This window comes from Phalacrocorax carbo, chromosome 4 (genome assembly GCF_963921805.1).
Source record: "Phalacrocorax carbo chromosome 4, bPhaCar2.1, whole genome shotgun sequence".
In the NCBI taxonomy this organism is placed as follows: Eukaryota; Metazoa; Chordata; class Aves; order Suliformes; family Phalacrocoracidae; genus Phalacrocorax; species Phalacrocorax carbo.
The window spans coordinates 43,583,707-43,872,064 of NC_087516.1; the positions used below are offsets into that span (position 1 = coordinate 43,583,707).

The 288,358-nt window shown below is 37.1% G+C and overlaps 1 protein-coding gene across 1 annotated transcript; it reads left to right on the top strand.

Annotated features, from left to right (window-relative positions):
• Positions 1-3,186: 3,186 nt before the first annotated feature.
• Positions 3,187-232,921, top strand: SPOCK3 (SPARC (osteonectin), cwcv and kazal like domains proteoglycan 3). Its single transcript, XM_064449758.1, has 11 exons — positions 3,187-3,295; positions 3,511-3,687; positions 94,772-94,817; positions 115,049-115,163; positions 152,998-153,124; positions 172,686-172,800; positions 211,998-212,117; positions 221,129-221,350; positions 228,325-228,387; positions 229,646-229,783; positions 230,825-232,921. Exons 2-11 carry the CDS (start codon positions 3,511-3,513, stop codon positions 230,995-230,997), a joined length of 1,296 nt encoding a protein of 431 aa, XP_064305828.1. The 5' UTR covers positions 3,187-3,295; the 3' UTR covers positions 230,998-232,921.
• Positions 232,922-288,358: the final 55,437 nt, after the last annotated feature.

Consider the following 288,358-nt stretch of genomic DNA (forward strand, 5'->3'; position numbering starts at 1 on the left):
ATAATTGAAAAATCTGTATTACTGAAAACTTGGAAAATATATTTTGAAATTAAGAAGACAGACACATTTTTATTAATAACAGCAATATTTCTTAATTGGCCAATGACGAGAAGAGCTATCTGTCAGAGTTCCTAAACTCTCAGTTTAAAATTATGTACCTGTTACCATTAGTATTATGCTCTTATCACTACCCCAGTACTGGATTCCCTGTCACATCTTAAAGATGCTATTGTTGGGCACATCAGTATGTAACAATACAGACATATTTTCTGTGAGAAATGTACTTACATTTAAAGTAAAGGAAAGAGTAATTCTCAAGATACATAAATTTAATCTTTGAAGAGCAGTGACATTATTGAGAGAAAAAAAAAACAACTTAGGTTTGTATCTTCAAAATGCCATTTCAATCAAGCATCTTTTTTTGTCTGCTTGAATAAATGGAATTACCAGCTCGTGTAAAGTCCTTGATCAGAATGAGGCTCTTAAACCAATTATGTGGAGATCAGAGCGCTTAAAATTAGGAGGAATACATTTAGAATTATTAAAGGCTTCAAATAGTTTGGTTCAGGCAAAATTACATATAATTGATCATTAAATATGTGTTGTCAGTAGAAACTGCAGTCATAGGTGTGGAAGATCACTTTTTTAGAGAAATCCCAGTGAAACTTTTGCAAAACCCAAACCGTACCAGAGGTCCCTTTTCTAAGAATTTTTACTGAACGCAAATCCCAGCCACTTTATTCTTCTTGTCTAAGTATGGAAAGAGGCACCATAAGTTAAAGTACTGAATAATATTATCTGGATGAAAATGTGAAACACAGATGAAGCAAAACCAAAATAGGTTACCTTGATTGCTAGGTAAGTGAAACTACAAATTTGGGGATTGGGATGCTTTTAAAGAAGTTCAAATAAGTGATTCTTTTTTAAAAAAAGTCATTAGCTTTACAGAGAAATTTCTTCTTTGCCAAAGGGCAAAGCGATTTGTAGGAAATTAACATTAAGACTGACAAACACAAATTGGATTGTCAGAGAATGATTGTATAAGAGACTGACTCTATAACCCGCCCTGAGAATAACATGACTGTTTTATTGATTCTTATTTAGCCTCTGTGCAGTCCCTCTATCTCTTTGCTTTGGATTTTATGATTCATTTATTACAGAATATAATATCATTCTGGATAGGTAGCGTTTTCAGAGTCAGGCACATAAATCCTAATCTGGCAATCATTCTCTATACCTGTCAGACTGGTGACAAGATTCTCATTGATTTTAGTGATACAGGTTTAGGAACAAAATGGCATGTATTATGTAGTGTAAGATGCAGGTTAGCAGATTTAATTCATACTTCACTATCTGTCTGTAGTTACATTTTATGATCAACCTCAAAACTTGCTAAGATAAGTCAAAATCTCATATTCACTACTCTTTTTGCATGAAGTGGCATTTTTCTGCTTATCAGATCTGAGAATCTCTTGATGGCTTTGGCCCTGGTTTAAAGTCTGAAAGTAACTCTCAATTTTTACCATGGAAAATACTTTCAGATACTACACTAGGAGTGTTGTGTTCTCTTAACGTACTTCTTGGCAACCTTGTGGTGGGTTAGCCTTGGCCAACAGCCAAACTTCCATTCAGCCGCTTGCAGCCCCTCTACCAGTAGGACAAGGGGAGAAAATAGGAAGAACAGGAATGAGCGAGCTCATGGGTTAAGATAAAAGCAGGGACACCACTCACCAATTACTGCTGCAGACAAAACAGACTTGACTTGGAGAAGATTAATTTATTGCCAGTTAAAATAAAAATGTAATTGCTAATTTGGGTAGTGGGAAACAAGAAGATGTGTTAAAACAACACCTTTTCTCCCCCCATGTCCCAGGCTCAACTTCATTCCAGACTCCTCTCCCTGACCAGCACAGGGGGAGTTAAGGGGGAGTACAGTCAGTATGTAATGGTTTCTCTTCACCACTCCTTCCTTCTCATGCTTTTCCTCTACTCTGGCATGGCTTCTCCATGGGCTGCAGTCCTCAGTCCTTCAGGAAAATGTGCTCTGGTATGGGCTTGCCACAGCTCCTTTGGGTATATCCATTTGCTCTGGCGTGGGTCTTCCATGGGGTGCAGTTCTCTGCCATGGAGCATCTCCACCTCCCTCTCCTCCTCCTCTCTTTCACCTTGGTGTTCCCTCATTTCTTAGTCTTCTCGTTCCCACCTCCTCTCTCCGCACAGCATTTTCTGCCCCTTCTTAGCTAGGCTTTCACAGAGGCACCACCAGCTTTGCTGATGGGCTCAGCTGTGGCCCAACATGCCTCCACTGTGGAGCCAGCAGGAACCAGCTGTCCCCAACATGTGGCAGCCCCACACCTCTTTCCACAGAGGCCACCCCTGCAGTCCCTGTCACCCTCCCACTACCAAAACCTTGTGGCATACGGCCAATACAAACCTAAAAAGCAGAGTGTTACTCAAGTCTAGGGAATAAAGTTATTGTTACAGAATTAATTAGGTCATCAGGATGGCAGATGTAATTCAGAATTAAAGATGGAGTCAAGTATGCTGGAAAGGTAATGGAACGATTCATGCACCTTGCTTATTTGTAAATTGAACTAATTTGGGAAAGAAACCGGATGTCACTGAAAGCTTTGGGTTAGCATACAGCTGCCGTTTAAAAACCAAACAGCCAGAAAGAGGGGGAAGAGTGCACGGTTCTTACAAAAGGGAGTAACAGAGGCAGCATTACAACGCCAGCATGTACCTAAATCAGCATTCAGAGGCGATGTGAGAGCTTCCCCTCAAGGTACGGGAAGTTTTGTCTTGAAATTACTACGCGTTTTTAAAGACCGTAACCGCCTAAGGATTTTCGCAGACTGAACTTGGGGTACGAGGTGCCAGCACAACTGCAGAAAAGTTCCAGCGGCTTCCACCCCCACCTGGAGGTGCTGGCGGCACAGCGCGGCTCCCGCGCCGACCCGAGGGGTGCGACGAAGGCGGCCCGTGCGAGCGGCGGGTCCGGCCGGCGTTGCCGGCGGCGGCCGCAGGGCAGAGGCCGAGCCCCGGCGCTGCCCCGCCGCGCTCACCTCAGCACCGGCAGCTCCGCAGGGGGAAGGCCCTCCTGCCGCCCGCTCGCGCGCGGACCGCGGCGCCAGCGGCGGCGCGCGGAGCGGCACGGAGGCGGGGCGGGGCGAGGGGCGGGCGGAGCGCGCGGCGCGGCGCGGGGCGGCCGGCTGCAGACGGCGGCGCGTGCGGAGAGGGAGCGGGCCGCCTTTCCGGCCGCGGCGAGGAGCGCGGTTGCGGGGCTTGCAGCAAGGTGACGGGCTGGGCAGCCGCCCCTTCATCCCCCCCTTTTTTCCGAGCGCTCCGCGTTGGGCTCCCTTTCTCGCTGCCCCCTCCGCACCCCTCGCCCCTTTCGGGTAGACGAGGGGGCCCGCTGCGGGCGGTTGTCCCCGTCCCCCGCCGGCCGCCCCCGGCCGCGGTTCGGCTCCGGTGTGGGTAACCCCCCTCCTCGTGTCTCCTCTCGCCCAGATGCTCAAGGTAGCAGTCTTCGTATGCGTGTGTGCGGCAGCCTGGTGCAGCCCGGCGCTGGCGGCGGCGGCGGCCGGGGGCAGACCGGACAGCGGCAATTTTCTGGACGATAAACAATGGCTCACGACCATCTCCCAGTACGACAAGGAGGTCGGGCAGTGGAACAAATTCCGAGACGTAAGTTCATCCCTTCAACCTCGCCTACCGGCGGCCGCCCCCGGCAGCCCCGCGGCTGGCCGTCTGGTTCCGTTCGCCTAGGACACCCCTTGGGCAACCGGGGCTGGGGTGCAGCCTTAACTTCCCTTCCTCCTTCTCCCTAAATTTTAATTTTTATTTTAATTCCCGGCGGCGCCTGGGCGGGAGGAGGGGGGTCCCGCCGGGCAGTTCCCGGTGCGCTGCCGCCGCTGAGCGGCGAGGACCGCTCGCTGTGCTCCGGGCCATGCCGGGCGCCCGGCCCGCACCTCCGGGGTCCAGCGGGCCGGGGCGTTGGAGCCGCTTCCCGCCCCGCGGGTCGCCGCCAGCTGTTACGAGGCGGCGGCGGCGGAGTTGCGTTTGCCCTTCCTGCTGCCCTCTTCCCGCCCCGCGGCGGTGGCTGAGGTGGGGGCGCGCGCGGCGGCCGTTGGGCCCCGCTCCCCGCCGAAGCGGGGGCTCGGCCCTGCCCGGGGTGGGGGTCGCCCCGTCGCCGCTCGGCGAGTGCCGCCCGGGGCAGAGCCCCCCGCCACCTGGAAGCGTGCGGCGGGCGGGACTGCCCAGCCTCACCTTGCTGCTGTCAGGAGTGCCGAGGGGGCGGGCAGGGGGAGAAGGGCCAGCTGGGGCGAGGGGCGCTTTCTGGGAGGTGTTGGAGCGCGGGCCGTGGCAGGCAAGTCCGCTGAGTACGGCGGTAAGTTGTGCAAATAGTGCGTCCGAAGTGCCTCGCACGGAGGACGTGAACACCAGACCCGGTCTGACCCGAATCTCATCAGTTATGAAACCTGCTCCTGTAAGGTGGCTCTCGTCCTCCAGAGCGCTTTGCTTTTGCACTTAGTTCGGTCTCTGTTGCAAGTTGAGTAAAACCCAGTCGATTTTAAAAAGTCCTTTCTATCTCTTTCATTGAAATACATTGTCCTTTATCTTCCGATATCCTGTGTTCTTTGATATTGCTTTTAAAAACCTGAATTCCGAGCATGCAAAATAATTTTATGTTTAGCTTTACTGTCTTGCGTACTGGATTTCTTTGGTTTGGTGTAAAACATTGTTTTGGTTTACAACTTCAGAGTCAACAGGTTTCTTGTTCTGCAGCTTGCTTGTGACTGGGGTTTGCTATAGTGAACTGAAGTAAATGTGTCTGAGAAGTCTCCTTTGTTTTTCTGAGAGCTGCAGCGTACTTCTGATGCATATATTTTCTAGCTTTATATATGTGTTGCATGTGGGTTGCAAACTTGGCAATTTATGTTGAGTAACTAGGAAAGAAGAGCCTCTGTTAAGAGTTGTGAGAGAACATATTTCCCCAATAGTTTCTGTTAAACCGTATAATTTTAGTGGTTGAGAACACTCAAATTAGTATTCAGATATTCTTATTTGCTTTGAATATCTTCAAAAGCTACCTTCATGTGAAAAAAAAAAAACCAAACCCAAAACATTCAGTGTACTGTACTTTGGGACCTGTAATTTTGGAAAAAAATATGCAGTGCTGTATAAAAGTTTTAGGACGAAAGGCTGCTGCTAGAGAGAACTCTAAAATAAGTACATCAGTTCCGGTTTCTAATTGGGCAAAGTCATTTACGTAGGACTAGCCTGCAAGGCTGAAGAAGCTAAGTGCTCTCTAATGCCTGTCTCCTGGGTGCCCACTGACATATACTGTAATACTGGATATTAGCCAGCTAATTTATTCTGTGACAAGTAGGTGTCCCCAAGGGTTTTAAGAGTGACTGCTTTGAGGAGGTACTGCATACTGATTCTTCTGAGGCAATCTACAAATATGCTGGTTTGTTTATTTTCACACTGTTTAAGTTTTATAAGGCTGGTACTTCAGTGAAGAATATGTTTTTATTTCTTGTGCAGAGTGCTTATATCCTATTGATCAGTACTCAGTCTGGAATATTTATGGATGGTCCTAATGCTTCACAAGGCTCTCCCTTTAAAACGTGGGTGGCTTTCAGTAACTCATAGGATACAGTTGTTAAAGAAAATTAAAAATTATGAGTTAATCTACCTCTACGAGAATACATTAGAAAAATCTCTTACTTGTAAGAAGCACTGATCAATTATCATCCTTAAATATAACATGGTGGAGAAGTTTTATTAACATCCTACAGTTTTATATAATTAGTAAATTTACTTGTATGACTGTAATTTGTTGGTTTTGAAATTGTGATTAGTGATTTAATTAGTGATTCAAATGTTGCCTCCTGTTAAGAAGCAGCACAACTGCATTCTAAACATATGTAGGGATAACTATCTTGCAGAGTTAAAATCAAAAGCAAGTTATGCAAGGCCTGTGTTTGTAATTTAATTTTCTGGTCAGAGAATAGCATATTTTTTGCGGGCTTTAAATACCCTACAGATGTAAGGGTGAGATGGAATTCTGGTGTGAAAAGAAGTATTTAAAGGCTTAACTTAAGACTTAACTGACAGGACTGATTAATGTGGAAGATAATGACCCTGACTTCTGGCTCATTGGCTCAGTTTCTTGGAGTTTTAGATCACAGTGAGAAAGAACATAGTTATTCAGAAAGGGAACCCTTACAAAACCTAATGTTGTGGTTTAACACCAGCTGGCAACTAAGCCCTACGCAGCCGCTTGCTCACTCCCCCCTTGGTGGGATGGGGGAGAGAATCCAAAGAGCAAAAGGGAGAAATCTTGTGGGTTGAGATAAAGACAGTTTTTAATAGGGAAAGCAAAAGCCGTGCATGCAAGCAAAGCAAAACAAGGAATTCATTCAGTACTTCCCAATGACAGGCAGGTGTTCAAACATCTCCAGGAAAGCAGGGCTCCATAATACCTAACAGTTACTTGGGAAGACAAAATGCTGTAACTCCAAATGTCCCTCCCTTCCTCCTTTTCCCCCCAGCTTTATATGCTGACATAATGTCACATGGTATGGAATATCCCTTGAGTTGAGGTCAGCTGTCCTAGCTGTGTCCCCTCCCAGCTTCTTGTGCACCCCCAGCCCACTCACTGGAGGGGTGGTGTAAGAAGCAGAAAAGGTCTTGACCCTGTGTGAGCACTGCTCAGCAATAACGAAAACACCCCTGTATTATCAATACCGGTTTCAGGGCAAATCCAAAACACAGCCCTATACTAGCTACTCTGAAGAAAATGAACTCTATCCCAACCGAAACCAGCACACCTAATACACCAGGATATGATCTTCTATTGAAAGAAAAAAAAAAAGAAACCCAAACCCAAAACAAACCCCAAACCTAACACTCTTAAATCCTCTAAAATGTCAGATTTGTCACTAAAGATTAACGTTGAAATATTAGCTAAAATCTTTCAGTACTTTGTACAAGCAAAACCGTAACTGAGTCTTCAATTCTTTTGAAAAATCTTGATCATTCTGACAAATATGTTGAAAATAAAGAAATAGGTCTAGGCAGGAGCTGTGCCTTAATGTAGAACAGTGGGAAGCTAGGTGCATGTTACAAACTATCTTTTTCTTGTGCAAAAATTGAGAATTGGCTCTTTCTTAAATAGGAGACTTTCCATCTTCAAGATGGGGGGGGCCGAAGTGTATTCCTCATATGTCAAATATCAACTCCCCCAACCTGTATGTGTGTCAGACATCTTGGTTTATATACAAGGATACATTTACTTTTTGCCTGTAGTAGGTGGGGAGGAAGAGTTTTGAACCTAATCTTAGTGCTGCTGCAGTCCAGTTGCTAAGTGGCTGCAGCTCATGTGTCTGTCACTAAAATAAGTCTCAGAGTTGATGTGTTGATTAAGGTTTTTCAAGCTGCCTGGTTAGGCTCCTTCATCAGCCTATGGTGTCACGATGCTGGGATGTCCTAGCTTTGTTTTATTTCATGGCTGGGAATTGAGGTTCTTTAGTAGATGCTAAGTTAGGGGAATCTTCTTCACTGATATTTTATTATAGTGCTTTGTGTTCATGGTATTGGCTATAGTGGTTGCACCAGACATTTGATAAAAATGCGTATATATAAACCGCAGTTTGTCTCAAACGAAGATTATTAATTTTAAAAAATGTAATTGGGTAATGACATTGCATTTATGCTCTCCTACTTAGAATATCCTAAGCCTTATGCATCAAACCTTCATTACTCATAATGCTGTAAATCTGTGGAAAAAAACCAAAATATATGAATAATTCCTTAGCATCTTTATGACTTGATTCCAAATAATGGTGGTATTTTTAATCCTAAAACAAAACTTAATGCCTTTGTCGTTTATAATCACTTTGTCTTTTTATGTGGTCTTTACAGCCAGTTGGGTAAAATTTCACGCAACCATAATTGTTGTATTGCTATTTGAAAGCCTTTCAGAAACTTTAATTTTTATTTCTGTAAATGCCATGAAGCAACATTCTTTAGAGTAATTAGTTTTAGTCATTAATGTTTGCAAATGGTGTCCTGTCCATTGCCATCCATTAAAAGGACTGTATAATAAATGTATTTTATACGGTATATTTTACTTACTGCTTAAGGAGAGTAATTTATGATCTAACTTGCTTGTTAGTGATTTCTACCTCTTCCTTTCAAAGAGATCATAATTTAAGCAATTCCTGTATTTGCAAATTCAAGATGCGTCAGGAAGCTTTGTAGTGAAAGATACTTGTGGTATATAAACAAACTCCACACAACTCAACTGTGGCATAGTACTGTTATGAAATAATGTGATCAGCTGCATCATGCCACAGTGTTATTATCATCCTACTATATTAATACAGATATCAAAGGTAAAGAAGGTAGAACAAAATTCAAGTAACAGACCTTAAAACCTATCAGCTATGAAGGGGAAGTTTGCACTGGTAATACTACCTTTTACTTTGCTTCACTCACTATGAAGTGTTCTTATAATAACTATCTAATATATTGCCTTCTAAAATATTAGGTAAGTTTGGGCAGCTCATGTTGGCCTCCCAAATGAGTCTTTTGAAGATACTTAAAAGAATATATTTTTTCAACATAAGTGAAACCTAAACCTTTGTGTTTGGAAAGGAGGTGAATCAAATACTAGGTCTCCATGCCAATTCTGTTTGGAGGTTTAAAGCATCTCAAAAATGAGCACCCTCTGCCCCCCAGCTAAGCTCCCCACCTGGAGTTTCTTTACTGTTGTGAGCAGAACATCTCTACCCAACTGTGCATCCACAGCCAAAGGCTGTTTTAAAAAGGCTTTGTGACAAGGTTTTTGCACTTTATTGTATTATCACCATGTAAGTATCTCGAAGCTTTTCATGTTTCCAGAGTGAAGTACTGATAACCTTATTTGAAGAGAAGGACTTCTGTTCAAGTTTTTTTGCGTTGGGCTAGAATCCCTTCTAGTTTATGGAGGATCATGAATGTACTCTGGAGGAAGTCAGTATTTAGGATTGGATAGTGCAGCGCTCATCAGTCTTTCTTTACTAATGTTAACTCATTAGCTGTGAAAATAGGTCCAGTAGTTTTATTTATCCTGTACTTTTTATGGTTCCGGGTAAATAAACCATACCTCCTTCCTTATCAGTGAGTAGGGCACCTCTTTTACTACATACATATGTTTTGATAGAAAGTTATGATTATGATGTCAGGAAAAAAATGGAATTGCAGAGCAGGAAAGATGAACTTCATTATTTTGTGCTGTGCCTAAGTTAAACCAAGAACTTGCTAATTAGTTATTTTTTTCAGTTAGGGCATTTAATCTGTTTTCCACATGCCAGTGTGTTACTTGAAACTAGTTATTGCCTATTCTAAAGTATCAGTCTTTCTGTTTTTTTCATGACTTTTATTTTATATGATCTTGGTTTTATTAATATGGTGAAGGAGGAAAAAACTTGAAATCTAGGACATCTGACAGAATGAGCATTTTGTACCTACACCTAAAGACTTGATCACTGTTTTTTAAACTGTGAAATACAGGAGAATGTTAGGAATTTGCATTAATTTCAATTCAGAAAATTTTAGTAAGCTATTTAATTGTTCGGGACTTCTAAACTGAACATGGCAAATTGTAATGGGAAGGAGCAATGGAAATCTTAAATTTCCATTTTTCCTGTATAAAAAGGCTTCACATTTTTATATGTGTGTTTAGTTTGTTCTCAAGTATGGATTCCTTTTTTCTTTCACCTGATTTTCCTCTGGTCTGTGTTTGCTGCTTGTTTCTAGTGATAAGTTTTTTTTTTTTTCTACAAAGGCAGAGTCTACTGGTCTCAAACTGTTGTTAACATTGAACTCTTAACTGTCTCTTGGAAGGCATTAGCTTGGAAGCTCTTTATATAGCTAACGTTTAGGAGTTAAGTAAACTGTAATGTGCTTTTCCTTAGATTGCCCTCATAATCTAAAGTAAAGCTGATAACATTGTTTCATCTTATCTTTATCTCCTTTCTCCAAAGAATAATCTTTATTTGATTTGCTGTAGGTTGTTTAGTGGATATGTATACCCAGTCTTCTCTTGTCTTATCATTAAATCTTATTGGGATTGACTCTAGCCATCTGTGCTTATTATAGTGCAGTATAAATAGCTTTGTAATACACTAATAGATGGTAACAGTAACAGAAACAGCATAGGCTGTCCTGGTTTTACAATCAGAAAGGAAAGGTATCTGGAGAAAGAGGTGTATTATAAGGGGAAGCTGGACGTAGAAAACAATGGAATATGAACAGAATTAGGATATCTATGTTTTTAGAATAACCATCAATTCTTGTTTTTCCCATCTACTCCATTTCTATTACTCCATAATCGTTGAAGCATTTGAAGTAACTAGCTGCAGAAAGGAGAAATAATAGCTTGGCTTAACTTTTCTGCAAGTCTTGGCCAGTTTTCATGCGTAAGTTTTCTTTTAAATAGGGACTGAAATTTAAATTGCGCTGTGTCGTGTCCATGTTGTCCCATGTTGTGCCATGTCCCCCTGCTAAGATATGCTGAATGAAATAAGGAAATCTTGGAACAGTTTTTTTTTTTGGTACCTAGCTTTAGAGCAACACTTAAATTTTCAAGGATAAGGAAACTTTTATTCTAACCAAGGAATTTCCTTTTCCTATCAGTACATAAAAAGTACTTGTTAGTAAAATAGCTTCAGTTTTGCTTTGTGGATATTCTTCTAATGTAGACCTTTTAAAAAGTTGACATTCATTTTGCAGTGGTGTTTTTCCTGTTGTGTATTTGTGATCTGACATATTTGAATGTATTTGTAATTACAGATTAACATGCTTTTTCTGCATCTGGTGTTAAGTCTCACTTTGACTATGCTCAATGCTAAAAGTCTGCCTTGTTTGCCTTAAACAAATATTATGGAAGCAATGGTAGTAAATGCTAACATACTATATTGTATTAAATTCTTGTAATTTTCATATGTCATGGAGTTCAATTTCTGAGAGAGAGAAAAGTTCATGGCTAGTTATATCAGTGTTCAGAGCTTCACTGGGCATTCTTACCTTATGTGAATGATCTTAGTTATTTGGTAGATTTTTTTAAAAATGGTTTTCACTTTTGCTTTCCCATCTTACCTCATTTGACACTGATAGATTACAGTAGTGAAAATAACTGTAGGAATTAAAGGTTTACCTAAGAAAAATAGTGCAATGTAAGGTAGCAACCTCAGGCTGGACACTAGGAGAGACAGTATGACATTCTAATCCATGAGAAAGCTTTCACGTAACAATGAGGATGTGATTTTACTGCTCTATTTCCATCTTCACAAGTGACTGCTTTAAGAGAATACAAAAAGAGAACAGGTTTAAAAGGTGTAAAGCATCCAAACTTTTTGGTATTTTGCTGCTTCCAGAGAGTATTATCTTAATATGTTGTTATTAAAGATTAGCCAGTGCTTGACATTTTTCTGCAGAAAATCTTATGAACTAGTTTTTTATTTTCTCAAGTGATGTGTAATCATTGGCTCAAAGGAGACTGTCAGTTTGCAGCTTGTTCAGCATCTCTCTAATAGAGTCTGCAAGTCATCAAATAATTTTATGTAGTGCACTTACACTGGGGCCTGCATACAGCTGAAAACAAACTCCCTTGACATTTTTGAGCTTGCATTGATGATGAAATTCATTCCAGTTGTTAAATCTCTGTAGCATAGCAATGAGAAGTACAGAACTTACTCCTCAGTATAGGCTTCCGAGTATGGAAAAAAACCTGTCCTTTAACGGCTATTTATTAAAATTGAGGGAAGTTATTTATATGAAGATTGTGGGATATGTATTTAATGATGCATGTATCTTTAAGGATTTGGTGGTGGTTGTGTCGGTGACTGAAACATCACTTTAGCAGAAAACCCAGCCAGTGGTTTTACAAGCAGAATCAATTGGCTGGTATGTAAAGCAGCAATGCCAGTAATCCACTGTATGAAGTGCCCTTCCAGCCTTCTGCAGATGAATAAGTTAACCAGTTCGGTTAGATTTAGGAAGCCCATGTGAACTTTGGGAACTGTTTGTATTCATAAAGTTTAGGGCCAAAATAGGCTATAGCATTTGATAATGAGCCACTGTATACAGGCAAGCATATTAACTTTTACCCTGACAGATTGTATTAAACCCCAAAATTCTAGTTGGGCAAAAGCGTTTCAGGTTTCAGGAGGTTGTACTGTGTGCTACTGGCACAGATTAAGATAAAGATTTGATCTCTAAGGCCTGCAATGTGAGGGAATTAATTAGTTGCAATATTCCCAGGTGATCTAGGCAGCAAATCTGTGCTGTTTTGCAGCAGAATAAGGAATAATATCTTTTAAGCTCATACTCACCTGATCTGGGAGTGTTTCATTCTTTGGCCCAAATATGACAATGACTAAGACTGGTACTTGATGAATATTTCTTATATTAATTTGCGGTTTAAAAGGAATTATATTCTGCCACCTTCACAGCAGTTGTGTCTATTGTCAGTAATTGTGACCAATTAGTTTTATGTGAAAAATCACAAACGATGTTGGAATACAAGCCAATTCAAATCCTAAGGAAGATGGAGAAATTACTTCTGAACTTCCATTAAGATATTCAGAGATATCTGTGCTCAGGAGTTAGCAGGCCTCGTTGAGAGGGCTTTAAACTAGATAAGAAGAGGGAGAGGGGGATAAAACAAGGCTTGCTAGGAATGAGCCTGGGGGTGGCATACCTGTGTTGGAGAAGAGATCAATAGATCAACTGAAGTGCATTTATACCAATGCACGCAGCATGGGCAATAAACAGGAGGAGCTGAAAGCCATTGCGTGCCAGGGAAACTATGATGTGGTCACCATCACGGAAACAGGGTGGGATGATTCATACAACTGGAGCGCTGCAATGGATGGCTACAAGCTCTTTAGAAGGGACAGGCAAGGAAGGAGAGGTGGAGGGGTAGCTTGTACGTTAGAGAGTATTTTGACTGTCTAGAACTCAACAACAGTAATAAGGTTGAGTGCTTATGGGTAAGGATCGGGGGAAGGCCAATAAGGGAGATATCCTGGTGGGAGTCTGTTATAGACCACCCAACCAGGATGAGGAGACAGATGAAGTACTCTACAAGCAGTTGGCTGAAGTCTCACAATCTCTAGCCCTTGTTCTCATGGGAGACTTCAACTTACCAGGTATCTGCTGGAAATACAACACAGCAGAGAGAAAGCAGTCTTGGAGGCTCCCGGAGAGTGTGGGAGATGACTTCCTGACGCAGCTGGTAAGCGAGCCTACCAAGGGAGGTGCCCTGCTGGACCTGCTGTTTATGAACAGAGAAGGCCTGGTGGGTGATGTGGTGGTTGGAGGCTGTCTTGGGCTCAGTGACCATGACACGATAGAGTTCTCTATTCTTGGAGAAGTAAGGAAGAGGGTCAGCAAAACCGCCACCCTGAACTTCGGAAGGGCAGACTTTGGATTGTTAAGGCATCTGGTTAACAGAGTCCCTTGGGAGGCAGTCCTGAAGGGCAAAGGAGTCCAGGAAGGCTGGATGTTATTAAAGGAGGAGGTCTCAAAAGTGCAGGAGCAGGCCGTCTCCATGTGCCATAAGTCGAGCAGGCGGGGGAGAAGACCAGCTTGGCTGAATAGTGAGCTTTGTCTGGAACTCAAGAAAAAAAAGGAGAGCTTACTGCCTTTGGAAGAAGGGGCAGGTGATTCAGGAGGACTACAAGGCTGTTGTGAGGTTATGCAGGGAAAAGATTAGGAAGGTGAAGGCCCAGCTGGAACTTAAACTGGCCTCCACCGTTAAAGGTAACAAAAAACGTTTTTATAAATACATCAGTGACAAAAGGAGGGCCAGGGAGAACCTCCCTCCTTTGTTGGATGCAGCAGGTAACCTTGCCACGAAAGATGAGGAGAAGGCTGAGGTACTTAATGCTTTCTTTGCCTCAGTCTTTAATAGTTGGACCGGTCATCCTCAGGGTTGTCAGACCCTGTGCTGGGAAATGGAGCTAGTATGCAGAATGAAGTCCCAGTTGTTGAAGAGGTGGCAGTCACCGACTTGCTCCTTCACCTGGATGTTCACAAGTCCATGGGGCCAGATAGGATCCACCCGAGGATGCTGAGGGAGCTGGCAGAGGAGCTCGCCAAGCCACTGTCCATCATTTATCAGCAGTCCTGGTCAACCGGGGAGGTCCCAGATGACTGGAAACTAGCGAATGTGATGCCCCTCTACAAGAAGGGTCAGAAGGAGGATCTGGGGAACTACAGGCCTGTCAGCCTGACCTCGGTGCCGGGAAAGGTCATGGAGCAGATCATCTTGAATGCCATTAAGCAGCACATGCGGGACAACCAGGGGATCAGGCCCAGCCAGCATGGGTTTATGAAAGGGAGGTCCTGCCTCACTAACCTGGTCTGCTTCTATGATAAGGTGACCTGCTTAATGGATGAGGGGAAGGCTGTGGACGTTGTCTATTGGACTTTAGTAAATCCTTTGACACTGTCTCCCACAGCATTCTCCTGGAGAAGCTGGCTGCTCACGGCTTGGATGAGTGCACTCTGCGCTGGGTTAAAAACTGGCTGGACAGCCGAGGCCAGAGAGTGGTGGTGAATGGGGTCAAATCCGGTTAGTAGCCGGTCACAAGCGGTGTTCCCCAGGGCTCAGTGTTGGGGCCGGTCCTGTTCATTATCTTCATTGATGATCTGGATGAGGGGATTGAGCACACCCTCAGTAGGTCTGCAGATGACACCAAGCTGGGTGGAAGTGTCGATCTGCTGGAGGGCAGGAAGGCCCTACAGAGGGACCTGGACAGGCTGGATTGTTGGTCTGGAGCCAATGGTACGAGTTTCAATGAAGCTAAGTGCTGGGTCCTGCACTTGGGTCACAACAACCCCATGCAACACTACAGGCTTGGGGAGGAGTGGCTGGAGAGCTGCCTGGAGGAAAAGGACCTGGGGGTGTTGGTTGACAACCAGCTGAACATGAGCCAGCAGTGTGCTCAGGTGGCCAAGAAGGCCAATGGCATCCTGGCTTGTATCAGGAATAATGTGGCCAGCAGGAGCAGGGAGGTGATAGTGCCCCTGTATTTGGCACTGGTGCGGCTGCACCTTGAGTACTGTGTTCAGTTTTGGCCCCTGCCCTACAAGAAGGACATTGCGGTGCTGGAGCGTGTCCAAAGAAGGGCAACGAAGTTGGTGAAGGGTCTAGAGAACAAGTCTTATGAGGAGCGGCTGAGGGAACTGGGCTTGTTTAGTCTGGAGAAGAGGAGGCTGAGGGGAGACCTTATTGCTCTCTATAACTACCTGAAAGGAGGTTGTAGTGAGGCGGGGGTCGGTCTCTTCTCCCTAGTAACAAGTGATAGGACGAGAGGAAGTGGCCTCAAGCTGCGGCAGGGGAAGTTTAGGTTGGACATTAGGAAAAACTTCTTCACCGAAAAGTCTGTCAAACATTGGAACAGGCTGCCCAGGGAGTTGGTTGAGTCTCCATCCCTGGAGGTATTCAGAAGAAGGGTAGATGTGGTGCTTGAGGATATGGTTTAGTGGTGGACTTGGCAGCGATAGGTTAGCGGTTGGACTCTATGATCTGAAGGGTCTTTTCCAACCTTAACAATTCTATGATTCTATATTGTCTTAATCCAGAGTGTAAGTGTTTAAACATTAGGTAGGCAGTCTTGTTTCCAACACCTAAGAACAAAAAGCACAAACGTGAAGAGCCTAGTAGGTTCGTACTTTCCAAAGCCATCAGATTGCTCAGTGTACTGCAAATAGTGTGCAATATTTCTTATGTTAACTGGATTAAAGCACACTTGGTGCAATCAATTTTTCTATATCTTAATAAATCTAGCATTTCCCTCCTAAACTGTTAAGCTGTTTAATTTTTCATCCATATGCTTATTTTATTTTACAGTTGAACATATATAACTTTACTCAGGATTTCTTGTTAGGCAGTTACAAGGTCCTGTTCTGGTGAACTCTGGTACTTGGGGCATGAATGGACAGAATTTCTTTACCCTAGTAAGAAGAAGACTCAGTTATGTTAGGAAAACAGGCAATTGGTTCCACCTGTGATGTGATATTCATGGGCTCCTCAAAAGAAAATATCTTCTCAAAGAATGCAGGGATGCATGGCCAAAGTTTCATTGAAGTTACTCTAACACCTTAACGAAGTGTAACATGATGATGAATCATGGGATTTCGTTCTGAGATCTGCAGCTGTAGCCTCATAAAGACAGAGGAGGAGGGATATGCAGAAGTAGACTTTATTACATAGTTTTGTACTGCAGATTAAAAACCTCAAAACATTTCAGTGTTCTTCACTAGGACTGAATGTGTATTTATAAACTGATTCTACACAGCCATAATCTTCACGGACCTCTGTGCCTGGTTTAGACAGAAGGTATCATACCTTTCTGTCTTTGCTTAGTTTTTACATATGCTGATTGTTGACAATTCCACTTTTTTCCCCTTTTCCTATGAAATTCTCATATGAGTCTTTCATATGAAAGTCTCACACTTTTTTTTCCCTCCAAGTTTTCTACATTTGGATTATAGCATACCTTCTGTAATTTGAAGACATGAGTAACGTTTTTTCCGCAGAAGGTTTTAAAGTACTAACGTTAAGGAGTATTTGATGTTCAGCACATCGAAAAGTTGAGCTCTTGTGTTTTTTATAATAAATAAGAATGCATGCCACATGCATGTGTGAGTGCACGCACACACATATGCACAGGCTAACTGGTATCTCAGATCAAAAACAATTTAAAGAGATTTTACTCTGGCCATCCCTTGTGCTGGGGAGAAAAACACCTCACAGAATATTAGAATTATTTCATAGGTCTAACCTAATCATGTTTGCAGATCTTATCTTACCATCAGATTTTGATATCACATTGACTGCAGATCATTTTTGGGTATATAGTGAGAGTGACATGGATTTAGCCATGTTTGTAGTGTGCAGAATAAAATAATTCTGAATTTTTATCTCAAATATGCGAGGCAGTTGTCTACAATAGTTTCAATTCATTGGCTGGAAGAAATACCTAAATTTTTATATACTATTAAGTATCACATAAGAACAAGACAAGTATGACTACAGATGTCTAGAGATTTCTAAGAAAATGTTTGTGTTGAACTGCAGTTTCCCTAAGAAAGGTAAGAGAAGTTATCAAAAATATTTTAATAAAACTTGTGAAATTACTCTGTGAAGCAAAACTTAAGTTAGACTCTAACAGTGCTTATCTGGTTGTAAAATGTGTTGGTATCTTACAAAGTTTGTTTTACAAACATCTTCCTTGTCAAACTGATATTCCTTTAATTCAAAAGTAAGCGAATCTTTAGAATTTTTTTTACAAAGAATTGGACTGTTACTTGCCAGCCCAGGCTGGACTAATCAACAGCATGAATGTTAGGAAAACTTTTTCTTAAAATATTGCAAGTTACTGTCAAACATTATTAATAAGCTGAACTTTTAATTATTATTAATATCTTTATAATTTTTTTCATAGATATTTCTGCTTTTTAATCTTTATTCTAATGCAGATAAAGCTTAGTATTTTGCTCATGCTTAATTCCCACATATACAGATCCTACTCTTGCTTGATTTTGTCAGAATGAAAATTTTTTACTGAATAAATGTATGTACTGTAGCTGTAAAATTGAACACATTATTTATACAACTGCTTTAAAATATATCAGTGTTCGTCATTTACTTACACTGCAATAAAACAAAATTAAGCTTGAAAATCAAGTAGATGTATTTTCAGATTTGACAACTGAATTTTTCAGTTGCTTAACTGAGGTAGCTTTAGCCAAACAGCTTGCTCATTAGACCAAAAAACCTGCCAAGAGTAATCAAGCATAGGAATGAAACAAAAGACATTGTGATTTACCATTTTATGCTTGGCATTTATCAAGAGAAGAGCTTGATTGAAGGAAAAAAGAAACAAAAAAAGAAAAGAAAAAAACTTCATAATGCTGAATTGATTACTTTCATAAAATTTGAAAAAACTCAGTGACGTGCAGTTAGCTAGCCCTGTAATGCCTGGATTGTTATAGGGATTCTTCCAAATAGTGTATTTTCAAGGAGTTTGGCAGGAAGTGAAGTGCTTCTGCTGAAGTATTTTATTTTTTCCATCTTTATCAAACCTTCATTGTGGATTTCACGGGGATAATGTTGTATCAGAATGAATCTCAATCCAGCTTGTGTGGAATCTTCCCTTGTCTAATCAAGGCCACTGAGAATATGTTCACTGGTGTTTGTGAGGGGTGGAGTAAATCATTATTTGAACATTAAGTATACAGAATAGACTTCTGAATATATTTTACATCTTTGAAAAATGGAAAGTAAGTAAACTTGAACTGGAGAAAAAACTAAGTCATCCCTGCAATGATTTCTTTTAATTAGAAAATCCTATCTAGTGGTCTGAAGTGGAACACGTATCAAGATGGTTGTGTGGGGTTTTTTTTTTACCCTTTTTTTCTTTTCTGCTTTATTATGTATAAGGGAATTCTTACTTTGTTGCTACTTCTTGGAGTACAATGCAAATGTTGTTTATTTCCTTAAACTACTGGATTTGATTGGGGATTTTATTTCGCTTTTAAATTAATTATCTTCCTGAATAAGTTATGTGTTTTTTATTCTGCTTCCCCCACTCACACCCCATTCGCGCAACCCCATTTGTGAGGTGAGGGTAGAAAACAATCTTTCAGTTTCACTGACCTGAATCAAAATATTTCATTTTGGCTAAATGATCTGAAAGAGTTTCTGTTTGTGTATTTATAGTCTGTGTCTGATTAATTTGCTGCATTGCTTCATGGACTTGTAGGTAGGTGCCTCTGTGCTGCCTTACATTCAAGCCTTTACAAAGAATTGCGTATTGTAGGATGCACACTGCTTTCCCCTCTAGCTGAATCCCATGTTGCACTGTGCAAAACTGTGCAGATGTTCAGTTAAAAGGAAGGGTGGCAATTACTAAGTAGAAAAAAAGAAAATCAGACAAGCATAAGAAGACTGTGCAGTGCCTAGGAAGACAATATTACTGAAGCAAGATTCTCATCCTGTATCAGAAAGGCCATTTTTATAGATTATATTATTAAACACAAAAGCTGAATAGCCTGTTTTGTGAGAGGTATTAAAGCATCTGCAGCATGGCTTAATTCTGTGGGAAATTATAAGAGTTTATGGAAAAGCTAAGCACTGGGATGGATTCACCTAGTATTTTTTTCTTTTATCTGAAACTGGGTTTTTTCTTTTTTTTAACCTTCCTGGTATTTGATGCTGGACTGGATTGTTCATCTAGTGTTAGTAATTCTTAGATGTCTAAAGTAAGGTGCAAATCTGTAGGCAGTGCTTTATCTTGATTTGACAAGTATATGTCTTTCTCTTGTGTCAGAGGTCTCACATGAGCAAACTGCAATGTACCAAGAAACCAGGTATCTAGTGCAAATAAAAATCTGGTTTAAGTAAGATTCACCATAGTATAATTCAGGCTAACTTTTTTGAAGTCTGTAGTTTATTCTCTGTTCTTATTGTGGTATATCCCGCATACTTCATTTCTCTTAAGAGTTCTGAAGTTCTGTTACATCGGTTTCAGTTTTATTTTCTTACAAGGTTACTTGGTCACATGATGTTTCTAACATTTGTATTTTTCCTCATCTTTATTCAGAAATCTGTTAAACTATCTGTTACTTTCCTTCTCTGCCTAGGTGACACAGAGACTGTGTTGTATAAGTTTAAATATTTTCTCTAACCCAAAACATTTTATGTCACTTTACTGAGATTGACCAGAAAGTTAGAAACTAGGGGTTGATGAAATGAAAATCAAAATCGTATTGCCGTTATGTCAACTATAGGGATTTGCAGCATGTACATTCTTCGTATGGAGATTTCTTTGATACTGGTCGTGCTGATAAATGTTCCTGTCTATCCAGCCTTTGTGTCACATTCAAGTCCCTGGTCGTTCCATAAATATTTCAGTGGCAGTGTCCTCACTCAGAGGCTCCAGAGAAAAACCACTGATTTTATGGCTGCTCTACACCAATTGAAATTCTTTTTATGTATCTGGTATAAAGGAACTGGAAAAACAGGTGAAGAAAGAACCCCCTTCTTTTCAGCCAGGATCTAGATATTAAAGATCTCTTCTGTTTTAATCAGTTAAATGCTTGAGACTATAAACTCTGAAACTGACAGTCAACAGCCCCAGCTGTTGAAGGTTTTGTAGGGTAGTGTTAGTATACATGTAACTCTCTGCCCTCTTTGAACATAGATTAGTAGAAAGTTGCTCAGCATAGTGGCATTGTATCAGAAATAGAACTTCTTATCTAATGTGACAAAACTTGAGTATTAATTCAGATCAGAATTCCAGATCTTATCATTGCTTATACCATGAATTTGGAAGTTATTTTTAATCATTCTGTTCGACATTTAAACTTCAAGTCAGAGTTCACATTTAGAGTATTTTTGTCCTTTCTGACAGTAGACTGTATGAATCTATAAGGCTTCCTTCTTGCTTCCTGCAAGTTTAAGTTTCTTAAAGAAGGATTCAGGTGGTGTGCTAGCTTAAGTTAAATATGTATAACAAATCTGCTTTATTTGTGTGTATATTCTGTGGAATTTGAATGACTTTTAGACAACACTTTTCTGCTTTTCAAATACAGTTACTGTTTTATTTTTGTTTTTCATTTAGGATTTACAATGTACCTAATTTCTATTACAAATGAGGGCAATTTGGCAGGGCAAACGTCCTGGAGACAGTGTAGGTTGTTCACTGGGAAAACGGTTTAAGAAATGATCCAGTTATGTGCAATTAAGAGGAGGTTAAGGGCTTCACTCCAATGGCATAAAATTGGTTAAGGGCCTGATACTGTAATTTCCCTGTGTATTGCCGCTTTGCCTAATTTTTTGGCTTGATCTGTTAGAAACAGGTAGTTGTAATGACTGGCTGGTGTATCTGTTGCCAAGTAGATTTCTAGGATGGGAGAATCCTGAAATCGTCTTCAAACACTACATAGTAGTTTTCTAAGAAAAGTTTGAGAAAATGCGTGAAGTCTTATGGAACAAGAGAGTAGTCTAAGTGTTTTGTTTGTTAAAAATAAAATAGTACTACCCCACCCCAATAACCTTCGCTTTAATGTTAAAAATATGTAACAGAAATATGAAAGAATTATTCCATGTTATCTGTGATTTACTGTTTCTCTCCTAGTTTAATGCCCATATTGAATTTATGTTGTTTCCTCTCTATTTTTTTTTTTTACACACAGCAATTAAATCAGCACTGTAGGGAGAAATCTGAAGAATAGAGGGTTCTGAAAGAAAAAAACCCACAGTTTTATAATCACATGAAAATAAGAGTTGTTTCATGATTTCTTGTTGTGAGAATCTACTTATCCAAGGGCATCTGGGTACCCAGACTTCTTATCTCATTGATGTCTAGTTACCCTAGCTAGACAACCCTACTACATGTGCTTATTTGGAGAAGTGGCATTTATCTGATGCTTTTATTTATATCAGATTCCTGGTTTATTTCTAGGAGTCTGCCTTTTACTACACTAGAAAAATAACTTGCTTATTTTCTTAAAATCTCTTAGCAAGTCTTAGTTTTCACAATGATCATTAATGTTTGAACACGCGATTTTATTGCATCCTTAACTATAAAGGATGAAGTGGTCTAGTAAACTGATCTGTTCACACAGCATTTAAACATAAAGATTCATTTTTAGGATCAGTATGATTGACATCAATCTTAGAGGAGTTCTGAAACTGGGTCTCTAAGATGAACTAAACTGTCAGTGTAGTCATGCTTAGCCACTTGCTACTGGGATTGTGGCTACTTCCACATGATGAATTTGCATTTTTCGTCTCCCGAGTGCTCTGTGCTCTATCCAGCAAAGAGTTTAGGCCTAAGGTTAATGTAAGCCTTTTGACTAGGCTTCCTTTGAAGTTGCTTGCTATGTTTCAATTAAGTGAGATTCTTACTTTGTGTTCAGATCATTCCTATCTGGTCAGTTTCTTTTTCTGCTGCTCATTCCAATAGTGTAATTTTTTTTGTTTGTTTGTTTTTTTTTTTAGATAGAATTGTTGAGTTTGTTTGGTTTTGGTATAGATAAGTTATTGATGTGTTTGACATTTATTTGTCATTAAATATGTTTCACATAAAGCTTTTTAATAAAATTAACTTGGTTTAAAATAGAAGTTGTAATGAAAAAAAGATTATGGATACTTCAAGTGGAAAACTTGTATGAGAATTTCTGTGATTCGTTGTATATCCTTTTGGAGGAAGACATGCTACAGTGTTGTTATGGACTATGTTCCTTGGCTCTAAACATTTTCTATAAGACCATGATTGCAAAGCATGAAACTGGAAGCAGGAATGAAGATAATATTGCATAGGTTAGAAGGGATTAAACTTCCAATTTTCCTATTGGTAATTTTAAGTTTTTGTTGTTTTCCCGAGTTTAGGAAGTAGTACTCTCCTTACAGCCAAAAGGTCTTTTATTATGCATTTTAATAACTACCAAAACCGGGCTTTTGGTGCCACTGTCATTTGAAGTAAGGTACGTGTTGAAACTTTGTTTTTCTTTGGCTAAAATAATATTTTTTTAAAATGTAGAGTAAAAGTATACCCTTCGCTTTGACTAACGATTAGTAGACCTCTCTAATGTGTAATGACTTAATAAACTGTGTTCAGAAAGAAATAATGTGGCGAGTGAACTATTCTATGCCTTACATTCCTTTAAATATTCAAAATTGAGGAATTTGGTAGGTTTATTCATATTCTGTGTTTGATAAATTTCTTAAATAGCAAACCACAAATGCCAGTCTCTGGTAGTTTTACAGCAGAAAGGAAACAAAAGTTTAAGGCATTAATTCTGATGTGGTCCAACAAGCTCCGCCATTATATTTTAGTGGGAGAAAAGATGGATATATTATGATGTGATCTACATGATTTTTGAATCCACGTTTCCGAGATCGGCATGTTTTTACTAGCATTTAAAAGAAACATTTGCATTTCTTCTTTCGAATTATAACAGATGTTTCTCTATTCAAAACCAACAATTTTTATCCATAAATGTTAGTTGTGTGGGAAATAGATGTTAAATTTAATGGAACGAACACTAACATTCAGAATTAAGTTTTCATCCCGACTCTGCAGCGACTTATGTTTTCTATACTGCGTGGTGGGTGTGTGTGTAGTATTTCATGCTGTGTAAAAGACACAAGAAGATTAGCCTGACACTTCACAAAGCAAAACTCTACTACTTTGGAAAGATTAATTTGAGCTCCAGTTTCTTTGACAGTCTAGTTCACATTTTAGACACAAAAAAAGGAAATACTGTAAACTGCCAAACTACTTGAAATGTGGTGACTGAATTTTTTTTTTTAAGAAAATGTTAATATCACTGCTTTTGTGGACCAATGAAACTTGCAAACTTCCTTTAACTTTCTCATTATTATGCAATGTAGGTATCCAAAACATAGAATTTGTGGGGGATCTGCTGTGCAGGAGCAAATAACACTAGTGCTAGTTAATATTAGATCGGGTATGTAGAAACATGTGGATTATTTTCTAGGTAGTTATTTGCAGGTATAACTATCCTAAGTAAACACTATTCTTTTCAGCATCTTAAACTTTATTCAAGAAGAATTTAAATCAAGAAACCGAAAGTCTTCTCAGTAGTTTACATTATCTTATTTGGGATAGCTTTGAAATTTTTGTGTTTAACAGTAAAGCTGGAAGGAAGACTGTGTTCAAATTTAAGATGTCACTCAGTTTCTGCAACTTCAGGTATGCACCCCATCTTTTTAGTGTACTTTTCTGTGCTCGAAAATTCTATGATCTTTCCTTTATGTCTGGACTCCCACCCTCCCCCAACCCCACCTGTGACTTAGCTCTTCTAAAGTTTTATTTTGCACCCTGGCTTGCAGGACCTGGATTTTAGAAACTTGCTGTGTTTGAAAACCTACTTGTTCTTCTGTAAATATGCTTTTGGTGTAGATCTTTCACAATAACTTATTGAAGAATAAGAAATAACTAATCAAGTACAGCAGAAGTCAAGGGCATGACCACAATTTTTTTTATATCGTATGGGACCACTTCCTATATGAAGTGTAATATGAATATGAACAATAGGACAGGTTTCTGTTAGCAACCAAATACCATAGGTTTTGTACTTTCTTTACAGCTAGAGCTGCTGCTCTGAAGATACTGTTGTGAACTAGATTTGTATGTTTTTGGCTTCCCTGGGACAGTTTTGTGTTGGTAAAAAAGTGTTTCAGGTTGTATAGGATGATGAATTCAGCAGAAGATGAAAGTAAATTGAACACATGTAGAAATCAGTTGTTTTTCAGATGGAAAATAGCCTTATGCAATGGGATTTCTCCATTTTTAAAAATTATTTTAAAAAAAGGCAATTTGGAATTTTTTGTGTGAAATGAATTATTTTTATCAGATCTGATGATTAGCACTTGAAATATTTGAAGCTGTAAAAGGTCAGTTTGTCTTCATTAAGACTTTTTTTGTAGGAAATAGTGTCATTTATTTGAGAAACTTGGTATAGAAAGTTGCATGCTCAAAGACTTGTAGCATTAAGTGTTACACAACACTGTCTGGAAAAAAAATCACCAGATGTACTATTTATATGTGAAAGGTTCTTATGGGTTGTGGTGAATTCAAGGTAGAAGTCTGCCACAGGAATGAAAATATCAGACTGTTGAAAAAATATTGTAAAATACATTATGATAAACTCCTGAATGAAAACTAGGTCTTGATATATTGCTATTTACAGTCCAGTGGTATTATGCACTCCCAATTCTTAAAGCTATTTAGCAATGGTAACATTTATTTGTAGGCTGTGCATTTCTTGGTTGTTTCTGTCAGTACATGTTCTTCCCTTGCCACCCATGTATCACTGACTTAGTACGAAAGCATACAACATGTTACTACAGTGTGGTTTCATGATAGGCGTTGTACTTCTTGATGGATTTTGGTGGTTGACTATATGTAGCGCTATATGTGTGTCTTATATTTGCATTTAAAAAAAACCAACCCAAACACAAACCACCTCCCCCCAGCCCAAAACCAAAAAAGAAACAACCTGCTGCATATAATTAAATTTTCTGGTTATTAAGTTAGTATTAATAGATTTGGTTGTTTGTTATTCTTTATCTTTAGCATACATAGTCTTATTAAAGGGACAAAGTATGCTTAATATTTGCTTTCTGTTTTTAAAGCATAATTTCATGCGCTTTGCATTTTTCACATAGCTTCACATTTGTTTTTATTATTCTACTACCATCTTTTTCATATTGTTGTCTTGTGATTACTTTCCTGTTGCTTTATTAGATAACTAATGGAACAAAGGAAGCTGACAGGTTCTCTAGGGGGAACAACAAAATAAAATGTTGATAAATATACAAATAAGCACTAGTAGCATATTCTCACTGATGTAAAAAATTATAGCAACAGTATGGTAATCTCTTCATAACTGGATTTTTGAAGTCTGTTATTTTAGTTTTATTTAGTATCAAAACAACAGGGGAGATATTTGGTTGTTTGCAGCAGGAGCAGGTTTTTTTTTGTATGCATGTATATGCACACGATGGAATTTTTCATTGTAGAAGTCCTTTGACTATTAACTGTAGGATTGAGACATTAATATTCTTCTCCTTTTTCTTAGACTGTAAGAAGAAAAAGCAGATGAGACCGGATGTTCATTTTACTTTTTCTTTAATTCTAATTACAGAACTAAGCTTGAGGAAAGTATGTTCTAGGTTCTTTTTGTTGAATGCCTTGCCAATATATGTGTGGCATATATTAAGCTTGTAGGAAAATTAAAAGCTTGCTTCTTTTTCTGCAGGTAAAATTTCCATTATAAGTTGCTATAATTTTAATTTAAAAAGACTCTTGCAAAAATACAGACTTGTTAAATTTGTCATGTGTACAATTCAACCTTCGGTCTCATATAGAAGCTTCTAATTTAAGTTGGGAAGGTTAGGAAGACTTAAATCAGTTTGTGATAAGTGGACAGTATGTCATCCTTGCCATCTCAATTTTAGTGAGCCCAGAGAGAAGCTTGGAATTACTTTGCTCCTGAAATTAAAATGGAAGATCTTACTACAACTCTTTGTCATTTGTTCAGAAAAGTACTTGTCACCAGGGCATCTTATGAGTACTGATTTCTACTGAGCACTTTTTCTATCAGGGATGGAAATACACCTTTGAGTTTTAATTTGAAGAGTGATATAAGCTAATGATTTGGGTAATATTTTTCTGAAGTCACCAATAATTTGTTGAATTGAGTCCTTATTACAAAATTGCTATCAACAACTGATACATGTATAAGAACAGTAGTGTAGAATAAGTAAGGATGGAGAGAAACTAAAATGCTCTAGCTATTCCTTCTGATAACTCCCTGTGGAGAGACTTAAGGTGCCATCTACATGGCAAAGTGTTCTTAAGAGATGTGTAATGAGTGAAGATATGGAAATAATAATAATATAGAAGTAATATAGCTCTAGTAATGCATGGCGTTAAGCAAGCAAATTATGCCTGTTTCTGAGCAATACCTTCAAAAAACGATATATGCGCACCCTTTTATTGATTTTGGTATTTGAATTTGGTGTGCGGAGATGACTTGGATATATCTGTGTGGTACTTTGAACAAAATGTATGGTTATACAACAAAGTACTTAAGTGCCGTTGTATGGAGTAGCTTAATATAAAATTCACTTTTACTAACTCCCATTGAAAAGTTACTGCAGAACAGTTAGTTGGCTTGCTTGTACACAGCGGTTAGCTCACGGATCTTATTGAGTTCATTGAACACAGCCCCTGAAATTTTTGTGTTGTGGCTAGCAGGGTATGATATGTATTACTGTTGGTTTCTGAAACAAAAAAAAATTCAGCGGCAATGTTGAAAAAGTAGGCTGCTGATGTGCAGTGGATTTGGAGGCAAGTGAAAATCACTATTCTTATCAAAAAGGTTTGAAATATATTAGCTTATGAATTGTTAAACCTGAAACTTGGAAAAAGTATTTCACTTGTCAGTGTGCCTAATTTCCTGACTTTGTAGCTAAATTTTAATTCAAATGAAGAAGACAAAATATTTTTTTAAAACACATAATTGACATGTTTCAGAAACTTTGCTTTCTCTTCTAATAATACTTCAGAGCTCGCCAAATGCTTGTGAGTACCAGAAAAAGACCCCATGGAGATCAGTGGCTCTGTTTACAAATAGTACTCATAAATCAACTATACTGCTACAGCATTTCTGATGTTTCAGCTGAGACTCAATTCAGGAGCCCCAAGGTTTAGAAGTGACAAAACCTTTCTGTTTTCTTTGATTCCTTTTGTTGTAGCAACCATAGTAGGTATGAGAGAAGGAGAGGATCCTTAATCTATGGGGGGAAATCTTTAGGCATTTTTTCAGCTATGGTTAATTGCAGCTCTTAACTAAAGGAGTAAGAGCAAAGAGAAGAATTAAATTTAGAGGGGAAAATAGAGTATACACAGTGAAAATTTTAGAGGGAGAGATGGGTTTTTCCTTGTCTGTTTCTGACAATGATTGAAGAGAGGAGAAAATGTCAAACAGACCGAGGGAAAGTGGTGTTTGAGGTGTTTGTCCTTTACTATGTATGCACATAATGTTTAGGTAATTTGCCTATTGAGCAGCAAAATGAGAGAAGCCTCTTCCTATCATTGTGTTGCTTCAAGGTTCTCTCAAATGCAAACCAGCCTCTGGCAAATAAAGATACATATTCAAATACCTTTTAGAGGTGTAACTGAATTTACTTTAGACTATTGCATCTTCCCTTTTCCTGTAAGGACAGATTAGGAGCTTGACCCCAAAGTACCGAAATACAAGATCATACTCGTGGGAAAGCATGTGATTGATGTTGGACGTTATCACTGTTCCATGACAGCTTTATGATTATCAGTGCTTAAGACAAACTTAAGACTCTTTAAGTGTGTTTATAACAGTCTTGACAGAATTGATATTGGAGTAGGAGTTATTAGTTAATATTACAGTAACCTTTCTACTTTGTTAACTATGTTCCTGTAAATTAGATTCTAAATTCTGTTTTTCATTGTGACACTATCAGGAAATGGAGGAATTAGTAAGACATTTATCTTTTAAGCCTTTCAGCTTTGATTAGTGTGACAGTTGGAGAGGGAGAAATTTTGCAAAAGTTTCCATCTCCTGAAAGGTCATCCCTTTTCCACATAATTGGAGTTGTAATTAAAAGCAAGAGTTGTTTAAAAGGGGAGTGAGCTTAATGGATACTACACTTGATTAAAAGGGCAAATCTGCTATCAGTACAAATTCTGCTTCACAAAGTGCCTGGGTTTCCTTCTCAAGAGATTTTTTTTTTTTTCCTTCCCCCCCCCGAGCTTTTTAAAACCTTATGTAAGTTTCTTTCTCCCCCCTTACTAATTAATCATTAAGAATACAGTCAGGGGTAAATTACTAACATTATCGTCAGTGGATTGAAAAGCCTTTAAGCTCTGTAGATGACGACATTGGTTTTGCTGACCGGCTGTTACCATCTCTGCCTTAAATCAGAAGGTATGGTGTGCGTAAGGTTTGTGCTCTGTACTGGTACATCACTAACTCCGGTATCCTGGTCTGATAACTGTGCACATTATTGCAGCTGAAAGTAGTAAATACTTGACTTGCTTCTGCTAAACCAAGGTATAAAACTTGCTAGGGACTGATTTCACCAATATTGCTGTATTTTCCACTTTTGTATTTCTTTCCTGTTTCCCTTCCCATCTCTTGCATGCTGTTTTTTTCTTGTCATTTACTTGATCACATATGGCAATGGTCAGTTATGTCATGTGTGAGATTTTTTGGTGCTGAATAATTCTAGGTAGGATTGCACAAGATCAGTTCCACTGCAGATAGTTACTACGTTACTAGTGTTTGTTGCCTTTCTTCATAGCTATGAACATAATCTTCATGGAGGAATTTTGCTTTAATCAATATTTTAAGTACCTCAAAACTTCATTGCATTTCTTTGTGCTAGGAGGGAAAAAGAGTGTCCTGTGATAGGGTGAGAGAAGTTTTAAATTTTTATTTATTAACAGTTTTGGTAGTAGAAATATAGGTAAAAAACCCCACTGATATCTTCTGATATTTTCATCCCTCTTAAGCTCTGCAAAATCTATTTTTGTCGTAATTTGTATCTTTGCCATTGGAATACAAATTCTTAGAACCTGAGAAAACTAGAAGAACCGGGTCCTGAAAAGTTTTGATAACAAGCATGCTATTTCTCAAGGATGGCAGGATATCATGCAGTTCCTCATGGCTAGATATATCTATTACCCTGAAAATTAGGTAGCTAGTAGTGGAAAAACTTTAAGGAAAGACCTGCTTTGTACCGTTCATATATCTTTATGCATTCATTTTTCTGTTAAAATTATTACTGGGCAAGAAATAAAATTAAAATTAGGATATGACTTCCATGGCTTGAATTGGACTAGGAAGGCTGTTCACTGCTAGGACACTATCCATGGTTCCTTACGCAATCAGGAATTTCTTTCCCTGTGTTTCCCTTACCTAGTTTCTGTCATTACATTTCTGTTCTTTCTCTTTTTCAAGTCTTCCAAATAATGCTATTTTCACCAAGACTTGAGGCTAGTCATGTGAATTGTCTTTCCTGAGGAGTAATGGAGAATGTAAACTGGATATTGCCATATTTTAAGTGGAGATATTGATTCCTTTTGCATAGAAAAATATCAGCACTAAAAATACTTCAAAATTTTTGTTTTGTGTAAATTAACTATTTTCAGTAGCTTTCAGAAAGTAATTCTGATTGAGGTGAATTAACTGTGATAGCAATGTGTTCCTTCTTTTTGTTTAATGTTACAGCCTAAAGCTACTATGTAGATTTAAAATGCCAAAATGCTGTGTCTGGAAGAGAGGAAAAAAAAGTATCAAGGAAAAACCTGCTTTCGTTTTGTGTTCTTTTTTTTTTCTTCCTTCCCAGAAATAGCCACATTTGGAAAAGTTTAGTTATCTCTGGGTAAATCTTGCAAAGCAAAGAAAACTTGTTTATTATCCTAGGTAAAGCACTACTGGGTTTGTGTGTCTTGTGATAATCAGGGTTTCCTTGCTTAACTGAGTAACTACTGGGAAGTGAAATTGAGGTATTCAGAAGATAAAGCTGAGACTCATCTTGCCTAACTGTAATAGTTCAGAAGCTTAGCATAAGCTCATTTTCCTCAGATGTTCTCTATAGTAACTGGAGACAGGTATCTGCTTTAAACAGTTGTAATTTTGTGTATGATGTATCACCCTTTCAAAGTGGTCACCTTTTTCTGTCAGGAAGGATAGTTGTCCTAGATGCTCTGTACTGATGAAACAGCTAGTTATTAAATGACTAAAATTAGTTACAGTTAGTCTGTATTAGACCAAGACACAAATTATAGGTCTTTTGTACAAAAGTAGATGGAAAAGCAATAATTTTTTCTTCTGTAAATTCAGTCTGAAATAGCATAAAATATAGAACCTGCATGTTAGAAGGTTGCTTTATGTATAGGCTATTCTAGTTTTTTCAATGAACCATTACACTGCTAAAAAAAATTTAGCCCTGATATTTATAGTTGTTATGTAGCTAGCTGGCCTTTCTCTAAAACCTGTTATTCCAAACATCTACTGAAGCATAAAGATTAATTATTTTGTCTCAATATTGTTCTACTTCCAAACAGGTTTAAGATTATTCCTTAAGAGTAGGATAGACTTTCAGAGCTATTCCCTACAGGAACTTCTGAGGATTATTTCTTTTCTGTCTTTTAATTTCAATAGAATTGTTGATGAATAGATACTCTTTTCTGAACAGTAGATACCCTTTTATCACCACACATATGCTAGAGAAGATACATTATATACTTATGTCAGATTTTTCACAGCAGTGGCTGATTTTCAGATTAGCTTGTTTAAATGTGAAATATTGTAGTGTATTTTCTGTATGGTGCAGGACTGATAAAGAGCATGACCTAAAATTCTTGGAAGTCTCTAGAGTACCTGCGAGTGCTGGGGGTTGGACCTTGAAGACAAAGTACTCAGTGGATATGAATGTCTCATAACACACTTTTTTCCTGCCCTGCATGCGATATGGTACAGTACTTTGAAGTAGGTGTAGGCATATATACTTTGTCAAGGATTCTGTTTTTGCAGAACAGGTGTTGCTTTCTTCAGGAAGATACAGAAAGAACAATCTTACGTGTGGTACAGTTTGTTAAGGAAGTGTAACTGTATAGCTGTGAATTGCTCTTCTACACTCAACAAACCACATCCATTTATTTTTAATAGTTTCAGGGAGAGCCTTCAAAAGCTGCTGATCAGAGTAACAAATTGAAGGATCGGTAGTAAATTCTGTAGAAATAAGGAAACGAAAGCAGATGAGGTCAATGTTTTAAAAAAACCAACTTCATAAATGAAGAAAAAGTGACACAAATACAAGGTATAATACGCAGATATAACTACGCAAAGAAAAAAATATTCAGCAAAAAAGGGGAAAAATCTGAAAATAAGAAATGGGGGAAAATTATCCAGCTTTGCGTGTACTAGACATAATACTCTGATTATCTAGGGATGCATTACATAGTATTTATGAAATTGCTACTGTACATGCAAAGAAAAATTGTGAAACGTGTAAGCTTTGCACTGCAACTGTTTGTTTTTGAGCCTGAAGAAAAAAAGGAGAAAACTGCCCAATTTATTAAATTACCTATGCAGCGATAAAAGCTTGGGACTTTACCCCAAAATTCCCAAAACATTGAAAAAGAGATGTGATGACTATTTTCAGCATGTTTTCTGAAATGAAACAGCTTTCATTATGAAATTTTTTTTTCTTGTCCTACATAGCCTTACTCTGAGAGGCAATGAGAGCTCAAAGTAAAAATATTCTGAATGTAGGGTCTTACCTAAGGGACTTTATTTTAGAAGGGGGGTGAGGGTGGGGTTATGAGGCTAAGAAAGCATTTTGGTGACTCATTAACACTAGAAACATCCTGACTAAAGTAATTCTTCTTCAGCCAAAAGAGAAGAGGCAGCTCTCTTTCAATAGGTGTTTGCAAGTAGTTCTTTTAAAAACATTCACTGATTGAAATTAATTTTTTAGCTAGTCAGAAAATGTTTTGTTATGGAATATGAAAACTCTTTGTCTTCAGCTTATAAAATTGAAGTGATTTTAGGCTACAGCATATGCTCAGGAAAACAAAGTAGACTTTTATGTAAAATGTAAAATACTTTTTAAAAGTAATTTGAGTGCTTTAAATGGAAGCTTTATTTAATTGAGTAAAGTGGGCAAAGAAATTTTGAGCAGCTGGGAATAAGTGCTGGTTTTGAATGGAGTAATGCTTTTAAAAATTCTTGAGATTTAAAAATGCCGTCTGTGTTGTGCAGAGGAATTAATATAATGATGACATGATCATAATTGCGTTTGTATTTAAAAGCAAAAGATAACTGGTACTGCACACCAGAACAAAATCTTAAGAGTTTATTTTTTTTTCTTTAGTATTTCTTCAGTTAAGGTTTTTTCCCTATTTTGAGTGTTATAGCAACCTTTAAAAAAAAAATAAATCTTACTGTTATAGGAATTGTTAATTCCAGATCCTGACCCTTCAGTCTATATGAGGTTCAGTTAAAGTTGATACTCTTGCCAGTTTGTTTTTTGATGCTCTTGGAACAATACCTGTCGCAAACAGGTGTAGAGGAGAGTACAAGTAGGTTTAGTCCCACCTTCCTATTTTATTCAGTGATACTGGAAAAAAAAAAAGGTATTTGTATGAGGTATTTCTTTCAGAAATTGCATTTTGTTTAAAACCTCCAGTGTGGTTTCATAGTAGTAATGTAAAAGAATTGAATTACAGTTGTCCTTACAGAGAACAGTTAATACACTGTAAGAAGAAAACAGTTCTTGTGTGTATATGTTATTCAATTGTCATATGGAAAAGTAGTTCTACTGCAAAGCAGTTTTGTTCTGAAGTCTGGCTCGTTTTTAGTCAAAATGCATGTACCCTCAGGCCTTAAACTTGTGACTTCGTCTATATTGGGGTAACCTAAAGACGAGTTATCTAGTTTTTGGCAAGCCCTGAGTTCTTTTTGCAGTTTACTTTATCACACAGAGCTGTGACCATCTGGTGGTAGATGTTTTATTTCTCCTTCTGGAAGTATACTTCATCCACTGAAGTTAAATATTCTTTAATCTCTTTGAAAGTAATTAAGTCTTGTTCTGAAGAGCCCTTGCAGTCCTTTTTATCTAGAATATTCCTATCTGCTACTAACCTGGGAAAGAAAGCATACTTTTTTAGACAGGAAGCCTTCATCTCTCTTTGTATACTGAACAATATGTGACTGTATTTGGGAGTTCCTGTTTGTGTCTTCGCTGGCTGGGAGGAAAAAGGTGTATCTTGTATCCACATTAGAACTCAGACTGTCCTTAGAGCTGAGAGTGTGGTATGGTTACTTCGCTGCTCTTTAAAGTTTTGTTGAAACCAAGCCACTTAATATTATTATTCTCTCTCTTTGCCTTTCTAGAGAGCCTTTTTCTTGTTAACTTAAGATAATATAATTATACAGAAAGTGTGTGAATGACTGGGGTATTATGAAACTATTATAGGACAGCCTTAAATTTCTAAATGATCATAAACAGGAATAATTCCCTAATTATTTTAGACATAATTACTATTTGGTAAGTACAGAATTAAATTATTTATCTTTTCAGTAAATGTTTTAATTGTTTCTTGTAAAGGACAATGGCATTCTAAAACTTAGAAACAAGAAAATCTTCAATTTACTGACACAAATTATAAGTTTAACAATTAAGGAGGTAATGCACACATCTTATTTACAGTTGCTTTTCATTGTATTGAAATTTATGTCTTACCCTTTGAAGTAACAGCTTACTGACATTAATGGCTTTGTTTATTGGTGAATAGGAATATTTACTTTTAAATAACAGAATTAAGAGTGCTCTGTGCATGACAGTATAACTTCTTTGTATACTGTCTTACAACACTGAGGAGAAATTTTCTGGAAAAAAGAAACCTCTGAAATTTATGAACTAAATATATGGCATGCTTGTTAGCATTCTGTCTATTTCTAGCAAATTTATAGGAAATTGGACTCATCTTTAAAATATAATCAGTATTGATAAAGATGAACTCCAGTACTACTTTTTGTGTATCATGTCAGTGGCCTGTTTCTTGTTCTAAATTATCATAGATGAATCTAAATTCTAAATAAAAGAAAACATTGCTTTTGAATATGTGTGCGGGTGTGTTTTTCCTGAAAATTGTGTACCTGTTCAAGAAGAAAATGTGATTTTTTTTTTTTTTTAAAAGAACATCACAAAGTCCAGTAGAAAGGAAGGTAAAGGGTGCTGAATATCTTCTGAAAGTAGAGAAGTGTATGGACAATTTCGGAAGGTAGTTTAAAAACCAAACACGTTATTTGGAGTCTGGAATTAATGTCACTGGTGAAGAAACCTTGAATCAGGACTAATAAAATGGCTTCTCCACTGATAACCAGTTAGGTCTTTATATTACAGAATTGTGTGAGGAGATCCAGACAGGTGGTTTGGTTTTTTTTCCTCCTGTTTTTCTTTTCAGTAGCTTATATTGCTGGCAAGCATCTGACTTGCAGTCTTGTTTACATGTAATAAAGATATATCTAGAAAAGGAAGGCTTTGTGTAACTTATATATTTTAAAATCTGTTCTTCTGTGACAAAAGGCTGCTGATTTACTCCACAATATACTTAAGTATCAAAACTATTTAAGATAGAAATGTAAAAGCCACAAAGGCATAATGCTTCCATTTCGAAATGATACAAAGGCACTTCAAGGCAGCAAATAATATTACAGACTTTATCAGCATTGCATCAGTTCTTTCCTCCATAAAATCCTTTACTATACAAATCAAAAGAATCAGGTATTTGTCAAAAGTGATATAAAGCAAAAGATGCTAGTCACCTCCAGTATAGTTAAAATGGCTGCAGCTAAGGAAGATAATTATTTCATTGCTCCATCCACAATTCCCCAATTCATTATAAAATGTATTCAGAAGGACTTTGTAATTTTGACTCTATGCTCATTGCAGGCTGTTCTAAAGTAAGTAGTTGGCTCAAGTGCAATAATATGTCTTATTATGCATAAGTCACTGGAAATCTTATTTTTTTCCTCTTAGTTGCACATAAAAAGTCCCTTTCCTTGGCTGTATTATACAGAATACAACAAGCAAATATTTAGAATTGTTGCTTAGCAGGTAGGCAGTCTGAGTATACTCTAATGAGTGTAATAGATACTCTCATCTTGCTTTTGGTCTTTCCAAAAGCTTAGGCAGCTGTCTCTGTGCATTTATTTAGCATGTGAGGCAGAATTGGCAGCTTATTGAATGTTTGTAATCAGAACACTTTTGTTAGACATGGCAATAATGGGTCTGCAGGATTGCTTAGAATCTTCATTGGGATAAACTGTTAATGCCACTTGCTGAAAATATGGGCTTTATTTGCCAACTCTTAAAGTCTTGAGCCCTTTTTGATTTTCCTATGCATAAAACTGTTTGTGCAAAAGAAAGCCCCTTTGAGAGTCTACCAAGCTAATTGGTTTCAAAGAAGGGTGACAGTAGTCCTGATGAGAAGGTATACAATTGATGTATGTATTTGTTTCAGACTGTTGCAATCTGGGGAGAAGAAAATGGAAAGGAATTAACAACTTGGTGTCCTGTTGCATGCTGGTCAACTTGATGTGTTGCTGTTCAGAATCAGAGAATCATATTCTCAAATAATGCTTATCTGACTAAGTATCTGTGTAGAAGTGAAAGTTGTGAACTATTTAGTGTGCTTTTTCTGTGCAGCAGTCAGACCAGATCCTCTTCAGAGATATGAAAGGAATTCTATTCTTATTTGAGAACTCAGTACCCGCTGTTTATTTCAGGTTTGTTCTGTTCTGCTATGAATTTCTTCATGAAACTTTATCAAGAAATGTTCCCAAATACTCTACTGAATCAAATTCTCCACACTGAGTGGTGTATAGTGGCAACAGTCTGCTTTTGAGTGGTAGTTGTCACTTAACTATACAGATAATTCCACAATTGCTTTTGAGAGACTCCATCAATTTTCTCTGGAGTTCTCTCTTTTTATCCTCTGATTTGCTGAAGTCTAGTGGCATAAATCAGCCCGTTATTTCTGTCCTCCAAAACTGTCTGTCCTCCTTCTGCACCTTTTTCTCTTTCCAGGAGATTAAAGAAGTTAGACTCTTTTAGTTTTTAAAATATCTTGAATCTGGCTAAAGTCTGGATCTGTACTAGTGGGTTGGTAGACACTCAAAGGTATGTAGCCAGAAACTGTAGGAGGAATACCAAATTAACACTAGAGTTGTGTGCTAAAACATATGAGAGGTTAGATGAAGAACTGGAAAAGTAATTGTAAAATACACTTTCCCTTTTAATTACATTGATCCTAATGTGCGTTCTCATGCTCTCCTCTAATCGTAGCCAAGGTTGGAATTGGCCACCAGGGGGCAAACTAAACGTACATGCTCCCCTCTGGTATGTGTTCTTGTAAATCAGCTACAATTGTTCACGTCAATATAATTTGCTTTTTTTTACTACACTAATTGAAAATATTTTTTCAATAAAATGTTCCTTTTCACTGAAGAAGTTTTATTGTCTTGGCTCATTGTGTGGCAGCAATAACTTGAAAAACCAACTCTGAAACAGCAAGTAGCTGTTCAGTAGGAGTTATATAAAACATGAAGCTAGTTATACATCTTACTGCTCGACTGATTTTGGTGGCATCTCTAAGTAGAAGAGAGTCTGAGTCTCTTGCTTCTGCACACTATCTGAAAGAGCATTAATCAGTATGAGGCTATTAGAGGCTAGTCTGTAAATAAAAGGAAGTTTGTAGGTCATGTAAGATAGGAACAAACTATTCTGAAGTCCCTTTCCCTGATCCTGAAAATACTGGCATTCAAAGGGAAGTTCCCATATATTTGAAACAAGATAAAATTTTGGTGCTTTGTCGTTCAAAATAGTTCCAGGAGTTTCCTTTTATACCTGAGTAGAACTTTGTTATTTGCATTCTCTTCAGATCAAAGTAGTTGACCTGACAAAATTTTTTGAAAGTTTTGGCTGCAGCATATACTAAATTGGTTCTCAGTTTTCTTATGAAAGATGGCATATCTCAATGTTCATATGTTTTTAGGTCAGTAGAAATAAAGAATTTATTTCTTTAGAGAGTTATGTATAAAATTAAAATGTATTAAGAATAAACAAAAAAATCTACTCTGAAATAACCCTATAACTATTTAACAAGAAGGGAAATTATTGTAGTCACTAAATTTAGTAGCTTAAATTTGGATTATCTTCTGTTACTGTATACTGATACATATATTAATTTGGCTTTCCTTTAAAAAATATTTTTCATATTTGACATAATCTTATGGCTGCTGGATCAAATAATATATGTAATGAAATGCTTTTCTTGTTGGTATGGAATGTTACAGTGACTTAATTTGATGTCAGTTTACACAACGATTTTGGAATATAGGTGAGTGCAATTTCTTCCAGGTGTTTGTCAACACTGAGCTATGATTTGGTATGTTTCTCTTTTCATTTAGGCTTCTTGGCCATGGTTAATTTTATTTAATCAAAACTTCAATATGGCCTGGATCACAGCACTATGAAGGTAGGTGAGGTGTTGCAGGGTGGAAAGAAATGTTTTAACAGGTTCTATATTGAGTAAGTTTGATTTGTAGAAATTTTGGATTTATTAACCCTTGTGAGTTTTAGCTGTCTTTGCAAAACAATGATTAACATGACCAATATGTTTTACCTGTCATTCTTGTGAACATTTCTAAATATCTCTTTTGTATTTGTTCTTTGGGATTCATATAACCTTATAGAAATTTTGGTTTGGGTTCATTTAGAATTGCTCATTTTATAATGAGACTACTTAACAGTTGAAAATGATCCTGACAGAGTATTTGACAACTTTTAAGTGGACGTGTTTTGTAGACAGTATGTTGTAACATAATTACGTTTTTGCTCTATCTGGTAGAGGGACACTTTGAACTTTTCCATCTGTATACATGTGACTATTAAAATGAATTATAGTAAAGGACCATTTTCTTTAGTGGCCTGATATATTTTGATATATTTTCCACAACATCTTGACCATATCCATTACACTTAACAAAGCTTTGCTTTTGAAAGAGTAGGTGGGCAAGATGAAAAAGTGATTGGGTGTGTGTGTTTGTGAGCTGCTAAAAGAAAATCTAAGAAAACAAAACCTAGAAACTCTCTAATAACAGAAAAAAAGGCAAAACTTCATGCGTTTGTTTCGTAAAGAAAATATCTATGTTCTCATACATACAGAATTGATTTTAAGGCTATTTCAGACACAGTTTTTTAATTTCCTTTTTATCATGTAACTCCAGAGGCTGGATGCTATTCTGGAGCAGTGCAATTCAGTGCTGAAGGAAGGAACAATCTCTCAAAAGTCTGTAGAAGAGGACGCCCCTAAAGTCAGCAAGATGGAAATCAAAACTTTCAGTGTTGTTGTTCAGGATTTACTTAACTCTGTTAAAAATATTATTGACCTACATCTATTCCACTTAACAGCTCTAGAGAAAGTGTGTGTGCTAAACTGCATGTAAGTGAGGAAGTGTGGCTGTGACTGTACTTAAGGGAAAGAACAGCTTATAAGCAGAATGACTCCTCTTTCATTGGTGGTTCCAGTTTTCAGTAGGTGAGGTTGGAAGCTAGAAAGGTGAATGAAGGGAATTTTTTGCTTGGAAATGTCAACTTTTCAGAAAAAAATTCTCATAATGACATTTTCCTATCTTTTACTTTCCAAAAGTTTTTTGTAAAACACTTGTTTGTGATCTCTTTAGTGGATCAAACAGTTTAAAGACTCATTTGATAACATTCAATGCTTTTTTCCTTTTTCAACAGGAGTTCATTGTCTCAGAAAAAAATTTGGTTGGATTTGAAGGAGTTTCACTGGAAGATAATCCAGAATTAACTGACTTACATTCATTGGTTGTGATCCAGTCTGATTAAAACCAAACCAAAACCAACAAACAACGACCACGCCCCCCCCCCCCCCCCCCCCCCCCCAAACAACAAAAACAGCCCAAAGGTGAAAAAAAACACCCTTGTAAATGCTCCCAAGGAGGTAGTAAACGGACATAAATCCTCCCAAGTCATTAATATGCAGTAACCCATAATGGCTGCTATTTGTGAAAGTCTGGCTTCTCTTTTCCTCTTGAATTGAAACACAGTAAAAAATGTTATTTTGGCAAATTACCCTAAAGATGAGGCATACTGTATGTACCACAGTGTATATTTTGGTTTTATTTTTTCAAAGCAGATAAGCACATGAAAACATTCTGGATTCAATGTATACATTTATGTTTTTAAACTTTGAACATCTTATTTTAATAGGAATTTTTGGCAGCATTTTTTCAGATTTTCTACTAACTTGCTGTGAAATCCCCCAGAGCTGTTCTGTGGCATGCAGCCTTGAGTTACAGGAAAGGATTGACTATGTTACAATTGGAACAGCAGTCTGCATTAATTTTTCTAACTATAATAGTGATGTGGGAGATAACTTTATAGTGCTTGAATACAAAATTGGCAATTAAAAGGAAAAAATATTCAGTCCTATTATATTATTATTTCATTTTTGTAAAACTGAAGGAGGCATACCTGTGGTATTAAACAAGATTCTTTCCTGAATGCATACTGAAACATGTTTTAGAATTCAGTTAGAAATTGTGGTTTTCATGGCATTACTACCAACTCCTGTCCTGTTTGAACTCCCATGTGTATTAATAACACACATTTCTTTTCCCTCTCCCTTCTTTTCCCTCAAACAGACTTGGCCTACCTGTTCATACTCTTTTTGAACAGATGTAGGATTATGTATTCCACATGACTCCTAGAGAGAAAAAGTGTTTTGGAAGTTAACTGTAAAAATGGGAACTCAAATGTATTACTTGTGTTTCATGAACAGTGTAGTAAACAACTCTGAGGGAGGTGATTCATAACTTATCAACTGAATTACTGAGATGAATGAATTCCCCAAAAAAGTTCTGTTCACACATTAACAGAGGGATTTCCAGGTGCAGCAGAAAAACTGACATAGGTGGCTTTCCTTTCTCTGCATTTTCTTTTCCAGACAGAAGTTCTTGATGCGTCAGCATGAGGTAAGGAAGCAACGGTTCAAGGATGGAACATTATTGATAAGCCATTTTTTCTTTCCAGTTGTATTTCTTATGGTTACTCTAGTTTATATTAAGTCAAAACTGCCTCAAATATGATGTTGGCAACTTTGAACCTTAATGACTTAGGATGTATGTTTTTTCTCTGTGGTAGAGTTCTTTTTAAAAACCTGATATTTTCAGATAATCCTAACCAATTTATTGTTCTATCATTATGAACATATATTGTACATGTAACTACGAGATAAAGCATTTTTTTAAGGTAATTTTTTTGTTTAACAAACCATCTTACTTTCAAGGTTTGTTATTATTGTTCTAGTAACATGTGGTTGGTGAATTATAGACAGTATCTTGATGAAGTAGTAATTGTGGGAATAAGAGTCTACATCCACTTTATAATTGCCTTTTGCTGGTTAATGTGATTAGATTTGTAGTTACACCCATTCAGCTCTTTGTGTCTCTTCTGTAGGGTCTTTTAAGTAGATGATTCTATAAAAAAACCAGTTGGTCTATTTGATCTTGTAAATACTATGGGGATGTAAATTTTAAGGTCTTCTAGAGGGGAAAAAAACCCAGTTTCTTCATTGATAGACAAACCCACACATGTGTAAGGTTGCCTATTGCTTTTTATGATGCTGGCTATTAGCAGTCTGTTTTGTAATTCTTCTCATTTGAATTGAATCTGGAGTTTTTCAGGAGTCACTTATTAACTATCTCAGCTTCTAATGAAACATAATTGGACCTGATCCTTCTGCAGAATAGTATCTGAAGTAACTATATCAATGTCTCTGGTATATTTTCTACAAATGTAGCAGAGTTGAGAGGAGGAATAAGATAACTTTTTTCCCTAAGTTATACAAGAATAAGGTTGTTTGGAATGAAGCTGTTCAATCCACATATCAAACATTAGATATATATGTAATATTTAGATTCTGGTAAGATTGCATGCAGGTTTCTATAGTTCAGTTCTTCAGTATTGCTCTCATAATCAAATAAGAAGCTTTAAAGAGTAGGTAAAGTGTATGACTTAATATGTGTTATTGAAGGGCTCTAAAACAAAGCAGTACAAGACATCAAGGTTGGAAAATGGCTTTGGGGGGCCATATCAATGATGTAAAGCTGTTTACTTACATATATTTTAAGGGAAAGGTATGTTAGGCAGATAACAGCTGACCAAAGTTAAGACACATAGACTGCAACTGGGTTACCTAAGTACAGACATCTAGTTTCAGTTTAGATGCTGTAAATTATCATCTGCTCTCCACCTGCCAATCTGGGAGTACATACAGATTTCCCTTAGATCTTGTCATACACAACAGCCCCATACAGTTGTGTAGAATCTCCTAGGTAACACAATATTTAGGCAGCTGCTTCCCACCTCAAGTCCTAATATGAGCTTTTCATAAGGTAAACAACAGATGAGAAGTATGAGAAGCAATTTTTAATTTGCCGTTTGAAAGCTGAGTATCATTTGTGCTTCTGAAAGCAATACCAAGTAGAGAGACTGAGTTAGCCCTACAGAGTCTTTAGTACCTTTTCCTTGAAACATTCTGACATTCGAGGACACTGTTAAGTAATAAATAGCATTTGCAAGTATTTGGACCAGCTTGTAACCTTCATTGGCCAAATTATGAAGTTTACATCAGCACTTAATAGGCAGCAATCAAAAGTTTCTCTCATATGCCAAAATGGTATCTGTGGTATGAAGCAAACTGTAACTCTCGGGTAATTGTTTTGTCTTGTCTATGAAAATTATCCTGTTTTAGCAAGCAATTCTTGTTTGTCAAGATAGCTGTTAGAATAGTGTGCCTAGTTCTGGTGGCTGCATCACAGATGAACAAGCTTGTATTGTGACCTCTATCCTCCCATTTAAAGTTTCTCTTTTTAATATATTAGGAGTCAGTTATTCTGTTTGAATTGAACTGTATTTCTTGTTCATAGATTTATGGCTTTGTATGAAACTTTTTTGAAACATACACTGTTTGCTTGTAGAAGGCAAGCCACTGATGCACAGCTATTGAGATGTTAAGCTACCCATTGGCTTGCCTTCTGCGTTATTTTTTTCTCGCTCTTGTTTTGGCTATATTCTTCTCTCTTTCTTTTTTTTTTGTTAGTATAAAAATATTGATAAGGTAAAAATTAGATATGGTCAGGAGCCCAAAGCTCATAACATCCTACAAGAAATAAATCTTATACATACATAGTAATAACTTGTATGAAATATATCTGAGAACATCACAAGTCGAGTTCAATGCCCATCTATCCCAGCAGCCTATGCCTGACAGTTGCCAACAACAGACACCTAAAATAGCAGATAAAAGCAGAGGAACACTTAAAGATCCTTCCTCAAAATGCTTTTCCATACTCTTAAAAATATTAATTTATTTTCCGAAAATCCATATTGCTGTGGTATCTTTCTTTATGTCTGTAGTGTGATATAGCTGCTCGCCTTATGTTCTGTTTTGCCTTTCATGGCTGTAGTTGCAAATTTGGATGCAATTTACTATCCCACTGGTGGGATAACGGTTTTATTTCATATTCCAGAACTTGTCCCATGCAGACATTTTAACAATTAAGAGCAAGACTCCACGTAATTCGATTCTATGAACCGTATAATTCCCAGGAGGACCTGGGAAACTGTAGGCCAGTCAGTCTCACCTCCGTCCCTGGAAAGGTGATGGAGCAGTTCATCCTGGAGGTCGTCTCCAGCCATGTAGAGGACAAGAAGGTTATCGGAAATAGTCAACATGGATTCACCAAGGGAAGATCATGCTTGACCAACCTGATAGCCTTCCATGATGGTGTAACTGGCTGGGTTGATGAAGGGAGAGCAGTGGATGTTGTCTATCTCAACCTCAGTGAGGCACTGTTTCCCATAGCCTCCTCAGAGGCAAGCTAAGGAAGTATGGGTTGGATGAGTGGACAGTGAGGTGAATAGAGAACTGGCTCAACAACAGAACTCAGAGGGTCATGATCAATGGGGTAGATCCTGGATGGGGGCCTGTCACTAGTGGTGTTCCCCAGGGGTCTGTGCTGGCTCCAGTCTTGTTCAACGTATTCATCAATGATCTGGATGATGGGACAGAGTGTAACCTCAGCAAGTTCGCTGATGACACCAAGCTGGGAGGAGTGGCTGATACTCCAGGAGGCTGTGCTGCCATTTAGCGAGACCTGGGCAGGCTGGAGAGCTGGGCCAAGGGGAACTCAATGAAATTTAACAAGAGCAAGTGCAAGGTCCTGCACCTGGGGAGGAACAACCCCATGCACCAGTACAGGCTGGGGGCTGAACTACTGAAAAGCTGCTCTGTTGAGAAGGACCTGGGACCTTCTCAATATGGTGGACAACAAGTTGACCATGAGCCAACAATGTGCCCTTGTGGCCAAGAAGGCCAGTAGTGTCCTGGGGTGCATTAAAAGGAGTGTGGCTGTAGGAGATGAATTTGCAAGTAACTTAGCGCTGTTTGACATGTCCTTGAGCTGAAGCAGCGTGGCAGTAAAAAAACAGACACAAAGACGTTGGAATGTCAAGAAAGAAGCAAGCAAGCTAAAACAAATGAGGTAACGCGAATAGAACAGCCTATTAGAATGTAGCATAAGGTGCATGCTTAGAGCTAGCTGATGAATAACAGAAACTGTTTGTGCATGTGACCACGTGGAGAATGTGTCGAAAAGATACATAAGCAGTGAAAAGCTGGAAATAAAAGTCTTCTGTGGAACATCTGTCAGGAGTCAATGACATTCATCCCTGCAAATGGTGACCCTGACATGGGAGAGCAACGCTGAGGAGCAGTGTCTGCAGGGACCCCAGCCGGATGAATCAAGCTGACGGTGGGACGGCTGCATTAATCCTGTGACATCACCTTAATATTACAGGTGAGCGGCTGGGGCAGTAAGCATGGGAGCTAATATCTCTGCCGAAGAAGAGGCGATTGTTTAGTTACTGATTCAGTTATTGAACAAGCGAGGCATTAAATATGATACTTTTAAAGTAAAGTTATTACTGAAATTCCTGCAAAAGCATGGGGCTCCATCAATAGTCTCAGAAGTGTGCGATGTTAAAACATGGGAAGGAGTGGGGCAAATGGTGGAAAGATGGTCCTGAGCCCCATCCCGAGAACGGCGATAATCCCGGCATGGAGGAGGCGGCGCTGGGGCTTTTGATGCCCATGCCACCCTGCGAGAGACCGGGGCTGGTGCTGGTACTGGGGAGGGGCGGAGCGGAGGCCGCTGTTCGCAGGCGGGAGATTGCAGCCAGAAACCGACGCTGGAGCCGCACATCTGCAGCGGCGCCGACATGGGACTCGCACCTGCCTGACCCTGCCGCCAGCACCGACGCTGAGAGAATATGAAATAGGAGCCAAAATGACATCCCGATTTGGAAGAACCTATCGCCGGAAAGGGGGAAATGGCTGTTCCAAGTTAAAAAAAAAAAAAGGGGAAAAAAGATGACGTGTTTTTCAACAAACTAACACACTGCACAATCAAACAACTACTTCAAAAACATAAAGGGGGAAATAGCCAAGAAACCCTGCACAACTGATTAGCAAAAATATTATACGTGATGAACCATTTGTCACTACCATTCCGAAATGATGGTATCCCACCTACAGTAAAACACTATAAAGCCATGGGCAAAGCCGTGTTGGAACAGGTTTACTTCTGGAGGCACTGCAGCCAGCCATGGGCAAGGGGAGGAATTAATTGCAATGTTAAAACCTATAACCTGGCCTGAAGGGGCCAGCGGTAGAGATTGTAATGGTGCTACCTTTAAATTGTTGTAACCTGTGATTTGAGTTGCATGTTATAGGAATTACCAGAGCAGGAACCACCCGAACCAGTGGAGAACAAGCCTTTCAAGGAGCAGTGCAAGTATAGCAGTAACCCGACCTGAGCTGGCTTTGGTGCCCAGTAACTCCACACAACACACCACCTCTCCTGTCCTGAGTGACCACAAGAACAGATGGGGCCCAGTGTCGTGGACTAGATGATATCCGTGTATTTTATCAAAGGGTGGGAAGGGGGGTGGAGGTTAATGAGGTTGTATTGTGTAATGTGGGACCTGAGCACGATGTAATTGGTATGGAATAAGGGGTGGATTCTGTCCTGGTTTCAGCTGGGATAGAGTTAAATTTCTTTGTAATAGCTAGTATGAGATTATGTATTTAACAATATTGGTAGCAAATATTCGATAAATAGTTCACGTCTGTTAGACTGTCTTTTTGTATGTGAACAGCAATACATAACTCATCTTCCTAGAACTGCAGAACATTCATTAAATGGAAAAATTAAAATTATTTGGGTGCTGAAAGCTACTGGCAGTTGAAATAGGTGTAAAACTAGGGCTTTTCCTTAAAGCTAATACTTCTGGCTGTCATCTAATACTAGACCAGAATACTAGAATAACTCTATTTACATGTCTTTGGCAAAATAATATAACACCCCAGAAGTGAGGCATGCTTTTGTTTTTGATAGAAACTAAATCCCACTTCTTTCTTAATCTTCTGTTGGTGGTGAGTTAGCAGGTTTTTACTCCTAGACTACTCTGAGGTTTTGAGCAGAGAATTACTTCAAATATACACAGCTGACTATGCAGCAAAGGGTAAATCTAAAATACGAAGATAACTGGGTTTTATATTGATACCGTTCTGGAAGGGAGGAGGAGAGGAGATAGAGCTCTTCCATGTAGCACTAGTGATGTCTATACTTCCATGCCATAAAGCAGCTTTTGTTTCAGGGACTGAAATCATGTGAGACCTTGATTTGGAAAAAAAAAAAAAAAATCTTGTCTATGTAGATGGTTAAGAACTGCTGATGGACAGAGTCAAATTTTATCACTGTGATTTCATGGTAATATTTCACAAGTTCTAATGAATATCTTGTGCACCTTGAGTTTACTTCTGAAATAGAATTGTTACAGAATAAACTTCTGAAAGTCTTCAAAATATTTACATGGCCATAACTAGTAAGTTTAGGGAAGAATGTGAAGCAGTTTATAAAGCTGCAAAAGCTGTTGCAGGAAGATCACTTCAGACTAAAAGAGCATGATTGCTACAGAACTATTCCTTGTTTAGGTATAAATGATGACGGAAAGACACAGGCAGGACAGCTGACCCAAACTGACCAACGGGATATCCCATACCATATGACGTCATGCTCAGTATATAAAGCTGGGGGAAGAAGGAGGAAAGGGAGGACGTTTGGAGTGATGGTGTTTGATAACTGTTATGTGTAATGGTGCCCTGCTTTCCTGGACATGGCTGAACATCTGCCTGCCAATGGGAAGTAGTGAATGAATTCCTTGTTTTGCTTTTAATTTTGCCATTCTTTTGTCAGTGCTTGCAGCGATTAATAGAGAGAACAGTAAAAAATGTCTGGCTAATACGAAATAAAAACAGGGGAGATGTAGGAGATGAATTGGCACGTAACAGTGCTGTTTGACATGTCCTTGAGCTGAAGCAGTGTGGCAGTATAAAAACAGACAGGAGCATGGGAATGTCAAGAAAGAATTAAGTAAGCTAGCTAAAACAAATGAGGTAACGTGAATAGAACAGCCTGTTAGAATGTAGCATAAGGTGCATGCTTAGAGCTAGCTGATGAATTACAGAAATTGTTTGTGCACGTGACCACGTGGAGAATGTGTCAAAAAGGTATATAAGCAGTGAAAAGCTGGAAATAAAAGTCTTCTGTGGAACATCTGTCAGGAGTCCATGACATTCATCCCTGCATGTGGCCAGCGGATCAAGAGAGGTTATCCTTCCCCTCTACTCAGCCCTAGTGAGACTACATTTGGAGTACTGTGGCCAGTTTTGGGCCCCCCAGTTTGAGAAGGACAGGGAACTCCTTGAGCAAGTCCAGCGGAGAGCTACGAAGGTGATCAGGGGACTGGAGCATCTCCCTCATGAGGAAAGGCTGAGAGACTTGGGTTTGTTCAGCCTGGAGAAGAGAAGACTGAGGGGGGATTTCATCAATACCTATAAATATCTAAAAGGTGGGTGTCAGGACGATGGGACTGGACTCTTTTTTTCAATAGTGCCCAATGACAGGCCAAGGGGCAATGGGCACAAGTTGGAACACAGGAAGTTCCACCTCAATATGAGAAAAATCTTCTTTCCTGTGAGGGTGCCAGAGCAGTGGGACAGGCTGCCCAGGGAGGCTGTGGTGTCTCCTTCCCTGGAGACATTCAAACCCTGCCTGGACGGGTTCCTGTGCCCCCTGCTCTAGGTGTGCCTGCTCAAGCAGGGGGATTGGACAAGATGATCTCCAGGGGTCCTGTCCAACCCCTACCATTCTGTGATATCTAATTCATAGTCCTATAGAATTTAACCAGGAGTTGACTTGACATTCAGGTTAAAGTAGATCAGATATCTTGTTACTTTTGAATAGAAAGGATTTCAGCAGCTACGACTACGTGATTTGGCTTCTACCTAAACAAGGAACAAAATATATATTGTACACTTCTGATTTTGAATTTTCAACAGTAAATCAACAAACAGTTCCATCTGATAATGAAGGAGAAGCATATTTAGGGTTATATTTTGGGCTTAAATTACTTTACAGGTTACTCTTGCTTTCTTTAAGTTTGACCATACTTTTCTCCTTTTTTCATCTTCATCAGTTGTTTTTGGTTTCCTAGCACTTCGTCATCTTTTCCTCTTGTGCTAAAGGGGTTTTTAATTGTTATGAATGGCTGTGGGATTACCACTATTTGGAGATTAGTGGTAAATCTTAGGTGTTGCTTACATTGCTTGTTTGGGTTTTGTTGTGTACAGATTAAAAAATTCTCTCAGTTCTGATGAAGCGACAATGAATTCTGTTTTTTTTCTCTACCTCTGGTTAACAACTGTTAGTTAGATGCAGTGCTTTCAAATTAGGAAGTTATCTGTAATACTTAGAAATTCTGAAGGTGTTTGAATTTTAGCAGTGCTGTTTTTTATCAGATAAGAAAAAAGTTAAAATTACAATTTACGAGATAATTTGTGAACTGAGTACCATAGCTCTTCACATCCTACCCTCCTATCATTCCCATGTATTCTATCCTCTAAACTTCGGCCTTCAGTAACGAAGAATATTTTGGTGAATATTTTCAGGGTGAACTTGATAGTCGTGTTGGACTTAGTTCTCATTAGCTACTGTTGTGATACTTTAATTGCCTTTTTTAAAATGTGGAAATCTCTCTTCAAAGAAAAAAACCTGTGGATTATGCTAGTCATCACTGAATTTACAGTTTGTTGGCTATATTTAGGCATTTTTTTATAAGGTAGGCTCTTCTGTACTTTCTCTTGGCATCAAATTTACTAGAGTGAACTGGTGTATTGCTGCTACAATAAACAGGAGAGACGTGTAGGAATTTGTGCTAGAAAGACAAATGAGTATCTCTAGAAATACATTCTGACATGGGTTGGTCCATTGTATTCAAAGGCAAATTTCTCTCTTTCCTTTTATCACAAGAATATGAGTTGGAATAATTTTGTATAGCCCTCTTCATTTTTAAGCAGTGTACACTGGCTAAGTATTGTTTGTTCACAGATCACTGATCTTCAAAAAATTGACATAAAGTAATATGAAATATTCTGATAATGTAAAGAACAGTCGAAGGAGAAAAATTTCAAAATTACCTTAATAAACTAGAAGTGTGATATTGCCTATTAAATTCATTGTAGAAAAATCTGAAATAATGAGGCCATTGATAAAATCTTAGACATAGTGGGTCCTCAGTGACCATACGGTACAAAACAGTGGGTTTGAAATGTGGAATAATGGTGGATAAAAGTCTTAAACATTGTAATATGGTGCCTTGTGTCTCCAATTTTGGAATACCCAGGCTTCAAACAGGAGACAAGAAACAATCTTAAAATTGTGCAAATCAGCTGTAAAGTTACAAAATTAATATCGTGCACTTCTGCTCCTTTGTTTTCCTTTCTCAGGAAAAGAATTAAATTAAGCAAAAGGCAATGTATGGTTTTCAGTCACTCTAGTGTAATTTAGAGGATGAATACATGAAGTATATTTTTGGAATGTGGTGTTCAAGAATTTTGAATTTATACATCATTTAGGTTTGCTGTGGAGGTAACTGAAGCTGATGTTATGGAGCTGCCTCATAGATAATGAGGAAAAAAAGTAGAGGATATAATTTGGCAGTTGGTGATGGCAAAACAGAATGTGTAGGCACGTGCCAGAGCTTTGCCAATTTGAGTGATCATGTGCATGTTTTCATGTTAATAATGTGTTGCTATATTTTTATCATCTGGTGTTTGCATTTTATATATATATTTAAATCCATAAAGCTACATTAAAATTCAGTAATTGAAGTAAACCGCCACTTGTATACTTTGATAGCACATTTGAGTTTCTTTGAGGTCTACAGAGCTTATCACAGAATGACAGAATGGTAGGGATTGGAAGGGACCCCTGGAGATCATCTTGTCCATCCCCTTGGTGAATCCATGTTGACTATTTCCGATAACCTTCTTGTCCTCTACATGGCTGGAGACGACCTCCAGGATGAACTGCTCCATCACCTTTCCGGGGATAGGTGAGGCTGACTGGCCTATAGTTCCCCAGGTCCTCCGTCTTGCCCTTTTTGAAGATGGGAGTGACATCTGCTGTCTTCCAGTCCTTGGGCACCTCTCCTGTCCTCCACGACCTTTCAAATGTGGGTCTGCTGTCAGTGAGGAGTCTTTAAAGGAAGCATTATGTATTCTCCATTGCTTGAACCTTATGCCCCTGAAATTACATGAGCCGGTTTCTCTTTTCCTGCTTGAATCTTGCAACTAGCTACTGCATCTTCCAATTTCAAGGTTTCTTTGTAGTCATAAACTGAAATAATTGTTTTTTTTCTCTCAACTGTAAGCGTAGGTATTAATTACCTCCAACAGACCTGTGTGGATGTGGTGTTGTATTTTTTCTTTTTTTTTCCCTCCCTTCTTTTTTCCCTCCGTACTTCTTTTGCCTATCAGTATATAGAAGACAAATGATTGTAGGCCAAAGGCATCTTCATATGTGAATTGTCTTTTTCCTCATCCGAGCTCCCGAGTAAGGGACCATGGCGACTGTGTAGGTTATGAGGTTGTGGTGTAATACCTGTGTATGGTAGCACTGTAATGTCAAAAAAAGATTTAAAACAGGAAGAATCAATTTCTGATCCCCTCTTCCTTTAAGATGTATGCTTGATTTGGGATTATGGATATTTTAATTTAGATGCATTCTGTACTCTAAAGAAACTTACTATTTAGGTTTGAACAAAATAAGTAATCTTCATAAACATGGTTAAGAAGAAAAGGCAGATTGTACCTGCCTGTGCAGTAACTACCTGTGTTTAAAATAGGCAGGCTGATAGTGTGCATTGATAGCATCATACAGGTACTTAGACCTGCACCTTCCACACATGAACTTGGGGAATGGAGTGGTACATGCGCATAACTTTAATTTTTCCTTTAGTGTCAAGTTAGACAATGCCAAAAAAGCAAACAGTATGTTTAAGTGTGGAAGCAAATATTTAACAGCTGTAGCCACTTTACTGATGCCCTGTGTGGTGCATTGACCTCACCCAGCAATGAAACCTTTACCAGCTGCTTGCTTGCTCCTGCGTGGGCCCTTCTTTCCTGCATCAGCAGGATTTGGGAGAGAACAGGAAGAGCAAAAGCAAGGAAAAACTAATGAGTCAAGGTAAAGACAGTTCAAAAGCATGAAGTGATGCAAAGGCAATCACTCATCTCCCACAAAGCAGATGATTGCCCAGCCAGTGTCTGAGCAGCAGCCATCTTTGAAAGACTCTCTTCTGGTTTTTATTGCTGACCATGATGTTATGTGGCTTGGGGTATAGCTTTGGTCAGTTTAGTTTAGCTGTCCCAACTGTGCCCCCTCCTATGCTGTTGCCTTCCTCTAGCCCACTTGCTGGGAGGGCAGAATGAGAAACAGGGAAGGCTTTTGGCTTAGTTCTGTGACTAACTGATGGTGTATGAGCACTGTTCAGTAGCAGCTAAAACATTGTGTTACTAACACTCGTCTGGTTGCAAATCTAAAAACTGCTGCTATGACAAAAAGAAACTACATCCCAGCCAGACTCAGTACTCCATGTTGACAGTTCATGTCTTGCATGGTTTCCATCAAAGCTAAATCAAATTTCTGAAGCTTTGAGTACTAATTTCTGTCTTGCCAGAGTTCTGCCTCTTCCTTGCTCCTTCCATGTTTGCTTCCACTACTATCCTGCTACGAAGCCTGCTGTGAGCAGCAAGACCTTCACATAAATTGCCTTCATTCTGTCTGTAAGAGCACTTTTCAAACTTTGAATTGCTGCTGTAATCATACGTTGCTCATAAATGTTTGAAGTCAGAGGTGGCTGCTTCTCCCAGACTCCAATTTAGCTTCTAATTTAGAAGCATTACATGATGAATTAGTGCTGAATTACTCCCTCACGTGTATTCCTCTCTTAAAAGGACAATTACCCAATACATCAGTGTTTACTGAGTTGAGTACTTTCTTAGTCCTCTGTCGCACTCAGTTTGCATTACTGTTTTTTTTTTACTAAATCTTCTCTTTTTGACCAAAGCAGTTGGAGTCAAGGCAGATAGCGTTTTTCATTTTGTATGTACTTAAATACATAAACTTGTAAATGTAAAACTTGTTTTTGATGAACTTAATTATAGTTTCATCTTTTAAAACTATTATTGTCCTTTCCCTAATGCAAAATAAGTACTTTTGAGTTGGCAAATAGACAAAACAAAGCATGACTTAGACACTTTTAGAGTCCTAATGGGCCAAATGGTCTAAAAACACTATGAAATACGTTATTTCTGTAAGGGAGCTTGTTGAATTCTTGAAATTGTTGAATTGAGAATGGTTGACTTAATTTCAAAACCGTGTGAGGAGTTATGCTGTTGGGTAAGGTACGCGTGAAGGTTTTAATTTTAATGGTTTTTTTGAAAAGATGTATCAGCATACGGCACGTGCTCTCAGATATTCACACTCACTACTGCACATCAGGGTATGGGAGGGGACTTCTGTTTTTTGGGGTTATTGGCAAATTCTTGCTTTACATAAACTTCAATGTTACAGAAATTTACTGTGAAACTTCCACTGTAGTGGGTAATGTGTTGCAGAGCTGCGTGCCTGACCAGCTTCAGGAATTCGTCCTTACCATGTAATAATGTATTAAGGGTACTATGTACTCTGGTTCTTTGTCAAGGATCCTTTTAAGACTGCAGTATTGAAGACTTTATCCTTTTTCATTGTTAGTTGTGATTCTTGTGTCACTGTGTTCATTAATTTTTTTTAGTTGCTGTTTTTCAGTGAACTGAAAGAAAATGCTGGAGATCTAAGGCTTTTGTTTATAGTGGTCATTACAACACAGTGTTGTTGAAGTTCTATTTAAAGGATCTCTTGCATTTGCTCTCTCCTTTCTCTTGGTTGTAACCTTGTGGGATAATTCCATAGAATAAAGGAGAGAGCACAAAACAGTGGAACCGCTTACTTGTATGAATAAAGTTTTTACTTAGTTTTGCTGAGTAATGCAAGTAGTCCAGTTAGTATCCATCCAAAATTCAGGTGGTGAGTTACAGAACTTTAGCATTACTAACAGAAACCAGCTGACACACAAAAAAACCCCCATCAAATTTTGTTAGCAACTGTTAGAAAACAATAGAAAACAAGTCAGAAGATATGGTTAAGTTTCTGTATAATTTTATGGGGCAGATTGTGTATATTGTCATTCCTCCTCTGCCCACCCTTCAAGATATAGTAGAATTAGAAAAAATATTAAAAAGGGCAAAAGAAGTGATAAACATGTATTCTTATAAGAAGCTACTTAATATTGTAGGACTCTCTAATATGGAGAAGGAATGGTGACTACGGGATATTGCTCTGCTTTTTTTCCTCTAAAGACCTCTATCTGTCTGTCAGTCCATATCTGTTCAATAGCAGAGCTATCTGTTCTTGGCTTGAGTTGGAGATGGAACCTGGGGCAGGGATTAGTTGCCTAAATATAATGGCAGATATTTTAAAACCAGAAAAATGTATGTAAATGGCAGTATTTACACGCACAGAAAATCTAATGGAATGAATACAAGATGGATTAATTTGAAATTTAAAAGGGAAGACAGTAGAATAGTTTTTGTAAAGAAAACAGGAAAGGTCTATGTGGCTTACATAATGGAAACGATAGTGGATTCTTAGTCTTGACAGGGACCATGCATTTAGTGAGCAGAAAAGAGGTACTTTTCAAAGAATTTGTGCTCAGTTTCACAGGAGAAACCTTTAGGGTCATGATCACAGGGACACTGAAAAATTTATTTTCTATGGCTTATGCCAGCCCTAGCAAGCATACAAGCTGTGTGAATTTTTGTATTTAATCCAATGCCAATACCAGCGATCAAAAAGAATTCTGAAAAACATGTGGTGATATCATGACATGTTTTTGAAGTGCTAAATTCATTATTTTATAATAATAATCACCCTCTGTGGAAACATCATCTGTTTCTAGTGCATGAAAAACAAAATTCGTGTGTAGTTCATAATGTAATTTTTCTTCTAGTTGCTGAAAATCAAGATGGCAATTATTAAAAAACAAACAAACAAACAAAAAACCAAAACCCAACAAAAAGCCAGCAAACAAACCAACAAAAACATTTGTGTTTTTTCCTGTATCTCTTATTTGTCTTCAGTTACTCTTATTCTGGTTTTCCTATTTTTGTTCAAGTTTAAACTGCAGATCAGTAAGGACAACCATCATCTCCATTAATGAATTGGTATTCATTAGCCCTGTTCCAATAAGTTCCAGTCTCCCATATTTATCACTGTACTTTTTTATGAATAGAGCTGTTGTGGTAGGTTTTCATAATTGAGAAAGAGTGGAATCTTAATTATTGAATATCACTGCTGAAATGTTGAACTCACTTTTCTTTGGGGAGCTGCTGGAAAAAAACACGAGCTGGTGACTGATATGGGTAAGAAGGAATCTTTCTGTGATTTCATGTTGCGTTGTCCTTATCATTGAGATCTAAGTGTCTTTCTGGATTTTCATGAGTAGGGTTTAATATGCGACTTTTTTCGTTCACTAAGCGAGTTTTTAAACTTTCCTTTTGCTGTATTTATTTTCCTTAGCTTCTGGTGATGACTTTCTTTTTTTCTGGGAAGGTATGACCAGAGGAGTGGATATTGCAGTCTGGAAAGGCAAGCAGTGGTGGCTTTGAAATGTGGTCCTTTAATCCTGTTGTTGTTGAGTGTACAAGATGCTTAAGAAAGAGAAAAACAGAAATAACCTGGAGGAGTCTTCCATGAAACATTGTGCCTGGTAGATAACTCATCATGGCAGAGCTAAATTTGAGTGCACTGTCAAAAACTGCGTCTGAACGATGAGCATTGGAGCTCCTTAGAGGGATGGAAGGACTGGTACTTGGCATAAATTATAGAAGTTACCTAACGAATTAATTTCTTCCTGGTACATTTGTTTGAAATAGATGCAATAACTGAATGAGTAATCGTCTTTGTCAGAGAAAGAATGCACATTTTTTCCTTAAAGGAATTATACAGCCAGATTCAGAGGAAATTTGACCCAAGCCTTAAAATGTTTGAAACTTTCAGACATGGTAGTAAGCTGAATTCACAGAAGAGAAGTTGGCTGGCAGAGAGGAGCTGAGCATGTGGAATTTATGACTGTTTTGTTTGGCAGTCATTTCAGTGATACCAAATACATCCTAACCCTATTTGTGGCTGTAACAATTCTGCAATAAGTGTTTTGTTGTTTTTGTTGATTTTTTTCCTCCTTGGATTTTTTTTGGTAGATTATAGAGGAAATATATAAAACTATAGCTTTATAATAAGACACATTTTTTTAATGTAGTTTTATTCCTTTTGATTTGTTTAATTTGAATGAGCTTGGCAATATATGGCCATAGTTTCTCCTTTTCTTCTCAAATGCTCGTGGAGGATTTTGTGCAAATAATAGGCTGCAAACCTTGTAATATTTTGGCATCTTGATTCATATCTGCTTGAAGGTGTATGTAGAAGAGCTGTTGCCTAAAGTTGCCTCCTCATAATGGAGATGGAGTGGGAGTAGAGTGTTTAAGACTGTGTTGAATAACTTATTTAGAATCATAGTCATTTAGATTGGAAAAGATCCTTAAGATCCCAGATTCTAACTGTAAAAGTATTACTATTGTATTATTCTGATCCTTCTCTGGTAAAGCTGGAATAAAGCAGTTCTGAGTCAGGTCAATGGAATTTTCAGTATGCATTTTTATAGTACACACCCCCTAAACACAGCGTGAATGTGCAGCATCATGTTTATAAAGTCTTATTTTCTTTTGAATTTGTATAGTGCCATCCATGTGGTTTACAGAGCATCTTAGGTTAGAAAAAACCTGATGAATAAACAAAAATGAGTACTGAAAATCAGACAAACTAGGTAGCAGTAAAATGTCTGAGGTAGCATTAAAAGTGTTTAAGGTTAGAAAAAAGCTGACCAAAGTACAGAGGTTTTAGGTAACAGAACAGGATGTCTTCTTCCTTGTAGTGAGTGATGTATTGATGTAAAAGAAATAAGGCCAACCGTATACGCACTATAACTTAGAGTTTTATATTACTGTCCGTCAACATGGTACCTAAATGCCTTTCATGTAATATTGAAAGGTTTTCAGAAACCTCTGGAAATATTCAATGTGTATCACTGCTGGGGCTGTCAGATATCATTCTGTATCAGAGCACACCACCAAACATGGTATTAGGTCAGCAGATTTATTTAATTTTCCCTTTGCCTTAATTTCTGTTTTTCAGAATTTGTGTTAAAATAATTTTTGAACAGTCCTGCTTCCTTTTGATGTCCCATGTTTCATTTTTACATGAATTTTTGTTTAGTAAGATCAAAGTAATTTTTTTAAATTTTAAAACCAGTTTTATTTTAAAACTCATCCTTATAACCAGCTGTTTTACGAAGTTTAAGTCTTGTAATGCATGTTATTAACAATTATGGCTTATACCTTACAAGTATTGAGTTACAAGTGTTTTACGTAATCTGAATTTGAGTTGTTTATAATGGTTGGAAGTGCCTGTGCATATTACCATGATTACCAAGTTTTTGAGACCAGTTTGAGCAGGCACTGTCCAAACAGATGGCATGTTTATATAGTTCAAGATTTACATAGTTCTTTAACCTAACATGAATAGCAGACATACAGAACAATTTTTAGTTAGTAGTCACTGAATTACATTGATAGAATAATAATGCATTTATAAAAATCTAGTAGTCTGGTGCAAGACCAGGGGCCCATGATGGTGCTTTCTGAGCTTTTGCAGATCGTGGTATTAGGTGTTTTAGGCCACTGCCACTCTTGATGACTGTAGGTACTCTAAATTTAGACTAAAGGATTTGTTACCACTGGGAACTGTTTTCATAATCCCAAACTACTGGAGAAGAGAGATACTGTGGTACAGCCTCCTAGTCTAAAGGTGGATGGTGTAACAGATTTAATTGCTTGGGGACTGGGGGCAGTATATGATGGCTGAGGCAGCACCAGGGTGAAGGAATGGAATAACATTTAAAAAGCTCTAGCCTAGGGAGCAGAGAAAAGGACAGCTAAAAAGTGTAATGACTTTTCTTCTGTGCATTTCAGAATGTACTTATGGTCTGATCCTAACCAGAAATAAACATGCTGTATACAGGCTTCATTGTGACTCATTTCTGTGAGACTAAACTAGCTTTATTGTCAGGAACAGCAGAACATGATTTGCTATTTGATCTGGGACAGTGGTTCATCTAGTTTCTATCAGTCAAGATACTTGAGAGGAGAAAGTTTCAAGAAGCCCTGAAATAAATGTATTTAAAGACTAATATCTGGTGTTTCCAAGAGATAAGATTTTAGATTTCATTTGCAAGTTATGCATATAAACTGGAAAATTGAGATTTATCCCATATGTTGGTTGTGATCCATCACCCAAGTGTGTATTTCATTAATGGTGTCCAGTGAGTCCTTGGCTTTAATGACAGCTATAAGGAGGTTGACAACTGATTTTAAAGATTTTACACAGATGCAGATGTGAAATGGGTCAGGACATCAACTTCTAATTCAAAAGATATGAAGTTTTGAGGGTATTCAGAGATTTCAGATTACCAACAATGAGTTTAAAACTGTACCTTGCCTGGAGATTCTGATGCTGAAAACCTTTGAACTTGAGTCACAGAGCCAAGTATTTCTATTCTCTACATAAAGAAGCTACAGTCCCATTACAGAGGGTATTATCAAAGGCAGATTGAAAATTGAGGTCCACAATATCAGTTGTTGGCATTCATAATAAATAAACCTGGAACAGCTTCTTTTCAGATGTTTTTACATTGCCAAAATTACCATTTTTGTTAAACTGCAAACCTGAGGAATATCTATGCCTTGCTCCCTTATTGTGATTTGCTGTGGAATGGAAATTTTATTCTGGTAAGTCTTTGAGAGCTAGAGTTTCTTTTGCATGTCTCTTAGAAGAAACAGTAACACAAAACTAAACCTCATGAACTGGAACAAATGAACAGTTCTCTTCCGTAATGGAGTTTTCCCATTGCCTTTTTTTCCCCCCTTTCTTTTCTCATCTAAGACATTCTGCTAGTAGAAAGTGCATATTTTCAGAAATAAGCAGAAGACTCCAGTACAAAGCTTGACCTATTGTGGAAACCCTAATAGGCTATAAATAGGCCTCTGAATTTACTACTTAATGACAAATTTCTGTTAGGAAGACAATGTAATGTATTTCTTACTTCTGTAGTGGTATAATTTGTATTTTCTTTTCCCCGATTTGCTGTTACAGGAGGAACCCTGGCAGTCATCTGGTCCAACCCACTTCCTCAAGCAGGGCTACTTAGAACAGGTAACTCAGGACCATGCCTAGATGGATTCTGAGTATCTCCAGGGTTGGAGACTCCATAGCCTCTCTGGGCAACCTGTACGGGTGCTCTGTCACCCTCACAGTAAAGAAGGTGTTTCCTCATGTTCAGAGGGAACCTCCTGTGTTTCAGGTTGTGCCCATTGCCTCCGGTCCTGGTACTGGGCACCACTGAAGAGAGCTGGGCTCTCTGTTGTCTTTACATACTTCCTTCTAGTACTTATATACATTGATAATATCCTCCCTGAGCCTTCTTACCATTTTTGATAGTGAATCTTACTTAGTTCTTGTTTGACCTAGCTTTATTCCTGGGACAATTCAGGGAGGCTTTTATTTCCTTCAGCTGCAAATCCATGCTTTTTGGATGCTGTTACATGGAATAATCTGCTGACAAGACACCCTCTGGATGAACTAGTCTCACAGTCAAAACCTGTAACTGTTCTTTGGGGTTTTTTTCCTTTGTATATTTTGAGTTTCAGCAGTGATGCAAAAAGCTTTGATGCACTTATGATGTAACTTTTTGGGGCAAGTTTTGGCGACTAGCATAAAAGTATTTGAGGATTGTATTAGTGTGATTAACAATGGATGTGGTTATAATGTCAAACTTTTATTCTGCTTTTCTAATTTGTTTTATGATGGTTCTGGTGCATTCTGAAGATTGGGCTTCAAGATAGTTAACATATTTACAGACATAGGGAAAGAAGATTGAATCAGTGAATAATTTTTTTCTAGTTGGACAAGATAAATAAAAGCTGCTTGGAGCCAGTAGGTATTGGCCAGGGAAGTATAGACCAGAGAAGTGACTTGCTCAAAACTCAGGTATGATGCCATTACCAATGTCTGTCTTAAAGTATTTTGATCCTCACTGAATGGAGGAATACTCGAAAGATACCTCATATCACACCAAGCAGAACATGCTGATGAATATTTGATTTACAGGGAAGTGTCCATCCCATACTAAGTGTATGAAAAGACACAGAAATAGATGGAGGAAATACTCTTATCCTTATAGAAGAATTAGGAGTAGAATGACAGTGAATAGTTGTGTATTTTGGATTAGATATGAATAGCTGTTCAAATAGTCTCACATATATTGTGGATTTTGACTCAAAAATGAAGAAAAACATTTTGACTCCCAATGCAGCTATTAAAATAGCAATACTGTATGTATTCCAGTAATGATTTAAGTAATTTTAAGTATTTTTCATGGTAGTGTCTTTCAGAAGATAGAATTCAAAACAAACATATAAGAAACATCAGTATTACCTTTAGCTAGTGTAACAAAATGAGAAGGAAATAGCATAATTTACTGCGTTCTAGCATGTTTGTCTTCTCAAACTACGTGTTGTCATTACTTTACAAGAGACATTTTTCCCATGTCCCAGTTAACTGTTCACATACATAGTTTAGTTTTACTTATCTGGTTTTGAACAGAATCTGTAGTTGCAGCAGTAAAACCTGAATTTGACAAAGAATGACCAGAAAATCTTGAAATTCTTGAAACTGGGAGCCATATTGCTGAAGTTCAGTAGGCCAAATGGACAGGATGTGCTGAATCTATTGCTTCTCAGTGCTGGCAAGCGATGAATCTTTTTCATAGTAATTAATTATTTTGACAGTGAAGAAAAGAATTCTGCATAGATTCTCAGGCATTTTCTCAGCAGCAAATCTGTATGGATGCACAGTGTTAGATGAAACTTCTTGAATTCTTGTGACAAAGGAGGATGTTGACAGGGTTTTTTTTGTCCCCCTGTTCCCCCTTTTCTTCATTGCCTTAGTATTGTCTATTTGGACTGCAGTATGTGGTTTCAATTCAACATGAAAGTCTATTTCTTCCTCAAGTGTCTTGAATAAAAGCTGTGCTCTGGAGCTTTGATACAGCTTTTACAAAAGATCTGAAAGCTCTTTCAGTGCAGCCCTCAGCTATGTACCTCACAAATGCTAGAAACTGAAACATCAGAAATAGCAGTTCATATCTGTGTATCAGATGATATTAAATACACTTTTATTGTTTTGGAATCAGGTGCTTTCTGACAGCCTCAACTACGACATTAATGTAGCACAAAGCTGTTACATCAGAAGGGCACTGTTTCCAATTTTATGGCTGCCCTATGCCCTGAAACAGTTGAAACCATGTCTGTGGCACAAGTGAGGATAAGATCTTTCTATTGTGGTATATACTTCATGCTATTTTGCAGTAAGATATTTGCCATGTAAATGTCTGCTTAGATACACAGGTTGATGGTGCCAGTTCAGATAATCACATCGTTGCAAGATTTTCCTTTTTATTACGTCCTCCTGCTTCCCAGGTCTTCCAAACTTCCTCACGTGGGCAGACTATCATGCATGTTTACAGATAGTTAACCCAGCAATGAAACAGTAATCATAACTTAATGTCAGAGAGGACCTTCATTGCAATTGCGTAGTTAGATCTCTACACTCAGCTTGCATGGATGTTACACCTTATTAACTGGTTGTTAGGCTTTGTTAACATTATGTCCCTCCGCTGTGTGAATCTGGTGCCTGCTAGTATTCTTTGCACAAAGGCGTTTTCTTTCAAGCTACAGAATAATATTCAGTGCTGTATTTGGAGCCATTTACATATTTCCTGTTTATTTTTAGAGACTGATTGGAGAAAGTGAGTCTCCTTTTCTTGAAACACTTCTGTCTTTTTTTGTTTGGCTTTTGACTCCAAGTGTTGTGTCAGCAAGGGCTGAAAAAATTATTGCAAATTTGAGGAAAATCTTAAGGTTGTTCCTTCAGAAATGACATTAGAGGAGTTAAGTATATTTGTTTTTGAATAACAATAATTTGTTCACATACATGGATAAAAAATGTATTGGAATGGTATAATGCAAGACATGAGTTAGACTACGTGTTCATAACCAGTTTGCTGGTAGGAGTATATTTAGAGCACTGAGAAAAGTTTGAGACCTGATGGTCTGTTTTTCCACGTTATTATCATTGGATATAATACTTCTCGCTGAAGATACTTCAGCAAGATATATGGTCAGTGTTGCCCAATATGTTTGAATATATTTCATGAAATCATAGAATAGTTTGATTTGGAGGGACCTTTAAAAGGTCACCTAGTCCAACCCCCCTACAACAAGTAGGGACACCCCCAACTATATTGGGTTGCTCAGAGCCCCATCCAATCTGACCTTGAATGTTTCCAGGGATGGGGCATCTACCACCTCTCTGGGCAGCCTGTTCCAGTGTTTCACCACACTCACTGTAAAAAATTTCTTCCTTGTATCTAGTCTGAATCTACCTTCTTTCAGTTTAAAACCATTGCCCCTTGTCCTATTGCTACAGGCATTTTTGTTGTGCTTCTGTTATTTCATAGGTAATTTTTTTTTTATTAGCTAAGCAGGAACAGTCAGTAGCTGCCATATAAAAACATCACAAATGAAAGTACTTTATTTAAAAAAGAAAATCTTGGGCAATGATCTTGAAAATGTTATGTATGGCTGGAAATTAGGCTTGTCAGTGCTGATAAACTGTAACAGCTCAGAAATTGGCAGGATATTCATCGGCTCAGCTTCAGTATTCAATCTATGCTGTAGAAGAACAGCTGGCTTGAGTATATTCTAGGGCCTGACAGGCAGAAAATAGATCAGTATTTTTTTGGTAATCTGTAACTTACAGTCAGATGATAATAAACTCATTTTATAGATTGTGATCTGTATTTACGTGCTATATGAATTTTCGAACCCCAGACTTGGATATCTCTTGTAATACTAGAAGTCCAGTGTAATAGAATAAAAAAGCACGGGCTTAATAATTTTTGCCTATTGTCTCTTAAGAAATGTTTATAACATACATGAAAAGTGTTTTCATGAGAAGTGGATTTGTTCAGCCTTAAAAAGTGAAGACAAAGGCAGATCTTGATGCTGTTTTGAACTGTCTTTTGTGGTAGTATAGAGAACATGAAACCAGTGTGTTCTCCTCACTGATGCGCAAGGACAGAATTGGAGGTAAAGAACATGTTACAATATGGGATAGCCTAATTAAGTAAAAGGAAAAAAATGTCTTATGAGACTGGACAGACACTGGCATGGGTTGCCCAGACCAGGAGTTTGAACCTCCTTTCCAATGACTGGGCATGACCGTGAGCAACTTGTTCTAATTGGGCATGCTTTAAGCAGGGGTTGGACTAGATGACATCCAGAGGTTGTTTCCAACCTAGTTTATTTTATGATAATGAAAATTAGTATCAAATAAGAGACTTTGTTATACTTATGAAGTATAACTTACAAGAAGACTATTAAAACTTGGTTCATCAGTTTATGAAAATAACTTGTGCAATTTATGAATGTAAATTGGAAGCTTTAAGTATTAGATCTGGTACTGTTCTGCTAAGGAAACTTACAGCATGTTCCATCCTTTCCTAATTCAAAATGTCTGTTGAAGTTATCCATTCTTTCCTAGCTTGTTTGACCAGCAGAATATAGGAAATATTTGAGAATGATACAATAAATAACCTGTTCCCTTTTTAGATCTAACACATATGATGTGTATCTTGTTTGCAGACGACACAAAATTGGGCAGGAGTGTTGATCAGCTCTAGGGTAGGAAGGCTCTACATGGGGACCGGGACAGGCTGGATTGATGGGCCAAGGTCAATTGTATGAGGTTTAACAAGGCCAAGTGCTGGGTCCTGCACTTGGGTCCCAACAACCCCATGCAATGCTGCAGGCTTGGGGAAGAGTGGCTGGAAATCTGCATGGTGAAGAATAAACTGGGGGTGTTGATTGGCAGCCAGCTGAACATGAGCCAGCAGTGTGCCCAGGTGTCCAAGAAGGCCAGCAGCATCCTGGCTTGTATGAGGAGCAGGGAAGTGAGCGTGCCCCTGTACTCAGCACTAGTGAGGCCACACCTTGAATATTGTGTTCAGTTTTGGGCCCCTCACTACAAGAATGACATTGAGTTGCTGGAGCATGTCCAGAGAAGGGCAATGAAGCTGGTGAAGGGTCTGGAGAACAAGTCTTACGAGGAGCAGCTGAGGGAGCTGGGATTGTTTAGTCTGGAGAAAAGGGAAGCTGAGGGGGAGACCTTATCACTCTCTACAACTGACTGAAAGGAGGTTGTATTGAGATGGGTGTTGGTTTCTTCTCCCAAGTTACTTGTGATAGTATGAGAGGAAATGGCCTCAAGCTACACCAGGGGAGGTTTAGATTGGATATTAGGAAGAATTTATTTACTGAAAGAGTGGTCAGGCACCGGAACAGGCTGCCTGGAGAGGTGGCGGAGTCACCATCCCTGGAGGCGTTCAAAAAACGTGTGGACATGGCACTTCAGGACAAGGTTTAGGAGACTTGGTAGTTTTGGGTTGACAGTTGGACTTGATGATCCTAGAGGTCTTTTCCAACCTTAATGACACTATGATGCATAATTAGAGAAGTTAAATTGCAGAACATTTCTTAGAAATATTATGTGTATTTATACGTACATTACACACACACATGTAGATACAAGCACTGGTTACAAATTAAGAAATTGTTGCTAAGTGTTACTGTCAAACTAGGAAACTTGCTTTTAGTCTTTAGTTAAAAAGAATATAGAGCAGAGGATAAACAGATGGTTATAGCTTACAAAGGTGGTTTTCTATTCATGCCATTTGGCAGCACTAAGTATTGTTATTTAAAATTTTGGTGGAAAACCTACAGTTTTATTAAATCAGTTTAATCTTGATTTTTTGAATATAATTACAAACAAAAATGCATTGAAAACATTTTTTTCATTGCTGGATGTCTGTTTCAATTTTTGTTCAGAGCATTTTGGCTCAAGTATTCTTATCTGTTACGGCCTGTCTTACTGTCTCCCTTTATCTGTATGCACAGTGCTTTTGGTACAGTAATTTCCCTATCTCATGAGAGAAGATATCTGTGTGTGTTGATCATAGTAGCAAAGAGTAGGCTAGTTCTACCACTTTTCTTATATGAGTTTTTGTTAGGATTTTTCCAGCAGGGCAGCTTCCAGATACGCTTCTCCTCTGAGCGTTTTAACTGTTTTATCTCTGCTGCTGCCGAGGCAGCTGATTTTTAATTTCACTTCACAGTGACATGGGGGGGAAGGGAAACACAATCTCAGGCCCAAGATTTTTTTGAGGGGGGCTGGCAAAGTGTCATCTGCTTTTGGAACTAACAGCATTGTTGAAGCATCTTTCCTGAAACCTAGAGATATATGCTATGGTAGAGGATTTGGAACAATGTATTATTATGTTCACAGGCAGCATGATTTTTGTGCAGTACTTTAAGGTCTATAGAGAAAAGAGGAGTCTGAATGCAGAGGGTTGGAGTAAGGCTTCAGATTCCAGCTGACCTCATAGTCCAAAGCAGACAGGTTTTCTGAAATATTTCAAGATTGTTGTTCCAATGCAGTAGGTTGTAGCTGTTGACCTGGAAAGCATTTTCTGTTTTGCTTTTAGCACTGTAGCAAACTACAGCTGATCCTGGCAAAACTATGGGCAGTTGAAAATGGGAACTCAATCTATCTTTAAAGTAGCACTGAGAAGAAAGAAACTCAAATGTTAATGTACTCAAGTGCCCTTTCAGGCTGTTGTTTTTCAGCAGAAAGAAGGTGGCACATATAGGGCATTAGAGATAATAAATGACAGTCTTCAGCTATAATTGCAATTTATATATAAAATGCCTTATTACTGAACATTTCCAGTAGACTGAAGAAAAGAGTTGGAATCTAGTCTTATATGTTAACTATAGGTCTTGTTAGCACTGAATTCACTGCAAAGATTTGGTATATTGTTTTGTTTTAATTTTGTAACTAACACATTGACAGCCATGACATTCTGCTACTGCTTGTTTGTCACCATAACTAAGAGCACCCCACCTGATATATAGTGCTTGTAGGTAGACGCACAGAAAAGGCACTAAAGATTTGATCCCCAGTCTTGATATGTAACTGGTTTTTATTGTAGAACTTCAGTGACAGAGAAAGGAAATGATACGTGCAGTATTTTAGAGGTAAGTTTTATGGTAGATCAAGATTTTCTAAAATACCTTTAGCATTGCATCTGCCGCATTGAGCCATCATTCTCTACAAGTATAGCTGGTTTTGCTACTAAAGTCCTGTTTTTATTTGTTATGTTCATCCAGTCTAGTTGGTAGCTGCAAAACCTGTGCTCTTTACAGGATAAATCAGAGTCAAATATTAATGTCAGCATTTCAAGGAAAGGTCAGGCAAAGAGTAATCACAGACTGAGAAAGTATGATTCTCCTTCCGCTTCTGTAATGTACCTCTTTTAGAATCCAAGTAGAATTCAAGTGATATGTTATCCATGATGATTTCTTTGCAATCTCCAGTTTCCCTATTCAAAAATAGGAGGTCACAGCTGTTCTCTGCTAGAGCAGTCTCCTCTGCAGCAAGCTGTACTTGGGCAGGGAATCTAGGTTTGTACTGACGGACGCATATGATATCTTGTTGAATTTGGTATGCCATCTTTGATAAACCTTGGTTAGAAAAAGACATTTCCATAGTGACATCACTGTAAAATGGAAAAAAGATAATGCATTTCATTAGTGATAGAAGTATAATTTAATGCCAGTCATCTTTTAATAAGACAGATTGTGCTACTTGGTATTTCCTAATGAAATAAACTCTGAATACAGGTGATCTGTGTTAAATAAGAAGTAGTAGTAAATAGAACCCACTCTATTTCTGCTATTAAAAGATCAGATTCTTTTTGTGTGTTACATTATGGGATAGTATGAAAAATGCAACTAGATACATGCTGGGTATGTGAAAACCACCATTTCAGCAAATTGTTAGTTGTACTTTCAAAGTCTGTCTTCCTGCACACATTAAATGTGACTCTTCATTTGTATTCTTTTTTTTTTTCCTCATAATAGTGATTAAACTAATGGTGAAGCCTGGTCCCAAGGTGAGGAAAATCTTTGGAAGAGTTTTTATTGGCTTATGTGGATTTTGGGTCAAGTCTATGGGGAAATGTTCGTGGAAGCTAGGCTTAGAAACTTGATATAGTAGAATGAAAAATGGGGTGAGGTGACTTTTGACAGAATTTTTCAGCATAATGCTATGGAGGGTCTTACAGGAATAGAATAGGGGTGAGTATATAGACTGGGGGTTATAGATGCTATAAAAAGTACATTTAATTTGATTTTATACTCTTTTAGCTCAGTTTAGACTTCTAACAAAGATAAGCTTCAGTAAAGCACTGCTGAAAATTTCTGAACGGAAAAGACAGCACTGTTTGAGGAAGAGTAGACAGTTGTGGGATTTTTCATACTCGGTGTAGAGCACTGCATCAGGACTTAATTCAGAAACTAAGAGTGAGAAATAAAGAGTAGGAATAGGCTGAAGTTCACAAATTGCCTTCTGTTTGGAAAGATCCCAAAATACATTGCACTGTATGCTGCACAAATCATTAACATTTGGTAACACTGAAATTAATCTCATTCTGGGGCAGGATATAGCAGATTTCAGTGCTCAGCAATATAATTTTAAGGCAAATTGAAGGCTCTCACTGTTATTGAAGCATAGGGAGATCTCAAGAATGCAGAGTGTAATTTCCTAATTGGACACTAAAAAGGGTAATCTTTTTTTGTGTGTGCGTGTATGGAAAGAGTCATGTCAGTTGTAATTACAGCTGCCAAGAATTTAGCCAAAGTACAATGGTCAAGTCTTCAGTATTTGAAGTCCCTCAGAAGAAAAAAATGTTTCCAGCAGCACAGTCCTTTCTAATACAGTGCTCCTCTATGAGTTCAGCACTGCCTTTGTGTGTCACGTACTGAAGCATCAGCAGGGTTTCCTGCAGCAAGTGGGATTATCCTTTGTCAGTCATCCTGGCAAGGTCCAAATCTGCTCAGTTTGAGATTAAAAGCAATAATAACCTGGCATATGACCTGAGGGACTGAGATAACAGAACGCCTTTGTGGATGGGAAAGGAGGATGATGTTAGGGGGTGCAATAAGGTTGGGAAAGTAGGACAACAGTTTCTTTAACTGTTGAATAACAACCATTTGTGTTGATTCTGGTGTTTTATCAGAATAGTTTTAAGGTGTTAGCAGAAATTTGGCATTGGCATTATGCAGATAAAAGCCAAGCTGTGTGCTAAACCTAGGTTTTCATTTTCATGTGAATGAGCTAATCCTTTAGTAGAATCAATGAATGGAAGTTAGGCATTTGAAAATTTACCGTGTCTCATTTAAGTCAGTGAAAATATTCCTGCTGAAGTCCTTGAGGTATGGAGAAACCTAGGGTTTCTAGGCTCTAGGATTATACCAGTATTTTTTAGATTCACTCTATTATCATTTTGGTATAATAGTACCTTGGGACTTTTTATTGATTAGGCTGGGGAGATCACTAGATTCTGCCCTTCTCTAGACCCCATCTTGTATTTCTGCTTCCACTATGCACCTCTTCATTTGAAGAGAACTAGATAGTTGCATGTTTCTCTTCTTCAACTCCACCTAAACTGGCATTGTTTCTATTATGGGATATGTGTGTAGTTTTCTGCACCTATATAGGACCAATGGAATTTATTTATTTAATGTTTAGAATTAAGTTTTTGGACAAGGATTTGCAGTAAGTGAGACAATAGGCAATAATTTAGGCAAGAATAGTTACTATGGCATTAAAAGTTCCAAGTAGAAACCATTGCATTGTATTGGAATAAAATTTGGTAGATTATAATGCTGTGCTAAACTCACTGAAAATTATGCCAAAAAAATCGGTATTTCACAAAATTTCCTGATCCCAGTAAGCTCTGTGGTCTTCAGACCTGTGATGGTCCTTTTTGTGAGCTGTCTGGGGGGACACCACAGTTCCCAGGCATCTGGATATAGATAATCAGAATAAGATTGCAGCTCTTATGTAAAAATTCAGCAGGAACGCAAAGAATATGGGGAAGAAACACAAAGAACGATTGTGAAAAACAAAGAATGGGATAATATGTCAAAAGACTGAAATAAGCAAAATGTGATTTTTAAAGGAAAAAAGTGTAAAAATTTCAAGGAAACATTCAAAAGATAGAGTATGTTAGGATAGAGAGTAAGTGATGAGTAGATGAAATTTTGACAATATAATAGTGTCTGTTAGTGCACATAGCAAGATGCTGCTGAAGCAGTGATACTAGCCAATAGAATTTTTTCTTTCAAAAGATTGGATTCTAGTCTCAAATTTAGGGTAGTTTTTCAAGCTTCAGTCTTATCCCAACACAGAGAAGGAGACTTTCTTTACTGATACTCGGTCTTTGCTGACATTTCTCACTGTAGAACTTTGTGCTGTTATATGTTCAGGATTTCGGTAGTCAGGATCTATAACAATGTTCAGGGAACCATTTCGGAATGGCTTGCTTCTTGCTCCTCATTTTGTTGTTCTATGTGGGATGCGTTGTGAGGCATCTTACAAGGGCCACTGGCCAAAGTTGATTGGAGTTTTCCATATAAAGCAGGAACAGAACTTCATGGTATATACTGCATATGAAGATGTCATATATTAACTTAGAATAATGCAGTCACTAATGATCTACAAGCAATGGGTCAGTTAGTTTGAGTTAAAGTTAAATTGCATGTAAGAATAATTCCTTTAAGAAATTCAGCGCTTGGTGACATCCTGGTTCAGTATCCTAGATGAGTCTAATAAAAGAATAATGCAGATATTTCAAACTTTCTTTTGTGCTTAAAATTCACTAGATTCCTTTACTGAGCTGCCTTTGAACACTTTTATTTCTCTTTTTCTTTAAGCTTCATCAGTAAAAGTTACTCCTTTAGGGGTTGACAACTAATGTTCTCTTACAGAGACCTGCATGTTCAATTGCTCTTTCTCTGAATAGCTCCTATTTGCAATGAGACTGAAGCCAGTCTTTGCTCTTACGAAAAAGGTCTAATGGCTTTATTTTCTTTAGAGACAATGGAAGATAGCCATTTTGGAGAAGTGTTCTTAATTAATTTCCCTGAAGACGACTATTCTTATGCAGCAGATTTGACAGATAACATTTAGTGATTAAAAAGTCATAAAAAGTATACAGTACCAAAGTGTGTTTTTGTACATATTATCACCTCTGCTCAATAGAAAGGTTAAGGATGAATGTAAGGGTAGGATTTTCATATACATATAGGAGAAAGAGACAGTTGAGCAAGCTAGGAAAAGGAAATAAAGGTAAGATGTATATAAATAAGCAGAATAATGGAAGTGCGGAAAGGATATCTAGCACATTTACATGCCTAGGAGAAGGGTACTGTAGGGGCTGACTTACAGAAACTTCCTTAGGGCTATTCCCTAGCATTTGGACTAGAACTGGGGCTAGGTCAGCTGCTCTGGAAGTGAATGGGCAGGAGGGGAAAGCAAGTGTGTCATGGTATAGTATGCAAAGATTGCGTACTATACCTGGATGACGGAAAACCAGCGGGAGACAGGCACCATCCGATGATGATCATCAAGTCTCGTTTATTGGCAATCAGCAAACATCTTTTATACCATTCGTTAATTAGCACATACATATTGCAAAAGCGCAGCTCATCATTGGCTGGGAGGTAAATGCCAACTCCTCCCATGCTTATCTCTTGTGTTCAGCCTTGCAATTAGCAGTTACTTGCTTCTCACATTCTTGTACCGATCAGCAACAGCTGGGCTCACACTCCTTTGTAAAACACCAGCTGGCCTCACATTCTTCTGTTGACCAACAGCTGGGCCCAAGGTCGCTTCCGACCTGGAGCCTGTCCTTCTACTTCAATGCCCTCTTTCTGCTAGCCATTCCCGGGCTAGAGTTTCCCCACATTTCCCCCTTTTTCTTTTTTTCCTTGAGAAAGGAACACGGCACTCATACTTCTTTCCATCATTTGTTGCATACATTGCGATATACAAGGGACACACATTAATATAATAATAAACAGTATAAATATTATTAATCCCATCTTCAAAATACTCTTGATCGCATTGCCAATGCCCCATCCATTAAACAAGCTGTTAAACCAATGCCATGGATCATCCTGTCTTACAGAGTCTACATCTAGTAATAAGTCAGATAACGCCTTTGATGTGGCATTTGTTTGCTTAGCTAGCCAACACCCTAGCTTGTTTAATGTCGTGAGGCTTTGAGCAACACCAACTCCAGGAGCCAAGAAGGAAACAGCTATGATCTTTGTAGGATTCCAAAATTCAGCTGTAGAGTCACAGTTATCCTCAAAATTATGAGTGCTCCTTTCGCTTCTCATCTTTCTATGATGTTGATAAATCATTGATGTGTTAGGGGTAAGAAACGTTAGGCGACCTATAGAGCAAGGCCCTCCCTTTATATGTGACGGGATGCCAGGCCAAGCCCGATCTCCACAAATTAAAAACAAACCTGCAGGTAGCGCAATAGGCATATTGTTAGAGCGTGATATATTTACAGAGGTATAGTTACACCAAGCAGTAGCATTTTTATATATACTTAGGGTAGCATTCACAGACCAAGAAGGAAACTGGTTCTTTCCCGTGTAATTAAAATATAAACAAGCATCCATTGACAAAGAACCCAATAGCTCAAGCTCTTGTGGCTCAAGATTAGTTTGAGGGCGATGGACTGCCCAACTGTCCCAATTATTCACACAATTCTGGGGAGTATCACAAAGGCTCCCTAAGTGTGGTGTATTTTGTAGTATCACTAGCGTCCAATTATCAACTGGCACTCCAACCAAACAGGTGGAGAAGGGATTTCCTGGTGATGACAATGATAGGCAGATGGAATCTTGGCCTATTAGATTTGCCAGGGTAACCCATACATTCTGTTTGGGCTGGGGCGGTATGTATATGCCCTCGGTGATTCTTATCACGATACTTACGATGACTAATGGGACTACTCTCGTGTACATTTTTTCTTTGTCTTTTCCCAGTGCCTTGGTGTTACTTCCCATATTTCAGGTGTATCGTCTAGAACCCTCTACCTCGTGGCCTGTGATGATTAAAACCTTATGTGTCTGTAAGTGGTGATAGTAGCAACTGTCACACCACCTCCTAGCTCGATGGGTTTTTACCCACCTGCGCTATTAACAGTTATGACACTCTCTTAGTGCCCAGGGTCGGCACTTATTGCATTGGGGACACTATCCGTATCCTGTCTACCTCTACCGGTGTAGTCATATGTCTTCACCGTCTACTTCGCAGATTTTGTTCTTCTGTTCACTAGGCATAGCCTTTACCCACCTACTGGGTATCCACCTCAGACCTGTGGGGGTAAGCACACACATGTAACCTCGACCAAAATACTTGACTTCTACGGGCCCTTGCCATAGACCAGTGGAAGGGTCTCGATACTTCACCATTACTGCCTGTCTTGACTCTTTCCTATCGTCATTTCCATGCACCCACGCAGGAGGGTTATCGTGTTCTGCAAATAGGCATAAGTGATTTAATACAAACAAAACTTTTGCACAAACAAAACTTTTGCCATTCCAACACCCTTATCTTCCCCTTTTTCTTTTTGCACTGAGTAAGTGCACCCAAAATGTGAGTAGAACCATGGAGTATGGTGAGATCGATGGGGAGATCGGGGTCCAGGCGGTCTACTGCTCTCTGGACGATCTCAGAGCTAAGATGTTGTATCATAGTGTGTTGTTCAGCAGTCGGTCGGACCGGCGCGGCAGGGTCAGTGCCCTTTAACATTGGGCGAAAAACTGAGAGTCACTGATGCGCCACCCAAGGTATTTCCATACCGGTGAACGTTGAACCTTCTCTGCTGCTATTACTAGGTCGTATAGCTGGAGCTGTTGCTGTAAATATAATTCTTGCTGTGCTGAGAAAGGTTGTACTTGCGCAAACAAGATGTCATCCATGTAATGGTAAATTATAGTGTCCGGCCATTGCTGCCTCACTTCTTTCAATGCAGCATCTACGAAGAGTTGACACAGAGTAGGGCTATTCTGCATGCCTTGTGGCAATACTGTCCATTCGAAGCGTAAGTCAGGACCCTCTCTGTTGATTGCTGGTAATGTAAATGCAAACCACTGGGTATCCTGAGGATGCAGCTTTGTAGTAAAAAAGCAGTCCTTTAAGTCGATAATTAGTAAATGCCAGTCAGTTGGTAGCATGGCTGGATTTGGAAGGCTAGGCTGTAAAGCCCCCATCGCTTGCATTTGCTGATTTACTGCCCGTAGATCATGTAACAGCCTGAGATGTCCTTGATCTAATTGTTGTTTTATTAATATACGGGCTTGTTGTAGACTTTCCCGTTTGAGCGGTCACTGCCCGACCCATACTGTCTCTTCTGTGAGCCATGTCAGTGGGATTGGGAAAGTCCATGTGGCAGTGACCCTCTTTGGTTACTGTTGAAAGTTTTTGGCTGGACCCAATGGGGCGAGAGCGGCACAAACTTGTTGCTGAACGCGTATCATTCCCTGCCCAACTTCCCTCAATGCTTCAACTAACATAGCTCGGGGGCCGGGAGGTACCCGACTCATGCGTTCAAGCATCACCTCGATGCCTGCGTCTAGGGGAAGTGTAATTAAAATGCTTTTAGTAGCATGGTTGGAGTTTTCCATAACACATTGACGCAGCAATGGGCCCTTCATAAAAATTTTCCAATCAAGAGAATTATGGTGTGCTAATAAATTTTGATTGTTAGCAGGGTCCGGTTGATAGATGACAGGGAAAGCCTGAGCTAACAAATCGGCGGTCTCTAGGTCCCCGTTCTGTAATGCCTCTAACCCGATTTTTCGCCAGTCAACCTGGCTACGCACAGCAGGCACAGAACGGTGACTAGACGTGCTCGGCTTATTTTCCTCCACCGGAGAGACTACATCACATAAATTTTCAATATCTTCACCTCCCTTTCCCAAGCTTATTCCTCCTCCGCTAGTTTCTACAGATGTAGATTTATCAGGGGTGGGAGGGGGGGGAATAAGGGGTTTTCGAGGTACGACAACTGGGATCCCCGAGAAGGGAGGAGAGAGATTGTCTAAGCCAATTCCAATCTTTCCAGCATTGGGGTCACAGTTGTCTAGCCGATCAGAGGCGGCTGTTGCTAATCTTTTTTCAGTTTTATATTTTTTCATACAGTTAATCACTTCCCGCCAAGGTTTCATTAACTTTTCCGCTGTCTTATCGTCATCTATCACCAAATCCCACAAACAATCACCATAGGCTCCCCACTCCTCTACTTCAAAAATCGACTCCGGTTCTTTAAAAAACCCTTTCGCTTTACCCACTGCAACTAATCCTGACAAGTCTTTTAACTGTCTTACTCCCCGCTTTTCTAAAAAGCGCTTTAATAATTTGAAAGCTACCTCGACCTCCATCGCCCGATGTGAGGAAAATCAGCGTCTTTGTACGGCTCTCGCTCATGGGTTAGCTTCAACTGCGGAAAGCGGATCCCCTCTTGAATCCCGAGGTTGGATCCAGGCCGGAGGGTCGGGACGTATCAAAAATGATGCATAAATCAACTCCTCTTTGCCCCCTGGCCGCTGTCTGCCAGTGCATCTCCGTCTCTCGCTGCTGTATCCGAAATAATCCTTTTCAGGTGTGGGTTACTAAAGTGTCCCTTCTCGCATCCCCAGCTTATGAGCAACGGTAGTTCTTTGCGTAGATCTATACCCTTAATGCTACGCCTTTCTAAGAGGGATGTAAAAAAATCATATGCTGCTTGCCTCTGCGTTGTGCTCGTCGGCGCCGTTGCAGCTCCCAAGGTCTCGGCAGCACGTATCGGCTGAGCCCACCTATGTGGTCGCCCAGGGCACGCAGACCAGCTGCGCTGTCTGTTTTGCCGTCCCTCTGCTTGCAGGACCCGAACCCTACGCTGGACCGTCCGTGGTATCACGTCGGGGTCACCATTTGACGGAAAACCAGCGGGAGACAGGCACCATCCGATGATGATCATCAAGTCTCGTTTATTGGCAATCAGCAAACATCTTTTATACCATTCGTTAATTAGCACATACATATTGCAAAAGCGCAGCTCATCATTGGCTGGGAGGTAAATGCCAACTCCTCCCATGCTTATCTCTTGTGTTCAGCCTTGCAATTAGCAGTTACTTGCTTCTCACATTCTTGTACCGATCAGCAACAGCTGGGCTCACACTCCTTTGTAAAACACCAGCTGGCCTCACATTCTTCTGTTGACCAACAGCTGGGCCCAAGGTCGCTTCCGACCTGGAGCCTGTCCTTCTACTTCAATGCCCTCTTTCTGCTAGCCATTCCCGGGCTAGAGTTTCCCCACACCTGGAAATATTAATAGAGGAGGCTAAACCTCTCTGAGCTTGTTGTTATTCTGCTGCCTCTGCTGTTAATAAACCTACACCTGCCATTTGAAAAACAGAGGAAGGCCACTGTGTTTCAGCTATTTTTTGGCTTCTCCCATGCACAGTAGGTAGGGTGTTCTGACCGCTTGGTGTTTGTGTAACATATCAGGATTTCCTTGGTAAGTATTCTATGAAGGTTAATATTTAATAATAGAGTTATAATACATCTTAATAGGTTAGGGTACAAAGTATCATAGGCAATATTTACTTCAGGTGATAATTTCTTATTTTATTTTTAGTGACATTTGTTGTCTATAAAGAGGAATTTTTCAGACACGGTTAGGATATCCGAACAAACTTAACTCTCCACAACACTGGCATGGTGGGTGGAGTTAGGGAGGAAAGTATCTGGAATGTCTTTAAAATTGCTTTATTTTTATTTAGGCTATCAAGGTTTCATAAATCTTTAGTTGCTTCTGCATCAGTAGGATTCAGTCGAAAGTTCTTGTCATGTTTATAGATCTGGTATCAACATAATGCATTTTATTGTGTTGAACTTTTTTATTTATTGTGTCGAAATTGTTGACTCTCTTGTGTTAACTCCATATTAGCATAGCTTTTGTCAAGGGAAAAAAATAATTAGAGTGTACAGTGTTGTCAACTTTTTTTATTTAATATTTGCAAGGAGGAGAAAAAAGTCACAGGACAGGTGTAATCACTTCAATTAGGGTCATGGTAGAACTAGCGTTTGAGAAATTGGAACATCAGAAAGCTTGAGAAGGAAGAATCTGCTGATTTATCTCAAAAGTATCATAGTACTATATTAATCTCTGTTAATGAATACAGCACTTGGAAAGAAAACATTGCATTTGATTAGGCAAAAGTTCAGAGTAGGTGAAATAATTAGTGGTATTATGAATTTCAGGCTTAATTTTCACTTCAAATATAGGTTGAATGAGCCCAAACCTTACTGGTTCTTGTTACAAAGAGTGGCACGTTCTTGGGAAGAAGTCTGTAGTTGTGGAGTACATACCCTAAGGAGATTGATTAAAGCCTAAATTTCTTGTTAAGCACAGCAGACACAGGCTTGCAAATATTTTTCTAAGAAATGAACCCTGACTTGTTTTTTTTTGTAGGCAAACAGACTGAGACATACCTGTGAAATTCCTCTTTCATATATGGAGTAACTATTTATATTCTGTGAGGCAGCTGGTCTTTTCCAAATGTATCTAATAATGGAACCCAGTTCAAGTATGTATCACTTGCTGAAATGTTTTTTTTCCCAAGCCACACGATACATTACTATTACTCTACTAAATAACATACCACCCTGAAATCTGTATGTGCTTTATCTATTGTGTTTTCCAGTTTGTACTTCGCCAGCGTTGGCAAGAAGTGTGGGAATTTTTTGGTATCCCACAAATCAAAATGGATGACTGGCTTATTTAGAACATACCTCTTTTCTTCCTACCAACATTATTTATTCTTGCCTGTGTACTTGTTCTATTATTGATTTTTAAACTGTTTGACACCTTATTTACATTCCTTAATTGTAGATGCATAATTGTGATTGTATTTTCAGAGTAGTTCGAAATCTAGTGATGCACCTGCTATGGTTTTTAGAGATTAAAGCAACTCAACTCTCATAATACCTCAACCAGTAGAATATCTGTTGTGCATGAAAAGATACAATTTAAAAAGTGATTAATATAGAGCTAAACATACATAAAAAATTACAAGTGATGTAATACTTGAGAAAAGTTTTATCAACCTTGTAAATACCTTGCCCAGAAGGTACTAAAATAAACAGTGATGTTTTACTACTTTCAAACTTTACAATGTGCATGTTTTCGTTCCGATGAAGTCTTTTGTACCTGACATTTGAAGGTTAGCTTATTGCAGCTGCAGGGAATATTGGGAAAGTGAGCAAAGTGCAGCTTTGGAAAGCAGGGTCGGGGTGGGGGGGAATCATCTGGGTGATCACACATTCTCAAGGAAAAGGGTGCTAACTGTATTCACTAAGTAATAACATCAAAACTGAAGTGGGACTGGATGACAGTTAACTTTATTTATAACTACATTGTGTGTATAAACACACATACCCTTATATATAAAAATGTATGAAATAATAAAAAAAATTCTTCTGTCTCCTATGTGAATATAAGCTACCCTAGATTTCAATGAGGGATAAAAAATTACTGAGTCTTGGGGTTGTGAGGAATACCACTAAGCTTACGTCTGAGGAGTTCCACTGTTCTCTCCAAATTTCAGTCTACTAATCTGCCCCTCAACATTTTGTGCTGCAAAAGCAGTCCTTTGCCACAATTGCATGTTCTCCACCTTGTTCCCATGTAGTTTTCATTTGAAGACTGACCCTCAATCCAGTTTCTCTGGCTTCCCCAGCACTACAGGTGGCTCAGGAACTCACAAGTAACAGAAGCTAGCAAACACTGTCTTGAAGGAAGTTGTTAATGCTGCTAAAAAGGCAGCTGAAAGCCTGTTTGGTCCCAAGGAATCCCACCTTATCAAAAGACTTCTTTTGTCTCTGGCAGTTGGATAGCCCATAACATGTATCATGCCTCTTACAACTACCCTTAAATAGAAGTAGAATTACTTTATATAGTACAGGTCCAAATAAAGCATTGAAGCTGCAGGCTGGCTTAGAAGCTGGCTCCAATAAGCAAATCGCATGTTACCTACTCACTTGATGTTAAAGGTAGTAGACTGAAGAAAACTTAGAAGTTTCTCCCTCCACCCTCACTTCTGCCCAACCAGTGCTGCTCTTTGAGCACCATTTTAAAAGTAAAATCTTCATGAAGATGCCAGCCTCATAACTCACTGCTATTAGACATAGAAAACGTGTGCCTTTTTGTTGTCTAAGAGTTTGGTTTATAGTAAAAAATAACCCACACCCTCAAAGGAGATCTTTCATTTAAAAAAGTCTTTAATAATTCAGGAGATTATATGTACACACACACACACAAATGCACGCTCACATATTTAGTGTAGGGTTTTGGAATCACACGTGTACTATATCAAAACCTTCATTACCATTTTGATTTTTCCTTTTTATAATTGTTATATTTCTTGGACATGATTGATGCTTACATTATATAGGCTTGGTAAGACTTGTTTTGGATTTTCTTTAAGTTGCCAGTATATGCAAAAGTGTAATCAACATGAAATACTGTCATTTAATTCCTGCACAGTTTTGTATCACAGTACCTCAGCTGGTTAGGAGGTGGATTTTTTTCTTTTGTTATGGCTGTAACTATTGTTTCAGTGGTACAGTTAAATAGGGCTTTAAATCAAGGTAGCATCTCTTTTCTGCAGGTTAATGCCATATCTATAAAAGGATGCTGAATGAAAACATCAGAGGCTTGAATGACTTCAGTTGGTCTTGATAAAGTGCTAGTTATGTGTGTTACAGGTGTACATTACTCTAAATATTGTGCAAATTCTTAACTTGCTAAGCATAATTTAGAAATTATAGTAAGAACATGAACTGAATAGTTAGGATGCACACTGCTGAGGTCATGTAAAGGCTATAATTCAAACTTTAGGAGAAATTGAATAACATTTTAATGTGTTGCATCCAAATTGCAACCAAGCTTCAAGAATGGGATACTTTTATAAGCATTTGGGATACATATTTCACTTAAATGGTAATGTTCTGCCATGTACTGCTACACATCCATGACCACTTTTGCATTCCCAGTTCTGAAGTCTGGTGCCAGTGCAACTAATTGTTACTCGCTATCAGAAGACGTCTCAGCCTGTGTCAGTCATGGGTAATTCTATACATGATCAACTTTCCTTCTAAAACCAGTTCTACTCAGCTCTTGCTTTGAATTTCTTTAGTAATCAGTACCCGGTGAGTTTTTATTTGATTCTGTATTCTTTGATATCATTCTGTGCTTGTACTTTGAAGTCCTATGGTATTATCTTCCTGTTCTTTTGGGGGCCCTGTTACAATCTCCTGTTTTTATTTGACAGCCTTCAAGTTCTGGTTTTCTGATAATGGAACTAGTGTTCATTAACACAGCCTAGTCATGTGTGTAGCCTCCTTCTAGGTTCAGTGATTATTTCAATCTACAAAAGTAATACTCTATTAGAAGACATATCTATGTGTTGATTTATAGATACTTAAAGATGTTACAGATGTAATGCTTTAGTAACAACTTTTTTTTTAATTATGGCAACATCACTGATACAACATTGAAATTGCTTAACAAATGGGAACTGCAGGCTTTTTCACTATCAAGTTGGCTGTGTTGCTTTTTAACTGTCATAAGCACATAAGTGTACTTAGTTTTTCAGATGTATCTAATCAGTGATAATCAAGTTCCTTGAGTGTGAAATATTGTCCTGTGATACAGTCTTAGTTGTCTGTGATAAGTCTAAACCAGAATGTTGAAGACACAAAGTTGGCTCTAGCTTCTTTTTCTGTCCAGAACTGACTGCTGTGAGTATTAGAAGAATGCTCTAGCTGGTTTTCAGAGAATCATAAGAGAATGCTTGCAGAGGGAAGGAAGCAAGAGAGTTCTGTTTTGTTTTGCCTTCTTTGCTGCCTGCTTGTGTTTACTGTTTCGCAGTAGAAACAAATAGTAACTCAGGAGCTTTATGCTTGAGATCTAGGTGTTGAGGCCAGTTCCTAAGTACAGCGCAGAGTTGTGTGCTTTGGAGGCAGCCTTGCTCTCCTATGAGAATTCAAAAGAACTCAGGCTTTGAGCTGGTGGACTTAACAGTATAAATGATTGGAGGGAATAGGCTTTTGGGAGATCTTAATGCTTACTCCAATTATTGACTTAGACATAGGCTTTAGCCCATTTTTTCAGCCTGTGTAGGGCACTCCTTCCCCTTGATGTGTTCAGTGTTCTGGATCATTTGGGAACAGTAGACATTATTGAATGAATATGATTTTTGCTCACCATGTTAAAACTTGTTTCATGACTGACTGCATGGAATCTGTTCCTTCCTGTTCTGGCTTTTTTTGTTTTGATAACACTATTCTGCTTCTCAGAGAAAAAAATTACTTTCCAGCCCTGAAGAAAATAGTTGTGCAGTGACTGTTCAGAATTTAGTCCTATGCTTATGAAATACATATGACACTATGAGTGGCTCAGATTTAGAAGAAAAAATGTGTATGTCATTTTTTCTGCTTCATTCTCAGAGTACAAGATCTTCTAGCTTACTTGAGCCTTGCAGCCTTATGTATAAGTATTATTCATTACTAGTGATTTTTGTCCCACTGGTCAGGGAGGGAGAAACCTTAAAAGGAACAACTAATTCTTCCCTATAAGCACAAACACACAAGACATTTTTGATAGTTAAAATGGCAAAGCTGAGACTACTGCCTGCAAAGCTCGTTTATTTTTTTAAAGAAGAGTTCAATTACTGCCAAGTATTTATTTTTTTGTAATTTCAGCTGCTGCATATTTTTTGTCTGTCAACTTTCCTCAGTCTAGCTAAGGCAGACAAGAAACCCCAAACAACAACCTTCAAGGCAGTACTTTCACATACACAGAGCCAAGGTGTTCTGATTTTTGAGAAATAACCAATATAATGGTATATGGCCTTGATCTGAGTGCTGCTGCTGCAAAATAAATTCTAATTTCTCAACACTAAACCACTTCAACTAGTCTTTTAAATATTCCTCTGTGAACCTGTTTCTTTCTGGACTGTAACTATCAACCTTGTGGATTATTGACAAGCTGCCATTGACTACAAATTGCAGATACTCCATTCCAGCAAAATTGGCTCTTCCTTTTGATTACCCTTCAGTCTGGGCTCTAATACTTGATTAGAACTGAGAAGATGGCCTTTTTCATTCTGTTCTATGGTTATCAGTATGTTCAGAATGTTTAACTGATGACTTTTTTTTTCTTTGTATTGGAGAATGCTGTATCTTTCTTCATTTCATTAGAGCAAAGAACACTGTTCCTTGTCTCTGGGAATGCTTTATTTTATAATTAAATCCATACATGAACCCAACAGGAAATTCTGATTAGGTTCCATCAAGGAAAACAGGTTGTTCCTTGTGAATAGATACTGACAAAACAGTTTCTGAGGAAGCTTTTAAATTTTTGTTAATATTTTTTAAATGATAGCAATAGCAGCATATTCGATCTTCTGAAACAGCTAAAGCAATTAAGTTGAAAAACATTCCAGTTCAGCATTTTTGTTTTGTCTAAACGTGAAACGTAAGCTGAAGTTTTAGTACAGATATTGTCTTATAATAATTCTTGCTCTCTTGTTAAATATTACACTGTAGTAATTTTGCTGGAAATTAAGATATCACTTTTAAAATATACAAGCAAACTTTTATGCGCTGTAGTTCTGTATATATGTACATGCAGATGCAGTTAAAGAGTACTTCCAGAAAAAGCAAAAAAGTAGAGGTAAAAATATTGATAATACTGGTCTGAGAATAGATATGGGATTATGACGTGATGGTCAATAGCTTGTTTTGAAAAAGTCAAAAGTACCAGCAGAGCTAGGTCTAATTACTTCTGAGTTGGGGAAAATACATATGCATCAACAATATATATTTAAATGTTTATTGTTTAATATCGAAAAATGTTTACATATTTATCTCTCACCAATATAAATATATATACACACACACATATAAAACCGATTCTGAGTTGAGGAAAGAAAAGTACATTTCCCATCCCATTATTTCCTGTGTTATCTGTCATTCACTTCTGGGTTTGTGCCAAACTGATGGAGCAAAAGATTTTAGTAAAGATATGGAATGGCTGTAGAAGGAAGCCACAAAAGGTACAGGAAACTGGTTTAAGCCTTTCCCAGCACATCCAAAGGAAGCTTGCAGGATCTTTTTGCAGTTACAGATTTTGTAGCTAAAAACTGCTTATGTGGAAAATTGCTTTGCAAGCTGACAGCATAAAAGGTAATTCCTAACATCTTTCCTCACTCCTGTGGTGAAGTTTTGAACACTTCCATATATTAGTAGTATTTCTCACTTAAAGTATCTAATGGTTTTATGTGTACTAATAATATTTTCAGTCTAATGCTTTGTTATTTTGTCTGTGGCCAGTCATTACGAAAATTAATGTGTCTACCTCTATTTCTATGGAAGATTGACCAAAGGCAGATGTATGAACCTACTCAAGTCATTCATCCAGACATGTAATGTATTTTGCACACTTTACTCCTAGATCTGCAAATTCCTCACAACTTAGTGACAGGCTATGTAAATTCATGAGACACAAACTGCTGTGTTTTAAGTAAATGAGCTTTTCCCTTACAGGGTCAAGATAGCAATAATATTCCAAGTGAAAGTAATTGAAATGGGTTTCCTTTCTGCATTTTGAATCACGACTCTCTGGTTAGTTCTCTCAGTGTTGATATTTTTCTGTCTTCAAGAAAAAGCAGCATTTGCTGACAGTGAAAGAAATGTTTATGTTCTGGAAATCTCTGTATCAGCACTCAGCATTGGTTTCATGTTATGTAGTCAGATTTGTGACTTGTGATTTCTAAGCTCAGTTAAAGGGAGAAGAAGTAATATAAAGGATGACACTGTAACTTGGTTTGCCCTTAAGTATGGCACCTTATTTCATGTAGGACTTGGACACAGCTTACCATTCTACTTTAGGTATGTACTTGTCTAGAGAAACTAATACTGTTCAGTTACGTTTTGAATGCATATATCAACTTCTGGGATATTGAAGTGGAATTCACTCATTTTGGCACTTGGGTAAGGATGTGAGCTCTGCCCTAGCATCTAAGGATGTGCAGTGGTCTGCAGACAGGGTAGAACAGTTTCACCTCAGATTTCACAGGTCCAAACAGGATGGGTGAGACACAAGCCTTTGCTTTGTAAGTTCTGCAGAGAGGTGTAAAACATTGCAAAGAAGAAATTTTCAAACAATGCTTACTTGTTTTTAATTTATTACCCACAATGGAAGCACTGCTGGGACCTGGGCAAGGATAGTGGCAAAAGTAAAAATGATAATGACGTGTATCAGTTATCTCATCTGCTAGATTGGGTACTTTCTTACTAGTTATTTGGTAGAAGACAAAATGGTTTCCCTAAAAACTTGGAGAAGGTGTTTGTAGTTCAAACAAGACATATCAGAGTCAGGGCCTGTAGAATACCTGAGTCAACATTTCTCAATAACTGGAATGAGATAGTTTAAGGATTATAAAGTTGTGTTAACCGCTAAAATCCAGCTATCCACTAAGCCAGTATCAGTGACCGTAATTTTTTGTCAGGTATTTGATGGTCTTGTTGGAATGAGTTCAGTTATCTCACCAAAATTCACAGTATACTTGCACATAATGCTTTTTTTTCCTTATCTTTTCTGTTGATTAAAAAACTACCTTCTTAAGCTTTTATCTAGGAACTTCCATGAGCATTTAATTATGTTCCCTTATACATTGTACAAACCTATTCTTGCCCAACAGCATCAATAAAACATGTTAATGGCATGTGCCAGAAGATACAGCATTTCTTTGTGTATTATTCATTGTTCAGTTGTACAAAAATGATGAAATACAATGGCAATAAAAAGACAGTGTATGTTAAGTGTCGATACTTTTTTTCACAGGCAATTGTCATGACTGCTTTTTCTTCAGTATTTAACTTGGAATTATATATTCATGAGGTTTGCTGATTCATATGATGTTTTAAGATGATATATTACTGACCATATCTGTAAGTTCCATAATTGCAATAGGGCCACTGTAGTGGAGCAAGAGGGCATAAAAATGCATTGAACTTGATGCTTTTTATTGATAAATTTACGACATAACTCTTGAGAAATCTTGAATCCCATCTTAAATCAGAGTAGTTTGCTTACATTATGAATAGCTTTAAAAAAATAATATCTACCAGGGTGTAGTTGTATAATGTTTGAATTTATGAACAAATTGATTTATATGTATATAGATGTTTCATAATATTTTGACAATATGCATTTTTCTATTTTTACTGTCTTTACTGTCTGTGGATCTACCCAATTTGCAGTGTTTTTTTTTTCCTCTCCATCTGGTACAAGCTACCTAGACTTGACTATAATAAATATATGTAAAAATAAACATCCAGTGTTAATATTTACAAAGAACATTGAATGGATCTCTCTATTACTGGTTTAGTTACAGATTCTGAAGTGCAGCTTATGTCTTCACAGATTCGAAGTTCAGGTATTTGTTGATTTTTAGAAGTCCTCAGCTTGTTTAAAAGGGATATTTTTCTCACAAAAAAATAAATCCTACAAATATAAGAACAGGTCCTAATTCTGTCAGCATAGCTTTGTTTTACTTAAAAATCTGTGCAGCACTCTTCTTAAACTGAGAGCAATCATTTTAACTGCTTCCTTCTATTATGTTGCAATAGACATGTGATGTTGCAATAGTAGACATGTGATTTTCCTTCCACTTCTGTTCTTAATGCTTTGTAATAATGATGCTGTAATGCCTCTCTCATAATCTTTTCTATTCCTTAATTTCTTCCATTTTGGACTGTTTTTATACTAGGGTCTTCTCTGTTGCCATGGCAATGAGAGGTAGACCAGAACATTGTTCTGAGCCTTGTCGTAAGAGACTACCTGTTGGGAGAAACATACCAAAATCCTGACCATGGAAGTGGCATGATGTGGCAGACCTCATGGTTGTCTTTGTAATAAATATTCTCCAGACTGAAAAACAAACAAACAAACAAAAGAAACAGCAGCAAAAATATAATATCTGTTCCATAACTGATTCCAGTTTTTTCTCCTTGACACGTTAAAAATACTTTCAGCTTCCTGAAAGAAAGCTGATGAATAGCACTTTTCTTTCCTCTTGCTGTCCTCAGATATGGTTGAAAAAACATTTTCTAGAACTTGAGTAAGGACCAAGACCTTTGCAAATACCATTCTTAAACACTAAGTAGACCCTTAAAAGCTGTACGGTTTCTGTCTTTGTGCCCTCCATGTGTCCTTTGTGTTTTTCAGGGCTTCTGTCCTAAACACAATACGACAATTTTCATAGCCGCATTATAAAAAAAAGGTGGGGGGAGGCAGACAAGTTATATGAACTCCAGTAATTTGTGAAATAGTGCAACATTTGAAGCAGAAGGACATTTTTTTCTTCAAATTTTTATTCATCACATCTGGGCCAAGTAGGCCTTTGAGCCAGTCTACTATCCACCTTTTTTTTTTTTTTTAACCTGCAGAGCTTCAAATACTATAAAAATTGATACCTCCAGTGACTGTTCTGATACTTACTGGTGATTTATCTCAAATTGTTTTGGTTTTATTCTTCACTCAACAAGAGCCTAGCGTCAGGATTTGTGAGACTAATGCTTCTAAAGGATGATAGATGTCTTCAGCATGTTTTAAGGAAAGAATAAGCTTTTCTCACTCAGTTGTAAATGAAGAAATAAAGCTTTGACTGATCTTTTCTGAAAGGCATACGTATTATAAAGAATAATGGCAATGTACATCAGCCATGTTTTTAGTGCTGTGGGAAGGTACTTCCTTCCTTCTACTGAAAAATATATGACTAGCTGTGTCCTACTGTGAAGATTGTTTGACATGAAGGAGACTTAGAAATGCCAAATTCTGTCTTTTCTCTGAATTTTATTTCTGTGGCTCTCTGTGTCAGTCAAAGTGACCCTATATTCATGGAGTTCCCTTACATCTGGTCTCCCCCCTCCCCAGTTATTGCTGACTTGCCAGTAGTTTGAAAAAACAGTTTCCTAAGTTGTAAAGCGTTGCTACAGTAAATTTAATTGATACATTAAGCTGAATAAACTGCTTGAGGTTGGTATTTTTCTTTATCAGATACTGTTCTGGAGGGTTCTTCTATTGAAGTGTCTCAGAGCAAAGATCCATTTTGCCTCCCTTGAAAGTAGCACCCCACTTTTTCTGCTGCAAAGCAAAAATGTCATTATCTGATACAGTACAGTGACAAAACATTCTCATCCAGCTTTATGCTGACCTCTGCTGCTTAGGCTACAGAGGTTACCATTCTCTCTGTGGAAGATGTGGATGAAACAGTTAGATAGTGCTTTACTTCAGTATATATTGAGAGATAAAGACCCAGAAATTTAGGATTGCTTTCTAGGCTGTAAAGAAAATGTTAGCGCGTTTGGTTATGATTTTTTTTCAATCCTGTTTCCTCCACAGCTTAATTATTTCTTTACATTTCTTCAAACCTCTTCCTGTACCAGTCCTACTGGTATCTCTACTGTTCTTGATTTCTCTTCTTGTCTAGGCTTAATCCAGTCACCTTGAGATGCACATTTCTTCTTATACCACCTCCTTCTAGCTGGCTGGTCAAAAAAATCAGTCACTAATGTTGATTTCTTATTTTCGTGCATATGGCAGCTCCAGCCTACTCCTGCCTCCTGGCTTTGTCTTCACTCCTGCCTGGTTATCAGTCCCGTTCTACCCATTTGTCTCCTAATGTCTGTGTTCCCAAATCTTGGTTTCCAGAAACTATTTTGTGACTCTTTTGTTTACTTACCTTATTCCAAAGCCTTCTTTTTGTTTGATGTGCTCCAAGCTTCTCACCTGATCTACTTATTCCTTTTGTCCTAAGTCATCAGTTACTTCTATTTTTTTTCTTGCATCCCAGTATTAGAAACTGCCATATACACATATGCCACTTCAATTATTCAAGCAGGAAACACAAGTAAATAAAGAAAATAATACATTGCAAAAGGGCAGTAGAAAGCAATAGTTCATTTTCTTCAAATATTTGGAGTTAAGAGTATTCACATGCTGTAAATAGTCACTGATTCATAAAAGCTTTGTTGGAAGTTCCCCTGTGGAACCTATAATCTAGTCTCCACTCAGAGTTGGATCTATTGCAACACTGGATTGATAAGGTCAGCTGTGGATTGTTTCCAGTCAAATCTTGAGAACCCCCAAGAGCAAAGATGCCATGATCAACATGAGCAGCTTATTCTGCTGCTGCACTATACTCCTAGTAAAGAAATTTTCCTTCATATCTAACCTGAACTTCCCAAGCTGCAATATGTAACCTTTGCACCTCATTTAAATAATTTGGCACTGCTGACAAGAGCTGGCAATTGCCCTTCAGATGATTGCAGGCGACCATCCATTAGCTTCCTCATTCCCAGACTAAATAAATCCAGCTTGCTCAAATTCTCCTGCTGTCCACTGTAACTCCCAGGCCATTTTCAGGAGAGTCAGTTGTTTTGTGGCCTGTACCCCACATCCCTTCCTAGATATTCCTTCCTAGGCTCAGGACTTTCCAATTCTTACTGAAGCTCATTTTTCCACTGGGCAAACCCTCAAGTTACTGAGCATGCTCTGGATTGAGCCTTTGCTATTTGTTGTGTCATCTGCTCCCCGTAGTTCAATTGTGTATGGCATGCTCTGTGTTATCCACGTTGTTACTGAAGATATTAAACAATATGACCCCCCAGAACTGACTCTGGGTGCTTTGGCCATTGGTAGGACAGTAGTTGGATGGTAAGCTGTTGACTACCAATGTAATAAATTTTCAATCCACAACTGAGTTCAGTTTTTTTAACTGAGTATAGCTTTTACTTCCTCAGTTTACAGATGAATGCACTGGGAGATTATATCAAAAGCCTCAGTAAAGTGAAGTTATGCTACACCCACCATTCCCCACTTGTGCACAAATCTGTTATTTCATGTAGAAGGTGGTCTCGCTGGTAAAGCACTGAAAATCGTTGGCAGGTCTGTACTGAGTATTTATTCTTTTCTGTCATGTGCATGCAAAAGGACTCAGAGGATATTTTCTATTGATCTTCAGAGACTGAGGTGAGGCTGCCTGACCTGTCATTCCCTGCATCTACCTTCTTACATTTTATTTTTTAAGATGCTAGCTCTTTTTTTTTTTTCCCCAGTTCCCAGAGATCTCCGTGATACAGTCCACCATTTTTTTGTAGATGCAAACCATAGCTTCACGATCATATTGGCCATCTCTTTCAAAACACTTAGGTAAATTCCTTCCAGCCCTATAGATGTGATCTCATCTCTCTGTATAGTTTGTTACTGTTCTGCCACTCTTGGCTGTTCTTCTCCACACTGTGGCTTTGTACGCAGAGGTCAGGGAATAAGTTTTGCCCTTGTTGCCAGAGGCTTGTGCATTAGTGAAGAGGCATCTGAGGAAATTGAACAGTGACCCTTCTGAACAGGGATGTCCCACAGATGGACTTCTGCCTTCAACTCTGTTAGACTACAGCTTTTTGTATGTGTTTGTAGTGAAAAGATGTGTGGTTTGGTTTTTGTTGTTTTTTTTTTTTTTAATTTTAATTCATGATGAGAAATATGAGATGCACTTTTAAAGACAAAATATTTTAAATGTTACTGGGATTTAGAAGCTTATAGTGTTTGTGCTTTGATATGAATTCCTTCCTTTTCAAAATGTTTTTCAGTATTTCTGAATATAAGCTCTAGTGAGCATTTGGTATTTCTCGGCAAATTATTTCAATACTGTACTATTCAAACCTGCTGTTAGTAATGCTGCTAGTACCAAACAGACATCCTCCGCAGAAATCTTCTGAATGAGATCTGTGAAACAGAAAGAGGGGGCTGAAAAGTAGTGGCTCTTAGCCCAGCCTCATCAACAGTACTAGAAGCATGAAGCAAAGGGAGTGGGATAAACACTGAGTGTGGTGAGCTGAGTGCCAGCGTTGCTGGAAGCGGCTATTGATTCTAATTGTGGTTTGCCAGCCCTGTGAATACAGGCCTTGGGTGTGGCATGGCCCAGGAGGCTGGAGCAGCAGGGGAAGTGACATCAGCCTCCCTGGGGGCTGCCACTGAACAACAAAAGAGCATCCTTTCACCTGTCACTCCAGCACCCCACTCAAGGGGGTAAGGTGCCAAACAAGTAGGAAGGGAGTTTTGCTGCAAGGCTCAATCTCATCTACCGGTGTTTAGGACTTTCACTACCAGAGGAGAAATTCTGGTATTACCTCTTGTGGCAGTTCATTATTTTGGAGTTTGTTTTCTCATATAGATTCTTTGACTTACTAAGCTGATCTTTAAGATTACTTGACTCCCAGAAGCACTGGATGTGAAAAAAAAGGCCACTGCCTTATTCTGTGTCTGTGGTGCTTTATGCACTGAACTATTTCTGGTGGCTTTGGCTAAACTAATTACATTTCTAGTGGGAGACTTAATCTGGGGAAAAGGAGTCAAATCTGGCAGTAGTCACCTTTCTGTGCTAGCCTGTAAAAATCTTCTAGACTTTGTAGGGTTTTTTGGTTTTTTTTTTTAGATTTCTTAGGTCCAGGTAATAAACTTGATTGTTTTTTCTTTAAACATTGATTCACTAAAGAAGGATTCCTGCTCTGTGCTTCTTCGGAGTGTTGGAAAGGAATGCTCAAAGGCAGCTTCATGGGAAGCATAAGAGGTTGTAAGAAGAGGTGGATGCTGCTGAGAAGAAAGTGCAGAGCCAAAAAATTTGCTAGACAAACAGATCCTGCCCTCCTGGAAATAGTTCTGCTGCAAGTTCTTAGCTATGTGTTTTCATGTAAGGTGTGTGCATATTGTCCTACAGATTAAGCACCCTATTGAATACATCTGGGACAATTGGTAAAAAAATATATTCAAGAGCACATGGTCTGTCCAGGTTTCTTGCCCTAACAGATGTTCTGAGACCCATAAGATGCTGCAATAGTAAATATGGTGTCGTGGAGTGTAGTAGCTACCTTATTCCCTTTACTGCACTATCCTGCAGTTAACTGGCTAAACTAACACTCCACATTTATACAACAGAATGCTCACATGGTTTGTGATAGATTAGATGTCTATGCAGATGAGCAGAGATGAAAAGCAGCGTTTGATAGGCAGGCAGGTATCCACATGCTGCTGAAGACCATGTCTGTATCCTGGATGAGGTTTCCAGACTGGCTCAGATTTCAGGTTGAAGAATTTCCCCGTACACAACCATCATGCATTTTCATGGTGCAGCTTATACTTCCCTGGTTATGGTTTATGTTTAAGGGTAGTAACCTACTTAGATGTGGTTGGAGTATCTCACTGTTGTGGTTTAACCAAAGCCGGCAATGAAGCACCACACAGCTGCTTGCTTGCTTTCCCCTTCCACCCTGGTGGGATGAGAGAGAGAATCCGAAGAGTAAAAGTGAGAAAACTCATGGGCTGAGGCAAAGACAGCTTAATGGGTAAAGCAAAATCCATGCATGCAAGCAAAGCAAAACAAGCAATTAATTTGCTACTTCCCATCGACAGGCAGGTGTTCAGTCATCTCCAGGAAAGCAGGGCTCCGTAATACCTAACAGTTACTTGGGAAGACAAAATGCTGTAACTCCGAACATCCCTCCCTTCCTCCTTTTTCCCCCAGCTTTATATGCTGAGCATGATGTCACATGGTATGGAATATCCCTTTGGACAGTTGGGGTCAGCTGTCCCAGCTGTGTCTCCTCCCAGCTTCTTGTTGTACCCCCAGTCCACTTGCTGGTGGGGTGGGGTGAGAAGCAGAAAAGGTCTTGACCCTGTGTAAGCACTGCTCAGCAATAATGAAAACATTCCTCTATTATCAAGGCCGTTCCCAACACAAATCCAGAACACAGCCCTATACTAGCTACTCTGAAGAAAATGAACTCTCTCCCAGCTGAAACTAAAACATCTTGTTATTTTGTGTATGCTGCCTGTGGCCCTTATTTCAGGAAACTGCAGTGTTTAAGAGCTGTAGATTTCCCATATGATGGAAGCTTTGATGGTGTCTCATCCTTTTATTGCTGTAACCCTTCTCCATGTGACCAGCAATTTAAGGCTCTGCTAGGTAATGGTAATCTTGCTGATATTGGGCTGAAGGTCCTGGAGCAAGATATAAGTGGAAAAAAGATTTCCACACACTGTTCATGCTAACTTCCTTTTTCCAGCACTGGAAAGATGTTGGGACAGAGGTATCTGGTGACAACCCTACCACAGCTCTTTCAGTGAGTCTTGGAATATAAATAAATGTTACGGAGTCACTGGGAAGGTTTAGTGCAGATGAGTCAAACCTTTGCTATTGGAGAGGTGCAAACACATGATGGGGAGATACTTGGTGAGCTGAAGTGTGTTGCAGAATTGAGCTTGAGGCAAGTGGAGGACTGTGATGTGGGACTGTTGGCTTGTTTAAACAGAGTCTGAAAATAGCATAGCTACCAAATAGCAAAGAACTAGGCTAAAAGAGGTAAAGAGCTTTCGATCAGATGAGAAGCAGATGTATGTACTTGAGATGCAGATACAAGAAATGGAATAGAATAAAACCCATTAAGAACTCCTTGAAATAAAAACTAGCAAAATAGTCTCATAGCTAATGGCAGCAAGGAAATAATCCAAATCTAATACCGTAGGTTTTATGTTATATTATGAAGCATGTGAAGCCTGAGAGGCTTTTGTTTCTGATTTTGTGAAAATATGATTTCATGTCCATCTACAAATAGGATTATATAGCTCTTCTTCAATTAAAAACAAAGCAAGCCCTATGTAGGAATAGGGAGGCCAGCAGTAAAATGTTTTTTGTTGTTTTTGTTTTCCCCCCCTTCTCATTACAGTAAGTTGTATAAAATTTGAGTGGAATTTTTTGTGGGCAGAATTTAGTTTGGCATTGAAACTTTGTAGCTTTCCTGATTTGGTAACTGTTAGAAATGTTGTTTCTTGAAAAGGCATTATATATGAAGCAGTACCTCACATTGAACAGGTGCCTATTAGACTTTTTCCTAAATTGGTAGTTTGTAAGTTGCACAATTAATAATATCCCTGCTGTACAACCTGTGCTGTAGCGGTAAGTTATACTTGGATAAAATAAAGATAATTACAAAATCAGAAAAATGCTTCAATTTCAATGGATACTCTGACATAAATCAGTTTTGATTTTAGTTATATAGGTTTTTAATGCATAGCCCATAGTAGAGGTAAAATGTGAACACGAAACAAGGGCTGGATTTGCTTTATCCATTTTTTTTCAGGTCAGTCTTGGTCTGAAAATATTTGTGAGGAAACCACCCTCCTTACTTTAGACAGCTGTCATTCTCTGAGTCAGACTCATCACATCTACCATGTATACTTAGTATAGTTATATCCTTTAGCAGTATAGATTTCTTGGATAATAATTCAAGTGATGTCAACAATATATGGCAGCATCTACAGCAAATGTTACAGAGGAGAGATCAATAAAATCATCTAGCAAATGTTCTACACAAGAAAATCAGTAGGATCGTATTTTTGTATCTCTATTGAAAGGTGAAAACTTCTGCTATGTAATTACATTGTCAGATACGATTTTTTCCGGTGAGCTTTCTCTTTTACTGTACTTAAATGTGTATTTCTTAAAATTCATGTAGCAACTGCGTTTTAAGAATGAGGAGTGAAGAATTCATATAGAAGAATATAGAAGTCCAAAGAAGCAGCAAAAGTGTTCGAGGCAAAATAATGTGGTGTGGGTTTTTTTTCTTTTTTTTTTCTTTTTTTTTTTTAAAAAAGCTTTTCTGATTAAGCTGCTTTTGGTCATTTTAAATCATTTTCTTAAGGCTGTCAGATTTTCAGTCTACATACATGGTATTTTTTTAAGGTAAGTAATTTTCAGGAAACACAAAAAGTGTTTAGTAGTCTCAAAGTGGATATGTACTTATAGCATGAACTTCAATTCTTAGAAACATTTTGTCACTGTGACCCTGAGTGAGCATAATGCTCAAAAATGCGTGATTTTAAGGCATGGATATTAAAGTCATTGAAATCCATCATACATAGCTATTACAAGTGCCTTATGTGTCTTTCAGACAGTGAGAGACTTGAAAGAATTACTGAAATTTCGCATAGTTTCAAGTGGAGCAGTAAGGATGAATTTTCTGTTTAAAATGTATGGATACCTTTAGCTGGAAAATGTTGGAAAAGTGGTATGGTTGCTGTGACAAATTTGTGACTTTATAATGTATACTTTTGCAACCTGCCCTTTAACATGCTCAGGACAAAGGCAAGCAATAAAATCCAAAGTCACAGGGCCTGCCTGAGGCATTGCCTTTTGCATTTATAGAGATGCTGTGACACTGCTCAGTCTTCACTGTAAACTGTATATTTGTGCATTCTCTTTTTAATTTTAAAATTATGAAAAATGAGGCTTTCTAAATTATATTATCATCTTGATGATATTCTGAAGAGGATATTGGACATTATAATAATCAAAGTCTTACTGACTGAAGATCAGGAAAGGTCTGAATGTAACAGAAAGCCAGGTTCTTAGACATGTGATAGGTTACATAGCTTTAGGAATATTTGTAAAATTGTGGAACTGCAATTTATTGAAGCAATTTCCTTACTTAATCTGAGAATCAATTAACCAGTTTATTTTGGTTTTAGAGGGACATACAGATTTTAACGTATCCAATAATGGACTTTCTTTAAGTAACATGTGATTTGAAAAATTAACTATTAAAAATCAGTAGTGTTATTGTGTTGCATTTAGATGTGTAGTGCTGCTTCATCTTGAATGCTCTGTACAATTCTTGTCATACCATATAAAAAAATAGACTTGGAAAAGATTCAGAGAACGGTAACTAGAGAAGGTATGGAGTGGTTCTGTAGACAGAAGTAAGTTAGCTAAGGCTCTTCTAGAAATGACTGAGGGTTGTTATATTTGGGATCTGTAAGTCTGCAGTGTAGAGATGAACAAGAATTGATTTCTCATCTAGATGGTTTGAGGCCAACTTGAGAATGTGTAATTTACACAAGCTCCACTTCTACATTCTTTCTTAAGCGTAATGCAGGATGCTCTGGCTTAGAAGGGATATTGGTCTCGCCCAGGATGACCGCTCTTGTTCTAATAGCGTCATGTTCTAGTTATTCTAACTTTTCACCATTTTAATAATACACATATTGGCTGAATATGCTTATTGTGGGTGAACATTACTGATTTAGTAGAAATGGAAAGACAATACCATTTTCATTTTTTATCAAGAACTGAAAGTTTTGCCAATGTGGTGTCATTCAGAGAACAGCATTGCATTAAAGCTGGCTGAAACCTGTTCAGAACACTACTGTAGGAATAACATCTCCATAGTTACTCTTAGGAGGGATATAATTGGAAAACACTGTCGCAATTGTAATTTCTGCTTCTCTTGCATGATTAAAAAAACCAACACACAAACCAAAACAAACCCAAACCCCAACATTTTATGTGCCTGTTTGTTTTTATTTACTTTCAAAAAAGAGTAAATAAAAGGCAAATACCATACACCAATTCATAGATTATTAATCTGTGCAGCATCAAAGTGAAGAAATACGTAAGTATTGGTACAGAACTATGGTACTGTTCTGCACTTCCAGATTCTGCTAATTTCTTTTTTCTTCTTCCAAAGCACATATTCCTGTAAAAACATTTTTACTAATAAAACATCATCAATGAAATACAGTTTAGACTGCAACCACTTTTTCCTCCCTTTAAGGTAAAACTGTTGGAACTATTAAAACCCAAAGAGTGGTTTTTTTCCTGTAAAGATATGCTTGATCCTTGAGCATTTTAAAGTTGTGATTATGTGTCTTTGACAACTGTATGAGACTTGTGTTTTCCCAGTACAGGTTTTTTTTTATATAAATTGCAGTTTCTTTACCGTGGTCTTGGTGATCTTTCAGCAAGTGGGATGGAACTGCTGGATGTGACAATGCACCCACTGCAGTTCATGAACCTTAATTTTTGCAGATATTAAAATGTTGGGTACAGTCTTTGTAATGTTTTGTTCTAGAGAATAACAAGTTAAATGAAGACAGAATAATAAATAATTCTAGTAATTTTTCTGCTCCACATATTATCTAAGGGATGCAGATCAATTTATTTATGTCTTAGCTATGAATTTGTGATTTATTATCACATTTCTTAAAATCTTGAAAGCAATTTATTTAATTCAAGTTTCTTCTCCTTGAAATTGCAGTCTGATACAGCTGATGACATAATTAGGAGGATATTTTATGTTTAGTAAGACTATTTGTAGAAAATAGAGTTAATTAGACTTAATGACCAATCTTACTGACACAGTTGAAAACTACATAGCAGAATATTTATTTTTCTAAAAGTCATGTATAATTATTTAAAATGTAGTTATATTTTATTGATGATGACTTTGGAGCTTTGGTTTTGAAAAATCATTAATGGAAAATGTAATTAAGTTTTTCAATATCTTAGAACTTAAAGTACAGGAAAACTACTGTAACATTTTAAAAGCAATGTTAGAAATATTACCTGTGTAAGTATTGTAAAAAATAATTTTTCTATTTGAAATGCTAGTAAGTAACATTGAATAGCATTTTTACTTAATGAGAGCAAATGGCCTCTGAATTACACTGTTTTATTCTATGTGAGTAATTTGTCCCATTATGACGACTGTAATCTTTTTCTCATTTGTTTTTACTGCTTGCCTTTTCTAGGAAGTAGAGGTTGGTATACATCTTCCGTCTTTCATGATTCTGTGATTTTTTCATGTATACATTGATTCCTTACATTTTACTAAATATAGGTTGTTTCTCGTTCTCCAGGATGATTATTTTCGTACATGGAGTCCGGGTAAACCATTTGATCAAGGTAAGATTCTGCTACTAGTTATTTGTATGGGATACAATTTAAGTATTTAAAATTGTGTTCATGTTCTAGAATACCTACAGAATTCTGTGAATTTGTGTAATTTTCTCCCTCTTCGAATGATTGATTTAAACATGGCCAGAAATTCGTCCTAATAATCTTTATATATCTATGATTTTTGCAAACAGTTATTGTTTAGAGACAGAGATGGAAGCAGTAGGACCTCCAAAGTAGGTTAAAGTTTCCCTCATGTAAGAAGTTCATGGGGTTTGGGAGGTTTTGTTTTATTTATATATTTCAGTTAAGCACTACTGTGTTTTCAGTAGGACGTTTGACAGAATACAGGTGTGCAATCTGTTATTTGTCTTCGGTAGTTAAATTCATTAAAATGTTGAAAGTCTCTTTATATCTGGGTGATAAAAGAAGATCTAGAAAAAAATTTTGGAAGTCTCTGTCATGTTCAAGTGATCTGTCTTGAGGGAAAACACAGATGGAGCTTTGAGAATGCTACAGTACAACAATTTCAGCCTTAGAGTAAGCAAAAGCAGTAAATTTTCACATTAAACGTTCCCTCCCCAGGCATTGGAACTTAATATTTACTGTCAATATAATCCACCTCATATATGTTGTTTCAAAGCGTGTGATGACAGTTGTGAAACTACGGAGAATCTTGATGCTTTTTTTTTTAATTGCTACAAGGAACACTTTGGAGACTTTGTCTTTTCGGATAATACCAATGGCACAAATGCGATGAAGAAACAGTGTAGGGGCTTGTACACAAGAGACTGAGATAAAAATTTGTTGCAGAAATAATGTTTACTCAATTTAAAGAACTTTCTCCTTAATGGACACTGACTTTTATAATGAGAATTGTATTTTATTACAATCACATGTCTTAGAGATGGACTTTCTGCCATGTTCTATGCCTTTGTCACTTTAATTCTGGGTTACTCTAGTAATCTGTGAAAGGAAATGCCTTAATTTCTTAAATGAATGCATCTGGCTTGTTTTGCCAGTTTGTGGGAGAGAGGAGTTGGGGTGGGGCAGGGAAGAGAGTCATGTTTATGTTATCAGTATGCTGTGTATTGGGGATGATTTTCTTCTGGTTTCGTGGCAAATTGTAAATGTTAATTTAGGTCTGTGGCAGCCTGAATACTTCAGAACCTGACGATTTCACAGACCATGCACCTTTCCTCATTATATACTAATATGTTAGGAAAAAGTACTTGACCTTAGTCTTCTGAGCCCTCAGAGATGAAGAAGCCTTCGTTTTGGTGAAGTACCTCATATAAGAAGCAGGCTTATCATTTCATTACAAAGTACCTTTAGTCTATTCCTTTTCTTATTTGATTTTTGATAAAGCATGGTTGGCAAATACAGTTTTTAGTATGAGAACTGGAATAGGTTATACTTTAATGACTTACAGGTGGCAAAATCTTTCATCAGAAGGCATTGATTTGAATGCACTGTAAATTTTGCTCATGATTTTTTTTATCACCTCTTTTTTTTTTTTCTTTTGGTTCCTTTTAATTTTCTGTTAGTTTTTCAGAAGATATACTGAAGTACTACTTTTTCCACCAGACTTACGCGTTTACACACTCTGGCTTTTTCTGTTAATCTGGGTTCTTTGGGGACCCTGATGTTAATGTTTATAGAATACTTTTCTAAATTTATAAACAACCCATCTAAGAAAACATCTTAAGGTTATCTGTCCTACCTTGTTTGCAAAATGCATTGTGTGTTGGGTAGTGAATATTTTAAAAGCATGCCTAGAGAATTCAACTTTCTATTTCCATATCCTTGGTTAGCTGAAAATTAACATGGAAGAGTAAAATGCATTTGCTGAGTAGTTTTACCTACATTTTACTGTGTAATTTGTAACTGAAACACAGATTATGTTAGTTAGGAACACTTTTTAATAATAAAAGGTACACTGAAGTTTTATTATTAACAAATGTTCCCAATATCTTAATTTGTCAATCTGTCATTTAAAGAATATCAGGTATTTTTACCTTCCTGTGCACTGCTTTTCAGTTTTCCTGCAATAACTGCCATAGTCTTTGTTTTGAATTTAGCAATGATATTGAATTGAGCTGTATGTCAAAAGATTTACAGTTTCCCAATAATTAGATGTTTTCTAGACTCTGATGCACATATATTGTGTATTAATCAGGACTTATGTGCTGTTGGTATTTTTTTTGAAAGTCTGTAAATAACATTACTGACTAGATCTGGGGGATACACTAAAGGATAGAAGGTTTCCCAGTCAGTATCTTGGTCTCCATGTTGTCAGAATTGACTTCCTCTTTCAGGTATAATGAGAAATGATTTTCTGAAACATAGCAAAACATTCCTGAGAATGAAATATAACTATGGAAGTACCATGTACTTATTCATACATTCAAGTCTCTCATCAGATGAGAGAAGTGATCATAGGTGGTATTCTGTGGAAAGAGCCATTCACACTTTAAAAGTGTGGCAACCTTGCAAATGTCAGTTCCCTATGAGTGAATGTAATGTTCATGATTTACTGAAGAAATCACGTCTTTTATGATTCCCTGTGTTTGCCAGTAAAAGACATACAGCAGTGACAGTCTCAGCATGTTTTTTTTTTCCCTTGTATTATCTAATGAGATAGGAAAAAGTGAGAGTTGGTAGACTATAAAAATGAAATTTTAGGTGTACATTCTGATAGCTTCTGTCATTTCAGGGCTGTGCCATAAGTGGTGCACCATCACAAAGAAATAAGTTTTAAGTATGTATTAGCTTTTTCATGGGAACGATGCATGTAGACTTACAGGTTTTTAATATTTTTTTTCTTTTATCAAAGTGAACTATTCAAAACAGTAAATGCAGACATCACGAATGACTGACTGTGGAGTCCTCTGATCTGTTGGGGCTTGTTGCAAGCCAAGCAATCTGTGTTACAGAATCTTTATGAGGGTTTCTCCTTCAATCTTCTGTTATTGTCATCCTGGTTTGTGCAGTAGCTACTCCCTAAGTGAGATCATTCCATCAAAAATGTTGTCCCAAATGAAAACATGGAACTCATAAGTGAAGACAAATTTTTAAAATACAGAGATAAACTTGCAGTAAGAGACTAAAATTGCTCAATAAAGATGATGTTTAAAGAGGAACAGTAACAACTTCCCATGTCTGTTCTGTTAAGGTTTGGTGTTAAGATGATACAGGCAGATAAGTTCTTTGAGGGCAGAAATAAATAATGTCCTTAATTTATCTCTATCGGTGTTTTATTTCTTTTGTTATATCAATATTTGGCTTTTCAGAAACTTACCTATAAATCTGTGAAAGTATAGAATAAGTGAGGAACCTTTTTGGCATTAAAAGATCTGAAGTCCAGGTCTACTAGGCAGGATATTTTTTTTCTATTTTCTATGAAAACAATGGATTATAGGAATTACTAGTGCTTTCACAGAATATTTTTTTTTTTCGTTGCTGATTTAAATTTAGCAACAATACATGATGAAATTACTAGTAGATATTTGGAAATTTTAAAATCTATATATGAAAACATATGAAGACCTTTAACTGCATAAACTGCAGATGACTATGTAATAGAGGTGGTGATGGAATATTTATGTGTGTTTGTTCAAATTGGTAGTTGTCAACTTAAAAATACTCAATCTCTGTTACACCCCTTTGTGTTTTTAGGCTGTGGTGTAGGTACCCAGTACACATATAGCTCCATGTCTATATCACTAAGAGTCAGACAAATGGTTTATATTGTGTATCTATATTCTGCTCAAAATCAGCAATATACGGGGACCTCTTTCAAATTATTTTTAGCCAACACACATATTAATTTGCAGGTAGTATTTTTGAGGAGTCAGTGCTTAGAATCATAGAACTATTACTGTTGGAAAAGACCTCTAGGATCATCAAGTCCAACCGTCAATGCAAAACCACCATGCATCCTAAACCATGCCCTGAAGTGCCACGTCTACGTGTTTTTTTGAACACCTCCAGGGATGGTGACTCAAGCACCTCTCTGGGCAGCCTGTTCCAATGCCCGACCACTCTTTCAGTAAAGCAATTTTTCCTAGTATCCAATCTAAACCTCCCCTGGTCCAGCTTGAGGCCATTTTGTCTCTTCCTATCACAAGAGACTAACACCCACCTCACTACAACCTCCTTTCAGTCAGTTGTAGAGAGCAGTAAGGTCTCCCTTCATCCTCCTCTCCTCCAGACTAAACAATCCCAGTTCCCTCAGCTGCTCCTCATAAGACTTGCTCTCCAGACCCTTCACCAGCTTCATTGCCCTCTCTGGACACACACCAGCAGCTCAATGTCCCTCTTGTAGTGAGGGGCCCAAAACTGAACACAGTACTCGAGGTGCGGCCTCACCAGTGCTGTGTACAGGGGCATGATCACTGCCCTACTCCTGCTGGCCACCCTATTCCTCATGCAAGCCAGGATGCTGCTGGCCTTCTTGGCCACCTGGGCACACTGCTGGCTCATGTTCAGCTGGCTGTCCAACCAACACTCCCAGGTCCTTCTCTGCCAGGCAGCTTTCCAGCCACTCCTCCCCAAGCCTGTAGTATTGCGTGGGGTTGCTGTGACCCAAGCACAGGACCCAGCACTTGGCCTTGTTAAACCTCATACAATTGACCTTGGCCCATTGATCCAGCCTGTCCAGGTCGCTCTGCAGAGCCTTCCTACCCTAGAGAAGATGGACACGCCCACCCAATTTGGTGTCATCTGCAAACTTACTGATGGTGCACTTGATCCCCTCATCCAGATAATTGACAAAGGTATTAAACAAGAGTGGCCCTAAAAGTGAACCCCAGAGAACACCGCTTGTGACTGCCCATCAACTGGATTTAGCTCCGTTCACCGCAACTCTCTGGGCTCGGCCATCCAGCCAGTTCTTTTACCAAGAGAAGAGTACACCTGTCTAAGTCATGAGCCACCAGCTTCTCTAGGAGGGTGCTGTGGGAGACAGTGTCAAAGGCTTTGCTGAAGTCCAGGTAGACAACATCCACAGCCTTTCCCCTCATCCACCAGGTGGGTCACCTGGTCATAGAAGGAGATCAGGTTGGTCAGACAGGACCTGCCTTTCATGAAGCCACGCTGGCTGGGCCTGATCCCCTGGTTGTCCTGTACTTGCCTAGTGAGCACACTTAAGATGTATCGCTCCATAACCTTCCCCGGTACTGAGGTCAGGCTGACAGGCCTGTAGTTTCCCGGATCCTCCCTTCAGACCCTTTTTGTAGATGGGTGTCACATCAACAAGCCTCCAGTCATCGGGAACCTCCCCTGTTAACCAGGACTGCTGGTAAATGAGGGAGAGTGGCTTGGCAAGCTCCTCTGCCAGCTCCCTCCATACTCTTGGGTGGATCCCATCCGGCCCCATAGACTTGTGAGTGTTCAGGTGGAGCAGCAGGTTATAAACTGCTTCCTCCTGGGTTATGGGGAGATTTATTCTGCTCCCCGCCCCTGCCTTCCAGCTCAGGAGGCTGCATACCCTGGGGATAACTGTTCTGATGCTTAAAGACTGAGGCAAAGAAGGCATTAAGTGCCTTAGCCTTCTCCTCATCCTCAGTGGCAATGTTCCCCTCTGCATCCAGCAGACGACAGAGATCCTCTTTGACTCTCTTTTTGTTGTTAATATACTTGTACAAACACTTTTTGTTAACCCTTACAGCAGTGGCCAGATTGAGTTCTTTTCCTTTTTCTTGACTCATTTTCTCTCTGCATGAACTAACGAGAACCCTGTACTCTTTCTGAGTTGCCTGGCCCTTTTTCCAAAGGTGGTAAACACTCCTTTTTTCCTGAGTCCCAGCTGAAGCTCCCTGTTCAGCCAGGCCAGTCATCTTCCCCACCAGTTTGTGCTGTAAGCACATGGGGCCAGCCTGCTCCTGCGTCTGCAAGACTTCCTTCTTGAAGAATGTCCAGCCTTCCTGGACCCCTTTGCCCTTCAGGACTGCCTCCCAAGGGACTCTCCCAACCAGTGTCCTGAACATGTCAAAGTCTGCCCTTTGGAAGTCCATGGTAGTGGTTCTGCTGACTCTACTCCTTAGTTCACCAAGAAGCGACAATTCTATCATATCATGGTCTCTAAGCCCATGATGGCCTCCAAGCACCACATCTCCTGCCAGTCGTTCTCTGTAAGTGAACACCAGGTCATGCGAGGCACCTCCTCTGGTGGGCTCACTTACCAGCTGTGTCAGGAAGTTATCCTCCACACACTCCAGACACCTCCTGGACTACTTGCTCTCTGCTGTGTTGTATTTCCAGCAGATGTCTGGTAAAATGAAGGTTCAAGGAATTGATAGTCCTGCATATGATTAAAAAAAGTGTCTTAATTGTGTCTTAATTTTTTTGTACTTTGGTGTGTTGTGAAAGGTGTTCTTTTGATTAAGTATAATAATGTTCATTTTGATTAAGTATGTCAAAATTGTTTAGGTAGACAGATCTCTGTATTTCCATTGGTATTATTAAGAGTGGTTATATGGAAACATATGTCCAAGTATTCCAGGAGATTAGTCGTTATTATGAAAATGTGTAGTGATATTTACTTCTAGGTTGCAAAAATATAGGTTATTTTAAAAGATGGAAAAATATTATGACTTGCGTTGCAATCCACCATTGCTTTTCCTTAAAGCAAAATCTGACATTTGATAAAAGAATACTTGTTCCCATTTAAACTCTTTTGCTTACATACATAAAAGATAGGAAAATGCATTTAAATAAAGTTTTTGACTGTATATGATACACACATAGAGAAATGTTTTTGTATTTCTATATATGTCACAATGTAAATTCTCAATAATTGTGTGGGGCAGGTATTATTGTTGGAATGAATCTGAATGTTGTATTAATCATATTTAGTTACTGCTAAAAGGCAAATTTTGTCCTTTCAGTGGTTTTAGGAACAACCAATTAGCATGTTCTGTGTTTTAGATTATTTCAAGTTGAATATTTTAGTAGCTTTAATGCATGTTTTATCAATGTTTTCTGACAAAAACCCCAATCCTTGCTAATATGTTTTATTCATATACCACTTTTTCATCAGATAAAAATATAGAGGACAGTTATGGTACACTTTATTTTTAGACTACAGATGGTAGAAGAGCTTGGAGGGTGTAGCCATTGAATAAAATTGCATACACAAAAACAGTGGTGTAATTTTTTTTAAAGTGCAAAGGATTTTTTCCTTTGCTCAGTTAGAAGTTGGAGGAACAATGAAGTACTTTCATGTAATGGAAAAAATATGAAATGACATTTCCATGGAGGATGAGCACCCTTAAGGTATAGTTGGTTTCTAGATATATTTATAACATTACTTGTAGATCGTTCCATTGAATTATATTTGGCTTTTATAGTATCAGGTTATATTAGATGTCTGTTTACAGCAGAAATATTGGAGATACTATTTACAGCAGAAATAGATTTTAAAACCATTTCAAACACTTATATTTTAGCTGAGTCTTTGCCTTTTAGCTCCTTTTGTTTCACCTACCTGGTTCTGCAATAATTTGGGTAACTAAGGATATGCAAATACATGCAAACACACCTATAATTTGCGAATACATTTCTCTACTGTGAACTGAAACGATTTAGAGTCATATTCAATAAAATAATTTGATTCACTCATTTGCAAGCCCTGGGAAGTCATAAGGGAGTTTAACTAAGATCCATTAGTTGAAGCCTGAAAACAGTCATGTAGATTTAACTTTGCTACATTTGATATATACACTCATGATCTATGTTTTATAGCAAAAGTATCGATGTTTTAAAACTAGAAATACACTTCTATAGCTATCAAGAAAAATTGCAGTACTTTGCAATTAAAATACTTCACATATCACTTTAAGTATAGTTTATTCTTAATAGTAAATAAGCCTGAGATCTTTTTAACAGCTTTTCAGTTCTGTTCTTTTTGAAGTTCATAGTGTTCTCCTGCAAAGACACTCTTTCTTTATATGAGCCAACATTTTAGTCTGGTGAACAGTTTCCAGGCTGAGGAATGCTTTAATGGTGTTTCTTCTTCATTATTTGATTCTGTGCTTTAGAGATTCTTTATTATTTCTTTTTTATAAACTTCTCTACTGTGGTAACACCATGAAAATGCCTTGTCCTGTAGGGTTCAGAGTCTTGGCTCCTAACTCATGTTGATTGGGTAGTACCCATCTTTTTTTCTAGTTGTGGATCTGAAATTGTTTCAGTATTTATTTCTGCTGAATCATTGAATGGATTCTAAATTCTTACAGCTATTTTAAGAAAAGCTATGTAAAGGATTTTTAGTAAGGCTAAACCCATCCCATAATCCGAAATTTTGCTTGCTTTCAGTAGCAGTTTAACTGCTTGTTCTTGCTCCCCCGCCACCCTTGCTTTATGCCCTGATGTTAAGCCTGTAGATTCACCAAATCTTGAATTGTCATAAGTTAAAAAGTTTATTGTTTGTTTGTTTGTTTGTTTTTTAACCCAGCTAAATCACGAATTTGGGTAACCATTCAGACCCACAAATGCTTATGTCAGAAAAGTGGAGACGTGGCACAGGGCTACAGTGACTGGCTAGAGGTAGAGTGCCAGATCTTAAGCTGGCAGCATGCTGAGCAAAGGGTATGTGGAACCGTTTCTCTGCATTTCACAGACCTGCTAAACTTTAGTCCTGCAAATCTCTTCATTTTTAAAGTCCTCCTGCTTCAGTCTACTGTGCTGGGATGTCCTGGCTGTCTTGAATCACAGGTGCCATTGATCCCTGAATACTGTGTCTGAAAATGTTTTGGTGTGTATTAGGACTGCTTCTTCTTCACAGGCTCACTTAATGGCCTAATGAACTTTCTTATGTTTGCCACAGGAATTTAATAAGAAAGCTTGTAAAATAGCTAATAGAGGTAGTTATTAAGAATATGAAATTTTAAATCACACATTACTGTTTAGTGCTGAGGGAAAAAGAAATAGCTTAATAAATCCCTTTTAAAAAATGAACCAAAGAATGTAAAGAAGACAAAAGGCTGTACATAGTTTTTCTTGAACTTGAATAGAATGACAGGTCTAAAAGCACATTTTAAATGTCAAAAATTGCCTTTTTGAGCCATTTTTATTAAACCACCTTATATTTAAAAACCTCTTTTATTCAAGTTGTTTTCGTAACAAAGATGTTTCTTGTCGACTTCCGTAATCCTGTTTATCCCTGGTTGACATATAGATAACTTTACAATTTTTAATTTATAGTGTGTAAGGAACATACATCCCAGAACAAATAAGCTGCAGTATGGCACTGGCATGTAAACTTCCTCTTAGTAACCTCTGCATTGTTCTTACATTTGGATGGAGAGGATTGTGAGAGAATGATAGGATTTCAGGATTATGCCTGAAGTTCTTATGTAATTAACAGGAATTGTGTTATTATTCATCATCTATGAAAGTTTAAGAAACCACTTGACCTCTCATATCAGAGTCTGCATGGCCAGCAGTAAATTAAAAAAAAATTATTATTTGGACCTTGACGGTATTAGATTTGAGAATCACTGAGACTGACTAAAGGGCAGATCCAGACGTTATATTTTTATGATTCCCCCTCTCAAAAGAGTACTTTAACTGCTTTAAATAAGAATAGAAAAGAAAGGAAGCATATACTTCGGCAATTTTTCTCTGCTTTTATGTACTGCATAATATGTAATTAAATATATTCAGGCTTTGTTTTTTTATTTAGTATGGTCTCATTTTAAATGAGACTTTTCCCCTGTAAGTCATCTCCAAGTCATGGGTTTTAAACGGACATTTCGTTCATACAAATATGTTCATGGATGGAAACAAATGTATTGAGTCATATATTGAAGCATATGCTGTGAGGTGGATAGGTATGCCCTTAAAAATTTCAGAAAGGGACTTTACCAAAACTGCAAAAAACATCTGAAGGTCAGGTAAAAGTTGAATATTGGTACTAGACAAAATATTTGTGGTAGTAGTAAACCCAGGTTGTTAGTAAAATGCTCCCTGGTGTTCATTAGACACTTCTCTGTATTCATCTGCTAATACCAAAAATAAGTTGAAGGTGTCAAATTGTTATACTGAGTCTAGGTGCCTTTTGGAGAGAAAGGCCAGGTTTGGCTGTGGAATGCTCTGTCTGAAGTATTGTACGCTCTGCTGCTCTGACATCTCCTCGCTTGACCTCTGATTTCCAGTGTTCTTTCTGAGCTACTCTCCGCTCCATCCTGTACACATACAGGCAATACACAATTTCTTCCTTTTTTGTGCTATGCCAGGTGTTGATAGCTATGAGTCAGGACACAGGTGCATCCTCAAAAGTGACTGGAATTGCAGATTTCTTTATTACAAGCTAGTAACTGCAGAACATCTGTGGTTTTGTGTGTATTTTCAAACTACAGTGTTCTCTCAATCTGGAGAGCAGAAGTGTTTCATGCAAGCATGAATCTCGTGATCCAAGAAAAACCCTGGAAGGAACATTGCAAAATGAATTTTTAATGGAGTAGGTCCGATTTCTTTGCATTTATAATTTTACAGAAGATAAATTCTTACCTTTTGGTTTTTCTGTTTTTTTTTCTAATGGCCACTCAAATCTACTTGGAACTTTTACAGCTTTGGTATATTTGTGATTGCTAGCTTGTAAGTGACATATCTTTAAATACTAGAAAACTGAAGTATTTGAGGTTTGCCTTTAATTTCAGTGTTTTAAGCTCAAAGAACTTTTCATAGGTGGTTTGTCTGAGCCAGGATGTAAACAAAAGCTTAACTGACTCAAAAATTAATGTGCTCTGTATATTGTGTTGCAGGTTGTGATTTCAACTTCTGTGACTTATTTACAGAATGTATTTTATATGGAGATCTTCATTCAGTTTTATTACAAGTACATTTCCTGGTTGTTTTTGTTATGCTAGGCTCCTTCAGAATACATATGTATGTATAATGCTGATGTATTAGATACTTTATATTGTCTATTGGTTTCTGTTTTCTTTGGTTTAAAAAATTTAAAAGCTGAAGTGGATTACAGTAAAAAAACCCCAAAAACTGATTAAAATGCCCTCTTTGTTTTAATGTGAAAATACATAATTAAATACAGAAATTGACCAGTTCTCCAAGAGACTGGAATAATTAAAATACATCTTACAACATGTTGTTTTGCAAGAGTAATAATCTTGGCATGTGAGATAGTAGGTGGGAGAGGTTTCAAAAAGATGGCTATTTGCTGTTATAGGTACGCAGGTGTATCCCAATTGTCTGAGTTGGAGAGCTCAGAAGGTGGTTCTAAAGCAGCTAGCATGTCTCTAAAGCGTATACAGGAAAAGATAATATAATGCTTAACTGTTTGCTAGTGATATATTACTGTTGTGAACTTTCAGGTAGTCTTGAGGTGTTATTTCTTTCTGTCAAATCAAGGTAGTGGACACTGTGTTTTTAAAAAGTGCTTCACTAAAGCTACTGAAATCTTGAAGATTGTCAGCCAAGTATGCATGTGCGCTTCTACTAGTCATGGCTGTTTTGGCTATTTATGCAAAATATTTGAGATTTTCTTATATATAGAAGAAATCGGATATAATTGTCTTTTGTTGTCAGTCTCACCAGTCTGAGTCCAAAGTAACTCTGTTCTTTGTCAATTTAAATAGGATCTCTTCTGAATTTGCACAGATATAAGGGCGGCATTTGACTTTTACTTCATGGACTTTCTCATTTACATCAGCTTTTGAGCTATGGGTAAGGTATTCTCATGTAAACTTTCAAGGAATACCCAAAAGAGAGAACACAGAATTATGGGAATGGTTTTGAAGCAGAGCTCACAGATATTTATGAAGGGGAGAATTTCTTATAATATAGAAATTTCAAAACTATTGCTAACCATTGAAAAAAGGAAAATACAGTCATTTCAGGCTGTGGGCCTGGGCAAGGCTTGTCAAAGGTAAATTGGGATTTTGGGATGCCTTACCTCTTGAGGGCCAAAAGAGCGTGGGTGGTTTTTGTTTTGTTTTGGTTTCAATTTTGGTGGGGGTCTCTTCGTTTTGTTTTTTAAATGGTACTACTAATCATAGTAGACTGTTCAAATGTCTGTTGAAAGTCTGAAGGTAAACACCCAATGTTTGAGAAATTTGGAGTCAGTAATTGCTGTAAAAATCTTGATAGGAAAGTTTTAGATCTCATATTTCCCCCACGCACCCAGCTGTGCTCACACCCTTGCCCGAAACTTGAGTAAATAAGTAGGATTAAGTATAACCTTCGTTCAGGTAAAAACTCTGTTAGGAAAACTACAGCCTATGGTAGTGTAATATCTGTTAATTTCTAAAGATTTCAAGTGAAAGCTTAATAATAGAGATACCAAAACATTTAATAAGCATCAGTATGTGAAGAGTTACAACATCTGTTTCATAGATGAGAAATTTAATGCATCTTGGTTACCGCAATGCTGAAGGATGGTGGAGCGCATCAGTGGATGTTGCTAAGCACACAGTTTGAATTTGAGATTGTGTAGGCCTGGAGAGCAGAAATTGAGCAAAAGTTGTCCCAAAAGATTGTATTTTTGATGGTTTTAGATATTTAGAGAATAGAAAGACATTTAGAAGAAAATGAGGAGGTCCTTAAATGATATACCATTATTTATTTGGCAATCACCAGCACAATACTTTTTCAAGTATGATTATTTAAAAAGTTATGTTTAAAAAAAAAAAAAAAGTGGGGGACAGATACTTGCCAGCTGTTGTAAAGACATTTAGTCAGGCAGGTACATGTACCCACACAGACATTTTTTTATGATCAGATTTTCTGTCTTAGTTGTTCGTCCTGGAATCTGCTCACTTGAAAAACTTGCTCACCCTTCATATCATATTGTTGAGGTTCCTAAGAGTTGGAGACTGTGCTGGCGTTGGCTGAGAATAGAAAAGAAGCTGTTGGTGGAACATGTCCCATGCAGTTGCCCTTCTTCAGGACACAAATTACCTACTCTTCTGTGAGCTAGAATGCAGGGGTGGGTTAGGACATACAAATAAGGCTTATACTTCTGTACAAGTGACTGAAAACTCTGTCGCTTAATGGACATGATTGTTTTAAAGGGAATGGAGAAAGAATGACTGAAGTATTTTGAAACTGAAAAAGAGATCAAGCTTTAGTGGGTTTGTTCCAGAGAAAGAATAGAGACAACTAGCTTTCAGTTTATTTTTTTGAGCAATTATTTTAACTTATATAAACAGTACCAGACCTACAGGTACCCTATTAGGAATCAGTGTAAACACATTTTTATGTTGTGGTGTTGTTTTTTTTTAATTTAATTGCAGCAGTGAACAAAAGGGAAACATGGCAGTACTTTTGTGGCCGATGGTTCTAACTCAGTATTGGATGTTTCTTTGCTTATCAGAACTTTAGCATAACTGCAGTAGTTGCGGGGCAGCTTGACACTCGATGCTAATGTACCGGAGCTTAGTAATATAAAATGCTAGGAGCAGCAATGGATCTGAAGAGAAGCCTTATAGAGGCTTTACACAGTTGTCCCTGATTCATCAGTATGGAGACTTCCGAACACTTGTGAGACTGTATTTCTTGGGTAGAAGCAACCTACGTGCACACAGCCACCTTAATTGTTGCAGCATTTGCTTGCTCACAAGTTAGAAACTGGACTTCTAGACAGCCCATAATGTTCAGGGGTTTGAGTCTAAACTCTTCCTTATTTGCTTGGCCACCTACAGAAGAACCTTCTCTCTGTCCTTAGTGAAGTTGTAGATTCAAGTGGCCAGATGGAACAAATATACAAGAAGATTCCTCTTGTGAACATACAGCTGTAGCTACCTATTTTAATTTTCATGATATACAGTGAATCTTAAAAGGCAAATACAGTCGCTGGGAGAAGAAAAAAATTTTGAGACTTCTTTTTCAGAACATGCCCATCAGGTTACTGAGGTAGGCTATTTCTTGTTTATTCTTTCATATTAATGAATCTCAGATTGTTAGCTGCATGATGATTAATCTTCTTGTTGAAGTTAAAAGGTGTTTATTCTGAGTAGGTATGTTGCATAACAAGAGAGGGATGTCTTGCTATGAATCCACAGCAGTGTGGATTCAGACCATCTGTGGCTGAGGAGGGCCTATATGTATGGATGCAAATTTTGGATACTGGTCACTGTTCAATTTAGCCAAAAAAACCTTCCCTATCACTGTTAACTGTAATTAAACATTTATCTGGATTCCATGTTAGCTGACAATATCAGATGAGTGTTTATGTGTTTTGCCTTTCTGGGGTTCTGCTTATCTCTCTAGACCCAACACGTTTCTCACTGAGAAATTCTGCTTTAGGAGGTGAGAAATCACTATCTTTCAAAACAGAGAAGTAAAGACACTGATGGTCTTTAGGTGTCTTCAGGAATTGTGCGGTTTATCAAAGCAGGCAATATGGGTCATTCCCTTCAGGGTGTCTGTCTGCCTAGTGTTGTAACCTAGGCATTTGACCTAATAATTAATATTTTAGTTAAAGCTTTCAGATAATCTATATTTTTCTCCCCTCATTGTCAAATGTGAAAACTTTGTAACGCAAAGGAGTCAGACCTGCCTTTTAAACTAGATGAATTAAATCCCTTGTGGGATGCTCAAAACATAGCTTAAGTTTTGGTAAGTGTAGTAAAGCAAAATGTCTAGCTGGTTCTTATTTTGCCCATCAGAAATGAATCATAAACTTTGGAGGAGGGAAATAGATTTTAAGTCTGAAAACTGTTCTATACCTTTTTCCCCCCTTTCATTTTACTGGGAATGGAAAATTAGGAACATGTCAGAATGCACTCAGCAGATTGTGAAATAATGGTAATTTACTGTGGTTTCTGCCACAGCGCCTCTCTTAAGAGGATTCCTATGTTATGTCTTGCTAATCTTGATTTCCTATTATATTCCCAATAAAAAGGATGTTCTGGCTAATGCCAGTTTCTGGGAGTGTTAGCTGTAAATTAACTTACAGAAGAGATGATGGAAAGCTTTGCTGAATTGCTCTTCTAAATTTGAATTATAAATAAATATATCCATTAGTAATAATGGAATCAATTTTTTCAAATATTAATTGCTTCCTTAGCACATGAGAATAACAAATACATATCCATCTATAAAAGTCACTAGACGATCCTAATCCTGTTCCATAATTTTTCAGCAGAGAGCAAATTATTTTTAATTTAAAATATAAGTTCCTAGAGAAATAGTAGATGTTGCAGAGCATTTTATACTTTTGTAATACTTTTTGTGACAATGATATTTCTCTGCTTGGTGAAATTTCATTAACACAACACTTGATATTATTTTAGGAAAATATATTGTAAGGGGATGCCAGTTCTTCCCCAGCATGAAAAACTTCAGGCTATGGTTTTGGAAAATGTTTTTTTTTCTTGTAGTTTAGCCTTCATTTTCAATGAAAATTGTCCATTTGTCTGCTCCAGCTATGAAGTAAAACAGGATTAAAAGAAAGGCAAGCCATTTCCATGCTTTCATAAATATCTAATTTCTTTTAGTCCTTTCAAAGCTGGGAAAATCACTACTGCAATCTATATGTTTACTATTTTTCAAAAGCAGGTTAAAAATTTTAAAAATGTGGGATTGTGCAAAATAAATTAATAAAATTTAGATCGTATGCGCTTCATAGTATAAGGTTGCCTACAGCATGTGATATTGGAAGAAAAAAGAGAAAGACTTGCACTGCTTTTCACAGTTTCTAGCAACATTTCTTTCTGTATTTTATACTCTGGCTTGCTAAGCTATAGCGTCAGTTCAGGCAGATATTGACCCTTCAGGTACCTGACTTTTTCACATTCCAAAAATCTGTTTTTTTACATCAGTGATTTATTCGGTCTCTCCCTTGCTGGAGATAGTGCAACTTTTCAAAAAATGTATCCAAGGTCATATATTCTTCTGTGGCTTCTGATCACTGAAAGGGTTCAGTAACCAAGACATTTTGACAAAAAAGTATTTGGAAAATGTGAGGCTGCTCATCGTATGTAAGATGAGGAAAAAAGACTTCTGTAGGGGGTTCGTAGCTGACAGAGAACAAGAAGTCGAGCAAGTCACTGAGGGATAATGTGAGTTAATGTCGATGGCAAGACTATGAGTGTGGAACATGCCTTTGAATCTAAAAATGGTCGTGTGATTTTGGCACCTGTGGCTCTGCTGGTTTACTCTGCTTACATAGTAGCCCCTGTACTAACTCAGTCCCATAGCCCTTCTTGCTGTATAATGAATGTATGCCGTATGTGAGGGCATAAAGAGGTTCATGCAGGGCATGATAATCACTGAGTCAGCAAATCCTAGAAGCTTAAACTGGTACTGGAAGGTTTGGATAGGCTCCAGAACTGATTATAAGTACTGGCTTCCATGTGGAATGTGTGAGAGGACCCAGTCTAGCCCAGGAAATGGTTCATTTTGGAAAAGTCCAAAAACGGTTGCTCTCAGACTCTCCTGTCATCTCTTAGCTGTAAAGAAATACCTCTGAGAAGTTAGTGAACTCACTGGTCTTCAGTGTCTAATTGGTAGAGATGGTGTCAAAAATCCCTTAAAATTGTTCATTTCTCTGCCGCTGGACAAAGCTGCCAAGACAAAATCTCATGTATCTTTCAAGTACAGAGGTGTGTGCATGCACGCACACACACACATGCACCTAAGTTTTGTTTAGTACTTTGGTTTATAAAACAAACCCTGACCCTAAAAGAAAGAGCTAATCAAACCTGACTTCTGTTTCATAGCAAATGAAACAAACAATATGAGTATGCAGAGAATGCGTTATCAGTTAGTCAGATTTATGGATAAGTCTTTCCTTTTTGTAAGCTGTTGTATTTTCTTCAAAGAAAATTCTTAGAGGAGAAAAATGGACAGAACACAGCTGAATTGGTTATCTACATAGGGCCAGGAAGGGGTTGCCTTGCAGATATTCTGTTGTCTTGCACAGCTGATTTCCGACATTAGGTGCTCAGCAATGAACGCCTGTCATTACCTTTTATTTAAAAGGTGCAATTTCTGAATGGGTGCTGCACAGAAATGTATTATTTGACACAGAATTCTAAACAATTTCGTTTATATTTAGTAGAAAATGCCTGTTAAATACATAAGGAACCTAATGGAGCATTCTTACAGTCCCTTTCTTCCTAACAGTTTTCTTTCTGAAAGTGCTGTCAAAATCCAGCACTTCTTTCTGTCATCATTTCTGTGTTCAAAGCTGTTTTCTAAGCTGATTTCCTAGCGAGATGTCTTGGACTTTCATTGATTGATTGATTATATTTTATTAAAAACCTTAAAATGTTTTCATTTACTTGCATCTATGGGTTTTTTTTGCAGGGTGTGGGGGTGTGCGCGCAGTGCTTTCTTTGTTTGATTTGTTTTGTTTTGGTTGGTTGTTTGAATCTTCAACTCTGGCACCTGGAGTTTTTTCTAGGGGTGTAGTCATTCTGATTCCAGCAATAATCTAGATGTCTTCCCTGGTTTGATACCCATCTTCATGTTGTCATAAAGGCAAAGTTTGATAGTACCATCTCTCGGTAGTAAAGTTGGGTTCTACCGGTAACATTGCCAAAAAGATATGTTATGGCTTGCTAAATTTTGATGAATTGTCAAAACGCACCTTCAGAGTCCCGAAACCTTGGGAGAAGAAAGAACCATTTCAATGGGAGTGGGAAGTTACATCATCATCATCATCTCCATTTACCCTTTTCCTGAAACAAGTTTTCTACTTGATACTGAATGAAGCATCCTTATGTGATTCCAGATTTGCCTTGCTCACGTATTTTTATTCCATTAACCCATTCAGCTTTGCAAAACAGTTATCTGAAGATATGCCAATATCATTTTCCAGTATTGCTACCTTAGTGTCTCCATCAGGGACATTCCGGGAAGAGGTGCTTGGAACGGTACGTTAAGTGATAATCTGTTCATGCTACTAGGGGCTGACATTACATTCTGTCTGACTTTAAGCAGGGAAAATATTTGACATGGATTCTAAAATCTAAGTGTATTGGAGAAGGGTACTGAATATGCTCTTGTTAATTCTGACTCCAACTCTGTTATCCTGGTTCAGTCATTTTTTGCTGCATTTGCTTTTCCGCTTGTTTAGAGTTGTTGTAATCAGACTTATTCTGGATGATTTATTGTGGATTTATGGCTGGTTTGCTGTAGAAATAAATAAAAATACCTGGAAGAGGAATGCATCTTTGCATATGTCTTATGCTGTAATTAGCAAAATATTTCTTTTCCGTTTGCACTGAATTATTATATTAATGATTTCATCGCTTTTCTGTTTTGTTTGTAATATGATGTATATATTTTGCACAGCCGAATATATTGCTAAGAAGGAAATAAAACTGAAAAAGTCACTGCTTAGACTATATTTAATCATACTTAGCACCACAAACTCCTGTCACAACTGCAACTAATGATCAGCCTGGTTGTTGTTTTCTGGGTACATAGTTAGTCAGTCTTATGTTAATATCATCTGACAGCTCAAATAGAGGTGTGGTTAAAAGTTTACTTTTCATCATTAAGAACAGAAGAAACAACTTTCCTTTCAGAAGAGTCATACACAAATATATATTTCATAAGCAAACGTGAAAATGGGGAAGGAGCATTTCTGAATTAGGATTTCACACTAAAGCAAAGATGAACATAGGGAAACTGAATTGTGGTTGTTCATAGCTCACTCGTTTGGTTTTGCAGTTTAGGATTTTCAGTACTGTCTCTTTAAGCTAGGCTTTGGTGTTTGACTTCTACCCAAAGCCAAAAGCCAAAAAGGACACACAGAGAAATAATTTAAAAAATCAGTTTTGGAATTTTTAAATCTACCTGAGAGATGCCATGAATCAGAGAAGATCAGAGAAGAGAAAAGTTGGTTGTTTCTTGAGAGAGCATAAATTGGCAGAAACTTTTCTGTATTATCATGTAGGCATGGTTACTTAAGAAATATGTTATACAGAATTAATAATGAGTAACAAACAGGACTATTTGGCTCTTACAGTATTATAGCTAGAAATTAGTATTTGTAGTTTGAAGTGTAGCTCCAAGATAAGTGTGGATTAATGACTAAAGTACCAGCTACAAAACCCCCCACAAAACAGAAATAAGAGACCTAGAATATTGCAGGTAGAATTTGTATTTAAGGACAGACTCATACAAATCACTCACCTGCATATTTTAATATAAGTCTCTTTTACTAAAGTGTCATCTGAGTTATAATTTCTCAGTAAATTCAGACAGTGTCATTATTCACTGCTTAATGTTGAGTCAGAAGAACCTGGCTGTGTCTTAGTAAGCAGGAAGAGGAAACTACTTTCATGGTAGAAATACCAGTATTTGGGGATTACAGTGCAAAAATGACAATTGTTTAAAGAATGTGGTAGTGAGTACTTTCTTTGCTACGCAACAACAGCCTTTAGCGAATGGATGCTTTTCCTCTTCTCTGGGTTAATTGCTTATGGACCAAGACATCACCATTTATGTCTTATTGAATTATTACTGTGAAATGTGGCTTAGTAGATGCTATTATTTCACAGTAGGAATAACAAGAAATTGATTGAGTAGAAGTACCTTTTTTTCATTAGCATCCTGGCTTACAGCTTTTAAAGAGATCTTGTATGTGGAAGATGTGGCAGCCACCATCTGAATGAATGAATGTTCCAAACTCCTGATCGAATGACGTTTGCTTTTCTGACTTCTTTTTCATTACTTTTTGGCTTATGGTTTTATTGTGATTAAGTAATGTGGTGCTTCTGAGCTTTAAAAATCACAAACCTATTCTGTTTAGAAGTGATATGACTGAAATGGAGAACTGTAGACAACAGAATCCAATTAAAAATGGTTTTCTTTGGGAATTTGGTGCTCTGAATGACATAATGGGTATGCAGACTTCCTAAAAGTCCTAAGCAAATTCTAATATTAAAGTGTTTTCAGCTACAGTAAAACCCAGCAGCCTTTGATTGCCTTTGTTACAGCTGTTAACCAGGAGAGAATCTGATAGGGCACTTAGTACTTTTATAAATTAAAAATAGTGGTATTTTATGGGAATATACATAAGTATGCATGTTTCATGAAGATCCATTTTCCTACGTAAGGAATTTTGAACAGCTTCATATTGCATTATCACTGAGTGTGCTGCTTTTTATCCTAGTAAAAATTGGTGCCTTTCAGTCCATCATACTGTACAGCAGCAGGCCAGCCCTCCTCCATGTACTTGGTGGGTTTTATGTGTGGTGTGTTTCTTTGCTTAATTGCATGTTTCTAGATAACTGTTAACAATTTTCTAAAATTATTTTTAGCTTTAGATCCGGCTAAAGATCCATGTTTAAAGATGAAGTGTAGTCGCCATAAGGTCTGCGTTGCACAGGATCAACAAACTGCTGTTTGCATTAGTCACCGAAGGCTTACACACAGGTAAATACATTAAACGTTAATCCTATAGACTTTTTTATAGTGTTCATGACTGACTGTAAACCAGAAATATGCTATAATTAGTTTAACTATTTAACACCATATGAGCACAGTAGGAGTGGATTTTAGAAGTAATTATGTATGCATAATTTGATTAGAAAGTTTAATATTTGGTTTTTTTGATAGGCTGGTAAACTAGGGGGTGTACATATTTAAATATCGCAAGCTGCTGATTCAAATACATTTAAGGAAATACCAACTTTGTCAGTACTAAATGAGTATAACAGTTGTGATAATGTCCTGCTGCTGTACATTACTTAGACTTCATAACTTCTTATATCAAGCTGGAGAACTCAAAATTGCCTGTTAAAATGTAGGTAATGGCCTGTTATAGTGTAAGTTGGTTGGTTGGTTGGTTTTTTTTTCCTCCTGTTCTATGCGTTCCAATTTTCTTTGCATTCTGGACTGGTTAAATATTAGGAAGAAATACATGATAAAGTTATTCCTGAATCTGCATATAGATGATTTTTAGTCTTACCTTTTCTTTTTTTTTGAGAACAGATCCAGATGTTCTATTTATGTAGGTCTTAGAGTGGCAAAATATTAATGTACTTCTGCGGCTTCATCTGGGGCAGAAAGTGAATATGTAGGGGGCTGAACCTTACACTTAGAGTCATGAGATTGTTGTTTGCTCAGGGGATGGAGTCAAGTTTCGTATTTGAGTTGGGATTTGTTTTTTTTCACTTCATTATGGGAAACAGAGCATCGTGGTAACGCTAAACTTCAATAACATGATTGAAATAAGTGTGTGTTCGTGCTTTGCTCAGCGTGGGCTGAAAAGAGCTAAGGAAACTAGGGACTTGCTTGTCTGATGTAAGAGGATTGTAACAAGCTTTTTAGAGAGCCAGTACAGTTTTATGAATGATACAAGGAATGTTCTTCTGAGTGTCTAGTTATGCTTAAATACACCTAGCTGTAGCTTTCAAACAAGCAAGATAGTACAAAAGTTTGCACTACCCTCAGTCTGCAGCTGTGTTTAATTAACAAAAAAGCTCTACATTATTTGTAGAGCTATACTGTTTATATCAAACAACCTCAATGAAAAGCTAGGCATTTTGGTTTGATAAAGCGTTATATAAGGTCCAAGAATTATTTTCAGACAAAGCTAGGTAGGCTAATTTCAACTGCATGTGAACTGTTGGGAATGTGTCAGCGTCAACTGTGAAAAGAGAACACAATCATTTGAAATTTCTGAGAGGTATTACACACATTATTGAAAACAGTGGGGAAAATGACATCTCCAAGTTGAGTATACATGCAGCAGGTAAGGACTGAAAACTTCTAGACTAGATGAAACTCTACACAGTGTTTGAATTAATATGCATATTGACATCTGCCTTCATACCTGTATTATTCTTCCTAGAGTCCCTGGCACTCTCTTAGAGAGGTAATATTTTAAAAGGCAAAGCTTGTATGAATATAATACAATCTCACAATGGGAAACTTTGGAATGGCAGCAACTTGGCGATTGTAATAAGCACTGCAAATATAGTCTAGTAAGATAGATGAAGCAATTTTTTACTTATCTTGTTGCGTTAATAGTAGAAGTCTGAGGAGTGGCTGGGGGAGACGCCCTACCGTTGAGTCACGAGGTTCAGACAGGACCCCCTTGCTTTCTAAACTCCTCCTCTGAGAGGAATCTGGGTGCAGCAAAGTCCAACAGTTTATTTTCTAAGGGTTGTAAAAGTAACCACTCATCAGAGTAGTTGTTGGCAGATGCCCTGGCCAGTCACGTTCAATGGGAGTGATCACAGCTGGAATAACAAATAGTGCAATTTATTAAAGCAACAGATACACAGGTTCCTTGGATTACTGGTGATAAGATTGCTGGTTACAAGACCCACATAAATACCAAAGATATGAGTACACGGCTAGGCTACAAGTATGCTAAACAAATACGAAGTGACTCGAATATGAAGCAAAACAATTCTAATACGTTAGAGATTTAAAGTGACTGTAGAGGTTTCCAGTCTTACCCAAAGGCATCCCAGTGGGGGGGGAGAGGAGAGTCTCAGCCTGTCGACTGGTCCCAGAAGTCAGAGTGATACACGATGGTATCTTCCCTAACACCCTCTTTCTCTTCACACATTTTATACTATTTTATCTTTCAGGTGGAGCTTCAGTGACTCTAGTCATACATACCTTTTATTATGATTGGTGTAAAATTTCTTCGCTTTACATTTAAAAGTGTAGACTAGAAGAAATTCAAAGCGGGTGCCCAGCGAGGGGTGGCTGCACCTTAGAGGCAGGTAACTTTTGGGATGGAGGTGTGTTTTGGTATTATAATGATATTATAATGAGCAAAGTTCACTGAAAGGACAGCATTTTGTCAAAAGTACGATGGACTGTTGGCCCAGGGTAGCAGATATGCAGCGCACCAGCTCCATGGTACCTCGAGTTCCCATTTATCACAGAGCCTGGCCATGATGCCTCCGCACCACTCCACTCTCCGCACAACTCCTCTTAGAGTCAGTACGCCAAGTTCTCCTGGCATTGCTGACATCTAAGGTTACTAGGGAACTTCTGTGGAATGGATTCCTTACATATCAGCTGCACTCCACCTTAAAAGCTTCTTCAGTGCTGTACCTTTTCTAAAAACTTAAGTTTAAGTTCTAACTCACCTCCAGCGGTTATCCCACATACCTGTTCGGAGCCAGAACAAGGATTTTTCAAGCTTAAATCTCCCTTTTCCCCCAGATTACCAAGTTCAAGGATAAATCAGTTGCTTTGTGCTTTCTTTTTAAATAAGTTTTCTTCATGCAGTCTGTGACCTTACTGTACTATGGTAGGATAAGAGTATGAATAGCATATTCACAAGCAGTTGTGTCTGCTGGTCTCTATACCTCTATTAACTTCTTTAGCCCAAGATTTTATTCCTTCACTGATATCTGCAATTTGTGTGTTGATTTTCAACACAGCCGTTTATTCTTCCAAGTTCCCAAAGGACTAGTCGACTCACTTATAAGTCTTGGTGAAAATTAGATAAGAAAAGTTACATTATCAACTGTCAGGTTATATTATCTACCTGTATCCATTTCTACTGTATCAGTTGTGTATATTCAATCTTTTGGGAATAAGTCTTCACAAAATTTCATCACAATAATTTTCCTTTTCTACTTTGTCTATGTTCATGTGGTCTTATTCAAATATTTGATAATTTGAAATATTTTTTTTTTTTAAGAAAAGGCAGTTCAGGATGTCTTCTGGAAAACTAGAGACCTTTTTCATGGATTACTGGGACCTCTTCGTAAAGAACTTGCCCATAGATTTCCATTTGAACATATTTGCTGTATAGATGCATAGATGTTCCAGAGATCATTCCCAAGACTCTTGCACAGGAAAAGTAGTTTTAAGCATGTGAACTGGTACAGTGGCAAAGACTATCCTCAAGAGACAGTCAGGGAAGAGGAGATTCTGCATACCTCCAAGTTAAATAAAAGGTTTATGGGCGCCTTTGGGCTACCCCAGGAAAAGAAACCTGTAATACACTGTTACAGCTGAATAGATTATTCTGGAGTATCATCAAGTTGAAATTCTCAGATTTACAGTTAAATTCTCTGTTATTAGAAGCAACATTTCCAAACAGCCCTATTACCTTTTCCATAAAATTCTGTATATAAATTGTCACTCTTTGTGGCAATAGCTAGACAGAGAGGTTACTAATCAATGAAGGCTGATAATTGTATCAAATGGAGGAATCCCATTAATAATTTCTCTCATTGTTTTGTTAGAAGTTGACTTGCAGAAAAAACACTTAGGCATGGGCATTCTGTTATTCAGTCCATGCTGTCCTGGGTGTTCTTACCTGTACAGTACAAATTCCAAACTGCTGTAGCCCTGTATGGATTACTGAGGGTACCTCAGTCCCACACAGTGAAGCATGTGATTGGTGAATATCCCAGCCACCTGCAAAGCTGTTACTGACATGATGTGACATGGTCCAACAGGCTTAATTAATGTGACAGGACACTCTACTGCTGTGATTTCACCTGCGCTTTCAGAAGTATTAAAATTTGTATTAGCTTAGGAATCTCAGCGCTGCGCTCTTGCTGCAGTGTGCTTGCCTTTGCATGATTTCAAAACCAGCTAGTGCATCTCACTCTCCTTTTCATGGTGGTGTGGATCAGGCAAGCCTATGGTTTTGCTCTTTCTTCAGTTTCCATGGTAGCAGAGATCATGGTTTCCCCTCAGTCTTTAGGTACCGCACACAGGGCTTGTGTCCTTTTCTGGGAGACTGCCAAGATGGCAGGTCCTCTCCTAGCACGTTTCTGCAGCACCACAGCATCCTGATGCCAGAGCTTACTTTATGTACTGTCCTGGAAAGACTGAATGGTATTTGACAAAAAAGGTGAAATAAGTGTAATGAGAGTAGTTTGGAATACTAGAGCTTCAGAAACTATGGGGGCATGGTTAGAGGTAAAAGATTTTTCTTGGTAGCAGGTAATTGCATTTGTGTCTTTGCTGGCTATAACTGTGTTGGAAGCTGTGTTCTGTGTGCTGTGCTCTTAGCTGTGCCCTCTGAAAGAAAGTACTTTAGGAGGGGAGAACTTGCAGGTTATATACTAATGCTATTTATCCAAGTACTTCTATGTGGATTGTTGAGGGAAGGGAGTAGCTGCCTGCACTAGAACGCATGATAAATAATTAAGTCTGGTGTAAAATAGAATTTTTCATTGATTCTTTAAAACTCTGGAGTTTGACATTAACTTTTCCTTTTGCCTAAATGATGCTTTACCATTCCTTTGTGCTTTCCAATTTATCTTTATTGGTTAAGTGATAGGCTTTATGGGGAAAAAACCCAGTAAAGTGTCTATACATGCAATAATGAAATGCTTTGGAGTATACCTTGGTCATTACAAATACAACTTGTAGAATATTGGAATAGAGTATTGCCAATATTGTGATACAGTGAGGTGAATGTTACGGCGACAAGCAGAGTGTTCATCATACTAATAGAAATTTGTCTACTCGTTTTAGTTTTCAGTAATTTTCAGGAGATTTAATTATTTGAATCTGCAGTACTGAGAATCTCTAGGAACTATGGGTTTACCCCGTGAGCTTGAGGAAGAGGAAATAAGTTAGGTGAATATTCAGCCAAAAGAGAATTGGAAAGGAAATAAAAAGGGGTGAGTCAAAGAAGGAGGGCTGTAGGTGGTAATGGATATTTCAGACTACCTGTAACGGAATGTGTGCTCTTCATATATGCAGAGCAGCAGGTGGTAATGATAAATCCTTAAATCTCCACATACTTGTGGTTGCCACTTTGAGCAAAGAAAGAATTTGTGGTGATACCACAATACATAGGAACTCATTAAGGCCATGGAAAGCTGGTAGATAAACACGCTCAGAAAAGTTGAAAAGTTAGTCCAGCAATGAGCTATCATAGATTTGCAGGTATAGGAATATATATTATACACTATATATCAATGCAATAGGACTATATGTTTAACAGATAAATAGTCTGTTAAGGTCATCTTCAATTTGAAACAGACAATTATAATATGAAGCGACGACACATGTGAACTGCCAGAATAACATCATGTGAATCATAGGCTACTGTAGAAACTAAGCAGTGTATACGTGAAGTTCTAAGCTAGTAGGTTAGCTGCAGGTGAAGAGCAAACTCTAGAAAACTTATAAAAATGGGGCAGGGTTGCCACCCAGCAGATAATTTTAATGTAAGCATAACAGTAAACATGGGATAGTGCCTGTAGTTTCACTTGGATTACTTTTACTGGAATTCTTTTTTGGTACTGCATGGTTGTCAAGACAAAAATATTTAAGCTTAATGCTTAAAGGTGGAAGAATGTGGAGATGGTGGGGAAGCATCTATCTACTCCAAATGTTTCTCTTTGCTTTTATCTCAAACCAGCTGCAGGAGACAATTTACAAATGAGGTTAACTCAGTTGAGACCCAGTCATTATGCAGTCCATTCCAAGATTCAACTGCTTGCTGCAAGAAACTGGTGAAGTGACGACTTGCTTAGTAACATTTAGAAGTGTTTTGTGTATAGGCTCTGGAAATGAGGAAATTGCAAGACAGTTTTGGGCCAAGTAAATCTGAGTGTCTCTGATATATTAGAACCTACTGACTAACCTCATACTGATTGATCCGAGTGGAATCTGGTAAAACAGTCTCTTTTTCTCTAAGTAAAATAAATGTACTGCATAAAATTGTTTTGATACATTAAATCAATCAATGTTTGAATGCATTAAATTAATCAGTGCATTAGATGCAGGTGCAGTTTTTCTAGGTGAATGTAAATGCCTCTCTTCTACTAATTCCCCACCATACATTATGCCCCCTACCCCCATTGCGAAGGTTCTGCTATGCTTCTTGTGGGTTTGTTTATGTAAAATGTGCAGATCAACACAACAGTTCCCTGCTGTGGGAGAAATAGATTGCACTTTTCTCTGCCATGTTACATCCACGGCATGTTAAGATGGAATTGAAACGTTTAAAGACTGACAGCTGTTACTTGTGTAAGGACCTTGAACTTTCTGTTGAATTTCTCACCATCTCCAATCATGAATTCCTAGGTTTCAGAGTAGGAAGCAATTGTAACACAATCCAGGTATACCAGATCTAGTTTTTATTTCACATATTGGGTATAGGAAATCTCTGGGGAATTATTTAGAAATATGGGATAATCCTTTTTGTAGCACATCTTTTTATTTATGACATTTTCTTTCTCTTTGCAGATTATGGTTACAGTCATTTACAGTCCCTTCTCTGTCTTTTGTTTGTACTTTTTTTTTCTTCTTTATTGCAGCCTATACCTCTGTCATTTTAGTAGCATAGGGAAGGTGTTCATAAGAGGAATTGAATTGCCTTGTTATAGTGGTGTGCAGCTTTTTTGATCTTCTCTATAAGCAACTGATTCCCAATAAATATTAACTTAGCAATAGATTCTGATGATACTAGCAATTCTAAAAAAAGTTAACCCATTTTGTTAAAGTAAAGGTAGGAGAGGTGACTTCATCATGGTAAAAGCATTTTAGTTACAGATCATGATTTATCTGGAAAATTACGAGAATTCACTAGTAACGGATAGAGTGTCATAACAAGTAAGCATTTAACTAAGCTACAACAAAGAAACAAAAAATGATAATTACTCTCTTTGTATTAGAGCTCCACAAGGCAGGTTCCAGAGAAGTGTGCAGAATGGACCTGTATAAAATGTGAAGCTGGGTGGGAGGTGAGCAGTATAGAGGGCCTCATGATGCAGAATTCACTATTTTAAGAATTAAGGAAAGTGTGTTGGGTGCTATCTGGATAAAATATTTCCTGTGCTGTTTCTTAAGAGTTACATGAAATGATGTTAGGTTTAGTGAGAATTGTTTCCTGCCCCTAAGCTTGTGAGGAGTAAGACCTGAATTTAGGAATTAACAAAAATTTTCTGATATCTTTGCCTGCACGTGCAGCCTTCAAGTTACAACAATTTCACTATTAAAGCATGTTAAAGAGCATTTCTTTATTATTAGACTCACAGAAGCTGATAGTGGTAAAAATGTTATATTACTTAATCTAATTTACTAAGTCAGGGCAGTGGGATAGTTTGGTAGATTTTGTGTTAGCACTTAATCTTATTACAACTTCCTTTAGGCTTTTGAGTTAAATGACATTTCCAAGTCCTGATTTGGTTCAAATCATTGGTCATCTAGTCCATTATCTTGCCATGGACTTCTGCTCTCTTACAGTGTTTTTGAGGAATGTGGAAAACAAGTCTAGTTTTTCATATGAACTGGGTTATCAGAAGTTCCTCCCTGGCTGTGTTCACCTTGGTATTATAACATGAGGAATATGTTCTATCTCAGCTTTGCAGTGATGAGTGTTGGGCCCTGAAGCATGAGATGTGTTAACCTTTTCTTGTTACGGATGATGTGACAGAAGCCCAGAGTAAATTTCAAGTGCTGCAGAACTGTAACACTGATTCCACTGCAAAAACAAACCGAAACGTCTTCTGTTTCCGTGCTGTGGTACTGCATGGCTGAGATTATGTCCCTAGGCATATGTCCCTGACCAAGTCCAAGTATGAGAGAGGCCCATTCGTTAAGAAAAATGCACGCTTATATGTACATGCACACATGTGCATACATATATGCACATATATGTACACGATGTATATTCGTTTTTTCTGTTCATATCATATGGACACATGTATCCTGGTTTTCCAAAATATCATACTTTGCAATTTGAAATATTTTACGATCACTGTCATTTTACAATAAAAGAAAGAGGCTTTCCAGTTTAGATTTGCTACCGCTAAGTTTTTGATTTAACAAAAAAAAAAAAAAAAGAAACAAAAGCTTGTAATTGCAAATCTGTAGTTGTATTAAGTAGTCTGAGCAGTTTTGAAAGAGAGACTGTTAAAACTGATATGGAAGATGCTCTATTTGATTAGAATCAAACAGAGCCTTGCTCTCGTTTGATTAGAAAAAAAGGAAAAGAAATAGAGATAGAAGGAACAGTATAGCTTAGTAGCTTTTCTGTATCTTTACATGCTGTGGCATTTTATTATGATTTCAAAAAAAGACTTCCAAAAAACTGAAGAAAAACAAAGGATTTGCTTTGGGCAGATTGTGTGAAAGTTGCAAACACCACTATTTAGGATGTCATCATTTCACATTATAATGCTGCTGAAGAAGGCCAGCTGGTGCAGTTAAGTCCCTTATTGGAAATTTTAGTCTGATTCATTACTGTGATTTGTAGTTGTACACAGAAACACTTAATCATTCTTATGCTCCAAGCTCTATTGAATCTACTGAAGGCTTTCTGGTTCTTTGCATAATTTGTGCTGCCAGTCTGCCAGCTTGGCAGTGTTTCAGGCTTGTTGCATTATCTGTGTTTGTTTGCACAGGAAGTGATGCTGCATGAAGACTGAATTTACAGTAATTCTTTTGTAATAGGCTAATGAGCAACACTACTTCATTCACAATACTAACATTATATAGGTTTGATTAGTCCAATTATTGTGTAACTATGCCATTGTGATCGTTCTTACACTCTACAAAGTACTGAAAAGAAAATTTGCTTAGCCATATCTTAATTGAACTTGTTGAGAAAATAATTTGGACTTTTTATGTTCTTAAAAGAGAGGTGAAAATGTGGATATTTCGGAGGTTGTTATATGCTATGCAGTTTAATTTATTAAAGGAAAAAAGCAAAGCTTATTTTTTACTAGCTCTTTCATTGTGTTGGGAAGGAAAAAGGTGACTAACACTATGCATCATACATTTTCCATATGTTGTGAGGGCCTATTCTTTCCTTGGTGTGCATGTCTTCCTTCCATTCATTTTAGTGGGCGTTACGGACACACAGCTAGAGGAAAACAAGATCCTCTTATGGAATTCATTCTCCATATCTAACTTCTGCTTAACACTAACAGAAGACCCTATGCAGATTGCGAGAGCGTATATTGCAGTATCGATGTTGTCCCTATCAGCCTTACCATTTATTATGGTTGTAACTTAGCCATTCAATATTTCTACTTTTTGCAACCAAACTTCAAAACTCAAAGATTGCTCTCCTTAAGAAAAGAAAAAAGTACTATACACTGCCACCCCAACCTGTGTCTGGAAATCTAAACCAGAATTTTTTAACTAGGTTTTTTAGTTTTGAGTGTATTTTTTTTCTTCATATGTAATATATGTTTTGTAGGAGATAAAGCAAACTTGAAATAAAGGAGACCTAAACAGAACTTCCCTATTCTACTTATTAGCAGAACAGGTATTTTCCACTCTACTTTTCCCATTCAAAAATCCATGATACGCCTATTCTTAAGGAAAATATGGAGTCCCACTCCAGAGTAATGCAGATGGACTTCAATTAATTTAGTAAGTCCTAGGCCTGCTTTTGTTTTACCTGGTCCTCCAGTAATCTTGTTCAGATTCTCAGTGGCCTGTAGGAGAGGGTGTGAGAGGAGTGTGAGAGTGACAATCAGTTGGCATGATGAGTTTTTCAGTGGTCATGAGTGCCCTATATTCCATTTCTGCAGTGAGATTACAAATTAGGATTGGGATTTTTTTTTTTCAGGAAAATGGATCCCAGGTTTCTCTGTTTCTTTCTATGTTGCTGACCATGGTTGAAGGAACACTCAGTTGTACTACCTCCTAAAAGGCAGTAAGTTAGGACACTTCTGTTCAAAAACTAGAACACAGGAAAGAAATAGAAAGTGTGACGATCTAGGAAAGCATTGCTGTTAGAGTGTACAACTTCTGACTAACCCTGGGGGATGTTAATGTACTGTCTTGTTAATAAAAAATGGTTTGGGAGCTTTAGTTGTTGTTGTTTTAAAATAGTCTTTTCCCTCACAGTATTCCTGAGAATCTGCTACTTAAAAAGATTGCCTTTTGGTTTAAGAATAATGATGAAGATGGTGCTTATAAATTATTTTTCTGTCTTTAACTATGAAGTTGTGATTGTAGTCTACAGCAATAAGACTCATTGTGGACTATTATGTAAACATTCTCATAATACAAAAATAATAAGAACTAAATCTTTGAATAGTCCTTTAACAGAAAAATTATGGAAAATTAATTCAGGAACAGTTCCATACCCCTTCTTACAAGTAAAGCTTGCCATTTGTAGTGCTTTAAAAATTAGCTGTTGGCATCAGTTTTCACTATCAATTGTAAAATAGGTGATGCAAGCATTTGTAATCAGTTAGTGCTTAATTTGGGATTTGTTGGTGGATTGTGTGTTTGTTTTGGTGTTTTTTTTTTCTTTAAGTATTACTGAAATATTCTAACCCTGAGTAATGGAACAGAATAAAACTTCAGGATGCTTGTATGTGAGGGGTTCTTTTAGAGGTTTTAAAATTTTCATGTGGATCTGGATCTGATTATAATTAGGTGCTTTTATTATTAGCTAGTATCCGTTCTAACACATATCATTTTATGTGAAGGTCTTGCTTCGTAAATTGTGTTTGTAGGCTCAGAATATATCTCATTTTGCTTACATACCAGTGGTGAGAAAACTGCTAAGTGTGTGAAACTGAGAAGGAGTACTATTCGGGGAACAGAAAATATTCTACTAATTTCCGTTTGTGTAAAACAATACTTCTAAGGTTTCTGATGGTGGAAATACATTAATTTTGCAGCTGGAGATATTTGTCATGATAGAGGGAAGTATGTGCATACATTGGTACTTTACAGTAAAATGTACTGCTTTTGGAGACTAAATAGCGAGATTAATGACAGTAAGGCATGTCAGGAGTCGCTAAATGTTTGTCTTTGTTACATGGTCAGTTATATAAGGGTTTTTGGTTTTTTTGTCTCTTTGGTAGTATTTCGATATTTCTCTCTCATTTAAAATTGAACACCAAAATTATTTTCATGTGTCCAGATTGTCAAAACTAAGTTCACTTTTTAAACTGCTGGTCTGCTACAAGAGAACACTAATATTTAATTATACTTACAGGTATGCCTTCTTCCACTGACGTATCATTCCAGTACATGATATATATTCTATATCACATCCTTATTGCCTAAAAATAGATATATTTTTGCCATTTTATGGTTTAACCTACGTATTGGAAGACTTAAGCCATACAAACACATCTTGAAAAATCCTTATGCAACTTCTGTAGTATTATTATTATTAGTTAATAATAAATTCTTATAATCACAATACAGTTAAGGCTGGATTTGTAGCTTCCTGAATCTGTGGGATCCACTGCCTTAATTCAGGCAGTATCTGTACAGTTGTTTCAGGTATGCTTTGGGTTTATTGCACATGTGCAGACTTACCCACATGATGCGTGGCACCATAGATTCTGTGTCTGGAAATATCAGACAAATACTAAAATTCTGTTTAGACAAAACTTCTGGGTGAGGATAAGTAGAGGTTATACCTGAGGAAACCTGTACTCCTGTAGCTGTGACTCCAGTGTGCCCTGGTTCAGTTCTTTAAGGGAGGCTTCTTTCAAGTACAGGCCTTAAATAATATATTTTAACACCTATGGGCAGGAAAACTTTGGGGGTAAAATTTATATGAGCATTTTATAGTAGTAAGGTGTTGGGGTTCCCCCCCCACGATTGCAAAAGTGCACAGAATTCAAGATACATCATAATTTTACATATTGACTGTTACCTGAAGTTGTGGTTATAATAGCAATAGGTTAATACTCACAATGTAAACACTTCACCAATAGGCACAGACTTGCAATTCCTGGCCTGTTCTGTTAAACAAGGGGGAAAAAAAAAAAACCAAACACCAAAAAACAACCACCAGACAAACCCAAAAAACAGGAGAGAAAAAGCCTAGTTTCTCTTCTTTCTTCATGACAACTTTTCTCCACTAACTGAGAAAATAGAGTAACTGACTACTAAATTAGTTCATAGCACCTATGGATCAAGCCATCTGAAATTATCATCTTGGGGAATATACAATAATCAACACTTTTTCACTGTAGTTTAAGATTATTTAATTATTCACTTTTTCAAGCATGACTGTGCATGGTGACATCATTTATGTATTCTGCTTTCTAATTATTATTCTTTCTACCTTAACTGCAGATTATTTTAATGCAAAGACTAAGTAAAAACTGTTGAAAGATACAACCATTTGAATCTTAGAAATAATGTCTCTGGAAGAAATGTTTCACAGAGGTATATACCTAGGTGGGCTTTTCTTGTCAGAGAGTTTGACATATGTAAAAATTCATTACTTTGTTGTAATTCAGGGATTACTTAATTGCTTGGTCACCTGAAGATCTGGGTGCACAGGTGTTTTTGAAAACGTTTGCATGTCTTGAAGAATGAATTCCCCTTGACTTTGCCTTCATCACTTGCACATTCATTTCCAGTGAGTGGTGATAGTACCAAGATTTGCATACATGTGAGAGTTAATTTTAAAGTTCTGATCCCTAAATTCAACACTAGTCATGTTCTAAACTTTTGCTGTTGGGCCTTCTTTTTAAAGAAAACCCCAAACATCATCTCCTGTCCAACCCCAAGCCCATTCGTACAAGGAAGAGGCAAAGAAGAGGAAAGATTACCTGAGAGTATATTTAAGCTGGGAGTAAGTAGAGCAGTAAACATATGACCCCAAGGAAATGGGTATTCTGAGGAAATGAATGATTGGTTTTTCATCTTTGGGGCATGCTTCTGGAGTCTATAAAAGGTATGAATGCACATCCAAGATGATCTGGATTAGAATTAAATCACTTGCTCTTAGAGATCATAAAACAAACTTGCATGCTACGAATTAGGATGTGAGGGTTTGCTCTGCCCTTATTCATTATTACAGCCAAAGCTGGGGACCCATATATTTTGACCCTTATACCCATAAAATTCTCCTTCATAGGGGACCAAAAATAGCAACACTTCTAGGGCGACTTTAGCCCTACATCTTGCAGATCTGAGGCGTCTTCTGGAATACTGAATTTTCATATTCTAGAAGTGTACTGATGTCGTAACCATTTACTTCAAAGTACAAAGGCTGGAGGTTTTTTACCTACACTGCAAGACTCTTGTCATGCTCTAATTCACCTCTCCTATCTTCAAATTGTAAAAGAAGGTAACTTATGTTAGAATGAATATTGTCTATATGTTTTTCTGAGAAGCAAGCACGAAGTGCCATTATAAAGAACTCGGGAAAGGTATGCAGATGCAATAGTTATAAAAGCAAACAAAACATCAAGATTTGTAAAGAATGGTAAGGACAATAGTCTGTAAATGTTACAGGATCATTTTATGCATGAGGTCACACAATTTATATGTGTTAATAGCCATTGGCCACCAGGATAAATGACACACAGCAGAGACAGAAATGCTGCAGAGCCGTTTAAAATATGATCAACGACCAAGAGAGACTTCTGGAGGAAAAGGCACTGAGAAATGGGCACCTAAGTTAAAGCTAACGTAGTAAGAAAGACCATGACAGGATTTTCTCTCTGGAATCATTGCTTAGTTACTTTCATCTACCATCTCATAACGAAGGAACAGGGAGTGTACATGAGACAGCAGATTCAAAACAAATTTTAGGAACCTGTTTAATTTCAACGTGACCCTGCTGCCAGAGAGCTTGCTCTTGGTCAGCACTGTTGTTAAAAAGATAGTTTAGAAATGTGTGGAGAGCTAGAACAGTCCTCTAAACTAGCATACAGGTAAGATGACCAATTTTTCTGAACACATGGCAAACATGTTCTTAGCAATAGAGGTGTAAGCTTTACCAGTGGTGACTTTCGTGTTAAGTTTTTAGTATGGCTGCTGTCTAAAAGGAGGTCCTGTATTTGATCACCAGTCTTGGACACTAGTCCAGTTAGATACCACAATCTACTTTCTCACCAAAGCTATTCAGAGACCAAAAGGTGCAGTTATTTATATATGCTTGAACCTATAAAGACTGCAATAAAAATAAAAATTGAGCTAAACTATGAACTACAGAGGGAAAAATACTACTGGAAGAAGTAGCACTGTCTACTCTCAGGATTTTTAAAAGCAAAAAAATCTCACTTTTGTGCAAACAGGTGCTTTCCCAAGCAAATTATTAAATGCTTTTTGTGCCCAACAGTGGGGGCGGAAAATATCTTTTTCCATTTATGTCATCTCATAATAGATTACTTTTTTCTTTCTCCTCTGTAACCACAGCCTTTTTGTCATTCTTACTACATTGCAGTTTTGGGACTTTAAAGATGGATTTGTGGTTCGTCTTTTAAAGCAAAGTATTCAGAAATATGTTCAGCTCTGAGGCTGAGTGGTGAATTCGTTGTTTTGGAGAGTCATGACTTCGAAGATGAAATTAGGCAGTTAAATTAGGACAAATGTTGTGTTTTGGTATGCAGAATACCAGGGTGCCCAGCTGGGGCACCAGCAAGGGCCCTAGTTATATGAAGATGGAGTCCCTTTAGGAGCAACAGCAGAGCAAAAGCTGAGGCCTGAAGTATCTCGTTTTTCAGAATAGTTTAAAATAATCTTTTAAAATATTTAGGGAATTTTCAAAACTCTGTATTAATTTGCAGAATGTAGAAGGCAGAGTTTAAACAAAAAACTAAAAGCTGAATGACAGCTCTTGGTGTTACCATCATACAAACTTTTATTATTGCTATTTTACCTTTTATAGCATGTTTTTGTTTCTTTAGGATTTTAGCTGTTGACATTTTAGTTGTAGTTTTCTTTGATGTTCTTCTCTGTCTTCAAATAACTCTTCTCCATTTTTATGTACTACTTTGCTCTTTTACAGTACTTCATGTTTTCATTTGGCATGGCTTGATGTTCATGTACTCATGCCTGCAAACCTGAAATAAGCCCTGGTAAGAAAGGCTTTATGGGGGCTTGAATATAGAAGGGATGGATTATGTATTATCCTGTTGGTACCATTTTATGCAACCCACATTAGAGTAATTAAGGAAGGAAGAAAGAAAAAAAGGAAGGAAGAGGCTAGACTGAGGATGCTTATGTACCTTAATAGCAAAAAAACACCTAATTAAAATAGGACACTTACTGACTTTTGTAATGATGGAAGAACAAGTTATATCTAAATTTTTGGCTACCAAGTTATTTTGTGGAATCAAGTTGAGATTTTTTAAAGACACAATGGGGAATATAATGCAACATACAGAAAAGAGAACTTCTGTCATGCTAGACTAAATAACAGGAGACAACATTACAGTAGTTAGTAAAACTTCTTTTGGCAGTCTTATTGACAAATTGTTTCTCTTTCATATCCTGGCCACAGATATTTCAGGATGGATATTTCTGTTTTACATTAAATTTTCATCTTTAAAATGATCTATTTTATTTATTTCTGTGAATTAACAGCCAAGAAAACCTCACACTTTCAATCTATTTGATTCTCTTGCCCCAAGCAACAGCACAAATAATACTTCATTTTTTTAAAAATAGCTTTATTTATAGATGTCAATGAAAATAGCAAGGTTTTGTTTTAAACTTATTGGGTTTTTTTCCCAGTACAGCAATATCCCTGTCTATCTCTGTGAGTTTAATATATCTATGACAAAAGCAGCCTAATAAGTAAAACTAACTATGAATTAATTGAAATTGGAACTTTTTCAAGCTCTAAAATTTCACACTTACAGTATATAAAAACTGCTAAATTATTTCATAATTATGAAGGGAACATTTTTTCCCCCAGTATGAGCCTCAGTGTTAACAATATTGGGATTTGATCACAGAGGAAAAAGAGTATTGTAAATTAAAACTAGCTTTTGGAGAACATCAGTATTATTGCAAAATAAGATTAAGTTTTAAAGAATAAGGGCAAACACAAGCCATATGGGTCCAACAGTGCTACTGTTTCTTTTAGTAAGTTTAGCTAGCAGTGCTTTGTCGAATTAGGTTTTATATTTATCAGAGTTTTCCCCTTTCCCCCTATTTGTCAACACAGATTTTGATATTCATCGAGGGAATTTCTGCATATTTGGCAATATGGCTCACCACAGTGTGTGGGCCTGTTGCACAGTGAATGTGTAATAGAAGTGGTACTCTCTGATGCTTTGAGCTTGCCCCGCGTATACATGAGTTTCATTGCATAGTCAGACTCTGAGACGAATTAGTTGTCTGAGATTTAAGGAGAAGCACTCCCAACCTATGAGAAGCTCAGCCTGTCTTCAGTAGTAAGCAAAGGAAGGTTTTTTAGACTAAAAGCTTATCAGTAGGGCAATTTAGTATAATCCAGTGGATGATCCTCCGTGAATAGGTTGACCACCCATTTTTGCTCAATTATCATTTTATTATACACTTATTGCTATATATTTGTTCTGAGCAGACCTCTACATCAGGTGCTTTATCTTCCCATTTTCTGATGTTATCAGAAATTCATAAATTCAGAAGATGATATACCTACAGAAAAGATAAGAAGTTGAAAGCCATTCTGTCTCTTTGTTTTTTTGTTTTCTTCTTCCCCTCCTTCTGGTGGTGCGAGGGAAGTGGTGCTGATACATGCTCTTCCATCTGTCTAAAGAGCACTTGGAAGATGACAGTATAATAAGTTGACAGTTGGCTAGATGATCTAAAGGTATTTTGGTTTTCTTAGAAATGCAGTAGCTGTTAACCAGTGCCAGAATACAGAAGTTTAGTTTTGTGAAGCACTGATATGCAGATATACCTCATTCTCTTAAAAACTCGTGAGCTGTAAAGCAGTGTTATTTGCAGCTTGCAAATGCTCTTCTAACACCTGATTAACAACATAATCTAAAAACATCACAGCCTTTGTCATGAGTTGAAATAATCACAACAGCAAAACCAGTTCAAGTTAATCTGATTCATTTTTCATTTAAATACCTTATAGAGATTACTTGCAATCCTGAACACCATTGCGTAAGACAATTTTCTGTCTTCAGTGTGTGCTGTGCCTTAGAATCTATACTACAGGCATGATACTGTGACGCTTTTGAAATTATTTCAGGAAGATAATGTATTTTGGCTGTAGAATAAAGGGCAAGTAAAGCTAGCACTAGCATTATCAAGACAGCTGGCCCATTTCAAGCCTTATTGCTCCTCAGCACCAGGCAATAGATAGCATATAAAGAGGCTTCGTTCTGTCTATTATGTGGTTTTCTGGTTTAGCAGAATTATTCTTGATTTAGACTAGTATGAGAGTAGAGTCCAGTTTGAAGTTGTTTAGTTAAAACAGGTTTCCAGGGTAGGTAGAATTAGATTACACAGTGCCTGTAATATAGCAGATTAATGTAAAAAAAACCTCCACTTTTACTGTTTAAGCAAAACAGGTGTGGTACTTCTGGAGGTGGGGAGAACAATAAATTAAAACTCAGTCATGCAGAGGAACACACTGATGAACGGCGTTAAGTACTGTAGAATGAAAGCCAAAGCGGGAGGGGGTAAGGGAAGGGAATGCTCACTGTAAAGCTGTGATACAGGGCAAAGAACATTTATTAGAATGGATGGCTGCAAGGGTGTGTGCCATAAAGAGTTTTAAAGAACCCTGATGCACTTACGATATTAAGGGATACTTAGATCCCTGAACATGAATACTTTGGATGTATTCTTTGTAAAACAGTCTTATTACTCCTCACAGGCATAATGAAGAGCTTGGAATTGCTAAATACAATCTGGTGAGGCAGATACTTCCTTATAGCTGTCCTTGAATTCTGCAATTTTGGCTCAAATTAGTTCTATGTTACATATACATTAAAAAATCAGCTATTAAGCTTGAAATACACTGCCGTATGTGGTATTAGAAAACAATTTCAGGTAAATTTTGCCCTCTAAAGAATTGATAATTCTCTATTCTTCTCCCCATGTCTCAGTTGGTGTGAGAAAAGATGTGATGATGGTGGAAATGTCATCAGTATAAATAAGGTGAAAAGGAGAGACAAATAGCAACTGTAGTGAATACAACAGAAATTTGTTTTACATTCAGAGCTAAGAGACTCAAGTGGAGCATGTTGATTTTAGGATATTTCCAGAAGTTATATTGTGCCATACCCTTTTTCTTTTGAAAGTGCTAAAACTAAAGCTGATAAAATTAAAAACAATGAAACATATGAAAATATATTAATACAGTAAAACATTCAAAGGTAAATAGTACAGCAAATCAATTTGTCAGTTGAACAATTATTAAAATATATTAAAATATAAGCTTTATGGGGAGTGGGCGGGAAAAGGCAACTGAGGAATTTTTTTGGTAGTTTCTGGCAAGGGAACAGAAAGAGAAAGCTTGTACAAGCTGCATCCATTAATATCAACCATACTGTATTTGCTTTCATTTGTTTTCCCCTCTAGTCTCATGATTTTGTCAGCTAAACCTGGGATGCGATGGAAAAGAGTCAACTTTTGCTATGCTTACTTTAAGTCAGTGACTTTAAGGTGTATGAGCAGGCATAGTGTGAGTTCTGCTGACAACTGCACTAACGAATCAAGACCACAAGACTCAAGTGGATTTGCAATAAATGTGCACCCATATCTCAATACATATGGGTTTATGAAAGGCAGGTCCTGCTTGACTAACCTGATCTCCTTCTATGACCCCACTCAGTAGATGAGGGAGAGGCTCTGGATGTTGTCTGCCTGGACTTCAGTAAAACCTCTGAGACTGTTTCACACAGCATCCTCCTAGAGAAGCTGGCGACTCATGGCTTGGATTGGGTGTACTCTTTGCTGGGTAAAAAACTGTCTGGATGGCCAAGCCCAGAGAGTTGTGGTAAATGGAGTTAAATCCAGTTGGCGGCCAGTCACAAGCGGGGTTCACCAGGGCTCAGTGTTGGGACCAGTTCTGTTTAATACCTTTATTAATGATCTGTATGAGGGCATTGTGTGCACCCTCAGTAAGTTTGCAGGTGACACCAAGCTGGGTGGGAGTGTTGATCTGCTTGAGGGTAGGAGGGCTCTACAGAGAGACCTGGACAGGCTGGATCAATGGGCCAAGGCCAGCTGTACAAGTTTCAACAAAGCTAAGTGTGAGGTCCTGCACTTGGGTCACAACAACCCCATGCAACGCTACAGGCTTGGGGAGGAGTGGCTGGAGAGCTGCCTGGAGGAAAAGGACCTGGGGGTGTTGGCTGACAGCCAGCGGAACATGAGCCAGCAGTGTGCCCAGGTGGCCAAGAAGGCCAGCAGCATCCTGGCTTGCATGAGGAATAGGGTGGCCAGCAGGAGCAGGGAAGTGATCATGCCCCTGTACTTGGCACTGGTGAGGCCGCGCCTTGAATATTGTGTTCAGTTTTGGGCCCCTCACTACAAGAGGGACATTGAGCTGCTGGAGCATGTCCAGAGAAGGGCAATGAAGCTGGTGAAGGGTCTGGAGAACAAGTCTTATGAGGAGCAGCTGAGGGAACTGGGATTGTTTAGCCTGGAAAGAGGAGGCTAAGGGGAGACCCTATTGATCTCTACAACTGACCGAAAGGAGGTTATCGTGAGGTGGGTGTTGGTCTTTTCTTCCAAGTTACAAGTAATAGTACAAGAGAAAAAGGCCTCCAGTTGTGCCAGGGAAGGTTTAGATTGGATATTAGGAAAAATTTATTCACCAAAAAGGTTACCAAGCATTGGAACAGGCTGCCCAGGGAAGTGGTGGAGTCATCACCCCTGGAGACATTTAAAGGACCTGTAAATGTGGTGCTTAGGAACATGGTTTAGCGGTGGACTTGTCAGTGCTAGGTTTTTAGGTTGGACTCAGTGATCTGAAAGGTCTTTCTTTCCTAAATGATTCTATCCTTCTATATTGATATACATTGAGGTATAAATGCATGAAATTGCGATGATGAGAAGCATGCTATATTAGAGTGACAAACCACCACATTTAAAAGTGTTGACAAACTTAAATAAACCCATAGTATGACATTTGGATCTGAAAAGATCATGTCAAATACAGAATTGGAATGTTTTAGGGATTTGGGAGTACTAGTAAGAATCTCTAGTAATAATTTTTAGAGTTGTTACACCAGTGCAATCATGTATCTGGGTGTTTTAGAGCTCCTACTTGAGAGAAAGCAGCTGTGCATATTTTTCCCCCCAAGTGGAGAATGTGAGGAATCATGGGACAGGCATAACCATGTTAAAATCTGAATAGTGCTTAAAGTACTACAGAGAGCATTGAGTTGTCTATGACTTTAATGATTACTCGAGAGGGGGGGAATGCAGTAGTCAGCCTCCAGCCCTGGATGATGAAATGTGGTTTAGGAGGCACATGCGAATGTTGTGCTTTCTGTTCCTCCATACTTTACAGTGAGTACACAGCAGGAAATAGACTGGATGCTGATGGTGTTTGGAACATTATGTCCCAAGGTCCTTTGTGCAATCTTGCAGCCTCAGAGCATACGCATAGATATGACTGAAGTAATCTTCAATTATGTATAGAGAGCAGTTGTAATATCTGTAGTTGTTCTAGTGGAACGTTCTCACAATACTGTGCCATTTGAATGCCCATAATTCAGTAGGAATATGGAGAGTTAGAGAGTATTCAGAAAACAGCCACAGAATAGCTGAAGGTCAGAAAACATACCTTATCATGAAAGACAACAGGAACATTTTATGCATTTGTTTACAATGGAGGATTTGTAATAGACTAAGAAGGCTGTGCAGCTACTATTTTAATACATATTTGGAGACAAACTTTTTTACAGGCTCCCAAAAGTAGCAAAGGTGTGTTATGATTTCACAGAGGAACCCAAATTAGAAAGTCAAAGGGTACCTTTTTCCAACTTTGCAAAATACAAGTTTCCTAACGTGTTATGTGAAGCTTTTTCTTGTTATAAAGCAGATGATGATAGTAGAAATGATAATCAGTTTAGTCTGACATGAAGTAAATAAATCTCTAAATAGCGTCAAACCTTTTTTTTCCCCATGTACTTGCTTTGAACAGGGCATGTTGCCAGACTTATCAATAAGTTTTTGTGCATGATATGAGACATGCATACATTAATCATGAAATATAAAATAAATATTGCCATATGATTGTTTGTCCAGCTGACAATTGAGTGTATATTCAGTTTAAGCTTTCATTCAGGCAGGTGTGTATTTATGTAGTTCAAATACCATATGGACAGCACATCTGAATAACAACAGATTCAGAAGAAACATATAATTGTACCTGCTTATGTAGGTTTTGCCAAACAAGACATATAGGGTTTGTTTTGGTTTTTTTTTTAATACTGCAAATGACCCTAAACCCTCCTGAAAAGCCTTGCAAATAGAAAAAACTTAAAAAGTAATATCTGTGTCCATAATGAAGTTTTTCTGGAAAGAACCCTGTAAAATGGAAATCAAGATAATAAAAATATTTATAAGGGCCTCATTCTTTATCATCAGATGTGCTGATTTATATTGTATTCAGCTGTTTACACCTGATTTACATTTACATAGCGATATCTCAAGTCTAAATATGTTTGAGAGGTGTCCAGCTGTGTTTTGAAGGTTACAACAAATTAATGACTGCAAGGTCTACCATAAAGGAGGATGGTCAGCCAAACTCCTTGAATGTGGTCAGCAAGCTCCTTGTGATGATACAGTGCTGTGATTTATTTAATTATAACTAATGGTAGCATTTTTTCATTGAGAGGTAAGCTTTGCACTTGACTGTGGTGGTAATTCTTACATCTTTGGTACTATTGATGTTCTTTCACAACAAAGTTGTGTAGTAAGAATAAGTTCAATAACATATGCATGAATTTAGCACCAATGCTGATTGGACCATAGGCCTCTGTTGTTGTGTCAACACAGACCCTTCCTTAAGAAAGGGTAAAAAATACAAGAAAACAATTTTAATTTCTTTAGCAAGTCGAGAAATAATCACGTTCAAAAATAAGAATTGATTATTAAATCTTATTTACAAAAAGTGCATTTGACAATATTTGTATGAATAGGAAGGTGGGAAAAAAGTGTTCTGTGTTTTTGTAGCTCTTGTAGTTCAGCTCTTGCAAAAGTTGAAGAGGCATTTTTAAATATACAATTTGGAAATGAGTGGAATGGTAAATTAGTTACTGAATATAAATTAGAAGATGTGAAGACAGTTTCATAGAAGTCCCTTGTAAATAGAAAATATATGTTCATTTTCCCTGCCAGCAGCCTTGATCTTACAAGTGCTTCTGTGTGGGAAGAGGCATCACAGGACTGAGACAATATTATTTCATACATTTCACATTCCTGACAAACAGTGAGGATAGAGAGATTATCAATGTTATTCAAAATAACAAAAGGTGATCTTACTAAACTTTATGACATTGCTGTCTCATTTGTCTGCCTAGGTATCACAACATTGTAGGAAAGTTTGCGTAACCATTCTGACACGTATTGGCACTATTCCTGCACTGTTTTTGCTCATTTATAGAAAGAAAAATATCTGCTTGTTCCTCTTCTCCCTACCCCAGTCCACTTGAGGCTGAAAAACATCAGTTTGATTTTGTAGAGACTTGTACTTCTTTACATATCTTCACCAGTAAGTGTCCTGGGTCATATCAGAAATCATTTGACTTCTTCCAGTGCTGACAAGTGAAGCTGGTTTTAATGAAATTGGAGTTTTTTAAACTGATTGGGCTGACCTTATAAAGATAAGAATGGCAAATATGTTTGTCTGAGAGAATTAATAAGTGTGAAATTGAAATCCTAAGAGAAGGCTAAAACATTATTTCCTCAGGTGTTTACAACTGTTTTGTGTTTACTACTGTTTTGTGTTTACTATTTTATTCTGTCACTGACTACTCTGTCAGAGTAAAGTATAGCACTCAACACTTAGAATTCTTTTTGTAAAAAGCTGAAGTTTACCACAGTTGAAATAAGATGATCTTAAATTCTTCCTTATTCCATGACCTTAAAATGAAGTGGGTCAAGATCATGCTGCAGTCAGTAGGCAGTCCCAAATATTACCTGCTCTGACTATGCAATCTCATTTTTAAGCTTAAGTTAGAGATATGATTAGTGTTTTAATATGTATTATATGGTAAAAGCACATCAATATTCATAACAACTTGAAAGTTAATTGAGAGTTTTTCAATTATTGGTGTATGTGGGGGAAAAAAAACCACAGAGACTAATTTGTGTTAATAACAATTCCATAAAAATTGGTAGGAAAAGACTCTTAAGAATAACTTTTTCTGAATATACAGTTCATATGTATTGCACATAAAACTGAAAAAAAGGAATCTTCAGTCACACAGAAGAACTTGTACAAATTTTATCACTACATGTCACTGTTTATTTAAATACAAAGCTGAATCTTACAGCTGTATTATGTATTCTGAGTTACAGAACAGAGGAAACAGATTCTGAAACATGTGCCTTTAGGGTAGCAGTGGACACAAATCCAAAGAAGTGCTCTTGGGAAAGAAAAAAGTAACTTTTCTGGGAGATTAAAAAAAAAAACACCTTTATTTGACCCATATAAAAACCGAGAAGGTATTAGAGGTATTAGAGCTGCCAAGCAGTGCTAAAATCTTTGGAGGAAGATGAGTAGAGGATACTACTGGATTTTTAGAGTGTAAGAAGATTTGATCAGATACATTTTATGAGTATATGAGAAAGTATGAAAGGGTTTTTTTGGTTGTTGGGTTTTTGTTGTTGTTGTTTTGGGTTGTGGTTTGGCTTTGTTTTGTTCTTTTTTTTCCTCCTGAAGGGAGTTACATCATTTCAACATTTATGTTATGTCATTGCTGGAAGGGTGATATGTTTTCCAGAATGTTACAAATGCTGTTCATGAGGATGTGCCATCAAATTGAAGTAATTTTACATTGGCATATGAATAGGAGTATGCCTCCCAGTAGATAAGAGGTTAGTTTACTACATGAAATGGATCTTAAAAAAAGTAAACAAACAGATGAGTTTTGGGGAAAAAATTGGCAAGTACAGAAAGAATGAAAAGTTTAAATGGTCAAGCTGTACATTATTTTAACTCCTACATTACATCAGTCACTTTCCAGAAGTAATGTTTCTTTAGTTATCTTCTATACTTACTATTCAGGGGAAGAAAAAGCATGTTCTGGTGAAATTGATCATTAACTGATCTATTCCACCTATAAGCCTACCTAAAGAGTTGAATAAAGTTTTGAAAGTAAGTTTGAGGCTGCCTGCTGGCTCTCAAATTCAAGTGGTTGACACAGCTGACATGCATGATGATAATATTAAAGGGAGAAGATGGAAATCCTTCATTCAGATGTTAAGTACTGAGATGCTTATAAATGGACTCTTCTTCCTTGTTCTCTGTGTTCATTTTCAAGTGAACACTGTGACTGTTCCCATGCGAGGGAAGGGGCTGGGAGCATGGGCAGCAAGAGTGAAACTTGCAGTTACAAGGCAAAGAGAAAGACAGACTGTGTGTGAATCACTCTGTAGGGTTCTGAATGTGATGAGTGCAATATCAATCTACTTTTATAATGGCAAAAGAAGATTCTTGTGGCAACTAGTGTTTTGAACCAATAGTAAAATTATCTATTTTCTAGTGAAAACTGTTCTGTAATTATACTCAATGTAAAATAGTAGATCTTGTAAGAGTCACCATTCTAATGGTAACATTAATCAAAATATTGTCACTATTTGTCTTCTTTGGGCTGTAGAAGTGATTATTAGTTATTTGCTTGTTTCATTTATGTTCTTTTCTAATTTTTTATGTTTCTTTTTTCTTCACTCATTTTTTTAGGAATCATAGGCATTAAGATGCTTTCTGATGAGAACTGTATCTGTAATAGGACTATCAAATGCAGGTATTAAAAAGAACCATATTATGCAAAACAGGTTGTGAATTAATAACTTTGACTTCTTTTTTAATAAAATATACATAATCATTAAAAAATTAAACTCATACCCAACCCTGCAGTCTTGTAAATGTGAAACATGCTGATACATAGAACCCACATTTAAATGACACCAACCAAATCTGATTATTGCGCATCGCATATTATTAGGAACTTTTTAGATTCTTGTTCAACAAGCTGTAAGAATGTAAGACTTGAGAAAAATCTTCTGGTTATTATATATAGATTTAAAAATTATTTTCATTGACTGAAGAGAACTGGTTTCTGTCTTTAAAAAAAAGTATTCTGTTTTATTAAATAATGTGTAAAAGAAAAAGGAAATTATTTTCACTTCTGTGTTCTCTGTCTTGGAAAACAAGTTGAAGAATTTCTTTGCATTCTTTTGGAGCACAAAATGATGGCTTTGTATATTGTATTCAAAGAGGTAAACTCTGTAAGGCTGACACAAAATTATGTAATGTTCTGTCTTTGCAAAATAGAAAATGATGGGTTTGAGAGCTGTTTAATAATTCTTTCAGCTTTATAAAATGAAAAAATTTTGAGAAAAGGTGATTAATAGAAAAGATTAAAGCATTGCATTATGACAAGTTCAACCCCTTAGATTAGCATAGAAATCACTTATGAAAGACATGTGCATATCTTGGCAAGTGATCAAAAGGTGAAGTATAAGTTCATAAGTTAACATACACTATTGAAAATCTTTCTGAAATAATACATTATTGCTTCACCGAAGTGGGATATGTGTGTGTATGAATCTCAATTCTATATTTTAATATTGTCTATACATTATATGAACTAAAATATGTATAGAATTATTTGAGGCTTCAGTTCTGGAATCAGTTAAAATTGTGAGCTATTAAAACCTGCTCAGCTTTATTACTGTCAGTTTCTGCCGTGCTTGTGAAAGATTTAACCATTGATTATTAGTGAGGAATATAATGGAATTTTTTTAATTTTACAGACTAAAGAATAATAAAGCAATTTTTTTTAAAAAAAAGCACTTAACTAAGGTAGGAGATTCTGAGTGTATCACTGACTGTTCAGGTGAGTAAAAATGTGTATATTCACAGAAAGGAAAGAAGTCCTGTTTAGGTCAATATTTCTTATGAAGTAGAAGATCTCTTCTAGACAACGTGAATTAGGAAAAATAGAAGGTGGGTTGGTAAGCATAAAAATTATGAAGTCAATCTTGCCAAGGTAATTTTTCACCATCTACTATGTGAAAATAATATACAACAAAGGAAAGATCTTTATCATTTAAATAGGAATATGTTTTCATATAATTTCAAAATAATTGAAGAACCTTCTTGTGTAACTTCACTGTTCTTTCCCCACCTGATTTTATTTTCTCTACCTTTATATCCCTACGCTCCCCTTCAAGATGTTGCATTAGAAAGACAAAAAAAATCAGCCTTGAGTGACATTTTGCTTTGCAGACTGAATGTATGCAGAGCTTTGATTATGGTAAACTCTTTTTCATGTAGAAGGGTCTTTTTTATGTTTTGTATGGTTTCTGAAAACAGTAATCCTTGAAAACTTCTAATAGTTGTTCCTACTATCATATGAATCATTAGTAACTCTTTCTTTTGGCCTCAGCTTTGCTGTATCATTTTATGATGCATTTTGGCAGAAATTATTATCTGCTGTGGTAATTTATCTCCATTAAACCAGCAGATTTTTACCATGATTACTAAAGTAGTTGTCAACCCAGACCACTGTATTGGTTTTAGTTTTGTTCTGCACAGAACTAACAATTTAGGGCAAGCACGTAACTGTTAGAGAGATTGCATTCTGCATTGTTGATAAGATGTCTGAAAAAGAATTTGCCTTAAACTGTGTGGATATTGCAGAGCCTATGATTCTTTAGCAGTTCGTATTCCTGCAGTTTGATTTTACGTGTCAGTGCCATGGTGGTTGTGATGGTTTTTGTTTTTTGTCTTTTGGTGGGTTTTTTTTGTTTGTTTGTTTTTTGGTTTTTTTTTATTACATTGCTGTAGCCCTTTTGGCTGCATCTGCTCCTAGGAACCTGCTAAAGAAATACCTTTCACAATGAAAAGGGAGGAAACAGAAGTGAAGGCCCCTGTTTGTATATTTCATCTATAGGAATCGGTGTTGAGTATGGATGAATGTGTGCCTTGGGTCTTAGGTTTCTGAGTGCCTGCCATCCAGTTCTTCCTTTATAGATTCATGGATGTTTCTGCAGTCTCCACGGAGCCTGGGGAAAAAGTGGGGAACAAGAGAGTGTAGGACATGCTGGCACAAATTAGCTGGTGCCATTTCTTGTGTTGTGGGGAGGGCAATTCAGTCCTTAGAAGAAAGGGGGTTCTGACAGTGATGCTGTAATTCACAGACACAAACTTTATAAATTGTTGTACTCATTGAAAACAAAAAATTATGAAAGAATAGGGGTAATTTCACTGGTCTTCTTTCTTTTACTAATATTATGGACTGATTGATTTGGGGTGCAATGAAGCTAATAAAAAGAGTAATGTAATGATATTTTGGAAAAATTTTTTTCTTCCTCAAAAATGTATGCTTAAAAAAGAAGGTGGAGAAGAAAAAACTGAAGCTTAGAACCAAGGCAGCAAACCCCCCCATATGCCTACATTAGTATTTTGCTTCAGTTGGGAGTGTGCTCCTGTGTGAAAGTCTGATTATCTCACTTACCTTGCTCTGGTTTTAATGGTGAAGTGGCTCTCAGGGTATATGCAATGGGTTCATTTCCATGAAAAAATAAAAAAACCAAGAGATGTGCTCCAGGATCCTATTAATGTGTACCAACATGCCACACTAGAGTGAGTTCAAAGTTAAAAAACTAAACAGAAAAACACACATTGCTCCCCTCTCTCCCAGAAGCATGGGTATTAGGTTCTAAGCACCAGGTGTTTCACTCTATAGGTGTAATCCTGTGGTACTTGTTTGCTAATGCAGGTACACCAGTTGAATTCAGTGGAAGAGTTCTGTGTTGTTCTGTGATCCAAGGTCTATATCTAATACTGCTGAATTAGCCCCAAAGGCCTTTATAATCTTTAGGAATCATTGTCTTGTTGCTATGGAAACATAGCATCCTGAACTGTAGTTGTGATATGTGAAGCCTAATGCAACAGAACAAAACTGTCACCCACTGGAATTCGATAGGAGTATTCTTGCTGAATTCAACAGGACCAGGATTTTATTTACAATCTTTAAATCCTAACCTACACACAACTGATAAAAATTAAAGGCGTTGCATCTAACTTTGCTCGATGAGAATTCACTGACCATTGTACTGTAGAAATTATAAAACATGAGGTTTGTATTTGATGATGTTAGTTTTGAAGGAATTAGCTTGTCTTCCAGCATATATCCTTTTTTAACCTCCTTTTATTGCATGTCTCTATTAAGTAGTGATTGTTGTTAAGTAATGGTTGGTGACAAGGATTTCTCAGTGTGGCCCCTAGATGGCACAGTGATTTGCACATCCTGTACATTCACATGCTGTTAAATGGATGCCTGCATAAAAAATAGCCTCTAGAGAAATTACATCCTTTACTGTAAAAAAAATTCAAAGAAAATAAAAATCTGAAATTTCCTGTTGTTTTGTTGAAAGAAATCACAGGTGTAACAAAACTGCCAATATTAAAAGAACTGAAAAATATATGAATATACTAGAGATCAACCAATACATAGTTAATTGTCTTCTAGAGGTAATAGGGTCTTTTTTTTATACAATATAGAAGAATTCGCCATATCTCATGTTGGAGGCTGAAATAACTACGCTGAAGAGCCAAATCAGAATTCCTGTGATAGGTGAATTGCTCTGCCATCTGCAATTGCCTTCTTCATCCAAGTTTTTCTTCCACTGTGTTCTTTACTTCTGAACCTATAGTTATAATCTTCCCTCTTTGGAGCACTTTGCTGAAGCAGTTTTTACAGTGCACAAAGGCTCTGTAAGGAGGATACATGCTACCTAAAAGTACAAAATTAATTATTTTCAAATAGACACAATATATAGCTAGGACTGATTTGCTGTGAGACTAAATATGATGTTGCTCTCCATCTCTTGCAAGATACCCAATGAGTCCTTGCTGCCCAGGCAGTTCAGTCAAGTATAACAAGTGTTGACTTCCATTGCGTCTTGAAATGGGATGATCCTCAGTGTTGTTTAAACTTCTGACTCATTTTTTTTCCTTTTACGATTTTATAACTTTTTGTACCTGTGGCTTGTTTTCTTCCCACCCGTGACTGACCTTGTCTCAACAATCTTAGTTCTGTCTGCAGTTTCACCTTTCTTGTATTGCATGGTTCCAGTCTACATAATTGCTCATGGCTCTTCCTCACAACTCAGTAGTTTCCTCAGAAGTTTGTGCCAAAGTTATTCAGCCATGCCATAGCAAAACCTCAGTTCTTAGGAGGAAAGCTAGGCAGTTAGCTGTTAATTAACTCCATGAAATATGTGCCATTCTTTATTCCGATGGTCTGAACTGCAGATACTCATGAAGCGATGGAGTGTGCTTTGGTGCTCCATTGACCTGCATGTCCAGATTTCCTTCTCAGAGACAGTGAGAAGATAGTTTATGCTCAGCTCTCACCCTTAGTTGGTGAATCTAAAATTTTGACAGCTTCGCAGACTCAGGACTTCTGTCATTTGTGGAGTAGGCAGGAATAAAAGGCAATAAGTTCTCAAAAAGTTCACAAAAGTTGTACAGAAAATTACTTAAATCTGTGGCTTTCTTATTAAATAAACAACCCCCCCTGGACTGTGCTGTCCTTGACCTGATTATCCACTAAGTAGTTCAGTGAGTATGTATTCTGAAGCCATAAAAATAAGGATGAAGGATGTTTCCAGTATCACTAGTTTGATCATATGCAGATTTCAAGGAATTCAACATTTTTGATGTTGAAATATAACATCTATAATACGGATACTCATTGGGAAGATGCAGTTTCGTTCCTACCTTCAACAATACTTTATACCAGTTTGTACAAACAAACAAAATATTTGTTCATTGTGTTCAGTGTGAAGTGTTGAAAATAGTAAATACTCATCTATTTAATAGTATCATAATTTAGATATTGCTTGTGCTCATGTGTCTCACTTTTATTTAAGTAACATTATGGATCTGCTAGTTTAAACAGAGAATGTAATGGAGTTATTACAGATTCTTGTTAAGGGTCTACTTACATCTCTATCCTTAGAAAAGTTTCAGCGCAGTGACAGAATTTTCTGTGACAGAAAATAAAGTCTGTGTTATGCATGAATGCTTTCTGCACCTCCAGTATTTGCCAAGCAAAGTCTGCTTCAGGTATGTGTATGTGACCATTTCTAGTTAAATACATAGGAAATGCATGGAACTATGTCAGATCATTTCATAGGAATGCAGCAGGCATATCAATAAATAATGCTCAACTTCAGTGTAAATTTATTGTTTTTCTGACTTTGATGTATATAAATGCCTGTGTTAGATAATGTGTTAGATAATAATGGACAAATCATGCTCTCCAGAACTGTGACTCCAGATAGTGCTATCTTGGTAGTCTGGAGTCTGTGCTGGAAGCAGAAGTGAGAGACAGGAGGAGAGTGAAGAATGTGTTCATTTTTGCCATCTAGATTCTACTAAATTTCCTAGAATGGTTAGGAATAGTATCAGCTGGGAAGGAAGGGACTTTATAGATATATAGGGGAGAGAGAAGGATTCTGATGCAGTTCAGAGAATCACAGGACCACAGAATGGTAGGGAGTGGAAGGGACCCCTGGAGATCATCTTGTCCAACCCCCCTGCTTGAGGAGGCAAACCTAGAGCAGGGGGGGCACAGGAACACGTCCAGAAAGGGTTTGAATGTCTCCGGGGAAGGAGACTCCGCAACCTCCCTGGGCAGCCTGTGCCACTGCTCTGGCACCCTCACAGGGAAGAAGGTTTTTCTCATATTGAGGTGGAACTCCCTGTGTGCCAACTTGTGCCCATTGCCCCTTGGCCTGTCGTTGGGCACTATTGAAAAAAGAGTCCAGCCCCACTGTCCTGACACCCACCCTTTAGATATTTATAGGTATTGATGAAATCAGTTCTTGCTATCTTTTCAAGTACAGCATCTTCTCAGTCCTTTAACAAGTCTATATTCTGCCGTTGTCTCTATTGCCATTGACAATACTTGAACATCCTTTTTCTGTGTTTGATCTTTTACTAAAACAAAGGTTTTTAATGAGAAATTTTTAAGGAGTAGCTACAGCTGGGAGGGGTGACTCTGAGACGTTGAGCTGAACAGAGCTACTGTCTCTTACAATCTGGAAAGAATATTTGGAACCTTTTCTACAGAGGTCAACTTTTCCTACAGATTTCAATAGTTCTTTTACCATGGACTAGCTTTTTTAATTCCACATATACATAATTGACTACCATCTGGAATTTAGGGGCCCTGGTAAAATATCTTTGATTACTTTTTTTTTATTATTCTAAGTTTCAGTGCCAGGTTTTCTTTCCCTTTATTTGCCCAATATCTGCATTATCTGCCAATTATATACTCTAAATCTCCTTTTTTCCCCCCCTTCATTTAGGTAATTTAGATTTTCTTTATAATTTTTTTTGTAGCTGTATGTCTCCATGTCATGGTTTAGCCAGCAGCTCAGCCTCACGCAGTTGCTCGCTCACTCCTCCACTGGTAGATGGGGGAGAGAATCAGAAGGGTAACGCTCGTGGGTTGGGATAAGAGCAGTTTAATAATCAAAATTAAAAGAAACAACAACAGAAATGCAACGTAAAGGAGAACAACGAGAGGCGCAAAGCCCCGGGGGAGGGGGGAAGGGAATTAACCGCTGAAACAAACCGCGCGCGACGCAGCCGCCCGCTGACCCGCTGCCACGCCACTCCCGAGCCGCAACCTCCCCCCCTTCATATACTGGTCATGGTGTCACATGGTATGGAATGAACCTGCCATTGGCCAGTCGGGGTCAGCTGCCCCCACCATGGCCCCGCCTCGCCCAGCCCCCCCCCCGCCACGCGGCAGAGCGCGGGAAGCTGGAAAGGTAGCCGACCCTCACAGTGAGGAGAATTAACCCCTTCTCGGCCAAAACCAGCACACTCCTAAAGATGTGACCAACCATATAGCAGTTCTGATCAGAAAATTATGATAACATGTAATAATTGACTCAAGCTTTTTAAATTTTGTTCCTTCTTTGTAAGTTATATTTCAAGCGGGTTAGAAAATTATGTGCTACTCAATGCCTAACTAGGTAGATTACAAGTGTAGCAATTTGAGAGGTCCTAAGAAAACCCTTCAGCCTATTTTGTGTTGATAACCTTTTTTTAAAAAAAATCATACAGTATTGATATCTGTAATAGACAATTTTATACTCTAACATCTCAAATCTTCACCACCTCCCTCCCTTGGTGATTTACATAGTCATTTCTAAGTAATTACTCCTTGAAATGCCTGTATCATTTGCCAACCTAATGGAAAAGAAGGTTGGTGTGAGCACTGCATTCAGCTGTTCATATATTAGGCTCCCATTCACCTCTCAGGCAACTCCAGATAAGTTAAATGATGAGAGAACTCGCTTCTATGTTGCTGTGCATTCTTTGCCTTTCTGTCTCATTAAAATGCTATACTAGCTAACTTAATCAAAATAAAGCAAATTTTATTCCAGGAAATTTCAGCAGCAGCATTGCTTAAAACTTTTTTCTTTTTAAAAATATAGCGCTGTTTTCTTTAGATTTTAGTTTATTATATAAGCAATTAGAATAGTATTATAATTTACATTCAGAATAAAATACTGGTTTTTTTGCTTTGCAAAAGTAGGCAGAATGTTGCTGAAAAAAATGGAGCTGTATGACAACAAGGCAAGAAACTACCTTAAATTGTAAACTTATCTTTTTAATACACGTAGGTGAAAGGATACCTACTTATTTTCATTCTCTGGTATAAATGAGGGAGTAACATTTTCTTTTTACATGAATGGAAAGAAATATTCTTCTAAATTCTGAAATACTAATGAGTATGTATCCTTAGTGATCCTGACAGAAATGATAGATCGTCCATAAATTTCTAATCCCATGTCTTGTGTGAAGATGCTGGGGAAAAATAATAACTGAATTTATATAATCTCATATGCACCTGCTAAACATTATGATGGTCTGTCAATAAATACAGATATCTTGCCAACACTGTTAAAGTTGCTAAAATGTATTGTATTTTCCCATATTAACTTCATTAATCTTTGCTTTATCTGTCACAAATTTATTCAATTCTTATTAGTTTCTTAAGACAGAATAGTGCAAAATAATGAAACAAGTCAAAATAATATAGACATACACACATAGAGACTGGCAATAATGTCATGGTTTCTTTGACATTTGAAAGAAACATCTCAACAATATATTGATAGCTATAGTTTTCTTCCAGGATGCTTCCACATTAAAAGGGAACGTTGAAGGAAATTCAGTCAACTCTGATGAAAGCAAATTAGATTTTGCAGTACAAGTGCTTTTTCTGATTATAGTAATCTGACACAGCCTGATTGTGTCCCCAAAGGCTATGGCAAAATATAATCAGGCAGTCTATAAATTAGAATAATTCTAAAATCTATAAAAATGTGAATGTAGTTGATGGAGAAGAGTTTCAGGAGTTCTTTGAGAGATGAGATTTTCAGTAACTCAGATTTGTTTCTGTCAGTCTGTATTTGAAGACCTGTATTTGAAGATTCTCAAATCTACCTATAAAATAATAATTTTTTTGAAGTGAAATGGGCACTCATGTTTTATAGATGTCATTAAATAAGTCATGTTGCCAAAGAGTTGCTTGCAGCTAAATTTTCAGTGGGTTACATTAAGCATTCTCAAAGTATTTGCAGGCGCGATCACTGTGTATACAGGAAGGTAAGTTTATGTATGCAAACAGGTACATAGGCTAAAGTAATTGGGCAGATTGGCTAATTATGTTTCTAGGCATGCAGTTGCATATGCAATCTAAAAGCATATGCACAATTTGGTGAATGCAAATTAATGCAATCACAAGTGTTGCTGGTAAATTAAACCCATATATTTAATTTTACATGTTAGTTGTCAACAATGTCAGATAAGGCAGAGCTCATGTATTGAGTAACAGTTATTCTATTACTAGACAGATCCCAAAGCCCTTTTCAGGAAATTTAGAAGTATAAAATTTGTCAGTGGATGAGGTTGACTTTTACGTGGCATCATGTATTTATTGTGGCAAAATACTAACAAGTGCAAGAACATTAGTAGCGATTGCAGTGGAATCACAAGATTAAATGGCAGAGTTTTGGTAACTGCAAGTTGCAGTGATCTGGATTTTCTTCTTGCATATTGGATCAAAAATAATAAATACAAAGATGTGAAAAAGGTAATTTCTTATACTGAAGTAACTGATTTTCTTGTTTACTATTTCTTCTTTAATATTTTAAAATGTAAAAAACACTGCTTTATCTGCCCATCTCAGGTAAATGATAACAAATTATATATACTGTAGTTAAGCAGTCTTTCTGTATCTTATTGCATGACATCGTGGACATACACCAATGATCTTGAATTAAGATGATTTATGTCATTGCAGTAGTTTCTCAGTTATCTCCATGCCAATAGTTTGTATGCTTATTGCCTAGCTGTAAAAAGAGTAAACACAACACCTGGTAACAGAAATAGTCAACAGGAACAAATGTAATGCAATTAAATAATGGTGAAAGGAAATGACTGAGTATGTAAGTAAAAGGCATTATTAATATATTTTATGAAATGCACATATATACCATAACGTGTATTAAAAATGCTTTTAATTGACTTTTCATATTTGCCTGTCATCTCAGTGACTGACAACCAGAAAAAGCTGTTTGGTAGCTATGATAATACAGAATCTAGTTTCTGTATCATTGTACTAAAGCTTGTGAAGAGGTGTCCATCCGAAGCATTTCCATGACCAAGTATCTCTGGATTGATACCTTACAAGTGTAATTATTTGTAATTTATTTATCATTATACCTTCCATTCCAAGTTTGGAAACTACAATTATTTCTGTTATATAGACAGTTATTATTAGTTACATAGAAACCAAGATTCTGAGTGACTTGCTGAAGGTCTTGGGTGGTGTTCTGTGTATAAGAGGAAACTTGACTCTTTTCACCCAAAATTGAGTACCCTGAGACAGCCTGCATTTAAAAGCCTAACAAAGCAGAACTTAGCTGAGAGAAGGTAATCTATCAGACTACATAAAATATTTTCCAGTTGCTTCCTACCTCTCCACTGGTTGTCACAGACCTGCAATTTCTGCGTCCTAAGCTTGTTCTAGGACCCTGTTGTGGTCCTTCCTGACACAATTCTCTTTTCCTTCCTTTAGATGATTTTACTTATCTGGTTTAGGGCTAGAAAAGGGCTATTCTCTCACCACTACTACCCCCACCCCCCACCAGCTTGTCTTTAAACTTCATTGAGGGCACATACAAGGGCGCGGATATGCTAAAACCCTGTAATCACCATTATTTCTTTCTTCAATATGTTTTAAGCACCTACACCCAGCAGCCCCTGTGTGTGTCTCAAATCCTGCTTCCAGTTTCTGTTTTTTTGCCGATATCAGCGGGGTTCTCTCTGACGATGTCTATAACTTTTGCAATTGATTTATGCAGCATTTTAAAGTTACTGTATCTCTGACAAACAGAAATTTAATCAGGTTGATAGCTGGAACTCTGGTCCTGTCAGTAACCTCAGGCTACTGGAGCACTTCTGGAAAACTGTGAGCTATAAAAGTAACAAGAAGTACGAGAAAGGTGCAGCTGTCTGAACAATCTAATTATGGTGGAGCTCATGTGGATGATTAGAAAACTCTTCAGTAGAGTGAGGGGAGCAGCAATAGTCAGATTATTACTATATATTATGTATAAGCAAAGATACAGTTCAGCTTTGCCTTTCTTTAAAAGAAATGAAATGGTTTGTATTTAGTCTTCAAATGATGCAACTCCGCAGAAAAGATTGTTATTTATTATTAATTAGGGTGGTATGTTTGAATTATTTCCTTTTTTAATACTTCCTGATGGACATAAAAAATTCCTGTACAGATATTTTACCACTCATTAAGCTTCATGTAATTTAAGCTATTCACTGGCTTTTTCAGCAGTAACTGCTAATCTCTGTGTACATTTCAGGTCCCTGTTTATACTGTAAAAAGGCTGTGCAGTTCAAAATTTAGCCACAAAACATAATCTTAAACTTCTATAAGTTACATGATTTTTTTTTTCTTCTTAAAGACTATACTTACAGCCAAAACTATGAATAGTATAAAAACATAAGCATAGCTGAGAAATGGGGTTTTGGATTTGATCATCACCAGTTTACTGTTAGGTGTGTGCTTTTAGTCTTTTACTCTGCACATCATAAAACCAGAGGATCATTGTTTCATTTATTTTCATTACTCCAGACAAGTTCTTCTCAAACAGTGATTCATGACTAATTAGCAAAATAATTCTTGATTTATCTGTAGGTGAATCAAGTTGAAAGAGTTCTGCTCCATTAAAGATTTTATTTGAGTTTTTTATAAGTTTGAACATTTACTGCTTGAGTGTGTCCTAATAGTCGTTGCTGTATTCTAAGCATAATCATTTTTAGGTTCCTCATTAAGATTCCAAGCAGAAAACACAATATAAAATAATGCATTATCATTCTATTTTCTTATTTATATGGAAGCCATTAATAGATAAAGCATATTGTAGGTCAGTTTGTGAATCAGGCAGCTCACAAAACAGCTGTTTCAGGATACAGTGGCTGTTAAATGCTTTCATAGTTGCGAAAAGCAATTGGAAGAATTAATGAAATAAAAATTAATACAAAGCTGCAAAGAGAAAACATGTTTGTCTGAGGATGGCCATATGCCACAAATTACTGAAGGCTAGGAAAGGGTGTTCTCAGGAAGCATCAGTAACTTATTTTAGTCTTTTAGTCTGACCCAGTGTAGCTTTTTTTCTGGGTTAAAATGATTCATCTAGCTGTATCTACCTGTTTGTATAAGCTTACACATACATGCTTATGCAGATCAATTCTGTAGTCCAGTGGCTTACGTTTTGGGTTTTTTGGTTTGTTTGTTGTTATTTTTTATTTTTATTATTTGAAATTTACATTGGGGGCTAAAGTCTGAATTTCACAAAATATAAGCTGTGAAAGGCAGTGGACAAAGTGGGGCAAACAGCACTCTGAAGGACCATCTACCTGTTTCTACAGAAGTATTTATGATATTGTTTTGTAATACTTAAATGTTTTCTTCTTAAACATGGGTAATAATACAACAGCTCATTTCATACTATTTAATAGCAACAAAAAAAGTAAGTAGTACACAAGTCAGACATCTTTCATGGATCAATAAATGTAACAGTCACCAAAGCAGCATCTTAATAATCTTTTTCAACTAAGATGTCTTAGAAGGTGAAATAATATGCAGGTATCAAGTATCACTACAGTGAGTAATGCATGAAGGTGAGCAAGAATATACCAAAGACTGCTGTTGCAGCTCTTTACTTAGAAGGAAACTTCATGCTGAAATTATGTATGGCTTACTGTTTGTAAAGGCTCATTAAAATACCCTGAATATGTTCTGTTTTTATTACTGCTTATCAGAATTACATACTTTTTGTTTACTTACAGTATGAAAGAGGCTGGTTTAGGCCATAAACAGTGGAGGGGTGGTCCCATTTCATCAAACTGCAAGCAGTGTCCAGTAGTTTATACCAATCCTGTTTGTGGATCAGATGGTCACACATATTCTTCTCAGGTAAGAATTAAATAAAGAACTAAATTATTCTTTCATTGTTCCCGTAAATTCCAGCTCTTGGAAAACAAAATACTATATTGTAACACAAATCAACATTTTTTTTGTTTTGACTAAAATATATATACATTACAAACTGCAACCTACAGCAATTCTAGTATATTGTATGACAGAAAAGCAAAACGGTAGCAAATCCGAAGCAGCATGAAACAGTAGTACCCAAAGAAGCACAGCATAGGAGTGCTCCACAATATAACAGAGCTCCAGGTTAAGTGTATCTATGACAAACACCAAGGCAAGGTTTTGAGTAAGGAAAAAAGTGTTCTGTGTCCCCAGTTTAGGGTAGGACAAACATGTTAAGTCAGTTTTTCAGCTGACCATCGAGGGAATGCTTCACATTCCCCAAGCACCTAGGCATAGGTGTAACATACCCAGATAAAAGATGTAATAATGTAAATAATTGTTGCATATCTTTCCTTGCAACAGAATTTTACATACTTTAAGACCCTAATCAAATCTTCCTTCTGTATTCCTGAACCGTCCTGTCTTTTTCTGTCATACTTATTTGGAAATAGAAGAGTAGCTAAAAAATTTTACTGTCTGTTTACCCAGTCTTTTTTGGAGAAAAGATGTCGTGCTGGTCACGCTGAAGTCCAGAAACCATGGGACTGCATTAGTACAGTGCTCAGGTGAAACATGGGAGATGGAGGGACTTCATAATGATGAAAACAAATCAAATTGTTTAACATCCTTGCTTAAAACTTTAAGTAGAAGAATGTTTGGCCAATATTAACAACTAAATCCTCTTTAGGAGAAACAAACATGCTCTTGATTGACCCATTTTTGTCAGAAACAACATGCAATTCAGAAGTGCAAGAGGAGCTACAGTATTCTGTCAGACACCATGTCCTTCCACTAACAAAATGTTTTTAATAGCAGATGATATGCAGTGCTTCAGAGTAATACAGTAGTAAAAGTAATGCTGATTGTTCTAGATTAAATTGATGGAGATGCAGAAGCTCTGTGTTCATTACTTACAAAGGAAAAAATTCCATATAGCATTTTAAGCAAATTTTTTTTAGGATATTTCCCAGTATTTAAACAGTCTAGAGTTAGTATTTGCTGTAGTGAATTTTCAATTCTTTTTCTTCTACAACCACAAACTATGTCTGAATTCTACAAAAAATGCTTAGTTTCCAGGAGCAATTGGTTATTGCATGGAACACTAAATTTTCTTCTTGATAAAATAAAAACATCAGAATATAACTAGTGCTTCCTCAACCTTGACAATTCTTATGTAATCCTAAATCTTATGTTAGAATTATTTTATTTCTTTTTACAAATTTAATATTTCGTTATAGGGAACTGGTCAAGAATATTAATTTTCCATTGAAAAAAAAATCTGACTCTACACCAGGATATCTGAGGCCCTACACATAAATTCTGAACTCTGACTTAGCAGAAAAATATTTCCTTTCCAGTGATGATATGAGTTAAAAGTTTTAATTTAGGTATTTGAAAATATTCTTATTGTCATTCACAGTAATCTCCTGTGTATGTTTTATCAAGAACTTGTAATGTGCTTGCATCTTACTACACATTAGATGATACTGTCATTTAGCATTTCTTTTGCTGTGCCATGTGAAGGTTCAGGCTTTAAGCCCCAAGCCCAGCCTGCACATAAATATAAAACAGATGGTAGCATCTGTGATTTATTAATTAAAGTAGACAAGGTAGATCATTTGATGTAGGTAGTACTGAATGAGCATTTTTTTTTTTAATACTGTATACTTTATCCATTACAATCTCTCCCTACATTCTTCCTAATGTAATATAAACATCACAGCCAGTTCTAACCTCACTGCTTATTTCGTGTATTATCATACAGGAATGCGGTATTCTGAATAGCGCTATAGGCAGAGTGACCCTTACAGCCTCTCATGGTTTGGTCTGAAGTAGATGTACAGAAGTCTATAGGTGTAGATATTTTTATGTCAGTTCATCTGTTAAAGGTGAGGGTATGCTTCTCAAACAGCTTGATGAGAAATGAGTGGATTAGATACACTCAGCTTCCATTCCAGGGCATTATCAGAGCTGCAGTCAGTGCAATAGTGCGTATTATCCAACCTCTGTGTCCCTTACGAGCATATAATGCAGAAGTAATGTAGCATCAGAGAGCTTTCTGAAGTTCTGAAATCCTCTGAGAGGGGTTTCCTTTTGTCTGCCACTACCTCATAATGGTAGATTTCAAATCTAAGTTTATGTGAGCAAAATGCTAAAAAAAGTTAATGACCGCAGAAGATCTGTATTTGCCTATAAATATTTCTTTGTGTTTCTTCTCTATAATGTTATGATTTCGTATTCCATGGTCCAGCTCCATCAAAACAGAGGTCCTTGCAAGGTTATTTCAGGAGCAGTTGTTTTAAAAATTGACGTAAAGATGAATATTTGTGTTCCTTTTCTCCAGGCAAAGTTTAGTTTCATTGTTTCATTGAGCTTCAGTAGGATTTTATGTAGCAATTTCCTTGTACTTAGAGTGCATTTGTCAATGACTGGCAAATTGCATAATATATTTTATGAAGACAAGTCAGTAAATAGTAATAGTATTGTAGAACACAGCCAGGCAGCTGCCTGTTATTGGATGTATGGTGCTTTGGGAGTATGCCCTCCCTTTTCAGGCCAAGCCCATGCAAATGTCTGTATATAATTATGTAATTATAGTTATTTCATACATGTTTTTTGCTTTGGAAAAAACCCAAGCTTATATAATGGGTGGACAATGTAGAAAGAAAGGTTAAATTGAGCTTATTCTGAGTCAGGTAAGGATGTTTTGTTACCCATTCATTTTAGCAGGCCAGGTTAGGTTTATTGTGTTCTCAGCCCACGGTTAGTCACATGCAGTCCGTGTAAAGGAAGAGTAGCAGGTGTAAGATATACATTATTAGCATTACAAGAATTTTGAAAAGAAAATGTTGCATGCTGAAATGTTGAGTAATCAAAGTGAACATTAATCATTACGTGAGTAGAAATTCAGTATAAACAGATCCTGCCATTTCCTTACCAGGGTGGTGTTATAAACAAATTTTAGTTAATAGCCTTTAAATAATACTGCATGTGTTTAACACTTCATTAGTCTAGTTTTACCTTCTGCATTTCTCTAAACTTTGGCACTTAGAAAGTGTGTTATTGCTTTTAACTCTGGGAATTCTCAAGAAGTGCTGTAGCACAGGGCTTTGGTACCCCTATATATTTGGCACACTGTCCATTCTCCAGGGAGAAAGCAGTCACTGCTGCCAGAATGGCTTTTGCAGCCTTTTCCTAGCTTCAACTTTCCTGGGATTAATAGGAGTATAAAAAGGACATGGAGTGCAGGTCAGGTGTTGTGTTTTGTGGCAGCAACCCACCTCCTGCCATTATTTTATTCAGGGATGCAACTCACTGCTCTCCTGCATGCGTACAGTAAAGCCCCTGTAATTGTGGATGAGATGATGATGCTCAGGCTTCAGTGCTTCTGTTGGAACAATTCTCCCATATTGTACTGTATTATAAGTGGGCCTTCTGAAAAGTGGCCACTAGGAAAAAATATGTGGTCACATATGAGATGAATTGTCTTTTGAGTGTTTTTTTGCATATTTTGTTTACAGCTCTGATATTTGGTAGAGTAAGCTGAAGTTTTCTCTCAGGTTGAACACGGTCGACAAGTAGTCCTGCTATAACAAAATCTAACCTTAAAAAAGATATATGAGCAATGTTTTGAGTATTTTGAAAGGAAAACACTGCAGAAATAAATTAATCTTTAGAATATGCCCATTGCTCCATGAGTTTATTCAAGAATCACTTAGGCAGTAAGTCCTAGATCAGTTTTATTGTTAGCAACAATTTGCTCAAGTTGATTTCATATTGACAGTGAATTTTTTATCAAAAATTTTTTCTTCTACCTATGAAAACTTCATGTGATTGATGACGTCCCTATGGGTATAAATAGCAATAAAAATCATGTTTTAAAAAACAATGGGTCTAAGCTAGCTTCTTGGGCTAAGAAGGAAAAAGTAGAGAAAAGCAAACAGTCAGAAAGAAGGATATGAATTCTTGATATACTTTACAGATAGATAGGTATGTGGATTTAGATTTTTTAAAATACTCAATGGCTTTCTTCAGTCTTCAAAATTATTATTCCTTTCTCATTAGAAGGGTGAAATTGAGCCTGTGGATAAAATCGCAGTATATGTGGAGGGGAGGAGTTTGGTACTGGTTGATTTCTCTATCCAAATTGTGTTTATAATTTTACATTAACCTAAATTCCTAGATTTTTAGTCTCAGGGCATCCCATATTTAACATTTTTATTTTTAAAATCATTGCTGCTTTTATTTTTTTCAAATGTTTTTAAGACTTTTACTTAATAATCTGTATCTCTTAGCAGTATGTTTGGTATCAGACAGCTTGTTTGGAGGAAGCATAAAAAATAAGTAACAACATTTTTAATCTCTGATGTTATTTTACATGTGTCCTATTATAAAAGTTAAATGGATTTAAATTTATTGATTAGCTCATTGTGAGTTTTCAGGACACATGCCTGAGATGTTGACAGTTACTTTCTACTTCAGAAAAGATTGTGTTAAGACCATAAGTATTCTAGGATTATTTTATTCAAATTACTCCAGATCGTTATCTTGTGAGGGATCATGAGAGATCAGAATGTTGAAACAACTGGTCTATCTTTTTTGTAATAGTAAATGAAAGTAATTTTCACAAACCTGATTCATTGTATTACTGTCTTATTCACTTATTATAAAGCTAATTCGCTGTCTTACTTTTTAAATTGGGCTAATCCACTGTGCCTTTTGTTTTATCTGAATTGTTATTAAGCAATCTGCTGTAGACTTAACTGTTAGTTGAAACATAGCCAAAAATAAAGTTAAATCATTGCCTGCTGTCCTTAGTAGTAAAATAATGGAATCTCTCTGAAATAAATTATTTGACAGCATTCTGGTCCATACTTCTGCAGCTGGAAGAAGCAGCTTCTTCCAGGTGTTCTGCCAGCACCAGAAAGTAGGATACTTTCAATTTGGGTTTTTTTAATAAAAATGGGTTTTGTCAAAAGGGGCCTCCCAAAATTAAGGTTCATGTCTCTATCCAGTTCCCAAGCAAGACCCAGCCAAATTCACCCTGTCCAAGTGGGTAACTTGAAAGCCTTCTACAGACCAAACCTACGTTGGACTGTTACAGTGAAGGGCTTGTGGTGAGGTACGTTGGCCAAAAACCACAAAGTTGCTGGCAAATGAAAAAGAAATCCCCAACAAGCCATGACCAGCCCTCCTCCTGTCCCACCCTCTCCCTCTGCCAAAAAAAAAAACCCAAACCCCAAACCCAAACAAAAAACCTCAAACAAACCTTTCTTGAGTGAGACTGATCAGTAGTCAGTGAGATAAAATGTATCTTGATTGATTGATCCGTGGAGCATACTTTCAGGATAAACTGATCTTTACATAAATAGTGGAAACTCCTTGTTTATTGTTTAAATGCTTAAAAAGGGCTAATAATAAAAAATTGGGAAATGAGATTGTCTCGTTTTCCAGCTTCCTCCATCAGTGGGTTTTGCCAGTAATGCCTGAAATCTTCTCTGGAACCTTTAAACCTATCGGAGGTAGTATTCAAAAAAGGGCAGAGAAGAGTCAGAAGAGTGACTCAATTTATTTAATCCAGTTTTCCAAATAGGGTGATGTACTAAAAATTCAAAATTATATATAATCTGATCTCTTTTTATCAACTGCATTCAAAATAAGTAGCTGCTAAAGCTGTAGAAAATGGAGATGGTAGCTTAGATGAAAAATTACTTTACAGAAACTTCAATATTTTGAAATTCTGAGCAGCTCAGTATTTCTCAGACTAGGAAGACATTTATATTAACAGGAATTGAATTTGGTTCCCTCTTCTTGTTTCCAGAGTACTGTTTGTTTAATATAAAACTATATATTGTTTTTTCATTAAATTTTGCATAAACTTTAATATTTCAATATCAATAAAAACCCCACTACTTTATGGACTGGAAAACATTTTCTTAAGCCTTCATCTATGTAATGCCTTTACATTGTTTTTTAAAACAGTATTAAGTTTCCTCTAGATTAGAAACAATCTAGGCTGGAAGGACAAACTAATTAAAGAATAGGACAAATAGGGGAAAGTGAAACAAGTGTCAGAGTTTATTAAATGTCTGTCATATCACAGCAACAGTGTACTGATACAAAATAATGAATGTAGAAAGAACTCAGATTCAGAACCTGTTCGTGAAAATCTAAATTGGAATGTTAAATGTCAAACAGGACAGCCAGTGAAACACGAAAAATCAAATTACTTAAAGTGAAGTTGAGAAGACAGTTAAAGATTCAGATTTCTTAACCTGCTAGGTTTTCTTAGAAACATCCATACTTATCTGGGGATTAAAGAACAGTCTTGCTCTGAATGGTGGCTTTAACTAGCAGTAGTTAATTTTCTGAATGTAGTATTCAAAATGTTGTAACTAGAATTACAGCTAAAATAATCAGAATAATTTTTGCGCAACAATTCTTTTCCAGTAGAATGTATCAACATCATGTGCAGGCAGAAACGCACAGGGGCTGAACACAGGAGCTGCCACTGGCATAGTTATGCTTGTGGGGTGATGTTGGGGAGCAGAAAACAGTTCTGAAAAGAAACCAATAGAAAAATGCATCTGGAGCATTGAGAGACAATAAATAATGTTCTTAAGTTTGCGTAGCTGTTTGAAACATTAAGACACCTGAGAAAACAATGGAGAAGATAGTGATGAGCTGTCTCGGTTGCAAGAAGGGGATCAAAAGAGAAGAGTGTCTCAGATTTACCAAGCAGAAGCTGATCAGAGAGCATGGTTTCAGTGGGGTGGAGGATAAAGAGGGTATTAACTGGAGAGGTAGGTAGGTGGGAGAAGAGGATTTTTATGATCTTTGCAGGCTTTTGTTTGTTGTTTCGGGGTTGTTCTATTTGTTTTTGTTTTGTGGGTTGTTTTTTTTTTATTCATGGAAAAGAACCTTTTTATAAAGGAAGAGAGAGAGTGGTTAAGGAAAGTGGGCATGAAGCAAGATTCTGTCAACCTAGGGGACAAATTTTGAGAGTTAGTAGCAGACAATCTGTGATGAGAATGGGATTAAAGAAGATGATATGGAAAGTGGCAAAGAGCAAACAAGAACTCTGGCTCAGGTCTTGGCCCAGTGAAAACATTTAAATATTACAGTGATAATTCTCTGAAAGAAGACCCCAAAGGGTGTGCCAGTGTAGGAGATGGTATGGAAAAATGCATGTAAGCACTTGTTAGGAAGAAGTTTAGTGGTGCATTTCTGTTCTTCTGTCTCTGACAGCCTTACATCCCGCCCTAGGCGTGTCATTCCGTTTTCCTTGGAACATTCCTAACTGTGTCCCAGCGGTGGGACATGGCCACCTAAATTCTCCTTGTACACAAGGTGGGCACTCCAGATATGTGAAGAAATGGAAGAAAATGTAACAACAAAGACATTTCTTATTTTGCTGTAGAGATATGAATTGGGATGATTATACTTTTTTTTTCAGTAAGCAGTTTCTCTCTTTCTCCCTGTCACTGGTGTGGCATAGGAGACAGTAAGTTTAGGTCCTTAACAGGGATAATTTTCCTAAATGTATCCTGTAGGATAAAATATGTAGCTACACAATGGTATCTTTAAAACAAAACAAACCAACAGCAACACCACCACAAAGATACCCCAACACCAAACAAAACCACAAATCTAACCTAAATGCCTGGTATCTATCTTTTCTTCCACTGCTATTTTCTGTTAATTCTGATGCACCATTTTTTTTACATGTGCATTTAAACCAGACATCATCACATCCCAGTGCACTAAACCATGGGACCTTGGTTTTTATTTTCATTAAATGTGTCTCTTTGTCTCCTCCTAGTCATAGTGGAATTTAAATGTATGCGTATCAAGTAGCAATGGACCATTTTCTTGCTTTAAAGAGCCTGTTCCATTTACTATGTTTTATGGAAGGTTATAATAAATATATATTGGCTCTAATGTCTTTGTCATTTTTCTGAACCTTTAACTTTCTTCAAAATTAATTATATTTTTCACTTTTAGAAGGGTTTTGGAACAACATAGAGTAACAGACACAAAAGAAGATGTACTTAACATTGCTTAGCCTTTTTGGTTTTCTTTAGCAATTAACAGAGTAGTAAGCATTTGAAAAGCTACAGAACTCCAAATGAAGTGAAAATTACTGGAAAAATTATTCAAACTAAATTTTTTTAGAACTTGTAATTAAATTTAGTAATCAAACAGAACAAAGTGTTTAGCTTCTAAAAAAAAATTCTGATACGTTGTTCATGTATGTCACACTTGGACTTAGGAAGAAACTGTAATACTGTGAAGTTTCAAGTAGTAACATCAGACACCATAACAGAAATTTAGACCAGCAGTGCTATAAATTAATTATGCTGTCCCCAAGAAAAAGAAAAGCTTCAGTCCTAGTAATTTAGCACGTCAATGAGGTAAAATATCTGTAACATTAAAGAATCATCTTCGAAGTTTCTTACTTCTTTTATTTGTAATTTTGAAAAGATCACAATGAAATATTGTAAACATTAACCAATTACTAGGTAGACATTTCACTGAAAAACAAATTCAGACATATCAGGATTGTTTGAATATTCCTTCAAGTTTTCAGTATTTCTGATGCTCTAATACCAGTATATTATGTTTTTAGATACTTAGGATTCTATGCTTAGAAATATATCTGTAATTTAGAATTTTAAAATTATTATTGAAAGGGGGATGGTGTTTGTGTACTCTTCTGTTATATGCATGCTAATGTTATTTAATGGGCTTTAGTAAGACACATTTAGCATTCAACATTGTGATACTAAGCAAATACATGTTATCACAGCTTAGGCATATTAAGTTTATGGCTGTAGAATAGTACAGTTCTTCAACTGAACCACAGAAAACTGTCTAGGATTCAAGTTTTCTAAAGTGGTGCCTGTTAAACGCATTCACTTCCCTCCCAAAATCAGGTCACTTTAAAATATCGAAAGCCACATATGGAAACACACATCCAGAAGTTTCTGGGTTGTGTGAATTTTACAACACTGGGTGTTGCTGTGAAGTTCCTGTTGACTTCAAGACTCTTTGAAGCATTAATATACACCTCCTACCCTACCTCGCGGTGGTGGGGAAACCAAGGAAGAAAAAACGTTGCAGAAATTAATAGTTGGTATTCAGAAATGTTCAAGATGTTTTAGCCAGGTCTCAGACAAAATCCTTAAGGTTCTCCTGAGAATATGCAGTCCTTCAGGAAGGCTGCCTTCTTTCTACCTTCATCAGTTTTCTTCAGGGGGGTGGTTGTGATCTAACTTCAGTCATTTCTAGCAAAGAGAAAAACTGTCCAACCTGTTTTTTTAATGCATCCAATGACTTCTAAGCTGTCTGCTTTCTGCTAAATGTACAAGAAGCAAGTGATAATAGACCTTTCCTCCCCAAGTTAAGACATTCATGCTCTCTCTGCTTGCTTGCTTGTTTTTCTACATTAATCTTGAGATCAAAGTGAAGCCAAGAATTTCTTAACAAACAGATGTACTCTTGGATGAGACCTTGAGTAAATGAGAAAAAAACCTATGAAAGTAAAATAACTTAGGTCCAGAAAGAGCAGATCTGGACACTGATGAGAATGGAGAGAGAGACGGGGATCTGAAAAATATGACTGAGTATCAGAAGTACATCCTATGCATCATAGCAAAGTTTCAGAGGGGAAAAAAAAAGAGATATTGTAGACCACCATGGACTCACTGGAAGCGAAAAATAAGAGTTTGTGTAGCAAAATTTGCCACTCTAGCTCTTCATTCAGAACATGACATATGAAGACTTGCCTTTTTGTTTTCCTGATTTTAATCCATATGTGTTTGACACAGAACAGGGAAACCTTTTGTATATATCAGAAATTAAGCACTAACAGCAGAAAGAAAAATTTAGGCACAGTTCTGTGTGTCTCTACACAAGATATGCCTCTTTAAGATCAAGAAATGATACATATCATCTAGGGAAAAACAGCCATGCTTTGGAATATTAACTCCCACTTGCACAACAGCATGTTTCTTCCCTGATAGGATGAAAACCATTATGAATGTAAAATTTAATAAATATTTCCTTCAGTGGCAGCACATGTAGCCTTCTATTTTGGACTATTTAATAAATCTAGTATTTTGAGTTCAAATGAATTTTAACATACATTTTTAGGTGGGTGAAAAAATGGAGTAGAGAGCTGTAGAGGCAATGTGATGATAAGAAAACTGAGAGTGTTGAGGTGTGTCTAATTTGATCCAAAGCGTGATTCTGTAGTGCACTGATGAAGGTTTTGCCTAAATGTAAGTAACTATTCAGAATTGTTTTTTTCTCTGCCCTGCCCCGCCCTGCCCTTCCTCCCTTCCCCCCCCCCCCCCCCCCCCCAGTTGACATAGTATAGTTTAAATGTCTTAGAAACTTGCATGGGATAACCCAGCATGAACTGCCTAGGTCCGTGCATATTACTCTTATTACTTTCATTATTTTTCCTGTAATTGGAGACTAATGAGCACACCCTTTTGACGCTATTTTAGCTCATATATAACTTTATAAAAGTTTCTATATAATGAGATAAATTGAACTTGTTTAATTAGTAATGTAATCAGCCAGTATGGTATAGGAAACTGTATCACATTAAAAAAGCCACAGTGATAATGCATGTTAATAAGCAATAAGCAGATTCTTTTAACAAAAAAATTCATGCTTTTACAAGCCATTTGTGTCTTCTTATAAGGCTTTATAGCTTTGCTACTACTTTTATCTTACCATTGCCATTACTCAAAAATTTGCATGTCAGCTGAAAATCTGTGAGGATCTTTTTCAGCTGATTTTGAACCAAAACAGTCAGCTGTTTGTAAGATGATGGTTTAGGAGAATTTAATGTTTTTGCTCACATTTTCAATTTTTCTTTGAATATTAATTTTCAAATTTGAAGTGGGAACTTGAAAAATGTAAAGGTAGTTTTGTCTGGGCAATATTCCTTTTTCTTTCTCAAGAAAGTTTCTCCAATTTACAAAATGTGAATGCCAGCAATGAGGTGCATCAAGGATCTCGTGTACGTACAGTGTTGAGTGACATTCTGTGCATCTGTAGCTTGGTTCTGCGGAAAATGATGAAATGCTGGAATTTGGACTCTATGGGCGAGATCCCTGAATAAGAGCCAAAATTTATAGACTTTTGTGTAGGCGTGTATATGCCAGAAAGAGAAATTATTTATATTAAGCATACTTATAATAAGCTGTTAGCGTATTTTCAAATTACATCAGTGTTTATAATTTTGGAATTAGCTAAGATCAGAAGGAATAATATAGGTAGCAGTAATATGGTCATATATTTTTACCCCTTTTGTTAATCAGTTTTTTAAAAACACTCTCTAAATATTATTTTTCTTTTTTTATATTTGAAATATCTTGTTTTTTACAGAATTAATTGTCTTCAAGGAATATTGAAATATTAATTTGGATATGAGGTAATATATTACATTATTTTACACAAAAATCACTAGAAGCATTATTATTAATTTTTAAAAATTTACTAGAAATAGTATGTTTCAAGTAGGGATATCACAGGGTTTGCTCATTTTGTGTTAATTAATCTTTATGTTCTCTTTTGACAGTATAAAATATTAGTTTACCTACTTGCAAAATGTATAGAATATGATGGTGGGATATATGTTTGTCAAACTGAGTGGGTGCCTAAAAATTCAGATGGCTGATTTAAAAAGCAGATAGGTCCTTAGAAGCATTTTCAGAAGGTCCTAAGCAGCATGTGTCTCTAAAAGCCTCTAATTATAAAAGCAAAAGCAGGTAGGTGCCTAATTTAAATAGGTAGGCTAGGCATCTGTCTGCATGTTTCTGTGACTTAATATGTTTTCTAGGATATCCAAAAAAGATTGAATAACTAGTTGACCTGATTTCAGGCTTTTGTTTTTTATGCCATTGCATTGCAGAGTGCTGAAGAAAACAGGCAAGAGCTATAGAGGTGAACAGGAAGGAAACTGTGCATAGAGATTTTCATTTTGTCATGTAAATTTTTTTCTCTAGTTCATAGCTTTATAAACAATGTATCATCAGTTCTCTTTCAACCACAAAAGATTTTCCCTGCTCAGGGTCTTGGTTCAATAGGCACGTTTCCTTTTGTTCTCTGGTCAAAATGCTAGTTGAATGTCTTTAAGGTTAATATTTTTTAACTGTTATTTTCATTTTAAATAGTAATAGTTTTTTGCTGAAAAGCTTCTTACCCAAACTCCTGTTGTTTGGGTAAGTAACACACAAAATTAACAGGTTGCTGATGGGACAAAAAAGCACTTCGATTTTTCAGCCATAGGTCTGGACGGCATTTCATAGATAAATTTGCACATTAATTTTTAGTTTCTAAAGCTTGAATTAGTTGAAAATGTGGTATCTTGTCATTATGTCTAGCTGGTTTTAGTTAAAAATTCTATATTGCAACTGCTTATGTCTTCTTGGCTGCTTTTAGTAAAGAAATACAGAATGGCATAATAATTTCAGTTAGGTTTACCGCATTGCTGCTACTAACTCTGGCCATGTCTTCACCTCCATTTTAAGCCAACCTAAAGTTACACCACTTGCACGAAGAAGCAGTCCCAGTCATTGCCTGGAATTGGCCCCTTCAGTATCAAGTAGTGTTCTGTGTTGAATGGGAGCTGGAGCATAACCTGATCAATACTGCCTCTGCCCACCCCACCCCCATTATTGGTGACAGGTATCACCAACCTATTTAAAGCATAATGTATTTTCTTACATGTTTCACTTTAGGAGACTCAAATCTGAAGCCATAATTTCACATTGCAATTTGCACAAAATACAGTAAAAGCAACATTTTGAGCAGGGGAATGTACGTAAGCTTTGTGAAATGTGGATAAGCAACATACCATGAAATGAAGTTGAAAGCACATGGTACTGAGTACTGGTAATCAGAGATTATCTGTTCAACTGTCAGAGATATCAGGTTCTAAAAAGAGGGGGAAAACAGATCTGTTTATATGGTAGAAAAGGGTGTGTTGACATACCTGACCTACCTTCAGTCTGTCAGTATCAAGTGCTAATAGCGTTGCTGTGGCTTGAAGCGCGTAACGGATGCAGTACATGGTGGAGATCCAGGTGAATGCCCTGGCAGCTAACTTCTGCTGACTTGTATGCTGTAGGGGTGTACCAGATCTGCCTCTGGCTGTCCGGTAGGTATAAGGTGAAGGAAAGGAGGAATGGGAAGGAGTATCTGTAAACTGCATCCGAAGACACCTAGTGCATGAACTTCTGTTCCTTACTCAACAGAGAAATCGCATGTATCCTCATTACTTAGCTTTGGTTAGTTTGTTTAAAAGCCCCTAGATATTCCTGGCAAGACAGTACTACTGTGGAAGAATATGTTACCTTGCCACTGAGGGAGTAGCATTCTCAAAAAGGGACAGAATTAAGTCTGTGAGAAAAAGTCAATTGATAAAATGTTGGGAAATGCCGAAGTTAATATTGCACAAGCACTGTTTGTCTTTCTTTTGGGTAGATGTATAATGCAATCTTAACTGAATTCTGTTGTCACTTCTTCCACAGGGCTCTTCACTCACTTAACACACAGAATGGACATACCTCTCTTGTATCTAATCAGTAATTCGTTTCTCTGCACTGTTGAGTACAGTCTTGTGGCTTTCATTATACAGTAGCCACATGGTTAAACTAAATTTCTCATTGGCTTTAATATGTCTTTAGTCCCTGTAGATTTTAGAGAAGTCTGCAAATAGTAACTAATTTACACTGTCTCACACACAGTCCCTCTGTGTGATACGAGAGTGTTGTTTTACTGTTAGAAGACAGTTCTGCAGATTGATGGAAACAAAAAAGATTATTTGTGAGATTTGGATGTCTAATTAAAGGATTTGGTTGGGGTTTTTTTCATGTTTCACATTGTAAAACATTCATATGTCCAATAAATTCTTGTTTTAGTTTATCTAAAAATATTTAGCATGTTCCAGAATTTGTTCTCATGTTTTCAAGAGCTCATGAGAGCACAAATACACTCAGTACCAAACAGAATTTTGCTGAAGTAAGTTATCTAAGGTCTGTGGACCAGCATAAGCATTATTTTCCTCTTCTTTCATACAGTCTCCCTAGTTCATTCATTATGCATCTTTCAGTCTCTTCAGCAAATGAACAAGATTTATGCAAGCAATACTCTTGACACTGGTTCACTGCCAGAGCAGGTCTATCCTGTACTTCCTCACTGAATAAGCTTGATGCCATCTGGTCCACCCATTTTCTCAAAGCAAGATAAACTACACAGGTGTCATTCCTGACAGACTTATCTAATCCTGGTTGTAAAGACAATGGTTAGGATTCAATAAATGTCTGCAACAATTTATTTTAATACTTCACTACTCTTATTATTAGAAAGTCTTCCTAGTATCTAATCTGAAACTTTTCTGCAGCCATTTAAGCTAATTATTTCTTGTAACATTCATCATGGTATTCTTTTCAGATATCTTTCAGATGCCTTTTACCTATTTGACAAGTGTTACATAAATCCTCATCTCAAAACTGAACATCCCCACTCCTTGAGCCTCTCTCTCAGTGACTCTGTTTTCTAGGTCTCTGGTAATTCCTGTTACTCTTTTTTTTTGTTGTGGTTTGTTGTTGTTGTTGTTGTTGTTTTGGGTTTTTTTACTTTTTCTGATTAGCTCCTGTCTTGTTTGAAACCTTGTCACAAAGCTGGACAGGGTGCTCTATTTTAAGTGCTGCAAGAGCTGTGTGGAGCTATTTTACATGTTTTGTAGGTTGCAGTTTTTTAAACACCATTCAGTTGTTCACGATCACTAGATTTTTATTTTTCCTTTGGAATGGATGTCTAGCCAGTTGTTCCATAGCTTGTATTTGCAATGTGATTATTATACCTACCTAAGAGTAGAGCGTAACAGTTTTCTGTATTGAATTACATTATATTTTTAGCCTATTTCAATAATATGAGTGTTTTTATTATAGTTCTATTTTCTAAAGTTATTCCAGCCTCTTCATGTTTTTTTTTTTTTAATCTTCCAAGCCATTCATGAAAATACAGTATAGTTCCAGGGTTGTGACTTACCCTTGTAAAAGTCCACTTAGTGTAGCCTTCCATTGTAACGGTGAACAGTTGATTGCCACTTTCTGAGGATCACTTGCAACTACTTTTGTGCTCATCTTACAATATGAGCACACAAATAGCATGCTTCCCAGTATGGCTGACAAGGGTGCAGTGTAAGAGAGTGTGACAAGCCTTGGTAAAATCATGGTACCTGCAATCTAATATAACTCTATTTTCTAGAAGGTCTTCCATAGAATGAAATGAGCTCTGTAGAGGTTTCCTGTATATTTGAAGTCATCAAAAAGTTCTCCCAAGTCACAGGTTTATCAGTGTCCTCCCTGTATATTCATGATATGCATACTGTCATTCATACTTGAAAAATTAGGTCAGTTGATCACAGGAGGATATGTGCGGGATTTTCTAAAGGTAAACATGTATATATGGAAATGTATATTTACCTCAAACTTGGTTTACAAATGCAAGGGAAGTCGGGATTGTTTGGAACTTAATGTAATAAATGAAGTGTATTGTGTCCTTGTATTCATGGCAATCAAATGGACGTAAAAATAGTAGGGTTTTTTTTCCTTGTATTTTCATTTTTTTTCATTATTTTGCCATGGAAAAGTAGGTGGGTTTTTTCCATTTCAGGGCCATAACTAGGCTTTTTGTATGCATAATATACAGAGATCTGTTTGGCAGCCTTTGACAGGTAGCTACTTTGGGATGGAAGGTGGCAGAGCTTAATGAAATATATTACTGTCATTTAATCTTTCCAACTCTCTAACAGTAGTTCTAAAAGCAGAGCTCATGTATATCAAAATAACATCCACTGTAGTAGTTGTTCCAGAAATAAAACTATCCTCATCTTTACTGTAATAACAGTAAAGCTGCATGTATCATGTCTAAAGATGACATATTCTTTGATGTTCTTCCCACAGGGTTTAATTGCTTGTCTGTAGTTCACTAAACAGCTACTTTGGGCAAATGTTGAAGAATGTTGGGTCCATTTAAGACTGAACAGGTTTTTAAATAGGCAGAATATGAGTAAACAAATAGCATTTTTCTGTGGGAAACTTGACAGTACAGACATGAAGAATTTTTCATCCCGAAATACATTGCCAAGAGACCCTGACACAGTACATATTCTTTGTATTGAAATTATTTTTTTAAGCACTGTGCAGCATATTGCTCTGAAGTCAGAAATACCTATTATTCTGTCTTGAAACAAAATGTGTGAAAATTCAAACAGCTGAAGCATCCTTAGAATCAAAGATACAAATGAGACATGGTGAAACTTCCATGTAGAAAACTGATATGCTAAAAGCCAAGGGGAAAAACGATCAGAAGAGGAAAGGCTAGATATATTCAGAAGTAAAATGGTATTTTTTCATGCATATAGGGGATTGTGATGAAAGTAGCACAAGCAGTGAACGGTTTATAAAACCTATGCAAATAAGGAATATTGTTAAATCCAACTGATTAATTTCTTGAAAATTTCATTATATGTTTTCCCTGCATAGAAAAAGTCATTAATAAAGCCAGATAAATTGGAATTACTTTATTGCTATACAGAACATAGTTTATGTGTTTTTCTGCTGTTTAAACTATTCAGATATTTTCCCTACAAAAGAAATTATTTCATTGCTGTTCCAAACACTACCTGTCTTTTGTACCACTACTTCTCATTGTGTCCTCATATTCTGTAGGCCACAGATTTCTTTTTCGGTGGAATTTTTCAGGTATGTTGCTTGCTCTTCTACCAGTTTGAGACAAACATTGAGGGAAGACTGACCCGCCTTTATTGTGCTGAGCTGCCTCTGCAATATCCCAGTGCACTGCTAATTTGGGGAAGGACAAGAAGTTTGAACCAGTTACATTCTGGTGCCATTAGCCGCTGATATGAAATTGTCAGAACAGCCTGTTGATTCATTTCTGACTTATGCAAGCACCATGGTTTTGCTTTGTTCCTGGAGACAAGGATTCTATCTCTGCTGTCTGCCTGTCCATAAAATGAGTGCAGTGAGTGTTAAATTCTGGCATACCTGTGAATGGGAACGTTGATTCGGAAGTGTTAAAAGCCGACCTTGCACTCACTAATTCAGGTATCAGTGCCTGTGGCAGCTGTTAGGCATTAAGTTTTTCTTAACATTTAAAAGGACAATGTTATTTGCAAATAGAACTAGGTGGACAACTTCAAAGAAAAATAAAACAAAATTACTAAACTCACAACTGATACCTATTATGTTAGCTGGAGCAACTTTGAAATATTTACTAGTTTCTTCAGCAACATTTGAGTGAAATAAAATAGAAGCACTAGAGTCTGTAAAATATAATCTCTCAAGAAGAGTATTAAAGAAATGTTCAGGGAAAAAATATTCCTTTGTTTTGCACTCTTCATATCCTGGTTCTCAGTAAAACAAACCTGGAACAGGTTTATATATCCAGTTTTAAATGGCAGTCTCATTAAGTTCGGTTGCCAACAGGAGTAATCAAAGCCTAAAGCTACAGGTATTTGTAGGTTTGACTCCTTAAGCTACTAAGATTGAAAAATAAAAATTCTCAGATCTTTAAAAAGGGAATATACCTCTTTTCAACCGACGTTTGTATTAAATTTAGGTTATGATCCATTCTACTAACTCTGAAGATTGTTTTGAGTATTAAAACGTGAATTAGGTCATGCACTGTCTGCAAAGAGGTCTGGTGGGCATCATGGCTAATGCAAGCACTGTCCTGTATAGCCAGGGTAATTGTGCAGGGATAGAAAAGGTAGTCATTTGTTTCGTCGTCAAGACAGGCAGAGCTGTTTGCTTTGCTTCAATTTTCTGGTCCTTCATGAGACACTAGTGCTATTCGTGTAGCTTTCAGCTGGAGTAGAGCTGTTCTTTTTTGTTAGAATTGGAAGATTCTTTTAGCATCATTGTCCTTTAACCATACCTTTTTGGCAAAAGCTGGAACATTCAGAGATTTTATATAAATACACAAAATTTAAGTTATTCTTTTTTCTGTTTTCTAATGTGTCTTCATTTTGGTATTGGGAGTGGTGCAGAAAGGTATTATTTCAGTGTGGTGATTCACTTCAGCTTGTGTTAGGTGGAGAACTGCATCGACAGTGTGACTGAGTTAGAAGGCTGACTGCAGGAAAGGTTGATAAAGTTCCGTAAGTTTACAGTGCTTATATCTGCATACTAGTGGAAACCTCAAGTGCAGTCTTTCAGGAGGCTCTTCTATTCCTACATAGCTACACTGCTCCCACCCCGACTCATTTTTAGGGGAGAGAGAGAAACTTCAACTTCAGGGTTTGCCAGAAATCCTGATAATTTTATAATGGAATTGCATTAAACTGAAGTTAGATAGCCAAACAGAAGATGAGTCAGGGAATATAAGGCACAAACTCTTGTGAGATTGTTCTTCTGAAGTGTTGTGGTGCATAGAAATCACTTCATATTTTTATTTGTTACTTGAACTGGTTTTCTGACTCCTACACTTTTAAGTTATATATCCCTTACCTGACTAATGAGACATCTTCCATCCTTTGTTCAAGGATGAAGTGTTCTCCATAACCATCTTCCTCCTTTCCTTTCCTGAAGAAGCTTTTTGTAGATACTTTTTTCCCACCTTGGTTTAGGTTTGTGTTTTTCCTGCTATTACACTGGCAAAATGTCCTGCAGAAAGATCTTATATGTCAAGAACTTTTCTTTTGGAATAATAGTTCAGGTTTTCAGTAAGAATGATGATGTTTACAATAAAGTTATTTTCTATGTATGTGGTCTTTAACTATGTTATTTTTCTATGCTTGAAACAACAGTTCCATTTCCTGGTTAGATTTAGTTAATTTTTGTATGTTTTCTGAAGTGGAGTTATAAGGATATGGATCAGAATCACACAAATGAATCTGTTTCTATATCAGAAGAGACTGTCACTGTGCAGAATTGCATCAGACACAGCTTTCCATTTTTTTTGTTATTGCTTTTTACAAGGAAACTGTAATCTTACAGGTACAAATTAAGTGATAAGTTCTATAATAATTCACTGTTAATTGCTTCCTATCAATAATGAATATTGTTGCCTTGTTTATTTGCTCTTATAATACATAGAAAACCAATGCAGTCTAATTCTATTTAGTATGGATATTCAGATCAGTCTAACACCACAAGTGCATTCATGCTTGAATTGAGCCTGGAACTGTAGCCAGTTAGAAAACAAAAACTTTGTACCTGTATCTAATCTAATTCTTAGTACAAAGGTAACGTATACTGCAGTAATTTTTTTCTAGCACCTATGTCTGCAAAGATTTAAGAACCTCATGAAAGATTGCTTCCAAATACTTAAAGCTATAATTTTTATTATAACAGAGGTTTATATTAATGATAGTCATTCTCTCTCCTTACAGTGCAAATTAGACTATCAAGCCTGTGTCTCAGGAAAACAAATCTCAGTGAAATGTGAAGGACGTTGCCCTTGCCCTTCTGACAAATCCACAAATCCAGGCAGAAATGATAGGAGAGGTGAGTGATGGTAATTTGTATGATATCTTTAACAGCTCATTTCTAGAAGAAAATAAGATTTTGCTCACAGAAGAGTACAGTGATCACAAATACCAATTGTTCTGGAGTAAAACCACCTTTATTTTATTCAAGGCTGTTTTCCTTGCTGTGGGTTTTGAAATTGTGCCTACAGTAAAATACCACTGTATTTTTCAAATGTAGCTATTGTAGTATGAGTTATTGTTGTTCTTTATTTACTCTTTAATACTGGTAGAGATGCTTATGGCTGTACTTAGGACATAGAAAAACTAATTCCTTGCTCCTCAGTGTTATCAACTGAATATTGAAGAAAATGAAGTGTGATAGAAAAAAGGGAAACTTAAAAGTCTTTGTTACTGCTCACGGGAAGAAGCAGTTGCGCTTAAACTGTGGAACTATAGTAGAGGCTGTTAAATAAAAGTGAGTTCCTTGAAATGTGTTTGATAGGAAGAGATTGGCTTCCTTTTGGAGCATGCATGAGTTTAGGCTGCTGGAAGATGCAGTTGGTTTGCACTGCTTTGTAGCCCTTGGTCCAACTGGAGAAAAAAAATTATGGCTAAGCATATTAGCATTTCAGTGTCTCCCAGGTGGCTTTGGAAGGTTTCCATTAAACAAAACAGGATACCATCTTTGGTGCTCCTGAATAGAGAGCTGTTCTAGCATGAGGTTTTAGGCCAACCATGGACCTGATTTTGCTAGGAAGAGCATGGCTGGAGGTCTGCATTTTTGTATTTCTTTAGACTGATCTTTGTTAGATGTATTTTTTTTTCTTCTTTCTGTATAGTCACACTTTTGATAAGTAAGCTTAAATCTTTATGCACAAATATCCTGTATCCTCATTGGAAATACATCAGAATTAGATTCTGAGGATTTATTTTTTTACCCTATATCAACCTTATAAAGATAAAGCAGCATTGCATTCTTGGATTGTTAACATGGTAATTCATTATGCAGTTATACAATATTCCAAATTTATTGTGCAAGAGAATCTTATCGTTTCCATGATGAGCTGTAGCTACTGCCAAACCTATTTTTTTCCTAGTTTAAAAAATGAGTGTTCTTTTAACAATGAGTAGAGTTGACCACTGCAAATATCAAGCTGTATGCAGGCATACAAGTCAATTAAAAAACTACTATGAAATACTCCTTTAGGTCACTTTTTTTGTCTTCAGCAATATCATTGATTGTGTAATTAAACATTAATATGTGTAATTAAGTATTCCCTATGCTATAATCGCTCTGTAAAATGATACAGCTTTGAGAGTTTTTAAAGCATTACTTTACAATTTCATGTAGTAACTGCAAATAAATAGATAAATCTGTCATCTGCTCACATTGCTAGCCTGAATGAAAAATGCTGGAAGACCCAGCCTTAGATGGTTTGATAAGACATATAGTATAGCATTAATGCAGTGGCAGTTTTCACTAGCAACAATTTCTGCATCTCCAGCATAGATGTGGGGATATTTGCTTAACAGCAGGCCTGAAGTTAAATTAAGATAATCGGCCATGAAGCATCTCTCTGTGAGTAGCAGGCCTACCATTCTCCAGTGTTAGTTTTTGAATATGGTATCACTGCCCTCACTTTTTACGAGAATAAAATTAGCATTTTCCCTGCTGGAAGCTGTTTCACCTGATGCACTTGTTTTTATCTTTGTGCGTGTTTGTTCAAGCACATTCTATTTCTGGTACTCCAGTACTTAAACATTGAAAGCAATCTATAGATAAATGTTACTGGCTTCAATAAAATGGAGTTGTTTTTAATCAGGAATGAACTCTTCTGGAAGATTTATACTACCAAGGGATCAAGATTACTTGTGCTTAGTTATGTAAAAGAGAAGGAAAAAAGATCCTATATGAGTATGGGAATAAACACTAATCCTGTCCTGACAGATTGTCAGGGCAAGCAGAATACAGGGCTTTTCCAGCTGCTACATTTTACTGCAACATGGAAATTTGAATATCATTTCTTTATAAGGCCAAAGGCCAGGAGACATGAGAAATATGGAAGTGAGCTGAGTATCATTACTGAAATTTCAGCTATTACTGTAACAGAATACAAAAATTGTTATAACTTTAGGAACTTTTGTTGTAAAAATACAATTATTTTCTTTAAATTGAACTCAATTAAGTGTTCTAAGATGTATATGCACATATCAGTTGCTTAGAAATTTGATGAATCCAAAGAGGCAAGGTAAGATTAGTGCTCCAGTTTCAGTGATAACTTAAGTAAGCATTTCCTAAAATACATACCTTATCTAAGACAATTTTTCTTTGTTTTAGATTGACAAATTCTGCTGACTTTTTGGTGTACTTAGGGAGCAAAGTATGTCTATGAACTTTCCCAGAATAGTCTCAGTGTGGAATTTCATACTCCTTTGGGAAGCAAAATTAAACCAGTATTCAGAAAAACATATTTGCCTCTCAAAATGTGTGTGAACCTGATCATAAAATTATAGGAAGCTTTTAGTAGGAAGTGACCACTGAAGTTTGTCTGATGTGGCTCTCTGATCAGTGTATGAGGCAGATGTGGACATCCTGTTTTTTGTGAAAGCTGTCTCATTGTAGAAATACAATCAGTAACATTGAATCTGACCTATGTGCAAGGGCTGTTAGCTTGAATCCAAAAATGAAAGGGCTAAGAATTTGATCTAGAATGAGATGTACAAGTTGGTTACAAAACAAACAAGCAAAAAAGGACGCAATAAAATAAGGATATTTCTTTTTTCTTATTTTTGTTACGGTTTTAGTTTAGAGAAAGCAATGGGTATCATATAAACTATAAACTACAGCAGATGTTCCAGTAATTTATAAAAAGAGAAAGACGAGAAAAACAAACTTAGTGTGCTGCCATAAAAGAGTGGGAAAATTTGAAGAACCCTTGAGGCAGTGTTAGAGGGAAGGACCACACAAAGTTAGAAATAAATTAAGATGGGCAGTATGGAAGAGGGGGATGGCTTGGGGAGTTGCACACAAACAGAATGGGAGAGGAAGGTAAACCAGAACAATGGGAGGCACCACCACCAGTGCCAGAGGTGTGAAGAGACAAATGAGGAAGCATGTACAGGACCCTGTCTTACTTCCCAGGTGTAGCCATTTCCTCGTCCTATTTTTGCCCTAATCTCCTCTGCGCTAATCTATGCCAAAATTTGAGGCGTCCAGGTCATACTGGCTTGTACATTTGTGAATGTAGGGATTTCACTGAGCTGGAAGCTGCAAGTCTTTACTATGCAAAGCTCTTCAGAATCTTTGTTCCAGTGGTTATGTGAAACCAGAAACTAGGAGGCTTCTGTGGCAATACACGTTTTACAATGCTGGGGAGGCTTCTGTCCCTTTGGCAGTGACTGGGCACTATTTTTTGCTCCAAATAGTAGTTATGAACCTTTTGCTCTGAGACATACTGAGCCCTGTCCCATGTCTGTCAGAGGACAGTGTTTTTGGTAGTCCCACTCTTCAGTCTGGTGGATAAGAACAAAAATGCATGATGCAAAGTGTAGGCTTACCAGCTGTGTCACTGGGATAGGGAGATGAAACCAGTCAGTGGGGTAAATGCAGAAGTTACACTCATTTTTAAGGATGTACAAAGTCCTGTTAACCCTGTGCACAGCTCATCTGCTTTACCTTCTGATCACCCATCCTAACATCCACCCCAAACTGCCCAGAAAACAAACACCAGATGAATACTTTTTCTGCTTCTCTTTTGGGTATGAAGCATACCTAGCTTCCATATTTGGCTATCTAAAATGAAGAGGAATTTATAGACCTACCATCTGCAATGAAGGTTAGCCTATTCTGTAACTGTCACTGGCAAGACAGAGTAAATGAGAACCTGTAGCACACCTGGATGCTGGGATTTGTTTAATAACTGATAAGAGGAGAGCTTTTACCTGACTTGGTTTCATCTCACACAGTCATTCTTTCACCCTTCCACCCAGCACTGTCTTCACTAGATTTCAGATTGCCTTCCAAGCAGGGAGGTCACTGCTGACCTGGGACAGTCAGGCAGAAAATCATTTTGGTTTGTGCTGTGCAGCTGCATGCACTTACCTATCTCAGGTGTTACTGGCCATGGCATTCATCTCAATGCATCTTTCTGATCTCCAGGGACTCTCCTCACTTCCAGCATCTTTCCATCAGCCAGGATCTTCACTGTCTTCTTTCGTGGATCCCTTCTTTCTGGGAAGCCATCCTTCTTCCAAGACCCATCTTTTTGGTCCCTACCACCCACCCCCAACACCATCCCTGCCCCCATTTTCCCAGTCTAAATATTCTATGTGCAGGGGCACAATGCATGATTAGCCTCCTAATTGCTCTGTCCCATGTCTCTTTATTTTATAGAGGATTCCGGAAATGCCACTTCTGTTTTATCAAAATTTATGCCAGTCCATACTGATTGCAGCTAGCAAGTAGCAGCCCTTATGCTTGAGGGTTCAGAAGTTCAATTTTAGACATTCATGACACACACACACAGACTTACCTGCTACCTGATAGTGTTCACATTTTAAACCATTTTTTCACCTACTGCAATAGCACATTTCTTTGAAGTTTTGTAACATTTAGTAATGTACAATTCACCAACCTGCATCTACTCTGTCAGGAATTTAAAGTGTATTAAAAGCTTCTGGCAGTTGGTTATTTTGCCTTTATTTAAATCATGTTTCTTTTCCGCTAACTTGAGATTAATATATTAACAACAAAATTTCTTTGGGAAAAATTACATAAAGGAGGTAAGGCTTTTCTATCGGAATGTTTTCTTGTCTCATTAACAGATTTTCATTTTACTTAATATAATTTCTTTCCTTAAAAAAGTGTGGGATCTAGAACAAAAATAGTTTTATTGAGTGCTCTTCTGTCATTTGGTACTTTTTGCTAATTTTTACTTACTCTTTTTTTAGCTGTCTCTTTTCCCAGTCAATATTTAAGTACCAGTAAATTTTATTTAAGTTTAATTTCCATTTTTCTAGTCCAGTACTGATTTAAAGCCTATGAATAGACACTCAAATGGACAATTTTGTCTAACGTAAGTACATATTGCCAATGTTCCTCAAAGAAAATAAAAATTTAAGTTTTAAAATCTGACTGAAAGCATGGAGTTGTGGGAGAGTTCTTTCAAGTTCTTAAATGATTTCAAGGCTTTGGTATAGGAATTTTACTGTCCTGTTAGAAAAAAGAAATATTTCATTTTGTAGTCCTTATAGTTAATAATTGAAGACAGCAGTAGCAAAAAGTTGAATGAACTGTAGTCACAGCTGAACTTCTGCTTCAGAATAATGTTTTATTTTGCAGTTTAATATATTCAAAATACTTTTCTCAGGTGCATGAGCTTCTTTTGATGTTAATGAACATCATTAATGATTGTTGCAGTTACCTAACAAACTTAATGATACCTTAGCATGATCCCAGAAGCATTGTCTCACTTTTTAGGTTTTTTTAGTGTTGCTTTTGTTATTTTGCATTTTTAACTAAATATAAATATATCTCTCTAGCAGCCTACTCATATTCTTAATCAAGTGTTTACAATACATTTACTGAACATGACATATTGACTTGAAACCTGTTACATTTTATATTTTTTGGGGTATATATTGAAATGATCCTGATTCAGGAGATAGCAGATGTTGCTTCATTCCTTGTATGCCATGTGGTCTAACTCTAAAGTTGTGACGAAAACCTTTAAAGAATAAAGATATGTTTTTAACAAAGTCGTCTAGATATATAATGGAAAGTTCCATTTTTCTTCTCTCTCTTTCAGTATGAATGAAAAAGGCAGGCAAAAAAAAAAAAGCCAACCCTATTGTAAAAGTTACACAAACCGCTCTACTTTGGTGATAATTCAACTTTGTTCATTGACTTTGACTGTTCTAATTAGAATGAAATTACTCTGAAAATGTGTCTGACCCACTGTATAGCTTTACACCATATTAAGCTCTTCTACTAATTTTAGTCTTCTGTTAATTTCTACCAAAGTTTAATAAATAGCTTATTATATAAAGGTGGAAAAATAATCCTGAATATTCTTTTGAATCTACTAGAGGGAAAATTATATTCCAGGAAGCTTAATTTAAAGCTTAGTAGGTGTGAACACTTGACTATGTGCCTCACCAAATAAAGTCAGTATTTGTTTTTTGATGTGCATGACTCAAGCTCTAGTTACTTAGAAGGAAGATAAGAAAAAGAGGGAAAATCAATATATTGCATAATTACCAAGCAATTTATTTTTGCATTAAGTGGGTGAAACATCTTCACTTGCTTGTATGTTTTCATGTTTAAGGCTGGCAAGCATTAAAAATTTACTTGCTTTAGTTTGCAAAGTACAGGTGCTTCTTAGTTTGTATCTTGCAGGGTCTAGGAGGCCACATTTATTAAGAGGTTTTGTTAATTCAGAAGGAATGAATGTCAACAGCAAAATCCTCAGAATTTTTAATAACCAAAAAATATTGGTTCAAGACGTTACAAGAAAAAAAAGATGGGTAAATGAAAGCAATTCTGTACAGTTTAATTCTCATAGTATAGGTCAAGACCCATGTTTGTTATTTTCTCCATAAAAAAATAAGGCAGTCTGTGGAATGTACATCTTGGAAATAAGGACATAGAATTTTAACTATGTTGGTGGACTGAGGAGTTTTATACCCCACCTTCCAGAAAATAAAAAGGGAGGTCCGAGACAACAGGCTTCTCTGTTGTCAGCTGTAGCATTTAACATCTCTCAAAAGCTGCAGAATGATGCAGAGGAAGGAATACACCAGTCCCTGAAGTAAAACTATTTCACATCCATTTAGAAACTGAGATAGAAAGAGATTATTAAATGGTACTGCACTCATTGCAGCATTGCAGATGTTTCCTTCTGTTTCTTCTTTACTTGTTATATAGAGGCTATTGACTAAAGAATTAAAAAAATGTGTCACATATTAATAACAAAAACTTCAAGACACAGGGTGGTGGTTTTGGACTGTTTCGGTTGGGTTTTTTTTCTTGCCTGGACCAAATACCTGGGGTGTGTCTCTTTTTGTTGTCACAGCACCCTAATATGAGAAATTTGACAATGCAGATGACAAATTCTCACCGGGTATGTCAGTCTAAAGGAATTATGCTCCATGAAGGCATACATGGCATTTCTGCATTTACAGGAAGATCCTCATTAAACATGTTTGAATGCCAGGGCAGTTGATGACTGTATGGCTGACAACTGTGACGGTGCTCAAAGACCTTCAAAGGTATCCAATAAAAGCAATCCATTGTCAGTTGGCTTAAATTTGCTCTACTCTAGAGTGCATATATCAGGAAAGTTTAATTATCCTTAAATCCAAAAAGCTTGACAGAGTGCCCATGGTTTATGTCCCTTTTGAGCTACACTAACACTATGATAAATGTGTGCTGTGACATGCCCAGGATCCTGGTCTTCCAAACAGTCTATTTCAAAGATTCGGCTGATGTATGCTACAGCATCCTCCTGGATTATGTCTTTGGATATCTTCTTCCTGGAAACAAGGCTGGGACTCTGCCCTGACATAAAGTCAAGATGCTCTGGGACATGCAGTCATACCCTAAGGCTCAGAATCAGTTGAAGGTCCTGCAGTTTAGATGGGGAAAGATACAACATTGTGGGCAAAATATTAAATATCCATTTTCATTAGCTACTGAAATAAAAGAGTTTTTGAGTTAATTTCTAATAAATCCTGTAGTAAGGCCTCAGTTGATATTTTCCCTAAAACACCAGTGGTAGACTTATATTCATGGGGAAAAAAAGAGCTTATCTTTATCTGATCATCTGAGGAGGACTATATAGGTAACATAGGAAGCTGCTATAAATGTCATACTCTTTGAGTCTAAGCATTTGCCAGAAGGAATTGAAAAGGCAACATTGCATGCTGAAAGTATTTTCAGTTAGCATATCTGAAAGACTTTATTCACAGAACATAGCTGCTCTCTCAGCTGCATCCTGTTTTATACTGAATACTGCGGAATTGTTAATAGCTATGAAGAGATGAGGATAAGTTAACAGCAGGATTAAAGACACTGTGGACTCTGTTTCGTTATGTGTGCATCAGTGCTTGAAAAACAAATATAGGGACTCTTTTTAAACAAAGAGCAAAACAGCACTCTCTGAAATCCTCTTATTTTATTTACGTAGCAGCATCTTCTCAATACGTGAGCTCAGCCACTCTTCATATAGACAGGTATAGATGCCAAAAAAGCTTTTGTTTTGTTTGTGTTCAAAGAGAACACTGAATGGTTTCCAGACTTCACAAATAAAGAGCTTTAGGGCCAAAAATAACATTGGTGTTAACTCCTTAATCTCTACTTTGTATTATTACCTTTCAAGGACAGATAGTACTATTTTGTAATTCCCTTTTTCTCTTCTGCAGGATTAACTCCAGGACGTCAATAGAATAAAATCTGTATCCAAAACAACATATACTAGACCAGTTAGGCTTAATATTATCAGTAATCAGTTATGGGGTAGCCAGGAGAAGCCATTTATATGAGGCAATGAGCAACATTCCCATCTATAAGATGAAGTAGTTCATGCTGTGTGGGCAAGGATAAAATTTAACCTTCAACCCTCAAATAAGACAAAAATAACCCACCAAATAAAACAACTGTTATGCTATACTGCTCTTCAGGGCTTGTTTACAAATGTGTTAGCATGTTTTAAAATATTTCCCAAAAGATCTAATTATAGCATCTAATTTTATGCTGCCATGCTTGTTACAGAAAATAAGTGACTTGGTTATAAAAAGAAGTACAAAGGGTAGCATGCTGGTTTTCATCATGGAGTATCTACTTTCAGTTGTTACCTTTCTCTGAAGAATATGCACAGTAAAAGGAAGGAGGTGGTCTCAGTAGTTTGTGAGTACAGATAGTAGCAACATTTTATACATGTGAGTTAAATTTGCAGTACGTAATTGTCAGCTTTCTAGTCTGCTTTTCTCTTATCCATATATTTATGATTCAATAAAATATTTTGTTATGTAATTGCTACTGCAATTTTATAGAATGAAACATTAAATGAAAACCTGTATGCTTTTGTAGTTGCTTAATTTTCATTAGAAAATTTTGCTGATTTTTCTCAGAATAGTCTTTACATGAACCCTGAAGTACAAATGCACAACTACCACTGGAAGAACTTAGAACCAGGAATTTGTTTCACCTGTTTTGGCATGTACTGCTTGCGATTGATGTCAGTGTGGACTGACCGCAAAAATCAGATCTGAGCTAGTGTTTCTTTTCTTGCCTTTACTACTGGCATCAGTGTGAATCTTGCCATTGATTTAAATGTAAATAGTCTCTAACACTGGGACTCAGTTTCCTTGCTGAGGAATAGACATTATCTGTGGGTAAGCTTTCCTACCCTACTAATGTTTCTGAACTCTGCTAATGTTATTGAAACCTTTTGTGATTTTAAAGACACTGCAAAACTAAAATGTATTACTGTATAACCATTTTAGTTCTTTAGAGGGTATTGACTTAGCAGTAAATGTCCATATTGCTTTTATTGCTTTTTATACTATAACATATGGTATTCACTTTTAAATCTTAAAGCTGTTCATCTTAGACCTATATTTGTCCAGGTATGCAGGCTAAAATACTGGTTTTCGCTTTGTTTAATTCATTATCTACATTTACAGTAAGGTTGAGCTGTAAGTATGTATTATATATAAATAGAAGGTGTTTGAAGGTAGAGTGAAACCTGATGCATCATAAATTTTTATGCTTTGAAATTTGGTTAATTCATTAAGAATGTCTTTTTTCTTTCTGTTGTATATAAGGTGAATTATAGACCATTTTTTACTTTGTTTTTAATAGGAGGTGCTGGTTTTTAATCAGATTTTATTGCGTTAGTATCTTTATATTTTATAAATGTTAGTTTTTTTCCTAAGATAGCTGACTAATAACCTTAGCAAGAATTCATTTGTATCAGTAAATGATTTCCATATCTATGATATGATAGAAAGGGAATTTACTAGCACAATAATACTGTATTAATGTATTTGTAAGACACTTCTTTACTATTCATTACTGTGTTTGTGTAATAACAGAAACTTGATGGGGCAAATTTTATTGTTTATTCATTGAATGTTAAGGTAAATTTTCTGCATGAATCTTTTTTAGATTCTCAAACTGAATTATTTTTTTTTTGCTTGAGTGACACTAAGCCAAGTAAAATTGTCAGCACTATCTTCTTTCATTAATCAAACTCCATGTTAAGACTTTCTAAAAAGAGACTTCTCCATCATAATTAGTAGTAATCTAATGTAGTGTGATTAATAGCAATCTAATGGGGTGTAGAATGACAGAGAATGTGTTTGGAAGTAGAAGGTGTATCTGAGCTGTATGCCCACAGTCCCCTGGTCTCTTGTCATCTAGCCTGGGGCTTAGCCAGAGCACACCACATACCCAGGCTTCTTTCCCCTGGAGCCCAGGGAAAGGTTGGAAATGAGGGGTAGAGGCTGCTTGCCAGGTCTTGTCCATGTGTGATGTGGAAAAGCACACCTGATCTTGGCATATGGGAAGCCTTGAAGACCCCACAGTTTAGTCAGATGGCTGAGACTAAACGTTAAAATGTGTGAGAAATATGAAGGGCCTGTGGCTATGTTTGAAGGACTGGGGGAGTGGAGATGTAGCTGTAGAGGTGACTCCATTCATTTTTGCTTCAAATGCATGAGTTTTTCCTATAATTTCAAACTTCTCTTGCATGGAACAGGGTGTGTTTATTTTGTTTTAAACACATTTATAGTTCAAAAAAAGAATTGTTTAGTCATTAATAGATGATCTTGTGGCTAAAAAGAAATTTTTGCTTTTGCTTTTTGTTCTTACTGGGATTAAAATATTTGGGAACAAGGGATAGAAATATATGTCTTGCAGAAAAGAAGTGATACCACAAATGCAAGTAGAGCAGTGAAACAGAGACATTCTAGTAAAAAGTGTACTATGACCTGGAATCAGAGTGGAGCTGATAGTGTTAAAAAAAACCAAAACAAAAACAAAACAAGTATGTTTGTACAGTGATTATACTTTTTAAGTCTCTGAAATGAAGTCAAAATTGCAGAACAAATTAAAACTCCATTGAAACTTGACTGTTAGAAGGAAGAAGTGAAGGATTACGGGGAGACTGTCCTTTCCATGATAGTATAGTTTATATTAAAAATGGCTTGAATGCAAGAAATTTTATGCTGCGTTTATGACAAATAACACCCATAAAACTGCAGAACATATTCAAGAATGCTGTGAAAAAGAACATTTTACTGTTGCCAGGATTAAGTGAAATCCTTAGAAACTGCTTGTTGTCAGTATTACAAAGAGCTAACACTAAAGGGAAAGCTGGAACATCACATACCTATCGCCGGAAGCAGCTCTTTGCTCACAGTTCCAAACCTCTCTGCAACAGCAGTCTTCTCCATAACCTCCTCCTCTTTATCTTTTCCTTTGGGCTGCTTTTTTATTTCGAACTCCTTCCCCTTTTTACAGCTGCCTTTGTCATCCTTGGATACTTAAATCTACACAGCTTTGTTAAATCCAGGTATATAATGTCCCCAAATTGATATTTAAATGGGAAATTCCTCAGGTGTCAAGGCTGTGGAAAGCAGTTCTAGTCTGCTGTGGTTGGCTGCACCTTGAGAAGTTCTTCTCGTGTTTCTTCTGTTACTAGCAAATGGGCATTTAACTGGCAGATCTGGCCCTGTGTTAAAAGTATTTGAATAATACAGTTTTTAATTTCTAATAGTCTAAATTAATGGGAGTGGTGAATCTCTGCTCACCATATGAGTATTTTTATCTCAGGACACCAAGGGCATGTATGTCCTGTGGTATTTGAGGCTTTGAAGATGGGCATGCATGTTTGAGGATGTGAACATAGCTGGGATTCCTCAGTGGCCTTGTCCATCCTGTGCATAGGGAGCAATTTTGGAGTGAACTCCCGTCTTTGTCTCCAGCAAAACTAGTTGGCTCATTACGTGTCAGTACATGAGCATGAACCTACACACATGGGATGGACAATACACTTAAGACTGGGGATGCATTCCCCTTTTTTTAATCCTTGATTTCTGTGGGACTGTTCAGACACTCCAGACCATTTAGACACTCTGGGCTTTTTTAAGTACAAACTTAAAGTACATATGCAAGATGAATAATTAGTCATTCAGACTTCTTTTCTTACTACTATAAAATATTAATATATTTCTCACAAAGGAAAACATTCCTCTATAGGAGATTGGTTTAGATTGATTTATTATGGAAGTTTTGATTAGCATGGTTGGTTTATTTTTTTCCCCTTGTTTTCCAGTAAGAGAAAAAAACCAACTAAAATCTCATTGTACATATGCCTTTAAAGGAGGCAAAAATGTTACCTTCAGTGCATCATCCTGTGGTTTTGTGTATGCTGCTGCAGTTTTAGGAGTTAGACATGCCATTATGATGAAGGAAGATAGTAAAACTGTACAATTTTTTGTTTGATAATCATTCTTTTTAACCTAGGTCATAAAACAGCTCATGAACAATTTCGGTCCTAGAGTCCCCAAAATGTCCAAATTATTAGGAAAGTTTAGTCTGTGTAGCACAACAAACTCTATTAAACTATTTTAGGTAGTCATGGGAGCATGCTTTTTTTAGGATGTATTTGTTATCATCTTTTGCTCTCTGCCAACCAGCTTTTATAGATTATAAAGCTGGAAGCTTAAATATAGTCCAGACCAGTAAAATGGTGTTGCATTCAATTATAATGGCTATAATTGCCATAATTATGTAAATGAAGGGGCCTTGCCAGGCTTATGATACATTAAAGGCTTTAGAAGTGTGTCACAGTAGTTCTATTGAGAATGAATAACCAAAGAGATGCAGATCATATGCCAAGTATCTGGATCAGCATTATCTCTCTGATCATGCAATGTGTGAATAAGCTAACAGGATGCCGCTATGTTTATGTCTCAAGTACTGATGTCATGCTAATGCTTTTTACTGATACTATTTTTATACCATCAATATGCAGTTATATTTGAAAATGTTTCATTGCTCTTCAATGGGAGATAACAGCTAGAAAAATATTTCATTATCAGGTAATTATTTTTCCTGCTTAATTCTGGAAGGTAAAACGTAGTGCCAATTGTATAACCTACCAATGAATTGTTTTGTCCTGTAATTATGTCAGAGCTTATTGGATAGTGAAACTACCTGAAACTCAGGATGGACTGATGATGGTTCCTTAGTGTTCTGAAGAAATGTTGGATCAGTAAGTTTCACTGAGTTGTCTTCATGTAGGATGTCAACCCAGTGGTATTTAAAGAACATGTGATATCCTATTTGCGACCAGTTCTCCCTAAGAGTAATTGACTCTTTAGTAGTTCATTTTCGTGTTTATTTCAGAACTTCAAATGTGCTATCTATGCTCCCTGTTAAATAGTTGCAGTATTGCTTTTCTGAAGTTTTAATAGCTGGTAGAATTTTGATATTTTCTTTAAAATATCGAAGTCCTTTAACAGCCAGGGATTAAGAAGTCTGTCTTTGGCAGCTATTGTTAATGTTTCCACAGTTACCATTCTGAAACTGACAGAAATAAAATGTGCTAACTACAGAGTTAATATCCTGGTGATATGATGCCACTTTCTGAAATAGTTTTTGTTACTTTTTTAAAAAATGCATGTTGGATCTCAGGCAAAGTTTAAACATTTATTTTTTGAAGCTGACCTCTGTCATGGAAATTAATTTCTACTTAAGCTAACTTTACGCAAATATCCCAATAACTTACTATGCAAGAGGAGAATTTCACTTGGTATTAGCATGTCCTTACTTCATTACACGTTTTTCTCTTTCTTCCAATAATTAAAATATAATCAGTTCTGACACATAGAAGTACTAAATTTCATTAAAAACTACCTCACCTCTCCTAAGCATACTTACAGAAGAATAATATTGATTTACTGTTTCACTTTTACTTTCTTTGCATAAATATTTGAACTCTTTCACAATTGAGAACTGTTCCTCCTTGGCTGATGTAATGTTTTGAGGCAACAGTGGAGCAGTCTATGTGGCTACTGCGTATTCACTGGCACACTGAAAATGTTCGTCTGTGTAGTGGAACTTAGTGACACTTAGTGGAACTTTGTTCGCATCATCTGATTTCCCTACTAATTTCAAACGGTGATAATCTCTGAAAGTTTGAAAAGATGATGCAGTGCTAAAGAGAGGTTTAACAATGTACCTCCTCTACAGGGCAATCATTACATGCTTGTGTTTATCTTTGAAAATACATCTTCCTCCTGGTTCAAAAAAACCCAGCCTTGTTGTTCACGCCTTACTGTCATTTTACAATTTTCTCCAAATTCTGCCAGCTTTGACTCTTCATGTGGGTTACTATAACTGTACTCAAAGTCTTGGCAAGAAAAGTTATACAGATATGCACTAATATCAGAATTATGTAAATCTATTTCAGGTGATATATTTTTATATCTCCACTACTTTCACTACCAGGAAGGCAGATTTTCCATTTGTAAATGAAAGAATAGATTTTTTTTGTGTACTCTTGATGAATCAGCATCACGAAAACATATATTAATAAAATTAACAGATAGATACTCGGTGGCTCCAATTATCATAATTACCCAACTGTGTTGCTTTTTATCTGCTTCACAAAATGCAATATTAATTTTATTTTTTTCTTGATACCATAATTTTATGTCCCAGATGCAGGCTACTTGACAGGTCAGAAATCCTCTAAATAAAACAGTAAAGTCTTCATGGAAAATGAAAACCCCAAGTTCTTCCCTGAAGGCACCAAGATCCATGAAATTAGCCGTGGCATCTGTTTTAACTGTTGTTCCTGCTGATACTGCAAGATCAAGTGCTGTAGCCACCTTGCATGCAAGCATCAGCAGTTGTTCAGTTGTATCAAATTGTAAGCTTTGGCTCATTAGCATGGTGGCACCTTTATAATATTCTGAATGCTAAATGAAAAGCGTTGAGCTTTAAAACATAACTACCCCCTAAAATTAAGTGGCTTTGAAAAACAGGTTTGTATTGTGATTTACTAGTACTCAAATGGTGTGTGGGTTTTGTTGTTGTTTTGGTTTTTGTTGGGTTTTTTGTTTGTTTTGGTTTGGTTTTGTAGAAAAATACCCAATCCTGTATTTACCATTGATAATAGTGCAAGGCAAGTCAGAAGAAATCCTGGATTGATATATATTGAATAATAATTCTTGTTAAAACTGTTTCCACTGTTTATCTTGTTTATAATAGAGGTCTGTTATAAATTCCTGAGATTCATAGTAGCAGGAGAGTGTAAAACATTTAAAAAGAGAGTTATAAACCCAGATTTAGGGGAAACTAAGTAATTAAGATGGTTTTGCTCTGTTTTGTCTTTTCAGCAGGATTGTCTCATCTTAATTTAGGTGTAGATGAAAGTTTTAAGCAGATTTATGTATCTCATAGGAATCTGATTTTTTTTATCTAGTTTTCTATTAAGGGTCAGTATTTGAAGTCGATCACTCTCTGTAGTATTTCTGTCTGTGCAGTTTAAGAGGATTAAAAGATACCTCAGAGGCCACCGTATTATTTACTTACCTTCTTTCTAAAGGTTTAACTTCAGAAGCAGGAGTACAAAAAGAGTGTATAGTTTTAACAAAGTGAACAGAGTACTGCTGCAGCTCAGAAAAATTAAGAAAATACAATTACTCTTTCTGCTCTTTTCTTCTGAAACAGGTAAAGCAATGGAAAAAATGCAAGAGTAAAGTTTCAAAAATATGAAACAGGGACAACTTGTTGCTAATAGTTTTGTCCCTGGCAAATTCAAGAACGTCCAACAGGCCTTGCTCTTATCACCTGTCAAATGGAGTAATAGGAGAAAGGATAGTAACAAAATTAGGATCTTATTTTATTGCACCCTATTTGAATCCAGCCAAGAGAAAAAACCAGACTTGGTACAAGTATGTACAAGTCGGGATGTTTTTGACAGTTTAATTGGTCACTGGATCAGAACTGGACTTCATAGAAAAAAGGATACATAACATTAGGAAAGCAAGGTAAAAAGAAAAAACTGACTATGACTAAAGGTTGGAATAATTTGGCTTCCTTGAATTCAGGAGGAGTTGTCCACCAGCTCTAAAGTCTACTGAGAGGTAGTGTAGAAATATTTTTGAGTTAAAAGCTGAAAGTAGCCAACAGTATAAAGTGTGTCAAGGCGAAAGGATGCAGGCAGTTGCCAGAGATCAGCGTCTGTGACTGTTACTTAGAGAGGAAAGCCAGAAACGAATGGAGTTGTTCACAGGATCGTTGTGTACATGTGTTTGTTTCTTCACATCTCTAGAATTTCATTCTCTAGGTTTAAGGGTAGATTTTGTAATGCAAGCATTGATTTGCCTTGTCCATAGTTGATCCAGAGAGTAATTTAATTATTAGTGAGAGCTGTCACTGACTGAAAGGATTAGCAGTCTGGACCTGTTACAGCGAGCACCTCTGTCACGTTCATTTGTGGGCAACGTGAACCTTGCCATGTAAGGTCCAGTGATCGCTCTTCCCTATTCAACCAGACTGTCAGGATGTTCTTAACGTATAGCATGGCTGTATCATGGGACGTGAGTAATGCTGTGGGACTGATTTCTTTAGCTTGTTGAAAAAGGTTCTCAACATTGGCAGGAATTTAGCAGTCAGTACTGAGTAAATAAAGGAAAGGAAGAATCTTCCTTTCTATCTGAAGTAAATCCCCTTTCCTGAGAACATTCTAATTTTCTGATGTTGAACTATATATTACTACTCTCCTTGTCTTTTTCCTTTTTGTAGGCCACTTTCCACTATTTTTGCACACATTGTGTAATACTTTACTCTGCAAGTGAGAAGTGTAAGGTATTAGTCCTGGTAAGTTAGGGTAAGAGAGTTAGGGTGAATTGTAAGTGTTAAGTTACTCAGTTATCTTTAATTGTTTTGATATTTTAGTTCATTGATGTTATTTGACCATGAGGTCAGGCTTCTGCTTTGCTATATTTTTCCTCTCAAAACCAGAAACAAGTACAGAAATATGCTGGAGGTGGTAACTTAAAAAAAAAAAAAAAAGGTGTAAAACTTTGCTTAGTGTGAAAGGAACAAGAAGACATGAACACCCTTTTTTCCCAAAATAACGTGTGCATTCAACACAGAGAATCTAAACAAAGATCCAGTAAATCAGAAATTAAACTACACCATGACTCGTGACTTGAGTTGATCTTTGTTGAGATGTTTGAAAGTATCAGTAAAATGCTTTTGCTACCATACTTTCTTCAGGCTGCACACCAATATTATAGAATCACAGACTCACAGAATGGTTGATGTTGGACCTCTGGTCCAACTAAGAGGTCATCTGGTCTACCTAGCAAGCAGGTTGCCCAGGACCATGTCCAGACAGCTTTTGAATATCTCCAAGGATGGAGCCTCTACAATCTCTCTGGGCAAACTGTACAAGTGGTCAGTCATTCTCACAGTGAAAAACTGTTTCCTGATGTTCAGAGGGAACCTCCTGTGTTACACCTTGTGCCTATTGCTTCCCATCCTGTCACTGGGCACCACTGAAAAGAGCCTGGTTCCATTTTTGTTATGTCCTCCCTTCAGGTATTTATATACATTGATAAGATCACCTTGAGCTTTCTTCTCCAGAGTGAACAGTCCCAGAGCTCTCAGCATTTCCTCATATGAGAGATTGTATTGATCCACAAAAAGTAAAACAGAAACCCACATTATAATTAGCTAACCAAAGTTGTATCGCTGTCGTAATAGAATCTCATGATTGTTCTTGTCATATTCAGTCATGATTAGTGAGACCACATGGTTAGCTGTGAAGACCTGTGAAAGAGAAAAAGCTTTTAAAAAACTGGTCTGAGAACTACAGAGTATCTATCTATACTTAACGAATACGAAACTTAGTTCACTGTGCTTCTGTGTGCAAATGTATATATTCCTCCTTTAGCCAAAACATAAAGAAATACAGTCTGATCTCATATTTTCAAGGAACAAATTGAAAAATGTGTAGCTTAGCATGTAACATGAAACGTAATCGTGAAAATGTGATTTATAGCTCAAAATATATTTATCACAAAAAATTCTTTGTAATTTTAAAATGGTGATCTAAAGCCATACATTTCCTAGAAAGCTTGATACAATTTACAGTGCTTCTAGATCTGTAAATTAAGTTATGCTGGAGTTCCTAATTCTGAGTAATGGCTTAGAAAAAAAAAATACACTGTTTTCTTACATGCACAGACAGTGCAAGAGTCTATAATGCTTCATATAGATATGTAGTTATATATGTATATAAAAAGATAAATCTCAGCTTTATATCCTAAACACAAGTAGGTCTTTTCCAGCAACTATAACATTAAAACTATTCTGTGGAATTGAGCATTATGATTTTTCTTTGGAGGGTAACATAAGCACATAAAAGATGTATGGAAAAGTATAATAACTAGTAGTAGTCTAGAAGCCTAACATATTTTCTAGAACATGAGCTCATAAAAAGTGTTTGCAAATAATAAAGCCTTCAAAACAGCCTTTGCTTTCCATCTGTTTTATCCACAGTGATGTAACATTCAATTTAATCTGACATAAGCTTTTTAATAGAGTAATGATTTATTCTTGACATTTGACAAAGGACACAAGGAGCCTCAGAAATAATTTTTAAATTCCTAGCCATATATATTTATATGTACAAGAACGTTGACTACACACAGCATTAAGGATAAAATTATACTGAATTTCATTACTGCAGACATCATCAGATAATCGCAGAATCTGCTATTTCGTGTTACTTTTGCTCTACTCTAAGCAAGATTTCTTCAGACTGAAAGAATGCTCTTTTTGCCATTTAGGACTTCTGTAATGGAAATAGAAATGCATATATCCATTAAAAAGCATTTGCGAAGAGATTGATGGCATTGGCATGTGGTTTTTAAGCACTAAGCAGATAGCCAGTGTGTATGTGCAGATCAGTTGCACTGCATATGCAGTGAGTCTGGTGCATCCCAGCTGCTTGCCGCTTAATGACTTAAGACTTGAATTTTACACTATTCTGGGACAACTGAACAGGAAGTGGCCTGGTCAGAGCTACTGCTCTTGCTCTGATATGGTCTGAAATTCCTTTTTATTCCCAGAGTTTTGGGATAGATAAAGAATAGAATTCTAAAAAATTGAAATATGGTAACCCTTGTCTTATATAGTTGAGCGGTGTGTTCCAGTATCACGTGGAGGCAGACACGGGTCATTCTGTTACATAAAATAAAAAGTGAATAAAAATTCTTATCAAACAGTATAAATGCTTATCAACGTTATTCTGAATGATGGAAAGGTCCTTTTGAAGTGGAAGCCAAAGATTAACTATGAAAACAAAGTGCATCTGGCTGTTTTGAGCTTCGTAGTAAAACACAGAAAATACTGACTGTAAGCTTTTCAAGGAACTAACATATAAATGAATACTCTAAGACAAAAGAGAATCTGGAGTAAAGAGTTTAAAGTCTTTATTTTTGGCAATAGTGATTATCACCAATATCTTATTTTTTGCTGTCAGTCTCTCAGTGTTAAGTTGCGGGATTTTTAACTTTGAATATGCCTAATCCGGGAAATATCAAACCATACAAAAATGGATGTTTTCCTGAAGACTCTATTTCCTTCCTTCTTCCAGTGCTATAAGGGAAAATGGTTAGACACGGACTCAAAAATCATGACTATCTGCATTTGTTTTCTTTGTAACAGTTACATTAATGTCAAGCAATTTAGATTAAAATGTTCAGCATCTCACCTTTCTGTAAAAAAATATTTTACTTTTTAATATTTTTCAAAAAAAAAAAGTATTATTTTGCTCCAGAACAAAATTCAGTCAGTACCAGTGTGATAATTGTAAAGGCTATTTTGATACAGAAGTTCGTGCAGAGTAACAAATATTTCATTTCACAGAAAACTTTTCAAGACCAAAGTGTTTAAATGGGACACCTGTATTACGTGTTGTACAAGAAAATATATTTAAAAAAAGTGTGGCTCATTAGCTCTTGACACTTCAAAATGTGAGGGGCTAAAGAAAGAAGGGGGAGAAAAGTTAAAACAGAAAATGTGAATAGCAAGGAGATGATGATTCTTTAATTTTGCCTCTGGCTTGGCAGCACAGTTTTGTGCCCACCAGGCAGGTGCTTGGCTGCCTCATGTAGAAAGAAGAGAGGAGAGGAACTCCCTGTTCTTTTATGTCTAGATTCAACCTTATATATATGTTCCTAACTTCTGCTGAAGAGCTTATTGTTTGGGGTTTTTTTGTGTGTGTTAAATGAGAAACAAATAAAATCTAGATGCCCAATGTACCTAGCTGACCGCCTTTCAGGGAGGTTTTGGAAAGTTTGTGTGAACTGCTCCCCCGTGGGCCATTATCACTGCCTATACCTCTGGAAATTTCTTCTGATTATTATCACTGTTGAGTGACTGAATAATCAGAGGAGCTGTTGCCTACATCTTCACAGGTGACTGAAGTCAATGTCTTTTGAAAATGTCATGGTTTCTGTTTCCTCATTTAATAATTTCTGCTGAGATACCTATTTAACTCTCTGACATATTTGGGCTTAAAGCAGTGACTAGTCATTCAGTATTCATTTATTTTATTTTGGTAGGCTATTTACTTATGTCAGATATTTTATGCAGCAATGGCACGGTGGTAGCAGGAGTATTTTTGACTTTAATGGACCAGGCATTGTACAGTGCTATTATTTGGACACAGACTCCCTCATGCTAGCTCATATTGAAAGAAATAGTATTCCTAAGTAATGCTGGGCACAAGTATAAATGGGGAGAGGAGTGGCTGGAGAGGAGTCCTGCGGAAAGGGATCTGGGGGTGCTGGCTGACAGCAGGGTCAGTATGAGGCAGCAGCGTGCCCCGGCAGCCAAGAGGGCAGACCACATCCTGGGGTGCAAACACACGCTATAGCCAGCCGGTCAAGAGAGGTGCTTATCCTGCTGTGTTCAGCGCTGGCGTGGCCTCACCTCGAGTGCTATGTGCAGTTCTGGGCCCCACAACCTAGGGATGTGAAGGTCCTTGAATGCATCCAGAGGAGGGCAACAAAGCTGGTGACAGGGCTGGGAGGAACGTCCTATGAGGAGCGGCTATGGGCTTTGGCCTTGTCTAGTTTGGAGAAAAGGAGGCTGAGGGACAACCTCATTGCCCTCTACAGGTTCCTGAGAGGGGGTGAAGTGGAGAGGGAGGTGCCGATCTCTTCTCCCTGGTGTCCAGTGATAGGACGCATAGGAGTGGTTCAAAGCTGCACCAGGGTATCTTTAGACTGGGCATTAGGAAGCATTTCTTTACTAAGAGGGTGCTCAAGCACTGGAACAGGCTTCCTTGAGGGGTAGCCAGTGCCCTAAGCCTGTCAGTGTTTAAGAGGCATTTGGACAATGTCCTTCCTTAACAACATGCTTTAACTTTTGGTCAGCCACGGACTGGTCAGGCAGTTGGACCAGATGATCATGTAGGTCCCTTCCAACTGAAAGAGTCTATTCTATTTGAAGTTAGTAGGCATTATTTTAATCTGATTGCTAATTTACAATTCTGTTTATGAATCTGTCCACTTGTTTAACAGATTTGCCAAAAAAAGGTATATGTCTTGAGGCATCACAGCAAAATTCACAAATTTACTTTCTAGTATCTGGAAGATAATAAAACCAAATTCTCTTCCATAGGTTTTAAATATATTATTTTTTTCTTATTATTCTGTACAGGAAAACCAGTTTCTTGTAAAGTTTAAAGCTTTAATGAGTTTTTCTGTTTTATTTTTATGTTCTGAGGCTTAAACAATGATGTTATGATACCATTTTAAATTGCAGATTAAATGCCTTTGGGTTTGATGGGCTGTCTGTTCTGATTGCAACTTCTCATATCAGCTTGGAAATTAGAGTTTGATGTAATTCTTTTAAAGAGAAATCTTCCACAGCTCAAGTTACTGGCTAATTTCAGAAATTACTGGTTGAAGTTGTACTGATTTTTTTACACAGAAGGTTAAACTAGATTACCATAATGGTAAGTGCTGGCCATGCTACATCATGTCCTGCAACAAATTTATGTAGTCTTCTTAGATTCTCATTTTCACTTACTCATCTATGATTATCAGTGGACAACACTTTGAGCTGTCTTTGACTCTCTAACAGGTCTTCAGTCAACTGGGGCAAAAGCTTAAAAGTGGCTATAACATTTTTGCATACACTGCAGTCCTATAATCACTGCAGAATTAGTGGTGATGCTTTGAATGTGTCTGTTCTCTGCTGCTGCTGTACGGGCTGAGCCAATAGAATGAATGCTGTGCTCTTCAACTGGTTCTGCACAAAGTCAGATACCTTTACTTTAATAAGGTAAACATAAAGTGTCAATAAATGAAAACTAATTAGGTTTTCTATTGAAGAGGACTCAGCTTGTTTTGCCACAAGTGCTGAGGTGCTGCTCCGTGGCACTGTCACAAAGGAGCACATATAGGGACTTCTGTTCTCTCTCCCTGTCTGTGATGAAAATCAAATCCTTAATCCATTTTAAATTTGTATTCTAGGGGCTACAGTAGGAACTGTTAAGAAAACCCCACCACAATACCTAAACACCAAACCTGCAAGAGTCTTAACATTAAAGGAGACATCCAAGGTTATTAAGTCAAGTTTGCACAGATGCTAGATCAAGTTAAATCAAAAAAGCTCCACAGTGGTCACATTTTAGTTGTCAAATATTACTTAAAGCAATTTCCTGCTGATCTAATACTGTAATTCAGTAATTACTATACAGTATTATTTTAAATAAAATTATTCTCTATACTTAATGACTTTTTCAGAATACTTACTACATCCAGGCCTACTTAAAACAATAAGACCACAAATTAATCTTCCAGACTGACTTCAAATTATAACAAAGGTACTGTGTTATGTACAGTATATTATAGGATTATGTTCTATTTATTCTTCCTCAATCCATGAGCAGCCATAGAAAATTTTTTTGTTGCTAAAACAGGAATTCAATATAAAATGGGACTAAACCAGCATTTTCCGATATAACTAGCTTGCACATTAAGAAATAATAGCAATCTTGGCTCTTAAAGTAGAAACATATGTTGACGATGGCCATTTGTAATATATACAGACAGCAACAACTGAATAAAATGTCAAGTCCGCTCAGGCGTTCAAGCAATAGGCACACGCTCACCTTCAAATACAGCTGTCAAACCAGGAGGAAGGGTGGGCTTTGTGCAATACAGTAATGAGGTTTTTTATATTGATTGAAGGGAAAACTGGCCTTAATGAAATCAGTGAGAAAACTCCTACGAAACAGAACCAGGATTTCTGTTTGTTTAATGAAATAAAATTGATGACATTTTTGATGCCTGAAATAAGAGTTATGGAGAAACTCTTAGACTTGGACCTGCTACACTGCAAGTAAATTTTGGTGGTGGTGGCACCTGCTGTTGAATCCAGTAACCGCTGTCTGCACATATTTGCTGTGCCTTAGCTTCACCTTGCTAAACAGGAATCTGCTGTAGTCTGCAAGTCATTAAGGTGCAATATCGGTATCTTGGAACCGAGAGAGTGAGCCATGAACACAGGAAAGCAGCATCATTGCGAGCTCAGCGCAGTGATAACAAAACCACATGATTTTTTGATCGCAGTTTGTTCACGTGTGACTGTCAGTGCCTGTATCTTTAAAAAATACCTGAATAGCCTAGAGATCCACCTGGCCCAATAGAATATGATAGTTCTCAGGACTCTACAGGGCCGCGTTGATCTTAATGGTGATCATTGTTGAAGGAGGACCTGAAAGTATAATTTTTACTAGTTTTCTGTAACCACCGAAATTCAGACCACTGTGATAAATTTCTGCATGCATCTCTGTAGATAATGATGTGTTTTCAGAAATGCAGAATACTACTAAGAGCATGGCCCACGAAGGACAGAAGAGAAACATGCATGAAATTGAAGTTCAATAATATAAAATACAGCACTAACTGAATAATAACTAGAAAATTATGTTAAAAATCTTTTGACAGAAAACAGAAGAGTCTATGTGAAAAATTGACATAATTTTGTACTACAAATATTTCTTACTGCTCTTACTAGGATTTTATCAAAACTATTATTGGTAGACATTTGATTATTTAAAAAAAATTTTAAATACTTTTTTTTATTTACTTGTAAAGACTCAGCTACTGTTGTATTATTTTGAGGCTCTTTCTGAGCTGATGTCACTGACAGTTTAAACAGTTTCAAGAATTTTGCAGTACAGTACTGTACTGAAACAGTACAGAACAGTGATGCCATTATTAGGAGTAATAGTTGTTTTGGAGTCTCAGATGCAGCAAAGAGGTTCACAGTTGATGACATTTGACAGTTCTTTTCAGCTGTAGGCAATGGTGCTGATAATCAGCACATCCAGTTAGTTCAAATACCTTTCATGCTTTATGATTAACAAGGAAAATTATAACTGAATAGATTACTGCCTGGCATCTCTAATTGTCCGTACTCTTTTTGTCTTGAAAGGTCTTTAATCACCATATAGAAAAGCAATGTACGTTCTTATTGTATAGATTTTGTCTATAATACAATATATTTTATTGTATAGATTTTTTAAAAAATAATGTCATATTTCCTTAAGCAAAAAGGTTATCTTTTTTATTTTCTTTCAATGGACTGTAACTTACGAAACATAATTTTTCATTGCGAAAATGACAACATAATTGTTTAAACAACCATGACGATGTCTGTTGATTAGTGTTAGTATTCCCTTCCTTTTCAAAGGACAAAGTAGTTGGTCTAGAGAGCACCAAAGTGGGGATGAAATTCTGGCTGTACTGAAATCAGCAAGAATTTTATTACTGCTTTCAAGATGATAATTTCTCTAAATGTCAGAAAATATGCCAAAATTCTCAACATACCTTAGTATCATTAAGAAGTTTGCTTAAAGATGTAGTGGTCTTTGTTAGCAATATATGCTTTGTTCTGTTCTGCATACATATGGTACTGATTTGTGCCTGCTGTAAGCAGCCCCTTTCAAAAAATTTTGTACTTGCCAAATAGCCGTGCAGATAGACTGCGTGCAGGTAGAATGCAGTCCCATGCAGATCGACTGCAGCTTGAAAAGCACCACTTCCTGAAATACATCATGATACCAAGACCAAACCCTCATGGTGCTTGGTTTGGATCTGGGGTTGTTTGAAGTTACAGAGCACCTCAGTTTACTCTGTGTATTAAAGTTTCTCTGTAACACACCCATCTTATATGAGGATTGCAAACATATGAAGAAGACTTGATGGTTTTCTTTGGAGCCCAGTACCTCTGAGAATGGCCATTTCTTGTCTGTGGTTTGCACCAGATGGGTTGGTGGCTCTACAGGTAGCATTGAATCTCTCAGGGCTGAGAGAAACAGTCAAAGTTGGGTATCTCAGTAAAGTCCTGGACATGTTTTGGGGACTTAAGAACACCTGGTTTAAGCTAGCATTGTACTTTGTATTCAATGGTTTTGTACTCTTTTGTTTCTAGTTTTATATCTAAAAGCATAACCTGAAATTTTATTTTAAAATTTGTGGATTTTTTTATTACATGTGCCTTGGGTTGAGGCTACCAAGAAAGAAACCAGATTAATTTTATAGATTCATATGTGGCTTTAGAAGTCCCTTGTGAACAAGTAGCTGGAGACCAGGCAATGCTTGTTCTGCTGTAATATCCTTCACCATGCATACACTTTTTCCCATTTTTGGAGACTGAGTACTGGGCTGGATGCACCTTTGGTCTGACATACTGTTGTCACTCTTACATTCTTCCATAACCCACACAGACCATAGCTTTTGAGAAGCTGGTCCCAGTATTTATAGGCCACATCCATCTTAGAAAAAGAAAATGAGTGGAGGCACTGCCTGTTTACCTGGCTCAAGTAAACAGGAGAGTCTCATAAACAGCGATAGAGATTTTTTTCACTCTCCTGTTGTGTTGGCTACAGAGTGATTTCTTGATAGGGTTTGCAACTTGTGCTTCCTAAGTTTACCTTTATAGGATGACAAAGAGGTAGTGAATGGATTTCAGGAGGATCTTGATCAAGCAGATTTTCTCTCCTTGTGCTTTCATAAAAAGAAAGCTTGTATTTCCTTGAAACATGAAATCTGCAAATAGTCAGAAATGATCAGGTTCTGCATAACCCATTTAAATTCTGTCAGCTCAAGACACCTCTGAGCCATGGATCGAGCAGGAGGAGAAGGCATACCACAACAATATCGCTCTTTCCACAACATCTATGAATAGCTACTCTTGGAGACAAGACATGAGGTTTGACAGAGTTTGGTCTGACCATAAGCAGCCGTTCTAATGCATAGCTCTGCAGCCACTGAATTGTCATTCTTAATGATGGGATGTTACTGTTTTCCTGCATTTCCTGTAGTCAAAATTTTCTTCTGTCTCCTTTCCTGTCTAGTAAGCTTGTGAAGGAGGTTAATAGAATACATTCAGTTGCGGTTTTACATTCCTTTCATTAGTTTTTCTTCCTTTTGCAGATTTTCTGATTGAAGCCTGATTTTCCTCTCTGATGGGCTCAAATTGTAATATATACCGTAGTTCTTGTTCAGCGACTACAGTGTTCCCAAGGAACACCATGTGTTTCCTAGATGCCATGGGAAGTGTATGGATATCAGAAGAATGCACTGAGCCGTTTGGAGACCAAGCATTCATCTTAACTAAAGAAATGCCATCAGTTCTTCTGGAGAAAGTTTATAGATCTGACATCTTAAGTGGCAGTGTTACAACTATGGATTTCCTCAACATTGTATTTGGTGTTATTGCAAGTGGCAAAAGCTACAAAGTCTCTGATGGCCTTGCACATTAACTTTCTGAGTGCTTTGATTTTGTTAAACTTATAGGGGGTCTTCTGTCGCCAATTCAGATAACTTCGTTTCTATTTTTGGCATCTTTAAAAGAATTTAGGAGAGTTACTCAATGCAACTGGTTAAATGGCAAATGCCTTCTATTTCTTCCTTTGTAGTCTTTGTTCAATTTGAAGGGAAAGGCTATATAGATGAGGAACTTTCTATTTTGTTGCTAACTGGTAGGATATATTAGAGCAGAAAAGCATAGTTTAAGCTTTCCAAAAGGCAGATGCTGTTGCTAGGTTGAACTGGATATCTAGTGTGGACCCTGATCTGTGATGGGAAAACAGCAGCCCTGGGTTTAGAATCCAGTCTGCTCAGACAAAACCTGCATTATCTCAGTACATCAGTCGGTAGAACAGGTTGAAAAAACCTGAATATTTTCATGAAAAAACAGGAAAGCTTTCTTGGTGGAAATTTTTCCCTTTTTCATTAATTCCGTCTTGACAATTTTATTTTGAAAGAAGGGTGCCAACCTCTGGAAGTCTTATTTTCTCTTCTCGTGTAAGAGATGATGAAAGATGAAAGCTTTACTAAGGGTAAACTTACACATATTTATTTAATAACTGCTTTATGATGAAGCAATTTATTAGGATATGCAGTTCATCTTCAGCATTGCAGTTCAGTATGTCCCCTGAAGAAGGGTGTAAAATCCGCCTCTTAAACTAAGAGAGCACCCAAAATGTATTTATTTTCTGAATGTTGCCATGCCTTGTGAAACAGTCAGTAACCATTAACTTGCTCTGGAGTCATTACTTCTTATACTGAACATGACATGGTCTCCATTTCTGGGCCACAAACTTGGGTTGAAGGGATACGGGAGAGCACATAAAGGTATATTTGCACTGTGAAATAATGTAGCTCAATGGTTTGCCCCTTGGCTCTTGTCCTTGGTTATCTACACTGTTAGTGTGCTGCCAGACACTGTGCTGAGGTAAAGTAGCTGTTCTCCTTTCAGATGGACCTTTGGGAATAGTTTTCTCTATGGACTAGTTCCTGCAGACTATATGAATAAAAAAGCAACAGATTTACAGTCCTTTAACTTGGAAATGGTATCCTATCATACATTGTACCCTCCAACATTTTCACACACTCACATGCCTCCGCAGTGCATGCTTTTCTCATATCCTTCTTATGTATTGATAAAACAGCACTTTGATCAAATTTCCCTTCCTCTCCAAAAATAATAGTTGCAACTTAGTAGGATCACTGTTGGTAATGCAGGATTTTTTGGATTTAAAATATGTATAGGAATATCAACATTAGAAATTACCAAGGCTAAATAAATTCTTTTCTCTATGAATATTCATAAATATCTCATAAAAATTCTCTGATCTACATCAGACTTTCATGAACAATCCATTTGGTGTTCAGTGCATAGACTAGCAAAACATAATTGCACTTTGCTAATATATTTCATGTATGCACGTGTAAACATTTCAGGGATTTGTATCCTAATCATATATTTTTTAAATCATTGCTTTCTTCATTTCTCCTTCAACTTTTGATTAGTGAATTTGTGTGGAGAGACAGCTGCAGATTGCATTTACTTAAGTAGAGTTCTGATTTCAATGAGGTGGTGGTACAGTTTAGTAGAGTTTGCATCTCAGTGCATGTGATTCCTGTGCTGGGGAACTGGGTCCTGCTGTTATATTACTGATATAATGGATTGACTGCCATAGTTTTCTTCAGTAATAGAGAAAGAGCTTGTCTACCACCAATGGCCTTGCTTTAGGAAAGACATAAATAATTAGCTAAACTGGAGTGATTCCACCCTCTCAGCCCTCACTGAGAGGTCTACAGGCAACTGTACTCTTTAATGCCCAATTTTAAGTGATTAAGAGCAATGTTAGTGATTAAGCATTCAAGGACACACAAGCCCAATGGTTAGGGTAAGTACTAAGTAGTTTAAAGCATCAGATCACAATCTAAATATGAAAAGAAGAAAACTGCTGCAATGCCAGCCTTAAACCTGTCAGACTTCAGTGGGATCCAGTCTAATGTAAAATTCCTTTATGCCAGACACCTGCAGAACAGATTTTAGTTAATTTTTATTAGTTGGTGATTGTTCAGCCCAATGTTCAATTCTGCTGTCCTTCCCTGCAAGAGAAAAGGTGCAAACCAATAGACAGTCCTACCAAGGCACAAAGATAATTTCCTTTCACAACAGAAAGAAAGGTCCATCAGTCCCTTCCAGGTTCTGCACGCAGAATTACCTGGTGTGGTAGACCTTTGAAGCCTCTTATCAGCAGAAAACATTTTTGATTTCAGAAAACGTCTCATTTGAAAATTTAAAATAATATATGTTTTTAAGTTTTCTATATAAATAGCATTGTTCAGTGGTATTTTTATCCTTGTCTACTAGGTTTCAAGGGGTTTTGTGTCAAATGCAAAAAAAGTCTTTGCGGGACCGTGTCAGTCTTCTCCTTGAAAGGAAGAACATGTCCTGACTTTGTACCAGACCTGTGTAGTGTTTTCAGGGATCCTTGAAACTGAATTTGGAAAACTGCGTCACCTTTGGGGTATGGTTGACTGGAAAGCTTTCACCACTTAGAAAATTGCTGTTCTGTCCGTATTTGATACTTTCCACATCTTCTATTATGTGAAATACTGGATTCAATTGAATATATAAAAATATTTGGGAATGAAACCATCTTGGAATATAACATGTTACAGTGGAGCATCTCCTTGCTATCTAACGTTTTTGCCAAACCTCTAGCTTCTTAAGTATGCAATTTACAGATTAATAACATCATTTTACTCCTCAGAAATCAATAGTTCAGAGTAACAGAGCATGATGAGAAATTATAACCAACACTAAAGGTTAGCAGCAGTTAGCAACGGAAGCCATATATATTGACTATCCTCCAGAAAATAAATTAACAAATCATAATAGGTCTGTGATACTTCTGACAGATTAAAGAATTACTGTTGTCATATTTAATTGCAATGTTTTAGTAAGTTTACACATTTTAAACTAAAAATAGTATCTTAGCACATAAATTTTATGTGTTGTGGTTACTATTAATTTTCCTGCACTCAGAAATTGCTGTTATATTTAAATGTGAAGTCTTTAAAACTGTGAGGACACAAAAAGATCAGATCTATTTTATGAAAATGTAATTTAATTGAAATAATTTTAAATTTTATGAAGTATTAATCATGAGCAGAATGTCTGTATGGTACATTAATTTGAGGCGGTAAGAATAAGCAGCTGCAGTTCCCTGATACGGTATCTGCAGCATTTATATTAATTATCTCGTAACATAGGCTAGCTGAAGTAGAAAATTCATTATGTTTAGTTAAACAGTAAGGAAATCAGAATGCTTTTATTTGTTAATTTCAAGGTATCTTCCTAACATCATTGGCCCTAGAGGTAACAGATGGCTAATAAACTCATGAGCTTACAAAACTAGAAATGTACATATGAAGTTTTTCAATTTACAGCCTTTTTTTTTTAAAAAAAAAAGGTTCTGATTATACATACAGGGCTGTAAAAAGATGACTGAAATTACTAACCCATCCTTTAGTTACAAGTTTGAAGGGCTTTTTGTCCTTTTGCCAAATTTAATGGGTTTTGCAGCCACATTTCTTTTTGCCATATGTTATTCTTCCCATTTGTGACAGAGATGATACAGAGCTATAAATGCTGCCTTATATTGCAGGAATTGTAAGACCATTTGCATACAATTTTACTTCTGGTATTTTTAGACATATAGAGCTAGCCAAGTGGGGACTAGCCCTTAGTCTGGAGCCAGGAATTTTCAGTTTGAGCAGTCAGTTCCTCAGGGCTAAATTCATAAACCTATGCAGAATGGCAGCCTTGCAGAGTACTGATGCTGAGTAAGTATGCTTTATATAATGTTCTGGTTTTATAGATACTGTCTTTAAAGGCAGCCCTGAATTCTAATGGCAGTATTAAGGTTACCATATTTTCACAAAGGGCCCCCTGGAAAATAAATACATTTAAATGCACATATACTGGATGTGCAGTTCGTCGGTGCATCTCAGATGCGTGTTTTACTGTGCAGCCATACATTAGTACATGAAAGGCAGGTAATGCACTGAAAGGGCATTGGACTACGTAAGTGTCAGCTGTGGACTGCCCTAAACAATGCTTCTCACAATTGAGTTGAAATTGCTGCTGTAACCAGGTTTCTGGATGTCTAGCAATCCTGGACGGATGGGTGCAATCCTCGAGTTACAGCATGCAAAAATGCTCTTGTACTTTTCAGGGAAAACGATGTAGAGTTACAAGATAATAGATAGTAGTATATTACTCCTTTTAAAGAGGGGTAGTCTTTTGTGTATCGAGGAACCTTCATGTGAACGGCACAGTGATCACAGGACGTAAATGACTGGGCACTGCCCTGAGCAACCTGCTGTTACCAGACCGGCTTTTAGCAGAGGGTAAGACTGAATGACTTCTGGAGTTCCTTTCCAACACAAATTATTCTGTGATCATATGCAGCGATTCCAACACATAGAAAAAGTTGGGATGATCAGAAGTCTTAGCACACGCTGACTGTTAAGTTACCCATCTCACATGGGTAATTCCTAATTTGCTGTAGATGGTAGTTGGTGTGTACCCTGCTCTTCAAGTTGTCCATATGCTCTCTGTATATTTACTTTTTGGTTATTATATATGTGAATTATTAATATAGTTCTGCCTGATTGCATGAGCTTGTATGTGCTGGGGATGATCTGCAGTTCTGGTTGTAGGGGTTGTGTATCTTGAAACACGTGATAGAGTTGGGTGGCAAGCACAACCACATAATGCGATAGTGGAGTATCACATTGCGTCTTGGAAGTGTGCCTTCTGGCAGGGCAGGGTGCTTCATATCTCACTGTGAAACAAAGCCTTAATCTTTCTCCTGCAACTTAACCCCACTGGCCATATTGTCAGTAAATCATAGTTTCCAGGCTAACGGGCCATTACTGGATTTGGGAATGGAAGTGCCATGTTATATAACGACTTTAGGAATGTTCTGGCTGTGGGACACAAAAGACGACAGATCAATGGGTGAGTTCTACACTTAAAATGCTGTTAAACTGTGTGCTAATAACTTCCTTAGGTTTATATAGCTTCCTTCAAAATTGTCAGCCCTTCTGCTCTTGGAATTGAATATTGAACTGAGGTCTGCTGCTGAAAAAGTATGTGAAAGTATCTCTTCCTGAAGTAAACAGAGACACAGGTTCCGTCTGTAGCCTGGTGGTCCATATATTATTGTCAATGATGCTACATACTGTGAGGTGTGTTTATCGCTTCTTCTTATTTTTCTAAATTGCTTTTTGACCCTTCACTTAACAAAAGCTACTCCTTAATACAACACTATTTCAGTGTGCTTATTATGTCAAAATTGTAATGATTTACACTTGTTAAACTACAGATAATTATATATATATGTGTTTATATAAAAAGTAAACTGTTAAAATAACTTATTTTCAGTTATGTCAGAAAGCTAAGATTTGTTTAAATGCATTAGGGAATTCAATCTGTTATGCTAGTTCCAAAATATGTTCTGTATGTCTTTATAGCTTCCAGTAGCACTATTTTTACTTCTTATCAATTAGCTTGAGTTGAAAGGCACTGAAAGAACACATACTGATTAGCATTTTCAAATATTCTTCTTCCAATCAGTAAATTATATTCAAATGCCAACACAAATTGTAACATTTAGTCTATGTGAAAACAAATTGAACAGTTGGTTCCACCTAACATTTAAATAATATTTATTATAAGGGTATTTCTGGGTTGGGTACTCTATGAGTTTCCAGATCCCTTCATTTTTTGCATAGCCATGTATGTTGGTTTTAAAAGACAGTTTTTATTACTTCAAATGACAGGAGACTCCAGTAACCTTTGAGCTAGCGACTTCACTTTACCCCATACTAATTCTCTTAATGGCTACTAAAATTTATAGTAATAGCAGAAATGCCTTGCATTGGCATTAGACAAAAACAGAAGTACTTCTTGGCAGGTTCCTGAGTGGATTCATGTAATTTAATATGCATTTTTTGATTACTGTCTAACCTTCTGCAACCTTTACTGTCTGTCTTTCGCCATTAAAGATTCATCTCCCAGTCTATCGAGTGAAATAATAGTCTGAATAGATCTGAATTACCTCATCTTGACCTATTTTAAATCAGTACAGACCAATGAGTACAATAATTTCAGCAGCGTGTATCTTTAGAAGCTGATCACTGGGACAAAAAGTCCCCAAACATATTCTAGAATGTATCAACCCATTAATTAATATAATTTTTCACCATTTTAGCATAGCCCTGAGCAAGCACGTTTCAATGGCAAATGGCCATTCTATTGAACGGAGTGTTAGGCTGATCCTTCTGTTACAGACTGCAAGGTTTATTCACATAAATCCCTGTGAATTAAGGTGGAGTGCCAAGGCAGGTACTGTACTGAGACAGGATGCGGATCAGAAACAAAGCCAACTGTAGACATTCTCAGTAAATATACCTGGATTTTTCTGTGACTTAAAGATTTTACTTAGGCATAACTCAGGGTTAGGTTGTGCAGCCCAGCTCCTCTGAAGAGAAATTGTGTTTGTAACTGTAATAATGTTAGAATCTTGTTCTCAGCTTCTTATGACTTTCTGAAAGCTACTTTTTAGACTGAAGTCTTTTACATCTATTCTGTGTTCATCTGAATATTTTTGGAAAGTTGAACAAACTTATCAATAAGTTTGTGTGAGTGGGAATTAAATTGTTTATTTTACTATTTTAAAGGTTATTTTGCTACATTTTATGTGTCAAAGCAGGAACAAAAATCTGAAGTGTGATAAGTGCTTTCAGAAAAATACTTTTATATGGTTGAAGCTATTTGACATTCAGAATCAGACCTTTAACACGTGGAAGATGTTAGAAAGGTTTTTATACCTTTTTAATACCCATGTGATAACAATCTTCAGTTTGTCTGTGTACGTATGGCTGACTCAATACATGGAATATTAAATGGCATTCTTGCTCTAGTCTGAGGCCCTCAGTTTACTCAGAATGTACAAATATTGCCTTAGTCATTTCGGCCACAGTATAGAAATACGACTTCATTATGAAACAAAAAGGAAAGGAAAATTCCATAGCAATATAATTTTATATTAAGAAGTAATATGGAATCTGTGTACTAATTTAATATAGAAATGCTTAAAGAGCTAATAACGAATAAAGATAATGTCTAAGTACCACCATTTTTTATTCTTTGGATGACCTAAAGAATTCTGTTATTTTCCAGCAATTTTAATCATACATGTTCCTGGGTACTGATATATGTGACAAATATCAATGTGCTTTTTTAGCATTACTTCTATATATGCAGCATTCTTTTTTTGCTGGACCGAATGTGCGAGCAATTAAATTAGTCTATACGCATATTTTGTGTGGGCAGAAATATCTTGTAACCAAAAAATTACCTGTCCATAGTGGCTCAGGTACAATGAAGTTATTGCTGGCTAATTGCTAAGTATGTATTTTTTCATAAATGAATTTGCTAACTAAAAGCCTATGAAAAAAATGGAGGTCAGTTTTTCTAACCTGATCAACTCTGCTTGCTTTTTGCTTCTTAAATAAGACAGTAACCTATCATATGTATTCTTTTGGTGATGAATTGGCTCTTAACTACTCTGACCTTTGTATATTTTGTTTTATTGTCTTTTCTTTCTTTTGTGCTATGAAAGTTGGATACTTCCTACTTCTTGAAGTTCAAGCAGAGAATATTTTAATTTCCAAATAATTTTCAAATCATTTCAGACGTTAATTGTATTACCTGCTGTCTGGTTCACCGAAATTGTAAGATGTTTTATAGAGTAAATAATCTTACCCTAGGCTGATGCACAATATAACACCATGCATACCATACAAAAACACTTCAGCAGAAATTTGTAAATTATGGTTTCTGGCATATAACATTAGAGCGATATGCAGTTTTGCAGTTTTCTGTGTACGCATATGAGAGGTGTAGAGCAGGTTCCAGATTATTTTCTTAATGTAAGAACATGCAAAAAAACTAATACACAATTTCTGGGTTTATGTATTTATAACTTAACATGGAAGCAGGTTCATGCAAGGCAGAGTGCTACTTAAATTTATTTGGAATATCTTTGAAATATCAATCGTAGTATATTTAGAAGTATAATATTTGAAGCAGTAAATATAATAATGTTTAGCCCCAAACCTGAGAATACTGTAAGTTTAGAGCTTTTCTAATTCATATAAATATATAATTTTAATGAAGAAAATATTATGCAAATTTAATGTTGACTTCCTAGATATCACATGAATTGCTACTTATATAAACTATATTGTAAGCACCACTGTGTGTCAATAAAAAAGTGCATGTGGGTCTTCTCTGTCAAGGTTTGACATGCATGTCTGTTTTGAGATAGGGCCAAACTGGGGTTTTACTACCTGATTTACCTTTGGGAACTGTCAAAAGTTTCAGTCTTTTCCTTTGAGAAAATTTCTCTGTCAAGCCACTAGTCCTCTTCTTCAGTGTTGCCTGATGGGGTAACGAGTGCAGCTTTCCTGCTGCTGGCATGGCTTAAGCAGTCCAAGCACCTTGTGCCTAATAACTTGGAAAATGGGAGGTCTTGGCCCAAAGGTGCTCAAATGCTAATCTCTAACTATAGAAATAGCTGTACTACTTTAAGGATCTATTTCCCACTACTAATACCCTGTGTTCTTACACACTTATGTAAATCTGTTGTCTGCGTCGTCACTTTCCAGTATAAAATATCATGTTCTAATAAGATCTCTTATATTTTTTTTTCTGATTCTCATGTCAGGATAGTAATGGCTTATTTCCCCCGCTAATCACAATATAAAAATCTGAATTATTTTCATCAGATTGTTTTATGTTTCTGAAATGCATCAACCAATATCATGTAACAGAATATTTAGAGAGGACTATATGCAAGGGTAACCATGGAAGTGAGTGAACACTGACATCAGACGGTGGGGAATTAACATTAAGTAGCCCCAACCAAAACCACTTAGCAGGAACCATAAAATGAAAAATACATTCTCAATTTTTTTTTCCTTTTTATTCTGCTATTTTAATGTTAGGATAGCTAGATCTTGAAAAGCATTCTGGAAAATAGTAAGTGTACTGAAATATGAGACTTAAATTTCTCAATTAAAAATTCCAAAATGGGTGGGGGGTGGGGGTTGGGAACCAGAAAAAAAAAATCCAGTTTATTTTACTTTCCAGCAATCAAAATTAAATTGTATGATTATTTGTTATTTAACCAACTCAAAATTTTAACACATTTTAAGCATCCTGTGGAAATCAAATGATTGATAGAAAGTTTCGTGGCAAGAATTTTAAGTTGCTGGCTGGTTCTACCATTTAAATTTTTTTCTGAGGTGCTAGTAAATGAACTAGATGTTCTTTGATAAAAGTGTGATACTCAAATATTGAAATATTAGGTATTTTTATAAACACATGCTTTACATTCTTGCTGAGAACACAGTTTGTCCATATAAATTATGAAGTGTGTGGATTAGTGTAGTTCTGCTGCATCTCTTGAGTATATTTCACATATAAAAGGCGTCTGCTTTTACTTGACATATTAGAATTGTCATGAACCCAAAATTCACTGTGCATAAATGTAATTACCTGCCATGATTGAGAGCTGACTGCAGCACTTGAGTAGCTATGGGGTGTAAAATAGGTAAATTACAGTTTGGTTGCATTGCCTTGATTTTTGAAGGTGATCTATTCTGGTGATAAAGTTATCAAAATCATTAAGATTAAAAAAAAAATTACATTACATTTTTCTCATTCTTTATGTTGAGATAAAAACCATAATTTTAATTGTCAAGCAAAGTTTTGGAAAAGGGTTATAAGAAGCTGGAGTTGGAAGAATGCCCCTAATCTGAGATCTGATAAGGGATGTGTCTGATGCCCAAAATGTGCTATATGTACCTTCCATTTTAAAAGGAATGCAATTCACAGGAGCACAGAAAATGTCGTTTTATGTCGTATTATGCATGACAGTGGCTAGTACCAGATGCTGAAACAGCAAGCTCTATTTTAGTCTTGTACCTAATAGCCTAAGAAACACTACCTCCATTCCTTAGTGAGCTTAGGAGGTGATTAGCTTCAGTATGTCTATTTGGCTACTTCTACAGAAAGGAGGAAGTCATACATTCACTCCATCATGCAGCTGCCATGTGCATCTTTCTGTTAATGTTATTCAAGCTAAGCTTTTACTGGTAGCTGGCACTTCCTCATGCTCTCCGATATGTATATGTACACACACCCTCCCATATGTATAGATAAATGTCTGTGTCTGTGCCTGTGAGTGAGCTTGTGTGCTGGCTCTGAGTAGGTCACCTCAGCATCAAAGGTTAATCAGAGTAGCACTGCATATAGACAGGTTAGAAGCAGGTTAAAATAGGCAGACCAGTGCACTAGATTAATGTAGCTATGTTATTTCTGGGACCTGTGGTGGTATTGCACAGTATTGTGCAGGGTTGATAAATCAAAGCAGTTAAATGGCAAGTCAGGTACCCCTAAGGATTGTGCTGTTCTCCATACCCTTTGATTCAATTCTAGACATTTTTCTCTTTAAACCAAGGGAGGATAGTTAGAGAAGGAATATTATTCTCTCTCCTGTAATGGGAGGGGAAATTAAAGAGGAGCAGGGTGTCCCAAGTTAATATCTGATTCTTTATGCTGACCTGTCAGCTGCTGCAAGGATTGGTAAAGGAAAGTGTCTTTGTAGCAAACACAGAAATCCCACGAGTTTGAATTATGATATGTGGTCTTGGCTTAGGAGACTGTTTTCATCTAGTTGCTGCAATATGATATTGTTGAGCATAAATGCCCTTATATCATTAAAAAAAAAATATTCCCCATTCTGTATTGAATTACCAGAAAAAATTATTCCATTACACAAGAGGAGCACAATACAAGTTCTATTAAAATGTCAGTTCATAATATATGCAGATGTATGTATAGATTGCACCTAAGCCATTCATGGAGAGAATCGGTCTCAAAAGAGACTTCAGCAAAGAATGAATAAACAAATGCTTAGGTGCCTGCTGTTGTACAGGCATTGATAGTTTTTGACATAATGACATGTTTCAGTCTTACTCTAAAATACTAATAGCTGTTTCACAGCATCGTTCAAGTTAATAAAGTGTGCTGAAGGCTATGTCACCTAATATAATGGATCGCTACATAATAAAGGAAAAGTAAGATGAATTGGAGATTTATTTTCAAGAGCATCTCTTCAGATTGTAGCTTAGTCAGTTACCGGTGGACCTGGAAAATTATTCTGATTTGGAAGCGATAGCTCTTGACAAGAGCAGTGGAAAGTATTTTGTTACCTACGGAAGCATACATCCAGTGCCTTTCCTGCTTTTGTCGTCTTCCAGATCCTATCATTTCTCTTCTCTCAGTTTCTCTCAAACACATGAAATAGGAAAACAGAGTTCTGGAAGGGATATCTTCCTGCCCCAAGCACACCTTTTCTTTGTCTGCTCCAGCAGCTTAATAGTGAAGGTGGATAGGCCTCCTCACTGCACATCTCTTGTTACCTGCTTCTGATGATGGCTTCAGTACTAACTAGCAGTACTGTACAACACTTCAGCCAGTCTGCTACTAATCTGCTGCTCTTGGTGCTACAGATGCTCTCTTTGGCCTTGCGTGCTTTTCCTGCCTTTGCTGTTTCTGGTCAAAGAAGCCATCCTTTCCATCACTGAGCAGCTGTAGGGTGTGCAGTTGCCTGTTTGCAGTTAGGTGCTCATGAATGTTGGCTTGTAAAACTACAATCAAATAAGCTTTCAGGACACTCTTGAAGCACTTTCCCTGTTAACTCTATTCCCTCTTTACATGCTTCAGCACAGGAAAGCAGGTTGGGTGTTCCTGCATTATCTGCATAAATCACATCTCTGGCCTGTTCTGCTATGGCTTTCATAACTATTGCCTTAATTAACATAGAAATGAAACTCCAACAGACTGTCATGAGTGTCTCTGCCATACAGTCTCATCTACAGAGAAATGTGAAAATATCTATGCTAGAACTGTTTATAGTAGTTTGCAAATGATGTTTTTAATTTCTAGGTATGTATAATTTCATAATTGCTTTATACATCAGGCATTTATTCCTGAAGACCTTAACTGGATTTTGAAGGCGTATCTAAGTAATGAAACGGAACTCTATGAATTAAAGCAAGCTGTGGAACATATCAGTTTACATTATGTGTTTTAATTTTTATTTTTTTCAGCATAATTTGAAAAGTTCTGTTTAGCACCCAGGAGAAAAACATTAAACAGCTCTGCATTTTGTTTTTCAGTATGCAGTGACCTGGAATTCAGGGAGGTTGCAAACAGATTGAGAGACTGGTTTAAGGCACTTCATGAAAGTGGAATTCAGAACAAGAAGACTAGGATTGTTCAAAGGCCTGAAAGAAGCAGTAAGAGATTTCTACTTGTCTTATTTGATGTTCTTTTTGATACTTTTCTGTACTTTTGTATTTCCATTGCTAAGACTTGCCTTATTCTCATGCGCTCTGAATAGGCATGTGTATGAAACTATAACTTTGTGCTTTTCTAAAGTTAATTTCTTATTTATGGCTTAATACTGATATAAGATGTTCACTTTAAACTTTCAATGTTAATGAGCAGGACTCTTGCACATAAGGATGTATGGCAGCTACCATTTACAATGCTTTCATTTGTGAATGCTATCAAATTGTCTGTTTGATAAAGCTTGATAATTAGCTGCTGTATAAGGAGTTATGCATATATATATAATATATATATTATAAGTGTATAAGTGAGTTGCTGAATGGTTACCCCTAAGAAATAACATAGACGAGCTGTAATTATGTGTGACCCATCATTGCTAGTTGATGCCACTGTAGGTACTGGTACAGAAAAACACATGGAAATGAAGCGTGTAAGTAAAAAGGAATTTTCAAGGTTATAGTTCAAATTGGAAAAGACTCAGGAGTACTAAGGAAGCGGAAACAGTAGGGGGTGTAATTTGGTTTTAACCCCCTCAAATATTTAAATAGGTTTTTTGTTGTGGAAAGTAGTAAAGTTTTAAGTTTTAAAATGTAATTGTCAAAGGGCTTATTTAAAATAGCAACTGAAGTGTGCAATAATAGTTTCAGCAGTGATGTCCTACTGCGAAGAAGAGTCAAATTAGATTTCACAAGCCATAAAACTCTACCTTTCCTTAATATGAAGAGCAAACTCTGAATTCTTCCAGAGTATGTTTCACAGAACTTGGCCACCAATTGCTGCTTACCTTAGTTCCTTCATTATTAACTTCTTAAGTATTTGGGATTTTCTTTTTTTTAAGCTTTTGCTTTATTGCTATTTGTAGCGTTACTTTTTTCAAAAAATCCATTTATTTAATTTAATTGGAAATGTCATTTCATGCTAAGGAAATAAGAATAATTCTGCAAAACACAACGAATTAAAGATGATTCTGTGTTATCTGGGAATACTTCTCTTAACATAGAGAAAAAGTGTTTCTGAAGAAAGGCGGTAATACAGTAATGTCACTTTTTATTGAAAAAAATACATTTAAAAGCGTATATTTCCAACTTACATTCTGGTTGGTGCCCATAACTGGCATGTTGATCTGCTTCTCGTCCAGTGATGAAAATAGCAGAAATACAGAGTTTGCAGCTCTTAAGTAAACATTTATTGTGTAGTAATAAAGAAAATGAATGTAATAGTATAGCTAGTGTTAGCATATCATTCAGGTAAAGGTCAGCTGAAACAACTGTTTGGTTTGTTTTCAGATGTCGATGGTCACTTACTATAACATTAGCAGCGTTTGTAAGATTGGGTCATGTCTACCTAATGTTGATTTTACACTTAGTACATCCTAAATGTTCGTGTTTTGGCACTTCACATACAATACAGAAGATAATAATGATCTGCTTAGATTATGTAGACCAAAGCAGTTAGATATGTGAGTATTTTTAGAACAGATTGCATGAAGCACTTTGGGCTGAAAATGTTATGGTCCCATTCTGATTAACTTCCTCCAAAGTTTTAGGGCCTGTTAGATCTTTCCCACCTAATGTGAGCCAGTAAAGGCGTCTTTCTAAGGCAGGTAGACAGACGTATTTGCCTTTAAAAGCCTTCAGATGAGGATCTTCTTTATGAATACAGTTTTTCCAATTGAGGGGGGAAAAAAAGGGTTTCTGGCTCAGTTTTCAGAATTTCCTTTTGGAAACCTTCAGAGTCATGAAGTTCTCTTTTGACGGTATGAAGAATTCACACATACTTTAGGAGGTATCTGAAATTTTAGGCACAAGTTAGACTGGATTCTACCCTGCCAGTTTTTTGAGAGACACAATCACAAGTTGATTTGGATGGCTAAAAATAGTCTTTTCAGGGCTCTTTTTCATCATGAGATGAAATATATCTTTTTCATATGAGAAACTGACATGTCTGTTGTTTAGAAGAAAATGTTACGTCAATATGTGCCTGTAAACACACAAAGAATCAAAAATAATGATAGCCATTCAACGTGGTAATGTGCTTTCTAATACCATTACAAAATTCCTAAAACTGTTCTTCAGGAGCTAAGCTCTCGAGTGGTATCCCTAATGAAATCCCTCAAATTTGGTCTCCAAAGTCATAGGAGGTCTAAAACATCAGGTGCATTAATTTTTAGGTCCAGCCCCTATTTTGGGGATATCTGAGAGCTACACCTAGAAATAAATCTTGCAAAGAACTTCTTAACCATGTATGATGACCTTATACTTAGCGCATGAGGCTTAGTGATGTGTACAGAAAAACAGCTACAATTACAAAACCACCCGAATGCAACTTCCTCTTTCAGAGTCCTCATTATTCTAGCAAATCCCTGGAGCTGTTCATTACCCTTGGGGAGTTAAAAATCTCTGTTGGCACCCTTTCCCCCAGGCTGTTCTTTATTCTTGTCATAGAGTTCCTTCCTCACTAAAAAAACATTCTGCATTTTAAAAAGTAATTTGTGATATCCTTTCTGGTTGTCTGTTTGCATTTAGGATTTTTCATATTTCGGTCTCTGGTGACACCTGGGATGGGATTTATTAAAAGGCTTGGGCACAGTCCTTTTGACAAGGTAGATGTGGTGCAAGTTTATAGTGCCTTGCTGGTGCTTTTCAGAGTTGTTCTAGCTATTAAATAGTCCACATTGATCCGTGCAATCATTAATATTATTTCTAAACAAAACAAACAGTAGTGTTTTTCTACTAGAACCATCAGTAAGCTGATGACAAGTTAAAAATGTAAGGTGCCTACATTGTTGTGTTTTCACAAGAGTTACATAACTTTGTTTAACACTTTTTTCCAAAGCTGAATCTTATTCGTAATGCAGACTAGAATATTTCAAATAATTAATAGGATTTTATTTCCAAAATTCCTTTTGTGCCCAGATGTATTCAAATTGCATATATCTAGAAGTAGAATTACTATAAATGCTACATTAACACTTAAATCTTGTCCTCAGGCCATTTATGGTATAAGTAGATGACACAAAGGGGAGAAGGATGCTTCACCCCCATATTGCAATAATACCCCCTTTATTATTCCCTTGTGGGTGGGGAAATCAGGAGTTAAAAAAATTGACATTTTACATACCTGTTTAAAGTCTTTTAAAATATTTGTTTTATTTCTGTATTAATTTTGTGTGATTAATTTTTGTGGGAATTAATGCATCAAATGCCTAGCACAACAAATACCATAGTCCCACAAATACTTCTGCTAACAGGCAGTCTGTGTCTGGAGAATACTTGTGCACCTTGTCATGTTAGAAGATGAAAGAACAGAGGCCAAAGGTAATAGAGGATCTTCTTATGGCTTGGGAATAATATGATTATCTGGAGTCTAATACACTAATAATTTTGAAAATAACAGAAAAATACAAGAAGTCTGAAAGAAAATTACTTATAAATGGCTTGTCTAGAACTAGCGTGGTGAGATATTATTGCATTAAAATTGCCAAATACCCTTAAAAACTTGCAGCAGGAAAAGACAAATTTTGTATAGAAAAGTGTAAATAAAATTCAGATCTTTGCTTGAAGAGACACAGCTGACATTATGTAGAGATAAATTAAATTTCTCTGATCTTCATTGCTGAAGCATATTTGGAAACCCTGATGTACAGACAGAACTCGTAAGCAGAACAATACATTTTTGCTTACCTGCTGTCAGAACTCTCCCATACAGTCATTGTATAGTTACAAGAGATTAAAAGAACTGCAGTTTTAAACATCATTCTTGATGTCTTGAAAATGCTGACTGCTGGAGAATTTGCCTCCTTCCTGAGATCATCTCAGATAATGTCCCTTAATTGTACCTTTTTTTGCAAAATGAGCCAGTTATCCTAGGTTTATTGTAAGACCTCTGGTACCTTCCCCATGTCTTGCCCTAACCCAGGCTCCACTTCTGTCTGTGTAATCATAGTGAGCGGGAATATATTATAACTTTGGACAGGTGACAAAGAATGTTATGCCTAATGCTGTCTCCTTCTTGGGCTAGTATGGAGCAGGGTGCGTCTCACCTCGATCAGCACTTTTGTGAACAGTAAATACAACAGAAAACATTCACATTGCTTGGTTCTCTCTATAGTTCAGTCCTTCCTGCCCAGGTCTGTCCTGAAAAAACTACATTAGGAAGACCTGTTCCCAGATTGTGCATGGTAGGCCTCAGCTGTGAGATGCTGTTAACTGAAGATTTTCTGATAGCCAAAATATCAGACAAATCCATCAGAAGTGAAAACCTTCTTGCTATGCAGCTTGTACCCTGAATAAGTAAAAGCCACGGTCTAGATGGCAGTCAGGACTCTAGCAGAGTGCATGTGTGTTTATTCACATGTACGATCTGTCAGTGTCTTTTACTGTACTGGACAGCGTACTGGTATTGGAAAGAATCATGCAGTTTACTTCTCTTGGCATATTAGATAAACAATTTTAGATAATGCAGTATGTGAGCCATATGTACGTATGCTGCCTTGGTTTCCACATAATGTCAAAAGCTATCTTCCTCAATGTACACAAGGATTTATTACTTATGAGTTTAACAAGCAGGCAAACAATAGTTTTACCTTGAAAAGTAGATTATATTTACTAAGAGTTGAAATTCTCCCCTGAGAAATAATCAGAAACGCAGGAGCATTTCTGTTGTTCCTTCTGAGGAAATGTTTTGAATGCTAGTGTGTAAGCCCTGGAGGAGAGGTATATTTCTCAATCATATCTCCCTTGGGATTGTTTTGGCTGAGGAAAAGAGCTTAAGCTGGTATTTCACATTTTTCTAGACAATGTTCAGAAATAGCTGCATAAAATCTCATTTCATTATGGTATATGGAAATAGATTTCAAATAAGTAGTTAAAATGAGATAAAGATAAACTCTTATTTCTAATTTAGACATCTCAGCAGAAATTTTGCTCTCCTCAGTATAATGTCCTGGTACTTACTCATCAAGGATAAATTACTATCCTTTAGCTGTACTAATTTTCCCTCCTTGGTTTCTCCTTTTTGTTTTGTGTCACAACTGTGAAAAGATGTGTAAGAACAGCATTCCGGTTGGTGCATAAAGTGATAATGTGTTTATTCTGTGATTAGGGCAATTAGTTTCCTAGTTCTAGGTCACCAGGTGATTTTGTTATTCTTAGTTCTGTATCACCTGACCCCCTCGTGTCAAACCATGTTAGCAGATGTTAAACTCTAGGTATGTACTTAAGTGCTTTCCTGACTCTTTTTCTCAAGCATAGTACCTTCAAGAGTGACACTTGTATTATTTTATCAATATTATAGTAGAGGAAGAAAGTCATTGCAGAGAGAATGTACTTCTGATAATCTTAAGTTTGGACAGTTCCTTAAGGGTTCTTTAAAATTGAAACAAGAATTTTATTTTACCACAGTAATCTCTTAAGATTTTATAATGTGAACATGGAACTGGTGATCTTCATGTGCTGTAGCAGTTTTGGAGGAGGTGGACTGCTCAATTTTAGATCAAAGCTGCTTCTGTCTCTGTCAACATGTGCCCGGCTTACCTCTGAAATACTTTGGCCATTTTTATTTATTTTATCTGAACTAATATTTGACCTAGATTTCAAGACATTTTTACGCTATACTGCAGTGACTGATGGTTGTGAAAGAGTTTGGCTTGGTGAAACAAGCCAAATGAAATAAGAAGAGATGTGATTTTTCTCTGTTTAAGACACTAACATTGTAAATACAAGATAAGAGGAACAACTGAAAAAATAGTAAAACCAACAGCAAATCTACCTGGGCTGTAATTAAAAAATACAAAATAAATCAGAAGCATATTCTGAAAGGAGAAACATAAACTTCTTTCAGGATAAAGCATTATTAGTTTTTGAAATTATTACATCAAACAGTTTTTTAGTAGAAAGCTAAACTGCATGACCTATGGTGCTTTTTGTCCAGTATATGGTGCTATTTAATAGATAGGTTATGGCAGCTTTAATATATGCAAACTTTATTTTTCAGGCTTGGAAATAACAAAGGATATTTCTTGCATGAAACGTCATTGTTTGAAGTAGGTTTGTTAATTCTGATGTACCAGTTATGATATATTCCTGTTTACTAGGAATTGTACATCATAAATATCAGACCTCAAACTCTAAATATTAAACCATAGTTATGTTGAACTTTAGCTGGATTTATAGAAAATATTAGAACATAATGACATTTTTCCGGTGCTTTCCTGTTGATATCGGTGATTTGTAATAAAATCATCTGGGTTTTAATGATATCGCTGGCTCCAATGCAAATATTTTCATTTCAAGCTCTGTCCTTAACTATGACAAATGTAATAGATAAAAATCCAGTGGGACATCCCTATTAGACACACTTTTTAAAAAACCTAAAAGCTATATAGAAAGAAGTGAATAAAAATTGAGGAATGGGAATAGAGGATGAACTCAATTCACAGGCTAATGCTAGTTAAAAAAATCAAGAAAAAAAATAGGGATAAAATCTTCTGCAGATATATAATATTGTTCCAGCCTTAATTTAGTGATGCATAAAAACTCTGAAATGTTCAGTGGTCTCTCACTTTTCGTCAAACAAATTTATTTCTTTTTAGAGTAAAATTTGAAACTGACTGAGAGAAATAAAAGAAGTAGCAGGTGTTTGCGTTTTTTCCCCTTTTCCTTAGCGGAGTTTATTAAACACATAGCGTTAGCTTCTAGTGTCCTAAAATATAAAGTATTTAATGATGTGAGCTTTTCCAGCATGGATCACAAACGCTAATTTAAAAATACTTTGTCCCAAGCTTGAAAATGATGTCTCTTTCAATGAACTTATGTTTAAGATTCCAGATGCAGATGTGTTACCTACAATTATCTACTTTGGCCCACAAGATCCATCCCTGAACACAACTTCAGAGTGGCTTTTATCTTAAATTCCCTTCTAGCTGGCACCTCACTCATTACAATCTGCCTCCTCATGGTTGTTCTTTTTCTGCAACTTCTCTTAGAGTTTGTTCAGCTGGCCAGAATGCCAAATTCAGAAAAATCTTGTGAGCACAAGAATAATTCCCCACTTCATGCAGATACACAAAAGGCAGGATAGGGAACAGTATGTTTCACATTGACCCCTTTCTGAATCCACAGTCTTGAGGAGGATCTCTAGCAGGGAAAAGAGAAATATCTGGGAAGTGTTAAGAGGCCTTCAGGAACAGAGCCTTAGAGGTAAATAATGTTACCCTGAAGCTTCATCCTTAGCCAAATTGTTTTAAGGTGGAGAAACCTTCTACAATTTTTCAAATTGGAAACACCTGTTAAATAATTTTGGTATCTTTTACAAACAAAGTTGAATAACACATCTGCTGTATATACTTATTAATTTAGTCAGGTCCTGTCTCTGTCTGCTCTTTCTAATCCACAAAAAAATAAGTTGTATTGTCTTGATGTCTTATCAGGGGCTGGAGAGAAAGGGAGCGAGTCTGTTGGTTGAATGCTTGGCTGTCATTTTAAAATGTGTTAAACACATGAAAAACATAATAAATATCAAATGGCTTGCTTTTTTTTTTCTTTCAAACAGAATTAGTAATGAATGTGACAGATCAATAGGAAGCAAGAAAAAGTGAGACTGCCCTGATAAAAAGTCATAGTTAATTTAGGATTTCTGGGGAAGGGGAGTTTATGTGGTTGTCTGACTTCCACAGGGAGTCTTTGGCACTATCAGCTTTCTTCTTTTCCTTTTCAAAAAGGTTGTCATACTGTAGCATGGACATTTCCGTGTACATATATGTCTAAAGGAAAATTTACTGATTTCTAAGCTTGATTACTGAGTTACGCAAGTTGACCTGTTTTAGCAGTATAGAAACACTTTTCATATTTCTCTATTGTTTTGAGAACAACTAAGGCAGGCTTGATTTTAACAGCAACAGAAACTGGGAATTCTTGTGTGCTCTCATGTCAACTTTTCTATAGCCACATCACCAATCTCATTTTTTCAGTGCTCAGTTTTAGCTTAAAAGTTTTTAGAAGCATAGTATTTCATAGCACTAAATCTCGTTCTGTATTAGGATGTATACTCAACTGCCTGGCCACGTGCACGATAAGCCTGTGGTACAACCCATAGCACATGAACAGGAAAAAACGTGTGTGTATATATCAAATGCAGCTCACATCTTCTACCTAGGCAAGAGGCCTGGTGGTTTCTGAATTTCCCATCCATGTTCATGTGCAAGTCTGCATGTACTTTACAGTTGATGCAGGAAAAACAAACGTGAGGTCTGAGCTCTGGCTACAGGAATAATTAACTCAGCCTGTTCCTGGTGGCCCTTTTTCCAAGCAACAATTTAGGAAGAGGCAAGCTGCATTAGTAGATCTGATACTGGCACAGCCAGCTCTTCCTAGCAATCATCTTTTCCATGGCCTCCTCTAAGATGTAAAGTACATCAGGTAAAGACAAAATACCATAAATTTCAAGGCATTGCTGAGAAAGAATATTGTGTTCCTTTTTCATAGAATTGAATATATGTTATAGGAAGAAAAAAATGGACTCCAACAAGTTACCTGGCATTTTTTTTCTTATTATTTCTGTAAACATTGCAAACCACTTAAGCTTCACTCTCCCATTTTATAATATCACTAAAATTCTTTAACATAATTATTTTCCAGGAAATCACTGTAGATCATTTATTACTGTACATAATGTGTGTGCTATAGGTATAATATTTGACAAGAAAACTCATATTTCTAAATGCTTTGAGGCCGATGGTGGGATTAATTTTTCTGGCAGGCTAATTTATTTATTTTTTAAAAACGAAGCTGACATAATTTATACATAGTATTTCAGTAGCATACACTGTTTATGTATTGTATCTATGTACTACTGGAGCAATTTCCATGCTGCAACATTCTTTTGTGGTGGCTGAGCTCGGCAGCTGCTATATCTTTTCTGCTATTTGATTATGGGTTTTTTTTCTCCCCCGTCTCAGGATTTGATACCAGCATTTTGCCAATTTGCAAAGACTCCCTTGGCTGGATGTTTAACAGGCTTGATACGAACTATGACCTGTTGTTGGACCAGTCAGAACTTGGAAGCATTTACCTTGACAAGAATGAGCCATGCACAAGGGCGTTCTTCAATTCTTGTGACACGTACAAGGACAGTTTGATATCTAACAATGAGTGGTGCTACTGCTTCCAAAGGCAGCAAGGTAAGAGATGAGAACCACCTGTGTATGTGTATGACCAATCTTTTTGTAGTGCTTTATCTTTTTTTAACATATTAAGAAGGTTACAGTGAAGTACAAGCACTTAAATGCTGTACCAGAAATCTGTGTAAACAACCCAAGCTAAATGGAAAGACTTGCTAGAAATTCAAGCCTTCTAAATAAAGTGCAAAACAGCAGCTAATGCTTTTACAGCAATATTGTTTCTCATGCCAAATTCCAGTAAGTGTGCAGAGGAAAGAGACCAAAATAAAGAACAAAATTACTTAAATTATTTCTTTCCCAATCTACTATGTCTCCATTATAAAATAAACTTTTTTATTGCTAAAGTAGGGCATCTTAATGTTTTATTTTGTGAGCCTATTAAAATAACTGAATGAACATTATGGATAAAGTTATTTCCAGTCATTTGGACCTAAAACCAATTGATTTTTACTGCCTAGATGAATCTCTTGTTAATGTCCTGATGTGATTTGGTTAAACAAATAAACACAACCTATAAGCATTATTTTCCTGAGGATCATGTAACAATTTTAGATCTAGGTGAGACATCACAGAAATTATATAATCAAACAAGTTGTAATGAATCAAAGAATTTACTGATTAAATATCGGCTGAAACTGGACAGAATTGACCCTTCATTTTTCTTATGAACATGAAGGAGATTTTCAAAGAAATAAATAGCAACGAGGGTCCAAATTTCTACTGCCACTACAAGAGATAAAGACTGATACCAAATCAGGAAAGTTTCCAAAATCAGTTCAGCCTTTTTGAAAATTTTAATATCAGGTTTTAAATCTCACTTGTGCCCTTAAAAGTCTTGTGATAAATTCCTGTTAGCACTCCGCGTCTATGGTTTGACTCTGATTTTGTGGAAAACGCAGAATCACAGAATAGCAGGGGTTGGACAGGACCCCTGGAGATCATCTGGTCCAACCCCCCTGCTTGAGCAGGCACACCTAGAGCAGGGGGCACAGGAACGCATCCAGGCGAGTTTTGAATGTCTCCAGGGAGGGAGACTCCACAGCCTCCCTGGGCAGCCTGTTCCACTGCTCTGGCACCCTCACAGGGAAGAAGTTTTTCCTCATAAAGACTGTTATTATGCCACACCTGCCTATTGTAAATCTGAACAAAAATAAAGCTGTACTTCTGTAGATACATACTAAATAGCAGACTTCTTTTCTTTGGTAACTTTGTCATTAAAATTTAACATTTAATCTTTCAAAACACCTTTTTTTTTGTTTTGTAGTAGAGCAATATTTTGACTTTTATTTTTAGAAGCATGTATGTACTGCTAACAAAATTAGTATATGAAAAATAAACCATCCCAGAAGTAAAGTGGTTCTTAAAGTAAAAACATAACATGTTTTGTTTGTTTGTCTTTAAAATAAAAAAAAAAACAGACACCACCATAATCATTTCAGCTTAAAATTAAACAACCTTACGCTTTGGAGGGCAGCATAATTCTTTTCAATTGTCAGAGAAAGTACAGCACATAACATGTGGCCTAATATGGTCCAAGGTTGTTCTACCAATTGGCTCTTCTTCCAATTTCATATAACGTGTGTACAGCATAACCAGGGCATTAAGAAAGCATTTCCACAGATTAGTTTCAAGTAGTTTTGTATTCTATAGCCTATAAATACTGTTTGTCTAAAATATTTGCTCAGTGTACTGCTAGAACCCAAGGATGGTAAGGTAAAGACTGATCTAAACACTACTGAATTATACTAATGGTACCCCAAAGACTAAAAATCTGGGGCCTGCCTTTGAGTGACACTGATTCTCCCTGTTGTAGAATCCAACATTATCAAGCTTTTCTTCCCTTTTTATCAATTTCCTCAGTGTCTTGACCCTGGTGTTGTGATAAGGTGCTGATTTAAAACGGATTATATAGCTTTTGATACAACAGTATGTCTGAGCATATAGTAAAAAAAGATGTATCCTCATCATTGTAAATGAGGTGAAAGCTCAGTTTAGGCAATCCTTGCACAATAAACATGTACTCCATCCCTCCAAATTAATACTGTCAACAAAATCTGTATTCTCCTTTTTTGAAGGTGTATGGAGAAGAACAAAGCATTTACTCTTCTTTTGTCATATCTTATTATTAGCTCTTGCACAGCTGAGTCCTAACTCCCTAGTGTGATCCACTGAATTATCTGTTCATAATTCACAGTGTTAGCCTGAACCTTGTAATATGTTCATGTTTGGTTATGTTTTACCCGATTGAACAATCTAAATAAGACCTTTAACTAGACCTTTGCTATTAATGGCAAAGAGATGGCTAGGTAGAGAAACCCAGTAGCTTCTTTCTGATGTTTACTAAAATAAGTTGATGTTAACAGAATGCTTCAAGCCATGTAGACAGCTGGCTGTATTCATCGAGCTTAGTGTGTGCTTTCTGGGCAGATCTACGGTTTTAAAGCACCACTGTTGAGTAATGATGTTCAAAGTGAATACAAAATTTAGTCAACAGTATATATCATTCTGGGATAGAAATTCCATTGTGCTTTTTTAAAACACACAGCATTTGCTTGAGTCATTATCTAAGAAGCCCTCTTGCTCTTTGATCTTAGCTTCACAGTTCAAGACTTCCAGGATCAGACAAGTACTTGCAACTCTTCTTCATTCTTTCTTTCTGCTCAAGGTCTGTCATGATGCATTGCAGTACACTAGACCCATTACTGCACATTACTTACAGCTTTAGTCAATATAAGCAACTTCTCATGAATACTTAAGTCAGATCTTTCTTGCTTAGAAAAAGATCTTCCTGTAGTAGCTGTCCCACCTTGACTAATGCTTAAACACTTATGTACAGCTCAGTGGTGCTTATTGCATTTTTTCTTGGCTTTATTCTGCTTCAAGTGTTGTTTAGTATTTCTGAGATACATCCAAGACACTATAATGCATTTCTGCAATACTTCAAAATGTGCACTTTGCCAGTGCTCTTTGCAAGTCCTCCTGGACACTTTGGTTGCTGTTGCCCTCTAGTTTCAACCTCAATTCATGCAAGTGCCTCAGTGCCCATCTTTAGAACTTTTTTCTTAGTTGTTTGACGCTAGCTTAACACTTTAGTGCTTATCTAAATGCTGAGGCACTTGCAATGTTGGCCTTTTTCTAGGTTGAATTTCTTTCTGCCAGTACTTCATCATTATTACAGCCTTGGTTTTGTTGCATCACTGCTTCAGAGTAGGAGAGTACTGGATTTTGCTGGGAATATTAATGCTTAGCACCTAAGTGTTTCTTTACTGCAGGCCTCTGCATGGATCTATTAGTCCAGCACTTCTCTAGATGCCTTTTTCTTACAAGCTTTTCTGTCTGTCAAGGCTTGAAGAAATCTTTGACTTTAAAACTAATCCATCTTACAGAAGAATGATAATTATTGTGATTTGTATTTGTTACATCAGTCTTTTCAGGTTGCAGGGCTTCAAATATGTTTATAGATGATTCTAAAGGAAAGTGTAACATGCCTTAACACATAATTGAGGTCCCAAGTAAGATTTCTTGAAGTTCCAGTATTGATGCTTCAGATCCCTAAAAGTCAAGATTCAGTTGTCCAAGAACAATTATAACGCCAAGCATAGGCACAGGCAAAGCACAACACAGCAGCCTAATCTGCAGTTGACCATATACCAGAAACTAGGGGCTCTGTCAAATATGATCTGCTCGATAGATGGAAAATAACTGTTTTATAATCAAATAAGATGGAGAATCTATGAAAGCTGGAGGCTGACTGTGTGGGTAGCAGGTCTATGAGACATGTCTGTTAAAAATCCTAGACATTCTTTGTCAAATCTACCAGTTTTACTCCTATTGCTCTGTTAATTGGCCTCTTCTTGGTAAATCAAAGCTTAATCATACTAGCCTTGCAGCACCTCTTGACACAACTGAATATTGATGTCTCATGGGCCAGCATTAATAACATGGGATACTCTGGTGTACATCAGTACTTTGAGCACTGAAGAACTGTGAATGACTGCTGTTAGGTGGCTCATGAATCACTTATAACAGTGTGATGATATTGTCAGAAAGACAATTCCTGCCACATCTGTGGAAGTAGATTAAGGATGAAGATGATTAGGTCTCTTATTTGTATTTAGATTATCAGAAAAACTGATGTCAGATTCATTTCTATTTCAAAGGAAGCCACCACACTGATTTTTGTAAAGGATTTTTTTCTCCTTGGCTCAAGACTCCCAAAATTTTCCAGAGACACTGCTTTTTTTTATTTAAATAAGTTCAGAAATCTAAAAGAAAGCTTTTCCATACTCAGGAACTAACTGGAAAATAAAGAGGGAAGCATTATGATTTGGGGAGAGAGGAAAAAGGGTATGCTGTGGACCAAAAGGAATTGGTTGAACTGCCATTCTCTTTGACAGTTTTAAGCACCAGAGTGATTTAGTATTGTTAAGAGGTTTTGCTGCTTTTATCCTGAGAAGCAAAGCTTAAGTGTGAATCTTGAAGACCTAGCTTCTGAGAAGAAGAGAGTTTTGGGTAAGTAACTTTCTCATATTGCCTTGTTACCTTTTGGTTAATGATATTCCTTTCTGTAATTCAACCACCAAAGATTTATAGCTGTAAATGAAGATTTTTTCCTTTAGGTATAGTCCATCATTGTTGCATTTCCACATACTAGTGCTCATATGTGAAACTGTTTCTAGTTGAGGATTTTTGTTCCATAGAACAACATACATGCATTTTTCCTAATTGGATAGTTATTCTTCAGCATATTTCCTATCTTCTTTGAAAGATAGACTAGACCAGAATAGAATCATTTAGGTTGGAAAGGACCTTTAAGGTCGTCAATTCCAACCGTTAACCTAACACTGCCAAGTCCACCACAATCTTAGATCCTTCTAGCCTGTGGTACTTGTTTGCGTAAATTACTATCGTTTTTTAGATTATCAATTAACTGGAAATACCTTTGGTTTAAGAAATAATTGATCCTCAGAATGTTGTACATTAAGAGCTTACTCTTTAAATATCAGGAAAGACAGAAACCTTAGTTTTGAAAGGTAATGAACATCTCTGGCATAACAGTGAGCATGATCATCATCAAAGCGCTTCTTAGAACAAGAAATGTTAAACTTTATATAGCCTCAGCAAATACTCAAAGACTCAATACTTAAAACCCAGTACCCACCCAATGTCAAGTCCCAGTGCTTTTCAAGAGCACACACAGAAAATTGCTTGGTTGTCTGGAAAGACGTCTCTTGAAAATTTGTTCTGGCACTAAGATTCCTGTGAACAGTATTTTAAAAGTAGACCCTACTTTTAAGGCCTTCACTATCAAAAGAATTATAATAGATTTAGTGTGAAAACCTGGCCCACCGGACTCAAGGCCACTGTAAATAGTTATAAGCTTCTTTAAATGTATGGGACATGTAAATAGCATTTAAAATGTAAAGCCAAGAGAAATTAACAGCCTGCTGTCAGTAAGGGGTTATTATTGTCTTCCAGTTTTTATTTACTCTGTGAAGTAAGAGCTCATGAATAATACCCAAGGCCTATTGGCATTTCTAGGCAATGCCAGCCAAGAGACCCTGTGTTCACCAGAGATATATTTTTGATCCCCAGTTCAGTTAGGCATTTGTCACCAGAGTTCGAGCACTTCCACAAGAAAGGCATCTCCATGTATTATAATGTATTCTTGCTGTTCCAGCACTCCTTTGTGCATCTTGTGCTGCTCTCAGCTGGCTAAAGGATGAGCACTCTTGTTTTTCTTTAGGAGGGCTCAGGACAGGCTGCTTTGGACTATCACCACTCGAGTGATTTTTGCCTACCCATTGCCCTAGACGGTGACCGGGTTCTGGTCTAAGTGTTTACTTCATCAATAAGCTAGGCCAGTCTTGCTCATCTTTAAACTAACTCAGAAGACTTTTTTCTGTTTACATGGAAAAAAAACTAGTTTCACTATATTGCAGAAGGGATCCTTGACTTAATTGCATGGCAAAGATGTATTCTAAATAATCTGAGTGTGCCAAAATGGAAAATGCATTTAATATTCATAGAATGTAAGATCTTATCAGAATATTGTCTGGGAACGGTATAAGCTAAAGACACATGTGAGTAAACTCAGTAATCCTACTGCTGATTCAGAATGAGAAATGCCTTTGTGCTAATGGTCTAATATAGTATGCGATATCAGCGTTCAGAGATTAGTACTTTGCTGTCTTTGATTCTTTCCCTTATTCAACAGTAACATACACATTCACACCTTATTTCCTTCCCATTCATGGGGCATACTGTGACTTGCTTTTATAGACAGTAGAAATTTAAATGATTCAGAACTGGAGTAAGCTATAACTCTGAAGAATGGGATGCTGAATTTGAATACCTATTCTGCTTCTTAGAGCCATCTAAAGTTTAGCCACTATTTTCAACTTACTTTGCTGAACATGGGACTTTGCACCCATGGGATTGTGTCTTAAACTGTTGCAATAGAATCACAATCTTACAGACTTCAGTGGAGAAAATTCTTATTTTCTTAGCGTAGTACGTGAAATACAAAACTTGAAGATGACTTATAGCAGGGACAAAAGACAAAAAATTAAGAGAGCCATGCTGTTTCTAACCAATACATGAGACCAGCTTCACAGTCACATTCTCATTTCTGTAGACCCGTAAAATAGGGTGTGACAGAATTACTATTTTGGTTTAGTATTCCCCGATCCTCCAGACTAATGACTAGATGCTAATTTACAGCCGAATTAACTGGGAGCGGCCTTCTGCACAAATCCATGGTAGTGTGCTAATTCATCATTCTGGAGCTGTAGCAAGATGCAGTAATCCTTTTATTTCAGAGCTTAGAACATGGCTACTAATGCAGGATGTGTGTGATTCTTAAGATCAGTAGTTAGAGGCACCTTAGAACATAGCAAACTGTGAAAACTTAGTCATATGCTTTCTTTCCTAGATACAGTGTGATCTGTTTAACATTTTTTATGTCATTTTAGACCCACCTTGCCAGACAGAACTCAGCAACATTCAGAAGCAGCAAGGAGGAAAGAAGCTCGTAGGTGAGCCATAGATCATTCTTTTGAAGGTTTTATTGCTTACATAAATAACCCTAGTGAAACAGCAACATAAAATCAATATTAATCCAACAAAGATAGACTGCAGTAAATTTCAGCAACAAAATTTATGAAATTTTTGAAAGCTATTAAACTTAGTTTTATTACCTTACTACCAAAAGATATTGCATCTGTTTTATTACCCTAATAGAAGGTAAGTTTTTACAGTTACAGAGGGGACAGTCCAAGGCACTCCTAAATTAGTATCTCTGCTGATCCTTTACCTGTAATATTCTTTAAGTCACTGAAGTCTTTGTTGTGAATCAGTTTATGCTATATCAGTATTACTGAAATGTAAAATCTTAATTTTACCATTAGCCACTGTATAAAAGCTGCAAAAAAAAGGCTTGGCCCAAAGTAGTCAAAACTGTATTCCTGCTAAGGATGGTTTCTAACAACAACTGTACACTTCAGAATGCTTTCATATGAATGTTTTGTTTGTTGTGGTTTGTCTACACGTTATGTTTCCTTCAAAGAGTTTCCATTTGTTCCAAATGAAAAACAGTGGATTATTCAGCCTTAGGCAAGTCACTGCCTCACAAAATAAGTCCTTGATTGTGTCTCTTGTACTCTGGGTGAGGAACCCTTTTGGCTTAGAGCCTAACTTGCCTAGCTTTTTTGCATATAAATGCAAACGTAACATTCTTTTTTTACATTTGTTGTTGATAAAATTGGTGTGTTACACTGCATTTGTCTTCTGTGGTGGGGTAATTAAATATTAGTGGGTAAATAAATGGATTGTAAAATATACATCAGGGAAAAATAGCTCCTAATCCTTGTTGCAGATAGTTTGTTAGTATAGGAAGCCTAGCCCTTATTATTCAGACTTGTTTGTACTCCACAGATCATAGAAGATTCCTTTCAGGGTTGGGTGCTACATTTGAGCCTTCTCCCCAGAATACAGCAAAGGTCTTGATTGAGACATTCAGGGAGTAAGGAATATGTATCACAGGATCAATGAAAAATTTAAAGGAAGGTTGGTCACTTCATTTCTTGAAATCAGTCCAAGACTGATATGTGTTATTTTCCCTCCCACATTTGATTTATGTAGTCACTTTCTGCTTAATTGAGTTTAGTAATAGTAAACCAGTCAGTGTAGAGTCTGGAATGAGGAAACAGCAAAAGGTAGTTACTTTCTGCTGTAACTGTTACATTGGCCAAGAGGCGGTTCTTGAAATTCTTATTCAATTTTTATATGTGACAGGGCAGTACATTCCCTTATGTGATGAAGATGGATATTACAAACCAAGTCAGTGCCATGGAAGCATAGGGCAGTGCTGGTGTGTTGACAGATACGGTAATGAGGTAACGGGATCCAGAACAAATGGTGCAGCAGAATGCGGTAAGTTAAGAACCCTTTGTGGCATATTTTTTTCATAGGTGTTACTCTCTTTGGTTACCAATCAGATTAAATTTCTTCAGTAAGAACAGATGTGGGACCCAACTACATGGATTTTGAAACAAAAAGTAACATTATAATTTGTTATTGTTATTACTTCATTATTTTTTGCAACTCCTATCACTATGTCAGCTATTAATAGAGCTCATGTGTGTGCTTGGCATAGTGTATATAAACCTAGGGAAAAGTAATTATCTAGAGCACCATTAGACAAGTCCCAAAATGCTTGATGAAATCCCTTTGGGTAATCAGCATGCTCCTGAATTCAATTTGACATTTTTTTTCAGTTTATGTTTGAGGGAATTGCCAAAAGTTCCCAGCATACTAAATCTTGCGTTACTTTTCCCTTCCCTGCAGTACTGTCCAACTTCTTCCAAGAATTCCCTTGTCACCTTTATTTGATGTTCAAGATATTAAAAAGCCAATAAAATATTTTCCTTTCAAAAAAAAAAAAGTCTTACATTACTCCTTTCCACTTCTTTTACAGCAAAAGAACATACCCTGAAACAAAGAGTAAATTTAATAAAATGTATTGTATACAAGGGCAAATACATACAAGCTCAGGCCTATTGTCCATCTAATCCAGGATCCTTTCTAGATAAATGCATACATGGACAGTTCTAGACAGTTCAAGTTAATATGTAAAACTGAACAATAGACAGTGTATGTTATCAGTAATCCTTATTGTCATCTATAAGTTTGACTTAAATCTCCTTCAGTTGTTCCTAGCACTCATTATAGATCTACAAATCCATAAAATTTGTCTCCTTTTGTTAACGTTGAGAAATTCTTCCCTATTGAAGTGGCTTTCTTTTAGGACAAAAGAATTTTTGTATTACTTATGGTTTTTTTCTGTGATACGCTCTGTGGTTTAAAATAAGTAATTGTTCTGAAACTACATATTCTGGTGTGCCTTTTGATGCTTATGTACATTATGCTATAAATGTGTAGTGCCTCTTTTCTATAACTATCGTACCTTTTTAGCTATCGATTTAGAGACTTCGGGTGATTTTGCCTCTGGCGATTTCCATGAATGGGCAGATGATGAAGATGACGAAGATGAAATAATGAATGATGAAGATGAAATTGAAGATGATGATGAAGATGAAGGAGATGATGATGTTGATGATGACGATGATCATGATGGATATATTTGATGATATTAGGGGGTCCATGAATTGTACCTTTCTAAAATTCACAAGATGACATTTCATAAAATCCCTTTGCTCTCTCCAAGATCAAAAGGATTCTAACAAACATGTATATTTTGTATGATTATTTCAAACATTGCAGCTGGAGTCATAGACTTTTTTTGTTTAAATAAGAATAATTATATTATGTGCTTTTGAGTTTTTTAAATGCCTTTGCGCTGAAGAAAACACATTGGAAGTCTAGCCTGAAGAAAGAAATGTTATGTGCTACTGAAAATATAAATGTGCAAAACACACTATAAAGACAACCAGTCTCTTTAAACTGCGGTGAAAAGATATTTGCCCTTGCTTGGAACTGTGCATGTCCTCTTTCAGAACACATACTGCTGTAACTTAACTTTAGTTCTGTCAGTGGTTTAGGCCCTGCGGGCTTTGCAAACTGTCCATTTAATATATCAAAAATGTATTACAGTAGAAAAACATTGGTGCACGAGTAGCGTCTCACTCGCCTTTAATTAACCAAAGGTATGGAGAAAAACTATCAGGAGGGGAAAATAAAGCAAAGTCCTCCTTTGTGTTTGCATTTGTAGTTACGTTTGTTATTTGGAAATGGCTGGGTTATTGAAAGGATTTTTCAAAAGCAGTAGCAGGGACAAGCACCAATTCTTCAATTCTGAATTTTTCTTGTCCTTCCTTATTTTTTTTTCTTTCATGTCAAGGTCGTATAGGCTTTATCATTATTTACTCAAACATTGCTTCACCCTTTGTTGTTTCTCTGTATTTCTCTAAACAGATTAGCATAAAATATTTTACATGGAGAAAAAAAATTGCTTAAAATTATATTACCTTTATACAGGACTGTGTTTCAGAGTATTGGCACTTGCCCCAAGGTAGTTTTTAATAAATCTATAATGATACTTTTTATTTTCTTAATTCAGGAAATAGTTTTGCATCTTTATCTTAATTCATGTTGTTTTCTGTTACTAGTGCAGAAACTTAGAGAACGTATTGTAAAGGTGCCTTGCAAAATAGAAATAGAGAGGTTTTAGCATGCATACAAGTATAGGATGTTAGGCAATAGCTAAGCACACCCAATTACCAAATTAATACCAGTATAGGTACTGCTGCTGGAATGAAGAAAATGGATTATTTTAATTTTTTTCCTATTGTTATGTAATTACCATGTGGACTAGATTATAATTATTGTGTAGAGTAGCACTTAAGATTTGACTGTAGAGAAAATTACTTTAATCACTGTATTTATGTTAGCATGTTAATTAATTGTGTAGACATTTTGGGACTCCACCATCTTCATTCATATCATATCTATTGCTTTCTGCCCACAATAAGATTGATGCGACCTGTATAATGTAATACTACAGGTTGTGTAATTTCAAAATTGGATCACTGGTTTCCCATCATTGATTAAAAGGAAAATCAGTTTCTTATTTGAATTAATTTCTACATATTAAATACGAAATTTATCCTATGTAATATTGAAAAGTATAATGCTTTTTCTTTTTTACTGTTTATGTATAGTTTGCAAAATAAAGACTCTTGTAACCAACCTTTGGCCAGTATAGCCCATCATTTTGAGTTTTTGCATAGTTTGAAATTACGAAACATGAAGAAATCATGTTTCAGATACATTTCACCTATTAAAATATGTATTTATTTGTATAAAGCCATTTATTAATGCTTTATTTCCAGTATAGAATTTTTGACTAAGGCAAACCCCATAGGGAGCTTTTATTTTTCTGTATTTTTTCCTGAACTTTCTATAGCTTTGTTATGTACTTTTATGACATTGTCTTCATTACCTAGTAAAGAAAGAAAGAAAGAGATACCTCTTTCCAAACTCTGTTGTAATTTGTGGGGCATAGTTGTATTATTTTCTTAAATAAAAGTAGTTAAGAGTTTACCATTCCAATATAGTGGGATTTTATCAGAGAACAGTTTCTTATGGCTGAAATTATCTGATATATAAATTGATTTTAAATAAAGAAGCTAAAGAAAAAAATGTTGTCATTGTTGGCTGATGTAGCAAGTAATGTTGTGGGTTTTTTTCTGATGTGACAAATAGTCTTTTGATCACAAACTAAATATTGATTTCTTTAAAACTTGTGGTATTAGGAGAAGTAAAGTATGGAAAGAGTTCATAATGTATTTAGCCTAATGTGATTAAAATGTGAAGACCATTCTAAAACGAAGTGTCATACGGAAGAGTACGAAAGAAGTTTATATCCTTTCCCAGCTGAACTGGAAGAGGAGGGAATATGCATGGATTTTGGTTACTGAGTATCAAAGCTACCTATTATAAAGTCAGAAGTAAGTCAAGATAGCTAAATTTCCTGAAGAGCAGTGGCAATGGAGATTCAGGGTCATTTTGGAGAATTTTTGTTGTCCAAAACTAAAACAGCAACAACAAACACTTGAAGTGTTTCCCATTCATGAGGAAAAGCCAGAGAAGAGAGAGATTGATAGTGTGAGATTTCCTTTGAAAACATTCTTCCTTTTTCAAAAAAAATACGTAAATTTGTCTGTGAATTAATAATATGGTGTTGATTTGCTTTCGTGATGTCAAATGAACTGGAAACTATTGCAGCATTAAAGAAATGCATGAAATCAGGAGCACTTAAAGAAAATAATGGCAAGGGCTGATAATATAAAATCACCGAATAACTAAACAATTCACAAGCTTTTTCCATCTTTCTGTTGTATCCAAAAATTTGCACAGAGGTATCTTCTCATGAGCACAGTCAGGCAGAAATTAGTAAGGAGCTCTTGATTTTAAAATGTCATTATTTTTACAGTGTCGCTGTCGTTGTTTTTTCTTGGTCTTATAATTGTGCCCATATATATGTACTTATAAATACAAAAAGATACTGATATAAATTTGGAGATTTTCAGACACAGTGATTAATCCTGTGCTCCTCGGAGAATATGTGAAATTATAATTCTCAGATTCATTGAACAGTAAGGAATACGAAGTCCAGTGAAATCAATCATTATGTAGTCTTCAAAGGGAATCTTTCAGGTCAAGCCACATAGATATGCTTAGTTTAAAAGTCAATGAATTAGCACCGTTAGTTTGCGTGTACAAAAATTGGTTTATTGTACAAGATTGAGGAAAATGGACCATAATGATAGTAGGAAAATTTTTACTTGTTTTCTGCACATGGACAAGAACTGGATTTCTATTATTATTATTGTTATTGTTGTTATTATTACTGTTATTAAAGAATCCAGTGCCCAGGTGAAATAATTTTATCAGAAAGTGGATTAATTTTATGTTTCATAGGAAATGAAAAAGATCTGTATATACAAGGGTTTTTTTATTAGAACGGTGTATATAGTTCTAATTACTAAAAGCTTTTAAAAATTGGATTTAAACGGAGCTGTGGCAGCAAAAATTGTTTGATATACAATAATCCTTTTTACTGTTTTTCCATTAATCTAAATAGCAAATCACCCACAATCTTATTTTGGCTAGTTCAGTGGACACTAAGTAGTTTGTCACCAAGTTTCTTTTTGAAGAAGTAAATAAACATGATGGGATAAACATGAAGCACAATATAATGGATTGGAAGAAAATCTCCAAATTAACCTGTTATCACTGGCTAAGTAAAATATCAAAAGTTTTTTAAAAACCCATCCGCTCCTGAAGGCAAGTACCCTATTGGACATGCTGAAGTAGTAGGGTAACCCTTTGTCATGAGCAGATCTCCTCTGACACAGTGTGATTGTACTCAATGTGTACAGGATGGTTGCCATTTGCCAACTTGTTAATTCATCCAGTGAAATGGCAGTAGAAATGGCTCTTTGAAGTTAAGGAACCAGAGCCAGAATGGGAAACAGAGTTGCCTAGCCTAAAAGGTGAAACCTCCGCTTAAATTTTTTGTTGTGTTTCAGATGCGAATTGAACCAAATCCTGAAAAAGAGACTACTGCACAATATCTCGCTGTCCTCTTGAAGGTGAGTTTTACAAGTGAAATGTGCGTGCCTATTTTTAAAAATACTCTCCATGTTACTAATAACGCAGAGTGTTTTACATCTCTTCACCAGCTTTCCACATGACCCCATAGAAAAATTTGATCAAAACTTCATACAAGGGTATCCACAAAACTCATGCTCATGTCTGTAACCATTTTTGCAAGGTGGTTGAAATTTATTGGTTAAAATCAAGATGGACAGAGAGGGGGCCCGTTGTCCCTGTCTGCCCATAGCATTCACAGGTGCTTTGTAAACTCATAGAACATTCTGCAGTCTGCTGAATTAAAAAAAAATTATGAACTCATATCCCACCAACTCGGGTTGTTATACCGCTCATCAGGCGAGTGCAGTTTTAAAAGAGCTGCCTATACCCAGCACAAGGCACTGAGGGTGTGCTCTGTAGGTCTTGCTATTAACATCAGATACACATTTTTAGGAAGACTCTCAAATTCCTTTCCCTTTCCATAGTTTGTTTACCTCACAGGCTTACGTTGTGACGTGTGTTGGCAAGATTAAGTTGTCCGCTGGACTTGAGTCCCTGTGAAGAAGAGGAGGTTGGATCCCTTCTACCGTAACTGTAATGCTCCTGATTGATTTCCATGGCCTGAGGGGGCTGGAGGGCCACACCACATTTTACCAAGTTTGGGACGTTAGAACAGAGTAGTGATTGACAAAATGTTTTGTTGATTTTGTTTGAAAGCTAGCAAAGGTTACTGAGGTTTTCTCTTCTTTCAGAAAAACACCTGCAATAGCAATCTGCAGTAAGAGTCCAATTTTGCAGCCATAATGCTGTGATTCTTTTTCCTTATTTCTCAAGAATAATGCAGTTATTTGAAAACATACTGTAACTCAAAATCAATTGGTTTTGAGCATTACGCAAAACTTCTTCGGGGCTTGCTCAGTCTTACTGAACTTCTGTATATTCCATTTCGCTGCATTAGTGTTAGGGACCTGAAACATACTTTAATTCAAAATCTGTTGGGTGAAGTTGTTTTATCTGTTTTCTAGTGTAAACATTCATTCTCAAAGAAAACTAAATCTAGAGATGATTTTGAAGATGTTGCCACTATAAATCCAAGTCAAATCCCCCAAAGTAAAAATTACTGTAAAAACATGCTTGATTCATATGAGGCATACATTATAAAATTGAGGTTGAAATGGTTAAAAATTCTTATTGCTCTAACATCTGTGGTAGTTACCTGAAAAGTACAGTTCCGTCCGTATGTAATTTTATGTATTTATTTTGTATTGGGAAGTTTTCACATTTCCTCAGTGCGATGAAAAGATATGTGCTAAGATAATGCCACTGGGCTGCGCCTTCATTGTAATTAATTGTGACCAGATGGGTGTCACAAGTTTATAGGTTAGTGTAACTCAAATGAGAGGATACACAATGTGAAATGACACTGTAACAGCACAAGATGATGGTACCAGTCCATGTTTCTTCATGTGCAAGTGAACTTGCTTCCCTCAATTCCCCCATATGTTCAGAAACGTTGACTAGTTTCCAACAAAAGGAGAAAATAAAATGTTGAGTAGGGCTGCTTCCTTCAGCAGTAAGCTCTAGGATCTGTCCCTTGAAATCTTTCCAGAACATGGGAACGAGGCTCCTCTGAGGGCACAGCAGCTTAAAATGCATGGTTTAAATAAGACTGATTACGCTTACTGATTTTGTAAAGAAAACCTACCAACAGTTTTAATTTATGCCTTGAAAATGTACCTGAATATAATCTTTCCTCATGGGAAGACAATTTTATTAGTTAAAAAAAATAATGCTGTGAGTAAGGCAAGCTTAAAGGAAAGGAAGGCAGGAGAAAAATTAGAATGAAGTAGTGTTGGGGCAGCATCTATGTATCTGAGTAGCTGACAGATTCTATCACTGAATAAAAAAAGTGTGAGGATTCTAAGTTCATTGCTTGTGTTGCTCTTTCCCCTCATAATTTCCCCACACATGTTTTTATTAGGCTATGTAGCTTTATAGCGTATCATTCACACCCGGAACGACACGTGAGTGCTGAGGCGAGTTCAGCTCCCGTAGTGGCATCATGGCACAAAGCATCTGCAGGAATCGCACCAGTGACCAGCCTAGAAGCTGAGGACATGTTACTGGCACATCAGAGGTCCTCAGAAGCAGTAGTTTATAGCAGGTGTTGGCCCAGATGTAATCTATTACATCCATTACAAATGGGTGTACACTTGCCTGACTCACTGCAGGGAATTCTCCAGACTTCTTGTTTATATAAATGGCAATTTACCTAGATTCTGATGTAAAAGTGGAATAATGCCACAGGAAGTTTTATGTCCGTTAAGATAGCTTGATTTTTATGTAGTAGAAATTGCATTATTATTTTATCTCTCTGCATAGTAGCTTTCATTTGAATCGGCAATACTGGCAGAAAAAGCAATGATATCTAATTAAATTTCCTGTATCAGTTTAGTAAAGATAAAAGAAATGTCAGTGCTGGCACAAGGTATGTCTTAAGACCAAAAAGGTAATGAGTAGATCCCCTAATTTACAGTTTGCTCCTATGATTCGTAGATCTGACTTACACCATCAGCACTAGCTGCCTGGTTAACTGGTCCCTGGCCATATTTAGATTTCAATTATTATGAGAAAGTGAGTGAAAGAAGCTCTTTTTTTCCCCTTTCAAATCTGTAATACATGTCTTTTACTGTTAATTAGAGGTCAATTTAGCTTAATTCTCTCCCACTCCACTGCTCCTTGAATACCACCACATAAAAATGGGAAAAAAAGGCCTATTAATCTTCAACAGCAGGAATAAAATTGTGTAAAATTCCTATTATTTGCTGCTGTACATACAGGGATAGGTCTTTGCGTGCAGACAGGAGCCTTGCCATGCAGTCCCCATCTCCTTTGACACAACAGAGTGAATGTCGCTATCGTGAGCAGTGCGGGGTTTCAGCAACCTGTACTGCCTGGCACGTCTCATCTCTGTATTATCCTTCTCTGAGCTCCTGTGTGGCTGATCTAGTTATGTTGAGACCTGACCACAGAGGGATCAGCTCTGTCACAGAGTAAAGATTTGCTGACGTGGAACTGCATAAGCCTAAGGGGCTTTATGGTAGTGCTGCTGCTGCTGCTGCTTGCCCAAGCGTGATGGAAGAAAGGGAAAGATTTTTCTCTTTTTGCATAGTGAAGTTATGCAAACTGGGTAAACCCACAACAGTGGCCTCTCTGGTACTCTTCATAAAACAAATTTGCTCTGTCAGGTGTGTCAACTTTCCATTTCTCCTGGCTGGACTATAAGCGCAGAATAGCCAGCTGGTTTTCCCTACTGTTTTATCTATCTCAAAAAGAAATAAATATTGTGCTTGTGAGGTTTATTTCAAATTTTTCTTCTTAACTTCACTTCTAAAGTGTTCTTGGTCCCGCTATTGTTAGACAAAGGGGGGAAAAAACGAGGCAGAAGTCTAAAAAAATAGTAAACTACCAAGGCAGAGTTCTGAAAAATAGAAACCTAGTGAGGGTGAGAAAGCCCCACACCGCTCTTGCTCCCCCCTGCTTTTTCTAAAGGCTCTGTTAGTCTCGTGATCTGTCTCGGTATCAGTCTGCAGCCAACACCTCATCCCATACTTCTGGGATTATACCTGCTCATGGTACAAACATCTGCAAATTGCCAAAGTTGAATTTTTCACACAGGGAGAGATTCCAGTCACTCTCCCTTGGAATGGAGGAACTGATACTGCAGCATATTTACACAAATAAGTCAAAAGTTGCAATTTTCTTTCAGTGTAGCACTTTCTGTGATAAAAAGGCTTAAAAGAAATCACATGTTGAGAGTTATGCATTGTAATCACTGTCTTAATTATAACTTTTTTTCTTTTGTTCCCCACATTAAGAATGCTGACGTTAGAGCATGTCAGGAACTTTGCTTAGGAAGCAATGGCTTCCAGTAATTTCCTTTAGTTGAATCCAGGAACCAAAAGTGTAGATTTTTGAAATTATCATAGAATTAGAGAACCATAGAACGATTTGGGTTGGAAGGGACCTTTAAAGCTCACCTAGTCCAAACCCCCTTTCCTATTGCAATAGACCCTCTTAAAAAGTCCCTCCTCATCTTTCTTATGTGACTCCTTTAAGTGCTGAAAGGCTGCCATAAGGTCTTCCCGGAGTCTTCTCCAGGCTGAACAACCCCAAATCTCTCAGCCTGTCCTCGTATAAGAGGTGCTCCAGCCCTCGGATCATTTTTGTGGCCCTCCTCTGGACCCTCTTCAACAGGTCCCTGACCTTTCTGTGCTGAGGGGTCCAGAGATGGATGCAGCGCTCCAGGTGGGGTCTTACCATGGCCGAGCAGAGGTGCAGAATCACATCCCTTGACCTGCTGGCCACGCTTCTTTTGATGCAGCCCAGGATACAGTTGGCTTTCTGGGCTGTGAGCACACATTGTTGGCTCAGCTTTTCATCCCCCGGTACCCCAAAGTCCTTCTCTGCAGGGCTGTTCTCAATCCCTTCATCCCCCAGCCTGTATTGATAGTGGGGGTTCCCCCAGTCTAGGTGCAGGACCTTGCACGTGGCCTTGTTGAACCTCGTGAAGTTCACATGGCCCCACTTCTCAAGCTTGTCCAGGTCCCTCTGAATGGCATCCTGTCCTTTGGGCATGTCAGCTGGACCACTCAGCTTGGTGTCATGGAGTGACTACTGCATCAAAAACTGCAGTGAAATTTCCAGAGCTCCCTGAATTTTTTTCATCGTTATTTTGCTAAGAAATGAGCTAAATTATGCAGTTTCATCCAAACTGAAAGTTAAGAAACATTTAGTAAGAATATCAGCTACAGTTAGGCTAAGATATGTGATGTAATGTTATGTTCAATCCAGAGCCAAAATCCTTTCCAGGTTTTCACAGTCCAACTAATAGACTGCTCTTAGCTTTACAGTTTTTTCCACTCAACAATACATGTTTAGAAGGTGTGAGCTGAATTTTTTTTTCCCATATCTGAAATATAAAATGGTGTTTAGGCACTAGCTTTAGATAAGTGACAAGGTCTAAATTAAATATTACCAGTTTTGAAATCAGTAATGAGTTAGAATAGATTTATACACAAAGTTCATTCAAAACATCACTTGGATGCTCAATGACAGTCAAAGAAAGCTAATTATATGAGGAATTCTTTTGGAGAGAATGGAAAGAATTAGAGAACAAAACCCAAAGAACATCACTTATGTCACTGTATAAGCACGTGCTGCCCCTTCTCTGTGCTAATCTCTGTGTCTTCCCCGTTTCCAAAGAGTATAAAAGTTATAGGAAAGGATGACAAGGTTAATCAAGGGTAAGTTTGGTTCATATGAAGAAGATAAACAGATTGGGGTGCTCAGGCCTGGAGTAAAGGTGACAAGTGGGGATATGATAAGAGTATGATAAATTCACAGGTGCCTTAGAGAAAGTGACTATCAGTTTTTCAAATCCCCTTGAGTTCTGGAGGAGCAATTCCATATGCCACTAAAGATATTCATCGACTCACTATAGGAATACCAACACATCTAAAAGGGAACACATTGAACCAAAGGCACCAATGTCCATTGGGCTTTGCCTTTACCCTATGGAAGACTGTAACAGCTGCTCTTCAGTAAAAGACATTATGCCTAAGCAGTGCTATCTAGGAGACGCTCCCTGGCAAATAATAAAGAAGGAAACAAATGGAAAAGATGAATGGTTATTAGAATAGTTTACTTTTCTTTTTGTCCAATGCAACATCATGTTCTTCAGTGTATGATCTAATTATAGTGGTAATCGCGCCCTTCCCTCTGAATCTTACCAAACCAGATACTGTTTTCAGATGAGTTACTGTCATTTCTTTCCTAAAGTAAATTCAGAAGGTCAACACATACACTACACATGCACAAAAAGCAGCCATTAATGACTGCCTCTTTTTGCAAAAAATATATTCCTATAGATAGGCTTCTAGCCATTTCTCAGGTGTCTTGCTCCAGAAAATGGCTTCCAGTCTTCTTTGAGCTATGAAAATATAGCAGATCCTGGCTTTCTCCTTGAAGCTGTTGGAGAGAAACAAAACAGAGCTTTTACGTGTCCTTCCTGTCCTACAAGTCACCCTTAATGTGGCATCTTCTCAGCAGGCTTATGAAGCGATCAACACGTCCTCTGAAGAGATGGTCTTGACTACAGAGGGAGCAGGTACGACTTTCAATTATGGTTCCTCTAACTGTGCCAAACTGTAATATGTTGTTCCCTTTTTCATATGTGGCTTCAGTGGGGAAACTTCTTTTTCATTGTGAAGAGGCCGTTCACTGTTGTTCTGCTCTCTTAGGCTATTATTTCTTGAAAATCATAACAGCTAATAGCTATCTGCTGCACAAGACAGTTCTCCATGCATCTGGATCTATTATCTACCTTCATTGTAGCTATTTTGCCAGTAAATAATTCCAGTGTTCTAAGAATACTACTGCAGTCAGGAAGCTCCAAGGTTGCTCTTAGTCTCAGTATTTCATATGCTCAACAGACCTCTTTCAGCAGAAGACCCTTCACATATGATTTAGGCAGCAGCAGATGGCCAACTTCATACTCCTTTGGAAACAGCAGTTGACTCAGAAAGTAAACGTCTTTAAAAGTACTTTTCCCTCTTACACCACCTTTTCTTTGCTCTCATGCTTGTTCCTCTGGCCTGTTCCTTGAAAGAATGCTTGTCTAGTGGAAATATAAAGTCAAATACTTTATAACAAGTCCAAATAATCAGGCCATACATCTTGCCATTGTTGACCTTCATTGTAAATTCTTGAAAGGGAAACCTAGTGTTAGGCAAGAGCCCCTGGGGGCTTACTGCCCTTTCCTTTTATTGGTTGAATATTAGGATTGGGAAAGCCACACCTGGATCATCAGGAAAAAAAAGATTGCGTGACCTATTGGCTGGAATTGGTATTCTGTGTAGCATCTTACCTAAGGATCTCATCCAGTAGTATTAAAAAATGGAAGTAAAAATAGCAAGCTTTCCTTTCACCAAATTTTTGACATTAATAGCATTTGACTGACATAAAGGAGTCACTGGTGATTTACTTTAACATGCTTGTGAAGGAAAAGACCTTTATATCTGTTCAAATGTAACATTATTTTTTCATGAGAAATCATTTACTGCACCATTCCTGTTAGAATCTAGATTTTTACTTCAGTCTTGGTTAAATGCTAAAAGTTTATTTGAAACTCACTTACTGGACTTTTTTATAACTGGAAAAAAGTAATTAATGCCTGTTTAAAACAATTTTAAGAGGTTTTATTACTTTTTGTTTCTCCCTCTATTTTTTTTTCCCTAGAGGGCAAAATATATACATACAAAAATTTATGTCTCATACTTACTTTTGTTTCATTTTATAAAAAAAGGTCTGAATAACTGCACTTGCCACCATCTGCCAGATCCTGTAATGGAAGTAGTATAATGCCATAGTGACCATGCTGGCAATGTCAGAACTAACTCGAATTTATTGTTAGCCTTGCTAACACTAGGAAATGCTGCAAATCTCATCTGGAAACCTTCTCTTACAATTTCCAGACCTAAAAGTTTTCAACAGCTGCCAGACTTCTTTACTTCTTAGAGTCAAACCTGAACATTTTCTCATTTGGCACTTGCTCGTTTCAGATTAAGTGCATTTCTTCAATGTGTACAGAGTGTATCTAGGGACAAGGCCAAGTTCAGCTGGAGTCAAATCCTGTTTATGTTCCCACAGAGACCTAGCAGAGAAAGGAGACAGACCTGTCCCTAGAACTGTTAGGAGTTAATGGTTTTAATTTAGCCCTTTCAGGCTTCTTTTTTTCTTTGGGGAGTCATTTATAAGACTGAGTGTTAGTGCATGGAAGAGAAGAAAGACTAGTACTTCCTTCATATCTGCTTTTTTGTATGCATTTTTCGGAAGTTGTTTCTTCAGATACAAGATTCTACCTATGAAATAATTGTTAAATTTCCTTTAAAGACTTTTTTTTTTCCCCTGATCATGCCCCTTTCCTTTTCATTTGCTTGCTTGCTTGGAGTGACCAAAGCTGATGGTGATGTTCTACACTAGTTTGTACTTAGGATTTGTTCTTTCTGAGTTGCTAGTCTGTAGTCCACCAGAAAATGCTGATTTGGTACGCAGATATAGACAAGTTTCTGAGGTGTTGTTACACAAAAGTGTTTTCCTGCACTCTGCAGGTTTAGGTATATTGATTGTAGTATCTCTGGGACACCAAAATTTATCATCTTCATTTTTGAGAGAAAAGTGTGAAACTTCTTTTCAATGTAATTAAAAGGTAGTTCCCTTATTCTTTTAATTTTATTTGAGTTTGCAGGGTTAAGATTTGGTTTATGATTAATGCTACCTTTGAAGGAAGTGTCTAATGAAAATTTTTAGTGGACAAGGATAAAGCCATGGTTACTAACTTCAGAATGGGATTTATTCTATGAAGAGGTGATTCCAGAAAGTGACTACTCTTGGATGAACACTAGATGACAAAACAAACAGGGAATTACATGCATGTGTTTGCTGCCCAGAAGATAAATTTTATCTTCTTTTCCTTAGAAAAGAGTGATCATAAATTCTCCTTTGCAATACACAAGCAGGAAGGCCTTGTTTCTACACAAAGATTAAATAAAAAGTAACAACTGTGGTAATTAAAGTTTCCTTTATGTAGCATATGTTCCAGATTTTGGTAAAATTAAATAGTTGCATAATTGCCCATTTTGCTTTTAACATGTGCAAAATACTGCATAAGTGTTAGTGTATTAAATGAAATATGTGCTGTGCAATAGCTTGAAAAAAAACTATCAATATTCTATTTGAATTTGAATTCTGCTTCTGGTCATATTGACCACTAATCTTGTAAAAATCTTGACCATCAGCGAATGCCCTAAAAACAATTTTTAAAACACAACAAAATTATTTGGGAAAAAGTGTTAGTTTTCATTAGAAATTTAAAAAAATCACAAATTATTTTCCTTTTTACATTCTTTTGAAGTGTGCTTCATAATGTGTCTGATGAACCCAGAGAGGTGGTAGAATCTCCATCCTTGGAGGCATTCAAAAGTCAGCTGGACATGGTCCCGGGGACCTGTTCTAAGTGATAGCTCCAGCAGAGGGTTGGACAAGATGACCTCTAGAGGTCCCTTCCAACCTCAGCCAGTCTGTGATTCTGTGAAATGGAAATGAGAAAACCATTTTCTATTCCCTGTTTGTCATTGATCTTAGATGGGTTTTAGCACCTGCCAACCCGTATTCTTCATCTACTTCCTGTTAGAGAGTACGAGAAGACAGTAGGCATTATTCAGTGCCCACATTATTTAAATACCATTTACTGAAATGGAGCCAAGATCTTTCCGGGGCATCCATGTGTTGCTGTGACACAAATCAGAATAACCACCTGCTTTATATGTAAAGCAGGCATATGTTGCTGTTTGATGTGAACTTCGGCCCTGCTCTCGGTGAATTCCAGAGAATGATATCTATTAGGAATTAATAAACAGATTCTTCCCAGTTCAGAAATTCCAACAGCTAGATAGACTCAGATTTCTGAAGGCTGAGCTATGAATTATAATTCAGTGTTTTACATTTTTGGAAAGAAGAGTGGTGTCCCAGGAAAAAAGAAAGTTGGCCAAGTAGCCTACTAACTAGTTAATTTGGATGGGATTGTCAGCTCAGGACTGTGCTGTGGATTTTACACAACCTTGTTAAAAGAGAAGACATGTTTTAAATGGTATGATAATATAGTGACTGTGCTCCTGAGTAATTTGTAAGACCTGGACAAGGAGATGTCAGTAGGGGTTTCATTGTTTTTGATGTGTTTGGGGGATTTATTTTTTTTCTTTGTTTATTTTTTGGTGGAGACAGGGGATATAGGGGGGAGATGAGAGTTCCAGAGAGAAGTTTGAGAGAATTGGTAGGCCAAAAGTTGGTATAAATAAACTCACAAGAATTCCATTCCCCCAAAAATAGAAGTGTTTTGTATAACACATGCCATTTATGATTCTTAACTCAAAAATACAAGCAAAATGCTGCACTTGTCAAGGGTTACTACAGTCACTACACAGCATTACTACTGTCCAATGGAACTTTATTCTAAATCATAATTGTTACTATGTTGATACTTCTTGTTGATCTGACTTTTCCTTCTTTCAGAACACAGTGGGTTTTTTTACCATTTCCACATTTGTGAAACTTACTGCTAAGTTTTCTGCATCACTGTGTTTTCTGTCTATGTATCCTGCCTGCTAATGATTTTAGTAATCAGCTTCTTTCCCCTCCTACTTGATTTATTTCACTACAGATCTGTCCTTAAAATAAATCTGGGATTAAAACCTTCATTTTATTTCACCATTCAGGAACAGATAGCTGTAGGGTAGGTTTGTTGGACTGCTTACAAAAGAAATTTGGATTTCACCTGGCAATACTGAAGCAAATGTTACTAGGAAGCCTAGTGACACGGGAGAGCAATCCCATGCCCATTTCTTTGGCACTGGGACTCTCAATAGCACATTCTTAGCCAGTATGAAGGAAAGCAGTAAAGAAATCTTTGAATTATTTTTTTTCCTGCTGTCTGTCTTTATTAGGTACCTTAAATAATTATTGTGTGTTATCTGTCAGGAAAGAAAGGTTATTGTGGCTAAGCAATAAAGAGAATCAGGATTTGAGTAGCTCAACACTTCTGACAGAAACAGACATGTTTGTTAGTGACAGCAGGGACTGGGATAGACTGGCAGCATGCTGCGAGAACTCTGATTAAGCCTGTAGTTACAATGTGATGTGGCCGCTTAAGGATAAAAGATGAAACATTTTTTGTATTATTTCCAATGAAAAGAAAGATTTCATGGGATGCCAGATATTTTTTTGCCTATTCTCTACAAATTTTTGTGATTCAGAAACAAAATGCAGAAGCCTTTACACAATTTGCAAGTAATTCCTCATCATCTGGTAAATGCTATTTTTGCTTGAGAAAAGGTTAGTCTTGCTTTATTACCTAAATATTGCAGGATGTACCCAATAGAGTTCCTTGTCAGGTAAGTGCTGCAGCTCGTTTGCTCTAAGGTCAGATTCCTTCACTGTGGGATTTTTTATTGCCATTGTTGAACCTCAGTCTCCCCCATGGTAGCTTGATGAGTTGCCATTGGACTGGTAGGAGAGCAAATTTCTTATTTTTTCTACCATTCTGAAAAAACAAAAAAGCCCCCAATGGGTCTAAGGAACTTTCATTTGCTTTTCAGTCAAAAAAAAACAAAAGGCAAATTAATGACAACACACAGAGGAGCATTTTATCACTGAAGACTTCACAGCCTTGAGAAGCTGATTTGCCTGTCAAATGTAAGAAAAAGAAGTCTAGCTAATCCTCTAAACACATAATAATTAGCAAGTTCTCATATTTTTACACCTGAATTGCTGTTAAAAAAATACAGAAAGTAGCCTAAAAAGAGCTTTAAATTCACTCTTTTCTCTGTTGATTTGGAAATACCCTGTAATGGAGTTACTGGCAAATTGAGTCTATGCAATGTCTAGAATATGTATACGGAGAAGCAATGAATATCCGTTACAGGAGGATTTGTATTCACTCCTGCTCTGACAAGGCGGCTGTGCTGTAAAGTCAAATAAAAAGTGGGCATTGACATGTTTGATCCACGTTTGTTCAGTCACATGCCACTTCCGAAGCCTGTGGGCAGCATGTGTCCCTCCAGGTATAGATTAGCCCTACAGTTCTCAGCTGTCCACACCTAACAGGACTCTGTGGTCTTTTTAACCCCCATGGAGCTCTGCTGCAGGGTGATGGAGTTGCCTTGCATGGGAAGCTTGATCCCACTCCTCCTTGGAGCCAATAGCAGGTTTAGAAAATATTTTTCTTCTCAGACTTCCAACTTCTTGTGAAAATATACTCGGGACAGCAAGGGAATGGCAGAGCTGTACGTTTAGGACTGCACAGTGATGTGCAAGGACAGAAATGCAGGACAAAGGGGGCAATGGCATTTTTGTTGGTCTAGTGAAAAGTTTCAGATATATTGGTCTAATTATAGTTAAATACCAAATGCGAGTGGGAAGTGATTTAAATTCCCTAAGCCAGATGGTCTAATTCATCTCTCATTTAAAGCACTTTGATTTGAAAATTTTGGAAGGGTCTAATGCTCAATTTTATCACATTTAGTTCTATAGAAAGGTCAGAGAGCAATGTATTTCACGCTCAGGATTTTACAGTCTGGGTGTAAGAAGTGAGAACTTAACCACAAAGAACTGCCAGCATCTTGCTGTTATAGTAATAAGCTGGACGTGCTTTCCTACTTGTGCAGTTTTAGCTCTGGATGAAAACCACTAGGAAAGCAAAATCTCCTCAGCCACCCTCTTTCTACTCCATGTAGATTTGTACTTTTTTTCTCCCTGCAACCTAAACTGGGTATGGACACTGCAGTGGTCCTGACCGGTTTGGTTTTCTCTTTTCAAAACAAAGAAAGAAGAAAGCCTCAGTAGGTCAAACCTGATGCATAGCTGAACTCTTGAGGCTGGTTAACTGACCTTCTCTAATGATTATGGGAGGTCTGAAATGGATTATCTCTGAACATCTACCAGTCAGTCATTCACTTGCTGGGGAGGTGGACATTTTCCCCTTAGCGTGTTGACTGGCCTTTCCTCCAATTGTTCTGTAGTGAATGAAGTTTGAAGCCCAGGGAGAGTAAGGGATTAATCTATCGGTTGAGGCTTGCTTTCCCAAAATGTGTTGTCCTATACAAACGTGTTTATCTGGAAAAAAAACCATCAGGGTAAAAGGACTTTTTATTCTCTATCGTTACAAAGATTTGGAAAGGTTTACTGAGGCCATCAGCAGAGAGAGAGCTTGAAACGCGTTTTCTGTGGTCATCTATTTACATTACTTTAACGTGAAGCCTTCAACTCATTTTATACAGGTAATAAACATACAATAAAAAATGATCATTAGTTACTCTGACCTCCCCCGTTTCCAACCAGAGGTAATGTATTACCTGAAAGAGAATGCGTATATTTGCATACATGTATACACATGTTCTGAAGCAAGAAAAATCCTGGATGTTTCATGCATTTTTTTGTTCATTTTCTCAGGCTCAAACTTTGATACTGAGTATTTGCATGAACCTGAATCCCTGCTTCTCGGTTAGTTTTCAAAGTGGAGTCATTGTGCAGCTTTAAATTTTGTGCAATTTCAGCAAAATTATAAGCATGTAGGGAAATTTTTACTGGAAATTTTTTCAAAAGAATTACCTGGCCTTGGCATTTTTGGGCTTACCACATAATAATTTCTTTGATGGTCTCAATAAAAAGTTTCTAAACTTTTTTTCTAGTGGACAGTCAATACTCCACGGTCAGATTTACTGTGGAGTTCAGGAAGAGTGCTGCTTTTTGCTTAACTTTCTCCTGTGACTGATTTGCTAGGTAGCTGCATTCATAACACTCTGCTGTCTCAGCTTGACAGGCTTAGCACCTTTTTCTCATCCTCTGAACTTCCTTAACTGCCCTTCTGGCGTATTTCAGGCTCAGATACTTATAACTCATTTTAAAGGCAAACTTATAATGATGTACTGGGAAAAATACTTCTCAGCAGAATTGTCAGAAATGGTGGTCGGAAGAACGTATGGACCTTTTTAGTGACAGGAAAGATGGCATCAATCTGAATGGGGCTGATGGGGATAAGAATGAATTTTGCTAAGCAAGTTCTGTCCTAGTATTCAGAAGCTGTTTCCCCTGGATCCATATTTTAAGTCATTGATTTGTTACTGGTAAGAATTACTTACTATTGATTGCCCTGATCCTCAAGGGCTTTGCCCTGTCTCAAGTTATACTTTTTCCTGGTGCATATGTGAGCAGTATTTACCTGGGAGACATAGAGGAAAACACAGAGGAATACATGGGTATGTCAAACTGAAACCTTAGTGTTGTTGTGGTTGCTGCCGTTACAGGTTAGAGTATTGTTGATGCAAATTCTTTAAAACTGTTGAGAAATTAAACATAGCAAAGGATTTGCCAGGCTGCCATTAATATTGTGAGCTGTTGCAGATGCCATCCGAGGGGTGAATGATGAAAACAGAACCTGTAGCAAACATTTTTTTGCCAGCTTTAGTGCCTTACTTAAGAAGCACAGAAAAGCATTTAGACAGTGTCTGTCTCTTTTGTCATATTACCTTATCGTATTACCTTTCTAGTTATATTTTCATCTAGACATATTAAAGGAAAGCAGAATAAACATAGATGCGATTAAAATCTCTATCCACAACATAAAAGATGCATGAACAGTTCAAGCCTGGTCTGTAACTCTGTGTGTGGCCAGTGATTAAATTACTTGGTGCTCTTCTCAACAAGCTCTTGCTAAAAAGCCTTGATGAGCCTCCTTGTAAACAGGCCACGTCAGCAAGCATGGGGGCAAATTCACTCCTTCTTCAACGCTAATGGAAAAAACAGAAAATAGTGGCTTTCACTCTTCTGCCAAGTCAGAAAAGTCCAACTTGTGCTGAGTTTCCACACAGTGGAGGGTTTCATCTGCTGCTTCCAGCTTGATAGTTTCTTAGTATGTTAGAATATTCTGACTTTATATGGGAAGGAAAAAAAAAAAAAAAAGGATTTTTCTACCAAACTCTACTAGGCACATCTTTCAACCTTGTTTTTGAGATCAGTGACAAGTATAGCACTTCACTGATTTTGTGCATAGTTGGGAAATAAAACCTGTACTGGGCCAAATGACAGTTTTTTCTGTATTTGGTAGGGAAACACCACAATCTATGGCAGCTGCAGAATTCCTAACAGTTAAATGCATATGTTTCACCTGAAAGAAATTCTGCTTGTGTGCCGCAGGACAGTTCTTGCCTTTGGCCACAGGTCAGTAATGGTGGACAATCAGCACATCCTCAAGGAGCGCTCCAGATCTGAACTAAAGTTCTCGTGTAGGTCCATTTCATCTCTTCTTTGTTTCCATTAATATATTGCCTGACAAGGTACCTCAGAGTAGCTTCAGAAGTGTCTGTGTGCACAGGAAGTTGGTATTTTTTCTCTAAATAGAGATGAAATACTTATAATGGTTACTGGATTGTGCTATTCATTCCCCATCTATCTGCCTCAAATGAGATCTCAGCTGAAGGAAAAACACAAAAGAAGGACTTGTGTGTGAGAGCGTCTGAAGAAGAAGCATACTTTTGGTTATTTTTTTAATATTTGGTAGCGCAGGCACACAAGCTGTAAAGAATTGACAGTAGCGACTGCAGAGTAGGGTGTTTGCTGAGGTTATTGATACTGAAGATATATTCATCTTCTGAAGTTCAATAACACTTCTTAAATAAGATCAGTTTGAAAAATCCTTCTCTGCAGAAGATGATTTATCTGTGTGCCGTGTGAAGTGAAGCAGGTCAGAGTTTACATATAACCTAGAATGAAAAAGAAGTTATTATACATTTGGGCTCATGCCAGTAGGTGGACACTTTGAAAGTCAGAGTTGTGCTTAAAAGTGAGAGTTATTAGGAATTTCTGGAAAGCACTCCCTTCTTTTGGTATCCCAAAGACTTGTTTTGTGGTCAGCAGCTGACATATGTTTCTGTGTTCTGGTATACTATAAGTAGCTTTTCCTGCTTTCATCTAAAGATTAGAAGATAATGCTCTAGGGCCAAATCTTATCCTAACTTAAACCACTGAAGTTAATGAGCAAAACTCTTCTTTGTGACATTAGTGCACCTGCTGCCCTGAAGTGTGTTTAATGATGGAACTTATAAAACCACAGAATATGTTACTGGCTTGTGGTTTTTATTTTCTCTCAGTAGCATGGATGCAGCTTCAGGAAGATCAGCAAAGGTGGTCCCTGAGGGTTTTGCAGGGTGTAAAGTCAGCAGAGGATTTTGTCTCTGAAGTTGCCATAACACATTTGAACTAACCATCAGACAACTCACCTTCTCATCGTACCTTTTCTTTTTTAATGTAGCATGCATAAGAAAACCCTAAAGCAGTAGCTAATTCACACAGAAACAGATAAAGACACAGGTAAAGACAGTGTTTTGGAGGACCTGCATTTACACAACTGAAATAATAATAATAAAAAAAGTACATAGAAAACTGTCACTAGTAGGAGGGATCTTCAAAGAAAAAACAGTAACATAGAATGAAACCCCATAGCCCATAAATGGAAGGTTGGGCAAACAATCTACAAACTACATGGATTATTCTGGGGAAAGATAGAGTGGTCCGGTGAGTATCACTTTACCCAGTGATAAAAGCTAACCTGGAAACCAGCAGTTTCAGCTCCCCACTTTGTCACAGGACCTATCAATTAGAGAAATTTTTAGTGTGACAATACTCACATTTCTACATGTCTGATCCATGGAACAGAATTTTGAGGGGAAATATGAGAGTTTCTGGGGACATTTAGGTGTTTTATATTTAAAGTCTTAAGAGAAGGGACTAAAAAAGTTCCTGTTTTCTGGATTCAGCCCCAGGCTAAACCATGAGATAGATACCGAGGAGCATTGCAAAATTACTTGATATACCTGGGAACAACAAAATGGTATAGAAAAGTAAATGGGGTTTTTTTTTTCAGGACTGTAGTTGTTGACATAGATTCTGCTCTAGTCCCACAGTGTCATCCATATGGATCTGGTCATTCATCTCACTATGGTTCATTTATTGAGCTGTACAAAAGATACTAAATATTTTGTTTTCTTTGAACCCTGAGAGACAAAGAGTACATTCTTGAAAGACTCAATGCTCAAAAGGAATTGTAGCATTATCTATATGAATTGATAATTAATTGTTTGCAGAAGTTTAAGGAAACAGACTTGTAAACTTTAGACAACTAATACCATTCTTACTAAAGGAAAAAATTTTGAACCAATATTTCAGAAGGATGTCATAAGCTGATTATAGGCCTGTCAGTCAAATATTGATTTCTGTGGACGGGAGTGTGGGGAATCTTGTGACTGATAATGGTGTGACTCTCTTAATAAAGCATTCGTAATTCCTGATGAGATTACAAACTTTTTTTTGTAGGGATTATAGAAGTATATCTGGTATAGACTCAAACTGATAGGCATCTATTATTTAACTTTCATTTAATTCTTTGTTATTGGGGATGCATATAAACTATTGGGGGGTTTTTTTGTGTACTTTGTTGGGGGTTTTTTGCCAATAACACTGAAATTCTGCAAATGACACAAAGACTGCCAAAGTGATAAACAGCAAAGAAGACAGTCCAGAGTCTTCTGGCTAGCTTTACCTAAACTTCCTGTAAGAATTTTAATATATGCAACAGTTCAGCCATGTATCTGGGAAAGAAGCAAGGGAGACCATTGTGTACAGTATAGGCTTCTCTTTCTTAGGCAGAAGTCTTCCTGAAAAGGTCTTGTGAAGAATAATTAGCAGGTCACAAGATCACAGAGTGATGTTTTGGCCAAACACCCCATGGATGTAAATGTCATTGTACAAATAGTGGAATATTGAGTAGGATGATGATGGCAATGTGTCTAGGGTATCTAGCCACGAGCTTCAGGACACTGTGGGGCCTTGCTGTACTGTCAGCCTAAGTGATCTGTGGGATGAACTAATCTGGGTGCCGCCCATAACATGTGCCATCAGTACTTGCAACGACTCATAGGTTGAGAAGGATCACACTTCACAAGTTTGCCAGTGGGGAACACCAGTGTTAAGTTCTGTAAATAATTAGTTAAAACTATAAGGATTGATGACCAGAAGCTCAAACAGTATGAACTCTGTCTTGCTTTATGTTGTATAATGTTAACAATGAGAAGTGGTAGCTGCTGAAACAGTTTTCCACGAAGGAGTCCCTCCACACAGCTTCAGTTGAGGCAGGCTGCTGCCTGCTTGAGCAGCTCAGTTCAACTAGAGGATTCAGACTTGAGGCAGAAATTTGAGGAAGCTCCTACTTGTGTTTTATTCAGGTCAGACTAATGGATTATACAGACCCCTTTGGACTTAAAGATCTGTTAACCTGAGTTCTGCTCTGGTTGGACAAAATTCCTGTGGCTACTACTGGAATATACCTGTAAAATCTCTATGAGAGTTTTCTGTGCCATGACTTACAACCAGTAGATATGGAGCACTAGATAGAAACTTGTATATGTATGCTGAGGACCAAAGCTGCAATAATAGGCACAATTTTCATGGTCCCCACACTATAAGGATGCTGTAAATGCAAAGTTAGGTGCAGCACTCTTTCTAAATTACTATTGTACCCTGATATTTCATGATATAAAGAACTGACCTTGATCATGATTCAGCTTCAGGCAGTGAAATATATGGCCTATTCATGGCTGTGCCTACCTGGTCAGCAGCTCTGTCCCAGGATTTCTACCTTGGAAGTTATAGGTGGACTGGTGGCTCCTGGGTTGGTTTTTTGGGGGTTTTGTTGTTGTTCCTAATTAAAAGGAAGAGAAGTAGAAGAAGAAGCAAGGAGAAGGAGTCCACAAAGAATATTTTGTATTACCCTATATGCAGAGTTCTCAGGTCTCTGCTCAGTGCTCATCAAAGCATCACGTACAGGGAACGCCAAGTACCGCAGCAACTGTTGGATACATTTGCATATACCTCAGAGATGTTAAGCTGTTCAGGCAAGGGGATCTGCCCTGACAGCTTCCAGAGGCTATGATGAGATTGTGCCTTTGTTAGGTACAATCATTCCTATGTTCTTATGCAGATTGTGTTGTCACCTCTACTTAAACCAAGAAACGCTTTATATCTTGCTATTTGATTTACAAAAGAAACATAGTCTCAAATGAATTCTGGGTGTACAAATTAATCTAGTTTATGCCCTGATGGTATGGATTATTGTTTAATAAAATATTGTCAGGCGTTTTGTTACTGCATCTGAATAAGATAAAGCATGGTTGGTACAGAAAAATGAGAGGTGTATTTGCTTACTTGCTCTTAGGTGTGAAAGCATTCATATGAGGGAGGCAAGGAGGGAGGGAGGAAGAGAAAATCTGTGGCTTAGAATCTTGGTTTATTACTATTTTTAAAAGATCCTCCCAATATATGACTTTACTAAAATATTTATTATTCACCTTATGGCTTTCCAAATAATACACCCAATACGTTGGTTATGGGAAGGGCTAACTAGTGAGAATGTTACCTCCTGTGTACTAGTAATGAATGAAGAAACCAAGTCAACACAGCCTAAATCCAGAGAAACAAAGTAAACTAAAATCTGTGAAGAATAAACATATGCGGAAAAGTCAATTAACACTGAAATGCTGGAATGGATTCAGAAGACAACGAGACTATTTTCTTTAGAAAAGGAGCACTAAAACAGTCTGGTAACATAGAAGTGAGTGAATGTAAACATAAATGGGAAAATAGCAATCATTTTTAGCCAGATGTTTTGTCCGCCCCCCCCCCCCCCCCAAAAAAAAAAAACCCCAAACCAAACCCACACTCTGCAATGTAGTACATGCTTTGAGTAAGAAATGGTGGGGAGAGTAGGAAAAAAATAATTTGTAAACATCATGAATTTGTGTTGCAGTTTATAATATGCCTCCTGTCATACTTTAAATGTAGAATCAATTGTCCCTGCAGTCAGCTGCTTCATTTCTCTAGCAAAGTCAGCCTACCTTTCTTCAGCTAGATGAGGCATGTAATTGGTGATGGGTTTTATCACCAACCATGGAACTTACTCACTTGAGAATAGACCCCGAATTTTATTTATATAGCTGGCTCAAGGCAGGATAGTGTCTGAATGTCAAATCAAGGAGTTTCCTATGTTAGTTTGCACATTTTTAACCTTTTGTATACAGACCTAACAAGAAAGGGGCCTCTGACTCAAAAGGAGGCAAGAAGCAGCTGTGTTTTCTGTGTCTGGATTGTGAACAATCTAGTTAAGGATCTGCTCATTCAAAGTAAATCCAAATGCATGACAAACTCCTTTTACAGGGGTTTGTTCATACCACTACTGCTGCACGCCCTTGGGATATATATCTTTCAAATACTTACAATATCATATTGTGCACTCTTGAGCGCATTGCCAAGTCTTACCTTGCGAACTTGAGTGCCAGCTTTTTCTCCACTTTTGTCCATCGCCATGTTTCTTAATAATCATGTAGGTTACTCTTCTCTTGCATTTACTCAATATTTTTCCTGTATTTACGTGCCTGGAAATGAAGCATGGTATTCCTGCTACTATTACAGCTGAGGCACACTTCTTTTGGGTAATGTGAATGCGACTTTTGCATTTTTAGTCTAAAGTTCGTTCAACTATAACTTACTTTTCAACATTTGCACTGAGTATCCCACTTCCATGGAATAAGTTTTTCTGATTTATCTGAAGATTAAGTAGCCAGTATTTTTCTAAAATTTGATTTAATGGGTGATTTTCCATAGTTCAGTCCTTATGTTATGTTTCTCTTTTTTAATGCTTTGTATCCCCTTCCATTTTGCCTTAATCTTTATATATCAGTCTGTGCCATTTATTTCCTTATTGTAATGATTAATGAAGATGGAAACCATCACAATACCTTATATTGATTCCCATAAACTGTCCTCCTTTCCTGTCTAGATTAACCAGCTCATGATGTAGCCTTTCTGCTTGTAAATCTATCAAGTGAAGGCCTTTTGTTTAAGTGAAAGCCTTTAATTACCAAGTCAGTCTGTTATTCTCAGTCTGTTTATTATGGAAATGGAATACCTTGAGATGGTGAAAGAGAAAAAGAACAAAACGTAATCTGTAGGTACTTAACACACTTCCTGTAGGGTAGGTTGGATGGGTTTTCTCTTATAGTTTGTGTCCATAATTTTTTTTTTTTTAGTAAGTCCAGTAAGATGACAAGGATGATGATGTGTCCATAATTGGCTTTCAGTGAAAGAAACTAGTTTCTGATTAGCAGCTAATGTTTTGGTGACTCAAGCATGATGAAAAACTGACTAGAGGGTTACAGAAGTAGAAGGTTCTTCTGTTTTCACCAGTTCATATACTGAATTATTTTGGTCTATTGCTAACACTATTTCCCTAAACCTAGATTACTTTATTTCCTTGGGAACACTTAAAATTTTTTCAGATAACTTCTGAACTTTGCCTTTCTTTTGGGTTTCCACAGACCTTCAATGCCACATTGTCCAACCACTTCATAAAATGTTGGAAAGTAGTCACAACGCTGAAGGAGAATTGAGTCAGAGAAAACAGATTAGATAAGATCATAAAATATTCATAGTAAAATGAAGGCAAACCATCTCTATTCATCCTCAGGTTATCCTACTTTCCCTAGGAAAATGTTTCATGGCAAAATTCCTGTGAAACTTAGGAAAGGTTCCCTGTGGTGTTTCTGACACCACATTTCTGGCAAAGCAGTGTAAGCTACAGCAAGTCCTCTGACACACAATTTCTAGTTTCAGGTATTTTACTATCCCCCTGTCTTTCCTCCAATTTTAGTAGTTAGACTAGTTTTACTAGTTAGACTGATAGAAGTACAGTTTCCTTTCCTACAGGGAAAATGGTGGAAGTGACGGTGATGCCCACTTGTCACTATGCTTTCCACCTGACTGCTTCTTTAGTGCCAACAACGTGCCTTTGTTTTAAAACAGGGAAGCCAGTTTCTTTGTGAAACATTGTTCTTCCTTGGTTAAGGAATGCAGTTGTAGTAGAACAAATACAGTTCTAGCTGACAAACATTTACTAAAATGCCCTAAATAATGCACCAATTTTTAATATTGAAACACCCCATTGTGAAAGGGAGACTGGAGTAATCTCTAGATGTTTCTTTTATTTTCTGGACACAGTAGTAATTTTTCCTAAAAGAATTTTAGAAAAAAAATGTGTGTCTGCGCTCAAGTATATTTTTGTATGCATATGTAAGGTGAAATTCTTGTCTTACTGAAGATAAAAGGAGTTTTGTCTTGTCACCTAGAGAAAAGACTCAGGACCTGAGAATCCTAGTTTGTCCTTAGGGGTCTTGTATCACAGCAGTTCATCAGGACTGGATCTATATTAAGAGGCTGATCTGCATAATCACGTATTTTGATGATGTATTTTTGACTTTGTTGTGAATTCTGTGGTGCAGGAGTAGTAGGAAATAATCTTTCTTGCTGTTATCTCTTTTACCAATGGATGATCTATTTCTCTGTATGATTTAGCTTTCCAGATATTTGTAGAAATCCTAATGATAGCTGTGTATGACAATTTTTCTCCCTATTCTACTCTTGCCGTTTTGAGTGTTTAAAGCTGGTAAGCAAGAGAGGTGACTTAGCCTATTGGATGGCTGACCTTTCTGGCAAAGCAAACAGAGGCTTTGTAACAGATTTTACATGTCTTCTTTTTGAACTATGGTAACATAGCTCCGAATATTGTGTGATAGATACAGTGTACTGCAAAGGGTAAGGTTATGTTTCAGTCTATACTAGCAACATTGATAATCGCATTATCCTCTGTAAATTTGTATTTCTGTTGACATTTTGCCATTTGAAACTTTATTCATTTCCCTGTGGTGTTTTACATTTGTTTTATAAATGGCATATGCACAAAGCTATGCCATGGTCTAGAAGGAGGGGAAAAAAAAAATCTAATATTAAGCCCTAAAGGCATCTGTTCAGTAACCTGTATCTGAGAGTAAGGCAACCATGCTGCCATCTGTTATATTTTCTGTATGATGGCTGTTGCCCTCGTTGTAGGTTACCGCAGGTCTCAAAGGGCTACACTCACTTTGCCTTTGAGCCATTTTGTAGAAAATAAAAAATATCTTGCATTTTCTCCTGTCACTGCACAAGCTGTATTGTAAAGATTGCTTCAATTACTAGATCACTTATGTTATTTTTAAGCAGAATTGATTTTGTTTTTGTGTTGTATAGATGAAAGTGAGCTCTCTAAAAGGGTTTTAAAATGCTATGTTGTTGTACTTTGAAGTACCTGAATGCCTTGCATGACTTTGCATAATGGTGTGACATTATTTACTATTTATTTCACATATTTAGTCAGAAAATAACTCTTCTGAGAAACCATCTGCCATCTGCGTACAACAAAAAGGAAGACGTTCCTTAGAGTTGAATGTTACAAAGCAGAAATATAGAATGACACGGATAGCATGGGTTTTTTTCAATCTAGTTCCAGCCACTAATATGTCATGATCTTTGTCAGACTAAGTCAGATGTTTTACAAAGAAAAAAGTGACTCTCTTCAGTCACTATGTTCATGGATCTGCTAAGTGTGAAAGGTGCAATACACTGCTGTGATCCTTCTTAGATCGTAATTTCATTTCTTTGCCAAGACTAACAAACAGGAAAGAAAAAGCTCCAACCTTTTCACCTGCCAATATCTGGATTTAAACTGTGGCATTTCTCGGCAGCAGAATTCTCCTCACTTTTCTGAGTGCAAGGAAAAAGTATTTCATGGCTCTGTGAGGATGAAACACTTGCTTTTGAGGAAAGAAAGAGTCCAGAATTTTCAGAGCCCTTTCATGACCCCTAGTTCATGAAATGACAAATGAATGGAAAAAATGTCTTCCCCCCACCCTCCTTTCCTTGTTTATTTCATTCTTAAGGGAACAAAATGATATTTTATCCAACATGAAAGATTTATTAAAGCTAATAGGTCTTTGGGGGGAGTGTGGGGATGTGTGGGGTGTGGAGTAGTCCTAGATTAAATAATAACATTGAAAGAGACTGGGGTGGAGGTGTTTCTAGTCCTTCATATAAATTCCTTCCAGGAAAATCTAATCTGTTAAAATATGAATGTTTTGGAAGGTGCAGTTTTAAATTCAGTACTTACAGCTCAGTGCTGTTGAGAGCGTAGGAGGGATGAGGCTAAACAGATCTTTTCATCCACACAGGCTACAATGACAATCTCCTGAACCAGCCCCTCTGTTTTTTACCACCAAGTGAATTCCTATAACAATTGCAACAGTTTGAAGCATAATATTATGAAAGCCCTCAGTGCATCATTTAGTATCTTTTAATGTCATTTAACAGCTGAAAACAAAGACAATTGTCACATCCTATCAGGCAGTTAGTGTTTGGCAGAATATCTTTAGAAATAACTAGCAATTACTTTTTGAATTCCAATTTACTAAGAAGTAATGTAGGACATCTCCTTGCATATTTTACCTTATGATCTCCTGCATGAAGAAATGAGTTGTAAATATGCTAATGTGTTTATGTAAATATAAAAGCAATTTCAGCAGAATCTGGCATTTCTTTAACCAAGATATGCAGTTCCTTTGACATGAGCAATAGATGAGATTAACCAGTGTCTCATTTCAGATAGAACCCTTATCTCGCTCTATTTCATCTATTGTAAATGCTTTACTGTAATTTAAAATGGTATTTCAGGGTTCAACTCTGTGATTCATGTATCCTGAAGAGCAAAGGAAGAAGACAAACCTGTCTGGAGGGGGAAAAGGAAGCAGAAGATCCTGCTGCAGGGCTTGGAAAAGGGGAAGGGAGGTGAGAGCACCTGTTTGAGGTGGACGAGCCACCTATGTGTTATGTGTTCCCGTGAACTTACTAAATAAGAAAGATGAATTGTTGGGCCTCTAATTAGATGTAGCTTTGAGTTAGAGTGGATTTAGAGGCTGATCTCTTCTGAGCCAAAATGAGACAAACCTATGCTAATGTAGATATATAGAAAAAATAAAGTCTAATCACTTGAATAAAGGAAGTATTCTGAGATATTTCCCTGTATTTTCCTATGAACAATGGTAGATTTAGATTCCAGTTCCACCTCAGCAAATGACTCAAGTGAATCTTAGTGTATCAAACTTTAGTTTATAGTGTCTGTATATTTTCACTTTTTGGTGGAAAGATGAAAGGCAACAAACAGATAACCATTTCTCCCTGTGGTGGTGCAGTATGCGTATTTTGAACTTTAACCACCTTCAGCTGTAGGAATGATTATCAGGTAACTGTTCCTTCTTCAGACACACAGCATGAGGACAGCAACAGTTCAGAAAACAGCAGCCCGTTCCATATATGATTGTCTTTGCTTTTTATCCTCTATGGCAATAGCTTCTCAGTGTGGAGTTGATGAATATAAAGAGAACAATGTGAATGAGTGTAATTATTCTTTTCATTACTCCATTAGTGCTGGTATGTAACTTAGGTAAAGTTTTTCCAAGACTAGGAAATGTGTGATTAAATGAAACTGGCAATGTTTTCTAGATGCAATGAATAATCTGGTTTATAAATTATAGAAAACAACTATTAAATAACAGTCAATCTCCTCAAAGTGCACATTTTGCAGAAAGCTGTCATGAGAAAAGGAGGCAGAAGATACCTAAAGAAGCATGTTGTATTGCTCCAAGTAGTTTTTCCATATTCCAGAAGCAGGCTGGCATAAACAACCTCACCTCAATCACTTTATCAATGCACAGGATTACAAAATGGAATTGAATGTGAGTAAGAGATGGTAGTAGGTAGAAGAGAAACAGCTTCTTTTAGACAGTGTTACTTAAACAGTTGGGGTTTTTTTTTTTGCCTTATCCAAGTTACAGATTCTGTCCTCGTATCAAGTAAGGAATCTAGGCTCAGGGGGGCAGTCCTTGGAAAGATGAGGAAAAATGCAGTGGTGACTAAGTTTCTATTTTTATAAGGGCTTTTGCAGTCTTTTGCCTATTGGTCACTGAAGCTATGGCTTAAAAAGAAAAAAAAAAAAAAAGATGTGATTTTAAAAGGAAACAAAAGGGAAAGGAAAGGGAAAAGAAAGGAAAGGGAAAAGGAAAGAAAGGGGGAGGGGAAGGGAAGGAGAAAAGAGCATTGAATGATTCATTTTCAAAACTGGTCTGTTGGTTCAGACATTTAAACATCTAGAGCCTCCTAGGGTCTCTGGTACTATTCTTTACTGCTGTGCAGCTCAGCTCCTATTCACCAAATTCTTTTTCTGCTCAACTTCTCTACTTTCAGCTTGAGAGGAAGAGGAGACCTTGTCCATAGTATATTTGGAAGAGTATTTACAAGGCTCCCTTTGGAATTATTGCCTACTTTTGTTCATGGATGTGGTGTCTTGGCAGCTGTTCATGCTGTCAAAATGTGTGCACAGTGTGTCCCATTTTATATGTAAAAAAGATAAAGTTATAAAGCCATGACTCTCAAGAGGTGACATCCCTGTGAAACACTACCATGCAAGATATAGAGCCCTTTATTACTACTTTAAAAAGACAGAGGAGGAAACAAAGCTTTTCTAAAAGCAATCCTTTGAAAGCTGACTTTAAGAACCTAGGCTAGAAAGCCGCCTTTTCTGCATTGCAGACACCTTTTTCCTTCTATTAAGAAAAGTCTATGTAAAATGAACCTTTTGAACATGCCTAAGGGCAACTCTAATCTGTTATGAGATGTCTTTCAACTCCATGTTTGGTAATTAATTAATTGTAATTGCCCATCTGTTTATCCTCAAACTCATCTTTTGACACATTCAGTCTTCTTTAGCCTTTTACCATTTACTTCATAAAGTCTTCTCCTGGCTTCTTCTGCTAAACGTAGGCTGCTTGGGAATCACTTCATGCCGTTTTTCTCTCTTTGTCCACTTCCTGTGCTTTCCTCATTCTGCAGACATGTACAAGAAAGAAGCTGCTGCTCTGAGGAAATGACACAACATTAAGACAGACAAAGGCACTTGCAAAGAGTGGGAGAAGAGACCCTGAAGAGTACAACCATAAACAATTATACTAGGGGAGAGAGGGAGAGAGCTAGGTGCTTCTGCACTCTACTCTTCCTCCGAGTTTATAAAAGAAGCCTTTTCAGTAACTCACTGCTCCTGTTCTGTGGTGTCACTGAAGAGGAGGAAACTTCCCTCTGACCAGTGGGGGTTCAGAGACCATAGACCTCTTGAAATGGACTGTGGCACTGTGGCAACTTCTTCTCATAACAGCTCAGAAAGAATGAAGAAAAGGTTATTACAGATACATAGATGTATAACACTGCATTGACTCACTCAACACTGCTGTGTATAGTGTGCCCTGGAGTACCAGCTGCCAGGACTATGACACCATTAGAGTTGTTGCCACATTTATTAACCAAACCATCTGTCACTGTAAGATAAACCTTAGGATTTTTTTCCCTGGGACAACAGAGGGCATCCAAAAATCAACAACACCTGATTACTCAGAGTGAGAAAGCCAACATAAATGCCCTTGGGACAGCATCTTATTTGGTATCTTTAAGTATCATATAACAGGGTTCAAAACACAAAATAAAGAAAAATATTAATCAGTCCTGCTCACCGAAATGTTTGCTAAGTTAAAAACATTTCAAGCTGTTGCAGGTAAGAAAATAAAGCTTTTCTCAAAGGTTGCTGTTGTCTGCCCCACCATTGTCAGGATTTCAGATCAAGCAGGTTCAGATCTCAGGAGCTGAAAGTACTGAATGACAGTATCTGATACACGAATTGATGTGAGCAATGTTGGACAGCTTGTATCTTTATTGGAGAAAAATTACTTTTCTGTAGAGCTGTTCCAGGATTCTCATCAAGTTAATGCCCATTTCAGATGGTTTAGAAGGCAATCAAAGATATCCATGAACAGTGGGTAGAGCATTCGGTAACTTCCCCAGATAGTGACAAGTCAGTGGCAGGAAAGAATAGTAGCATGGTCCTTCAAAAACATTACATAATACCTATGGGTTCCCTAGCTTACATGTCTTCAAACTTTTGATGTTAACAAAATGTCAGATTCCCTCTGGAGCCCATAATAGTGTATGTTTAGTTTAAAGCTGCTGAACGACCTGAGTGTTTAGAGTTATTTTGTGACTGCACGAGTTCTTGAGATGTTCTTGATTGCACTGCAAAAAAGTGCTTGTAGTAATTGGAAGAGCTAGATTAAAGCAGAAGTAAGAGGTTTCCTGATGAGCCAGTAGTATGTCCCTGCTGGCATTCATTATTGTAACACATTTGAATTGCTTTGCTGACACATTCAGCAACTAAATGAACTGTACTGTTCCCTTCATGACTCAAATATGCATGACAGGGTAGAAGGCCTGGGGAATAGGCTTCTTCACACCAAAGGGAGCAGTTAGTTCTTGCTTCTGACTACCAGAGGAACAGTTAAACTCTTCAGACAGTTGCAAGTAGCCCATGAAAATATAATATTTTGATATGTAGCACCATTCCCCTTGTAAGCCATGTAAAGCAGCACCAGACAAAACACCTCTGATCAGCAAGAGCTTCCTCGGTGCTTTTAAGTGCTTAATTTTAATGATCAAATTTACCTCCTGATATGGCTGTGAGAGCAAAAAAAAATGTTGTGGTTTTTTTTTTTTTTATATTTGCTGTTAAATGTTTAGGAGAGAAAGGTGAGAGAGACTTCTTACATAGAAAAGTAGTTATTAGCTTAGACAATTAGCAAAACTAGGCCTTGGACCTAACCTTTTCTTTGTAACGACAAGACATTGCCGGAATTATCTGTTCTCTGTGGCACATATTCTGAACATATTTTTTTTTTCCACAATAACTGTTTTCCAGACAACTGAATGAAATAATTTCTAAATCTTTCAGGCCGAAGAAAGGTCTGTTTTCATATGTACGTCTACAGCCAGTTGCTGACATACATTTCTTCATAGCCATTCATTTTTAGACATTTTTCTTGCTCCTAGCGCTGTCAACACTCTTGGTTGCTCTGCTTTTCATCTCTTGCCTTTGCATCTTGAGAAAGCAAGGAAGTAGCCTCTCTTCATTCCCTCTCCTCTCCTGTGTTGAAGCATTGAGACGGCATGTTCCCATCTTACAGTAGAAGGACATATGTCTTGGACATAAATAGGCACTATATATACACAGTTCCTGGCATTCAGTTCATTCCATAAAATTAATTAGCTATCCAGGAGTTGAGTAAGATGACATTAATTCTCCGGTCAGAAAACACATCATCAGCTTCAGCTTGTTCTCCTGTGCTTGGAGCATGACACAGCAATTGATGGTGCCCTTTTTATTAACCCTTATATGTATATATGTGAGAGAGAGTGTGTGTGTGTGTGCTAAAAAGTGTCATGGTTTTAGCTGGGATAGAGTTAATTTTCTTCACTGCAGCTGGCACAGTGCTGTGCTTGGGACTTAGTAGGAAAACAATGTTGAGATAACACACCGATGTTTTGGTTGTTGCTGGGTAGTGCTTGTGCTAGTCAAGGACTTTTCCAGCTTCCCATGCCCTGCCGGGTGCACAAGAAGCTGGGAGGGGAGGGGGCACAGCTAAGAGAGCGGATTCAAACTGGCCAAAGGGATATTCCATATCATGGTAACGTCATGCCCAGTATGTTAACTGGGAGGGGCTGGCCGGGGCGGGGAGGAAGCATTCACGGCTCGGGGGTGAGCAGTGTCAGTCAGCGGGCGGTGAGCAGTTGTATCGTTTGTGGTTTTGGTTTTTTCTTTTCCTTTTTTTTTTTCCTTTTCCATTTAATTATATTATCATTATTGTTATTATTATCATATTCATTATTATTATAATTATTATTTTTATTGTAATTATTAAACTGCTTATCTCAACCCACAAGTTCTTTTGCTCTTCTGATTCTCTCCCCCGTCCCACAGGGGAGAGGGGAGTGAATGAGTGGCTGCGTGGTGTGTAGTTGCCAGCTGAGGCTGAACCACGACAAGAGGCAGAAAAAAAGAGAGAGTGGGCTTATGGAATTAAATCTTTAGATATTATAATATGAGAGCGTGCGATAATGTCTGAACCAGAGACACAACCAAGGGTAAAGATAAAGCAAAACTTTCTAATTATTCATATATAAATGTAAAAATTATGATTTTACATTGGTGAATGTCTTCCCTTCAAAGTTAGGGAAAACGTCTTTGCTGTACTGATTTAGGAGTTAGGAAATACCAGAGGTATTCTTTAGAAGCAATCTATAAAATGCCATGTTGTTTGGACCATCCTTTTTCTCACTTCCCACAAACTATATAGATGGTTTATTCAGAACTTCTCTGCGGGTTTTGCGTATCTCAATAGATGCAAGAAAAGGCAATTCTATATGAGAATAGTGACCTTTAGTTAGATTTTGTGCCAGACTTGTCATCACGTGTATCTGCACATACTTTCTCTCTGCTTTATGTCCTGAGTACTTCTACCCTATTCCTTTAAATATTTAGACTTTTTGCCCAACAGATTTATTAGGTTTCAGGTGCAGACCTCATTCATTTTTTTACGTGAACATTTTTCAATTTTAAATTATTCTCTGCAGCATGGCTTTGTCACCACCTGGAAGCTCCAGAGCTCTGAAATAATGGATTCATCAGCTGAAATGACATTGTCCTTTACTGAAGTTTCTGTGCTTTCTTTTGCATGATAAAGAACTTTACAAATAAATGTCAGGAAAACCTTGCTGCTGACAGGAGAGATTTAAAAGGAGGTTGTAGCTGAGTGAGGGCAAAAGATTCCTTGTGTACTAATATGAGGACAAAAATCAGCAAGTGCTAGTGAGAAGACCTTGAAGCTGGGACATTGCTGCCAGGTACTCCACAGAGCTCTGAGAAATTAATTGGCTTCATTTATTGCTGAGGATTCACCTTTCTTCACTCAAATGTTGTTTTGAACAGATACTGATGCTTATGCGTTGTTTTTTTTTTCAAAAGGAACATGCAGCTGTTTCAAGAACTGAGCTTTTCACATGTGCAAAATGACAGATGGTAAAGACACAATGAAATATTACAGGTATATATATACATATTGAACAAATACCTCATTAAAACAAGGAGGACAGTATTACTGCTAAGGTTGTGCTATTATATTCTCTATTTTAGTACAGAGATTCTTCTAAGTACTTCCTCAGTTCTCTTTTCCACATGTCTCCCTTTTGCAACATTTAAGTAACACATTCCTTCAAAATAGTGATGGAGAAAATCTCTCACAAAGGAGAACTGATTCTCAGATACAAATACTTTGAAATGTGGAGACTGGAAGCTAGAAAGGTGCTTGCTACATCTCTTTACAGCTTCTTTATGCAACATCTAAACAGAGCATAAGGGTCTATTCATGAATAGGGGTTTAATACTAATGAGCAAATTTTGTGGTTATAACTAGTGATAATCTTGTGTAGAATGTCTTTTTAAATAACGCGTCCTTGCACACAGCTTATCTGTATTACACAATATAAATATTGCAATAAGAATTCTTTCAGTAATTAGGATGGGAAGATGTCCGTGATGCTTTCCCGCTTCTTTTTTACAAATCCTTCGGTTCGTGTTTGATGTTCAGTGACTATATTCTCAGGCAGTGCTTTCAGCAAGTATTTGTTTCTTCAGCAATAACTTTCAAACATAAGAAGTGTTACATGCCCCTAAAGGTTGTATAGAAAACTCTTTCTAGGAGGAATGAGGAAATAATTGTTTTGGCAACCGCAGCTTGGCTGTAAGATACTGAAAACTACTCCAAATCCCATTGAAATAGGTGGAAAGATTTTCATTTATTTAAGTGAATTTATGATCAAGCCAATTAAAACCAGATAGCCTCAAATTCTCTTTTAATACCTATTGCACTGGTAACTACCTCTGTTTCTCTTTTGTCCTTGCTTCTCTCCAGATGTTGTGACAAGCACATGCTGTGTTTCTTTCCTCTGGTCCCGAATTGTTATCAGATTTCTATATATGTGCTTTGACTCTAACATACTAGAGGTGATGCAGGAAAGCAAGAGAACATTATTTTTGTGAATACATTAAGGTTAGATCTTATTAATTAAAATTAATTTGCTGATTTTTTTCTCAGTCCCATTGTGGCTACAAAACCCACTAACAAGATTATATATAATAGTATTAGTATAAGCTGCTTTTTCCTGTTTTGTTACTAGATTCTTCACCTGATCACCTTTTATTGCCTCTGCTATATGAGGAAGAGATTGCCTCCTGACGGGGCTCATTGCTGGAAAGCAGAGATTAACGTTCATCATTAATAACATAAGTAGGGAAACTACAGGGAATCTGTTTCATAATGATAATATATGCTTTTGTGTATGTTCACAGACACTTTGTTTATAATATGCTTAGACACAAATAAGTTGGCTGAACTAGTTTTTAAAATAATTAATAAAATAAAAGTATTTTCATCCTCAGCTTTTCTGCTGAGATGCATGTTAGGCTTCCTAAATGGCAGTAATAAAAGCTGAGTGACAAATACAAAATTCTGGTCTGTCCCCCAGTTTACATTTAGTCTTGCCTCAAAAAAAAAAAAAAAGCTTGGCATGTCAGAAAAGAAAAAAAGATTGAAAGAAATGAAATACTTTTATTTAAACTATTTGAAAGTAAAATAAATGGCAAATCCAAGCACATCTTGAAATGGGAAGTAGAAGTTCTGGTTTATTTTTGCAGAAAGGATTTGTTTATTAAATCAACCAGGTGAGCCAAAAAAATGCAGGTTCAGAAAACTCTTCACTGTTTCCTAAAGGGTATTTTTCTTGCTAAAGAAAATTTTCCATAGTATTTTCCTCTCACCTATACTGAAGCAAGGGATGCTGCTGTAGCGTATGTTCAAGAGGCTATGCCAGGTTTTGAATGGACCACAACACATGTACAAGCCACGTGTCTGAAGACTACTGATGATGTCATATCACAAAGCTGTTGGTGTTACTGGTACCACTCCTATTGGTGCTATTGGTCCCAAAGCTCCTGGTACTAACCAGTGGGCAGACATGTTCCTTCATTCTGACATATTCCATATTTTCAGGGCTTTGTGTTTTCTTGTAAAATAGGGTGGGAAATCAACTTTAATCCAACCCCAATCCTATGCTTGGTTGCTTAACAACATTTCCATTAATTTTCTGTGGTTTCCCCCCTCTCTCTTTCTCTTGTTCCTTCTTTTTTTCTCTCCCCCCCACCCAGTGGTCAGCAGTAAGCCAGAGGGTTTCGTTCCTTAATTTTTTTTTTCAGATTATATTGTGGCAGCTGCCCAGTGTGTAGCTCAATATGAAAAATCATTAATTTCCAGAAGTTAAAATTTCTAATTGCGGGTACAAATTCTTCTTCCTGCTCATGGAAGTGCCACTGGACCCACAGCGATCATGCCCTGCCTGGTACTGCCATCACCCATCCTGCTCATTCTAAGGGGGAGAGCTAGAAGAGGGGAAGATGTGAAGAGATCACTGGTGAGTTTGTGGCAGGGATTCAAGTAAGGAGTGTAGATTTACGTTGGCTATTTTGGGATTTTACAAAATCCCAGTGTAAACCAGGGGATTTGTTTCACTGCATGGTCCAAACCGCAGACAGATGCGGTCTCTTGGCCTGGACTGCACTGTGGCAGCCAGAAACGGTAGGACTGACAGCCAGGCATCAGTGGCCATTCTCAAGCAGGGCACACCACCAGCCCCGGCTTGCTTGTCACGGTACGCAACTCCTAGGGTAAGGGGGAAAATACAGAAAGTTTTAAACGTTGATTCTGAAAAGAAATTAATTTGAATCATTGTATAGTTCTATTAAACCCTCAGTGTAACAGGAAATAAAGTAAAGCATTTGCCCTTATTGTTTAAACTCTATACAGGATCATTAATCTTCATTCACACATTTACTTACTGAATGATTGAAACTGTTAAACTTGAGCATTTCTTAGCAGGCAATGAAGTAAAGATTTTGTTAACACACTTTTGAGGTCCCAGCATAGGTGCCGTTTGCTTTGCTACTGGTATGGGTATACCCAGCCCAGAAGAGGCTTGGAGCTAGAGAACTCCTGAAATACATACCACAGAAGGACACCTCAAAGGGAAGGCAAGTGAAAGTTTTTTTTTGCAGAACCATTTCTCTGAATGGTTCAAAAGAAAAGCTAAGTTGGAAAAACCTGAAAAATTTCCACCTGGTTTTAAATAGTCATTCAATATTTTTTTTCCTCAGAAAATCACTGTTTTTATAAACGTAAAGCTGTAACAAACAGTTTGGGTGATAGCACTGTGCCGTAAGAGCTCTTAAAGGGGGTTGCACAGTAAAACTGTGCTGAAAGTAGTTGAGGCAGAAGAAAAGCATCAAGTTTTCATAACTTCATTTCTTGGGGTGGAAGAGGGAAGAAAGTTACTGAGGTACATGGGAAAAAAGATGGAAGGTTTGTTATTTTCAGATTTTCTCCTCTTTTCCTACAGCTTTTCTTTGACATGCAGGCAGTATCCTGACAAGTGGAGGCCCTGAACATTGCCAGAATGACCAATTTACAGCTTCTTGCCCTGGTCGTAGGTAGGACCTGCACTATACCAATGATGTCAAATCCTTGTGGCATCAAATTATTTCAATATGATTTTTCTCTGACCCATTTAATTTTGCCTTTAGGAAATGTCAAGTCTGCCTGCTAAAATGAGGCCATGTTTCAGCAAGCTTATGTACCACAAGATGACGAAAAAATATCCCTAAAGCCTGTGTTATTTCACATTGTTTTGCAGGTTTGACACAGAGGAAAAATATTAATAACCTCAATATTGATTAAACTGCTGTGATTACCATTGTTATCGTTGGGTTCTTAACTTTGCTAACTGATTTGAACATTTCTTATTACTAATACTGGGAAACTTTTAAGGTTACTTTGAAGGAGAATGAGAATCATGGATCTTCACTGTAGTGACAAATGAAAACCCTTTCTGAAAACCAGAACTAGTGCGTGTATATTGACTTGTCTCTTGCCACAATAATTTCTTTGCTCCTCCCTTCAGAGATCTTCTTTAAAATCTTACTAAAATCCAAACCCTCAGAATTCTTCATGTACTGATTAAATATAAGCAAAGCAATTGAAAACAGCTGTATCTGAGTGGGAAGCAGCAGGCTGTGAGTGCATAAATTCTGCTGGCTATAGAAAGTGTCTCGGTAATTAGTGGATTTTTTCTGATGGTGGCTCAGTTCAGGAATCGCCTGTGTACCCATAGACTCTGGGTACCATCTCAAACATGATGGACCCATCTCTACAGTTGTGACGTTAAGGATTCATGTTTGCAATGGCAGTTCCAAATGATGCAGAATTTTCAAAAGGGCAAAATGTCAAATGAATCCTCTCCTATTAGAGCCAGTGAGAGTTTACCGGAGAAGTATTTTTTGGAAACTCCACCTGTATCTTACTGTAAATGTGAAATGGACATTTTGGAGACTATTTTTCACACTATAATAGACCTCTTGAGAGTGCAAGAAGAAAATAGTGCCCACAGGAAAAGAAAGCCTACAAAAATCAGTCTTGAAATAATAGCAGGCTAAAAACCCTCTTGGAAAACCCACTGCATAATGAGGAAAGAAGTAAGGCAAAGGTGATTTAAAAGAAAAGTTGAATGTTAAAAGAGAAACAACGTTACAGTGACCTTCACTGTATAGTTCTTTGAGGCACGTCACCACGGCCATTGGTTAGATTTTGGCAGCAGCACAATCACTTTGATCTCAGTTAATCAAGGCAAAGAAGCACTTTCTTTCTCCTAATTGAACAGTTTCTTCCCATGGGCACAACGTAAGTCAGTAGATTTACAGTCATACCAGTGGGATAACTTCACTTAATAAAAACTAACAAAAGCTTTCAACAACGTGCCAGACAGTGCAGTACCTGCTTCTCCCCGCTGCAGATGTTACAAGTTACTGAGGCCAGGTGAAGCAATTCTGATTCATTAGAATTCCCAGAAAGATATAAGTAGGTAAATGCCACCCAAAACTGCAAGTACCAGAAATGGATGAGTGCTTAGCACATATTTCTGCATAAGTCTATTAATCATATCAAGGGACACTTCCATTCTTAATGGCATTATAATGAGGAAAAGCTTAGTATTTAACTAACTTCAGTAATTGATAATGCTTATGGAGAATTTTTAATGCATTACTAATGCAATAATAATTGCTGGAAATAGACATGTACAGAAATCAATTGAGATTTGATATTTGGTTTCTATTTCTGGTAGCAACAAAATTTTTCAGCTGTGATAGTAACAAAGCCAGACATCAATATGTTCTCCAAGACACATTAAAACAAATATTTCACTAACACCCCTTAACTTGCTGCTGCTGCAAGATTTACTCTAAGGGATGGAAAAATCATGGATTAACATTAACTTGGTTCTGCTTCTCCAGTAACTTGGATGAAACCTGATGCTCCAAGCAGTGATCTCCATCTTTTCCATGCTAATGGGATGCTGTGAGCAACATCATGTGTTGTTTTTCCAGTTGGCCTAAGAGATGACATAGTTATGGAAAGCAGAAGGTACAAGCAACCTGAGAGGGTCTTATGGGCAAGGCACTGTCTGTGAGCCATAGACCGGGAATCACAGACTGACACCCTGGCAATTTTATTAATGTGGTTTCAATCTGCTGCTCTGCATTAATCTATGTCTTTGGTATCAGGGTGAGTCTCATTACTGGAGGGGTGAAAAAGGAGGAAAGAAAGGAAGTCGAAAAAGGCTCTGACACCTCCTTTTAATTTATAAAGCTAGGTAAAATACTTGCGTATTTTTAATGAACAGTGATTTTGCTGAAAGTTTGTGAAAAGAAATTGCTTAGCTAATCTAGAAAATAGCTTGGTTTGATTTTCACTATTTGACTTTTTCCGTCAAGAATGAGTCATTGGCAAAGACCTAATGCTGAATACATTGTAGAAATGCTATTCTAAGTTCATATGCAGGGGGGAACGGTATAGCTTTCTCTGTCAGGGAGTATCATTGTAGTTCAATAAAAACATCTATAACTATATCAAAGGAAGCTTCTCAGTCACCACATGTCAGATGACAGGGTTTTATTTTTTTTCTTTTGGTAAGCAGTACAATAATGTGACAGTTTTTCCATCCTGGTATATATCAAAAGCAGTGAATATTTAATGCAAATAGACATGTTTATTCTGCATCAGAGCTGAATGTGTTTGCAAAACTAGCCCCATAATGCTTATCTTCCTCTTATTCCCCGTCCTTACATTCCACCGTCCATTAGTATTCAGCAAAAATTAAAGCTGTCATTCTTTCCTTCAAACCAGTGCACAGCCAAGAAATTATTTCACATATAATGATGTTGACCATCAAACTAGACTGAGATTAGATAGAATGTAATACCTTTGCCTAATTCAGCCATGAGCTATTACAGAAAACCTAAGGCTGACTTAAGCAAGAACAGGAGGGAAGTGTCATCATTGCCGGTTAAGATCAAAGCAGCAAATATCTGATAGCTTTCTGTTTTTTCTTGAATACTCATAACCTTCTTGATATGGAAAAACAAGGTAGCCATCAGATGTAAAGGTGACGCCTTGGGGAAAAAAAATGTTTAAAACTGTTTCTTAAATATGCCTTTTTATAACTCAAAGGATGTAATTAATATTTCCCAATACATAGTTTTATACCCCTGATTAAGTATCTATTACACTTATGCTTGCAATGTTACGATCCTAGTCACCTTCCAAGTATTTTACAAAATTGCTTAGTGTGACAAACCACTTAAATTATAATTCTGAAATAATATCAAAACATCCTCATGACCCTTAAAATAGTTCTAGTCCAAGAAATGAGTATGTTATACCTCATTAACAAACCAAATGTCTTCCTGTATTTTAAAGTAAAATTATTCTCGTTTTTTTGGTTTGTTTTTCTTTTTTTTATCTCTTTTTGCTTGCCCACGGAGTTTCCCAACAGCTAGGCATCTATGGGTAAGTAATTAGATACTCTATTATTTTATAGTATTTAGAACTAAGACAAAACAATTATGGCAAGACTACATAATACAGTTGCATGTGATAATAGAGAACTAAATTAAGGAAATCCCTCGGTTTGCTTGTATTTTGATGTTCTGTTGTTTGCTACAGCTTAACTAGCATATGAATCCTACATATGAAGGCTGCATATGAAGCACATGTTAGAGCATATCATATCTTTCATCAGGGATACGAAACTGGACTGTTTCTGCATGGGAAGAAGTGTGTAGGGAGGAAGGTTGTACAGCTGGTTCCTACTCTAATATTGAGCATAGAAACAGCTGGGATGTGCATAAAGGATATGGAAATGAGGTGTATTATTGGCAACAGGGACCAGAAATAGGCTAGATATAGCTTCCTCTGCTCCTTTCTTAATTTGTCATAAAATTGATACGAATGGAATAAAGAGCTATTTGGACAACCTTGAAGACATAGAAATTGAAAAGAAACAGAAAAACTTCATGTAAATTAAGTTTAAAAGAACTTTGATATAGGCAACTCAAAACTGTTCTTATCTCAACCCACGAGTTTTCTTGCTTTTGATCTTCAGATTCTCTCCCTCATCCCACAGGAGCGGGGGGAGTGAGCGAGTGGCTGCGTCGTGTTTAGTTGCTGACTGGGGCTGAACCACGACAGTGGGTACTTTAAAGTCTGAAAATCAGAAACCTTGAAGCCCTCAAACTGAGTGCACTATCGGTCATGTCATAAAGTTGCTTCCACCTGAAGTCTGATCAATATCTCCTTCAGCAGAATGGTCCTTTGTTGTCAGTGGAAAGATTTCCTTCCATCCACAAACTTTTGTAAATGGTTTCTTTCAACATGAAAATAGTGTTTATACCTTTTCTGTCGCTTTTAGCATTAGAGCTTGGAGACGGGCTTATCCTCTGCCACATCCCAGAGCGTTGTTCTACAGCGGAGATTCATTGCATTGAATACGGCACGAGGCATACATGAAGGAGGGCAGAGTGAAGAGGTTTGTCCTCTGCCTCCGCGTGAGGTAGACAAATGTAGACTTGTTTTGTCTTTAGTGTTGTGGAGCCAGAACATTTCTCAACTGCCAAAATCACACAAAAATAAAATGGATTCACAACTGGCATAACACTATGTATGACATACAAGCTAACATTTTCACAGTGTGCCATCAGTTTTAAAGTCTATCTTTCTCAGTAAGCCTTGCAGAGGGGAGGCTTTCTTGAATGAGAAATCACCAGCAATGTGGCATTATTTATGGGATTGGTCACACACTACGTCTGCTACAGAAAGAAAAAATACTGAGTTTGTGCTACTGTATGCAGTATTATTTTTATCAATGTGCATGATTTTAAACTCCCAGAGCAGGGTCCAGAAACATATATCCTCCATCAGTTTTCAAATCTAAAGTTTTATAGGCTTCAGATTTACTTGTTAAATGTAAACTTCCCCTTAGCTTTAAAATGAATGAAGTGTGTTTACCATTCAACTTGTTCTTAAAAAAATACATTACATTTTTTCTGGCAGTTTGTATACCTGGCTTGTCTGAATAATTCTTCACAAAGAAGAATGTATGGACAGTTTGTAAGTAGAATAATTACTCAAGAATAAATATTTTCTCAGTCTGTTAAGCTATTTTACTATGGAAACATGAAACTAAATATTATTTTTAAAAGCTTGGATTGTAGAAAACTGTTGAAATGCTACAATGGAAATGGCAAAATGCTTTTTCATAGGCTAATGAACACTTTACTTGAAGGGGAGACAAACTCTGCATTAATAGAGGCTGTCATAAGAAATCAGAAATATTACTGCGTGCAGTTTATCACAGGGCACACTTTTCCAGTGGGAGGTGTTTCAGGAGATAGAATTTCTAAGAGGTTCCTGTACACCAAATCCTGAAGCTTTAAATTCCCATGTTGCAGAACCCAGAAAGGATGAATTTTATGGCAAGATAGCAAGCTGAGAAATGTGTGCCTATTTTATGTATGCTCCATGTAAACTATGAATTTTCATAAGTAAACATCAATATTAATCAGCAGGTTTAGGCCTTCTGTATTTACATGCAATAAAATATATCCTTGTCTATAAAAGGCTAAAATTAGGATTGCTTGGTTTCTCAGAAGATAGGTCGATCTGAAAAATTTAGCCCACAGTATGTAGTACAATTTTTTGTGCACCTTTTAATTGACAATTAAATATATGTGAAGATTGTTTATTCTGAAAGGAATGCACAGCAGCATCCCTGGGCACACTGTGCTATGAGTCAGTGTGTCAGAGCAAGTTTTTCAATAGTCTAGTGTTCAGCTGTTCGTAACCAAGCAGTGCTGAGTTGCAGACGATTCCAACCCCCGTCTCTGCTTTTGCCATATGTTTGTATTTGTCTCCAAGGGTATAGCCATCAAAGATGCTGACAAGCAGCACTAATCAATGTATATCAGGAAGGACTTGGTTATGGTTCTGGTATGAAGCTTAGAGTAGCTGTGTAATGGGAGGCACAGAAGGTGCTTGTAGTTAGCACTTAGAGCTGAATGGGTATGTCCAGGGAGGAAGAATGTGAGACCTGCACTTGCTGTCTTTTGGAGCATTGAGATTATTTTTTTTTTGACTCTCAGTGCCAGTAAATAAGAGTCAGTTCCAGGTATCCCTTTGTTACTGCCATTTCTAGACTGTAGAAAACTACAAGGTATCTGAATAGCAAACGAAGTAGTGATAGGAAGCACCTGATCATTGCTCCTCAACACAACAGGAAGCAAGGTGACATTCAGACTTAATGACTTGTGCAGACTCCATAGCATTGTGGAGTGCTAGCAACTTCAAGTTCCATTCTTCACTGTAGGACCTGTAATAACTAGGAGGAAATACAAATATTATTTGAAATATATTATGTACATCTTCCTACAAACCTACGGTATTCTTTAAAGACAATAATAATAAAAACTTATCTACTTGTGCTTCTGTTGACAGCCCCTAAGTGAACTAAAAGTAGGCTTCTGTACTAGGAATTTATTATAGACCTGCCTGTTAAGTCTTTTTATAACCAAAAATCTGAACTTTGAACACACTCCTTTGTATGAGACTAGTGTTTTTACTAGGTTTGCAACACATAAAGGGTTGTGTGACTGTTTAGTCATGCTATTGATGTTGTATATTCTGCTGTCTGCCCATGACTCTCTCGATTTTTGATTTATGCATTTTAAATATCACTTTCTAAAAGACAGATTGAGTTTATTTTTAAAAGCGGACTTTTATATAGTTTTTATACAGGCATGATAACTTCTCTGCTTCATCTGCATGACTGTTGTGATTAGAAAGATACAACTACATTTGGTTTGTCATGTTTGGGACCTGTATCTCTCTGATGTCCCACTTCAAGGTAAATGAAAAATTAGGGGTATGAATAATAAAAGATGTACGTTGCCTCGCATTATTTTTATTTGCTTTAGTTTAGTATATATTTATTTCATTTTCCATTTTCCATTCATTCTGATTTTGAAATATCATGCTTATATCATAGCCTGTATGTATAAAAACTCTGTAAAACTAGATGATCTGAGCTTATTCACTATGAAGTTCTTTCAGAGGCTGAAGAAAGGTGATGCTCACAATGTCACTGAAAACCAACTGTATTTTCCTATAAGATCCGTAAAAGGTCAGAGTTTGCATACAAAGAAATGGGGCCAGAATGAAAGCTGAGGATCTTCTGCACCTTTTTCTGCTCCATTGCTCTCTGTACAAGACCTTGGCTGCGGTGTCAAGACTCACTGCTCTTCTGCTCCTATGTAGGGCCATAAACAGCTCTTCCCCTGGGCAGAGTCTGCATCTATGCATGCATATGTGCAAAACAATGACAACCCAGTCTGGTCTGTCTTTAGCACAGATGTCCTTCTACTTCACGCTTCTTTCCTTATATGATAGATTTTAAGGACATTTTCGAGGTGTTCAGGGCCAAAATCAAAGAGATGGCAGGTCTTTCTCCCAGCATCTTCTTCTCTCACTCATTATTTATGTCTTTTCACTCAGGTGTACTCCACAGCTAGTATTGAACTGATGTTTTCCTTTGGGACATAGTCCTTAACCTCCTTAACAAATAAAGTATTTACATGTTTTATACAATGCAAGCATATAATGGATTTTTTTCAGTCATAGTAATTTTCTGGACATGCTGTTTGGTAATGCAAATACTCACTGCTGTTTTGGAAGGGTTTTAAAATATTCCTAACCAATATCTCAGAAGAAAAAGCAGAAAGAGAAAAAAAACTTAAGTGGATGTGGTTTTTTACAGATTAGACTATTCTTGATGTCAGTCCTGATATGGCTGAAAAGACTGATTCTATTTATGTGGAGAGTAGCTCCATGCGATGACAACTTTGAAGACTTTAGCATAGCTGTGGCAAAACTGCTGAATGAAGATTCCTTCCGTTGTATTGTGGAACCAAGAGATGTGCTCTTTGATATCAGATAAAGCTAACAAATCAAATTCTAGAGCACTTATATTGGAATACTAGAGAAGCAAGCTAGCCTGAGACTTGATATCTCTTCACTGTAACTGTTATTACATCATTAGTAGACCCCTAGATTTAGGATTTGATTTAGTGTCTGTTAAAGCACATGGATGTCCTTTCACTGAATTGGGTCAGCTGACACAAACTTATGGACACAGGTAGAAAGAAAAGTAAAACTAATTGAAAAAGAATGGGCATACTCTTGTGAAATTTAGTGTAATGGATAATTAGAGAAAAAAATTAAAAGAGTATTAAACAAAGATCTGGAAACAAAACCTTGAAAACTTGTAGGTGTCAAGATAGGGTGTTGTAACTCATTTGTGTTGACGCTGGGATTGGAGGAAAGATATAATTACAGGTTCATTACAGTCAATAAACAAGTTTTGCACCTGAACTATGATTTCTCTTATGTAAGAATTGCAGACAAGGTGTCTTTCTTTGATTTCACAGTGTAGACACAGTGATTATGCAAAAATATCAGCAATGCATTTCAGAGTATTTAATGTATATTTTGGCATCTTTTTTCTTTTTTTTAAGCTTAGGTGTACTAAAAGGGAAATGGATTTGGAGTGAGAAAATTATTTTTTCAGTTTGAAAATTGGACACTTCAAGTGTCTCGGTGTTCTAGAAATACGTTTGATAAAACAACTGTTCTTAGTCTGGCCTTTTTTGTAAAGACTTTCAGTACTGGTAAGTCAGCCTTTTCTAACAGAAAATTCTTATTGAATTTTTAAAGCTTTCTTAAAAATATTTAATAAAAAAATCTGGATCTGTTCTAAGTAAATCATCAAGATAAGAGGCTTAATATCTAAACTCTTTATTCTGGGCTTCCTTATTTTAATGGAAATATGACAATTATTCCTATGAAATATTACCCTAGAAAAACACCCAATATTGTAGTCACTGAGGCAAGGTAAATTTGTGCCTACTGAGTTCAATGTGGCTGTGACTACAGTGCCATCAGTCTGTCAACTGGCTATTTTGTCTATGTACGTTGCACTTTACACATGTATATATAGGGTACGCAGATTTGGTGTGAAGTGTGAAACGGATAGACTATTCTGAGTTACAATTGCAGAAGTTCCTAAAATTTGATTTCTGGACTGAATGTTGAGACTTGTCTGCAGGCTTGGAGGTGGAGATTTTTGCCATGGTTTAGGTGAAAGGCACAATTGCTCTTGGATTTTGAATTTTCCTGGATTTTCTTTGGAAAGGCACAAACTTGTGATTTGGTTCTGCTTTGGGCAATTGCATGATCTCTCTTCTACACAGATGCTATTTTTGCAAAATTTGTGATAATGCCTGACAGGGCAGCAGGCAAACAGAAGGTGACATATCCACCCTGTCTGGTTGCATAAATCTATCTTACAAAAGAAATGGGGATAACAAGTAGATTTAGATCCTGAAACTGCTAGCTCTGGGATTTTTGTTATGTGGCTGATGGTATCTATGTTGCTTCAATCTATACTCTACCTGTTACCTCGAATTGATAGGTTGAGTTATGTTATATCTGACAGAGTAATACATATGTAACAAATGTTAAAAATTGTGCCTGAATGTCATGAATATTGTCAGATGTTGAGTTTTTTAACTCTGACATCTATATGGAGAGATAGGTGCAATTTCCCTCTCACTGATTTTCCTGACTATTTCTAACTTAAGTGGCAAACCTTTAGAGTGATGCAAACAGATTTAGTAATACAGCTTCCACTTAACACTAATAGGACTTTTACAGCTAATTTCCTGTGCATCAACCGGAAAATATGCCACTTAATATAATCTAAACATGTATTTATAGCTTAATTATTCTCTACCATTAGACAAAATGTAACATTACATAGTTCCATAACTTCTTTTATATGATATCCTGTAATACAATATAATATGCCCTTGTTGGAGAAAACACTTTCAAAATGTTTTGATTTTGAATCTATACAACTAAGATAAATCTGACCATCTTAGGTGTACATAGTTGTAAAAAAGTAAAAAAAAATAAACCCAAACCCCAAAGTACAATGAAAACATGTCAGTCAAGATGGAGGATTTTATTTTAGAAACTGTGATGACAAACAAAACAAGAAACACTTCTGAAACATACATTAAATTTGAACCTACAGGAATCATATCGGACATAAACAACTATTATTTTCTTGGTGTAAGTAGTGGAAAAGAACAGACTTTGTATCTGAAAGCAGAACATCCCTGCTGTTTAGAAAAGTCTATCCAACCGATGTATACTGTCCCTACTTTTAACAATGTTCAAAGTGTCTGTCTTGAGTGATCATTGCACGGAGTGTTTGAGTTCTGTAAAGTACAAAGTTTGACAGTTGCAATAAAAAACAAAACAGTTAATTTTTTTTTTTTTTAGCTCTGTCTTCTCCAGGGTATGCTTGATCAACCAAAGTCAATTTGAGAGGAAACTGCAAACTTCCATGAAGTGGCCTTCAAAATAAAAAAGGTAAATGTTAACCTGCTGAGAGTCTGTAAGACTGTCAAGTCTTGCAAATGACATAGGGGAAAAGCAGTATGCAAGAATTCCCACTTATTATACAGTGGTCATACTTGACATAATACTGGCTTTTGGAATTTGCTCACACCAGAGAAAGAACTGTGGTAATGCTGGACTTGAGCTGTCCCTTACATCCCGTAGGCCTCTTATATCACATACTACTGATGATCAGAAATAACAAGTACTAAGAGCTGGTAGAGGTTACTGAAGATAAGAATGATTAAAATAGACTGAACTTTCTGCTACTTAAGGGAATCTGAAGGTTTCTGCAGGACTTGGGGAAAAAAATGACCTTCCAAATGGCATGTGCGTTACTACTAGGATGTTAGGAATACCAGGTGAATTTGGTATCTCTCTAGTACGCAGATTAGAAGAACACATACATGAAAACAACCAAGGAAATGAAAAGAAAAAACGCACATGATAAGACTGATCCAATACCATTCAGTTAATACAATTTATACAGTTTATTAAATTACCTTTTCTGCACTTAAAAATATTGTACTATAGCTCACTATGTTAGCAAGAAAGACGATTAATAAGGTCAATGATTATTCTTGGTATTTTTAATAAGTATAATACTGTGGCAGTAACTTCAATGATCTACACTGCTTAAAATAGTTGCATTTTAGTAAAGGAAAAAATATCAAGTATTTCTGATGTCAGGTGCCAAAGATTAGCAGTAAGACTCTGGTTGTCACCTTGTCTAAGTTTTCATACCTTCATCTGTGCTTGCTGAGAATCTGGCCTTTAAACATAATAATTTCATTTCAAACTTGATCAAATACCTTTTAAATTTGGGATCAGTTACTTTTTCAGACAAAGCAACTCAGACTTACCTGAGAGCAGATTATTATTTGTGTGCACTTCAATGGCCTGATAGTGGAGCGTGAATTATATTGTGTAAATACTTATACATTACTAGATGCAGAAGTATACTTTTTTGCTAAAAACTAGCTCTGTGCTTCAGAGGCTACAAGGAGGTTAATTAGCCTGCTCTTTGTTTTCTAAAGAGTAAATCTGCATAAGAGCTTTCTGTGTCATAAATCAGAAAGGCATATGGATGTTCCATGTAGTTTTAGACATAAGTGGCAAAAGTTAGCGTAAGGAAGATCAATGTGGCATACACGTCCTTCTTTTCTGTTTTATTGGATGGTGGGAATTAATGGCATTTACTGTGACCAGTAGCTATGGGCTAATGCTAAGATTTATATAATCAGCTTCATGGCTTTTTTTACCAAAACTTCACACTGACAAACCTGTTTGCATGGGCACGGTTTTGCTCTGAACAGATTGTCACAGAGGTTTAGGCCAATCCAAAGACCTCCTTATGTCCTTTACCTCCTTTAGGCTGTCTCTGTGGTGAACTTCCACAAACTAATGCATTAGGTAGGGTAATTTTCTTCTCAATCACAAACTTTTTTGAATGCATTTGTTAGACTTCATTTTTAATGGATTGGTTAAAAAATTTCAAAAGGAAGCTTTTATGAATATCCCCTGTGCCTGAGTGAATGGCTATCTCTTGTCCCTTATAAATCAGTTCCACCTGGAGCAAGGGGATTCTGTATGAGAATGACCTATACCTAGATGTTGTTCCAGTATGGCACAGGCTCTTCAGTCCTTTATATCTTATATCACCCTTCACTGGTGAAGACCACAGAATTTTAGTATTTCTGATGCAAAAGTCTATCCATCATCACTTTTAAGCTCTAACAGAAAATGTAACTGGGACCAGACACTATTTACCTTGGTTCAGCTGTCCTGTTTCAACCCAGACCCCGCATTTCAGTTTTCTGCATCATTTACTTTGGCAATGAAAGATTTACACTTAATATCACATCTCAGAAAATACTTTTGCAAGGCAAAAAGATAATCATGAATCCTCAAAACTGAGTTTTCATGTCCATAAGAAACCAACATTTGGAGTATTACAGGATGTGTATGAAAACCTTGCCCTCAGAAGTGGATTACACTTCCCTTTCTTAAGAGTATTTGCAGATAAAAGTTATCTTTAAATTCAGATTTTAATTCAGGGCTGCTGTATCTAAAATATTTCCTGCTACTGCTCCCTAAGACCTGTGAGCATTTAGGATGCTGAAGAAACAAGTTCGGAACAACTTTTGAGTTTGATGTCTGGATATTTTCTAAGACAGACACATCCAAATTAAGAAAAGACATTTTGAATTACAATATCTTCCTTGTTTTTTGGTCCCAAACTAATTGTATCTGAGGGAGACTGTGATTTGTGCAGCTGGATGTATCTGTCTCAAGCTTAATGAAAACACAGCTGATGATACAATGAGGAAATAATATGTGGTTAAAAACTGACCTAGAATTTCTTGCAGTTTCCACAAGGATGTAGGTAGAGGAACTAAGAAGTCCTCCACAGTTAGCTCACCAATTAAAGGCAATTTTAAAATATTGTTTTGTTACTTAAGATGTATCTCACATTAGCTTTCTCTTAAATGGTGGAAAGTCTATTACAAATATGAATAATTGGAGTGCCGCCTGCTTACGGGACATAAACTTACAATATTGCACAGACAGTTGATATGGACTATAACACTGTCAAAGCTGTATGCCAACAAAAAAGGTTGAGACTGTTTTTCTGGCAGAACACCGACTTTTAGTATTTTATCTTAATAGTCTGTTTATGTAAGAGCTGTAATCTTAAACATACAATATTAAGGTCGATTTGACTGCCCTCTCTACTTCCTGGGCCTTCCACAGCATTATAAAGGTGGCAGATTGCTAATCAAGAATTCTTGACACTTTGTCCAAACTCAGAGGTGAGTTTCTCTGAAATGATAATTACCTGTAATTCCAGCCATGATCTCTTTGAATATGAGTCACAGTTAAACTGTTCATCTTTTCCACACATCTTCCTTGGAAAATGAGACCACACTAATAAACAGCATTTCATTACTCAGAGAACTATTTCCTCTTTTATAGTGGTAGCTCTGACACTGCATCAGTAGATTTAATGAAACTACAGATGGCAATAGTTCACAGTGACACTGTCTTACGTGCTAAATAGGACCCTAGTCTGTTTTTTTTATCATATATTCATAAGCTGTACTGAAGTGGTATATTGCACTTGCAGCTCGAGCTTATAGATTCAGATCATATCCACTGAACATATTTTTTTCTGCGCCTTTACAAGGGTCTTATATTAGTAGAAGATCATGTCTCGTAAACAGATGCTAAGTATTCTGAACCAGCATAATGCTGCTGTTTTGTAAACTCTGGTACTTAAGCAAGACACTAACTGGATAAGCAGTTGCAACATCTGCTATGTCTGAATCAAGGCAAAAGCGAACAAATAAGCTGTTCATATTTCTTTCATGGACTCTGGTGACTTCATGGAAGAAGGTGCCGGTTGTTTGTTAGGCACAAGAATACTTGCATCTGGCCTGTACCCCATCTATGGGTGTACTGAATCTGGCTGGGATGGAGTTTCCTCATAGGAGCCCTAATGGTGCTGTGCTTTGGATTTGTGACTAAAACAGTGTTGATAATACATCCATGTTAGCTATTGCTGGACACTGTCTGCATGGTGTCGAGGTTTTCTTTTTTCTTTTTTTTTTCCGTTTTCCCACTAAAGGGCTATTCTGTACTTTATGGTGTTGTGCTTAGCAATAAGAGCAGGGGGGAAGGAGGAGGAATGGGGGATGTTTGTGGTTATGGGGTTTGTCTTCCCAAATAACCATGACATATGCTGAGGCCATTGCTTTCCAGGAGGTGGCTGGACATCTGCCTGCCAATGGGAAACAGTGAATGAGTCCTTTCATTTTTTTCCCTTGGACTCACAGCTTTGCTTCACCTATTGATCTGTCTTTATCTCAATGTACCAAATTTAAGATATGCTCTTCTGGTTCTCTATCCCATCCCCCTGTAGGGGGAGTGAGTGAGAGATTGGGTGACAGCATAGCTGCTGGCTGGCGTCAACCAAACACAATGGACATTAGTATTTGTTATTGCCTTTTGCATTTTAAATACGTTAAGCTAATAAATAGATTAAATCCTAATTAGGCAGGGATATTTTGGAAAAGTGTCCTGAAAATTTGTATTTGCCCTTAGATACACATCTCTTCTTCTGACAAGATGGATAAATTGGATGGATTTGCTGCCCCAGCATGACATTACCATTTAGTTTTTGTCATGCTCCATATTATTTGCTTTTATTACAGTCTTTCTTTATTGTTTTTTCACCGTTTCCTGCATTTCTATCAATTATAAGTCAATTGTTGCTCCTCCCTTCCTTCCCACATCTCTCCATCTCTCCCTGTCACAGTCTAAACAAATGTGGATCAAATATTCCTTAGACTTATGTGGTTTACCCCATTATTTTGTGCAATTTTATATTAAGCAAAAAGAGTTTGTTCATCAGTGCAGGACAACAGAGAAACTGTAGGAAATTTTAATGGCTGAAAATGGTGCGTGGAGAATGCTCTGTCCACAGTTGTTCAACAGGTTTGTACCTTTGGGCAGTTTCATCTCTAATCTTCTATTTTTCCATCTGTTATGTAGTCCTGAAAACTCTGTTTCTTCACACTTCAAGAACAACAATGACCGCACAGCATGCATTGTAATAATTACACTTTTGCATCAAGATTTTGTTCTTTTTTTCACTGTAAAACAGCTATGCATGAGCAGAAGACAGAAAAAATGCAACTGTTATGTTAAGCCAAGCAAAACTTTATTTACATGTGTTATTAATTATTGATTTATTCAATTTTCAGAAATATAGACTGGAAAATATAAACTGATCTAGAAACTGAAAAACTGCTACACTATCAATAAAGCAATAACTGTTGTTATTTAGGATTTCATTTCTATTGCTTGTGTGCAATAAGGACATTGACTTAATTTCGGTAACCGTTGTTTCACAATGATTATAAATTAAGATACTTGTATGGTAAAAATTAAGTTTTTCTTGTTTTGCAGAAAACCAAACTGTCATCTTCACAGCTGTGTAATAGTTAGAGTCCTCCAAGACTCATGTTAGGCTGTGGCTTACTGTATTTACTAAAAAACTTGAAGAACAGAGTGACAAGGGAAATGATAAAAATTTTTCAGATGTCACCCAATTATTTAAATTAGTATAAACCTGAGAGGATTTTTAGGGACTTTGAAAGTACCTAACAAACCTGGTCAACTGGATAGAGGAAAATAAAATTCATGCAGATTAGATACACATTGGAAGTAAAAAATTTTAGCTGTAACTAGCCAGGAGGGGACATGCTCATCAGTATGAGTAGTTCCATGAAAACATTTGCTTTAAGCATGACAAATGTACTCTCCTTCTACCTCTTTATTTTCACTCTTGACTTCATGAGAATTGCTGCCATTGAAACAGGAATAGCTTCATCTTACTGTTCCAACAAAGGTAGAGTGAAAAGCAGGAAAGCTTTTAATTTCAATAGTAATTGTTATTCATTTGCCATCATTTACAATGTCCTAGACTTTGCCGAAAATTCAGTAAAAGTTCTGGACTACTAGAAGGCATTCAGAATCTAAGGACAACTAGGCAGAGGTTACAGGAAATGGATAGTGGTAAAAAGAGATTAATATACAGTGAGAAGATTTGTCTGCATAAAATATGGATGTTCAAGAAAAAGAAAACAAAACACCAGAACCCACCCTGCAAAAAAAACCAAAAAACCACCCACCCAAAACCCAGTGCTCTCTTTCTGTCTGAGCTGAGAACAAAGTTCTTTCCTGACTGCAGATGTGTTAATTGTTTTATCATTGAATGTTAGCGACAACAGAGCTCCTGTGTGATAACTCACTTTTCAAAATTCATGCAGGTAGACACCAGAGCAAATAAGGGTATAAGCCAATTTCTCATTTCTTCAGTTAAGTAAACCCATTATTTCTAAAAATTACAGTATAATGTTCATTCCTATTTATGTTACTCAATTACTGCACAGTTAATACTGAAAACCACCACCATTTGATTTTTCTATATCAGAACCTGGTCTTAAGTTTGCAAGGAACCAAAGGCAATTTTATAACTTATTGTTGAATTGTGTATTTCAGCTCCAACTAGGTAACTTGGTTTTTGTTTGCACTATATGAGGTTTTTTTTTTTTAAGACAAGAATACTTTGTTTACAACTTTTAAAATGTAAGACACCTGTAAATATGTGGCAAGTGGCACCAAAAGTCCTTGAGGAATGTATATTAAATTGCACTTAATGTACTAGAGTGGCTTTATTCTTGTTTAGCTTTGTACAAGCTGCAGCTACTAAGTGTTCTTTTGCAATGAACTTCAAGTGTCTCCAAAGGTCAAGAACAATCTTGCTCTTAAATGGAAGGAAAGAGAATGACATTTCATTGGTTATAACTTCAAAATGTGTTTATTTAGTTTTACTTTTTATAAAATGTTTTGACACAGTATTTGTGTACTGAGCACTTATGGTTTGAAATCACCACTAAGGTTTCCTGTCCTTGATCTGTTTTTAGCAGTGGTGTATGGTATTCCTTATAATTTCTTTTTCCTCATAAAAAGACAGCTGTGTTATGCTGTATCATGGTGAAGGTACAGAAGAGGGAAAGCTTTAATTTTTTCTGCCTGTTTTTCATGCAGTGACAAGCACAATTTCTGATGAATAGGGGAAAGATCTGACACTGACCTGTTGTAGTCTAAATCTTCAACTCATACAATATAACAAGCCATGTGTTACAAAAATAGCAAAGGCCATCATCTATAATAGTAGTTAATTTGTATTGAAACTAATAAGTTGCTGTCTAAAAATGAAGTTAAAAGAACTAGTCAGAGATGGATAGATACCGTAAGATTGGCTTTAGCTTAATGTTTTGGCTGATAGTGAACATGGGCAGCCCAGATTCACGCTTGACTGAACAGAAAGGATGGGGGGTTTTCCATGCCTTGGAGGCAAACAGTGAAAGAATAAGATGCAATTGTTGCAATTTTTGCATGTTTTAGCAAAGGAAAATGAGATTATGCATAAGAAAAAATATTTCACAGTGAGAGTGGTTAAGCACTGAGACAGCTTGCCCAGAGAGGCTGCAGAATCTCCATCACTTCACTAGAGGTTTTCAAAACCTCACTGGTTGAAGTCCTGAACAACCTTTGAAGTTAGTCCTACTAAGCAAGACCTTGGGCTAGATGATCTTAAGTGGTTCCTACCAGCCTAAACTATTCTATGACTGTCACTCTAATATTCAGAGCCCTTACAGAGACTGTGAGAAATCCAAGGTCCAATTCATGCTCTGTCCAAGTTAAAGGAGTGATCCAAATCATGGGTTCTCAAATCCCATTGAACGCCAATTCCACAATATGCTTGAAGTCAATGTCTTTGTTTCTTCACCCCTACATTACCAAATTTATTATCTGTTGAACAGCTGGAACAGAAAGGTTGTTGGAGACATCCATTAATTAGCCTCTTTCTGCATTTAATTCCTAATTAGTTGAATCTACTTTTCAATAATTTTTTTTTTTCTGCAGATTCCTTCTTAGGCTATTTAATTGTCTTGCACTACCAACCAAGTCAGAACACTTAAGATGGTGCAACAAATGCCACTCTGGTCCTAACTCCTAACTTCTAGTGGTCCATGTTTGCTATGTTAGGTTCGTATTTCTCAGCAGGCATTTATATTTATTACAATACATGCCTCCCCCCATGTTATCTGTTTGTTTTCACTTGCAGCTTTGCCTCAGGGGATCTGAAAAAAAAAAACAACCAAACAACAACTAAGGCACTTTATTAATTTTCCTTCTGTGGTCCTGGTGAGTTTGTTCCGCAGTTACTTGGAAAGGATGAGAACTGGTGTGGATTTGTACAATCAGAAATAATTACTTCATTCTATGTGATGTGCTGGCAGCACCATGCTTTTTATTTTGTAGCATTTTGTTGCTCGAAGAATCAGAGTTCCAGCTTGTTTTGTTAACACATAGGACTACCACAGTTACTTACACTCTGAAAGTAAGTGGGTGTAAACTAGGTAGAGGTGAATGCATCTTTCCAGATGGTGTAAACAGGCAGAATAGCTCTCTTAGCCTGGACTACTAGATGTCTGGACCCAGCCCGGCTCTACTCTGCAATTAAGTATACCCCACTTCGTATACCTCACTTTTCAGCAGGGCTTGTTAACATGGACACAGGTCACCCAAATGCTTTCTCACATCTTCAGGGCCAAAGCTGACTTGCAGCTAACCAGCTCCACGGGTACATGGCACATCTGTACATCTGTCTATGTGCAGCCACTTCACCACTTTCCCTCAGCACACAGGTATGTGGCATGCTAAAGCAAGGCAACAGGCTGCTCTCCCGAAAGAGGTAAGGTTGTCTTTCTTCCCGGAGGCAAGATAGATGAAGCTCTCGGTAACCAAGTCTTTCTTGATGTTTCCTCTAGAGCGAATCATTCATTACCAACGGATTACCCCAGGCACAGCCTGGATGATCACAGTGATCAGGCACAGCTATCCGTGTATTGTATCAGTGCCACCCTTACTAGTACAGATACTAGTATTATTTGGGGAAGTATGGGTGCCTGTGAGACCATGTCAATCTAGGTCAAAGGTGCAGAAATAGGAAGTCAAATAATTTGTCATTCCTCTGCCTTGTAAGACTTCCCTCTCCTCAGGCTGTTGGCTAAAGAGTCAGCATGTGGGGAGAGTAAATACGCTGCTTGCTTTTCCTTAAGCTGATTTATGTCTGTTCACTGCAAACAAGACAATATGTATAATGGGTGTGCTCTTTAATTAGACTGTTGTGAAACATGCAATTACAAATACTAAGTGTACTTTTATGTCTGCATACATGAATGATTTCAGGATTGTTGGTGAAACTTCATAAGGGAGTAACTTGCTTTCCAAAATCTACATTTACATGTTTGGTTTTTCATAACAAGAATGCCTTCAAAGCTAT

Excerpts from the sequence above, each read along its gene's own strand:
- SPOCK3 (XM_064449758.1), top strand. The coding sequence starts at position 3,511 with ATGCTCAAGGTAGCAGTCTTCGTATGCGTGTGTGCGGCAGCCTGGTGC. Across the intron at positions 94,818-115,048 it reads GGGTAAACCATTTGATCAAG|CTTTAGATCCGGCTAAAGAT; the intron begins GTAAGATTCTGC and ends AATTATTTTTAG. Across the intron at positions 212,118-221,128 it reads TCAAAGGCCTGAAAGAAGCA|GATTTGATACCAGCATTTTG; the intron begins GTAAGAGATTTC and ends CCCCCGTCTCAG.